Genomic DNA, 252,433 nt, shown 5'->3' on the forward strand with positions numbered 1-252,433 from the left:
GATGTGGCTCTACACTTTGAAAATTGAATTCAAATAAAGTGGTGAGATATACATTGATTTCATCCGATAAAAAAGTGAATGCTAAAGAAAGTGTTGAATAACAAGTGTTGCTAACATTCCTCTTTAACGTAAAATAAACTCTTGTAGTTGTTGCCTTTTACCTAGAGAAATCCTTATCAAATTTGTCCTTCAATTTATATGTTCATATATAATGAGCATCTTCCTCCTTCCTCGTACTATGATAAATAAGATTGAAAAAAAGCTTAATTCTTATCGGTGTGGACATAACATTGAAAAAAATAGAGGTATGCATTGATTCTTGGGAGCGATTTACTCTACACAAAGACTTTGGTGGTATTGGTTTTAAAAACCATAAAGCCTTCAATTTAGCAATGTTTGGTAAACAAGCCTCGAAATTAATCTCAAGTCTAAACTCTTTGATTACTAGACTGCTCAAAGTTAGATATTTCCCTACTAATGACTACTTTACATAAAGCATTGGTCACAACCTGATGACAGGAAATCTTATATGGTTTTTAGTCCCCTTTTAAAGTCATTTTAGAGTTCAAGTAGCAAGTTTATTTGTATTTTAGTAGAGTTTTGTAAAGGATTCAACAAAAATGTACAAAAGAGAAAGAAAAAAAAAAGGAAAAAGGAAAATGACATTGAAATCACCCAAATTAGATAATTTATGTCTGTGTTATGCTTTTGACAAGTTTTACTATTTTAATTATTATAGGACTCGAAGACACTTATGGATAGCATTTGCGAAAAGAAAAATATTGTCTTATATTTTGGTGTCATTATCAATGATTACTGACACGTATTAGCTACATATCTTGTGAACTCCAATGAGTCCATGTTAGTTTCATTATGAAACAAACCTATAAAATTGGTTATAGTCTTGTTATGGTGGCTTCATCATAAGCTAGTTTCCATTTTTTTTAATCAAAGTTACAACATGTATTCAATGGTTAGGACTAAATATGTTGTTTAACTAAACTTTAAAAAATAAGTAAAAACTGTAGGGTTCAAAATGTTCTCATAAACTTTAAGCAATTCGAGTGGCCTCTCCTCTCATATTATCGGTCCACATTAGTATCTTAAGCAACATGACTCAGACGCGAACCTTATTAACCGAGTCATGTTTCTCACACTCCCATGGTCTGTTATCTTCATTCTAGCTAAATTATCATGCGCAATAGGGCAAATGAATTATCTTTCAAGCTCTATCTATATTCTATAAATAAAACGCACGTGATCAGTCATGTCACCATCGTCATACAAGGTCCCTCATATAGCTCTAGCAAAGAACAAATATTTACGCTATTATGTATGTAATGATGTTGTACTAATTGGTGTGATGTCAACGAACGTAATGCACGGACAACTCACTTACACTTACACTCGGAACTGAACTAGTAAATCTAAGCACTACTAGTAGCGTGGTATAGTCCTACACTACGTACTAGAAAAAATTAAATAAAAACAAAAACTTAGTGAAACATAACTATCTCCCGCTTTCAAAGGCTCTGTCTTCTTTTCTCTCTCCCTTGGCGGCTCTCAATTTTTCCAAACCCTAGTTCCATCCATTTAAACTACTTCAAACACTTCACTTTTTAATACTACAACTACATCGATCATGATTCATCTATGAAATTAACTGTATTTTTTCAATAAACATAGAAAGAAAAATAAAATAAAAAACAATTAAGCTTGAAAGCAACACTAATTTGGTCGTGTGAGTTAGTGGTGAAATATGGAGGATTCATCGGAGCAAAATTGGAACAACAGAGAGTTCTCTCTTTTATCGATTTCCGACCTCTCTTCCGATGCCTCTTCTGTTTCACCCGGAATTGCTAGCTTCAAACCCGACCGTCTCCAAATTCAACCAGAATCTCAACAGATTCCTCTCAATTTCGATCTCCAAACTGCCCAGGTTTGTTTTTATAGTTTTCCAATCAAAATTCAATTTTTTTTTTTTTTGTCACCTATGATATAAAAATGTGGTTAATTTTACTTTTTAATGTTTCTGTTCACATTGAAAGAGAGGATTATTTGCATAGGTATATCTTATAGACTATTAATTTGTGGTTTAACTTCACAGATATTCAAATTGGGTGCTGTTAAATCGGTTTGCATTATGGAAGGCTCGGATGTTGCGAAAACGGTATGGACCAGAATCTTAATAACTTTTTTTAGTTATTTAAGGTTGGAAAATTAATAACGATCTAATGATGTGTTTATATTGGGAGAACCAGAATCTTTATGGTTTAAGGGGTTTGTTGTTTGATGTTTTTTCAGCTAATAAATGTTTTTTGTCGTATACTCCCGTGAGGTTTTCATATTACAATCGGGTATCGGTAGTATTGTCGTTGAGTAATTTTTCGCTCTGCCGTTTAACAGCGCTACTTTTGAACCAGGCATCGTATTCTACAGGAGTCACCATCGAGTTTAAAAACGAGGAGGAGTGTGAAGCTTTCCATTCTGCAGTCCAACAATGGATAAAGGAAAACAATGTTCAAGGTGCCGCTTTGTAAATGTGTAAACTTTATTGTTGAGTAGCTTCTGATGTGCAGCGTTTTTCCTTAGTATATTGTCATTGCTTAAAAAAACATTATTCTTTGACATGTTTGTAATGATTGTAACATGTTTGTTGTTTGGTTCATTGATTAAAAATTGGTTTGTCTGTTGTAAGTTGGGTAATTTTATTAAATACTAGCGAGAAACCTTAGTTCCTGATACGCTGTTAGATGTCTATGCTTGAAAAATGAACCTGTGAAATTTTACTGTTCTGGGATTTTTTCCTTCCTTAATTGCAGTATTTCTCATGTTACATTAGACCTCTTTGCTGGGTAGCGTTGATTTTGTGTCTTATATCCTTGACTTTTTCTTCATGTGGCTGGCACTTGAATTGTTGTATTGACAGCTCAGTCTCCTGCTAAATATTTTTGTTGGTTGTAAATTTTCATTTTTAAGATGGATCACGAGCATAAATACTCTTATGTGTTATTTATATTTGTAATTATACATTTCAGTGTTCATTTTGCTGTTTTAAGAAGTTCCTTTTTACTGCATGGACGATCCCTTTCACTATTTATCAGTGAAATACGATATAAGTTAGCTATATAATGAATTGAAATTTTTAATCCAGCAGGAAACTTACCAAATGGAACTTTAACAACTTCCAAAAGCAAGTTTGATGAAAAGATAGAGCCATCTTCTGCAAAAATGTATTTCCATTATTATGGACAACTTCTTCATCAGCAAAATATGTTGCAGGACTATGTGCGAACAGGTTATACCTTGTTGGATTCTAGCGGTCCTCATTTTTTTTTAAAAATTCTACATATTTTATTGTTACCTGATAAATTCATTCATGATATTGTTTAGGAACTTATTATGCTGCGGTTATTGAGAACCGTGCTGATTTTACTGGCCGTGTAGTAGTTGATGTGGGTGCTGGTAGCGGTATTTTGTCATTATTTGCTGCTCAGGTAGCTCAACACCTTAATTGGGCATAAATCTAGTTGTAGCATTTGATAGTGTCATTGACTCTAACTAAATGAATTTTTTTGTTGTTTCAGGCCGGCGCAAAACATGTGTATGCCGTGGAAGCATCTGAAATGGCAGAATATGCACGCAAACTTATAGCTGGGAACCCAAAACTGGCTCAGCGAATTACAGTGAGATCTGTTTCCTAGTTTTATTGCTATAATAATAATTTTGAGTAGCTATCTTATTATTCAAGGAACTATTTTAATATTAATTATTTTATTTAGGTGATTAAAGGTAGAGTTGAGGATGTTGAGTTGCCAGAGAAAGCAGATATTCTGATCTCGGAACCCATGGGTAAGCTCATATTCTGCCTCCTTTGGTAAATCTGGATAAAGGTGCTGATATTCAGTTTATAATACATAGATATAATTTTACATACATATCTATGATGTCTTGTCACATAGTTTATTTGCTGCTTTCAGTGTAGGACTTTTAAGAGAAACTATTGAAAAATATATTGAGATTAATGAGCTGGATAGGGATATGATATATGATGGAATATTATGGCGTCGTTTGAACCATGTAGCCGACCCCACTTAGTGGGATAAGACTTGGTTGTTGCTGTAGTCTAGAACTGCAGGTTAAGTTGCTGCATATAGTTTCAAAATGATAGTGTTTTTTAAGTTGGAAAATCCCTTTGTTGTCATGCAGGCACTTTGTTAGTTAACGAGAGAATGCTGGAGTCTTATGTCATTGCCAGAGATAGGTTTCTCACTCCTACTGGGAAAATGTTTCCTGGGGTGGGAAGGTAAATTTAACTCCTTTCTATGTGTCTTGGAGCTTCTTGCATGTGGGTGTGGCAATACTAACATGATTATGACAATTCTATCAAGGGATGGTTATTGTGAAATAGCCATCTACCTTTTCAAAATGACATACTTCCATTTAAATTTAATCTTTTTTTCTCCCAATAGTTTTGATAATTCAGTTATTTTTATGAATGTTACCATCTATTGCAATTTCAGTGGTCTTTCACAATAATATCCAAAACCTATTTTGTTTAATTACTTTAGCCAAGTATGATTTTTTTCAAGGACTAGATCCTTGTTCTAAATAATATGTTGTTTCACTATGGTATAGGATTTTGTTTGGATAAGCTTAAAAAAGACATTACTATGATGTAGCCTTTAATTTTTTTTTTTTTCCGTTCGAAATATATTTTTGTTGCTCCTCATAGTAATGTCTTTTTTAAGCCTGGTTGCTTAAAAAAGACATCACTAAAATTGCATTTTTCAATTTTTTGGTGGTTACATCTTTTTTTCTTCTGAAAAACATTTCATTGTCGTCATGTTTTTAAACCCTTTTTAATTTAGAAGTGTTTTTTTCTTTAAAAAAAGTAGAAACAACCAGGCCCCTGAAATTATACTGTTTTCCTCTGCAGTGTTTGTAATCATCTAATTATTAATTGTCTTCTCCTAACCTTGAATTTATTGCTGGTGTAGGATTCACATGGCACCTTTCACGGATGAATATTTGTTTATTGAAATTGCGAATAAGGTGTGTAATGTGTTTATATTTGTCTGTATGTGTGTGTTTATTCAGTGAAGAATATTTGTTTGTTGAAAATGCTAACGAGGTGCATAATTGTATGCCTATGCATGTAGAGACTCCACTTTCACATTTCTTTCATTATATAATACTACTGCTCGTACATCATTAAAAAGATTGTTTTGCCGCCTGGAGTTGGCGGCAGTTTAAAAAAAGAAGGGCTTATATTTATCAAAGATTTGTCAGGATTGCAAAGAAGCCAGCCTAAAGCCTCCGTCTCTTACTCAGATTTAATTCAACTGTCTATTCAAATGGATTTCAATAATATTATGAAACTAAACTGTAATTTCTTCCCCTGAATATTATTAACAAAGTACCAAAACATTTGCTTTCTTAAACGATGTCACAGTTCATGTTTTAGAATTGCACCATGGATAGCATTCCCATACTGATTTATTAATCTTGCTGCTTTTCTCATTATTTGTTTCTCTGTGATACTCATTTTTCTTTCTATTTTAAACCAATTGCTATTGTTCAGGCCCTGTTCTGGCAGCAGCAAAACTATTACGGTGTTGATTTGACACCCTTACACGGGACTGCATTTCAAGGATATTTTTCTCAGGTATTAGACTAGCTTGTTTTTCAGAAATTTATTAAAGGTTACTTGTGGTTTTCTATGGGAGTAGACATCGTTTGGAAATTGTTGGAGATTATTGTTTGTGTCCAGATTTCTCATTGAACTGAGATTATTTTTAATTTATTTTATTGTTCATGTATCAAATTTAAAATTATCACCCATTTTTATTTTCTTATAATGCCTGTGGCCATTGTATGTAAGTCACTAAGACTTTAGTTATTTGTTCAGATGATAAGTGTTCATATGTAATTACCAACAACTATTTATTAACAATTGTCATTCAAAAATAAACATAATGGTGTTGACTTAGAAATTCACTCTTGAGGTTCAACATGGTAATTAGAAATTGATAATGTTTTATGTTGCAGCCAAATTGATCTATAGTTACTAAAATTTTGTAACTAACATGTTTTTTTTCCATTTTTTTACTCATAAAGCCTGTGGTGGATGCTTTTGATCCAAGATTGCTAATAGCTCCCCCAATGTTCCATGTACTAGACTTCGGTAAAATGAAGGTAAGAACCAGCTTATCTTTTTTCCTAAGAGTGTTTTATCCGTGTATTTTACATAGGTCTTTTGGCAGTTGACAATAAAGTTTTCGCAAAATGACAATAATAAGTTCCATCATTAGATTTATTTTAATACAATCAACTTCTGTATTGTAACTTTTTTTATGGCTCTGACTTCTGATGATCATTGTATTGTTTTTTGGACTGGATGATGATCATTATTGAGTTGTTCTTTGGAAGAAGAAAAGCCATCTTTTATTTCTGGCTAGATATCGTTACTTTGTACAAATGGTCTATTGTTGGTTGTGGACTTGATTGCATTGATTCCTTATGCTATTCTTTCAATGCTTGAAGTGAAGTTGCCAATGAATTTTGACCAGATCACTCTTTGTTCTGTAGGAAGAAGAATTGTATGAAATTGACATTCCTCTGAAATTCATTGCCTCTGTGGGCACAAGAGTACATGGGTTAGCATGTTGGTTTGATGTACTATTCAATGGAAGGTAAACATTTCTCTTTATTAGTAATAAAAACAAGTTTTTATTCAACTAGGTCTTGTTATTGTTGCTTTCTGTTGATCTGTTTCAATTATTACAAAATTACAGTACTGTGCAAAGGTGGCTTACCACTGCTCCTGGTTCACCCACAACTCATTGGTACCAGTTACGCTGTGTTCTCTCTCAGCCAATTTATGTCATGGCAGGGCAGGAAATTACCGGCAGGCTTCATTTGATTGCCCACAATGCACAGAGTTATACAATATATTTAACATTGTCTGGTTGGTATTTGTATCATTTTTTTTCTTTTATTGCTATATTAGCATGAGTTGCATCATGTTGTTAATGAGAAAAAAATTAAATTTGCATTAGCTAAAATGTGGGGTCCTGGTGCTGAGCAAGGAGGGATTCTTCAAACATCTTCTTGTAAGCTTGATCTGAAAGAACCCTACTATAGAATGTCTCAACCACAAGCTTATCCATTAGCCCAAGATCAGCAACCTCAACCACTTGTACAAACACAGGTATTGAATTTATTGTTGTGTCTTTCTTTTTCATGCTCACTGTAAATTGAAATTCAAAGTAGAACTTGAAACCAAGGGAAAATCTGGAAGATGAAATTCAGGGGGGAAGAGGGAGGAAGTGATGTAGGTATTCTTAACAAACATATTTTTTGGTTTTTGACTTGTGTATCCCTTCTGGCTTTGCCATGAGATTTACTTCACCACACATTGTTGTGATTGGTTGGTTACAAGGTCCCTTCCGGTATTATTGATGATGGATTATAGTGGCGAGCCAAAAATCCACCATACACATGGTGGATGGATGGTGTAATAGCAAATGATCTCTGACTAAGTGATCAAAATTGGGAATAGTTGTTACTCCTTTTTAAAAAGTGTTAATGATTAACTATAATTCACATATATATTTAAGACAATAGTTTTTTTCATTATTGGACAATGGACATTTGATTGTTAGAATATATGAAAAACTAGACAAAGTCTTGGCCGCTTTCATCTCTAGTCTGTTGGATAAACTGAATCGAGTTTCATAGCAAATCAATCCACTTTACGAAGTACAGGGGTTTAATTGTTTTCAGGCTTTTAGTTTTTACTGCATCAATGTTGTCAGTGACCCTTACTTTTACAGGATATACATATACAATCTCAGGAATTGGATGAACCAGAAATAATGCAACAACTTTCGCCTAATTCATGTGCTCAGATTGATTCGCTGATGCAGAAGATTTAACCGAATAACTCCCAACACAATCTTCTGTTTGTAACTTGAATTTGCCATGCCAGAGCAAGTTGGGAGACCTTGTCTTTATTTGGACATCTCCTAGCCTGTAAATTCATCAACATTATGTACTAGTGATGGTTGGTTATGCTGCAGATCCTGTACTCATTTGCTTAATTTTATTTAACCAAAATGTATCGAATCCTTATGCCTGGCAAGAGTAGGAGTTTAATGTATTGCTTGATCTGGAATTTACCTTTGTATGATTAGGTGGTAAACTTATACCGCTCACCGCAGCAGAAATGCAAACAACCTGCAGGGTTACTAATGTATTATTAATTGATTGATTGATTTGGAGGTGGGTTTCAAATGAAAATTTGTTAAGGGAACTTCTGGTTGGAAAGTTTGTGTTCTTGGTAGGGGTGTGAAAAACACTGGTGCACACAAACCGTTTTGCGTAACCTATTTAATAAGGCCAAATTATTTTGCTAAAAAACTGACCCGATTTGTTTCATTATACAAAAAATCATTTTGGTTGCTCTGATAGTGTTGATTTGAAACCTTGAAGTGTCTTCATTTAGTACTACGCACATAAAAACCCAACCGCACCTGGCTCAGAACAAGAGATCGCAAGAGAAAAACAGAGTGAGCGAGCCAGAAAATGAGAGAACGAGATAAACACTGTTTTAAGTTCATTTAGTACTACGGTTTTAAGTTCATTTAGTACTACGTCAACTCAACGCATGTTGTCTTGTCTAATGTATTTTTATACTAAAATGCATGGGGTTGGTGGAAGCTACGGTATTTAAAAGATACAATGACCTCAACTTAATAAGGTCCTCAACATACCAAGGACTCCATTGCTAGAAGAATATTTTTTACTTAATTATGGGCAGACAATTATACAGGACATTTTATTTCTACTAATTAACGGATCCCACTTAAAATAGGAAAAATATAGATAAAAGTTGGTCTCATTGTCTCAAACTCATGCGATTCCTGCTCTTTTCAATTTTTTTTTTCTTTCTAATATACATATTAGTGGACATATTTAAGAACTTTTTTATTTATTTTACTAGCATTGGAGCTATTTCCTTAATACTTATAATAAAAAATTATAAATAAAAATGACATGCACGTGAAATCCATTTAGGTACAATTTTTAATTTACAACCATTGTGGATGTTCTAACATTGTTGATGGTTTTCTTAAAAAAAAACAAATACATTGTTGGTGGAGCAGAACGGCTCTTTTATAGACAACGGAGGAAAATTTAGCACTACTATTTTGTTTTTGAAATCAACAACAAAGCTACCTACATTTTATCAATTTTTTTTTTCTTTTTTTTCGCAGTGATGACAATCAGGCAGTGAATATCGAGGACTTCACCAGCAGTTTATTTTTTTGGATTAAATAAGTAGTTTAAAGCCATAGAGTAGTTTGAATTTGCAAAATGGATAATATTGATTCCACAGCTTTGTTCGTCACACTAACTAACTAGAGGTAAGATGAAAAAGAATGAAGCACAATGATACATCTCTATATTAGAGATATTGAACCATCAAGTAGAATCTTCCATGGATACATGCCATACCTAGTTATTCCGAGAGGATAGTTACCTTGGCCTAAATTGATAGCTAGAGTTTTCATCTTTGCTTCACTCCAAATCAAAGGTGCAGCCTTAGAGTCAATGCCTAGCATTCTCCTTTAACCAGTAGCTGAATCTTGAAATAAATAGGAACAGTGAAACTCCTCCTTCAGACTCTCCACAGGACTATTGTTCTTGATGTGCCAGAATTTTCCATATTCATTAAAAACCTTAGCCAAGTGAATATCCAAGTTAACTCCAATTGGCAGAGAATTTTAGATGATGAGCAGGAGACTGCAACAAACAAGAACATAGATGGCACATAGGCTCAGAATGGTCCTGCAACAAAAACTGCTTCCAGTGGTCAAAGAGAGTACAAGGTATTGAAACAGAAGACACTTGAGATAGGATCTTCAGAGAGAAACACAAAGCTAATAACTGGCTTCTCCACCTAAGTCCGTTGGGAAGCACACTGTCCCCAGATATATTTTTTCCACATAATGGATGGTTCTCAACAAGAGACACTGGACACATGAAACTTGGGCTCAATTGACATTGATCACCAACTGCTTTGATGATTGATTGTTGAACAGGATAGGATTTTTGAGCAACAAATACTTCATAGCTCAGAGGGGATCCTGATGGACCATCCAAAGGAGTAGAAGCAGCATGAGTGAGAGCAAGAATTGTGTGTTGCCATATTGATGGACCAAGAGAACTTGTGATAGACCTTAATATCGGTAAATCATTTAGATCTATGCTCTGGAAATCTACTCTATCCACATAGAGAATGACATCTGGAGGAAACTTTTTCATATACCTCTTTACCGATGATAGTATCTTTTTGTTGAAAGATTGCTCCTTCATAGGGGACCTGAGACCAGGTGTGTCGAGGATTCTGATATTGACTCCGTCTACAATTCCATAAACCTCTCTTACAGAGGTTGTGGCAGGTTCAAATGCATCTGTCATTACCATTGTATCGCCAAAAATAGAATTAATGGTTGCACTCTTTCCCACACCACTTTTCCCGAGAACTAGAATGTTCAAAGAAAAGTCTAAATCATCCTCCAAATCTTCTTCAAGCTTTTTTGCCAATATTTTTGCTGAACTAATGACAAATTCTTGATGTGAGCGCCTTTCAATATCTGCAACCAACCTGCATAAAACTTTTGAAACCAAGGAATCTTCAAGAGAGAAATTTATTCGCTGGACAAGCCTCAAGAATTCGACACTCATGGTCTGTATCTCGTGTATTTTTTCCTTTTCATTTTCACTTATGTTGTGTTGGAACCAAACTTGAGCATCACCACCTGGTAAGGAACTCAAACTAGCTGGACCTTTGAGGAAAAGAACATCAGATTGATCAGCATAAGTGACTGTAACTCTGTTGCAATCTGATTCACCTACACTATCAAAATATATTAATTGACTTCTCACATCATCCTTTGCTAAGTTCATTCTTCCATGTGGACTTGTTACTGTTTCTTCTTGATGACAGTTCTTTCCAGAACCTATTGAACCCAAAAGAGTCGAGAGAGCTGAAATTTGTTCCCTGAACTGCTCAAGGCGAACTGACATCAACTCTTCGACATCTTCATCCAAATCCGAACTATCTCTTTTTGACTCTTGACTTACTGTGTTTAGCTCCATAGTAGCCTCTTCGTTTACATTGTCTCCAAAGTTAAACGTTTCCGCATTCTCGTGTGAATGGTAATCACAAAACAACCCATCTTTTAGAATAAAATCTAAACCAGTTTCAGACAAACCATTTTTCAAATATTTACACTCTTCAAAGAGTGCAGGATCAGAAAGTTCAGAATACTCAACACCCTGAATTTCATTACCTTCAGAAACACCATCATTGGATTCAAAACCAACAGAAGAATCATGCAACATATCTTTTGAGTCGTCTACATAATCAGTTACGCTTACCAGTTTCTCACTCTCGCATTCTTGATGAGAAGCAACATCACTTTGACCTCCATTAGTTGCAATACTTTGAATCGTTGTAGTATTATCTTCAACATTTTCTTGGCAATGTTCCAAAAAATATTCAATATTTTCATCAAAGGCATCTGATAGAGATTCACCTGTTTCAGGATTCTGTTCTAAATAGCCAGCACTTGTATTATGCTCCAGCATTATGCTGTTGACATAACCCTCAACATCAAATTCCAATAAGTTGTTGGCATTAGAAGTTTCTTCCACCGTATCAGTGGTTTCCACTTGCAAGTTACTTTCCATTACATTATCAGTCTCAATTAACTCATCCCTAATTCCATCATCTCTATCTAAACCATATAATTTCATATCATCATTTTCAATTTCATTAAATGCAACACTTACCTTCCCAAATTGCTCATTCTCCAAACCATCTCTGGAATACTGCGACATAACATCAGAATCAGTTGCAGTAGCAGTAGAGTCTCCATCACAAGCTACTCTTATTCCAATACCTTCTCCATCAATGGAAACATCGGAACCTGAATCAGAATTTTCTTTTTCAACGTCCAGCACCTTAATTCTCGGTGCGAGGACAACATTCTCCGGTACTCTCACAACATTCATGATTTCACCACCATCTTCTTCGTCATCATCTTCGTTTTCCTCTTCGTCGTCGTAAGTAGACAAATGAGCGAAGGGAGTAACACGCAGAGGCACTTGTTCGAGAAGGGGAAGTTCTTCGTCAAGTTCAAAACACTCTTCTTCTTCATCTTCTTGAGATGCGTAATGTGGTTCTTCTTCTAGGTCAGAATGCGAAGCGGTTTCGGAAAGAGTGGCGTCACTTGACAAATCAAATTCAGAATCAGAATTATCAATTGTAAGAGGAGCTCTGATGGGAACGGAACCTGAGAGATTCATCTGTAGAGGGAACTCGCCGGAGGCAGAGACGAATGGCTTCGAATTCGACGCCATGCGAGCGTTGTGTTTGTTTGTTTGTTAGAGATAGCAAAGTGGCTAACCGTCGAAGCGAAGCGTTAATAGATTTGAATTTGAATTTGGACCCTTTCATCCCTACAAAGCGATTTTGGGAAAAATTTACTTCTCACCTCTTCAGTGAGTCCCCACACCCCAACAAATTTAACAAATTCCATTTTGTTAAAAGTTTTCAATGGTGTACATCCAACAATTTAACTTTTTTTTTGGTTACATCAGAGAAGAAAAAAGCAAGCAAAAAAATAAATAAAGAAAATGACAGCAATGATAAGCAACATACATTCTATATGTCCTAAGCAGCAAGCGAAACTCCGTAGGAGGAGGATCTAGCAAAATCAACATATCACTAGTGGACTCTGTTCCAAGCTTGACTAAATAGTCAACACATATATTTTCCTCCTTAAAAGTGTGACATAGCTTAAACTCCCAATACTTAGCCACATACTTTCTTATAATGACTATTTAATTTCCATATCGATAAGTGAAAACATTTGCATGCCCCATTAGATGAATAGTATGCATGAAATCAATCTAGCAAACAGTGCCTTTTAAACCTTCGTTCAAACAAATTTAAATCTCGTGCATCAAAGTCAAACTTTATGCATGAAGAATATTGGAGTAATTAATATTACTATGGAACTCGCGCATGAATGAGTTTTAAAGTTATAATATTTTATTATTAAAAGTGTCTAAGAAATATTAATGTTTTAAAGTTTTAATGTTTATAACAGTGAATATCGAATATATTTTATGATAAATTAAGAAATTACTATAATACTTTTAAACAATGAAATAAAATAAAAGGTATGCATCCTTTTGTGTTGAATTTTTTCTTCCTTTTAATCATTCTCATTTAAATTATTCTATTATTTTTATAATATTTATTAGTTTAAAATTAGTTGAGATGTTAAAGTTGCCATGTGATGCATTTGCACTTTACTCTTTGCTTTAAAAAAGAGAGAATAATATGTCTTGAAATACAAGTTAAACACTCTTCTTTTTTTAGAAAAAATAATCAAACATTTTTTAATATAATACGACTTGTTATATAAACTTATTTTTTTTTGTTTGTTTAACCAATATCTAAATACACTCATTAACATTTTCTCATTTTAATGTAATTTAATAAACGAAACTTTTAAAATAGAGTCTTCTTTCATGACCATCATCCTCTATAAGCATTCAATTTTTCACTCCACCATAAAGAACATATCTAACTAGAAACACTCAGCATTGCACATGTGTTGGGGAAACAAGTTAAGAAAGAAAATAAATGAAGTTTAATATTGAAATTAATAATGATTAAACTTGTAATAAATTCAATACGTCACCTTTCATTTCAAGGCCACCGTTTTTTTCACAAAAAAATTAGGTGGGCAAAATGGAAAATGTGGGGTGCAGTTATAAAAAATCCTAGGAAGCTCCGTAAGTAAATTGAACAGAATCTGCCTGCTTCTTCTCGTCTTTGCAGCATCAATGGCGATTGCGCATTGCTTCTTCTCCTTCCATGCGCCATTCACCACGAGACGAAACATTATCGTCTCTTCGAAAACTGGTCAAAGGAAAAACTATCTGCGACCTAAAATTCTCAAAACCCTAACAAAACCCTCTCTATCCATTTCTCCCACTCTTTTACAACCACCGACACCGCAACAATTTCTCTCCCCTCCTCAAGAACTTGAACTCGGTAGTGATGTACCCGCCGACGAAATGCACGGCGAAGATATCGCCGGAGCTGTTGGTGAGACTGGTGAATTTGAAGAATTACGAGTGTCTGTGTACACAGCAAAAGACAATGGTGTTTTTGGTAATGTTTCTGCTAAGGAGATTTTCAAATACGGTGGTATATATTTGATTGGTGCTTTTGTGTTTCAAACTGTTTGTTACCTTTGGAATTCGAGAAATGAACATTCCAATGGGGATTTGGAAGTGGGTGAAAGGGAAAAGAGGAACATTTTGTTTGATGGGAATGGGAAAACTGTGGAGGATCAAGTTTTGGAAAAGAGAATTGAGGAAATTAAGTTAATGGCGAGGGAAGCTCGAAGAATTGAGTTATTGGAGAAGCAAGGAAAAGGGGAAGAGGAAGAGAATGGGGATCCTGAAATCGATGGTATTGAGAAAGAGATTGGCGAGCGTTTGTTGAAGCTGAAGAATAGGATTAAGAGTAACAAGGATAGTTCAGCAGCATTGCGATTAAATGGTCGTGGAAATTCTGATGAGGATGGTGATATGAGTGTGAATCAGGGGATAGAGGAATTAGTGTTTAAGAAAAAGTCTAAATTTAAAAGCCCTTCGACTAAGGCTACAAGAACACCGAAGGGATTTCCAGGGACTCAAGATCGTAGGGTTTCAAGTGTAAAACCCCAAGATTATGGAAGTCAGGTTACTGATCGTGCAGGAATATTGGATGGCGATAAGCAAGTGAATCAACAAGATGTGACAGACAAAAATGCTTCTGGTGTTCCATTGGAAGAAAGAGGTAAAACAGTTGATGACAAGTCTGGGGAAATTCAAAATGAAGGGAAGAATTTGGAAGAAATGATTGAAGCACCTAATACGAAAACAAAGGATGGAGTTACACCCAAGAGCATAAACAATGGTAATGTGATCAATGCATAACTTCTATTTATTTGAACTCTTATTAGTTATTGTCAATTGGAGTTAATTAGTTAGATATTTTGAATTGCCTATTTGTTTTTTATGTATGCTGTTACTTTTGGCACCGTTGTTCGAAAATTATTATATATCGGAATTATGGTATAGTAAAAATTTATATTAATTTGTAGTTTCAACTGTCAACTTTTTTTTTTTTGATAGATTTCAACGTGTTTGCTACAAGTAATTAGTGAAGATAGGTTTGCTTGGGACAAATTTAGCACAATTTGAGTTATTTTTTATATGTTTAGGTGCTTTCCCGGAGACTAGTATTGGGATGTCTTCACCTGAAGTAAGAGAATTGAGGACACAAAACACCCAGGGTTTTGAAAAGGATAATGTGGACAGTATAAATGGCAGTTCAGGACATGGATTAGCTAAAAAAAATTCAGCAGCTAACAAAGCCAAAGTTAAACAAGAAAAATCTAAGACTGATATTTGGTGGTTGAACCTACGTTATGTTCTAGTATGTGCAAGACAATTCTTTTTGTTTACCTATTTTTCAGTAGCATATCCATAACGGGACTTATTAGTTATACCCAAAAGTACTACATTGTTTATCCTTTCTTAAAGAAATATGACCTTGTGAAATTTTTTAGTTGTATAAAGTATACAAGTATATAGTTCAATCCTTAAAAACTTCAACAAAGTCAAATATCCTAGGTTGTAGGATCTTTTCTTGAAATACACTTGAGATTTCTTTTGTTTGCATTGGGTTTATAGGAAATAGACATATGTTTGGTTGATTAATCATAACGTGTGGGCCCCTATGTGTATCCATTTGCACCTGACCATGAAATCATATCTCTTTGTGAAGGTTATTCTCATGCAAAGAGGCTCCAACGGGGAAGGTCACAAAGGTCTCTATAGTTTAAACTTCACCTCTAAGGAACGGGAACAAAATGATGATTCCTATACCGTTGCTTTTGAGGATCCGGCTGATGCCAACAACTTTTGTTTCCTATTGGAATCCTATTTTGAAGATTTGGGCGACAATTTTAGTGCCAATGCAGTTCCCATGTCAATACAAGTAAGAATATCAGCTTTCACAGCAAATAAAAACTTATATGCACTAACATACCAACTTAAATGTCTCATCGTTCTTGTTGAACCATGCACTTGTTTGTAATTGAAAATTTTGTATAGATTTTTTAGTTAGCCATTGTGTGTATAATTTTACTTGGTGTATGTCACGTCTAAAAGGAGTATACATATTGTTTCGTAGGAATTGAATGAAGAAATAATATTTCATGGCGAGAAAGTAGTAGTTGTTAAAAAGAGGCAGCTTCAACTCTATGCCGGGCAGCTACTTACTGATGTTGAGATGGCGTTGTGCTCGATAATAGAACAAGATCAGAATGTGCCATAATTGGTGACATGAAGATGAATGATATCATTCCAACCAAAATTGGTAGGCAGTGAAATTACAGTGTATAACTTCCATCAAAATCAAAAGTTGGAGTTGATGACGCTAAACTGCCCAGCAAAGGTGAAGACTGCTTATCACTACTACTACTGACTGAACTTAGGTGGTAGGTTTCTGTTTGTAAATTCTATGTAAGTTGCAACATATCCCATCAAGGGACATGTCCTTGCCGGTGTCATTAGGCACATGATCTTATAGAAGTTCTAGGGAATATTTGGAGTAGGTAATATATAAGGGAAGTTCATACTGTGTAAAATTTTAAATTTTGGAAGTTAGTCAAATTGCAAGAATGTTAAAACAATTTTTTTCGAGTTTAGCAATGATTTTTGTAACCAACACACATGCAATACGAAATGTTAGGAGTTCATTTTAAATTCATAAAAATTACGGCAACTGTATATATAAATGAAACATCATGCAAAAGAGAGTTAAACAAAGTAGCATTACTAGTTACTAGGGGAATGAATTCTGGTTTGAACGTATACTTTTTTTTGAAGTGCAACAGCAAGATCAAGCTCAATACACAGAGCTAGAGGGGTTGGAGCAATTGGATTTGTAGGAGAATCTTTTGATCACTAGACAATGGTGGTAAAGGGGTATGTGACCGACATTGATAACTTACAAAAGAGATGGTTCAAGGGTAAAAATCAATTGATGTAGAAAGTAGTGGAAGTGGTAATAGAGGTGAGATCGAGTCAGAAGTGGTTGGAGTGGGATGCAGAGAAGAGAATAAACTAAAAGAAGGTAACATCATCCAAGACTACACGGCGACAAGTAGGAGAGTAGTCCTTTTGAGATCGAGAATCACTTGGAAAACAGTTTAAATTTCATACGAGAGGTGTAAAATAGTCATTAGTGTTGGTGAGTTAGATTTTAAATGTTTATGGTCGTACAGGCTTGAGTAGGGTTTTTAATGATGTTATCATGCTTTTTCTCTAATTAAGAGGAATGCTTTCATCAGGGAGATAAACTCGCCCCTTGTAGTAATAGATAAAGAGGGGGTTTTATTGCAACAAAATTTATAAGGCTTAAACGTACTTTTTACCCCTTAAGTTTACAAAAGTTGCAATTTTTATCCCCTTTTAAAAAAATGGCAAAAGTAATCCCTCATGTTTAGCGCCTTTTGTAAAACTCCAATTTTGATTTGGTCAATGCCATGTGGCACCTCACTTGAGTGAGTTGGATGCCACGTGTGTATTTTTTAAATTAAAAAATATACAGCTGGCAACTTTTTATGCTGAGTGGCTTGACACATGGCGTTGACGAGGTCAAAATTGGAGTTTTGCAAAAGGGGCTAAACATGATGGGCCACTTTTGCCATTTTTTTAAAAAGGGCTAAAATTGCAACTTTTGCAAACATAGGGGGTAAAAAGTGTGTTTAAGCCAATTTATAAATGTTTGTGGAAGGTAGAGTTAGCTACATACATGTACCTAACTAATTTTTGTAAGTTGAAGTAGAGGAGAGCACAAGATATGAAAGATAAATTGTTGTCTAAAATCGTGTGCAATTATATATACAATCAAACAAAGTAGCAATCATTTTTATTCTTTCAATGTTCCACTTAGTATCTACTATAAAAAGGGAAAATAAAGTAGCAATTTTTTTTTTTTACTTTCAATTTAAAGATTGCAAATCTTGCTAATCCAATTTGAAGCCTCTACATTATAGAATGCTGCATATTCTTTAGTCATTGTTTCTGCTAAAGATTGCAAAACTTGCTATCCAATTTGAAGCCTCTACATAGTATAGAATGCTGCATATTCTTTAGTCATTGTTTCTGCAAAGTGTTTTGGGTCGTTCTTTCTTGTGCTTTCTCCAATCTCGGAGTAGAAAGCCAATGCGTTATTAACCAGTGTTTGATCAATAGGCTCTCCTGCGCGTTTCCGATCGATCTGGATATCGGAAATTAAAGATAAAAAGAGATATTACAGAGAAAATCAAATGAAAATCACAGATTCAACCAAATGACTATTATGGATTCAATAAGGCAGCATTTGAAGATAATTAAATCATTAGTTTTACTATCATTCAACTGCACAGTATGAGAGAAAATCAAGCATCATTAAAGAAATCAAGGCTTAGTGAAATCATTTTTTTCTAATTAAAGTGTCACCTGTATTAGATAGTTGACAAAGATAGTCAAGCATCTTTTGACTTGTCAATTTCCATCAATAATGAACTGAGAAATAAATTGTTTATAAATAACATAAAAATGGAAAACAGAAAATACCATTGCTAATATTGCATCCATTACTTGTCTATGCATCTCATCATATACCTGAGATAAATAAAGTGAAGTAATCCCAGAGTCAAAAATGGGGGAAAAGAGAAAACCAAAATCAAATTAGGAAAAAAAAAATCAGCAGTGCAATATTTCAAAGGAATCTCAGCACCAACCAAGTAATAGAAGGATAAGAAGCCAGTTTCTTCAAGAGAAGAAAGTCCCCTTTTACGGATATGGTATTTATGAAGATAACGAAAAATTCTTGAGAGGAGCTTGGTCATAATTTTGTGATTTGACCATCTTTCAAGTAGTTCTCTCAACAAAAGTTCATCTTTCTTTTCTCTCAAAGATGGCAGAACCTAATGATAAGAAAATCACATTAGTTTTGTTAATACTTCCTATAAAAACTCATGTTTATAGGAAAATCACATTATTTTTGATAAGAAAATCACATTAGATTTGACCATCTATCGGGTCTTGACCTTCCATATTTATTCCATTAATTATATCCTTTCCCTCTCCAATTTATTCCATCCATTTCCATTCAATCTCATCTTTGTTTATAAAACTTAACATAACCTCACTGTACGAGAAATTCCTGTTAAACAAATAACTTTTTAGCATTTTTAAAATCTCAAAATTAAGTATTATCATTTCTTTAAAGCTATTTTCTACATGAATCAGGTACACTAATCAAATTGCATTTATGTGCTATTTCAAAATCATTCATTAATGTTTAACAGTATGCAAGAATATGATAGTGTAAATTACACTCCCCTCTAAGATGCTTGAATTACACTTCTCTCCCCTCTTATATTAAAATATACAATCTTCTCCCCTCTTATTCAAAACATATTAGAAAACTTTACGCCCCCTCCCCTAAGAGAAGCTTGAATTACATTCCCCTCCCCTCTTTCGTTAAAATCTACACTTTACTCTCTCAATTTTTTTTATTGCTAATAATTTAGCAAAAATAATAATAATCTAACACACTTCGGAAAAAAATTGTATTACGGGTCTATTTTAATATAATAAAAAATTGAATACATATTTTTCGCTATTTTTTATTCACAATTTCATTAACATGTAGTTTTAAACCCTATCATAAAATATGAAACAACCCAAGATAAAATTAAAATATGTAAAAAATTACGAATGACAATAAAATAGGGTTATTTGAAAGTTAATTTTATACTCTAAATTATAAAATCAATAGCAAAATATTTAAATTTAATTATCATTGACATTTAAATTATAAAGAAATGAATTATTTCTTCTTAAAAGGTGGTTCAAAATTAAAATATATCATAAAAATATTTATTTATGTTAAATAGATTAAAATGTAGATCATATTTAATTATTAAGGGAGGGGGTTGTAATTCAAACATCTTATAAGGGAGAGAAGTATAAATTTTACTTTACAAGGGAGAAAAATGTATATTTTAACATAAGAAAAGAGGGAATTATAATTTTTAAAGGGAGAAGAGTGTAATTTATTCAATATGATATAAATGACGGTGTTGTTACTCACAGTTGATTTGATGTACCCGTCAAATGTTTCCTTGTACTTTTCATACAATTGTTCGGAATATTCATGAGGAGGCTTTTGAGTACACATAACGTAAATGGTCCTGCATTACAATTTAAGGAAGGAAAAACAGTGACAAAAAGAATACTGTACAGTGTTGTGAAATAATAATTCAAATCCAAACAGATTTAAATTAAAATCGTATAAAATCAAATATTGTTGGATATGTTTGAATGTCTTGTCTTTGTGAAAACCGTTTGAATAAGAGTTTTGAACCATATGCATATATTTTAATACATTTTTTATTAGTATAATATATTGCATTGATTTATTATTTGTTGGTTCCATTTTTTTAATAATACATTTTAGTTTATTTAAATATATTAATTCAATATATTTATATTTTGCATTAACCTATTACGTTACCATATTTTTATAACATTTATATTAACAGAATATTTTTATGATTGTAATTTAAACATTCAAAAAACAATCCAAATTAAACAACGTTAACTTGAAAATGAATAATTTATTTTTAAATTGAAAAATTTAAACCCGCAAAACTGATTCAAACCGCATAGAAAACACCTCTAACTAGCGTAGCAGAATTTAGACAAACTCCAATTCTCACAGCAGACAATTTATATAAAAGATTGTCAAAATTACGGTTGTGTAAGATGAATTTGAATAAACTGTTATTTTTGCAGTTGACAACATTGATGTATAATAATCAACTCAATGAAAACAAAAATGATCATAACGGAAAGAGAAAACAGACAAAAAGCATGTATTCCTTTAAGAATGGAAACATACGTAGATAGCGTCATGTAATCGTCAGCAGTGATGTTAAGCTCGGGCAAGCCTTCTAGAAGCTTTTGGATGCCCTGCTGCATGAAATCCCATCCTTCTTCAAAGCTGATAATCCTTCTCTCACTGTTTGACATGTTGGCGAGAATTGAGAAAAATACCAAAATCTGCAATCAAATGTTTACAAATAGAAATTGAGCAAAAGAGAAAGTTGCAAGAGCATAAGGAAAGAGAATGGAGAAATAAAATGTGAAAAACCAAAAAAAGAAATAGAAGAGTGAACCTTGGGTGAATGGAATAAGAGAGGGCACTCTATGAACGTTTGGTGAAGGTATTAGATACTAGTAGTTTATTTGACTTAGTCTTTAGTCAATATTTGACTTAGCCTTTGGTCTTCTATTGATTTTTTTTAATAGATTAGTCTTATGTTGGTGATGGTGATATCAATGTGAATCAAGAGGGAAATGAGGAATTAGTCTAATTTTTCAGTGGATTTTGATGTGTTTGCTACAATAATTATTCACTAAAGATGGGTTTGATTGGGAGAAGTTGAGCACAATTTTGAGTTATTTTTTATTTGTTTAGGTTGTATCCTAGAGACTAGGGATTATTTAGAAATTTGAAAGTCGGTTCAAATTGCAATGATCTGAAACAAATTTTTTTCAAGTTGAATTTATGCAACCAATACACGTATGTAAAATGAAGTGTTTCAAGCTCGTCTTAACTTCATAAAAAATTATGTCAACTATTTATATGAATGGAAATATACTATAACAATCTGGATGAACGGTATTTTTTTGCCTGAGAGGTTCAACTTCAGACCAAAAATTTCTAAGACAGTGCTATTTGAAAAGAAAAAAATGCAGATTGGAGCAAGACCAGATTTTGCATTGCATATTTGCATGACTTTTGAAAATGAAATCGTACTTGGGGGCTAGTATATTAAACTATATCGAGTAGTATACAATACATATTTGATTTCCCAAAGTTTACGTGTGAAGAAAGACAAACATAACGTAAAAGAGATAAACAATGTACCATTACTATCTGACCATATACGTTTTGGAAGTGCAATAGGAAGATCAAGCTCAATACACAAAGCTAGAGGGTTGAGTAATACTGTAATAGGATTTGGAGTAAAACCATTTGAGACCGATATTACTTTAGAAAGGCACACGTAAGATACAAAGAGTTTGATGGAGGATAATAGGGGTGGGCAAAAATAACCAAAAACCAATTCGAACCGGTTAACCGAACCGAACCGTATCAGAATTAACTGAACCATTTAACCAATTCTTGAACCGAACCATTATTTTGATAACAATTCATTAACCGAACTGAACCGTTAGTAACCACAATTATCCGAACCGAACCAAACCGAACCATTAGCCTTATCTATTTTAAAAACAACTTATTCAAAACAACTTATTTTAAAACAGCTTATTTTATGCAAAACAACTTATTTTAAAAAACATATTATTTTAAAAAAAGCTTATTCAAAACAACTTATTATAAAAACAGCTTATTTTAAGCAAAACAACTTATTATAAAAAACAGCTTATATTTAAAACAGCTTATTATATAATGTTTCAAAACTTAATGATTATTATGAAATGTGTCATTTTGTATGTCAATTTGATTAGCATTATAATGTGCAGTTGCAGTAATTGTAGAATTTAAAGATTATGTACCATAAGTGTTGCAAATAGGTCATTTAACCGTAAAAATATATCGTTGAACTAAAAAAATTATTCTTAGTAAAGTTACAAATACAAATTTTTTGTAATGATCATCGAATTATAAAATTCTTTCCGTGCATTAAAGCATTGCTCACGCCCGTTAAATTTATTTTGCTACTTCACAAGCTAAACTTTGAGTATAAGCTAATTAGCTTTGTCATGATCTGCATCTGTAGTTTCCACTTTTTAGATAAGAAGCCGCTGCAAACATCACTAGTTAAAACCTTCAAAATATTTGTTATGAGTTTAAATTGCACCATTGTGCTAGATTCAACTAAATATTGTTCCAAACTAAGTAGTTTTTAAAATAAGTTGTTTTTTAAAATAAGCTGTTTTCACAAAATAACTTGTTTTGCATAAAATAAGCTGTTTTGAATAAGCTGTTTTTTAAAAAGAGATCGTAATAAGCTGTTTTTCATAAAATAAACTTTTTTGAATAAGATGTTTTTTATAATAAGTTGTTTTGCAAAAATAAGCTGTTTTTAAAAATAAGTTTTTTTTTGCATAAAATAAGTTGTTTTAAAATAAGCTGTTTTTTTAGAGAAGTTTTGCATAAAATAAGCCGTTTTTTTTAAAAGAGATATTAATAAGTTGTTTTGCATAAGATAAGTTGTTTTGAAGAAATAAACTATTCTAGATTTTAATTTTAATTTGTTATTTTTTTTAATAAAAGTGGTTTTATTCATTGGATAAAAAATATTTATTTTGGTTCGGTTTGGTTCGGTTAATAGGTAAGCAAATGGTTAACCGAACCATAACTTAGGTTTAGTTTGGTTACTTCCAAACTTTAAACGGTTCGGTTCAGTTTTCCCGAACCATTTTATCAATTTGGTTCAGTTCGGTTCGGTTTTGATGGTTAACCGAACCATGCCCACCCCTAGAGGATAAAATGAAGGTATTTGATTATTAAGTGCCGATGAAGTCACCATGTTTACAAGGTACGCAGTAAGTCAAATATCACCACAAAACAGTGGAGCACATTTTCGCTTACTTCAAACATGTGAATTTTGATTCCTTAACAAGAAATTTAAGAAGTTACAAACTATAAGGTATGCTATAGTCTGTAGAAGTTACAATTTATAGAAGTTGCATTTTAATAACTTGATATTGAGATAATATACGTACAAGTTTTTTTTTTTTTTTTTTTTTTTGGGAAATAACGTACAAGTTTTATTAGATAATTCATATTTAGTGTAATGTGGTAAACTATGCACTTTATACTCATGACATATGATATCTACCAAATAACTGAAGATACAGCTTGGATTTTAGTTTCTACACTTTGCGGACGGATGGTGTGGTGTATATCTGTCTTCATAAAGCACCTGAGTATGAATGGTAAAGAGTCCTTATACACATACCTCAATAGGTGGCACTACACCCTTATACCATTTTGGATGACATATTTTATAATTAAAACATGAGTTCAGTCATGCCAATAAAATAAAAACTCAAAAACAAAACAAACAAAAAACTAATTTTATTTTCTATCTCTAAACAAAATCAGATCCGTCTCTCTCTCTCACACCACTGTTCTCGGCCCTCCTCGCCGCCGTCGCCGTTCCCCAGTGTCTCCGTTTCCTCGCCGTTGTTCGACCTCCTTCCACATGCTTGTCATCGCCGTCGTCTCCCTCTTATTGCTGCTCACTCTCTCTTCCTTCACCATCTCTTCTCTCATCGAACACCACCACCGGCCGTCCCAGATCCGACGCCATCACCACCTCCACCGGTTCTCTTCCTTCACCGGTTCCTTCACCAATTCTTTTATGCTCACCGACAGAACCCAACTGAGATCTGAGATCAACATCCCAAAATCACTACTTTATTACTATATCCATCAAAATTAAAATTATTGCAATATATCTCAAATTTTTGTTGTTCCAATCCATTTACAGTAGTTGAGCGCTCTCATAGATAGTGGTGGAATTCTTTTGGAATTGGGGTTTCATTTTGTTAACTATTGAGATTATTATGCAACATATGCAAATTTTGAGTTTGATATTGATATTGATTATTGATGGTAAAGCTTGTTAAATCAACCCAACACAATTTAAAACTCTGCAAAACGAGGAGAAGAAAGAACAAAGAAAAGTGAAAGAGTTGAACATGGTTTTTCCATGTTTTATGTTTTTAATTTAATCTTATATCATAGCCAATAGATTAATCTAAGGGCAGAGATTAGTGCAGCAGAAAAATAAGTGTGTGAAACTACTAAAATTCCTATGCCACATCAGCAGTGGTATGAAAGGGTGTATCCAAAAGATTGGTCTACCTATCTTTTCCCAATGGTAAAAGTCAATAAAAACATTTTTCATGTTGTTATAGTTTTGGTGGCATTTAGGGTGGGTGAGGGAAAGAATTCCCCATCATGGAAAAGTATTATTTTTACCCTTAGATCAAAATAAGAGCACCCTAATATCATGCACTCTCAACACTGAATTACACTTCCACCTCCCTTTCTCTCTCCTTCATCCTCCCCACACGCTTCACCTTCTTCTCTTCAACCACTGGCTGGAGCTTCGTGATGTTCATCTTGTTCGGTGGCACCAACGGGCGTAGGGGTTGCAGACGGTATCAGACTTCGCCGATCGATTACTTCGCTTGACCTTTCATTGTCCTATCACTGGCTGGAGGATCTTCCACTGATTTTGGCAGAGAATACTACCAATGTTGCCTTACTTCGTCGTTTGAATCTATTTACGACGTCGTTCACGGAGGGGTTCAAGTCTAACCAAATCAAATCCGTCCACTTCATGGTTCCCTAATTTGGAACACTTTCTCGTTGCTTGCACTTTCGATGAGATACATCGGTTTCCAAAAATCTTTTCTTTTTCAAAATCTGATTTTGTTTGTTTGATTAGTTTTGATTTCTGGGTTACAGGAAGAGTTTTTCAGATTGAAGGTTTTACAGATTGGTGGTGGGTCTCATGGATTGATATGATAATACCAAGGTTGAAGATGAAGTGACAAAAAGATATAGTGTGGATGGATCATAATAAAATCTATGTTCCTCTTTAATCTAATGGGCATAATCTACTTTTCCATGGTGGGAAATTCTTTCCCTCACCCACCCTAAATGCCACCTATAGTTTTTATCTACAACCTCCAATGCACACTCTATCAAGGGCATGGTTTTAATTAAATTGCATCTTTTCATGAGGCTTATAGGGATAATTGCATGCTTTTAATTAAATTTAACTTCTCAATTTCATTTTTTAACTAGTACAGTGACCCGTGCCAGCACGGAAAAATAAAAAACTTTTTTGATCATATATATAGATTTTATATTTTGTTATCTTAAAGTTATAATTGTGGTTATAATTTAAATTTGATATGAAAAAAATATAATTTTAATTTTGTATATATTTTAAAATATCTAAACATTGCATATAACGATAAAAATATTTGGATTATTATACCTGTACTAATTATTTGTAGTATAAGATGCACTCATTGTTAAACTTAGCATATGTAATTTTCTTGCAAAAATACGCCGACGTACTGTGTAATAATATTTGTTGACAAAACGTATTTTATTAATCATAAAAACTAAAAAATATGTATTTTTTTATATAATAGTCATTGTCACATGCATACATGTAGTCGGTAAATGCAAACGTTTAATTTTTTACGGGTGTGTATAAATATAGTTTGGGCTACAGAAACGCCGATTGTTGTTTGTTGTTAATTTTTACAAAACAAATGGTCTAATGTAAATATTATATTTTAGGGTAACAACGATGTAATAAAAAAGGTTCCGCGGATTGTTAAACCTGAAAAGTGCATGAATTAATAGTCAATGGCAGGAGGATCTGCTTATATAGAAATTGCATGTCTATAATGACCAGTACGCCTTACAAAGAAATTAAAAATAAAACGACTTCCAAACAATAGGCAACTTTGGTTTTATAAATTATAGCAACAACAATTCTAAAACATAACCAAGGATCATACTTTTTGAAAAACTTCACGATACACAACATTTGTGGTCTCCTTGCAAACATTATTATCTTCATCCAGGATGAGCAGCTTCAGACCTTTTCTTGAAGTTACTCGAGAGACAGCGACATAGAGTTGTCCATGCGTGAACACAGGCTTAGGAAGATAAACCCCCACTCGAGATAAAGATTGACCTTGACTTTTATTTATTGACATTGCAAAACAAAGCGTCAATGGAAATTGTCTGCACCTGAATTTGAAGGGTAGTCCTGGATCACTCGGAATAAGATTCATCCTGGGAATGAATACGCTGGTAACTGCCCTTTTTCATGTAATTACGGTAGCAGCTATCGTGCTCTTCCCTAGATGTGTAACTGTCAGCCTAGTACCATTACACAGTCCAATGGCCTGATCTATGTTTCTCATCAGCATAACTGGACATCCCACCTTTAGTTTCAACCTGTGATTTGGAATTCCAGAGCTCTTAATACCATTAAGAAATTCCGGTGTGAACCACTCGCTTTGGACATCAGAATTTTCACCCGATCTACAAACAGAATCAGAGCTTAAATACTCTTTCTCTTCACCTGGAATCAGCGACATCATAAATTCGTTAACATGCTCAACTGAATCAAGCGTTGGTGCGAGTATTCCCCTTTCTTGGAAAAATAGCTGGTCACCAAGGTTATCATTCAGATCGGGATACACAAAGTCTATAAGTGACATCAAGGATTTGTTGTGTCCGATATCAGCAAATCTTCAGGAATTTCTACCTTCATTTCACCATTTTCATCCGAAGCATCGTTGCCGTGTCCAATTGAGAGTATCCACTTGCCAAAATTAGCAATTTCTTTCTGTTCTGCAGGTACCGAAGATGCACCCAATCTCATATTAACAGTAAGCCTCAACACATTACAATAAGCTCATATCTTTAACGAATTGACGGAGGCATCAACAATATCTGGCCTCGTTCCTCCTCGAACAACAGGCAATATCTGCCTAAAATCACCACCTAAAACTATTGTCATTCCACCGAAAGGTTTAAGCGCGTTTAGGGGATCATTCTTGGACATGATATCACGCAATGATCGGTCAACTGCCTCAAAACACCATCGATGCATCATTGGAGCCTCATCCCAAATTATCAACTTTGCAGCACGCACAAGGTCTGCCCTAGGACTATCCTTTTGCATCTTAAGCGATGATGCCTCGTTAATCTCAATAGGGACTGTCAGCGTCGAGTGCGCGGTTCTTCCACCTGGTAATAGAAGAGCCGCTATACCGCTGGATGCAGCATTCAATACAATTAACCCCTTCGATCTAACAGCAGCCGACAATGTTTTCCATATAAAGGTTTTTCCCGTACCACCGCAACCATATAAGAAAAAAAACACTGTCGTCAGAACCAACTGACTCCATTATCTTGTCATGCACACATCTTTGTTCATCAGTCAGCATCAGTAACATATCAGCGTGTGTCTTTCCCAGTTCATCTTTGTTGTAACTCAGCTCATCAACGATAAGCTTGTTTGTGAAAGTTGGCATGTCTGCTGCATTTGGCCTGGGCATAGATTTGAAGTCAGTAAGCGACCGTCCGTTTTCCTGAAGCAACATTTCAATTTCAATCAAACACAGGTTCTTCAAGTCATCGTCACCGATACGCAGATCTGCATATTAAATGTAAAGTCACGAAATTATTATTAACACCTGAAGAAAAATGATAGTAAGAGAATATATGCAATGCAACGGAAGAAATGATATTAAAGTTACGGCTCAATTCTTAATCGAAAAAGCTTCTTTCAGCTTAACTCAAACTAAAAAAATAAGCTTGTCTGTTAAGGATTTCCCAAGCTATTATTTATTTAACGCAAAAATAAATAGATGGAGGAACTGCTACAAAATGATGTCATGAATTCTCACTAAAAAACTATAACGTGAAAAATTAGTCAATTAAAGAACAGAAAATGTGAACAAATTAATCAAGATACCTATAGTGGAAAGCTATAGTCACATAAAACTCTGAGTTGAATAACGTATTTCAGAAAAAATTTGTTCCAAAGGAAAAATGAGCAAATTAAGGAATAGTGCACAAACATTAGAAATATTTATCAAAATAATTTTCACATTTCCGCGAGTGCTTGGCGTTTCCTACGCCCTCTTGACGAAGAATAATATTGGTCGTCTAAAAAAAATAGTGAAAAGCTCTCTGGTGTGTCTACTTTGTTTGGTAGCCTTGATTGAATTGGACATTAACTTTGCTTTCTGTTATGACCATCATCGTGATTCTATGCCTATACTGTAGTTGCTGATACCATTATCTTTCTATAAAATATCAGTATTTTTTTTATTGCTTTCTTTCAAGCCATTGCCGAAGCTCTTGATCCGGCTGCCCCGTTAAGGCTGCAGTTTCCATCACTACCATAATTGCAGGTGGACGATTGGTATGTTGTATATTTTGTAGAACTTAAGTGTGAGCAGTACGATTTCTAATCATTAAAACGTACTATGTACCCGATATATACCTGAACAATAGTGTTGGATATATGATTTGAGAGCACCACCATCAACGACACCATCAACCAAACTAACATCCTCTTCATGGACATTCTTCTACAATAAAAGTTAGTAGAAATCAGCATTAATCCTATTACTTGAATTATACGTAAAACAAAAAATGGATTTTTTAAATCAACATTAAAAAGTTATAGATGCAGCCTATAATACCATCAAATCTTTATATTTGGTCTGAAACTTTTCTACCAACACAGGATCGGCCGTAACTCTCTTAACCCAATAGGACTTCTCGTACATAGTCGAAGAACCCAAGTTTGTCTCGACTTTGAACAGGTAAGATTTCTCAACCATAGCAAGGATATCTTTAGGAACTTCCGACACATCAATTCCTAACAAACATGGTTGCATCGAGAGGAAGTCAGATATGCAATTGACTTCATGAAAATGTATCAAAAAAATGTAAACAACATATATAAATAAATAATTAATCAACATAAACAAAAAATTTATACCATTCCACGGGATTCAATCATATCAGCACAAGTCTTCTTAAACAACTCAGCAGCATCGCGGTCAAATAAAACAAAAGTAGCGGAATCAGTGTGGTCAACAACCTTGATCATGTACCTAACCACAATAAAAAACGACCATGAATACTGCAATTGAACTAAGTAAGTTGAATCATCCCATCAATTAATTATCAAATGTTCCGGTTCTAAAAAACAAAAGAAACATGGGTGTCACATTCAACACATGCTTATTGCACTTCGAACAAAAGTACATCTTCTCATCAGGGTACACCTTTTTGTTACAGACGACGCAAGACGTATACCACCAATCCGAATCATCAACAATAACATTGACAGTCCCAAACACCGCAAAAAATTTCTCCTTTAAAAAATCAACAAATACACAATTAGAACAAATAAATGCAGGCAAGGCAGATGTTTTATGAAACGTATTTATTCATAAAAGAGAAGAAATTTATATAATAAATAATTAATTTTCTTGAAAATATTTAATTTATTAAATAGAGATTGCTATCACACACAATTAATGAAAAAGAGATCTATCTAATTAAGACTAAAATATTATTTAACATTTGTTTACCATCGTAACAAAAAAAAAATTAAAGATTGTGGGCACGACGTTTCAAAACAATAAGGCAACAAAGTTATATAAGTTATAAGTCTCTCGTTAACTGATGCCTGCACCTAAAATACAGTACATTTCTGTTTGTACTCATTTTGTCTATTTATAAATAATTGGTTCTTCTATACTGCAATCTTATCTCCCTACCATGTAAACATCCTTGTCAAAAATATATGATTCACGTTATATTTACTTCATTTTGTCAAAAATATATGATTCACGTTATATTTACCTCGGCACAATCCTTAAGGCCTTCAACGGTGGTCATCGGGGACAAATTGAGAAAGTCCTCCTCAACGCTAACCTTAGATGCCTCCGTAATTTTAGAAATGCCCGGTGATGGAGAATCATCGTTCTCAACCATCCTACAAAAATTCATAACAAACATAATTAGATACATACCAAGTATTAACCATAAAAACGTTCATGAGTTTAAACGTAGACGCCTTAACATCACAATCTCATTTAGTGAATGCAAAAAATCATAATCTCGTTTAATTACCTCTTCCTTAATAGAAGAGCAGCAGTGAAAGTTGGATTGAACAACACTTTTGTTGCATTAATAGTATTTTGTATCGTCGCCTGACCTGGATATATAAATTGAGAAACTATTTTGTTAAAATTTTTTTTTTTTGTCTAATACCATTAATATCATTATTACGAAAATAAAAAGTAAGAAATGTCTAATTGAGTAATTAAACTTCCTTTTATACATGAACTTTAAATACAATGATATTCGATTCTTAAAGTAATTATACCTTAAAAGATCTTGATCTTGGTTAAGAGGACAACAACAACAACATTTTTGGTTTCACCTGATGCAAGAAAAGCATTCAACTCATCGACATAAGGACCAAACAGGGTGACCTTGAAACGAAACCTAATACAACAATTTAAAAAAAAATATTGAGATCCATTGCGAGTATATGACTTCTCAATAGGAATCATCTTCGATTGAGATCCATTGCGAGTATATGACTTCTCAACACCAACAGCTTTCAACATACCCATAACATCTGAAAAGAATATCATCCAAGATTAAAAAAAAATGATTCCTTTTTATAAAAGATTAGATTTGGTTTAATTGATAATACTATTTTTGGTCCGCTTACCGATCAAGTAATCCGTATCATATTCAGATTGAAAGATTTCGCGAGGATCACCGATCACGTAGATGTCAGCAGGAACAAACTTATCATCACATTGTTTTATTTTGGTACCATACTGAAAGTTAATCTTATAAGGGTGTCTCGCCGTCCTATACGATCCCACATTAGAGGCAACACTAAAATTCCCAATGGAGAAAACACGGTCCTCCTTCAGCTCCTTCTCATATTTGTATATGAGAGTACGTCACAGAAGCATTGATTCGGTCACCCTATCAAATAAAAAAACAACTTTAATTTAGATAATAAAACATTTTATAATATAAATAAATGATATGATTAATTTAGAGAGAAAAAATTGATGCAAAAGATCTCGATTTGGTTTCCTAATAAAAAAAAGGTTATCTCATTTAGGAAATTAAAAATTGCTCCTTTCGTTTGCATCAAAAAAAAAAATTATTTGTTGTTAATTATGATTGCATTCAAAAAAAAAAAATATATATATATATATATATATATATCGACAATGTTTATTTGATTTTCAATGGCCTAATACAATTTTGGTATCATCATATAGTTACACACAACATAAACAAAAAAAATTTGGTAAAAAAAAGATAAAAACAAAAAATAAATGGAATCAAACAACCTTATTGTCCATTAAAACCATTTCCAAGGAATAAGGAAGTTGATCCTTTTTCATATCCCTCACAAACCAAAGGCGAACGACTCGAACCCTGATATTCCAGTTTTCTTTGGAAGGGGATATATCAGAAATCAAGTCAATCTTTGGTGCCATTTCAGCTTAACCGAGAGATACGAAAATTACGCAAAGAAAAAGAAAGGAATATGAAAGACAATTGCAAAACAGAATTGTGGTGTGAAGAAAGTGTTGGCCAATAGATCTACTTTATAATAGATTTTAGAGGACAATTAAGTAAAAATTTATTATCAATATGTTCGTAGCCTTTTTCAAAAAAAAGATGTTTGTAGCCGAAAATAGAAAATCAATAGGTCATAAGGTTGTTTTTTTTTTTTTTGTTCGGATTGCAAAGAAAGTTGCTCAATAGGTTGTTTAGTTTAGAAAATTTTAATCTGATTTTAATACCAATAAATTCCAATAACCCGTATTTATTTGGGTCAAATAAAAAAGCTACAAATCAAGAGCAAATAATATCTCTTGCAATGTTTATTCGAGAAAGTTTCAATTTGATTTATAACTAACAATAAATTCCAAAACCTATTTATTTTCGGTCAAACAAAAAGAGGAACACATCTATGATAAACTAAAAAATCAACCTATTTATTTGGGTCAAATAAAAAAGCTACACATCTATGAGAAAAATATACAATTTGATAGGGTATCAATCGGTCAATGTTACAATAAAATTTTGTATTAGATAAACTATTATTAAATTTATAGAATATAGATTTGACTACTTAATAAAAAAAATAAATTCACGGATTGGCAAAAAAAAATCAATTTGGTAGGGTATCAATAGGTCAATGTTGCAATAATATTTTGTATTAAAAAAACTATTATTAAATTTATAGATTTCATTGGTTCACAAAAAAAATCATCGATTGGCCAAAAAAATAACCCGTATTATTTTTGTTTTGTTTTGAATAAACACTATTATACGGTATTGTTTTGAATAATAAGTGTTTTTTTTTCTAACATTATTAATAAAAAACAAATATTAAATTTTATATTAAAAGTGTAACTTTTGCAACTTTTAAGAGATTAAATGCATAATTTTTTTTTAAATTAAATTTTATATTAAAAGTATAACTTTTCCATATTTGTTTTGCAATCATTAAAGTTAAAAATATTATAATAGCTCACATTATTATTGTGAATATAAAAATGAAACAATTTTACATTTCATTAAATTCTTTCAATATCAATACTTTTAATCAAATCGTATTTTTATTATTTGACATATATCAATGATTTGATCTCTTTGACATTAAAATGTTTTTTTTTTTTTTTAATTTTAATATCTGAAATTAAATATTTAAATTTAAATTATTTGATTTAAATCCGTATTATTTGAATTCAAAATGTTTGATTTTTAATTTGATATGAAATATTTGAATTAGAATTGAATTTGAAAAACTTCCTTTTATTCATAAGCATTAAATACAAATTTGTGAGGGTGAATGTGGTGAGAGTATTTGTGAGGATGAATGTGGCGAGAGTATTTGTAAAAACTCATGAAAATGAATAAGTTGAGAGTGCCACATGTCATATGAATAGGTTGAGAAAAACATTTCCATAAAAGTCTATGAAATGGATCCTAAATTTATATTATATAGATTTGGGAAATTTAGATTAGTAGATATTTAACTTATAGTATTTTCTTTAAAAATTTTGATGCAAGTTCATACAAATATAACTTTTTAGAATAATTAGTATGTTTTCTACAAAGAACTTCATAATTTTATATAATAACGACATTCAAACATCTAATTTTTTTACACATCACACCTAGTTAATTATTTTTAAAAATATGATTAATTTTTTTTTTGGTGTCCGGGGTTAGAACCTCAAACCTTGCATATATTATGCATTATTTTAAGTTCACGGAAAAAAAAAAGATTAATTTAGTTGATTAGATAATTAATAACTCAATTCTTGATAATTCAACCATATAATTAACAAAATCTCACAATTTTTAACTTCATCTAAATCAACCATATAAATTAAACATAATTTTAGATGTGATTAACGAAATATGGCAGTCAAAAAAATTGTGTGTTCATTACACATTTTTTTCTTCTTAGATTCATTAAACATTTTTGTAATTTTAAATCTATTATCTATTTTATTATTATTGGCTGCAGACAAAATTGGAATGAAACGCACCGTTTCTAACTTTACTGTGCACGCGGTGAATGAATGAATTCAATTATACATACAAGACTTGCCGTGGAAAGTGGTACGAATGCAATTATCTATCATTCAATTATACTATTCCGTTATGATTGAATGAATAATTCGATTGATGCAATTCGAAGAACACTATGGAGAACCCTCAATATCCAAACAACCCTCCTCCTTCACCCTATAACCAACGCAGCGCTTCCATTCCCAAGCAACCACCATCGCACCATTCCGATAACAATGATCCAACCACCGCTGAATTACGCGCTCTCGATTGTAACCTCGCTTCCCTCTGCGAGCATGTTCAAATTGAAGGTTTCAATTCCGGCTCTTTCTCCGATATCGTTGTTAATGCAATGGGTTCCACTTATCACCTTCATCGTCTCATCCTCTCCCGCAGTTCTTATTTCAGGTCATTTCATTTTCTCATTATCCTCCTGTCAAATTTATTCAATTTCGGTTTAATCTATCAACTTAACTTTGGTGAAGTGTTTAAGTGCATGTTTGCTTCTCCGATGACAATATATAAACTGATTTATGTTTAGATAGATTATGAGTTCAATATATCTAAGGCAAAATTAATTCTACTCGAGACCAATCAACATGTTAAGTCAACTGTACAAGTAACTTTCTAGCTCAAATGCTTTGATATTAGAGCTTTAGTGCTTTTATATTTTATATTTGTATAATTTAGATTGGAAAGCGAGGTTATGATCATCTATATGAAGCATGAATTTTCTAGATCATGAATTATTAAAAACTTATGTTTGTGATTCAGGAACATGCTTCATGGTCCCTGGAAAGAAGCCAGTGCTGCTATTGTGACCCTGCAAATCGATGATAACAATGTTAATGACGAGGCTATTGCAATTGCTTTGGCATATCTTTATGGGAACCACCCTAAACTTAATGATAACAATGCATTTCGTGTCCTTGCTGCCGCATCCTTTCTTGACCTTCAGGTATGTTGTTGTTTACATTAATGGCTTGAAACGAAAATCATTTCTGTAAACATGATCATTAATACCTTTTAATCTTTTTGCATGATATTCAGATTTATAATGTTTTTATTTGGTGTATCATTACATCTATGTAGGATTTATGTGCTATATGTACAGATTTCATTATATCCGAGCTGTGGACTTCAAACTTTTTGGCTTATCAGGTTCAAAAATCCAGATGCTTGTATAGCCTCATTTGTGAAATTTAACTAATACTGTATACATTTTTTGGTCAGTTATTGATTGTGTGTGACTGTGTACTAGGTGTTTGCGGAGAACCAAGATTATGGCATTCATGGGGAGCGTGTTAGAACTGCTTGTTGGGGCTACCTCTGTCAAAGTGGCGGCATGGAGTTGAGAGAGGTAACAAGGAAAACCAAGTGCTTGCTTCATTTGGTGGTTTTGGTTCTTGATTATGTGTTTCTTATGAATACAAAGATTATGTTTGATTTGGCAACATTTACTTGTTGCAGGTGCTTCCTAAACTTTCATCTCATACATTACATGCATTACTGACCTCTAATGATCTGTGGATACCCTGTGAAGAGAAGCGGTAAGTGTATCGTAGGCCTTTATTTGGGTTTTGTGGTTAGCAGATTGAATTTTGCAAACTGCATAACACTTTTCTAATGCTTCATGAAAAGGTTTGAATTGGCTTTCCACACATTCCTGGCAAAAAGTGCTCACTGCAAGGTTGAACATCCTGCACATGGAATTCCTGGTTCTGAGTCTGGAACTGGCATTCATTCTGATAACACGAAGGGAAAAGGTATTGCTGATGGCTGTACTAACAAGATGTTGGAAACTGACTTGGGGAAAATGAGTCTTAAAAGTGATCTAAAGGACACTAGCATGCCTAACCTTTTAGTTGAGCTTGGAGACTCAGAAGGAGACTTCAACAGTGATATTTGTGATTCTAATCAACGGGTTCAACTTGCTTCATATGACATTTCACCAAACTTGAATCCATCGTATCCTAGTGATATGGAAGGACCTTCATTGGGTAATTCATTGTCTGATCCAGACGGGGTAAGAACATCATGTTATGTTGAGGTGCCTCTTGGTGCTGGAACAACTACTGGAGTGGGTATTGAAGGGCCTTCTGAGGAAGGATCCTGCTACCATTCGGATAACAACAATAGGTTGGTCAGAGATCAATCCAGAGATTCTTTTTCATCGAGTTCTTGTAGTGGGCTCACATCCAGTGAATGGGGAAGATATGGAACCCCTTTGCTTTCATGGGGTGGCCATGTAGGCAGAAGACAGGTCAAAGCTCATCCCAGAGGAAACTATAGAGATGAAGACGATGTATTTATTAATATATTTGAAGGGGGCTCACTTTTATATTGCAATATGTCTTTTGATGCACTTTTAAATGTCAGAAAGCAGCTTGAAGAGATAGGATTTCCTTGCAAAGCTGTAAATGATGGTCTATGGCTGCAGGTTGTACTGACATTAATTTGACTTTTGAAGTTAGTTTTCCATTTAGCATCTTAAAGGAAAAGCTTATAAATGTAATATTTCATTCTTTCGTTTCCCCCCTTAAAAGGCTTAAAAACTAATTTTGACCAATGACATGTTACACTTTTCGTTATTCCCCTAAAACAGACCAAGTTTGTCTAAACCGTCAGTATCCTCCTCAAGAGGCATCTATTCTTGAAAATATTGGAGTGTCATAATTTCAAATTCTGCAAATCAATCATGTGGCATATTGGTCACAATACTTGGTATAGAAATTACTATTCATTGGACTAAAATTATTGATTGTGAATTCTTTTTGACATTATTGCTTTGGTGTTTTATTTTGTTTGCTTTTTCAGATGCTTCTTAGTCAGAGGGTACAAGAGATTGCTGCTGATACATGCAGAGTTTGTTCCCTTATGACTATGTCTTGTACTTGCCATAGGCAGTTTGCATTTTTACATGGATCTACCACCGGATCTTACATACAAGAACATAATCATAACAATATGCCTGGGGGTGGAGGAAATATATATGTTGCTGAATCTTCTACAGGTGAAAGAAATGGCTCTTTTAGACCTGTACGAGTACATGTTAGAGGTGCTATTGATGGGCTTGCAGGTATTGGCCGTGGAACTACATTTGTTCCTGCAGCGGCTTCACCTCCTACACGATTTGTCTTTTCTCGTGTGCCATTTGGCGTTGGCAACAGAAACTACCCTCAGTCTGCAGCCAATGATGATTCAGAAGCACGTGCTGATCACAATGGAGACCTGTCTGGAGATGGATTGACAGCTTTAGTCGGGCTTAGCCAGGGAGGGAATTATGGAACAAATATACATACAGAGCTAACACAAAGGGAACAAGAAATGGGATTGCAAAGTACTGCTGGGGGTGCAAGTACTGGTGGTATTCCCGTACAATTGTTAGAGACACCAGAACATACCATTGGTATAGAATGGGAGAATGACAACAGTTCTTCTATATCATTGGATTTGAAAACACCTTTAAGCCATTTCCCTCCTTTTCGCTTTGGGTAAGTCTGCCACTTTGCAACTGTTAATAATTGTTAAAGTAATATGGTATATAAATATTGCTAGTTATCCTGTGAGCTGGTTTTTATAACCCATCTCACTCAACCACAACACTAGAAGCTTGGTGGGTCCATTAGATTTGGTAATCCTCCTTAGTTACAAACTTACAATGTAAGCATTCACAATATTACTATCTTTATTACTCATTATCGTTGTCTTGTAGATGCTATTTAGCATGACTTAAACCTCGTATGAATAGAAAGTCATGTCCCCAATGTTTGTTGTGTTTTTCTCTACTTGTCTCTCCTCCCTCTTGTTCCCGCTTTAACTGTGTTTCTTTTTTATCTGTTTGAATCATCTCCCCTTTTCTGGAAGTTCAATTATCTGCTTGGATGAGAACTTACGCACTCGCTTGGAAGATGGCCATGACTCTTGACTATTTTACATAGATATTCCTTTTAAACTGCATTTTCTGTGTCTAATATTTTATGACCATTGCTATTTCCTGAATGCATGGAACCCCTGCCTTACAATTCAAGTGGGATTCGTCTTGCAATTTCTGCTATCATTTCTTGTATTTCTGTCTCAACTGTTTAACTTATATATTTTTTTTCTTGCTTTTACTATTTCTGTCTCATTTCTTGCTTTTACTAAAGGCAAATACTAACATGTGTCCTAAGGGCACATGCCAAGGAATAATAAAATAGACATATTTGTCTTGGAAGTGGTGTATTCAGTTCATTAAAAGTTAATAAATTGTTCTTTTCAAGACTATATCCCTTTATTTGGTTCTGTAACATGTTCCCTTAAGGAACTTGTTAGCAAGACCCTTCTTTATAAGGCTCCTAAATTTGTGAGTACTAAGCTTCATTAGTTTATTTAAATGTTCTGAAAATTTCTGTTGATTTTGCAGTGTAAGTTTTGAGGAAGTGCACAGGCTTGGTGATGGCCAGGTCAAGCATTCTCCAGAAGTTTTCTATGCTGGTTCTTTGTGGAAGGTAACATGTACATCAGTTACTTGTTATATTCATCTAAGACGATCTTGAGTGTCTTGGTTTGAAAATATTTTATTTGTTTGAATCTTTAGGTCAGTATTCAGGCTTTTAATGATGAAGACCCCCAGGGACGCCGCACCCTTGGTAATGTTTTTATTACATCAAAATTATCACCTTCGGGATGTGAACAAATATCAGCAATAGTAATAATAGTAAATAGTTTGAATGATAATGCAGGATTGTTTCTTCACCGTCGGAAGGCAGAGATAACTGATGTGCACAGGAAGGTTAGCGGGACTGCTTTTCATATATTTCAATTATTTGGGCTTAAGTTGGGTTTTATATTTATGCTTTGAAGTTTGAAAAGTTTATTTTAGTACTAGTAAAATAGTAACGGTCTTACTACCACGCAAGCAACCTTTTTTTTATCCCTTCTATAAATTTATTGCATGGCCTGACATATATACTTGCAAGCTGATTGCTAATAACTTTCATTGTAGATCTTAAATTAGATGTTAGACCTTACATCATGGTATATCTTTGAAATTTGTTATCAGGTACATATGTACGTTGACTCGCGTGAAAAGGTGACTGCACGGTATCAGGTAACAACTATAATGAATACAGCTTCAATAATTTGGATGTTGCATGATATTCTATCATTTTCATTACTGATTTTGGGTTTGTTCTGCCTTACACATTCAGTTGACTTGCCCATCCAAGAGGGAAATGTTGGTGTTCGGAAGCTTTAAACAAACGGGCACTCTTCTACCTAAAGCTCCTAAAGGATGGGGTTGGCGAACTGCTCTGCTGTTTGATGAGCTTGCTGATCTTCTACAAAATGGGGCCCTAAGGGTTATTGCTGTAGTGCAGCTTGTTTGAATTAAACAGGTAAAATATCAAGTTGACTGCATACCATAGCTGAAAATAAAAACGTTATCCACACACTCACTACTATACTGTTTATTATTGATTGTATTTTATGTACAGCCATCAAAACATGAGACCTACCCCTGACAATAACTGGATCAGACAAACAAAATAAAAAAGAATTCTGTTTGCATCATTCTCTCCCGTAACATAGCCTCTTAATTGGAAGTTTTTATCAACTTCCTATTGGATAGGAGCACCATCTTATTTAAGTGGAACTCGCATAAATTTCAGCAATAATAAATAATGTATTTTTTTTATATATAAATTACAACAAATAAATATGTTCTCGATTTGTGATAGGAAAGTTACTAGTATCATTTTGTTTCTAAAAGATACAATTTCTTTCTTTTGCCCACTCTTGTAGGAGATGAACGATGGTTAAGGCCTACATTGTACAGTATAAGAATTGTGAAGCTGCATACAGTATTTTATGAATTATGTGTGATCAGTTTACTTTTTTTCTTCTTTTGTAATTGTGATCAATATACTGATAGTTTGATCAGTAAATTGTACACACGACCAGTTTGCTTTGGCGCCCCTTCCATATACCTGTATTATCCGGATGTACACATTAGAACTTAAAATTTTCAAAATATTTTTGTTATTAGAGTAACTACGTCTACTATGACCTGCGTCGATGCATGGAATGATTTTTTTTTTTTTTTGTAGATTCTATGATTAATCTGTAGTGTTGATTTGGAACGGACTTGTTTTTATCAATGTGGCTAAACTAGTTATTTATTTTGATATCCTTCCAAAATCGGTTTCTAGACCCGAAGTGAACGAACGGTGGTCCATTTATTTTGAATGAGTGCAGTAGTTGTTTGTCATATAAATTGATATCTTTGAAAACCACCTTACTAAATTGTTGTCATTTAATCTCAACGTTACAGGTAACTACTCTCTTCCTTTTCTATCAAAGGTTGAAGAAGACAATCATATATGCTAAACTTATACTTGAAAAGGATAATACACCAAAATATTGTATACATCTAGGGCCTATTTGTTTTGGCTTTTCGGCATCAAGAATCACTTCTACAAACCTCAAAAGTGAAAAATTGAGTTTCCAATGGTGTTTGGTTTGGCTTTTAAGAATTGTTTCTATCCTCCAAAAGAATTCTCGTTAAAGCTACAATTCTTAGCTTTTGGTATTTCTAGAATCAATTCTATATTAAATTTTATATTTTGATTATTACAACCTATTATTTTCCTTTATTCCCTTTATATTCTCCTTCTTTTTGCTTTGTAATTAATTTGATAAACCAAATTTAATCAGAAAAATTAACGAACCAAATTAGTCCTTGAAAAATGTTTATGGTCATGAGTTACCAAATTTTGGATTTTCCTTTACGGTGTTTCTATTCAGATTTATTGTATTTTTTTTGTTACCTTTCTTTTACGCTATATTTTATCATTTTTGGAAACTAACTCTAATATTATTTAACTTAAATATATTTATCAAAAAATATAAAATATATGAACAAATATTTTGTAAAAAAAATAGTTTATGATCGTATTTATTATGTTTTAAATTAATATATAGAAAATTTATTTAAATTAAATAATATATCTACATTTAGTATTGATCTACATATACATTCAACTATGCACATTTACTTGAATTTAGCTATGTCCATTTTAGTAATTATATATTCAAAACAATTTTGCAACATTCAGTTTGTTTAATCAATTATGCATTATTGTATCCAAACATAAACCAATTCTCTCAAAATCAATTATGTCATAATCAATTCTATCATAATCAATTATGTCATAATCAATTATATTCAAAGCTGAATCAAACACACTTACTCGCGCCAATATATCGTAATCCTAATAGTAATAACAAAAACAAGGCGCACAACTCCTCAAGGCATTATAGGCCACTTCATAAAAGAACTATTTTGAAATTTTGATATTGAGGGATTTTTGAGACTACTCGTTACACATTCAAAGATCAAAGTAACTATTACCATTTATTAAATTTTATGAAATGTTGATTTGCGAAGAAAAAAAACTTGAGCACTAAACTAGCATAGTTTTTGTATGGTTTTCGATCGACTGAATTGTGATTTTTTTTATTGAAAGGTGGGTAAATTGTGAAATTGGTTATGTCACTTGTTTTTGTTTGTGAATAATTTTTTTAAAATAAATTGGATTTTGGAAGCTCATCAAAACTAGGTTAGGCCTCAAGGTTTAAAAAAAACTCTTTAAAGGTCTTCTTGCCTTCGACGATGATATCATTCCCTCACCCAAATTATTATTAACAAAAAAGGAAAAGAAAAATACTTAAATAGAACATTCAGATGTCCTAATTTAATTGATAAATATATCAAAATTATTAGACCAAATATGTTGATTATGATTAAGTAGTAATTATTCTTCTACCTCCAAACAATAAGAAGCTAACAAACAGTGCATGCATTTGTCATTGAGTCACATCATACAATCTGGAAATAGCTAGATATACATATGAAATGTTAAAAATTAATATTGCAAAATGACAATGAACAATTATATTTGAATGTGAACTATCAAAATAAATTAAAATAATAAGTGGTATTGAAAGTTAAAAATCAACAAATAATAGATAACACAATATATCGCACTAATAAAAAAATAATTTGTACAAAAAAACTAAAAAAGTATTACAATATATGTGTAACTTTTTGGTTTCTTTTCAAATAATCAATTTAAAATTTGATCCAATTCAAGTCATTTACACAAAAAGAACATATGATAATAATGAATTTTATATGATTTTCGATTTCTTTTAACCGATTACGATTTTAATTTGGTACCCAAACCCAAATTATCCTATTCAAAAATTGAGTTCGATAGGATTATTGCTCATCACCCGTGGGTTTGGACCAGAACCGATGCCCACCCCTTGTTCATCTCAAATCTTAGCCATTGCTATTCTTTAATATCATATCAATGGTATAAAGTCATAGACCCATGACACAACCCCCCTATATAGTATGAAGAAAGATGAATGAAGAAACCAAAATTCAAAAACACAAATTACTAGTAATTTTTTTTTAATTTTTTTTTTTGGTACAGAAATTACTAGTAATTTAAAACCCTATATATCTTCAGTAGTAGCAGCTGAAAATTCGTTTGAATCTGAAGGCGGCAACGCAATTTCATTCCTCTTTCTCTTCCAAGTTCCATTCCAAGTTCCAGGTTTCATTCTACCTCTCCTAAACTCCATAGTTTCAGTGTTTAGGGTTTTGTTCTGTCAAATTTCTCAATTCTTCTTTAATGGACTCTGCGTTTTCTGTAATACTTCATCAATGGCTATCATAACACATCTCACCGGAAAACGCCCTCATCACTGGCTCTCCGTTGATCACAACCGTCCCTCTCCCAATTCTCCAACATTCAAAAGACAGAAGTTATCAACAACTATGTCGAACAACACGCCACCACCGCTAACCACCAATGCCACTGTTTTCAGAATTTCTCGTTATCCCAAAACCAAACCACCTTTGCGTAGAGAAATTCATGCTCCGTGTAGTAGTAGACCACGCAAATTCGATTTATCAACTAATTTGAAATTAACAGAATCATCCAATTTGATGGCTAGTGATACCACCGATGAGTTAATGGAAAAATACGAGCATGCGAAACATGCTGCATTAGCTACTATCTCTTTTAGGGAAAAGGGAAAGGTAAAAGATAATATTAAGGAAGTTGTTGTTTTGAAAGATTCAAATGTCGAAGATGTAGAAGAATTTCTTTCTGTGGTGAAAGACCACAAGTTGAAGGAGAATGGTTTGGTTTGTTTGGATGATAAGGTTGAGGTTGTGAATGGTGGGATTCAGCAACAGTCAACTTCATCTATGGTTGATGCTGCAAAGATGTTGGATAATTTGTCTTTGAGTACGAAGAATGATCTTTCCGGTGTTTGTGCTTACAAGAAGTTGCTTGAGGCTGTTGATAAGCGAGGGGACACACTTGGTAGGTTGAAATTTGAAATTCAGCTTAATGAAAAGCGCAAGTCCGCGTTTGATTTGTTGCGTCCAAAGAAGGAATTAGTTGAGGTAAAAGTTTGTTTATTAAATTGCCGACACACGTAGATAATTTGTATTTGTATGTACATGTATTTGTCTATATAAATGCTACTCTGTTGTCAAGGCATATGAAGCATTCTTAATGTTTGGGGTATACTGACAAAGTCTTACTATGGTTTTCAGGAAGTGCCAAGGGAACCTTTTGTTCCTCTTACAAAAGAGGAAGAAGTTGAGGTTACGCGAGCCTTTTCTGCCAACCAGTATGCTTCGAAAATTTGGCTAAGTGCTATTTAGGAAATTTTGAAGTTGTACCATATCTGATCGAGGGTTTGTTTCTACAGGAATAAGGTCTTAGTTAATCATGAGAAATCCAATATTGAGATATCAGGCAAAATGTTTCGGTGCCTTAGGCCAGGTGAATGGTTAAACGATGAGGTGATGTACTGATCTTTTTTGCTTATTGTTGAATTTATGTAGAAGAAAAGAATTGATATTGAACTATAACATTATCTGGAATTGTTGCACCATGAAGTTGAGTTATCTTGTGTTTTACCTTTGCAGGTGATAAATTTGTACCTTGAGTTGTTGAAAGAGAGGGAGAGAAGAGAGCCGCAGAAGTTTCTGAAATGTCATTTTTTCAATACCTTTTTCTATAAGAAGGTAGTGTCTTTTTATTACCCTTATAAAATGGGCGGTGTTTGCACAAAAGCGTGCATGTCCACCGGGATTCCTTAAGCTTTTGAGGCATGTTTTATAGATTTTTTTTGTTTCATAGAAAGCAACATACTGTTGGTAAATATTTTCTTCAAAAACATGCCTTTAAATGTTTTGCATTGAAAGTTTAAAATATTTCCATAGAAAGTACTACTTCTTATCATATGATTATTTGCTCTAGATTTTAGTAAAAAAAATCAAATAAGTTCCGCATCCGGGTAGCCAATCCTTTAATAATTGGGAGCCGGTTACTCCTCGTCAAGCTTTTGTTTTGAACAAACAGGATATTCTTACTGATGCTCCCAAATTCCCTATATATATGTGAATACATATACTTGCATAGATATGGAATGATGAGCTTCATGCTCATGCTCTTTCCCTCCTTAGATCTTCTTTTTCTCTTGCAAGGCGTAGAAATGGAAGGAATATTTAGACCACTGCTTCATGTAGTTCACACTAGTCTGTAATTGTATTCAGTATAGTACTACAATAACAAGAAGCAAAGTCTTTTTTCACTAATAGAACAAACATGAAACACCCTGCATGTTATGTGTTTTATCTATGTTTTCTCTGTGATTCAGTCATGTTGTTCTATCATTGATGCTCGTAATTTTGAATGTTAATTGCCAATGAAACAGTTAATAAACAGCAAGAATGTTTATGATTACAAATCAGTGAGGAGATGGACTACTCAAAAGAAATTGGGATATGGCCTACATGAATGTGATAAAGTAATTATTCTGAACACATTTTTAATTTTTGTTTTTTATTATAACCAATTAATGTGCTGATTTTTTACCTGATTTGCTGCCGACTTGTCGTTCCCAGATATTTGTACCTATTCACCAGGGGACCCATTGGTGCTTAGCTGTTATCAATAAGAAGGAAAAGAAATTTCAGTATCTTGATTCACTGAAAGGAATTGACACAGAAGTGCTGGAAGTGCTGGTAATATTTTTGGTCTTGTAGCTTACTCTGTCAGTTCCATATTAAGTGTCACATATTTGCCTGTCTTATATTATTTGTCATTTTATAATACAAAATTACCTTTGGAGCATTAGTTACATTTTTCCACTAATACTTCTATTCATTGTATCTCCGTCACTCTAATAGCTCCACTAACTACTTTATTGATAAAGGTATTTTTGTCAATGACTAATTTTATCATAGAAATTATTATAATCAGTGATTTTCTTAAGAAGTGTTCATAATCTTAAACATCACTTAATATGAAATAGGTAACACTAAATTTCATATTTCAAGCTGCATATTGCTTTATAAAAGTGGTGGAAGTCATAAAAGTTCATTCGGTTTTAATCATCAATATTTTTAATGAAAAGACACTTCATTTTAAATCTTTATGGTTTCATTTTTTGCACAGTTGTATAATTTTTTAGTAAAGTGATTGAATTAAACCCTTTTGTTTTGTCACCTTTACTATATCCAATACAGTGTGATTTATTTCTCATTAGAATAGTGGGTCAATGGTTATTCTTTTGAATCTCAAAAGAAGCAAATCAAATCAAACCTGGGATCATGCAAGATGTTGTTGCAGAAAGCGTTGGTCTGACACAGACGACTCAGTTTGATCATTGATCGGTTTGAAATATTGTTCTGTTGTTTGTCCAGTTTCCAGGCCATCTGTTGACCATTTGACACTTAGATGATTCATTTTTTTCTTTTTTCTTTCAAACTTGTTGGAATTTACTTCTGGCAATTAATTGTATGATAATTATTTTCATTGGTTACCACCGTTTTAGATAGCATGACGTTGACTTACTTGTGGTGTGAAAATTGTGCCTTGTTTTTACTTTTACTTATGTTGTTAGTTGGTCTTGTTGGTTTTTAAATTTTTCACAAACCAAACAAATATGATTTGCTTTGGGTTGGTCCAGGCCTTTGTCTATCAATTGGAGCCTAAGTGTGCCTCTGAAGATGGTCACTTGCCATCTCATTCCAGACTTAATTTGATCGGAAACTCAAGAAAGATATATGTATTTATTTTTAGCTGTTGCAGTATGTAATATTTTTGATTAATGTCTCCCAGGCAAGGTATTTTGTAGATGAAGTGAAGGACAAGACTGGAGAAGATGTTGACATTAGTTCTTGGGAAACAGAATTTGTTGAAGACCTTCCTGAACAGATGAACGGGTTTGTAATTTAATCTTGTGTGAATCACTTTGTCACAATTGGGAAAATACTTGGGTGACATTGGTGACTTAAGTGTTTTTTTTATGAGAGAATGATACATGAATAGTTAAAATAAATTTTTTGATGAGAGAGAATGATTAGTGAGAACCTGTCACAATTGTCTTGATGAAACTAGAGGGCTCCACGTCATAATGAAATTTCCATGTCTGTGTAAAATTTGGGGGATCCCCTAATTGAAAAAGGAAAAAACTGAGAACCAAAATTGCTCAGAAAAAAAGTAGGGAACCAAAACTGCACAATCGTGATGCTTAGGGATCAAAAGTGGAATTAAGCCTAATTTTGCTTGCAACTTGAAAATGAAACATCATTGTCCAGGTATCAATTGATAAATACTAGGAAGAAAAGTTGCTCTTTGTTGTTTTAAGCAAAGTGTCACACGAATATATTTTAACACATATTTTGAACTTACACACAACTCTATTTGACTCGTGTATTAATTTCTTAATCATTTGTAATTGGGGTTTTGTTTGCACCAATAAGAATCACTCCTTGGGTCTTGCTACATGGCTATTTTGATTTTTCTGTTCTTTGAAGGTACCCATTTTGGTCATTAGTATTTAGTAATCGTTACTACTGGTGCATACAGTTTTTTTTATCCCCAGAACTTGATTGTATGTCAATTGGTCAAGATAATTTCTCTCTAAAAGCTATTGGTTATTATCAAAAACAAATGCTTGTAGCTCTAAAAAGTGATTACAAAAGTTTGTGGGTGGATTATTTTCTAAATTTAATTTTATGTTATACTTGAGCAGGGATGATTGTGGGTTGTTTATGGTCAAATATGCTGACTTTTATAGCAGAAACTTGAGGCTCTGTTTCAACCAGGTAAAACAGACATTTCCATTACCATGAAGAGAATCATGCATTTGTGTTATGTTTATTTCATAGATCAGAAATATTTTCCTTTTTGTCAAGTCACTCACATAAGGAACGCTTTCTAATTGTTAATCTAGTTTTTCTTGACAAGAATTTTTAGTGGAAAAAATGTTTTTGTGTGTACATGGTGTGACCAATAACTGATAATTTTAACACCAAATTACCCTGCTGGAACGTTTTAACAAGATCCAGTGGACTCATATTTTAAGCCTGGTCAAATTGCCGAAGAAGCCTCATTTTTATGACTAATTTTTAATATGGTTCAGAATTGAATTTTCCTTTCCACAATTCCATTTGTAGGAACATATGCCTTACTTCCGGCTTAGAACAGCCAAGGAAATCCTGAGATTGAAAGCTGACTAAGCAAGAAAAGAACACACATGAGAATTTGGGGAAAGAAAACGTTAATGTGAAGTTAGCAGGGAACTTTCTGATGGAGGATCCTTCACTTTTGTCACTAACTTGACAATAACCATTCAAGAGTTTGGGGTATTATTATGTTGACTGGACTGACTATACGTATCATCTTGATGTCTGGAATTCTCTATCGCGCTCTAAATGAAATTGTCTGATAAATGGAGAGGACCCTAGCTCATATTTAGATACATAGTTACAACAAATTGGTAGAGTAGAATGCAGTAGATTCATAGGTTGTACATGCTACACATAAGTGAATCCATAGATTATGCATTTCATTTTGAGGTTGAGCTGTTGATTATTACGTATCAATAAATAAATGTATCAATAAATAAATGTCCTTCTTCACTATTTTTTGTGTTTGCTTTTAATATTTGCTTCAATTTCTACTGAGGGTTGAACTTGTTTGCAGTCCAAGCTCATGTTAAGCGAATTGAGAGTGATGAATAACATTGTCGATTCCTTTGATCCTTTGGTTGATTATGTCATTCTCTGAATCTATATGATGCGATGTTTTGCAGCTTCTTATACTTTTATCTGTGTCTGAATTACTAAGTTAGGTAATTTGCTTATGTTGTGTATTAATTAGTTTTAGTTGTTCGAATTGATATTTAATTTATTACCTATATATGTTTTGACCAAAAATTTATGTTATATTTAAAAATAAAATAAAAAACCCAACACATACCTAACATGTGGATCGCAAAGGTACAGAGCCCAGTTATTGACAACTACATTGAGCTGAATTCTCAAATTTGGAGTATATCCAACCAGTTAGGCGTATGTTGTTCACAGTTGAAGGTTATGCCTTTGCTTGTACTTTAGCTCCCTACTTTGTACGTGAAATGGGTACTTTTTATTATCACCAAATAATGTAATTATTGTGCAAAATAAAATGACAGTTAATTTCCAGCGTACTAATTTACGTGTTGTATTTCTAGGCAAGGGGAACGCATTCACTTAAAATAGTACATAAAATGGACAAGATCATAATGGTCAACACGTAACCAAAGTTTGAAAGGTAATTCCCAAATAACAAACAGCTTACCCATGAAGAGAAAGCAGCTTACATGGTCCTAGAAGGAAAAATAACAGAAGGCCCCAACACAGATAGCAACACGACATTCAAAATGCATGTGAAGTTAATATGGCCTAATATATCAATGACTCAGCATAATTCAAAATAGGCCTAACATTAGATACTAATTATAACGACTTCTGACAAGAACCGCTGGTTAATTATAATTGTACTTGTTAGCCAAAATGAAAAATAACACAGGCGTTGTTAAAGAGTTTTGAATCATAGAGCAAGATGCTTTGTAGTTGTACCACCACTTCACGGTTGAGTTCTTCTTGCGTTCCCCCCATTGTATTGTGAACACACTTGTCCTCCATTGTTAATTGATATGCAATACTTCGTAATGAAAACAATGTAAAAGCAATTATATTATTTATTTATAATGCTATATGATTATGTTATATATTGTATCCGTTGATGAGATGAGACCATTTATTCAATGGTAATGCAGCATGATTAATTATGGGATCGCCAAAAATGATGCACCAGTTTGCTATTTTGCAGTAAGTTTTGGCTATGTGACTGTTTCCCTTCTTCTAGCTAGCTAGCTAGCGACGAAATGAAAGGATGTGTCGTTGTATAGTCTTTTGCGGCGTTGTTTAATAGGGTGACCTGACACAAGCAATGACCCTGAAAATCAGATTAGGTTCGGGGACGTGTATTTATTTGTTTCTTCTCACTTGGCTGGTTGCTTATTACTCAAGTCAAAATTAAGGTTATTCAAAGATGAACCATGTCTTTATTATAATAATTCATCTTTATTATAAGAAATCTTGATTTTTCTGGTATAAATAGGATGAGAAAAGTTTATTATAATAATATTAATGAGCATTGGAAGAATATTTTTTTTTTTCAAATGACAAATGTAGATATATTAATTAATACTGTATTAAATTTTTCTCATTGTCAGAACTTAAACTGTCAACTTTTAATTCTCCAACTCTTTAAATCTCTTAACTCAAACTAGTTGAACTACCTAACTTCCTAGAAGAAAAAATTATCTCTTGATCGATAGAATTTATTTTTACCATTTTCAGTCTCTATAGTAACTAAACAGAAAATTTTATCAATAAGGAAAAATTGTAAGTATATATATTTTTTTTTATATATATAATTTTTTTTGACATGTTGGCCAAAATTCTACGAAAATGTCAAATATACTCTAAACTAAAAAGTTAGCCAAAATAAGGAGTATTTACTTTCGTAAAATTTTGGCTAACTTTGCCATTGTGGACCATTGGATTATGATGTAGCCGTTTTTAATAAAAAAAATTCGACAATAGTTTTAATAATTATTTATTATTATTAATAAAAAAATTATTAATATATTTTTTTTTGCTCAAAAAAATAGTTTTAATAATATTTTGAAAACCATACACTAATATTTATTTGATTATTATTACCGCTTTTTTTTGGGGATTACTATCATTTTTTTAAAAGGTTTTGGATGATTATGATAATATTTTTTACCGGTTGATTATCTGAGACTGAGTATTTATCCAAAAAAATATTCCATTTCCAGTATCTTGTCATTCACAAAGCATATCAACGCCTACTTCCCTCTCTTCGCTGTTGTTGCTTCTCTAATCTTCTTTCTGCCATCATCATCGTTTTCTTCACTCAGACGCACACACAATTTAACAATTAACAATACAAAACGAAAGGGATATTCAAAGCAACGCTATTACTACTTTCCCCATCGTTTCTGGCTTTTGCTTTTCCTTTTTTCCTCCACTTTCAGATCTGAATTTCATCATTTCAAATTCTCCATTCTCCATTCTCTTCTTCATTCTTCCATTTCACTTCAGTTCCACTTTTCGCTCATCACTTTCATGTTCTTCTTCGGATTCCAATTTTCCCCTCATCGTAAGTATTTTCTTCTTTTTTTGCTTTTCATTATTTAATTTTCTTCATTATTAATGCGATTATGATTATGATTACGGTTTTTTACTTTACGAATTCTAATGTGTGCGTATGTGTTTTGAAATTCGTAGCGTGTGTAATCAGATCTTGAAAATTGGCGCCCCAACGTCGCTCACAGCGCCACATGGGTGGTCAGAGCAATGCTGCCGCCGCGGCTGCTTTGTATGACCACGCCGGCGGTGCTGTACCTTTGCACCCTGCACCGGCAGGGACTGCACCCGATGCTGGCGATGCTGTTATGGCACGCTGGTTGCAATCCGCCGGCTTACAGCATCTGGCTTCTCCGTTGGCGAACACTGCCATCGATCAACGCCTTCTCCCCAACCTTCTCATGCAGGTATTGTCACCGTCTCTTCATTTGATAACAACTCTTTTAAGTTCTAATTTGAAATTCTTCCCTTGTTTTGATTCGAAGAATCGTTATTTTTTATGCTGAACTAATTATAGCGTGAACAGTATTTGTCAGATAATAGACGGTAGTTTTGTGTTGTATTGTAATTGTAATCTATGAAACACTTGCACCAGACATGACACTGATACCGATACCGATACCAACGCGTCAACGCCGTTAATAAATTGAGAAAATAGCTTATTTGAATGTAATCATATGTGTTGGACACTAGCCGCACATTTGATCAGAGGTGTTGGTGTTACGGAGGTTGTTATGCCTTTCATGTTTCTGATGAGTTTGCGTAACTTCATACTTTGCAATAATGACCTAAATTGATCTTGAAGTTTAAGCACTCCTGTATTTTGAGGGATATAAATGTGTATTGTATTTGGTAAATAAGAAGATTTCATTGACTGTGGTATTAGTGTGGTTGAACATGTTAAATGTTATTTTTTTACTTGTAATTGTTTATGCAATGATAGGATGGTAGTTTGTGTGGTGACTTAGATGAACATGATATTATTGTAGGGTTACGGAGCACAGTCTGCGGAAGAAAAACAGAGGCTTTTTAAGTTAATGAGAAGTCTCAATTTTAATGGGGAGTCTGGTTCAGAACTATATACACCCACTTCCCAAACTTTAGGTGGGGCGGCTGTATCAGATGGGTTCTATTCTCCTGACTTTAGGGGTGATTTTGGAGCTGGTCTTTTGGATCTTCATGCTATGGATGATACAGAGCTTTTGCCCGAGGTACGGTGACTGTATGGTAACTGGTCTGTTCGCTAAAACAATGCAGTACTGTATTTCGATTCCTTTTTTTCATTTTATATAAATAATATGCTCTACATGAATAATTGCCTTCTGTGTATTACAGAAGATTTCTCATTTTTTCCTAGTATCACCCAAAGTTGTCACTAAATGTTTACCAAGTTTTTATAGCATTTTGCACAACTTTTTTTTTTTTGGGTGATTGGTGATAATGTGCAGCTATATAGACAATATTCTTAATTGTATAAGCTATGATTTAACCGATAACCTATAATAGTTCTGCTTCATACTTTCAACCTGTTGCTTTTTCCCTGTGCTTGATTAATCTCATTCGTCCCTTATTATGTTGCTTCATTTTCCCTAAGGGTGTGTTTGGATTGAGGGTTTAGGAGGGGAAGGGAGGGGAGGGTTCACTTTTCATTTTTAAATTACGGACAACATGAAATGTCTTTTAAAAAGTTAACCTATTAACATGATAAACGATAATATAATATTTCTATCACACTTGATTTATTTTAGAAAAACATGTTATATAGTCCGTAGTTTAAAAAAGAAAACTAAACCCTCCCCTCCCTTCCCCTCCTAAACCCTCCCCTCCCTTCCCCTCCTAAACCCTCAATCCAAACACACCCTAACTTTCTTGCATCAAGTTGTACAAGTATCTTTGTATGCATTTGTTACATTTGGCTCTGATCTATTTACTCTTTTCAGCATGTTATCTCAGAACCCTTTGAGCCATCACCCTTTATGCCTGGAAGTACCAAAGAATTTGAAGACGACTTCAACTCAGTCAGCATCAAGCAGGAAGGAGGAGATGCAGTTGCTGATGTGTCAATTTTTTTACCTGTGAATGAAAAGGAGAACAATACCAGAGAAAACAATGTTGCGAAGATAAAAGTTGTGGTATGTTAATGTTTTATGTATATCTACAAGTACACCAATACATTCATACTTTGATATCAAAGCATGTAGAAAGATATCATTTCATTTTCATTTGCTGTTTTAGTTATGCTTGGTTTTTCAATTATATATCACCAACCTTTTCTTTCCCAAACTAGAGCAAGAGTTGCACTAAAACAATCATCATTTGGAAAATAACAAGAATTGAGTGTGTTAATCATTCCTACATTTTAATGCACTAAAGCATTTTTAACCATGATGTTCTTTGATTAACACATTGTTGGTGGTTTTATATATAGTTGCTCCATGAATTAAATTCATTATTTTCTCTAAATGCATTTTTTAGGTACGCAAAAGACCTTTAAATAAAAAGGAGCTCGCAAAGAAGGAGGATGATATTGTAACTGTATTTGACAAGGCATATTTGGCCGTTCATGAACCCAAAGTGAAGGTTTGTTGATATTGGAGTCAAGCACTATGTGTACTATTTATTTATAACAATATTAATTCAAAGGTTGAATTACCTCTGACTCAATATTGGGTTCTTATTTGTTTTGCAAATCTTATATTTATTTGCTTTCAAAAAGCTAATTGCTTGTCCTATGTTGAAAAGGTTGATTTGACAGCTTACGTGGAGAAGCATGAATTTTGTTTTGATGCTGTTCTTGATGAGAATGTCACTAATGATGAAGTAAGGCTGCTCCTTGTCAAAAAATGATTTTTTTTAAACCTTCCTTTTTTGGATTGTCTGTTGTTGTTATTAGTTATTTATAGAAGTGGTTGCTTGCCTCTCTTTATCTTTGTTACTAATCTAAGGCATGGTGCTTTGAAATAATAGGTATATCGAGTTACAGTAGAACCTATTATTCCTACAATTTTTGAGAGGACAAAAGCAACCTGTTTTGCTTACGGTCAGACAGGTGAGAAGATCAAAGCTACCTATTTCTATTATTATATTATAATTGTACTAAATGATAAGCATCACCCAGTTATATACTTCAAACCTTTTATGCTTTATAAAATTCTCTATTTATTTTTATTTATATTTACTGGTTTGTTCGTATATTTAAGTGGTTGTAGAGGATTACTGATACTGTTAGTGACTGAGCATATTGTCAGGGCCCAACTGGAGAAGCAAAGGATAGATATTAAGCTTTTTTTTATTACCTGTGTAGTGTTGTTCCTGGGTATTTTGTGGAATATGGGCTCAGTATATTTTGTGGAATATGGGCTCAGTATATTTAACATCTCAAAATTATCATAACACATTCATTTTGTAGTGGTTGACCAAGGTTTGGAGCTTATTAATGGCCTTGGTCTATACATAGTTATTTCCCATGGTAGATTCCATCATACAAGTAACTGAAATTAAAAGTTGAATACAAATCAAACTGTTTTAGTCTTGACATACCCATTCGGTGAATCAAAATTTAATTGTTGGTGAAACATTGAGTTGTCCATTCATGTTCCATCGCTGCTGCTATTTACTTGTATAGCCAGCCATCACCTTTATTCGTTATTGTGATGTTAATTGTGTTTGACTTTCAGGAAGTGGCAAAACTTTCACAATGCAACCATTACCACTCAGAGCTGCAAATGACCTTGTTAGACAGTTGCATCGGCCAGTTTACCGAAATCAGAAATTTAAATTGTGGCTTAGCTACTTTGAGATATATGGTGGAAAACTGTTTGATCTTCTTGGTGATAGGAAGTAGGTACTTCGTTCCTATAAAATATAAGGTGTTTTGTGATTTCATATGTCCTTCAGACATTAAGTTTTCATTTGGCATGTATGTTTTGTATTTGTGATATGGGACTTAACTGGAAGATTGAGCTTTTAATGTTTGCACCAATCAGCATGAGAAATCCACTCAAAATAGTGTTGCACTCGGTCTATTGAAAATGACCCATGGACAACTCCAGTACATTCCTTTTGGATTTCCCAAGCAGTGCTACTGCTAACTTCATCCTTTATCTAGCATGATTTTTATGGGTTTTTTTGAGCTACACACTTCCATTTGTCCAACTTATCATGCATTTACAGTGCTTATTATGTACATTAACATGCATATATAGTTTGCTGAGTGGTTTTGTTATTCTCTGAATAGGAAACTCTGTATGAGAGAAGATGGACGACAGCAAGTTTGTATTGTAGGACTGCAAGAATTTGAAGTTTCTGATGTACAGATTGTCAAAGAATTCATTGAAAGGGGCAATGCAGCGAGGAGTACAGGATCCACCGGTGCAAATGAGGAGTCCTCCAGGTCACATGCTATCTTACAACTGGTTGTAAAGAGGCACAATGAGGTGAAAGAGAGCAGGCGAAATAATGATGGAAATGAGACAAAAAGTGGAAAGGTTGTGGGGAAGATTTCTTTCATTGATCTTGCTGGAAGTGAAAGAGGCGCCGACACTACTGACAATGACCGTCAGACAAGGTACTTTTTCATTTTTATCTGCTCTGCAGAAACTAACTTCTGCTTGCATGGGGGGCTTTTAGCATGTTCTATGCATGTTCAGATTTCTGTTGAGGACCATAGTCCCTTACAACAACAACCAAGCCTTATCCCACTAAATGGGGTCGGCTACATGGATCAAACACCGCCATAATGTTCTGTCATATATCCTAACCCTATCCAACTCATTAATTTCTAGATCCTTCTTAATAGTTTTTATTATAGTTTTTCTAGGTCTTTGCCTCTAGTGATTTGACTCATCTCTATCTGATTTTTATTATAGTTTTTCTAGGTCTTTGCCTCTAGTGATTTGACTCATCTCTATCTGATTTACTCTCCTTAGTACAAAATCTATGGGTCTTCTCTTTACACGCTCAAATCACCTAAGCCGAGTTTCTACCATCTTTTCTACAATAGGTGCTACCCCAGCTCTCTATTAGATATCATTTCTATTTTTATCATGGAGTGCTAGGAACACTCTTTTCAACTTTCTCTCTAACACTCACTCTTTTATTTGGTGAAATCCATGTGGGTCATACACTTTGGAAATTGGTCCCACATAATGTGGTGGGACCCATAGGGATTTTACCCAATAAATAAGCGAGTGTTAGAACGTGTTGAGAAGAGAGTGCCCCTAGCACTCCTCTTCTACCATGTCTAGTCTTACCACACATCTAACGCAACATCCCCATTTCCACTACGCTTATTTTACTCTCTTGTTGGTTCTTTATCGCCCAACACTCCATTCCGTCAAACACTTATTTTTGCTGATAACCTTATTGTACGAAATACTTTAGGATTACTTATAAACATACTAATATTATGTTTGGTCGTTATTGTAAATATATTTTAGAAGTGATGATTGCAGCTCTATTTTTTCTTTTCCATTTAGTATGTTTGCTCTCTATATCTTGACTGTGTTAAAAATGAGAGTAGTTGGAAATATAAAATCATTTTAGTTAACAAAGGTGATTGAAACAAACTATTTGTTTGTTGTAGTAACAATAGTTTTGGTTGAACTTTTTTACTATTTGTTTTTTTCTGTATATTTTTTTATATTATTTTGAGCATATCATAAAATTGAAATTTTAATTCTTTATATTTCATCTTAGCCTTTTGTCTTGGTTTATAGTTATGATTTTTGTTGTACTTCAAAGTTGAAACTATATTTAACGTAATAAACCTCGGGAAACTTCGTGAACACATTATTTGTTGTCTAAGTTTTAGATTAATATTTTCATATAACTGCTTGATTAATTAACGCTTCCTTAGGTTTATTCCATCCCTGTCCTGGGGGAATTTTCTTGTTCAGACCACAAAACTTATCACATAGTAAAAAATCTCGTCACTTTTTTGCTACTTTGTGTTTAATTATTATAGGATTGAAGGAGCAGAAATAAACAAGAGTCTTTTGGCTTTGAAGGAGTGCATTCGAGCTTTGGACAATGACCAGATCCATATTCCTTTTCGTGGAAGTAAACTTACAGAAGTGCTTCGCGACTCTTTTGTTGGCAATTCAAAGACTGTCATGATTTCTTGTATATCTCCAAATGCGGGATCTTGTGAACACACACTTAATACCTTGAGATATGCTGATCGGTATGTGTTCCCTTATTGTGAACTTGACGTTATGTTCATAACCGGGTGTCCCTTTCTCTATGCACATGAATGTTGTAGATATTAATTGTTTTCATCATAATGTGAACAGAGTTAAGAGTCTGTCCAAAAGTGGAAATCCTAGAAAGGACCAGGCCCCAAATCCAGTCCCACAGTCAAATAAAGAGGTTTTATCCACATCATCCCTTCCAGATAGTGCTTGTGCCGAGGATGTCTATTATCAACGCCAAGAGGTGAAAACAGGGGATATGGGCAGGAAAGTTATCGAGAACGAAAACTCTTTGTACAGCTCTGCTGCTGCTGCTGATGTTGACAAGCAGCCATCGAGTTTTTCTTCCACTTTTTTATTCAACGGACGAGAGGAGAAAGGTTTGCCTTCTGTCTCAGCTGACAGGAACAGGTTTGAAGTGAAGAATTCTACTAGTCAAAAGATGAACCCTTATTCCCAAAATGATACGGATGAGAAAGTGCAAAAGGTGTCTCCCCCACGCAGAAAAGGGACCAAGGAGGAGAGACCTGAAAGGTCTTTCAACTGGCAAAAACGGGATGCCAATGGTTCTGATCATTTCACCACAAGCTCCAAGCAGCAGAGCACGGAGAATCATAACACAGTTGCGACTGGATCCAGGCAGCCGGAAACAGAATCCTCACCTGATGTGAATATCAGCGCCGTACTTGAGGTTTGCCAAATATTTAGAACTTCCCTTTACACCTGTTTTCAGTTGAATGTAAAACTCATTTCAATATCAGTTTAACTTCTTTGTGATACATCTGCAGGAGGAAGAAGCACTGATTGCTGCTCATAGGAAAGAAATTGAGGACACAATGGAGATTGTCCGTGAAGTGAGTTACTACTACAAGTTTTTCTTATGCATCAAATTAACGTTGAGTTAACTTTTATTGTCTCTATACAAATTTCTGGAAACAACAATTAAATTAAAGTGAACTCAATAAATCTGGAACATATTTTCACAGACCAAATAGATCCAGTTTCCTCTGCATCTATTGACTATGTAGCTTTTGATATAAATTTTCTCAGATTATACTTTAGTGATGACGGTATGTGCATATAAAACTTTATGCTCGTAGAATAGTTGTTTCTTGGTGCTCATCTTGTATTGCTTTTGGTTATCAGGAAATGAAACTGTTGGCAGAAGTAGACCAACCAGGAAGTCTTATTGACAGCTATGTAACCCAGTTGAGTTTTGTGCTTTCTCGCAAAGCAGCTAGTCTTGTAAGTCTCCAGGCTCGCCTTGCAAGATTCCAACATCGACTAAAAGAACAGAAGATACTAAGCAGGAAAAGAGTACCTCGTTAAGTGGCATGGTTTCTCTTATTCAATGTTGATGATGTGTATGTAATTTTTTCTGTGTTTGTTAGCAATATAGTTTGAAGGCTTTTGGTCATTTTACATCAACAAATCTTGTGGGATATTCAAATTAAATTTACTCAAATGTATATTCGTCCCTTGTGTGAAATGTGACATTACCTTCATGCCTTTGCAAAATGGATTTAATTTTATAGCATTGTTAGCATCAAATATTTTTTATACTATATATTTTTTATTGCCATATTAAATAAAAAGATTTAACTTTCATAAATCCTATTCTAAAGTATATATTTTTTGAATTTGGCTCATCTAAAGTGTGCATGTACAAAGTGAGTTGGAAGGTCATCCCCTCGCCCAAGATTTATGTTGAGTTGGAAGATTGATCCTGCATAATCAGCTGAGATGCAAGATATAAACGGAATCCTACTTGATTCGTATAGCATAAGATTTTCGTATTTTTTCCTTTTTTTTAAGGAATTTTCGTTTTTTTGCTAAAACTAGCAAAAATTCTGAGCATATGATTTATTTGATGATGATATATCCTACTGATTGATTTTCGGATCCAACAAAAGAATATTTTCCGTATCTAGTCATTAATATTTTCCGTATCTAGCCATTAAAAATATATTCCTATAATTGACCATTAACTTCTTGTGCAATTGTGATTTGTGCATTGATATATATATAACACCCTTCTTTTTCACTAAAACACTCGCTCAAAATAGTTTTGGTCCGTAGAAAAGGTTAGAGCTATGTCTTCTACAGAACTTGATCATCGGAGTAATGGTGTCCACTTTTTCAAGATTATTCTTCAAAGGAACCTTAATGAAGGAAAACTGGTAATAGTCTCTGTTCTTTCTTTTCTTTTTTCAAGTAAATATTAATTGCAAAATTAGGGCTATAAATTAATCGGTGAAATCTAGTTTACGACCTTTGGAGTGTAGGTGAATGAGTAAGGATTGTTATTTTTTATATAAATTTTAAACAGAAATTGCAGATAACGTTATCATGTACTATTTACTTTTACTTGTTCTCACTTTCATAAAAAGAATTGTTGTTTACTCATACTAAACATTGTTTCTTGATAAAAAAATAAAACTGTTGTGTTAATATTGATTGTTTGTATGACAGAAAGTGCCCGTAAGTTTTGTGAGAAGGCATTGGCTAGGTATAACAAATCCAGTTACTCTAAGACTTCCAAATATGACCGAAAATAAAGTTTTTTGGGAGAAAACTAGTGATTATAATGTTTGGTTTTGCAATGGTTGGAAAGAATTTGCAAAATATTTGTCTTTGGGTGATTCACAGCTTACGTTGTTTCAATATCAAGAAAATTCTGTGTTCAATGTGATTGTATGCGGTAAATGCGGATTAGAAATAAAATATCCTTTAAAAGAAACTAACAAAGAACATGAAGAGGTTGAAGAGAGCGATACTTCTTTACAAATTATTGAAGATCCTTCATCATCGAAGGGTAAAAGACTAAAATCTTCACCACCTTATTTTAAAAAGATGAAAATCAATTCAAAAGAACAAAAAGAACCTAAGCATGAGAAGAGAAAAGTCCAAGAACAAGGAAGGTTTCTTAACTTCAAGGATACGGACAATGGTTGGTTTTATTCTATCTTGTTCTATTTCTTTTTTATTTATTTGTATTTTTTCATTTTAGTTTTTAGGTGCTATTACTTAATAATTAATATTTTTTTTTGGCGAATTCTCAAATTCTCAGGAAGTAGTTGTGATGATCTTAAGGAGAGAAGCAAAGTTTTGTACGACAAAGTGAAGAATTTTTTCCACGCTGATATGGATTTCTTCATGTGTATGATCCAAAAGACATACATTAAGAAAGATGTCTTGGTAACAAAACATTTTATTTGATCACTTTTTTTTTTTTTTTTTGGTCTAGATTTTATTTGATCACTTTATGTGTGTGTAAAGTATTTATGTGTGTCCCCGCGAGCATAGTTCAGTTGGCAGGGATATGCATTATTATATGCAGGGGCCGGGATTCGAACCCCGGACACCTCACTTATTTACCTTGAAAAAGGTGAATTTTAACCACTAAACTACTTGACAAAAAAAATATATTTATGTGTGTATGAATGGAATGTTAAAAAAATAAAGGTAGAGTTAACTCCAAATATTTTTTTTTTTTTTTTTATAGAAAATGAAATTAATTGTTATGTACTAACAGTGTACATATTTTGACATATAATCCAATAAAGTTATGCTATAATGTCATTTTGTTATACTATTTCTTGGAACATCCATACAAATATCTACATTACATATTTTGACATATTATCCACTAAAGTTATACTATAATGCCATTTTGTTATATTATTTCTTAGAACATCTATACAAATATCTACATGATGGATTATGATTAGTTGCATGTGTAAAAAAAAAATACACAGACAATGTACACAAATTAATTCATTTAATGATATTCTTCATGTGTATGTGTGTGCATTGAAAGTTAGAAATTGCATCCATTTAGCCTTTTAGTATTTATTCTGAGTTGTATTGCTGATATTTTAATGTATAAACAATGATCTAAAATAGGGCATACCAATTGAATTTGCTAAGAAACATCTGCACAGGATGGAAGGAAGAAATATTACTCTTTTTGTTGATCAAGACAGACCATGGAATGCTGATTTGAATCTCACTTTAAATAATCAATATACACTAAGTGGTGGTTGGAGTAAATTTCGTGCTCACAATAATTTGAAGTTTGGTGATATCTGTGTTTTTATGCTGAACAAATGCAAAGGAACAGTTTCATTCCAAGTTAAGATTTTCTCTCTAGAAAAAGACATGAGCACTCCTTATTTTGAAGGTGATTTATTTACTCGCCGTTATTTTTCTATTATCATCTTTTACTTTTTTTTTTTTCCCGACAGAAAATTTTCATTTGATCATAGTTTTTAACTCTTTCTCCTCAACACTGTTTTTAACTCTTGGTATATTTTTTAAAATATATTTTGAATGGATATATCGAAATTAAATTTCTCCTCTTGTATTTACCACTTAGTACTGCAACATTTTTTTAATGGAAAAATAAAGTATCAACAACATATGATATATTATTTTAAAAAATTCTACAAGAAAGCATATTTTGATTAGTGATTACATTTATGAATTAATTATGATTTATGTTGGTGCAGGGTAAACCAATAAACATCATAAGGAAACTCATTCAGAAAATGAGAAAAATGTGAGTTTGCGATTTGAGAGAAGTTGGCGATATACTTGTTTATTGAAGGTAGTCCACGAGAAAACACTGGTATTTGAAGTTGCAATCTCAAGAAGCAGTTGCAAAATTATAGTTACGTTTCTGTTAGTGTTAATCTTGTTGTTTCATGTTTTGAATAGGGCTTAATATGCAATTAGTGAAATAGTTTTCATTTTGTTCTCTACAAAATAAAAACTATTTCATTTTGTTCTCTTATTGTTCTAATTATAATCTCGTGGAGAGGATTCATTAATTTATAAGCTATGATATTGCATGGTATCTGTAGTTTTTTTTGTTTTCGTTTTTGAAGTTGCATGGTATCTATTAGGGGCGGAGCCAACCCCAGCTAGTCTGGGCACTAGTCCAGGCTCAGCTCCAACTTTCTTTATAACAAGTCTAGCCATTACTAGAAGTTTTACCTTTTCCTGTAGATTTTTGTGTAAATTCCGTAGGAAACACATTTTCTGCAGATTTTGCCAAGGATTTAGGTTCCTAGGTGAGGTAATACCTTAGGATTTTAGGATCCGCAGGAAATGTGAAATTATCCGCAGAAAAATGTAAAATTATTCGCAGGAAGGACGTAACATTTTACGATAAATTTTTTCCCCAGACTCTATATTTATTATTTGTTGTAGTGAATGGGTCTATAGTTACTATTATTTTTGCTTTAGGGAGGATGGCATAGAACTACACTACAAAGACGTAAAAAAATTGATTGGGGAGGAAAATGCCTCGGAAGAAAATGATTTTTTTACTTGTGTGTGTGAGGATCCAAACATACACAACGAGGATCCAAATCCCAAAAAATGAAAGTACTCCCTCCGTTTTAAAATATAATCAAATTTTATTTTTTATGTTCATTCAATTAATGATGTATGTGGTTTATAATATGGACCACATACATCATTAATTAAATGGACCTAAAAAATAAAATTTGCTTATATTTTGAAACGGATGGAGTATTTTTTACTCGAGTGTATTAATTATTTTCCCAATTGCACCATTTATGTACGCTATTTGTTACCAAAAATATCACTTTTTACTATTAGTTTTAAAATATCAAAAAGTAAAAGTTTAATTATCATATGAAACTCGATCCGTTTTAAATACATGTTACAATCAACTACTTTACACATGTTAATACATAAATTTGATCATTAATACATTTAAATATCTAAGATAAAAAATATAAAAATTTGAGACAAACTAAACAACGATTATTGTTTTACAATTGTTGTTTTACATTTAAAATAGGGCATACCAATTGTTGTTTTACATTTAATATTAAGTGAAAGTACTTATAACATTTCATTAACAATTGGGTATATGAAAATAAATAGTGGGACAAGCGAGATATGCAACTGCATTTGCTTGCCTCCTAACAAACTCCGTCCTAAAGTTGACAAACTTAGAAGAGAGCAAAACCCAAAAAGTTGTAATAATATTGCCAAACTCAGATATATCTTCCCAACTCGAATAAATTGCTTCCTGTGTGTTTTTTGAATCAACTTCAAAATCGATATTGTCAAGTTGCAGATCACTAACCCATTGCAAATCAAGATGGAGCCCCAAAGCTTCACCTATATCAATCGGGTGAACACCACCAAAACTGGTGGCTCTAGCCAACACAAACGTTCCTCCTTCGCCGCGAAGGCATATACTGATATCAGTGTGATTCCTTTGAGTAGAAAACACGACATCGATATTACATTTCATCCTTCTTGACGCAGGTGACTACTAATACACCTGGGGTAGAGTCGTGACAGCAGGAACTGCACTAGCCGTTGTTGTACTCACATTAACTGAAGTTGTAACTTGATCCTGCACACCGGGTGCATTTGAGAGTTGCCAGTCTTCAATCAAAGAGTGAGCTCTCTCGACTTTAGCACAAGTTTTTGTAACATCCTCCCATACTTTAAAAATACATCAATAATTAATAAGGATAATTTGATAAAAGAATTACTCTATTCTTTATAATAATTGTATTTTTTAATGTGTTAAAAATCATAGAAGATATTCATTTTGAAAAATGAAGAAGTACTAAGATTGATATATACTTCATTCATTCGTTGTTAATTATAAGACCATTTACAAAAAAATATTTGTCTCTTCCTTAAAAAAAAATGTGTCTTTAAATATAAGATTGTCTACAAATTTTTAATTGCATTCAGCACTCTTTTTTCAACTATATCCTTTATCATTGGTACTCCTTCCGTCTCACAATTATTGTCTTTTTAACATATTTTTTTTCAAAATAATTGTCACTTTACAATACCAATGCAACATTTATTATTATTTTTCCATTATTATACCCTTATTTATTGAATTTCATCCAACTTAACTACTCAACTAACTATAATTAATGAAGGTATTTTAGTAAATACTACTAATTTTATCATTGAAATCAACACAATTAATTATTTTTTAATAATCGTGCACAAGCCTTGAATGACTAATATTGTGAGACGAATGAAGTACTTTTTTTTTCCATCTATATCTCTTATTAATTCTATTAATTGTCTATGAATATGAAAAATTAATATTGAATACATTTATATAAGTAAAAAAAACATGGAGAGTTCCATTATGGATGATCTGATAGATGTACAATAGTGAACGTGGGAAACGAAATTTGGATCATTTCCTTTCCCTTATTCTCTCAACTTCACTCGCGTATCATTAAAGCAGAAATTTCACACGATATTGACTAATCCAATTATGTCGCATAAATTTATTCAACTATTTTCTCACTATCTCTCTCTCTTTCACATATTTTTATGTTCAAATTAAATTATATTGCCACATGTCATATTTAAATTGGTCATTGTTTAGCGTGATTTGGTGTTTCTCTGATGTACCAGGGTGAATGGCGCCCTTTTGATTTGGTTCTAAAGTCTGGTGAGCCGATCACTTTTGATTTGAGATCGAGAGTCAGTTCTTTTGATCAAGTTTGGTTTTGAGCTTTTTATGGGTTCTTTCTGTGGATCGAAGGTTGATAGGTTGGTGTAGGTTGAATGATCTTTCATATATGAGCTTTTCGGAGATGGCTTAGCTTTGGTGTCAAGGATTGGAAGTTTATTTTAGAGAGGTTGTTTCTTTAGGGGTGAGTAGTGACAATGGGCGGTGTTGGATTCGTTTTTACAATGGTCGTTTTCGTGAAAGAGTCTGTTTTAGGTGGTGACATGAATTTTGGTGGGTGTTGTCCTCAGAGGTGTTTTTTATGGTGTTTATTTTTGGATGTTCCGCATATATACGATGTCTTTTGTTTGTATGCTAAATTTCACCAGTCTCTATTCGTCTTGAGCGAGAATATGGTTGTTTAATAAAATTTGATGTTTAAAAAAATGGTCATTGTTATGTGCTATCACGTCACACTAGTGCAATATCATTCTTTCTCCTTTAACAATTTATATTGATCGCAGTTTTGTTCCTTTTTTTTTTTTTTTTTTGTCTAAAATGTATAATATTATACATGTTAAAACAATTAATAGCAGTAATTTTTTTTTTTAAAACAACAATTATTTATTTAAATAATTTATACTTAATATTAAATGTACAGGTTTCATCATAAAACTAGACCATCGACCCGTGCTAACGCACGGGTCATATGGAAGGTAATATTTGACGGTAATAGGTAGCAAAATAGTTTAGATGATTGTTGTAACGCCCTAGTTATTTATTTAATTAATTTTATACTATGTGGAGTATATATATATATTTATATATGTTGGTTGGTGATTTATGTGGAGTATATGCATATATTCGTGTATATGTGATTTTTTGAATGTTTTATGTGGTGTATTATTTTAGTATATGGTTTATTTAATAATAATTAAAATAAGTATGAAATATTAGTTATTTTGGAGTTAGGGGGTTATTTAATATTTATTAAAATTAATGGGGAGTTAATGGAAATATTAGGGAGTTAAGTTAGAGGGAAGTTGGGAAATAGATGTCAGAAGCAGTTTACGTGAAACCAAGCCAAGGGAGAGAAAACCAGGAACAAGAGAGGAGAACCAAGAGTTGATCATTGCTGTGCATTTCTTCTTCAATTTCTAAGGTAAGGGTGAGGTTTACTTCAATAGTATAGATTTTAAAGTCTGATTTGAGTTTAACAGGTTTTTGGAGTGAAATTGAGGAATTGGGTTTTAATTGAATTTATGGTTTTTGGAGTAGATATTGCTGTTCTGAAGTTAGAATTTGGTTTTGGTTGCATAGAAACATTCATTTCTCATCTGTAAACTAATTTGGGGAGTGAATTGAAGAAAAATGGGATTTTGGGGAAAAACATGTTTTCTGCCCGTACAGAAGTTCATCGCTCGCCTCGCGAGCAACTGTGCTCGCCATGGCGAGTGAGCAACTTCATAGCTCGCCTCGCGAGCAATCCAACTCGCCATGGCGAGTAGCCCAGATTAAAACTTAATTTTTGAAAAGTTGTTATAAGATGTTTTGGGGATGGTTTAAGGTACCTAGATGATTTTAATGATGAATGGTGGAAGTTTTAGGTTAGAAAGATGAATAGGGAGCTTAGAATTGGAGTTTGGGTGAGAAAATAGCATTTTTCCCGAGAGCACCTAATTTTCACTCGCCTCGAGTTCGCCTTGAACTCGCCATGGCGAGCTAGTGTTTTTGTGAACTCGCCATGGCGAGCAGATGTGCTCGCGAGGCGAGCTACTCAGTTCCTGAATGTTGAATTTCGTGCTTGAATGGTAGTACCTTAATGTTGTTGTATTGAGCATAGTTTCATGTAATTATGCATTATTGTGGTTGTTTTGATTTCTGGATTGATGATTGCTGATGATGAATGAAATGTATGCAAAGTAATGAATCATACATGTTGTTTAAGTTGAGTCACATGGAGTTGCATTGCATGGTCAGTTGTATGTAGATATACACAAGTAGGTCCATTGCATATGCATAAAACAGCGGTGAGGGCTTCGGTCCTGGAGTACTAGTTGCTCAACAGCGGTGAGGGCTTCGGTCCTGATGAATGCTTTAACCATTCAAAAGCGGTGAGGGCCTCGGTCCTGATTGGTACCACATGCATTACTGCATTTCATTTAAGAAGTCTAAGATGGTGTCTTAGCAGTGGTCATGTCATTTGCATGAGTCTTAGTGGTTATTCAGTTGTTATCTGATAAGATGAATTTGGTGTTGAATAGGTGATATATACATATATATGATACTCAAGGTGATTATGGTGTGTTGTTGATGTTGTTGATGCTTGTGACTTATACCTTTATATGTTTACAAGATAATGTGTTGTTGATTAGGGTGTTAGATTCAATGGTTGATTTTAATATCTATATTTATTGTTGTGAATCTCACCCCTTCTGCTTGAAAACGTTGCCCTTCCTATGGGTAACTTGCAGGTGACCCTGAGTAGTTGGTGGTGGCTCAAAGTCGTGTCTAGGGCTCTGATACGTGGGATGGGATTTATCTTTATTGTTATTGTTGCTTTTCCTTTCCATGTATCAAATTTTGGAACTTGTGGTGTGGAGCCTTTTATTATCTTTTGAACATTGTCGATGAATTATGCTAAGGCCTTTAATGCCGTAGGATGTTGTTGGATTGAAAATTATTCCGCTGCTATGTTTTAATATTTTATCAGGTGGTTTGATTAAATAGTTTTATTTTCTATTTAAGAATTTTGAAATTGCAATGTAGCATACCCGTTTGGTGAAATACTCTGATGATTATTGTTATTTATTTACTTTTGGGTAACGGGGTGTTACAATTTGGTATCAGAGCAGGTTGGTCCGTCCGGCCAAGTAGTAGAGTCGTGTTGAGCCACCTAGGATAGAGTGTCAACTTTAATGTTGTTTTTTTTTGTTGTTGTCCTGTTTGTTGTTTGTTGTGTCTTGGTATGAACTGGTTGGAGTATAACCATGTTCATATCAATTGTCTTAGTAAGACGGTGCATTTTTCTGCTGCTGAAGAAGAAGGTGAGGTTGAGCTTCTGTCTACGAAATAGATGAAACAGTTTGAACGTGATGGTATCCTGATGTATTCTCTAATGGCACAGTTGTCGTTAGAAAATCAAGCTGTGATTGATGGGTTACCGGTAGTGAATGAATTTCCAGAAGTATTCCCTGATGAGATTCCTGATGTGCCACCAGAGAGGGAGGTTGAATTTTCAATTGATCTTGTTCCAGGAACTAAGCCGGTGTCGATGGCACCGTACCGTATGTCAGCTTCTGAGTTAGCTGAGTTGAAGAAACAGTTGGAGGACTTGATGGATCAGTTGGTTGGTGCTAAGATATTTAGTAAGATTGATTTGAGGTCTGGTTATCATCAGATAAAAGTGAAGGATGAGGATATGCAGAAGACGGCCTTTAGGACACGTTATGGTCATTACGAGTACAAAGTGATGCCTTTCGGTGTTACTAATGCGCCTGGTGTTTTTATGGAGTACATGAACCGAATTTTCCATGCTTTTCTGGATAAGTTTGTTGTGGTGTTTATTGATGATATTTTAATCTATTCCAAGAATGAGGAGGAGCATGCAGAGCATCTGAGAATTGTATTGCAAGTGTTGAAGGAAAAGAGGTTGTATGCTAAGTTATCAAAATGTGAGTTCTGGTTAAATGAAGTAAGTTTTCTGGGTCACATTATTTCTGGTAGTGGTATTGCAGTGGATCCTTCGAAGGTTGATGCGGTATCACAATGGGAGACTCCGAAGTCGGTAACTGAGATCAGAAGTTTTCTGGGTTTGGCTGGTTATTACCGCAGGTTCATAGAAGGGTTTTCGAAGTTGGCTCTTCCGTTGACACAGTTGACCTGTAAGGGTAAATCTTTTGTGTGGGATGCTCAGTGTGAGAGTAGTTTCAATGAATTGAAGCGAAGATTGACAACTGCTCCTGTTTTGATTTTGCCTAAACCAGAAGAACCGTTTGTTGTGTACTGTGATGCATCTAAGCTGGGCTTAGGTGGTGTTTTGATGCAAGATGGTAAGGTGGTAGCGTATGCTTCTAGGCAGTTACGTATTCATGAGAAGAATTATCCTACACATGACCTGGAGTTAGCTGCGGTGGTTTTTGTTTTGAAAATTTGGAGGCATTATTTGTACGGTTCCAGATTTGAGGTGTTCAGTGATCATAAAAGTTTGAAGTATTTATTTGACCAGAAGGAACTGAACATGAGGCAGAGGAGGTGGTTAGAGTTACTGAAGGATTTTGATTTTGGCTTGAATTACCATCCTGGTAAGGCCAATGTGGTTGCTGATGCTTTGAGTAGGAAAACGTTGCACATGTCTGCTTTGATGGTGAAAGAGTTTGAGTTGTTAGAACAGTTCAGAGATATGAGTCTTGTCTGTGAATTGTCACCCCAGAGTATACAGTTGGGAATGTTGAAAATTGATAGTGATTTCTTGAACAGTATCCGAGAAGCTCAGAAAGAAGATTTGAAGTTTGTTGATTTGATGACTTCTGGTAATGACACTAAGGATAGTGATTTCAAAGTTGATGATCAGGGTGTGCTGAGGTTCAGAGGTAGAGTTTGTATTCCTGACAATGAAGAGTTGAAGAAGTTGATTCTTGAGGAGAGTCACAAGAGTAGGTTGAGTATTCACCCGGGGGCTACAAAAATGTACCATGATTTGAAGAAGCTGTTTTGGTGGTCCGGTTTGAAAAGAGATGTTGCTCAGTTTGTTTATGCCTGTTTAATTTGTCAGAAGTCCAAGGTTGAGCATCAGAAGCCTGCAGGGTTGTTGACACCGTTAGATGTACCGGAGTGGAAGTGGGACAGTATCTCTATGGATTTTGTGACAAGTTTACCGAACACTCCGAGAGGGCATGACGCTATTTGGGTAGTTGTCGATCGGTTGACGAAGTCGGCACACTTCATTCCTATTAATATCAGTTATCCGGTAGCACAGTTAGCAGAGATTTATATTCACAGTGTGGTGAAGCTTCATGGTGTTCCGTCTAGCATTGTGTCGGATAGAGATCCGAGGTTCACTTCTAGGTTCTGGAAAAGTTTACAGGACGCCTTGGGTTCGAAATTGAAGTTGAGTTCGGCTTATCATCCTCAGACAGATGGTCAGTCGGAGAGGACAATTCAATCATTGGAAGATTTGTTGAGAGTGTGTGTGCTTGAGCAAGGTGGAGCTTGGGACAGTCACTTGCCTTTGATTGAGTTTACTTATAACAACAGCTATCACTCGAGTATTGGTATGACACCGTTCGAAGCTTTGTATGGTCGGAGGTGTAGGACTCCTTTATGCTGGTTTGAGTCGGGTGAGAGTGTTGTGTTGGGACCGGATTTGGTACATGAGACTACTGAGAAAGTCAGATTGATAAGAGAAAAGATGAAAGCTTCGCAGAGTCGACAGAAGAGTTACCATGACAAGCGAAGGAAGGATCTTGAGTTTCAGGAGGGTGATCATGTTTTTCTGAGGGTCACTCCTTTGACAGGTGTTGGACGTGCTTTGAAATCGAGGAAGTTGACTCCTAAGTTTATTGGTCCGTATCAGATTTCAGAGAGAATTGGTACAGTGGCATACAGAGTTGGTTTGCCACCACATCTTTCGAACTTGCACGATGTGTTTCATGTTTCTCAGCTTCGGAAGTATGTTGCGGATCCTTCTCATGTGATTCCGAGGGATGATGATGTACAGGTTAGAGACAACCTGACAGTTGAGACTATGCCATTGAGGATTGATGACAGAAAGGTGAAGTCTTTGAGGGGTAAAGAGATTCCTCTTGTTAGAGTCGTTTGGGGTGGAGCGACTGGTGAAAGTTTGACTTGGGAGCTGGAGAGTAAGATGTGGGAGTCGTATCCGGAGTTGTTTGCTTGAGGTAAGATTTCGAGGACGAAATTCTGTAATTTGGGGAGAGTTGTAACGCCCTAGTTATTTATTTAATTAATTTTATACTATGTGGAGTATATATATATATTTATATATGTTGGTTGGTGATTTATGTGGAGTATATGCATATATTCGTGTATATGTGATTTTTTGAATGTTTTATGTGGTGTATTATTTTAGTATATGGTTTATTTAATAATAATTAAAATAAGTATGAAATATTAGTTATTTTGGAGTTAGGGGGTTATTTAATATTTATTAAAATTAATGGGGAGTTAATGGAAATATTAGGGAGTTAAGTTAGAGGGAAGTTGGGAAATAGATGTCAGAAGCAGTTTACGTGAAACCAAGCCAAGGGAGAGAAAACCAGGAACAAGAGAGGAGAACCAAGAGTTGATCATTGTTGTGCATTTCTTCTTCAATTTCTAAGGTAAGGGTGAGGTTTACTTCAATAGTATAGATTTTAAAGTCTGATTTGAGTTTAACAGGTTTTTGGAGTGAAATTGAGGAATTGGGTTTTAATTGAATTTATGGTTTTTGGAGTAGATATTGCTGTTCTGAAGTTAGAATTTGGTTTTGGTTGCATAGAAACATTCATTTCTCATCTGTAAACTAATTTGGGGAGTGAATTGAAGAAAAATGGGATTTTGGGGAAAAACATGTTTTCTGCCCGTACAGAAGTTCATCGCTCGCCTCGCGAGCAACTGTGCTCGCCATGGCGAGTGAGCAACTTCATAGCTCGCCTCGCGAGCAATCCAACTCGCCATGGCGAGTAGCCCAGATTAAAACTTAATTTTTGAAAAGTTGTTATAAGATGTTTTGGGGATGGTTTAAGGTACCTAGATGATTTTAATGATGAATGGTGGAAGTTTTAGGTTAGAAAGATGAATAGGGAGCTTAGAATTGGAGTTTGGGTGAGAAAATAGCATTTTTCCCGAGAGCACCTAATTTTCACTCGCCTCGAGTTCGCCTTGAACTCGCCATGGCGAGCTAGTGTTTTTGTGAACTCGCCATGGCGAGCAGATGTGCTCGCGAGGCGAGCTACTCAGTTCCTGAATGTTGAATTTCGTGCTTGAATGGTAGTACCTTAATGTTGTTGTATTGAGCATAGTTTCATGTAATTATGCATTATTGTGGTTGTTTTGATTTCTGGATTGATGATTGCTGATGATGAATGAAATGTATGCAAAGTAATGAATCATACATGTTGTTTAAGTTGAGTCACATGGAGTTGCATTGCATGGTCAGTTGTATGTAGATATACACAAGTAGGTCCATTGCATATGCATAAAACAGCGGTGAGGGCTTCGGTCCTGGAGTACTAGTTGCTCAACAGCGGTGAGGGCTTCGGTCCTGATGAATGCTTTAACCATTCAAAAGCGGTGAGGGCCTCGGTCCTGATTGGTACCACATGCATTACTGCATTTCATTTAAGAAGTCTAAGATGGTGTCTTAGCAGTGGTCATGTCATTTGCATGAGTCTTAGTGGTTATTCAGTTGTTATCTGATAAGATGAATTTGGTGTTGAATAGGTGATATATACATATATATGATACTCAAGGTGATTATGGTGTGTTGTTGATGTTGTTGATGCTTGTGACTTATACCTTTATATGTTTACAAGATAATGTGTTGTTGATTAGGGTGTTAGATTCAATGGTTGATTTTAATATCTATATTTATTGTTGTGAATCTCACCCCTTCTGCTTGAAAACGTTGCCCTTCCTATGGGTAACTTGCAGGTGACCCTGAGTAGTTGGTGGTGGCTCAAAGTCGTGTCTAGGGCTCTGATACGTGGGATGGGATTTATCTTTATTGTTATTGTTGCTTTTCCTTTCCATGTATCAAATTTTGGAACTTGTGGTGTGGAGCCTTTTATTATCTTTTGAACATTGTCGATGAATTATGCTAAGGCCTTTAATGCCGTAGGATGTTGTTGGATTGAAAATTATTCCGCTGCTATGTTTTAATATTTTATCAGGTGGTTTGATTAAATAGTTTTATTTTCTATTTAAGAATTTTGAAATTGCAATGTAGCATACCCGTTTGGTGAAATACTCTGATGATTATTGTTATTTATTTACTTTTGGGTAACGGGGTGTTACAATTGTCATTTAGTATTTCATAATATTAAGAAGAATAGACGTTGATATTGTACCATAACATAATTTTCCATGACATCGTCCTTGATACCGTAACGTAACATAATAGGTTAAGTATAGCAAGACGGGTTATCATTTATAAGTAAGAGATACAGTTAAGTATAGCGAGACGGGTTAACGGTTATTCCTTTCGAAAAAAACAACATATAATTAGGAACATAATTTTATTTTACTTTAGATAAACATTAAATGCAAAAGTGTGGAGGGAAAAATTAGATTAAAATTAGGTTAAGTATAGCGAGACGGGTTAACATTTATAACTAAATGATTTAAAAAAAACATATAATTAGGAATATAATTTTATTTTACTATAGATATACATTAAATGCAAAAGTGTGGGGGAAAATTTAAGTTAAAATTATGTTAAGTATAGTGAGACGGATTAACATTTATAAGTAACGTAACATAATAAGTTAAGTATAGCGAGACGAGTTAAGATTTATAAGTAAGAGATTAGGTTAAGTATAGCGAGACGGGTTAACGGTTATTCCTTTCTAAAAAAACGGCTTATAATTAGGAACATAATTTTATTTTACTTTAGATAAACATTAAATGCAAAAGTGTGGAGAGAAAAATTAGGTTAAAATTAGAGATGACATTTTGCATAAATTAAATCTATGGTTAATATAATAAAATCACGCAAAAAAATTTAGGTTAAATCTAGGGTTAATATTGCGTTTCGGGTTAACATTTAGAAATAAGAGATGACATTTTGCATAAATTAAATCTATGGTTAATATAGTAAAGTCACGCGAAAAAATTAGGTTAAATCTAAGGCAACATTTTACGTTCGAGTTAACTTTAATAAATAAGAGATATAGTAAAGTCACGCGAAAAAAATTAGGTTAAATCTAGGGTTAATATTGCGTCACAGATTAACATTTAGAAATAAAAGATGACATTTTGCATAGATTAAATATAGGGTTAATATAGTAAAGTCACGCGAAAAAATTAGGTTAATCTAGGGTTAATACTGCGTCACATGTTAACATTTAGAAAAAAGTGATGACATTTGCATAAATTAAATCTAGGGATAATATAGTAAAGTCACGCGAAAAAATTATTTCAAATCTAGGGTTAATACTGCGTCACAGGTTAACATTTAGAAAAAAGTGATGACATTTTGTATAAATTAAATCTAGGATTAATATAGTAAAGTCACGCGAAAAAATTATTTCAAATCTAGGGTTAATACTGCATCACAGGTTAACATTTAGAAATAAGGGATGACATTTTGCATAAATCTAGGGTTAATATAGGAAAGTCACGCGAAAAAATTTGGTCAAATCTAGGGTTAATACTGCGTCACAGGTTAACTTTTAGAAATAAGAGATGACATTTTGCTTAAATTAAATCTAGAGTTAATATAGTAAAGTCACGTGAAAAAACTAGGTTAATCTAGGGTTAATACTGCGTCACATGTTAACATTTAGAAAAAAGTGATGACATTTTGCATAAATTAAATCTAGGGATAATATAGTAAAGTCATGCGAAAAAATTATTTCAAATCTAGGGTTAATACTGCGTCACAGGTTAACATTTAGAAAAAAGTGATGACATTTTGTATAAATTAAATCTAGGGTTAATATAGTAAAGTCACGCGAAAAAATTATTTCAAATCTAGGGTTAATACTGCATCACAGGTTAACATTTAGAAATAAGAGATGACATTTTGCATAAATTAAATCTAGGGTTAATATAGGAAAGTCACGCGAAAAAATTTGGTCAAATCTAGGGTTAATACTGCGTCACAGGTTAACTTTTAGAAATAAGAGATGACATTTTGCATAAATTAAATCTAGAGTTAATATAGTAAAGTCACGTCACGTGAAAAAACTAGGCTAAATCTAGGACAACATTTTGCATTCGGGTTAACTTTAATAAATAAGAGATAAGAGATGAAATTTTACATAAATTAAATCTAGGGTTAATATAGTAAAGTCATGCGAAAAAATTAGGTTAAATCTAGGGCAACATTTTACATTCGGGTTAACTTTAATAAATAAGAGATAAAAGATGACATTTTGCATAAATAAAATTAGGTTAATATATAAAGTACAAAAAATAGGTTAATTTATAATTTTATTTTAATTAGATAAAAATAATTAGGTAAATATTAGGTTAAATTTAGGTAACATTTATATTCGGTTAACTTTAATAATTAAGAGATATAGTAAAGTCACGCGAAAAAATTAGGTCAAATTTAGCGTTAATACTGCGTCACAGGTTAAATTTTAGAAATAAGAGATGACATTTTACATAAATTAAATCTAAGATTAATGTAGTAAAGTCACACAAAAAAATTAAGTTAAATCTAGAGCAACATTTTACCTTCTAATTAACTTTAATAATTAAGAGATTTCTATTATAAACTTCTTAACATTTGCCCATAATATTTGTTTTATGTTTTTTCTTAAAGTGAAATAAATGTTACTTGGAGAAGGAGGGAGAGAGAGCGTGAGGGGGAAGAAGGGAAATGGGACAAAGGAATAGAATGACGAATGACCCTTAGACACGCGTTTGTGTACAGTTTCCAAGTAAGAACATAAACAAAGAAGGGTCAGCTCTGCCCAGGCCGCACAAAAGCAAGAGAAAGCCATGCCATTCTCACCCTTCACCGACAAACCAACTTATAAACTACTCCATCAAATTTGAATTTTCAAACTTTAGGAATTTTAACTCCCAGTAATTTCTGTGTATAACATTTTATTTCTCTTGATAATCGAATATAAACCAAAACGGACAAAAAGATCGTAGTAATGTAATGTACTAATAATGTAACACCAAATTCCATTTTCATACTTCAATAACTGATAACATATAGAATAGTGCGCTTTCAGAAATAAATAAAGCTTAAAGTCAGATCTAGAAACTAGAAAAAGAAAACAAGTAGAGTTGTTTTCAGTCATCTGAATCATCACCACCGAAGATCGAAAAACGGTTATACAAAAGCACAAGAATGAGAACAAGGAATAGAGCAACACCGAACGGTGATCCACTAACACGATGAATAGTATCAGGTTCACCGGTGGAGAAAATGGCGGAGACGAAAGATCCACGTTCAGAGGAGAGAAACTGAATCGTGAGAAGAAGGATGATTGGTAGAAGAAGAAGACCGAGTGGACTCAGTAGCTCCGATATAGCTTCTGTGATGGCTTCTCCTTGATCTCCGAGAAGAAAAGGAACTATGACCACTATAGCTACCACCACTGCTAGAAGAATACCGTGTGGTGCTCCTCCACCACCTTGTTGTCTATCTGGATACATTTTTTTTTTTTTTTTTTTTGTTTCTTTGAAGTTTAGTTTAGCTAGAAGTAGAAGCAACAGAAAGAGTTGAATTTGTGTTAGTGTGTGATGAAAGGTTGTGAGTGTTGTCTTTAAAATATAAGGGAACGCGTACAAGTAAGTCTAAATATAAATAAAATTACAATTTTCAATTTGTTTTTGGACACTGCATTGGCTTAAACTAGCATGTCATCATGTGCTTGGGGAAAAGGAAAGGAAGGTGGGGAAATAATAAAAGAAGGGATAGTACTTTGCTTGCGTCATGTGGGGACTTAAGTGATTTTGTTTTCTGGGGCATTTTAGAGGTTGGGCCTAAAGTGGGGTGGGTGTAGTTTCAAATGAACCAGGTTGAATATAGTAATAGAATTGACGCTAGGTTTTCATATTCAAACACGAAGAACACTTTTGTTAGATTGGTTCAGGTACAAACACTTGCTTGATAGCACCATTGATCGTACTCCATAGTATCTCAACTTCAGGTGGTAATTGCTCCTTAGATTGTTTTGTGAGAGCTAAATGATTCTAGACATATTAAAGCGTGTTTAAATCAAATGGTTGGGTCTTATACCTGATCTAACTCAGGTTCGAACTCCGAACAATCTGAAAAAATCCGTAAGTCAGTTAAAACCTCTAAAAACTAAACGGGCTAGTCCGACTCATTTGATCCATTTCGCCACCCTTAATTTTTAGGTATTTTTTTTTATGATATGATTTATTCATTTATGCTTAGCATCATTTATCATGCATATTTTTTCTGACACAAATATTTGACGTGACTTAACAGGCATTACTACATCATTTGATTGGGATCTTACAACATAAAAAAGTGAGGAAAATGGCTTCGGATCTTACATTGTGTGCCCCTTCTCCTCAAGGTTTTTGATTCGATTCTTCTTGGTATCAATTTAAGTGAGCTAGTTTAACTTCTTAAAAAAAAAAAAAGAGAAAAACAAGAAGAGGAACTAAATCCTGAAAAAAGTAAAATAGAGGGGGGAAAACTAGTTTTTAAAACAGGAGGATGAATGCTTCATTTTTTTAAAAACTTTTTTTTGCCAAAAATGCATTTAAGTCAAATATTTTTAATAGAGTATATTTTTTTACAATATAAAAAATTAATGTGTTAAAAAAGTAAACGAAAGTTCTTAGAATTTTTTATTTTTTTTGAGGGAGAAAGTTCTTAGAATTAATGTGTTAAAAAGCAAAATCTTGATGACAGAATGTATATTCATGAATGATGACAAGAACAACGGCTAGGATACCGAATTCATCCCTATTGGTCAACACATGCCAAACTGTTTCTATTGCAAGAAGCATATGCCATATAGTACTAAATTAGCTAGCTATATAGATTCATCCATCTCATTATGTTGCTATCAGCATAATGAGAGGAAATAAACATGACATGAGAATGTGGCGATAGCATGTATTACTCCTCCCTTGGCTCTCGTGTGATTCGTTAAATGAGAATTACTGATCACTTCACATTTATTTATTTATTTAATTAATTAGAAAAATATTGAACCTCAAACTTGGAAAAAAAGTAAAGGAGAGAAAATGCACCAAATGCGGGCACGTTGGAACGATTATAAAGCCAATATTCATGCATCACTATTCAGAGCAATTCCCTCTCCATCTTCAATTCTAAACAAACAAAAAGTGTAATACTGCAACTCTAATCAAAATACAAAAACAAAATGAGTTCTGAACTAATTCACAGAAACCAAACAAGAGATCAAACCACAGATTCATCATCCCATCGTGATAATCCTCTTCCAAGAACGAGAACAAACATCATCAACATGCTTCTAAATCGAGTCCCTTTCCTTCTCATTGGAATAGCAATTTCCACTTTCTTCTTCCACTATCTCCCTTCTCGATCCACTCTTCCACAACATCATGACTCTTCTTCGTTCGTTGGAACGGAGTTAACTCTTCCGACTAGGCGAGTTCTTTTAGAGGAACACGGTAGAGATGAAAGAAAACGAAGAGTTCCATTGGCCGTTGGATTGAAAAGCAAGAGACAGAAGAGAGTACTGGTTACCGGTGGAGCTGGTTTCGTTGGAAGTCATCTTGTGGATCGTTTGATTGAAAGAGGTGATAATGTGATCGTGATTGATAATTATTTTACTGGAAGGAAAGAGAATGTTGTTCATCATATTGGTAATCCCAATTTTGAACTTATTAGACATGATGTTGTTGAACCTATTCTTCTTGAAGTTGATCAGATCTATCACTTGGCTTGCCCTGCTTCCCCTGTTCATTACAAGTTTAATCCTGTCAAGACCATCATATCCTTTTTCCAAATTTATTTATTTATTATTTACATATTGCATGATCAAAATTTCTAATCCAAAGCATGTTTTGCACGCGACAAGTACACGCGTCTGACACAATTTGACACATGTGATTTTCTATTATATAATTTTTCCCAAATTACTACCATTCTTAACATGTAAATGTAAGTATTGTGTCACACGTCTGTGCCTATGATATTTGACATGACAATGTATCATCAGAATTATGGTGAACCATTTTGATAAGAAAAATATGTTATATGATTATTTGATTTAAAATTTTGGAATCCTTGATTCTAATTGTTTGGCACAAGACGAATGTGGTGGGGACACTAAACATGTTGGGATTGGCAAAGAGAGTGGGTGCACGATTTTTGCTGACTAGTACAAGTGAGGTGTACGGTGATCCACTTCAACACCCTCAAGCTGAGACTTACTGGGGCAATGTTAATCCTATTGGTAATAATAAAGTTTATTTCATTAAACTCTTTCAAATCTTAGCCTTGATTTTAGTTTTAATTAAGCTATGTTCTATTTTATTTTATTTGGATCCCTTTTGGCGATGTATAGGTGTAAGAAGTTGTTATGATGAGGGAAAACGTGTTGCTGAGACTTTGGCTATGGATTACCACAGAGGAGCTGGCATTGAGGTTTGTTGGTTTCACATTATGATGATTTCATATATGCATGCAGTAATGTTTGTGGATGGAGATGAATTTATTTATTAAAAGAGTTTGAACTTAATAATTGTTAGGTGAGGATTGCCAGAATCTTTAACACATACGGACCAAGAATGTGCATTGATGATGGGCGTGTGGTCAGTAACTTCGTTGCTCAGGTAAACAAACCTCTACCATATATTTTCATTCTTTACTTGTTGGTTTGTTTTTACTTTAACTAATTATTAATTTTAAACTCTATGCAGGCACTGAGGAAGGATCCATTGACTGTTTATGGCGATGGGAAACAGACAAGAAGCTTTCAATTTGTTTCAGATTTGGTATATTTTTTTTAATGGCACCTTTATACATGTTCAAATATTCATTGAGGGATGGAAACAGATTAGGTGTTTGACTGGTTTAATTTTAATTGATCTTATATAAACAGTGATTAGAAATAAGAACCAGTTGACTCTGATGGATTGTGAAGAACAGATATGAACCTTTAATTACTTTATATTTTGATTGAAGAATTAAAAAATGATTAGATTTGAACCAGTTGACTCTTTACTTGTTGATTTAATTTTTTTTTTTGTCAAGTAGCCTAGTGGCTAGAGCTCACACAATTTAATTGTGGAGAAGTGGAGTGTCCAGGGTTCGAACCCCGGCTCCTGCATATAATATGCAATATTCCTACCAACTGAGCTATGCTCACGGGGATGATTTAGTTTTTTAAATTAAATTATTTTTGAAGATTATACAATATTAAAATATATATATATATATATATATATATATATATAGCTAAGTAACTTATTTTTGTTTAATTGACACCTGAACTAATGTATAAATTTGTACCGTTGAATTATCCTTCTACTACACTATCTTTTAGTGTTGGAAAATACACATATTTAAAGTGCACCATATATAGAAAACAATTGGGAATGCTTAATATGGATGATGAAGATGTACATATGACAACAGGTAGAGGGCTTGATGCGGCTGATGGAAGGTGAACATGTTGGACCTTTCAATCTTGGCAATCCTGGTGAATTCACCATGCTTGAACTTGCTCAGGTACTATATTTTTTTGCATTTCTCTCCAACATTTAAATTTGCACTTATGAGACTATTTAATTACCAAATTAAAGCTCCATCGTAGTATATATATTATATATACAATGCATATGATATAATAAATCTTTTGAACATGGAAATGAATACTCTTGGTTAATTTATTCAGGTGGTACAAGAGACTATAGACCCCAACGCAAAGATAGAATTCAGAGCAAACACAGAGGATGATCCACATAAGAGAAAGCCAGACATCTCCAAAGCAAAAGAGCTTCTTGGCTGGCAACCATCTGTGTCCCTCCGTGAGGGACTTCCTCTAATGGTCGCTGATTTCAAGCAAAGATTATTTGGTGATGGGGACAAAGGTGCAGCTGCAGCATAGGTCAGTACAGCTGTGGAAAATAAATAAATTAAAAGGAAAAAGTTAGTGAGAATAAACATTTATGTAAAACAAAAATTAACTTGACTTGTTTTGGATCAAATTAGATATATATATCAGATGAGATTTATATACGTCTGGCAGCAAAATAAGCAGCACTCGCCGGTCAAGGGAAGAAGATGCAATTTTTTGTAATATTTGTAGTATAACGTCATATTTACCAACTTATTATTGTGAAATGCAGTTCTATTTTTATTGGGTAAACACTTTTTGAGATTGTCTAAACCTCAATTGTCTTGGCCATTAATTCAGAATAGATAATTTCGTTGATTCATTTACTTTACCCCTCCTAAGGCATGGTACACGCAAACTGAATTGAGTAGACAACCTTTTTCTGCTGGCGAAAATAGAGTATATGTTTCAGGAGCCTCAAAGAGAGCGGTATGATGGATCAATTAGAATTCTATCCCTTTTTCTTAGGCCTTCATCAATTAGTAAGTCAACCAATTTAACCTGGATACCGCGAGTTTTAAAAAAAATAATCAACCAATTCATCTTCATCTAGGACAATGGGACGACTCCATATTGAAGGCATAACTTGTGCCGGCATTCAAATGTCTTTTGATATTTTGAATAATGGCATTTACATGAATAGTTGTATTTCATCTTTTAATGTATTGTTAAAGTATATCTTTAGTGTATAATATAAATCATGTCAATAATACTTGAAATAATGACATGAACATGAATAATTATGTTTTCATCTTTTAGTGTACATGTTTGGCTATAATAGGAGAAATATTGAAGGAAATGAATAAAAATCAAATGTGTTTAAATAAAAATGTGTCCTTCATAATTTTTCTCTTCTTTTTAAAATAGTTGATTATTCTATAGATATCTACATTCGCCTCGAGACTTTTATTTACATATGAATGACAGTTTGGTGTTTCGTTTAACAATTTAGTTAAGTTTAATCTGACATCATGTGCGACTTTGATATAAAATAAAGTTATGAGTTCGAGACATTGATTAAAGCCAATGTTAAAACTTTTAGGGAGAACTTGCCGCTTATTTTGATCCCACAATGTTCGACGTGTGTGAAGGATATCTGATTTAAAAAAAATAAATTAATATTGTAATAATAAAATGTATCTATTACTAAATAATAACAACGTGTCATACTCATAGCGGACCTAGTATTAGGTGTTCCCACCCCAGCTTTCAAGAAACAGCCGTCCCATCAATCTATCTTCCTATGTGCATTATAAAAGCCGTCACAAACCCTAACATGAAGGGCAGAGAGGAATGAATAGCTGGCTGTGGAAGCATTCTGAAAATTCCACAACTATCATCGAAGAATACCTTCCTCAGCAGCACACTAATAACTACTTAAATAAAACCTAAAACTATGGCCTGCTCTCTCTCACAAGCTAACCGTCTTGTTGCTCAATCTCTTCCCCTGTTTCATCTTCATCGGTCGGTTTCTATTTTAATTCATAACATTGTTATCTCATTTAGTATTGTTATTTACTGTGATTACATGTGAATTAAATTAGGAATATGTATACAGATTCAATATTCCTTTTATAAAACGACTATGAATATGTTTCAGTTCTTATATGAACTTTGGTTTTGGGGAAGTGGGTGTCAATATATTTTCTTTCTTTCTTTTTTTGTTCCTCAAAATATTTTCTTTTTACATAAATAAAAATCTTATCTTACACAAATTTAATTTAGGCTTAAACGCATATTTATCTATTTTAAAAGTTCAATATGACCAGATAACCTTAAAATCGATTAAGTTTGTCTCTTAACTTATCTATGTTGGTCCCTTTCATCCTTTCTTTTAATTAAAATCAAATCAGTAGCTAGGTGTAGCAGTATATTACTTTATAGTTGATTTTAGGGACTAAACTGACCAAACTATGTAAGTATTATGTGCGGCATACTAACTACTCCCCTAAGACACTTGTTAGGTTAGGAGTAAAAAAATTGTATTGAAAATAACATATTTTACACGTTTATGAGGTTCAGTATATAAATTTTAACGTAGTTTTACTATATTTGGCTCTTAAACAAAATTTCCAGGAACTTGGTAGCATTTTTTCATATTATTTTATTTTGCAATTATTTTAGGTTTAATTGAATGGATCAAACTGATCAAACTAAATTTTATATACAAGTCAATGGACCAAATTAAAACTTTATGACCAAACTAAACTTTATACATAGATTGGACCAAATTAAACTTTCAACTAAGGGACTTAACTGAATTTCTGGAAGCCAGATTTAACACCATTTACCATAGAGAAAATGATCAACTGAATTTTTAAAACAATGTAAGGGACCAGAGAGTTATTTGAATATTTATTACTTATTTTCCCTGTAGGCGAGGTTTTGCAGCCGCCTCTGATGTTTCAGCTAGAGTTGGATTAGGTAGTATAGCCCATGGCCACGGAAAGCTGGGAAGCCTTGAAGAGAAGCACATGTCTAAAGATGGCCAAGAGGCCTGTTCGGCTTGGGCACCAGACCCAGAATCCGGATACTACCGTCCCATCAATTACACTCCTAAAATTGACCCGGTGGAGCTCCGACAAATGCTACTCAAACGCAATACCAGATCATCCCAATAGAGCTAGGGGAGTTGCATGCTACAATTACAATACCATAACGGGATTTTGGGTTTTCCTGCTAGTGCAAGCTTATGTTTATGTTAAGCTATGTGTGTGTCTCTAAAGCAAAACATTTTGTTCTGTTATGCTCTTTGAATGTGTCACTTAATAGCAGTTTCGATCTATCTACTACACTTGCTATCTATATCTATCTATGACTATCAATGATACAGCGAAGAACTAGATTATGTTGCACCAAAAATTAATTGAATCGATCAATTATTTTACTTTTCAACTAGTTCTAGACATAATGAGATTATAACTAAATTAATTTATATTTTGTTGTGGCCACGGGAAGGACGAGGGCAAGATGTTTGTGTGCCATGTATGTGAGTGTTGTAAATTATGAGATCACAGATATGTCAAGATCTTCGCACACAATTAGCTTCTTTGTAGACACAAGAGAAGAAAGGACATCTAGGGGTAATGCACTGTTTTGGCGCCTCCGTAACATACATACCAAATTGGGGAAAGCTCTAAATACTAGATATGACCCCAAAAGGGACAAGGTCGTCTAGTGACTAGTGAGACGTTGGGGGTATGATCTTCATTGTCAAGAGAGAAACAACCCAGATCACAGGCTAGGCCTCTAAATGATCACAACCATTACTCTAGAATTTTCATTTTCTCTATGGCCCTCACCATTTGAGACAATAAAGATCCGGTTCAGCTTGTGTTTGAGCATGAAGTGAGAAATTATGAATGTAGCAAGTAGCAAAGATGAATCAAATTGCAAACAAGGAATATGTATCAAATTTGAATAGGAATTCAAAGATTATTATCAGAATGTTTGCACCGAAAAAAGAAAGGTAAAACCGAAATAGGAAGATGTGAGTTCTGTTCAAAGCCAGTAACAAAACTTAACCTAAAAAATGGTATATTTTTTTTTTTTGGATTTTGGCTTATACGGTCCAATTTATTTTAGGGGTAGGTATGGTTAAGTTCGGAATGAAAACTGAACCGAACTGAACTAAACTGTTTACTTTTCGAACTGAACTGTTACAAACCGAACTGTTATTATTGATACATTTGAAGAAAAAAAATGAAAAAAGCAAATGAAATTGTTTCAGTTCAGTTTTAGAACTTTTAGTAATGATTAATTTTTTTTTGGTTCAGTTCAGTTTTTGGTTTTTTTGCTCACCCCAAATTTATTTTCTTAATATTTGTCAATTCAAGTGTGACGTGACAATACAATTTTAAAAATTTCACTTTAATTCTTTAAAAAAAAAAATTCACTTTAATGGTACATAAGTGAAATCCAAGAATTTGACCGTTTCATTTTTCATCCAACCAATTTCTCATGTGTCCCATAGATTTGAGATTATATACTCGCTAAAGCGTAAAATACCTCCAAAACATGTTAAAATACACCTTCCAAAACAAACCATTTTTTTTTAATTTCTTAATATGTGTAGGTGCGCGAAAAAGGTTGAAGCATGGGATAAGAAATTATCAACAAAATTGGTACGAGTTATTGAAAATTGTGTTGTCTGGTTATTGCGTCACTTAAGGGCATTGTCCCCGTTATTTTAACAACCTCGTCTACGGAAGAGATCCGCGATAATGTTAAGTCATATTTTCCTTTTGATGAAGCAAATTGCTTGATCGAACAAAATTATGGTGGTTAAATGGTTTTGTTGAAGATATGAAGCGTAGTTTTTGTAAAATTACAGTAGATCGTCATGAGGCCAGGATCAATTTCTATCCACACCTAACAGATGACGCTAGGATTGGAAGATTACTTATGTCGTGTTGTCTTGGACTGGACAACACTTGTACTCATTAAACTCCAACCATTACCTTAATTGATTCATTTTAATTTTTTTTTGAGTTGGTTACGTTGATCCAAATTCATCCATAACTATTACCTACAATTATGATATATTTTCAGAGTTTCCAAGCTTTTGTCACGTTCTTCAAAAAAAAAAAAAAATACTTTTGTCACGTTGTACAAAAACCTCCCCGAGTGAGAGAGAACTATTGTCTCTTAGACCCTACAACCTGAAGGATCTGAAAAGCCACGTTCCATTGCTGAGCCCAAATTTCAGAAAACATAACAAAAGTAGTAGACCCATGGGTCCTCAAATAATTATACATTTTTTAGTCGAAGTGATTGAAGCTTGGTCGCAATGCCCGTTGGTTCTATAAAATAAGCTTCGAAGTCAAGCCCGTAGGCCCATGACATTGGAGTGCCTAATAGTCTGGTCCTTGCGTTGTCAAGAGCTTATAGCCCGTAGTGACTAAGACTCATATTTTAAATGTTGATAGATATAACATAAAGATAATGGTTGATGCTCATATATTTAAAATATGGAGAAGTGAGGAGTTGGAGACTTAAACTTTTAATTCTGCATATAATTGTGTCTGGATAATTTAAGAAATGGTGCTTGTAACATTTCATTCCTAATCATTTATTCAATACACGTTGGTAATCATCATCAACAAAATTACTGGAGTGAGCTAAAAATGATGTTACTCTCATTAGCTTTTTTTGGTTTTTCTTCTTTAGGAAAGGATGCTGCTGTCATCAGCTTTATCTTGGATTAAACTCAACAAAAGAGTACACGATATATAAAAATAGTGAGCGGCTGTGGGTTAAGATAGAGTACAAAGAAGTGTGGTCCAGTACATCTTAATTATGCGCATCCACCAAGTGATATCAACTTTGTACCTTCAGCAGCTTTGATCTATCTCACTTCATTGCATTTCTGCACATTTCCTTAACAAGGGGTTGGGTCATCATCATGATTCTCTCTAATCTTACCTTATCTCCCTCACTTATTATTATTATTATCATTACAAATTGTTATTCTCTTTTTAATTTCCTGTTAGCTTCTATTAGTATTTTACAATGTTAACTTGGTAATAAAATGCATAATCTATACCAATATATGTTAACTTTTCTTTTTCAGTTTTATCTTTTTATTTAAACTATTTTATCATCTTTATTTTTATTTAGTTTAGTGGCTAGAGCTCACACATTTTAATTTTAAATGTAGAAAAGTATGGTGTCCGAAGTTTGAACTCCGACCCCTGCATATAATATGCAATATCCCTTGAGCTAAACTCACGACGATTTCTATCATATTTATTTAAATCATCAGTTAAAAATTAAGTAAATGTCATTAAAAAGGAATAATCTTTATCAATAAAAAGGAACAATCAAAAACAATTGCAACTACAAAGAAGTTTTGTCTCTCACTTCCCCCCTTCGTTCTCGCTGCCTCCACCAAACTCTCTACTTTGCATCTTCACCTCACGCTCTTTCTTTTGGAAGTGTACCACCGCAGGAAACCTCACCTTAACTCACACACTTCGCCCTCTTCAAAGACTCATATTTGGGAGGCTGTGTATCATTATGAAATCAAAGCTAGTCCCAACCTGACTCCTCCTATAGGAGTCGCCCACGTGTTCACCACGTGGCGAGATCCCCAAGAATCTTTAAGGTCCATGGTGGCTTGAGGTATCATACGAGGGCATGCCAGACGGTCTGCTCACGTGTGAATCCAAGGTCTAAGGGATCCAAGTCAGCCCTGACTCAGTCTTCCCCACCTATGCACAATGTGCCTATAGTCAGGGGGAGAGGGCGAGAAGAAAGGGTCGTCGTGGGAAGACGTGAATTGGAGTAGTTCCGCTTTCCTCTAGGGTAACCCCCCCATAAATACCAAACCTACGCTCCCAAAGAGGAGATGACCTATATTCACTACCTACTACTCTGACTCTCGAAAAGCACACTGCTACTAGGGTTAGAGCTATTGTACTCGGTTCAAGTACAAGAAGTTGGGAGGAGCATGGAGGATTTTCTCCCAATTACTCATACACTAGAGTGGTTATTTCCTGAATTGGTCTCTACTCTCTACATTGTTTTTATTCCTCCTTGTATTGCCGAATTTATTGAGTGTTATGATTTTATTTGGTCAAAAATTAAGTATTGATAACCCAACTCCTACTACATTGAATAGTGATAGTAAGTTTATAAAGAGGGAAACCCTTTATTTTACAAATTGATAACCCAATTCCTACATTGAATAGTGACAATTTTCTCTATTTAGATATCCCTCAGAGCTGATGCATACACCAACAATAAGGGATCCAAACACTTTTATTTTGATGAATTTTCTTAGGCTGATGATGATATCCCAGGACCCTTCTCTCTCCAGCTATGCACATGGAACGGAGGAGACTAGAGAGATTCCGGTAACAATTGCAAGTACTGCTGATTAGGTGCAAACGAGAGCCATTGAATAAATGCCACACTCTATATTGCTGCTAGTACATGATCTACTCATTGAATGCCAATCGAGGGGACCACTACCACCATGTTGCTAAATTTGACTAGTTAAACAACTCATTGCAAACTTTACCAGTTTGGATATATAGTTCCAAAACTAACCAACAACAAAACATAAATAATCATAAGTTATTTAATAAGAAAAGAAAAAAATAATATCATCAACAACTTATTAAATTGCATATAAACTCAATGATACAAGCCAAAAGTGATTCTATGTAGGTACTCCGTATTGTCTCTACACTACCCAAACATGTGTATGCATGTGAACACCACCATGACCATAGTGTGCATTACAATAAGGTAGCTACAAAAAAATACTACAACCAATGTCATAGTAGTAATTAAGACAAGCCACGTGATGACAGAGAATGCGTCGAGATTTTCTTCTTCTCCACTCCCCCCATCTCAAAAAAAGTACCATTATGCCATAGAGGACTTCTTAGTTCTGAACACTGAAGACTCTACTCTCTAGTCTCTAGCTCATACTCAGAACTTCACAATCATAACACAAAAAACCTGAATATTAACAAGAAGCAAGTATCCACAAAACTGAAAGATAGAGCTAGCTAGCTAGAACTTTGAAGAGTTACTAGAAAGTTATGATTTAATTAAGACAAACCCATAAGATAAACAAAGTAGTAGAGACCAGTAGTAATTAATTAACTTGACACTAATTAATGTGTATAATAAACCAAATGTTAAATCTCCTTTATTCTTTACCAACCTTGTTCTGTAATCAATCATCCTCTAGCAGAAAGCAAAGATGGCATAGCAGATAAATTTGGTGTAGCATTCTTATTATTATCATTAGCATCTCTAATAATATCTCTTCTATTATTCTGATGATTCTCTTTAGAAGATCCTTTGCTACTAAAAGCTCTCATAGGACTAGCGAAAGCCCAACCCCAACTCTTTCCACCACGGTTTTGAGAAACTGTAACAGAACCTTGTTTTCCTCCTCCATTTACAGCATCATCAGCAGAATTAGAAGAAACCCAATAAGATGAAGTAGATGAATTTGAAGATGAAGATGATGTCATCATGAAACCACTGAATATTCCTCCACACCTTCTAAGTACTCTCTCTTTCATGCAATGATGGTGATGGTGGTGGTGGTCTTGAGCACGGTTCACAGAAGCAATACCATTAGAACTAGCAACTACTCCCTTTGATTTACCTTCACGTTGAGATTCAACTCTTCTGAGAGTACAATCTCCAAACCCAGTTGAAATTCTTTCAAAGAAATCACCAGAGAAGCTTCTGCTACCACATCCAACAGATCTAGATCTTGAAACTTTACGTTCAAAAGAACCTGTGTTGTTGCTATTAGGACTGTTATCTTCTTCTTCTTCTTCAACAATAACAATGTCGTTCTTTCTTCCTAAAGAAGAACCTGAACAACACTTTTCCTTAAGCTTAGCTGAAGCAGTAGTATTACTAAAGCTCTTGGAAGAAGTTGAAGATTTTGAAGAATGATAGAGAAAAGACCAAAACCCATTTCTTTTTCTTGGACTAAAATATTCATCATCTGCATCAACCATAGAGTTACTACCTCTTCTTGGTGTTGCAGTTGATTTGCTACGTTTCAAAATGATATTAGACGACGTAGCAGATGCAGAAACAGAGGTTTTCTTCTTCTTTTTCTTAGCTAAGAGAAAAGGAATACGAGTTTTTCTAGAATAGTATTCATGGTGGTAATGTTTACCATGATTTTCATTTTTAGTAGGACAAACAGAGAGTGAGAGAGAAGAAGATGAAGTTACAGCAGTTGTTGCTGATACAGTGTTGATGGAAGAAGAAGAAGAAGGACAATGACGAGTAGTGGAAGTGGAAGATGAAGAAGGAGCAATATCGGATCTGAAAGAAGGTGAAGAAGAAGAAGATGAAACAGCATGAATAGGAAGAGGGAAAGAAGAAGAAACGAGTTTACCAAGTTTTTCTTGAAGACAAAAAGCACAGATCCCACCAGGGTTGTTTCTATATGGATGATCAATGCATTGCATGCCATCAATGGAATCATCTTCAACACCAATGTTAACTCTTCCACCACCACCACCTCCTCCTTTCATAGGTTCCATGTGGAGGATGTGAATCATCCAAATCTAAAATAATAGTATCTTGTATGTATGTATGTATGTTTGGTTTGGTTTGGTTGATGAGAAAGTAGTAGATAGGTAGATTTTGCTTTATGTAATAGATTGTGTTGTACTTTGTGTTAGGGACTGTCTTGAATGCCTTTTAGCTAGTTTAGCTCTGTATCTATCTTTGTGTAATTTGATTTGCTTTTTACACAACACCCACCCACAAACTCAAAAGGAAGTGAGAGAGACAAAGAGACGCAGATTAGATTTGATAAAGAAGCAAACAACTTAGGGAGGGAACATATGGTCAGAGGGTGTAATTGAGGAAAGATGGAAAGATAAGAAAATGAAAAGAAAAAAATAATAAATAAGAAAATTGTTAATAGGAAGGGAAATGTTAACTAGTGCTCTAAAGGTAATGGTTAAAAAGATAAATATAAAAATTCAGCATTGAAAATTGATGAAAAGTGAAATGTTTAACTTTATAAAAGTTTAAAAATTATTATTTTTAATGAAAATTTTCTATTTTTAAAATACCTAAGCAAAACCCGAATAGTAATACTAATTGAATATCTTATCCATAATGTTAATGTTAATCTTGTCTCAATTATTTTCCATAAATAAATGAGACATTACATCTTAACATAAAATCTTATTTAAAAAATATATATTATAGATTATATCTTTTATAAAATGAGTCAAATTTATTTCATTCTCATAATTTATGGATCGAACTTTTGATCACTTGTTCAAGAGGTCATGATATTTTATCACTCGGTTAAATTCATTATTGTTAATATTATATGCTTTTTAGGTATTGTTGACTTGTATCCTAAATACAAATGTTTTTTAAAAAAAGTTCCTTGACTCATAATAAAAAATTTACTTTGAAAAGAGAACTTTTCTACTTTGAAGAATTTACATACACAATTTTTCAAACATCTTTAACATATTTCCTTAATGCATATTTTTCTAAGAAGTTTCTTAACTCATATTTCCTTAGCGCATATGTTAGCATTTTTTATAATTTTAATGAGATTTATTAATTTTACACTCACTTATGTTTGAGGAGTGTTATTTGAACATTCTTTAAGTAACAACTTATGAGGACAACCATAATTTGTAAAGAAATAATAGGTATTTGCACGAAAATCAAAGCAATAGAGAGATAAAGTAAAAAATAATATGAGTATTAGAGAGAAAGTTGTAGCAAAAATTATCACAAAATAGATGTTCAAATATATTTCTCCTTAATGTTTTTAGTTTGGTAGTATGACAATGGTGTTGGGTGTGAGTGTGTGACTAATCTCCCTCCGTCCCTAAATAAATGACTTAGTTGACTATGACATACATATCAATGCATATGTTTTATCTTTGATATCTTCAATTCTCTACTAAAAAAAATTATAAAAATTTAATATTTTAAAAATACTCATCGAGACGAATCCAACAACATCTTACATGATATTATTTATCTTTGTGAATTAGTAAAAAAGTATGGTCAAAGTATATCAAGTCAATAATGCATATTGTCAACTAGGTCATTTATTAAGGGACGGATGAAGTATTATTTTTTTATCAAAAGCAACGCTAAATTTCTATTTGATGGTTTTAAAAAGAGCAATGATATATGAATAACCATTAGTGACAATTTTCATGAAAACTTCAATTTTCTATATTTCTATTGGTAAAAAATAATAGAGAGAGAAAAAGGAAGAGAAAGAATAAAAACATAATGTGAGTATGAGAGAGAAAGTTGTCAAAAAATTGTTGCAAAATGGATGTACAAATATCATTTCTCTTTTAAAAATAAGCAGCTTGTAAAATTTTTTTGAGAGGAACTTGTAATTATTTTGATATAAGCTACTTTTTTTTTACAAAATAAATGTACTTTTTTAAAATACTTTAAAAATGAATTATTTAACTAGAATTCTTAAGATATATTTAGGGAAATGTTAACCACCTCAGGTACTACTTAAGACCTTTAAATGGTAACTTATCATAAAAATATGTGTAATCAATTCGTCATAAATTAAAATTTTCAACTTTTTTATAAAATTATTTCTTCTTTTAAAATCTTAAAGAATTTCATGCGTTAAAAATACCCTTTTACTTGTAACAAGTAAGTAGTACAAATAGCATTAAAAATAAAGTGGAAAATGTGTAGGGTAGTGGAATAGGGAAGTGGGTGTGGGAGACTTTCCAGGAGCACGTGGAAGCCTGACTTGTTAGTAGTGTATTAAAAAACAGAGAAAGAGACAAGCTTAGCAAAAGCAAAACCCTTATGAATTTTTTCCCCTAAAAAACACCCTCATGATTTTTTTAATTTACTTGAAACTCGAAGCAAGCAGTGACTGAGTGGTGCAAGCAAGCGAGGGTGTGTGCTACTAACACGAGAATCTAATCTATCAAAGGCTCTGAGTCCTTTCTCCAGAATTTGCAGACCTATTTTCTTTAGTTTCCCTACCCTTTGTCCTAACTAATTCAAAGAACAAAACCTTCTCTCTGCCCAGATTCCTTCTCAGAGGAGAGAGTAGAAGACCTGCTTCATTTCCATTTTGCAATTCCAAAACCTTTTTTCTCAGAGGAGTATTTTTTAATTTTTACTGCTAACTTGCTTCATGTGGTTTTCTACTATCACCACCACTATTCATGCCTCCAATGAAAATTTAATTTAGTATTCTTATTCTTCGTTTATTTAATTCTAAAATTTATTAGTTTAAATCATTGTAGGTTTATACTTTGAAAATAAAACTCACATAAAATAGTGGGATATATTTTGATTTCATCCAATAAAAGAGTATGTGTTAAAAAGAATGTTCAAAAGTAACTGTTGCTAGCATTCCTCATGCTTCTTTTTACCATTGAAATTCAATGATTAGCTAGATTTGTGAAGAACAGCCTACTGGTGAATTTCTTAGAAAATGAAAATTACATTTACATATTTTCCTATAAATAAAAAATTCAAATTAAAAATAATTAACTGATATTAGGTTAGGTTGGTGTTAAACTCAATTTTTTATTTTTCACTATTTGATAGTTATATAGTTTATTTAGACAAATAATTCAATAATCAAAATACAGAATTTTGAATAAATTAACAAGTATAAAGTATTTACCTTTGTATCTATTCATTTCTTTTATAAATTACAATTAATTTTTTTATTATAGTTAATGTTGTAGAAAACTACTGTCAAATTGAAAATGATATAGCAAGTAGAAAATAAATACATTATAAGCTAGTAAAAATGAACTATAAGCTCATGTTGGAGTGTGTGTGCATTCCATTGCAAGTAGTAATTAGTTGGAGTGTCATCTTCACATTTCTAGCTTTTTGAATGGAATTCACACATATAATATGTTAAAATTGACGTGCATCTCACATTTCTATGAGAAAAGAAAAAATAAGGCTAAAATATGTTTTTTGGTCCTTACAAATATAACAAGTTTGAGTTTTAGTTTCTGGTCAAAAAAAATTGAAATCCATCTTTGCAAAATTTTTTATTTTTTAAAATAGTCTTTGATCCTACTTTACCGGTGATTTGACGCTTTTTTGCATGCATGGCATTAGCTGAGTGTCTCACTCTCACCACTTGATATTTTCAATTAACTTAAATATTTTTAAAAACTAAAATTATATTTCTGTATTTAAAATAAAACAATTATTTTAACAATACAATTGAAGAATATGTTGCCTAGAAATTCATCAGTTACTTAATGCTGATTTCCTACTCCATTCTTCTCTATTGTACTCATTCTTCTTCTCCCTCAACTCACAATCGTTCCTTTCTCCATCGAACCTCATTTTTCCTCTATCGAACTCACCCTCCTTCAAAAACTTACCATCATGTGTTCCCTTCATTGAACCCTAAAAGAAATTGATTAAACCCATTATTTAGAACTCTAAAAAATCGATTGAAACCCTAAAATTGATTGGACCCATAACTCCGAAATTGATCTAAACCCTAAAGAGAATGATTGTTTGCTACTATATGTCACACACCCAATATCTCGATTCAAAAAATTCAATTTGTAGAAAAATGATGATTCTATGCTTCATAAGAAAAGGAGTAACAACAGTAGTGGATTTGTTTTGAAGCAGAACAAGAAGCACACCAATTGTTTAACAAAATGGGTTAGTTACAGTGGACACGTTCACATTCATGCAATTTTACATGCTTTGAATACCATTCGTGATTTGGATAAGACTTTCAAATGAGATTAGAAAGGTATGGAAGAAGAATGGTGATGGAGGAAGCAGAGGGTGAATGAGTTCCTTTGAAGAAGAAGCAGAGAAGGAAAGGGGAAAATGGGGGAACCGAAAGATTTTCCCCATTTCTTCAGTTTTATTGTTTTTTTAATTAAATAAAATATAATTGTTTTATTTTAAAATCGAAAATATTTTTTCTATTTTTTAAAAAATGTTTATTAAATTAGTTAATTGAAATAAATGCCACATGGATGCCAAGTGGACAAAGTAGCACAGTTAGCTAATGCCATGTATGCAAAAATGCACCAAATCATCAGTAAAGTGGGGTCAGAGACTATATGCATGCAGTCAATGCAAAATGTTTGACATTGTTTTTTCTATAGTCAGAGTGAAATTCACCGGAGTATACTTATATGCATGCATTTTTATTACAGCATGAAATCCTCATGGCTCTTAGCACATGTTTCTCCTAAAACCCTTGGATATCATGCAAAGTGATATCCAAAATTAACTATCCATCTTTTGTGAATGCCATTGTATTAAGAAGCTACTCTGCTTCAAGTATGGTTACACTTATTTTTGTACTAATTTTTAAGCAAAGAATCACCTTGACCTTTTTACATAATGTTTGAATGAGAAAAAACATTGATTTGTGTTCTGAAATATATATTGTCTAGGGGTTTATCACTGATCAAGAAACAGCTCTGCAAGAACTTTACGGCAATACTGACAATATTCGTAGATTCAATAACTGCATGAATAATATGGCAATTCGAATGGCTACAGTTTTTGCTTCGTTAAAGGTATTACTTTACTACTTCTTCACCTCATGTTTTATATTTGTAATTTTAACTCGTATCAAGGTTTTAATGGACTGCTTTTCTTGCCCAATTTAAAGAGACAAATAGATGGTTAAAGTCGTACTACTCCAGTCTCAAATATAAGCAAAAAAAAGTCAAACAAAGCTTTGTACTAGATATATCAATTTTGTTTGACTTTTTTTGCGTATATTCGAAACCGGAGGGAGTATTGTTTACATTGTGTCATGTATTCCTTTTCTCCAATTTTCCTTTTGCATATTTTTTTGTGATATACTTTGTTCTATATTCGGAAAGATGTTATCGTAATATCTCTATCTCATTAGGAGTTACCGAATGTGTGGTATCGTTCGGCAAAGGAAAGCGACGAGTCGGAACCAACAGCAAGTCGTGAACTAGTTCCTACCAAGCTTGCTGATGCGGTTTACGAAATGGTTTCCAAATATAAATCTACCATTCCCAACTTTCCATAGAGTGAAACATGCGACCTGCTCGTTAAAAATATTTCTCTTCATTGTGAATCTTTCATGTTATATCTCGCTTTTGATAACCGATGAATCATTCTGCACTACATGTTGCTCCTGTAATTCATGAATGGACCTATGATGCTATGATCCACGATTTGTTGGATATGGATGGAAACAAATATATACATGAGGTATGAGGCTCTTCTTTCCTCTACTTATCTTGTAGACAAGTTTTTCACATTTTGCCACTCTTGATTGAATTAGCAATCGCTTTAGGTTGCCAGCAAAACAGGGGGTTCACCTGAGAAAAAGGAGGTCCTTCTAGAAGAACATGATGCAGTCTGGCTTGAGCTTCGCCATTCATATATAGCAGATGTACGTCTTATTCAGTCTTTATCTGCATACATTTCATTTGTCTCGAATCAAATCTCAATGCTCTTTTACCAACTTAAATTCCAGGCCAGTGAAAGATTGCACGACAAGTTTACCAACTTTGTACAAAAGAACAAAGCAGCACAAATCCATCAAAGCGGAAGGTACTCACTCGCACCCTTAGCTCAGCTTTACACAAAATTAGTGTCTGTTTTGTGAAATGTCGGTCTAACTTAAGGTCCTATATCTTTCACTGTATAGTCATTTTTTCTTTTAGATACAACACATTTGGGGAAGTCTTAAAATAACTTAAATTAAGACCGTTATTTTTTCTATAATTGGAGTTACCTCAACTTTTTCATTCCTAATCTCGTATAGAATAATTAACTTGTTTTTTTTTTCTCATACAATATTAAAACATTTTATAGATAATTTTGTTATTAAGTATATATTGTCATTTTATTATTTGTTCAAAAATATTTCATATTAAGTCTGAATATCAAACTTGTTACTTGGTTGATTTTGGGTCAAAATATAGATACATCAAGTAAAAACGATAGAAAATATATTCTTCTAACAAGAATACTCACGTTCGAATGTAAATAGATTGAACCCGAACCTAACTAATAACTCGTAGAATGAAAATTGGAAACTAAACCAAGATTAATTACATACGAATGGAAAGATTTATAGTCTCTCAAGCCTTCCCACACAGGTTACTGTTTTGTTGAGATTTTTCTAAACAAAAATGGTGATCATTGCACTTCTTTACAGTGAGATAAACACTTTTTTGTCCTATAAATTTTATACTTTGCAGAGATGGTAGTGAATTATCTACACGAATTGCAAAAATGTCAATGTTTCAGAGAGTGGATTTGGAGTTTTTTCCATCTTGATTCTATTGTCTTTTAATTTTTTTTCTTTATAGTTATCGAGGAAGAGTATTTGATTGCAGCTTAAGAAATAAGAATAATGACAACGGAATGTAAGAGGACAGAAATTGCATAATTTTTTATAAGTCTTGCTCACTAAGACTCGCAAACATCTGTAACATACAACTCTTGTAAGCTGATAAGGGTCCTAACAAAACAAATGAAACATATGTCTATTCTGACCACTCAGCATGATTAATTCAAAGCAGATAGCCGTAAAAATCAACACAATTATCAGAGAAAACGACCTTCGAGAGCTTGGACAGTTGGAGCAAGATCTTGTTTTTGGGGATGCTGCAGCCAAGGACGTTATTAACTTTTGAAGAACAAAGCAGGTCTTGTACTGAATCCATATGTCTGATTAGGCAATATAATATACATCTCAACACAATAAGTACAATTTCCGTATAAAATATTTTTCCATGTGCAGAATATGTCTCCGGAATATAAGTTGCGGTTGTTGATGATCTATGCAACTGTCTACCCTGAAAAGTTTGAGGGTGATAAAGGTGTAAAGCTAATGCAGGTCGATACCAACTCCTATAAATCTTAAACGTTTTATAAATTCTACTGGTTATGTTTCTTTATTAGGTTTATGATTTGAAAATATGTCTGATATTCTTGCTTTTCCTAACTCAAAAATCAGTAAAGATGTTCAAATTCTGATCAGATTTATATTCTTGCTATGGTTCAGGCAAGTTCCATGCTCACAGTGGTATTATTGGTGTCACTCAACCACGTCGAGTGGCTGTTCTTGCCACAGCAAAGCGTGTGGCATATGAGCTTGGTGTTCGGCTAGGAAAGGAAGTTGGCTTTCAAGTTAGATACGATAAGAAAATTGGAGAAAATTGTTCTATCAAGTTTATGACTGATGGAATTTTGCTGCGATAAGTTCAGGTTGTTATATTTTACCTTGCTATGTTTCCCTTTTGTTCTTTTTGGTGGTTCTTTTACGAGTTTGTAGCCTTATCACAAATGATAAATAAGGAGAGACCTTTCTTCAGTTTGTGGGGAAGATAGAAACGTTTGTTCATATTTAGGATCCTTATAAGTTGCATAAAGTCATTACAGGATAGAATCTTTGAATTTATCATTCCTTTTAAGAACATGTATTTTTCGGCATAATACTTGAGAACATTATCATTTGTATGTGAATGAATGTGCATTTTAGGATTCTGTATATTTCATATCACATTAGATTGCAAACTCACAATGAATTGATTATGACTTTCCTCTTTCATTTGTTTATGTGTATGTACATTTTAGGATTCTGTTTATTTTTTTTATCACATTAGATTGGAAACTGACAATGGATTGATTATGATTTTCCTCTTTCATTTGTTCATGGCTATTATCCATAGTAGTTGCTGTGTCGTTGCTATTTTCCTCTTTCATGGCTATTTTCCTCTTTCATTTTAGGATTATGTGTCATTGCTATTACTACTGTGGCAGTGTTGCTGCTGTTTATTACATTGTGATGATATTGTTTATTCCACTCTATACTCAGATATGTTGTTCTGATGTAATTGTTCTTACTTATATTAGTTACACTAAACAAGATGAGTAACAGAATCATATGTACTTTTGTTGTTTAATTGAATACCTCTGGATGCAGAATGATATTTTATTGAGGCGTTATTCTGTCCTAATTCTTGATGAGGCTCATGAAAGGAGCTTGAACACAGACATTCTGATAGGGATGCTGTCGCGTGTGATCAGAACTCGCCAAAAGGTAAATCAAAGTGTTCATTATACCCATTTTTTTCTAATCAAGTTTAAATTCGTACTATCTTATTTTATGATTTCCATTCATTTAATGTTCATGGCCACCTACATTCTAATATGCATGCTCATTATCTTGCTATTATGATAGATTTATGATGAACAACAGAAGATGGTCCTTTCAGGAGAAAGTATAAGTCTTGATAAAATGGTTTTTCCATTAAAACTTGTGCTGATGAGTGCCACATTGCGAGTGCAAGACTTCACATCTGGAAGGTTATTCCACAGTCCTCCACCTGTGATAGAAGTTCCAACGAGGAAATTTCCAGTTACAGTGTATTTTGCAAAGAAAACCGAGATAACAGATTATGTTGGTGCTGCATATAAGAAGATCTTGGCAATTCACAAGAAGTTGCCATCTGGGGGCATACTTGTCTTTGTCACTGGACAAAGGGAAGTAGAGGACTTGTGCAGGAAGCTACGCAAAGCTTCAAAGGAGTTTATCATGAAAAAAGTTAAAGGATCTGTGGAAAATGATAGCAATGTGGTGAATGAAACAAGTTCTGTTGAGGGAATAAATATTAATGAGATTAATGAAGCATTTGAGATGCCTGGAAGTTCATCCATGCAACAAACTGATAGGTTCAGTGGTTATGATGAAGATGACAATAATTTTGATGAGAATGAATCTGATTCTTATGATTCAGAAACAGAGAGTGAATTGGAATTCAATGATGATGATAAAAATAATCACGAAGGTTCAAAAAACAATAACAATATTGTGGATGTATTAGGAAATGAAGGAAGTCTTGCTTCATTGAAGGCTGCTTTTGAAAACTTGTCTGGGCAAGCAACATTAAGTTCCTCAAATGTGAATACAGAAGACAGTTTAGACCAATCAAAAGTTGGCAGGGAGAAAATAGCTAGAGAAAATCATGATTCCTCTCCAGGTGCACTCTTTGTTCTACCCCTTTATGCTATGCTGCCTGCTGCAGCTCAACTTCGTGTATTTGATGGAGTCAAGGAGGGAGAAAGACTTGTTGTTGTTGCTACAAATGTTGCAGAAACATCTTTAACAATTCCAGGGATTAAGTATGTGGTTGATACTGGAAGGGAAAAGGTGAAGAATTATGATTCCTCTAATGGCATGGAGACATATGAAGTGAAATGGATAAGTAAGGCATCTGCTGCTCAACGTGCAGGCAGAGCTGGAAGAACTGCTGCGGGACACTGTTATCGTCTCTATTCTTCTGCAGCTTTTAGTAATGAGTTTCCTGAGTTCTCTCCTGCTGAAGTTGAAAAAGTACCTGTTCATGGTGTTGTCCTTCTCTTGAAATCCATGCAAATTAAGAAGGTAAGTTTGATATTTTGATTGTACGAGTTTTCTTTCCATCTACTTGTTTATATTGGATGTTATCATTAACTATAAGGCAAGGAAGTAGGTTTTCCACTATATATCAATAGCAATTTGGTTTATGGTGTTATATACTACTTATATTCTTAGTTTTGCTTGTGAACTGTCAACTTTGTTCCACACATGATTTTATTAAGCCTTTGTCTGATAATTTGATTTTCTCAATTCTTGCTCAAACTGGATTTTTATATCAATGATTTTTTTTTTTATATAGGTTGCAAACTTCCCGTTTCCTACTTCTCTTAAGGCTGCTTCCCTGCTTGAAGCTGAGAATTGCTTGAGAGCTCTTGAAGCACTTGATAGCAAGGATGAGCTCACACTTTTGGGAAAAGCCATGGCACTTTATCCTTTGAGTCCTCGTCATTCTAGAATGATCCTTACTGTTATAAAAAATACAAGGTACAAGCATATTCGTAACTCAAGTCTGCTTTTGGCATATGCTGTTGCAGCTGCTGCTGCTTTGAGTTTGCCAAATCCTTTTGTAATGCAATATGAAGGAAATGATAGCAACAAAGATTCAGAAACGTCCGAGAAATCTAGAATGGGAGACAATGAGAACAATATTGATAAAACAGAAAAGACGAAGAGAAAGAAACTAAAACAGACCTCTAAAGTTGCTCGTGAAAAGTTTCGAATTGTCAGTAGTGATGCGCTAGCCATAGCATATGCCTTGCAATGTTTTGAACATTCACAGAATTCAGTACAATTTTGTGAAGACAATGCATTGCATTTCAAAACCATGGATGAAATGTCCAAACTTAGACAGCAACTACTAAGACTGGTCTTTTTTCAGAATGATAAAGGTGGTTTAGAACAAGAGTACTCATGGACTCATGTAACTCTAGAGGATGTGGAACATGTTTGGCGAGTTTCTTCTGCGCACTATCCTCTCCCTCTGGTTGAGGAAAGGCTCATTTGTCGAGCAATATGTGCTGGCTGGGCAGATAGGGTGGCCAAACGTATTCCAATTTCTAAGGCCGTTGATGGAGAGACAATTTCCCGTGCCGGTAGGTATCAGTCATGCATGGTTGATGAAAGTATTTTCATTCATCGTTGGTCATCAGTTTCTACTGTACACCCCGAGTTTCTGGTTTACAATGAACTATTAGAGACAAAAAGACCAAACAAGGAAGGGGAGACGAGTGCAAAGAGAGCATACATGCATGGAGTAACGAATGTGGACCCAACATGGCTAGTTGAGAATGCAAAGTCTTCATGCATCTTCTCTCCGCCCCTGACAGATCCCAGACCATTTTATGATGCACAGGCCGACCAAGTAAAATGTTGGGTCATCCCAACTTTTGGGCGCTTCTGTTGGGAGCTTCCTAAGCATTCAATACCCATTAGTAATGTCGAGCATCGAGTGCAGGTGTTTGCATATGCTTTACTTGAAGGTCAGGTGTGTACATGTTTGAAATCAGTTCGAAAATACATGTCAGCCCCTCCTGAAACTATTTTGAGGAGAGAAGCTCTTGGTCAAAAAAGGGTAGGAAATCTTATAAGCAAGTTAAATAGCAGGTTGATTGATAGCTCTGCCATGTTGAGAATAGTGTGGAAGCAGAATCCAAGAGAGTTATTTTCAGAAATTTTGGATTGGTTTCAACAGGGTTTTCGCAAGCACTTTGAAGAGCTATGGTTACAAATGCTTGGCGAGGTGCTACAGGAGACCCAAGAACAACCTCTGCATAAAAGTTTAAAAAGAAAGTCAAAAGTAAAATCTAAATTGCGGCGATGATTGCTCGACAGTTAAGGTAAAATTGCATGTGTAACTCCTACGTTTAGCTGTTTTCATAGTTGAAGGCCATCCCTAGATTAGTTTCGAGAGCTTATTATTCAGAACAATTTTATGCTTCTTCAAAGTCCTTTTAAAGTTTTAGAAGTTATATGAGAGAGCTTGTAAAAAGCTGAGATACAGAAGCTATTTTAACTTACACTAGAATTGTCTAAATTTTGTTTACTTATTGCAATCTTTTTCATTCTAGTCTTTCTAAGTGCTTCAAGTTTATCTAGACTCTGAAGTGACTCTAAGTTATGTATTACCCAGTATTAAGCAATTTTGTGTGAAATCTTTTCCTTCTAATTGTTGTTTGTTAAGCAGTGTTTAGAAGAGAAAACATTTTACAGATAAATTTACAATAAATTTGATTTATAATCTAAATTGTAGATAAATTTTATTTGATCTTTAAGCAGGGAACTTTAATTTGGCAGCATGATTATCTGACTGTATTTTAGGATTAAGACAGAACATGATCATGAAGTGAGTCTAGTCCTCATCAAGTGGCATTTATCCAATCCTAATTTTCTATACTTTCTTGGGGATCAGATACAGAAATAATACTCATTATCAGAAAACTAAGAAAGCAACTCTAATGTGGTTCTTAATTTTAAGAATCTGTTATTAATTTATTCAATATTTAAGAGAATCCTTCTATAAGAACAAGTTCATAACATTAATTTTTCATTTGAGGTTTTAAAGATAAAGGCTCAATCGTGGCATCCATTTTAACTTGAATTCATAAGAATTCTTCTATTGGAGTGAACTTTTTTTTGGTGTTATTAAATCGCTTTGTAAGTTTACTTAAAAGTTAAGAACATAGGTTTTACCATTGATATGACCTAAAGCTACAATACCATAAGTGCTTATTTGTATGAAAATTTGGGATTACGATTTCATGCAGTCTGAAAATTTTATGTCAAGTAATTTGGATCGTTCCATCAATCAAGATGAGACAATTCTCGAAGTATAGATTTAAAATTTGATTTCTTGGATTTAAAATTTGATCTTGAGCAATTGAAATCTATATAATATAAATTTAGAACCCATTTCATAGACTTTTATGGAAATGAATTACTATTGTTTTTGGTGTTGCCACATATCCCTTTCTTTTTTACAAATGCTCTCACCATATTGATCCTCACAAAATACTTTCACCACAATCATCCTCACATATTTGTATTTAATGTTCATGTAAAAAAGGAAGTTTTACAATATCAAATTCTATTACTTGAATTTATATTAGAAATCAAACATTTCGAATTCAAAAAGAACAAATTTGAATCAAATATTTTTTTTTAATAATCAAATAGTTTAAATTAAAATTATTTCAAAAAAGATAGTTTGAATTAAAATATTTGAATTCATAGATTAAAATAAAACAATTGATTGAATTATTCAAATTTGTTTTTTATTAATAATAACACATAATAGTGTTTATTCAAAAAAAAAACATCAAATAATGTAGACATTTCTTATGAATTTGACATTTAATGCTATTAATTTTATTTGTATTTGAGTTTTATAAAATTATTCTAATTTGATGTGTTGCTATTCATGGAATATTAAATATATAATATATCTTAACAATTATTTTAATTGAATTTTTTCTTTTCACACACATATACACACGAATCTATTTATATCCAAATTATTTTGTGTTTGAAATTAAAAGTAACAAAACCAAATGATACACTTCATTGTATTTTGTATTTTCGTTCCTAAAAAATAGCATATGTTGTATTTTCGTTAAAAAAATAAAGAAGTTCATATGTTGTAATATTATTAAAAAATTGGGTCAAACTTAAATATTACTATAATCTGAAAACAATAACGAAAACAAACTATTAATAAAAATTATTTTTTTTAATGAAACATTTAGTGAGAAAATATTCACTATTATCACTGACCAAAATTTTAATTGTTTATGCTTGGATCGTTACATATATTATAATAATAAAAAAACACATAATCAGAAGAAAAAAAATGACCTCTATTTTAAATGATTATGTTACATATATATGTCAAAATCACCTATAACTTAGCATAGGAGATTTCCTATAAAAAAAAACTTAGAATAGGAGACTTTTTTATGATACGCTTTTAATGGCTATTAAAACAATTTATGGACATTAAAATTGATTCATGACCAAATAATTTTGTAAATGAATACCCTGCATAGAACAATTGTTTTTTAGGAATGTTAAAAAAATAATGGTTATTATACCAAATTACGGTGTGAAACAAGTCTATAAATTAGAAATATGGATTGGCATAATTTCACATCACAATTCACAACTCTTATCCCCCGTTTTTTATTCTTTGTTCTTCTTCTTTTTTAACTTTGATATCAATGCTCCAAGATTTATATTTCCTTTATGTTGTGACTTTGATGAATCAAATGTTCAGACAAAGATTGTTTAGTTTTTTTATTCTTTTTTCTTCATATTTTTTTTTCTTTGATATCAATGTTCCAAGAGTAATATTTCCTTCATGCTGCGATTTTGATGAATCAAATGTTCACATAAAAAGTAGTTTCTTCGTCTCTCCTATAAAAAAAATTATTCATCTCTCCTTTATTTTTTTTCATGTGACTTATTTTTTTTTTCCTTATGCTTTTATGACATTGTTATGCTTTTTTGTTTTCGTTATTATTCTATTTAAATTTATGGATGGTTTATAAATGAATACTATAGTTTTTATTTTTACTTTTGTGGTTCCTATGCATACAGGGTATTGAATCAAGAAATCACGAACAAGCACAAAAAATAAGAATATGGAGATATTATTTTATAGATGAAACCGATTATATGATGGTTGAGTTCAAGACAACATATTCTTCACACGAGGGCCTAGGGGAAAAAAAGATGACATTATGACAAACTTTGAGATTCCAAAGAAATTAGTCGTTCTTAGAAAATAATCTAGATAAATTTTTTACTATGATGAGTCACTATTTTATGTCTCTTATACAAAGAAGGATTGTGTAGTTTTTTTGTATGATTTATATGTAATCGGACTGAAAAATGGAACAAAGGAGTATTATATTGATGAAATTAGTTAATAAATTACTTATCATTTTAATGCTTTTTACTATTAGTTCATAATTGAGTTTATCATTTTCTGCATATTTAAAGTCAGTTTAGTCGAAATCAAAAATAAACATCATGCACACACACTATCAAATAGCAACACCCAAGTTTCACCAGCAATCTCATGTCCTCTTTTCTTCGGTAAATTGTATATTCGTTTATAATTTGTTATGATTTTGTTTCAATAATTTCTTTAATCTTTAAAAAATTATTTTTCATTATTTAGTTGACAAAGAAAGCTATGACCAGTTGTTTATTGGACGGTAATCAATAGCAATATTTTTTTGTTCTTGAGGGAAGTAATAATCTTGATTAACATATTTAATTTATCCATCACAACACCATATATGTTGTAATGTAAATGGTAATTAATAAAAAAAATATATTAATTGAGTAATATAGTTACAGCTCATTTAGTCATTTTCACAAAAGAGTAGATAGAACTCTTTTTTTCGAGAAAAATTTAAGAATGCCATGAAATAAACCTTTGACCAAATAATTAAGGAGTTTATTTTTTCATGTTTATAAATCATGAAAATTCTAGACATTATTATTTTTTAATTAAGACAAATATCTCTAAGGATCAACAACATTTTGGATGTAATTAATTTGATACAAACTTTTTAAATAAGTGAACACATTGTAATATTTGAAATAAACATTGTAATATTTTGAATGAAATTAATTTGGTACAAACGTTCTAAATAGGCTATCTATTTTTTTCTTTGTTTCACGACATTTGATTCCAAAGACTTGGGTATGCTTATAGTAAAGGATCGTGACTTCCGCGTGAATACGATATAAAAAATTGTTAGTAATTAAGTACCTTTAAATAACCTTTAAATAAGCATAAAAAAAATCTATTTTGTTCTTTCAAAAATTAAACACATACTTTAATTGTCTTAATTATAAATGATGTGTTGAAACTTTAAAATGCTCCAATCAAGGCTATCTTAAAGAAGAAACTCATAGAGTTCTTTAAATCATTTGAGAATATAAAGCAAGTTTTCCGTTTTCCCTTAGCTCGCCTTAGTGTTGTTAATGGGTTCTACAACCAAATTTTGATCATTCACAATAATTAAAGATACAATTATGTCTTGATAATAATAAAAAATGTATAATTACTTCATTAAAAATAATAAGTAAAAAAGAGGACATTGAGATAGAGATTAAATTTTCAAATTAATTTTTTTGAACTTAAAGGTTTTTTTTTTCTTAGCAACTAATTGGGTCTCAGTTTTTATACGAATCTAAAATTTGTCTTGACTTAAAATTCAAATCTACCCTCAATCACTACATTAACCCATAAATATAAATTTTACAGTATAATATTTTTAATAAAAATTATATTACCAATTAACCATCCATTATTGTATTTATAGCAAAAACAATGACAATCAAATGATTTCAATACAGAGATATACATATGTCAACATGTATTGAAAAATAAATAAGGATGCAGACTTTCTTGCCTTTCTAATTTGAAACCTTAACTATTAGTTCCTTTATTTGCATTCTCACATATTTCATTTATTGCAGACCAAAGTTTGTGCTTTTTTTTTCTTCATACATATATGACTCACTTATCACGTATCAAAATATTCTCCTAAATCATCAATCATAAAAAAGTTTAATAGACATGCATTTTGTCAACTGAGCATAACACATTCATGTTTTTCTATGATTAGTTTTCACCAAAGATCAAAAGTGAAGGAATTTAAAATAATACAAAAAATTTAAATATTTTTTTATATTTAATATAAAAAAGTAAGAAAATAACACCTAAAAATAAAAAAATATTTCATCATAACGTTTGGAGAAAAAATTTGGAAATTAGTGTTTTTATAATTTAGAAATAAATTTAAGAAAAATAAAATTGAAAATTATATAATCTCAAAATTTATAACTTTTGAAAATATAATTTAATTTTCAGAATTAAAAAAAAAAGAATTTTCGAAAATTTAATTTTAATTTTCAGAATTTTGAAAAAAATATTTTTTTAATTAAAAATCAAAAATTCAATTTTCTGATTTTTTTTAATTTAAAACAAATGAATTTTCAGAATTTTGAAGAAAAAAAATTAATTAAAAATTGAAAAATTTTAATTTTCGGTTTTTTTTTTCCGATTTTTCAATTTAAAAAATAAATTTTTAGAATTTTGAAAAAAATTAATTATGTGGCATGCCACGTCAGCGCCACGTGCCATGTGGTGGTGTCCGTCCCTTCTCGCCTTTCATGGACAGGGGCAGATGTACGAAATATTATCCGAAGGATTATAAAGGAACTACGACGATTGACGAGGGTTATCCGAGGTACAAACCTCGCGATTTTGGGATACATGTTGACAAGCAGAGGGTCCTATTGGATAATCGATATGTCGTCCCATACAATCCACATCTTCTCATTAGATACGGAGGTCATGTAAATGTGGAATGTTGTAACAAATCCAACTCCATCAAGTACCTTTTCAAATACGTGAACAAAGTCCCTGATAAGGCATTGATGCAGTTGTCTGTTGACGGTGACAATCGTGATAAGTCCAAGCCGGTTGATGAAATAAAGCAGTATTACGATTGTCGTTATGTTTCACCTTGCGAGGCTGTTTGGAGGATATTTGCTTTTGATATACACCATAAATGGCCTCATGTTCTCAAACTAACATTTCACTTGCATAATGAACAATCAGTACTATATGATGGTGATCATGACATCGAGGACGTGGGGATGTATAACAAGGAATCATAGACCATGTTTCTCGCGTGGTTTGAAGCAAATCGTCAGTATGTAGGCGGTCGCAATCTAACATATGCTGAATTTCCAACAAGATTTACTTTTGAGAAGAATGACAAACAGTGGCAGCCACGTAAACTAGGATATCAAATTGGAAGGCTTCATTACACGCCGCCTGATATATGGGAGTTGTACTACATGAGGATACTATTGACCGTTGAGTTGTACTACATGAGGATACTATTGACCGTTAAGAAGGGCTGCATGAGATATAGATGCATAAAAACGATTAATGGACATACCTATGACACGTTCCAGGAAGCACGCTCTGCTTTAGGATTACTTGATGACGACAGAGAGTTTATAGATGATATCACGGAAAATGGTGAGTTAGGTTCGGGCCATCAATTGTGTTGGTTGTTTGTGCATCTCTTAACCACTAGGACAATGACGAGCCCTGATATAGTATGGGATGCGGCATGGCAGCTACTGTCCGATGATATCTTATTTGAACGTAGGAAGCGTCTGAATATTCTGGGTAATGTTTATTGTACTTATTACGAAATCTATGCACCATTTTTTGTTTTGTTTACGATCTAATTTTTGCATTTTTTTTCTCTGTCTAATAAGGCACATTTTAGAAAATTGGTTAACATAGTCCTGTTCAAAGTATTGTATGCCTATCTCAATAAATATATTTATCTATTTAAGTAGTGATAATAAACAAATACAATATTCTTTCAAAAAAATAAAATAAACAAATACACTATTAATTTGATTATACACTATTAAATAAATATATTTATCTACTGTCAACGCCACAAAACTGTCATATATAGCTTTCCACTATGTATATCTTGATTAATTTGTTCCCATTTTCTGTTTTTTTCACGTTCCCATTTTCATGACATCATTTTGTAGCAGTTCCTATATCTATTTATTTTCGCTTTAAATAAATAATGGCTTGGGAAATCCTTTACAAATAAGCTTATTTTTTTAGTTTGAGTTAAGCTGAAAGAAGCTTTTTTGATTAAGAATTGAGTCGTGACTTTAATATCATTTTTTCTGTTGCATTGCATATATTCTCTTACTATCGTTTTTCTTTAGGTGTTCATATTAATTTCGTGACTTTACATTTAATATGTAGATATGCGTATCGGTGGCGATGACTTGAAGAACATGTGTTTGATTGAAATTGAAATGCTGCTTCAGGAAAACGGACGTCGCTTACTGACTTCAAATCTATGCCCAGGCCAAACGCGGCAGACATGCCAACTTTCACAAACAAGCTTATCATTGATGAGCTAAATTACAACAAAGTTGAACTGGAAAAGACACACGTTGATATGTTACTGATGCTAACTGATGAACAAAGATGTGTGCATGACAAGATCATGGAGTCTGTTGGTTCTGACGACAATGGTTTCTTTTTCTTATATGGTTACGGTGGTACGGGAAAAACCTTTATATGGAAAAGATTGTCGGCTGTTGTTAGATCGAAGGGGTTAATTGTATTGAATGCTGCATCCAACGGTATAGCGGCTCTTCTATTATCAGGTGGAAGAACCGCGCACTCCACGCCGACAGTCCCTATTGAGATTAATGAGGCGTCATCGCTTACGATGGAAAAGGATAGTCCTTGGGCAGACCTGGTGTGTGCTGCAAAGTTGATAATTTGGGATGAGGCTCCAATGATGCACCGATGGTGTTTTGAGGCAGTTGACCGATCATTGCTTGATATCATGTCCAAGAATGATCCCCTAAACACACTTAAACTTTTTGGTGGAATGGCAATAGTTTTAGGCAGATATTGCATGTTGTCTGAGGAGGAACGATGCCAGATATTGTTGATGCCTCGGTCAATTCGTCAAAGATATGGACTTATTGTAATGTTTTGAGGCTTGCTATTGGATGCATCTTCGGTACCTACAGAGCAGGAAGAAATTGCTAATTTTTGCAAGTGGATACTCTCAATTGGAGACGGCAACGATGCTTCGGGTGACAATGGTGAAATGAAGGTAGAAATTCCTGAAGATTTGCTGATATCAGACACAACAAATCCGTTGATGTCACTTATAGACTCTGTGTATCCCGATCTGAATGATAACCTTGGTGACCAACTATTTTTCCAAGAAAGGGGAATACTCGCACCCACGCTTGATTCAATTGAGCATATTAACGAATTTATGATGTCGCTGATTCCAGGTGAAGAGAAAGAGTATTTAACCTCTGATTCTATTTTTAGATCAGGTGAAAATTCTGATGTCCAAAGCGAGTGGTTAACACCAGAATTTCTTAATGGTATTAAGAGCTCTGGAATTCCAAATCACAGATTGAAACTAAAGGTGGGATGTCCAGTTATGCTGTTGAGAAACATCGATCAGGCCAATGGATTGTGTAATGGTACTAGGCTGACAGTTATACATCTAGGGAAGAGCACGATAACTGCTACCGTAATTACAAGGAAAAAGGGCAGGTACTAGGGTATTCATTCCCAGGATGAATCTTATTCCGAATGATCCAGGACTACCCTTCAAATTCAGACGCAGACAATTTCCATTGACGCTTTGTTTTGCAATGACAATAAATAAAAGCCAGGTCAATCTTTATCTCGGGTGGGGGTTTATCTTCCTAAGCCTGTGTTCACGCATAGACAACTTTATGTCGTTGTCTCTCGAGTAACTTCATGAAAAGGTCCGAAGCTGCTCATCCTGGATGAAGATAATAATGTTTGTAAGGAGACCACAAATGTTGTGTATCGTGAAGTTTTTCAAAAAGTATGATCATTGGTTATGTTTTAGAATTGTTGTTGCTATAATATATAAAACTAAAGCTGCCTATTGTTTGGAAGTCGTTTTATTTTTAATTTCTTTGTAAGGCGTACCGGTCATTATAGACATGCAATTTCTATATAAGCAGATCCTCCTGTCATTGACTATTAATTCATGCACTTTTCAGGTTTAACAATCCGTGAAACCTTTTTTTTTTTTACATCGTTGTTACCCTAAAACACAATATTTACATTAGACCATTTGTTTTGTAAAAATTAAAAACAAATAACAATCGGCGTTTCTGTAGCCCAAACTATATTTATACACACCCGTAAAAAATTAAACGTTTGTATTTACCGACTACGTGTATGCATTTGATAATGACTATTATATAAAAAAAAATACATATTTTTTAGTTTTTATGATTAATAAAATACATTTTGTCAACAAATATTATTACACAGTATGTCGGCGTATTTTTGCAAGAAAATTACATATGCTAAGTTTAACAATGAGTGCATCTTATGCTACAAATAATTAGTACAAGTATAATAATCCAAATATTTTTTATCGTTATATGCAATGTTTAGATATTTTAAAATATATACAAAATGAAGATGATATTTTTTTCATATCGAATTTAAAATCTATACATTTAATCAAAAAAGTTTTTTATTTCCCCGTGCTGGCACGGGTCACTATACTAGTTTACTTCAATGTGTGGATCCTTGACATCAAGAGATCTATATTTGAACATTTTAGTAAAAATGGAATAAACAGGCTTGTATAATCGAAGGAAATTTATATTATGAGTTTAATTTATATATGTTGTCAATAAATGAATTAAAAGTACATGGTTTGTCATACACCACTAACATTGTATATAAATTAAACTCGTATATTATTATTTTCTCTAATGCAACGGAAGTTCATACCACTGATAGTGTAATTATTTTTTCGCAAATGATTTCTTTTACACATTTTGACACCATAAAAACATACGGTTTTCATTTTTTTTTTTTCTCTCAGATAAAATAAAGTACTATTCTAAAAAAAAAACTAACTTGCAGCATATTACATTGCATACAATACCCAACATTCTGCAACTACATGGCATTAAGATTTCCTTTTTTACTTATTAAGATTGTTCTTTAATCACATCCCCAAATGCAATATTGTCATTTTTCGTTCAACCTAATTCAAATTATTTTTTTTACTGAACCTAATTCAAATGATCCAATGGAGTTAGTACATTTAAACGTTTTACAACTCGAAATGGAGAAAATTATTATCCCTGCTTCAAGTAGTTATAAATGTAAACGTGATTTTTCAAATTGTTACAAATAACCCATTAAAGAGGTCTTCACACTCTCAACGGAAGTTGAACATACAACATTATGAGTTAGTCAATTTCTTATCAACGGAGTTAACCTTAAATTTAAATAGCCAATTGTCAAAAATACTTGCTAGTGACAAGCTCACTAATCATTATTATAAAAGAGTTGTTGAATTTGAATTGGGAAGTGAATCTTTCTCACACTCTTAGAGAAGGGAATGCATGTGCAGATTTTTTTTTGCAAAGTTTAATTCTAAAAACGGCATCAAGATTAAGATTTGGAATCACCCTCAATAAGATGCCTCAAGGATGATGCATCCTCGACCTTAGTTGTTTCCCGTTGTTTGTCGTTTGTTTTCTTACTTTTGCATTCGTACAAAAAAAATATATAATTCTTTTTTTACTTTTTTAATTTATAAGATTATTGCACTTTTAACTTCATCACCTAACATATTAATCAAGGTGCTTTTGCATAATAGGATCCCATTCAACAATCATTACAACAAGAGACAAAGTGTTCCCATTATTGTCATTTGTTCTGGCAAAAGCTAAATTTTATTTAGCAATATATCTCAAGATGCTTGTTCATGATATTATACTGAAATTATTGATAAATGCTATACAAATAAAATAATGAATGGTGTTATTTAATTGGTGAATAAAAAAATATATGTAAAAAATAAAATAAAATAATGAACGGTGTTATTTAATTGGTGAATAAAAAATATGTCAAAAAAAAAAACTATTAAATTGGTCCAGGTCTAAAAGGTCCAACATAATATGTTTGCACCGAAAAAGACAAAAGTAAAATTATTTTACAAAAATACACCCACTATGGGCTCGAATCCACGACCACAAGGTTTAAGAGCCTTGTCTTAATTAGTATGCTCTCTAGACATTGCATATTTAACACTTCCTAAAAGTAATTTAATTACCAGACATGTGTAATGTTTTTAACATTACTTCTGCTAACATACACAGGGTAGGATACATGAATGTTTAGAATGGGGATCACCATTAGGGACGAAACATTAGTAATAAAAATCTTTACATTCATGTTTGGTCTATATAGTTCCATTTTAACATGTTCATTTTGTGGACAAGGGTCGCACAAAACTTGTCTATGTCTACTATAAGAGAAAGAATGTGAGAAGGTTTTTTTTCCTTTATTATACAAAAAACAATTAATGCACCGGAAAGCCAGCAATATTGAGTCCTGTACGAAAGGGAAATGTATACTGTTGTTCTATAGTGATCGAGTACAAATAAACAAGTGCAGAAAAACAAATTAAGGGAACAAACCCATGCCTCATATCACATTAATTAATTCAACCACCAAAAATGTTTTGCGGCAATGGTTAGTGCACGTCCAAAACAATTATTAGCTCGTATTAATTTTTATTTTGTATTTTTATAAACATGGGCCAGTATTTGGGGAGTGTAAGAACCTCTATCCGGAGATGATGGTTGTTTAATAGGGCACTTCAAAATTGTTTATTTGGTTAAAAAATCCATCGAAAGTTACAATTAGGTCGAATTTTACACATAAACAGCCGATTGAAAGCAAAATTGAGGTTTCTATTGAGCAATTTTCTCCAATGATAAGACAAACTTGAAGATCCAATCCAAATCAATTGATAGTCGTTTTGGACCTACGATTGAAGGGCTATGGACATTTTTCTAATGATACAAATAGTAATTTCTTGTTTTGAAAATTGCTTTTCTGACATAGAATACTTCCTATTGACACAAGTAAATGACACTTTTACCCTCAGCAGCAGTTAACGGACTGCCGTTAGGCAATGCGCCGGCAGTTAACAACCGCTGAAAGCCAGCGGCAGTTAACTGCCGTTGTGTTCGTGATATGAACAAAACAGCATAGGAGTTTCCAAGAAGAAGAAGGAGGGTGACGACAAGAAGAAAGAAAAATCGTCGATGACATGGCATGGAATCACATGTGATGATCCGTCAAAAAGAAGGATTCGAAGGTGCTGATGTATAATCATTCGAGGTTGAGGAGGAGCGGGAGGACATGATATTTTGGTCCTCAGCCAAAAGCAGGTGCCCCAGGGACTGTCGAGAACAACCCAATTGACTTGTGTGATGAGGAAGATGATTAAATGTAATGGGTTGTAATATCTAATTGTTTTGCATTTTTTTATGGTACATTTTGCTTGACATATTGGCACTTTGAATAAATTTGCGTTTTAAATAATTTCAATTAAAATCGTGTTTTGAATAATTTCGATTAAAGTCGCGTTTTGAATAATTGCGTATTCGAATAAAAACTAATTAAATCTAACGTGAATTCAACTAATTAAAATTGCGTAATGAATAAATAAATTCGAAAAGTGAATAAATAAGATAATTATTGTTCCATTCAAAACAACATGTATTATGCATATTCAACTATATATGTTATCATATTATATTACATTCCGAAATGTACCTTCTAACTCCAACAATTATATTCCCACTGAATGGGGTAAATTCAAACTTGCTAAACAGCAGGACTCCAGCATCCGATGAGCATCTTGAATGATGGTATTCAAGTGTCAAAAGAATGAGGTGCATTCCTTGACACTTGAATACCATTGTTCAAGATGCACATCGCATGCTGGATTTCTGCCGTTTAACAAGTTTGAATTACCCCATTCAAAGGAAGACAATTGTTGCAGTTGGACGTTTGTACCTCCCAACTACAACAATTGGCTTACCTTTGAATGGGGTAAATTCAAACTTGCCAAGCAGCATGACTCCAATATTCGATCGGCATTCCCAATGTTCCATTCAAAAGATTAAATTCTTGTTAGGCTGTGATTAAATGATGGTATTCAAATGTCAAAAGAATGAGGTCCATTCGTTGACACTACAATACCTTCATTTAAACCAGCCTAACAAGAATTTAATCTTTTGACAGGAACAATGGGAATGCCGGTCGAATATTGGAGACCTGCCGTTTGACAAGTTTGAATTACCCCATTTAAAGGAAGACAATTGTTGTAGCTAAAAGGTGCATTCATTCCGTACCTAATGATGATCTTTTGGCGGAATCAAGTTGTTGATGATATCTTCAGTTGATCTCAGCAACGTTACCTGCATATCGATCCACTGGAACATGTTGTGCTCCCAAAACATGCTCGTCACGTTTTCGTCATTCGTTAATTCCACCCAAGTGAATAATACTCTCCCATCGTCGAGCGTTGGACGTTTATACCGAACGTGTTCCACCCTCCTTGTGTCTCTGGGGTTGACTCCTTGGTTGAATTCAATCAGTTCATCCTTGAGACCTCTTAACGTTACACCAAGGCACCGAACCTTCAACCTCTGAGGTTCTCCGCCGTTGAATTGTGCATGAACGTCGATCCACTCGGCCATTGTTTCAAATCTACACAATTAGAAATTAAAAATAATCAATGAAAAACTCATTCAAACACTTGTAGTGAAAATTTGACATAAACCCTAAAAATCCTAAACAAACCCTAAAAAATTTATAAAAATTTGAAAAAAAATATAAATTTAAGCAATATAACTTCATTATAACAGGTATTCATAATATATGTTAATAGCATTTCAGATCTACAACATAACTATATTAAAAACAAAAATTCAAACCCTAAAAAATTTATAGAATTCGAAAAAAATATATAAATTTAAGCAATATAACTTCATTATAACAGGTATTCATAATATATGTTAATAGCATTTCAGATATACAACATAACTATATTAAAAACAAAAATTCAAAATTTAATAATTAAACAACAACTAAAATTATAAACATATAAACACATATACTAACTAAAATGTATGACAATAGCATAAGTGATAACTTACTTGTGATTTAGTGGAATTTTTTTTGGATGATTTGGTAGTGTTTTTTTAGAGAGAGAGTGAAAATTTAAGAGAAAGATGGTGATGGTGATGATGGAGTAAGTGTCTGGATTTATGGCTACTAACTTGAATTTATCACGAACACAACGACAGTTAACAACCGCTGGAAGCCAACGGCAGTTAACTGTCGGCGCATAGCCTAACTGTTGTTAACTGCCGCTGGGGGTGAAAGCGTCATTTACTTGTGTCAATAGGAAGTATTCATCGTCAAAAAAACAATTTTCTCTTGTTTTTCCATGGTGCGAGGGGCCTTAGACCCACATTTTTTGTGCGTAGAAGCTAATCCCAAATACTACCTCCGTCCCTAATTATAAGACCCTTTTGAGAATTTTTTTTGTCCCTTTTTATAAAACCTTTTTGCTATTTCCAACTACATTAATTATTTCTTTACATACATTTCCTTATTTATTATTCATCTTTTTCTTGAATCAGCAATAAATAACATGTTGAAAACATAAACCAACTCTCTCTTGAAGGATAAATTTGTAAAAACAATTGTAATTAGAAACATATTTAATATAAATATTCACTATCTTAATTCTCGTTATTTTTTCAAAAAGGTCCTATAATTAGGGACGGAGATAATACATGTTAAACCGGTAAGTTTTTGTTCATGTTCAAATTCAAACCAAACAAAAACAATCAAATCTTATATTTATTGGTTTGAATATCGATTTTATGTCATTCAAATATGAGACCCAAACTAAATCATTATATTTTATTATTATTTCTTTTATTTCACATTATACAGTGTTTTTTTTTTTTTGAAGGAACACATTATACAGTGTTAACTAAACAAATATGTTCAATTCATGAATCATTATATATTAATTTTCTCATTAGAGTTAAAATACTTGTTTTAATGGTATAAAAAATTTATAGCATTTGAAGAGTTTTTTTTATAGACTTTTGAAAATTAGTTTCTTTAGTTTTTTTTTTCCTGAAGGAGTTTCTTTAGTTTTTAAAAGTATCAATCTTGTTGAACCAAACCAAATCAACTCTTTTTTAATAGTTCAGATTGTTTTTATCCAAAAAAAATAAAACCAAACCAAAAACTTACACCGCTAATATTGTTGGTTGATTTTACTTTCTATCTAAAATATTTGTATCAACTTTTTTTTTATTCATATTTTCTATCTAACTTGTATTCTAAAAGATCAAGTTGTATTCTCAGTTCCCTTAAATATGATGAAAGTAGTGACCACATTTTGTCTATTCTGTAAATTAGTGTGGCCATGCTAAAAGCGCAATAATAGGGACCAGTTGTACCTTTGGGGAACAACGATATTTAAAACTTTACCTGTAAATACAACAAAAGAACCATGCATTTCATTTGCATATGTTAGTTAGCATGGTCAAGTTAATCATATCATGATCACTGGTCGCGAGGTAGATTTGTAGATATCGATTGCTTCTTATCTCTTCTTCCTTTTTAGTACCTTTTCCATAATAATATTTTTAATAACATATACTGATTTTTCGTGTAGCATGGTAATTCTAATTTAGAAAATTATATACTTCTTATTTACCTATTAACGAGATCAATTTAGAGGATTAACGTTTCATACATTATTTCACACATACATATATGTAATCGACTCCTGATCGCATGCTAAAAGGAATCCATTATGATAGTTGTACTTGTTTAGAATAACAATAAACTCAAAGTCACAAATACAAGATGGAATACTGACTTTTGATTTAGAAAATAATGAAGCACTTGCTTTTATATTTTTTTGGTGAATGGTGCATCACTAAGTATGTCTTTAGAACCACGATAGGATGAAGCTGGTGTATCACCAAGTATGTGTTCGAAACCACCGTAGGATGAAGCCCAGATGCACGTTTCTCAAACTCTAGAAATTGTACCTTCATCTTTTCACATCTAAAGACCTTCTAAACGAACGACAACATCAAAAAGAATCAAAACCAAACAGACAATAAGATAATGATCTCCAAGACATTAATCGTGGAAGTGAAAGTTACTTCTCCAACGAGCATTTTTCATGGACAAGGCCGAGATCGGCCGAACTATGCCTCAATTATGTTAATCACCCCATGCACACCCATAGTTATTATATGTGATATTTCAATGGAATGAATGCTACTGTCAATGACATATTTGGTTTGAACATTTTTACGGCCATTAAAATGACGGCTTATTTAACAGACATAAAATGATAATATTAATTAAGATTCTTGCTATACAATTGAATTGATAATGATTAACTTTTGTATGAAATTTCGATTCCAGCAAAAGATGTTACCATTTGATTAACTATTTAATACTTCATTTTCGATTTAAATAATTTGGGTCTTGTTAACGAGTGCCCTGGGGGCACTCTTTAAGCATACTAAATAAAGTAATTATTTTTTTAAATTTAAAAATTTTCAATTTTCAATGCACCGATTACACAAACTTTTATAAAAAAATTACTATTTAAAGTCCTTAACCCGTGCCCGGGGCACCGGTTAACCTTTTCCAAATAATTTTGAGGAATTTTGTTGCTCTCTTTGCCGATCTAGATTAATTGCTCAGTAGCCATTAGCCAACATGAAGAGAAAACCAATCAAACCCTGACAACAGTTTTCAGTAGATTGTGGCGGATCAAGCTATGATGGTCCATATTATTCTTCAATAGGTTGTACCTTGTAAGGCACGGCTAGCATTCCTATTTGTATTTAAGGCTCTTAAAAAGGTCATTTAATTCACAGGTTTAATGGGTTAGGCAAAAAAATGGATTTCCTCTGCATTAAAAATCAGGATGTCAGCCTGAGTTACTGAGTAACATAACAAGGAAGGAGAATCACATGTTTTAAAGAGAAAATCACAAGAATTGTTGCTCATAGATAGAACCTGCCTAATTATTAACTCAACTCCTGCAACTCATTTTGCTACTTGTTGCATTATTAACATTGCCATTATTAGTGGTCTGCAGCAATGCACCAGTGAACTTATGAGGAAACATAAAAAGAACTGAAACAATATACTTCATTACATCTCCACGTACCACAATAACCATTTATTTAAACCAACAACTCAATACTTCCATTATTGGTGCTAGTAACAACAAACACAGCCAAGGGTGTAAGTGAAGAAACCCGTATAGCTGATCCTAAAGTACTTCTATTTCGACCAAGCATATCTGCTGCAGTCAATTATTTTGTCATCAAACATTATTTAGATCTTTCTCAAGTCTCAGCTATATTCTTATGATTTTGGAGAAAGAAAGGGGAAAAGAACACTCGATTAAGTAGTCATGTAATGCACCATTAGTATCCTACAGCCGTGACTTAACTTGCTCCATTGAGGCTCCCTGCAATAAACATAACAAATTCCATTAGAGAGCAATAGACTGTTTACTAGTATACAATTATCCATAGTGAAAGTGATATGATTTGTCTATAAAAAAAAGTTCTCTGAGTTAAAAAACCACACAGTAAGCCCTTATTTTCTTATGGTATCTTTGTTTTCAAAAGGTCTCACTTGAAATAATTATTATCTTAAACTTGTACGCAGATTTCATACATAAAGGAAAAAGGAAACAAATTAATCTTACTACTAGCATGCTATTTTAGGTCTTTTAAAATAAAGATATGAACGAAAAATAAACTATCTTTACTAGGTCAGAAGAATGAGTGTGCTGTTAAGATGAAAACAAGGAGTGGTTATTTACTTTATACCTCGAAGGGTCGAAGGCATGTAAAAATTTGTATACAAGGTCTCACATGTGGAGATGCCCCGCCCCACCCATTGTGAGATCCTAATTCAAATGAAAGGGAGTGACTAAAATTAATGCTCACAAAGTATCTTGTCCGTAATTCAGGTCGGAATGGGTAACAATGCTTCAGGCTTCTATGGCTCTTCTCAACATACATTCACATCTCTTAAGACAGGGCTCTATCACCTTTTCTAAAATAGGAGCTATCCCAACGTTTCCTTTGACGAATGTTTTCCTATCTTATCTCTTGTAGCTATCCATTTATCATTGTAACATTTAATACAAGGATAAAAAGCTGGAAACAGCCTCTTGTGTTAAAACATGGTAAGGCTGCGTACAATACACCAAATGGTGGGACCCCTTCCCGAACCCTGCGTATGCGGGAGCTTCAGAAATTAAACTAAGCCTTATTATTAGAGGGATTTGGTCGACATCAATTCTACTTGCCAAGGGTTTAAAGCAATCATTAAATAAAATAGAGGAAATGGATTTAGCCTTTATTCTAATCAATACTATAGAATAATGGTACCAAGCATAGCTGTATGTTTTATCAGACAAATTTCATCAATACAAGTGCAGTTTGTTAGTGAAGTGTCTTGTCGATCGGAAAATTACTTTGCTAAACAAGAGTACATTTCCTTGAGTTAAAAATTAGCCTATCACTCTAGCAAGTTGAAAATTACAATTAGTAGGTAGTCCGACCCAGCCGGTGACCAATTGATAATATAGTTGGCTAATAAATCCTAGAATAGCACGACAAGTATGTATGCATAAATTGAAATAAACAAGCATAGGTTACTAACCAGAGGAATTCCTTTGGCAGCTCTTGCAGCCAGGTAGGCACAAGGCTTGAAGAACGGTCCATACAACTCTGACCATTTCTCCAATCTTGAATATATGTATTTAGATCCAAGAGAGTCGGCCCAGAATATGATACCTCCCCTGGAGAATATCAATCCCAAAATTATGAACAATTATGAAGTTCGGGAAAACATGCCAAATAATTTCCAAGACAAACCTGTAAGGTGGAAAGCCCATTCCCATGATAGCAGCAATATCAAGATCTGCTGCTTTGACTACAATACCTTCATCGAGGACACGACAAGCCTCATTCACCACAGGAAAGAAGATCATCTCAATGATGTCCTTCTCTTGTAACTTGACAAGCTGTCCATATTCAGATCCACATTATCAGATCCGGTGGAATTTACCGTTAAAATTTACTTTAAATTTTGTTTCCTCGCTAGTCACTAGCCAAAAATATGGCACGGATTATGAAAAGAAGAATGAAAATACCATAGGATCAACGGAGACACCGGAAATGCTCCTAGCTTTCTCAATAAATTTCTTTAATTCAGGATCAGGACTGGCCTTGCGTCTATCATCGTACAAATAAAAGCCTTTTCGAGTTGTTTCTCCTGTTAGAAGCAAGTGTTATATAATGTGACTCTGAATTATTTAGTAGAAAAACACCAGGGAAATTATTTTAACAGGTTATATTCCACAGTTATATCTTCAAACTAATGCAGAGTTTATCTTCTTTACCAGCCCTCTTATCCTCTTGCAAAAGAGGGATAAGCATTGATTTATAAGTTCGCTCAGGAAAGTTCTGAACAAATTGGGAGCCGGTTGCAACCGCCACACCGAAACCAACAAGGTCACACAATCTGCATTAGTAAATATGTTACAAACTAGACCCTTCATGAAGTAGCTGTGGATATCAAGAACTTATCCAGACATTAATACCTTAAAGGCCCCATGGGCATTCCAAATTTGGTTACTGCTTTATCAATTTGGTAAACATCTGCGCCACGTTCAACAAGCAAGAGAGTTGCTTGTGTATATGGGAAGAACACCCTATTAACAGCAAATCCTGTACAGTTTCCAACCACCACCGGAGTTTTCTTTATCTTCTTTGAAATATCTAACAAGTCAACTATTACTTGAGGAGATGTCCGCTTGGTACGTACAATCTCCAGAAGTGGCATAACATGTGCAGGACTGCAGAAACACAAGTCAAATTCAGTTAGAAAGACACAACAGCGGGAAAAATATTTAACAAATACAGGATACCACCTGAAGAAATGGGCTCCAATAATTCGATCTTGAGACTTGGTCTTTTCTCCGATCAGGTCCAAGTCAATTGTGGAAGTGTTACTACCAAGTATACAATGAGGTGGACAGTACTTTTCAAGATCAGCAAAGATTTGTTGCTTCAAGGAAACATTCTCAATAACAGCCTGCCCAAACATGAAACACAAACAGATTATACTCTGCTGAAGCTTTAGATAACATACAACCATGACGCAAATGAATGTCAGACGCAATAGGCAAATTTATATACGAGTTCATTCTAGCACCTCTATCACCATGTCCACATCTCTGAAGCTATCATAGTCGAGGGAACCTTTGACAAGAGAGAATGCCTTTTCAAATCTTTCCTGGGTTAAATTACCTTTCTTAACACGGCTCTGTAGGTTTGCTGCACAAAAAGGAAAAAAGACTACATGAGAACAGCACAACTTATTTCTTAATCAAAGGTAAAGTGTGAGTAGTGACTAGGGTAAGCCAACTGATATAGTTTGTTCTCACCTTTAATCCTATTGATACCAGCATCCAAGAATTTTTCATTTACTTCTTTCAATATGACAGAATAATTACTCAGTATTAAAGCTGTTGCTATTCCAGAGCCCATTAGTCCTCCACCAAGGATGGCAACCTTCTTCACGGGTCTTGGAACCAGACCACGATCAGTAACCCCAGGTACCTGTTCAAGCCAAGAGGTATTTGGAAATTCATATCTACAAAAACTCGGTATACAAAATCAGGCTAGTGCTTATTTAAAAACACTGCTTTGAAATTTAGATATGCATTATAGGCACAGATTCAAGATGGGATTCACAAATTTCAATATTTGAAATTGTAAACAGAATTATAGAAATGGTGCAAACATTACCATTTTGAAACGAGATACAGCCTATGCACACCAGGCCTAAGCATTGCAATCATTAATTATAAACTAATAAGTTACAAAACTTTATGAAGTTCATGAACAATTCTAAATCTTATTACTCAAATGATCTCACTTTCAACAGAAAACAAAATTTAATTCCTTTATATCAACTAGCGTACAATTTAATATAGAAGGTCCTTTATGGGAAATAAAACGCCAAATTCAGTTCTTGACCATAACTCTTCTATATATCCACCTGGTTTTATATCCCCAAGTTAAGAGATCAGACTCAGTCCCAAGTATATTCCCTAGATATATAATCTGGTGTTAAAGTAACCACAGCTCAATAAGAAGCTAAACTGAAGACTTCAAAATATAGAAGAACAAAAATTCCCTGTGGCTTAATTTGCAAATTGTGCTCCACAGGGGCTGGGGGTGACCTTTACCTGCAGTGCAGGGATTTGAAATCCACCAGAAGCACTTTGAGGTCAGGCTAATCCAACACTTAGGCAGAGACTAGTTCCACACTCAACGAGGGTGGTGGGAATTCATCATATCTTTCTAGTTTCTTTAACATAAGTAAGTAAAAGTAAAAGGATTGAAAAAAAAGTTAAATATTATTTCCTTCCAAAACTCCTATGTATAAGTTTAAATTGTTTTTTAAGCTAGAACAATAAACATCATATTCTTCTTTATAGCAGAGATATTTTCCCACCTGAAGGGGAAGAAATGTGTAAAATTAGGACACAACTTCAACAAACCTTAGATGTTCCTCTTTGAGCAAAAAATATGTGAATTAAGCTTTTGCAAGTATCTGATTGTACCAGTGCATCAAATGCTTCAGCTTCCTTCAAAGATCAAAAACAATGTCATGCACGTTTCTGAAAAATAATATGAAATGAAAAATTATATACTAGAGACAGATATAACCTTCCAGAGACCAGCACGGGGACCAGACACTATTCCTGCTTCAATAACATCAATGCAAACCAGAGGATGCTTGAGATTGGGAGCTTGTTTTCGAGCTTGGGCACGTGCGAATTTCAAAATCTCTCTAGCTTCGCCAAGTGGTTCTATTTTTTCAGTCTTGTAAAGACTGGCAATCCATGGTCGTCGACGGTCCAAAATATCCAAGGCCCACTGGCGTGCAGTGTTCACCAACTGATCAGGTGACACCAAACCATCTACAAGCCCCGAACTAAAAGCATCCTTCCCTTTCACTGGCTTGGAAGTCTTAATTTAGAGAAAGAAAGAGGAAAAAATTAATTGAAAATTGTTGGACAGCCATGTCTTAGTCACAACTCTAAAATATTTTCTGTAAAATGAAAAATGCAACTCCATTCCAAATGGAGAACTGGACCAAAAACCTGTCCTGTTTAATGAAATTTGAACATAGACAGTCAATATATGGTTTGGTCTATCGCCAACCACGAAATTGGATAGATCCAGTTTTATTTCAGTTCTAAATATTCAACAGAATCACAAAATTATATTTGAAGAGAGTAAAAATTGTGGCATACCAACATCATTTCAAGTGCCTTTGTCAGACCAACAAGACGAGGAAGTCGCTGTGTTCCTAAGACAATTTACAACCCAAGGTTAACATTACTAGGAAAAAATAAATAAAAAAATAGTTATCCATAGGACATCCACTGCTACTCGTGGTCAAACTTCTCTGTTTTTATTGCTTTTTTCAAATTATTTGATGTCTATTAAACATAAGAATCATGGTATCAAGCCATCACCTCAGGTATGAACTTTGACTTCATATAATAATCAAAATTTAAAAGCATGCCTATAAAATTTGAACATCAAATGGGTTTCCTCGGTAACCCGGTCATTCAACACATCATCCAGTAGCAGTTTACATGTAAGTTCATAAAACAGGGAATAAACAAAAGGAAAAGGTAATATGTACAGAGGCTAATGCAAAATAAGTCATACATTCGTCGAAGTTAATCATGACATGCACGCCAAAAGTTGACCATGATTTTTCATAGTTACCTTAAATCTTTAAGGATTAAACTTAAAGAGATTTATGATGCACTGCTCCGGAAAAATATCCCTCCTTATAAAAACATTGCTAATAACATAAATGATGATTAAGTGATAAGATCTCACTTCAATTGTTTGCCCAATATCTTAATGCACTCAATTTAAATCCGCACTCAAAATATAAGTAGACTTGATGAAAATAGAGAGTAATGAGTTCAATCTATTACCTCCAAATCCAGGAATTATCCCAAGCTGAAGTTCAGGCAAACCTAGTTGAGCAGTTGCAGTTGATAATCGTGCGTTGCATGCCTATATTAGAGAGAACTGGTAATATTTTGTAGAAAATAATGAAAGAAGTTTTTTTTTTCTTAACAGTTATTAATTCTTACCATTGCAACTTCTAAGCCCCCACCCAAGGCAAGGCCATCAATGGCAGCAACTGATGGTTTCTTTGCCGCTAAAAAATGAAACAAATTGATTCAATGATTCAGCATAGCACAAAATGTGAATGAACTGTAAATAAAGAAATTAATGAAAATCAAATACCTTCTATTGTATCAGTGATGATTTCAATCGATATCCACCCAGGTTTTGGACGCTCTATATGAACGTAGGGGAAAGAGTTAGTATGAGCTTAACTACATTTGAAAGACACCACTCCACTCAAAAATAAATTGAAGTACCTTTTGCCTCTTGAAGACCACCAAATGCAGAAATATCAAAACCTCCAGAAAATTTTCCCTTGGCACCTAATAAAGGAACACAAGATTCAGCTATAAACAAGTTGACTGAGATTATCTCTGGGGAAGCACACAAGTAACTTGATGTTTCATTTTCTTTTCATTCTACTTAATATATCATCTCAGTTGTTATCTAATTACTAAGTCGATCTCATTAAATTGAATATCTTTAAATGCAATCCCTTCGCAATTTTTTGAACAGTATCCAACTTGAAAGCTGTTCAATTCAAAAGCACATTGACATTGCAATACCTGTAACAACAATTGCCTTGACATCATCTCTTTGTATAGCCTGATCAAAACTCTCCTTTAAACTTTGCAATACTGGTAAGAGACATGAACATAAATGAGCAACATAGTATAACCCTAAGTAATAAAAAGCAACATATGAAGAAAATAAAAAGTGACACTGAAAATTCTGGACAATGAAATATTGAGGTTTCACGGCATACTGCGGTATTTGGAATTTCACACTATCACATGCTCAAAATTTGGAAACATAAAGATTGAAAGCAACAATGTAATCACCAAAGTTAGCTTTGATGGACGTTATTAGAGAAAGAAAAAATTGAATACACTACAATTTACTGTAGCGGTGATTATATTTGGATATAAATGAAGTGTGAGACACACAATAATTCAACTCTGCGTCCTCTGTTATCAATTGCCATCCCCCTCATTCATCAAATAATAGAATTACACAAACGAGCAACAGAAAATGGACAGACAGAAATGTTTCTTAATTTTGATGCTATAAACAAGAAAAACAACATCAGTGTATTATTGGAAATTGGAACTAGCATCATTAATCTATTTATAACTAATTGACTTTTTATGCAAGGAAGCCAAAAACACATCAAGTTGTATAGTATCTTATAATACTCTTAGGCCCTGTTTGGATAAACAACTTATTTGCAGGATATAACACAGACGCTTATCATATGTATAAGTTATTTCTATAGCAAAAGATAAAATGAAGTTAAATTGTTTTCACATAAGTTGTATGTTTTGATAAGCTTTCTTGGAGAACTTAAGACAATAAGCTGAAAACAGCTAATGAACAATGTCATAAGTTGCTTTCATAAGTGATTCCGATAAAACTTATGTCAGCGAATAAGCTCAAATAACCAGATCCATTCAAGCTCATCTTTTCCTTTTAATTTTTTGAACCTTTTACATTCATAATAATAACATTTATTTCTTTTGAGATCAATTCAATAGTATATTATATCATATTATTGTTGTGTATAATATCCGTTCTTACTACGTTTTATATCACTGCATAATTCAAATTAAAAGAATGATGAATTTCACCTCAGCGACATAGATGGATGATAAACACCGCCTCAATTATTCATGATAATTTGCACGTGAAGAAGGAAAATGAGGAATGAAAAGTAGTATACCATCAAAGGAGAGAGAATTGACGGGAGGATTGATGATGGTGATGATGGCAACTCCATCAGCTCCAACATTCATAACCGTGTGCCCTTTTCTGCTACTCATTTTTTATCTAAGATGCTGCAAGTACGTAACTAATAAGAATTGAATGCGATGAAAATGCTTTTGTTTTGGTTTTTAGAGATTCAAGTTTGATTTGAAGGAAGAGAACAAGTGTCGTGAACGGACCATTCACAGTGACTATTATCAACTACAATTCAGGAACAACGTATACATATATTATTATTAATATATAATTCTATTTTTCGAAACTCGGTATTATCTTAATATCATCCGTTATTACAATTTGCCCATACTTTGTTCATCCGCAACTCTACACGTGCTTCTCACCCCGTGTTTTTCTTCTTTTATGGGTTTCTAAACTCAACATAGATACATTTTTTTTTACTGTCAATTAACGTGTTCTCTAAGATTGAGCTGTGAACGCATGGTGGAGGGCGGAGAGAAATCTTTTAAAAAGAGTGATGTATCTACTAGAAACACATGTATTTCACAACCTAACGGTAATTTATAAATAATAATATTGCATTGCTTCCAAATCAAAGATAATGGTAGTTTATAAAACAACATTCATACCTCTCAATCTAATTGTGCATCTTTTATAAAAAATAATGGTGAAGTCATTATAATTTATAATTGGCATGGGGCAATACTTAGAAGGCGGTTTTGTATTTTATTTTTTTAGGGGATCAAAATCGCAACTTCTTGAAATATAGGGGTCAAAATTGCTATTAAGCCTTAATATAATTTATAATTTGTCCTTAAACTGATTTAATATTACAAATTTTTATGTAATTATTTAAACAAAAATAATTACGATTTTGCATTTGATAGATAATAGATATATAATATATAAATGTAAAAGAGGTTGAAATTTACGATTACTTTGTATTTCTAACATATATAATAATATTCATTCTCACACAACTTGCATGAATCAAAAAGTCTTAATACATGAATAACGAGAAAAATATGTATTTTTTTTGTAAAATATAGTTGTGGTTTGTTTGTGCAGTGAAGAATGACGGAGATATGATTTATTTATTTTTTTGAAAGAAGAGATATGAACTTTTTGTAAGATATAGTTGTTGTTCGACGTGTAGTAATATTAGTTGTTGTTCTTGTCTGTAATTAAATGGATGACTCCAAGAGCCGTTTCATGTCTAATTCATGAGATTGTGTAATAAAAAATATCAGAATGAGAGAAAATACATTATGTGATTTATTTAATTTTTTTTTAATTTTACATAGATGATACGTTAATTGTCTTTTTATATTTTATTTAACTAATAAAATATGCATTTACTAAGGTCTGGTAGTTTTTTTTAGGCAAATGAGGTGCAAATATGAAGCCTTCTGCAACACCCTAAATAGATCAAAACAAAATAGAATACAAATATTGGGGGATATAAATCTGAACATTCAAACCATGTAAAAATATAGTAATCGATCTAAACATGTATACAAATAATCCAACTACATCAAAACTAGTCAAAAAAACCCTGAAGCCAACACACACACACACATCACAAGCACTGTCAGACTAACTTATATATTAGCACGAAACCAGATAGAAAAGAAAGCGACATGCGAGCATTAAGACATTTTGAGGACTAGAACGAATCTAATCGCCATCGTAAAAACACTTGAAACACCAACAAATCATTGCAAAATAGTAAGCATCAATGACCACAAATCTACATGAAACACGAAAGCATATGTATGTGAAATCCAATACTCTTTCAAGCACACAAATCAAAACTAGTCAAAAAAACCCTGAAGCCAACACACATACATCACAAGCACTGTCAGGCTAACTTATATATTGGCACGAAACCAGATAGAAAGGAAAGCGACATGTGAGCATTAAGACATTTTGAGGACTAGAACGAACCTAACCGCCATCGTGAAAACCCTTGAAACACCAACAAATCATTGCAAAATAGTAAGCATCAATGACCACAAATCTACCTGAAACACGAAAGCATATGTATGTGAAATCCAAGAGTCTTTCAAGTAAGGTGGCTGATGAGAGAGTACTTGAGGTTAGAGAGAGAAATGACAGTTGCTAATTGTTTATCTCTATTCGGTTTCGAAAATGATTCTCTTTGTAATTGATTCAAGCAAGTTCTTTATCAATTCAAACAACATTAAATGTTGTAATGAGCAATTTCTTAACAAGATTTAAGTTGATTACTTTTTAGGTTATTCTATATTATTTTAAAAAAAAATAAACTACCTCACCGAAATTGACATTAGAGAAAATCAAATTTTAAAATGAGCAAACTCCAAAATCCTAAACTAACATTATGAGACCAACTTAAGGGTTTATGTCATTTTATCTATCACACCAACTTAATTGTATTATTATTAATAAAAATAATAATATAATTAGTTGTGTATCCGACTGAGAGTCAGTCAGTTTTGAGAAAAAGAATGGTTGACAGTTTTTCCTTGTGTTGTGTGTTGTGATGTTTGTTAAAGTCACGTCTTTTATGAAGTTAAGTTTCTTTATTTATTTTGTCTATTGACCATGTAGCCCTAATGTTATTAAACATTCATAAATTTACTTTTATATTTTTTTTTTAGTTATTTGTAAATTTGCAACTTAAACTTTTTATCTTCGCCTTGACACAATTTATGTTTTTTGTTCAAGCTTTGCCATTGCGTACAAACTAAACAATTTTATACTCCATTCGTTTCTAAATATAAGTAAAATCGACTTTTTAGATTCATTTAATTAATGATGTATATAGTTCATAATAAGATTAAGAGGGCCCATCGTTATTGTAGTTGGACCAGAACACCAAAAATTTTCAAGATCGGTTGTGTTGTCATTATGTAATATCAGCGGAAAGATGAGCATATTGCGCTAACACGTCTAACTTATGAATGATATTATTATTTATTTTTATAAAATTTTAATTTTGATTAAAAAATATAGGATTAATTATTTAAATTGACCCTGTAAAATATGCGATGTTTGAAAAATATAGGATTTTTTAATTAAAAAAACAACCTTTTCATTAAAACAAAAAAGATGAAGAAAAATAAACTTAAGGCATGTTATCATTTGAAATATAAAACCAAAAAAATGGCATGTTCGCCTTTTAAAGTATAGAACATAAAAAAAATATTAAAAAAAGGTATGTTCTCCATTTAATTTGTAGAACACACAGGAGAGATGCAGAAAAAAGCCTGCATGTTTGCCATTTTACAATCAGAACATACAGAAAAAGTTGAAAAAAAAAAAGGCTACGTTCACCAAATCAAATGAAGAACAAGGGCTTTTGTATCAATGATTTTGAATTAGGGGCAGATATATCAATATTTTTGGTGATAGGTGTAGATAAAAAATTCTCTGGCTCAGTTGGTTGGGAGAATATATAAAGTTAGAGTTTGAACCCTAACTACCACAAAAAAAAAAACTATGAATATTTATGTAAAATCAATTGTAAAGACAAAATCAATTTTATTCGATAACAATCAAAATATGTGGGAACTAAAGATTTATAAAGGTGATCCTGTAAGTATAGTTCAGTTGGTAGCTACAGAGATAATTTGTGCATGGATTGAGGTTCGAATCTAAGATTTCTCACTTCTCCACACATAATGCATGTGAATCGTTGTTAACTACTTTAGGAAAAAAATTAATTACAAAATTGGTTTAAAAAAAAAAAAAAAAAATTTACAAAGGTGTGCGAGTGAGTGCCCACGTCCCATCCAATCTAATCTACCATACACTTTACTTTACCTACTATCAATTCAGTGACAGAAGAGAAGGGTAAAAAGTAAAACAACAATTTTATTCTATTCTCTCCGAGTTAAAATCCAAGAACCAACAGCAAGGAGAATCTAATTCTTCTTCTTTCTCCACACACACACACAGTCACCTGCAAGAGAGAGAATTAGGTAAAGAAAGATGAGCGAGGAGGCGAAGAAGCACAGCGCAGGTGGAGGAGCAGCTCTAATGGCGAAATCCCTCACTGAAGATCGAAAACCACTTGTTACATCTCCACTCTCTGCATCCGCTTCTCCTGCAACACCCGCAACGAAGAAGGTCATTATCAAGAGTGCCGATATGCTCCCTGACATGCAAAAGGAAGCCGTTGATATCGCTGTCGTTGTTAGTCTCTCTTACTCTTCAACATTCACTCCTTCTTCTTCCTTCTTCAATTTTTTCTAATTTTCATTTTTTGCTAATATTGTTGTTTTGAAATTGAATTAGGCATTTGAGAGGCACAACGTAGAGAAAGATGTTGCAGAGACTATAAAGAAGGAGTTTGACAAGAGGCATGGTCCTACCTGGCATTGTATTGTTGGCCGCAATTTCGGTATTTCTTATTCCCCTTAATTAGATCTATAATCTATTTCTCTATGCTTAACTTACTCATTTTTTACTTCAATTTATTGTTTTCGTGCTGGGAATGCTGTTGATTTTTTTACCAATTTTTAGTCATAAGTTATGACTTTGAAAACCTAGATTTTTTCTATTTACTACTGTTTTCTTATTGTCGTGTGTAGTTAACAAAATGGAAGGTCTAAGTGATCTCATTTTTTAATGAAAAAAAATTAAATTCTAAGGCTTGTCTGGTGTCTGACTTTTCAAATTATATGTACTCCATTTTTTAAAATTGTTATTAGTGTATGTGTTAGTGTCGTGCATGTGTATCAGTGTATGTGTTTTATAGATTGAATTTTGGAGTTGTAAACTTTTCAAGTTATTTCTACCTGGAGATGAGTAATTCTTGAGTGGGGTACTTAGGGATGACAATTGAACACAAACCAACTGAGTTTGATCGTAGTAGTATAGGACCACTTTGTATTCTGTGTTCTTTGCAGGGGGTTTTGGTGTCCTTTTCCTCTTCCACGGAATAGCTGCCTGTGTCAGTTTATCATTCCAATTTAACGACATACCTGTTTGGTTTCCCCTCAGTGAAAAAACAGTATTTAGTTTGTTAACTTTGGATCGGATTGAGTGTGTGTGCTTGGGATAGAATAGGCTTGATAGGGAAACCTGAAGAACTTTAATAGTGTTATGAAATTGAGTAGTTGCTATGACTAGTACACCAAAACATTTTTCTGTTCACAGTTTACTAGATTGTCCCTTTTCGACATCCAACATCTTGTTGTTCCCAATTCTATCTTTATGAGAATATCCATAGTCCAAACGCCATGCTAAATTGTGTAAATGTTAGTATGCTAAAGATTTAAAGTTGAGTTAATCTGTCGCACTTTGTTATTTACTGCATTTTTATGTTTTCTTCTCTCATATGGTCTAAATTTCTCTCATATGGTCTAAAGTTGAATATCAAATCATGCCTGCGATATTGCTGAGTAGAACAAACATGTGTGTCAATTTTCTATATGAAGTCTAATACATCTGAGAGGAGGGTTTGGATTTTTCATATATTTTATACTGAAGATTTTTTGCTGCTCTGCATTGACCAATATACTTCTTTTTTTTTTTTTTTTGTGTGATGTGGAAAAGGAAGTCAACTCTGAATCTCTTAACGTCTTTACTAGTGCAAATGTGTATATAAAATCACTGCTCGCAGTGCTTGAGTCTCAAATTTGTGTTATCTGCCTATGTGATTTCTATCCTGTCATTCTGCACATCTTAACCACGCAAAAGCGACTTAAGCTTAACTTCTATAAGTTTGATATTATGAATAGAGTTGTTTGCTGAACTTAGGAGCCCGATTGTATTATGAATAAGTCAATACAGTATTATTAGTTAGCATCTCACCTCAATACATTTTGTTTGTGTCAAGAGTCCTCTGGCTCCCTGGTATTTTGAAACTGGAACGGCTAATAACGGTAATCACATAGACTCATTACTCTAAGTATATTACTTCTAGAAAAGAAGGGTCAAGGGAGTGTGATCTCTGGTATGTCAATTAATATTCAGATCTTCCAAACATATGTTTTCTTTTGATGTCAGCCTTGGGGAATTTATGGCAATTGTATACCATGAAGTGTAGAATGAAAGATATAAATATTTGACGGGTTTTATAGGGATGGAGAGACTGTAAAGGTTAGCAGCCCAGCACAATCAAAGCTTGGACTAAGCTCGGGTTTCAGATACCATGATGATGTTCCAGAAGCCATAGAGTTTTAATGCAAATTTGATGTCATTTGTGTTGCACAGCCAAACCATCACAAATATCATGCCATTTATGTCTAAGACCACTTTTACTTATCTTCTTTTTTTGACAAAATTCAGACTGCTATATCAAATGAGGATATAATTGTCTGGTCCTGCTAAGCCTAATGATATAATTCTATATGGTGTTTTCATTCTTCGAACGACAAACCTAGTTAACGATTGAATTGTGTTCATGGAAATTTCTTTCTTTTTGCAGGTTCCTATGTGACTCATGAAACAAACCACTTTGTTTATTTCTATTTGGATCAGAAAGCAGTTTTGCTTTTCAAGTCTGGCTAGCCTTATTCGGATGGAGGCAAAAATGTTGACAGCTATGAGAATTGTCTTGTGATTATGCTGCTATATTAGCTCTTGTATGTATTAAATCCACTAGCACAAACTCTTTACAAGACATTCTTGTGCTTGTATATCTAATTTCATGCAAACTGGGTTCTCAAGTTTGGATATGAATCAAATTGTCGATGTTCTTTCTGTTTCCCTTTGTGTTCCATTCCATTCACATGTATTGGGAATTCTTTTCTGTTACTTCTATAGTTTTGTTTCCATTCAACATAAATTATTATCTTGCAACTATTTATGGTTTTCCAGATTCTAAAACCTGTGTTGACAGTCAAATTGACATGGACACACTCTAGTTTATGTGAAATGGTTTGACCTTGATCCTTACCTTCTTTGAATAATATGATCTGATGACAAAAATTGCAAGTGATTTTCACAAAAGCTACGCATTCGAAACAAAATCACCGTGTCACAGTGGTTTTGGCAAATCACAACAAATCTAAACATGAGTTTTACTATTTTATGTATGTTTGGGATCTAAATTTACATTTGCTCCAAATACAACAACACAATTATTCACGAGAATACACATATACTGTAAAAGACAGAGGCATTTCGATTCCCACACTGTAGAACCTTTGTATTTTTGTCTTAGGTACGAAGACTGTATGGTCTATGCAACGTGTGCAGTGATGCATGAGATCCAATTGGGAGAGTGCAGATTCTTCATCCAATAAGAAAAGAGAGGGCAGCAGAGAGAAAATAAATGTTAATTGCTAGTAGTATTTTGAATGAGAGTGGATTTAAGGACTCGTGCAGAGAATAATGATAAACAGCATCAGATTCCAAAATGCTTAATTAGATTTATCTCTGGTTGGTTCTCTCTCTTTCTGTGGTTCGCAGAATCCCAGCTTCAAATTTCAAGAACTGAATTGGCACGCACAAAAGTATTATTCTAAGTTTCATAATTTAATTGGCACATATGAAAGTATTATTCCAAGGTTTTTATTCCTGGTTATTTTAAAAATGAAGAATGAATTTTGAAACTGAATATTTGTGTGTGAATTTTATGGTACATTGAATTCACAGTTACTATAATATACATTTACATACAAGGTAAAAATGGATAACGAAACTCTCCCAATTCCAATTAAACGGCTTTCTTAGAACACTCATGCTACTTCAAAGTTATATCATACCTTTTCGATACCATGAGCAACTCCTTGGTGGTCCTAAAAAATGTCTCTCACATACACTATTTTTTTTTTTGTCAAGTAGCCTAGCGGCTAGAGAAATTCATCTTAAAGGTGAATAAGTGGGGTATTATGGGTTCGAACCCTGCCCCTACATATAATATGCATTATTCCTTACCAAGTGAGATAAGCTCACATACACTCCATTTATTTTGTCAAATGGAGAGGATCCTATCCCCCATATAAATATATATGATGCTGTTTTTTAACTCTGATTCTTAAAAATTACTCATGATTGAGAAAGTGGCTGAAGCGGGCGCGATGTGGGTTAAAGCGGACGCTTTTTACTCCCCTGTGTAAAATACAAGATTGCCCTTCACTTAAAACCGTTTTAAGGGTCATTTTTTGTAATTTTCAAAACGTTAACTATACTCTTCTCCATCAGAACCAAATACACAACTGCAAAAACAACTTCTTCATCGTACAAACAAAAAAAATCCATCTCCTCTTCTCATATCATTATCTCTTGATCGCAAAACTCATCTCTCCTCTTCTCATCTCATCATCTCTTAATCGCAAAATCCATCTTTGTTCTCCTCTCTTCATCTATGGATTTGTTAATTGTTAATGTTTTGCACTTTTGTTACTTTTAGCTTTAGAGGCTTAAAGTGTTGGTTTCCTTGAGTTTTATTAGTATTTTTTGCAAGTATGTTTTATGTTTTGCTCAAGACTTCTGACTTTTATTTCAAATTAGGAGTACTTCATGAATTTTGAGTAATGTTTAAGTTATTTTAGTATTTTTTTCCCAATAGTATAGTACTCCCTTCGTCCCATAATAATAGAGTTATTTGCAAAAAAAAATGTCCCAAAATAACTGAGTCATTTCACTTTTCAATACAATATTAATTATTTTTTTCCCTTTATAACTCTAATTAATACTATTTTCATCTTTCCCAATACAATATATTCCACTTTACATTTATGATAGTGGATAATGCACCAATACTTAACAAGTGCACTTAAAACTATTTTTTTCTCTCCTTCATTTATAAATTTTTCTTAATACATGTGAAATGAGTTTTTGACTCAGTTAATCCGGGACAGAGGGAGTAACATATTAGTGTCTGCGCTCGCGCCACGTCAATTTTTTGGATGGCCGCGTCGCACCGCATTTCCGCTTTGACAATAAAGATATGAGCTCAAAACGACTTATAATTTAGAACAAATAATATTGTGTCATTTTTTTCTCTCTTCCTGATGTTTAGAGTCACAATGCATGAAGTATCTCTCAAACAGAATCTTAAACACACTTATTAATTTAAACATGTCAGACAAACTTCACTAAAATTAAAATTCTATTTCCTTTCCCTAAACAAGAGTTTCAAGATTTTTGTCAGGCTCCCAAAATGGGATCCAAATGTCATGAATTTGTTCTATTGGCACAGTTGATAGTACTTTATCTAGCTAAAGGACAACCGACCGTAGTATTGACAACTCGCCGTTCAGGATTAATCACTAACTATATTGAAGCCAACTAATACTTATACTAATGTAAATTCTATTGCCAATTGAAACTATTTTATGATATCTAAATCAACGAATTAACATGTACATGCATGTTAGTAAACCACTATAATATCACATATTTAATATAACAAAACAGTTAATAATTTAAAAAAGTATATATAGTTCTATCAGGTACACCTGTGAGATATAAATACCAAATATATGTACTATATAGCCAAATTGCAAAAATCGTATGCATTTACCCCGGCAAAAACTTGTGATCTGTGTTGTGCATGTGGACTGTCATTTTGGTTCAAAACAAACACCTCTATCTACTATGAAGCATGATAACTTAAAAGAATCATCACCATCCACCAAAGGCACAAACTTCTCCTAAATTTTCCTATCTTGGTACGTAGAAATAAATAAACACAGACAAAATAAATCAAATTTCAACGAAGCAAATACCATAAATACCCTCAATTCCAAAGTAAAAATAAAATAAGCAGTTCTCTATTATTTGGGCAAATAAAGTGAAAGCATAATAATTAAAAAAGAAAGTAAAAACATAGCATGAACCAGTACCATACCATAGAGAAAGCCCCTCATCTTACAATAGATGGACCCAATAAAATTAAAAGCTGAAAGGACACTTTGGCTTCATACTAGGAAGCAAAATAAAGGACAAAGGGTGCTGAGGTCATTACAAAAATTAAACCATGGGTAAAACTGGAATATGATCCATAGCCAAAAAAAAAAAAAAAAAAATCCCCCACCCTAACATTTCTAGTGTTACTCTTCAAAAATGTTCTGTTTCTTCGTAGCTTCTTCCTCGTCCGCTAAAATATGCTTGCACCTACAATCCACGCTACAAAAGGCTCTGTCTCCTCTGCAATAAATAAATGTTCATATAAATCTGTGCCATTAAGACAAAAAATTACTCCATACTAATACAAAATTCAATTAACATAAAAAGATCTGGGTATTTTTTTCTGTAAGGAATATAAACCAAGAAGGAAAAAAAAATGCATTGTAAGATCTATATATACTATAGGAGATAAAATTAAAAGTGAAAATGTGATAAGATGAAAATGCATGCTACACTTATTTTGGTTCCGAGAACTCACTTGTACATGTAGATATCTTTCCCAGGTAAGAGCTTCTTGCTGCATAGAAAGCATTGGTCAAGAAAAGTTGAAACCTTAAAAGGAGAATGGTAGGAAAGTGGATAGGAAGCATTGTTGTTGATTGTGCTGCTAAGCATCATGGTAGTTTTGTTAATAACTTGATAAGTGTTATTGTTGTTGTTGATGTTGATATTACACTTTTTCTTATGTGGTTGTTGTTCTTCAAGCACAACACCAAGACCAACCATATTTCATTCTCTGATTTTTCTTTCTGTTGTGGTGTCACTATTAAATTGTTCACTATGTTTTAGGTTGGTAGTGGAATGAATAATGTAATAACATAAATAGGAAAAAAGAAAAGAAGGAGAAGATGAAATAGTACGTAGAGAGAGTATTGTGGGGCCCACTATAGCTATGGAGCAGTAATAAAGGACGATTAGCCAAAGATTTGACTGTTTTTGCTATTTAACTGCCACGTACACACTTTTCTTTAGTTTCACATTCATTTTGCAATTAAATTTTGGGTTGGAAATTTGAGCCATTTTGTCGTGTAGTGAAAATTGATGAGTTTGGTTTGGTGTGTAGCAGTTATTTTTTGCCATGGTGTGTAGCAGTTATCCATCTATCGATCTCTTTCATGGTTAAAAAGAATGAGTGAGTAGTGCCCAGTCGCATTTAAATTTTGTGTGAGGTTTTTAATTAGGTGAAAGGAAACACTGCATGGTTTGTGTGAGCTAGTGACTGAGTGTGACTGCATTGTTTTTGGATTATGTGGGCATATTAATATGATGACTAATTGTTGTACTATTGAATTTTTTATCGTTTGCGGAGATAATAATTCTAGTACCATTTTAGGGTTTTTGTCCTTTTCCCGCATACACTTTTCATACAACCAGGCATTTGGGCTCCATTTATTAAAATATTAAAATAAATGGATGATGTTATTTGAAAGAGAGATATATATTTAAAATGATAATGAGTCGTACCATTAAGTGAGAATTTAACGTCAAAAATAAGCGAGAACTATAATTATTAATTTTTTAATTTTTTTTTTGTGTCTTTCTCATTTTAAATAGAAGAAATGATTTTTTTTTTTTTTTTTTTTTTTTACAGATGAAGATGATTCTAACTCATTCGATTCCTACCATCCTTCTAGCGTAACTTACCGGTCATGGGTGAAAAATGATGACTAGGCAAATGTGCATCCATCATTTTCTTTCAAGGAAAAAAACCAATGGGAAAGTGAGATGGGATTTTATGTGACATTGAGAACAAATAAAACATAACAAATGTAAATGTGAAGAGGATGTAGAGATGGAAGTAGAATCAACATGTGAAATAGGAAGAGAATTATAGTTTGCAATTTGCAGATTGTCGGTGCCATGACGTCCTTAATAAAAAGGTAGAGCAAATCATTTGTGATATGGTCGATGGCGGATCTTGCTCAAAATATCAGGGGCGCGGTAAACATGAACTAAAATATTATAACTGATACTCATGATATAATTTTATTTAAAAAATATCACCGCATAACTCCAACATAAAACTAAAGCTCCAAATATATCATCTTCTAACTAGATAGCCCTATCATAGCTTTAGTGAATTAAAACTAGCCTACTAAAATGCTTGCATGTGTGAATGGAGGGGTACCAAAAAGAGACTATGTTGTAAAATAAAATTGTATCATGAGTATCATGCTACCTATGGGTCTCTAAAGAGATCCGCCACTGGATATGGTGTGATGCATCTGAATCAAAGAGTTACAAGAAAATTTCTTTTCTAACATTGAGAACTTCACAATGACGCAAGAAAATTACGTAAAAGCCCTCAACGGTAGTTAACTACCGTTGGGCTAACCGGCAGCAGTTAACTGCCGCTGGCACCAACGTTAGTTAATTGCCGCTGCTTTCTGTTATATGAACATAACAACATAGGAGTTTCCAAAACTCCATTGTTGCGGATTGAAGTTCAAGAGGTGCCATTTTTCCCAATTGTTGCGGATTCAAAGTCAATTACGCTCACAAAATCAAGTAAGTTGTTACCATCCTATTACATTGCTATTTTGTGATTGATTTGTGAGTTTTTTTTTTGTTAAATTGCGATCATAGAGGTTTATTGATTTTATGATAGTTTAGGTTGTTAGAATTGTTAGGTTTAGGTTAGGAAATTATGGTAGAATTTTTAGGAAATTTTTGTTGATGAATTGTTATGATTAGTTTAAGTCTCTTATGAAATTTTGTTGGTATAAATTTGTGATAGAATTGTTACGATATGATGTAGATTTTGATCGCCAATTTGTTTATGTAGATATGTCTCAGAATCAGGGAAACATTGAGTTGAAAAACAGAAAGGAGGGTGATGACAAGAAGAAAGAAAAATCGCCGATGACATGGCACAGAATCACATGTGATGGTTCTGTCAAAAAGAAGGATTCGAAGGTGTTGTGTATAATCAGTCGAGGTTGAGGAGGAGCTGGAGGACATGCTATTTTGGTCCTCAGCCAAAAGCAGGTGCCCTAGGGACTGTCGAGGACAACCCGATTGACTTGTGTGACGATTGAATGTAATTGTTTTTTATGTTTTGGATCTTTTTTTGCTTAATTGTTTTGGATCTTTTTTTATGTTTTTTTTATGGTGCATTTTGCTTGACATATTGGTACTTTGAATAAATTCGCGTTTTGAATAATTTCGATTAAAATCGCGTTCTGAATAATTTCGATTAAAGTCACGTCGCGTTTTGAATAATTGCGTATTCGAATAAAAACTAATTAAATCTAACGTGAATTCAAATAATTAAAATGTGTAATGAATAAATAAATTTGAAAAGTGAATAAATAAGATAATTATTGTTCCATTTAAAACATGTATTATGCATAATCAACTACATATGTTATCACATCAAATTCCTTCATATATGACGAGTCATTAGGACTACAATAATTATCTTACCTCTAAAATGGTAAATTTAAACTGGCTAAACACCAGGACTCCAGCATTCGCCCGAAAGTTCTATTGTTTCATTCAAAAGATTAAAATCTTGTTAGGTTTGGTTTGAATGATGGTATTCAAGTGTCAAAAGAATGAGGTGCATTCCTTGACACTTCAATACCTTCATTTAAACCAGCCTAACATGAATTTTATCTTTTGAATGGAACAATAGAACTTCCGGGCCGAATGCTAGAGACCTAGCGTTTAACAAGTTTGAATTTCCATTTCAGGGTAAGACAATTATTGTAGTTGGAAGGTGCATTCCCTACCTAATCACGATCTTTTGGCAGAATCAGACTGTTGATAATATCTTCATTTGATCTCATCAACGTTACACGCATATCGATCCACTGGACGTTTATACCGAACTTTTGTACCTTCCAACTACAACAATTGTCTTACCCCTGAATGGGGTAAATTCAAACTTGCCAAACAGCATGACTACAATGTTCGACCAGTGTTTCTATTGTTCCATTCGAAAGTTTAAATTCTTGTTAGGCTGAGATTAAATGATGGTATTCAAGTGTCAAAAGAATGAGGTGCATTCCTTGACACTTGAATACCATCTTTTAAATCGGCCTACAAGAATTTAATCTTTTGAAAGGAACAATATAAAAATGTCGATCGAATACTGGAGTCCTGCTGTTTGGCAAGTTTGAATTACCCCATTCAAATGAAGACAATTGTTGTAGTTGAAAGGTACATTCATTCCGTACCTAATGACGATCTTCTGGCGGAATCAGACTGTTGATAATATCTTCAGTTGATCTCAGCAACGTTACCCGCATATCGATCCACTAGAACATGATGTGCTCCCAAAACATGCTCGTAACGTTTTCGTCGTTCGTTAATTCCACCCAACTGAATGTTACTCTCCCCTCGTAGAGCGTTGGACGTTTATACTGAACGTGTTCCACCCTCCTTGTGTCTCTAGGGTTGACACGCTGGTAGATTTCATTCAGTTCATCCTTGAGACATCTTAATGTTACACCAAGGCACCAAACCTTCAACCTCTAAGGTTCTCTGCCGTTGAATCGTGCATGAACGTCGATCCACCCGACCATTGTTTCAAATCTACATAATAAGAAATTAAAAGTAATCAAGGAATAACTCATTCAAACACTTGTAGTGTGAAAATTTGACATAAACCCTAAAAATCCTAAACAAACCCTAAAAAATTTATAAAATTGGAAAAAAAAATTATAAATTTAAGCAATATAACTCCATTATAACAAGTATTCATAATATTTGTTAATAGCATTTCAGATCTACAACATAACTATATTAAAAATAAATAAATCAAACCCTAAAAATTTTATAAAATTTGAAAAAAGTTATAAATTTAACCAATATAACTCCATTATAACAAGTATTCATAATATTTGTTAATAACATTTCAGATCTACAACATAACTCTATTAAAAAAAATAAATCAAAAACTAAAAAATAAACTACAACTATAATTATAAACATATATACTAACTAAAAATTATGACAATAGCCTAATTAAGTGATTACTTACTTGTGATTTAGTGGAAAAAATTTGGATGCTTTGGTAGAGTTTTTTTAGAGAGTGAAAGAAAATTGATTTTTTTTGAAAGAGAGTGAACGATGAGAGAGTGGCTGGATTCTGCCTATTGAGTTGAATATGTTACGAACATAACGACAGTTAACTACCATTGGCTACAGCGGCAGTTAATTGCTACCGGTTGTCCCAACGGTAGTTAACTACCTCTGGAGGCATGTTAGTAAATTACTTGTATCATTGTAATGTTTTTTAAGTCATAAAAGCAATTTTCGAGTTATAATGGTGAATGGGGGGCAAGAAGGACTTGCAACTTGAGCAATGGATTTTCGTGGCTTATTTGGGAATGAGAAATGATAATTTGTTCAATAAATTTGGGACAACTTTCTCCTTCATACTTACGCTATGTTTTTACATTCTTTCTCTATTGATTTGGTTTTCATGTCAATATTTACTTTTCTTTATAAATCTATGACTGTCCTATAAATTATCATCCAAATGATTGTTCAAACACATCTCTTTTGGGAATTCATGAATTTTGTAGGAGGTGTGGGCCGTGTGGCCTAAATGACCAGATTAATCACAATATTCCTATATCATGACTCGAGAGGCTTCTTCTTATTGGTGGCGCGTTGGCACTTGGCATGTAGGGAGTACATTATTTACGTTGTAAAAATAAGTCAAAGTCAATCAACTTATCTTACAACTCATAGAAGAGTATGAGAGAATTGTCTGTATGGTTCAAGGCCGTGAATTCTCAAAAGAATTATTCTAGACCATTAGAGCATAAATGACCAATTTAAGGTCGAGGGTGCCCAATCAATGAGAGTTAATTCATCATCAACGGACTTGATGGATTAAAGGTAGGATGAAACAAATGAGGTGCCATTACATTACTAATGGAGCTAAGTCGCTCCTTCAAAGACATAATTCAAGAACGAGACTTGTTGCTAAAGGCTCAATGAAATGAAAATAGTGCATCACGAACTTCGGGATCACACGAGCCAAGAAAGACCATGAAGAGAAATTTGTACTGTAACAATTAGAAGTTTCTTTATCCTTTCATGACATGGTCAACAAGATGTCGAGCAACAAGAAGATAGTGGATCTGTTTTGACGTACCAAACAAAATAGTTGATAGAGTTAAGATTGATAGGTAGTTGAGTGGTGACTTTTTACTCTATGAGATGTTTTTGTGCTGAAGAGGTTGGATCGTTGTAAGATGTGGTTTGATCAACCATGGTGGATTGGTGTAGGCTTTAGAGAAAAAAAAGGTTGATACCATAAAGATGATTCGAAGCACACCATTTCCATTGATCAAGTAGTGTATAAATACAACAATGACTGTAAGTAACAAAATACTGACTAATAATAATAAAAAACAATAGTAAAGAGTATTTTACAAATGAAATATTGAATGTGAATGGTCTGCAACTGAGTATGATCAGACAGACATTTGCTAAAATGGATCAGCTGAGTTTATGGAGTAGTAATTGCTCCTTTAGACGGGAGGAAGATTAAACATAGATAACTCATGTCACGAAGCACGCCTCCACAAGATGCTATATGCCTGATTGTTGCACCACAACACCATCATAGTTTAGTTAACTTGTAGTGGTCCAGGGGGTGGTGGACTCCTAGATGACATGACTAGTATGCATATGAAGTTGAAAAATAATCTTCACCTGCAAATAAGTTCTCTTGATGTTAGCACAAACCTCATACGCGCACAATAAAACAACCTATCTAGTCCAGTCCATCCATCTATTATTATCAAAATCCATCCAATTCATTCATTCATTTTGTCATCACTAATCCTCCTACCCATTATATGTGGCATCAAAATTTAACAATTTATTAGGTCTTTAATATCCTCGATTAAGGTGTTCTCATTTATCATATACTTTATGCCATTTCGCACTACTAGGACTGGAAATGAATCGAGTCGAATCGAACCTGCCTGAGCTCGGCTCGACTCGATAAGAATTGGTTCGGCTCGAAACTCGACTCGAGTTCGACACGAACTATTTTTTCAGCTCGAGTTCGGCTCGTTTAAAGTTCACGAACAGTTCAGTTCGGCTCGTTAGGTTCAGTTCGGTTGCTCAACTCGTCCAAAAAAAATTATAAAAAAAAGGTTAATTTATAGATCTTTGATATTTTATATATATATATATATATATGTATGTATATATATTTTAAAATTAAATATTAAATTAAAATAAAAGTTCCCACAAGCATGCATATAATAGACATAAATTATATAAAGTTAAAGGTTGCATAATACGAAGAAAAATATCTCATACAAGTAACAGAGATAAAAAATTCAACAAAATTCAATTAGTTGTGAACAAAATTCATAATATTCTTTTACTTTTAAACTTCAACTGCTCTTCCCTTCAAGACAAAATTGTATTCAGCCACATTTGTCACATTTGAATTAAATTTTTTTAAAAACTAACTCAAATTGATTTATATATAATCGATAATCGAGCCATCTCATGAACCTAACGAGTCGAACTATATGTAGCTCAAGTTCAGCTCATTTAATTAACGAACTTAATTTTCAGCTTAAGTCCAGCTCGTTAGGTTCATGAACCAAGTTCAACGGATTAAATATCGAGTTGGTTCGGTTCATTGTCAGCCCTACGCACTACTCATCCCACCAGCATCACAATGACACTACTACTATATGGTGGTCGGAGCTCTTACGCTAATAAAAGTAAGGAGAACCTTTGGTGGTTCATGATATATAGATTCAACAACTTACCTGCAAATATTTTGTTTTAGATGAGAGCTCGTTGATTGAGGATTTTGGCTGGAAGAAAGTGGCATTTATATGGTGTTGATTAACATGTATTATTGACTAGAGATGTATTTGTGGTTTGATAAATATTCAAACTTGTTTATTTGGGTTCACGTAGCATCAATGGGTGTATGTGGCGTGTACTTTTTCAACAACTCCGGTTTGAAGAACTTCATTGCTCTTTTTTTTTTTGCTTTCTTTAAGAATACCTATTGTGAACGAAGTGCTCGCATTCTTGCATATTGCATGATGTTTGGAAATTGGAGATATACTTATGGAGGATATTTGGTGTTTAGTATCTTATTGAGTTCGAAAGGTGTGTTTTTTAGTCTTTCGTTTGTCTTTTTGACTTGTGAATAGTTTTAAGGTTGATGTTTATTGGAGGTGTTGGCTTGATCCACATGGAGACTCAGTTGAAGGAATGCATAGTATGAGGCATGATCGATGAAGAAGATGCTGAGATATAGTATTAGATGTTTATGGGTCAACCATTCAAGAAAGAAGAAGAATGTTGATTTGAAAAGAAGAATGAAGTATTGTGTAATTAAGAATATAATAAATGAGAGATTTTTTTTTGTTGAAATTTAATGAGTTAACTCAACTTACTAATTTTAAAAGTGAAAGACCTAAAAATGCAATTAAACCTTAATTATATGGTTGTAAAAAAAACCTTAATTAAACGGGACAAAAACTTAATTATAACACTTTCACTCAATTTAGAGTGATAAAAAATATACTCCATCAACTTTAAAATAAATGACATTTGAAGTTTTCACGTACCAATTAAAAAATACAATGAAACTATTAAAATATACGACACTTTTACTAGTTTAACCTATTATTATTTTTTTTCTTCTTTTTCTAGAGAATTATTAATGTGTTTTACATAATCGTAAATACAAATAACAAAATAGTTTCCATAAACTTATATCAATTGATAGAGGTCGAGATCCAAAAAAACATATACACAATAGTATAATTAAGAGTGATGGTAGGCAAACAACCTTAGGTGGCAAATCCCCTTTTACACCCCTCTATGTGGCATTTTTAATTAATTTTATTAAGGATAGTTTTGTCCATTCCTGTTTTTTCCTTCACCCTCTCCAAACATGTTCTCTTTCTTTCTCCATCCACTTCCCTCTCTCTTCTTCCCCCTTCAACACCACCTACCTCCTCCTTTCACTCACCGACCAACGTTTAACACCACCGTCTGCCACCTACATCGCAATATCTCTCACGTTCTCGTCTTGCCTCACCACCACCACCACCTTTCTCTGCCATATAAGCCTCGGATCTCACCACCGAAACATAGAACACTCACCGTCGACGGTAATGAACACGCAGCCCACCTCCGCCGCTTATGCCGGCTTTGATGTCGAATCTTGCATCTCATCTCTCTCTCCTTCACATATAATATATATCTCTCTCTCTCTCTCACTAAAACAGGACGGTGTAATAGTAGCATAAAGAAGATAATGGATGGGGAGGAGAGGGTCGTCGAGGCCGCCGGCCGGTGGAGGAGACAGTGAGGAAGGAGCGGTGGTGGTGGGAGCGTGCCAAACGGAGAAGAAATATCCAAACTGAGAAGAAAGATGGGCTGGTGTTGTGAGGTTTGATAGAAAGAAAGAGATTGTACTATTTTTTTATTTTATTATTATTTTGGTTAAATGAGACAAAAAATAATTGCCACATAGGCAGTGGTAGAAGGGTGTTGATGGATCATTAGCCTATAATTAATATGCACTAAAAAATGAAAATGACATCCGTCTTGAAATAAATTAATTTATTAAGAAATAATTAAGTAAAATATTGATTAATTCATGATTTGCATGCATGTATAAGTTGTTTATCTTATCTTTTTAGATTGGAATTGTTTAATCCAATCTGTGCAACTCATGTTTTCATCATAACAGGATAAGTGACGTGCTTGTATATTTTAATCAGTCCTTATCTATCCATGCCAATTCAATGATGACCCATTTCAAGTTTGAACAAACACGACATTATTACCAGTCAGCATCTTGTCAGCATTCAATGCACTGATAAATCTCAAAAACACAACACATTTCTTCATTTCTTGTTTCACTTCCAAACGTCTCTTCTTCTTTTCAAACTCCCCTGTTTTCATCTTCACAATTAAACAGACACAGAACATAAAATAAAATAAAACAAAACGAAAGATCCATTTTTGTCTTCCTTGATCGTTGCAAATATGCTGAGCCGTTGGATTTGCCAGAGAAGAGCTTTGATCTACGGCCAGAGATTGTTCCGTCTCTCTGTTTCTGATACTTTCACTTCCGGGTGCTCCTCCTCTTTCCGTTCCTCATTTTCACACTCTTTTCTGTACGATAAAGCTTATTCTCGCATAGATGTGAGTTTTTTTCCTTCCCCCCCGTTTTTTTTTTATCAGCAACAAGCTGCATAAAAATTATTAACAGGTTTGATGAATTTCAATATGGCCCTTTGAGTTTAACTGTTTTACATGCATTGGATTTGCGTTTTGTAGTTCAATTTGAAGCATGTTAAGGGATATTGTTTTTCTGCTCAACCTGTTTTGGACATTCCTGTCGGGAACTTAGTTGAAGTCCCTTTGGCACAGACTGGTGAAGGTATTGCAGAATGTGAACTTCTCAAATGGTATGTTCAAGAGGTGAGTGGAGTAGCAGTATCACTGAGATTTTCATTTGATTATGCATTTTTCAATAAAATTTATTATTTATGATTACAAATGATTTATTATGTTATATTGGTAGGGGGATTATGTTGATGATTTTCAACCACTCTGTGAAGTTCAAAGTGATAAAGCTACTATAGAAATTACAAGTCGCTACAAAGGAAAAGTTTCTAATATTCTGCATGGTCCCGGTGACATTGTAAAGGTGAGATTAGGAATCTCATTCTGTTGGTCTAGTTCAGTAAGACAATGCTTCAAGTTATAAATTTAGAAATTGGTAGGGTACATTGGTGTGAGAGGGGTTGGGAGGATTTGACTAAAACATAGCTCATATCAGATTAGACTTAATTCAATGCTGTATTTTTAAACATGTTTGAGGGAATGGGAACTTAATAGCAGTGTTGTCAAATGGCCACAATGGTGCCGCCATGGCGGAATGGCGTGACAGCTTTTTTGACAACCACCACAAGCAATTTGCAAAGGCATGCCGGCCATGGTGGTGCCATAGGCCACAATGGTGTGTTTATATGGCATTTATTTGGGCCTCCACCATCAGCAACACTACTTAAGAGGGTTAGTTAGTTTGGTTGAGATGCGTAGAAGAATTAAATAAGACAAGTTGCGTATGTTAAGAGTTCCACATTTGCTGAGATAAGACCTGGAAATGTTTATAAGTGGAATACATCCTTCACTCTACAAACCGGTTTTGTAGGGTTGAGTTAGGCCAAACCCAAATTCTGAGTATAAATAGGAATAAGTGTTGAGAAGGAGAGGGATTCATTTGGTAAAGTCATGGATCACTCAAATATCCAGGGGATTTGTGCATTCTTTTTGTTCATTAATACCAATGCATTATTTCCATCAAATATATTTGAGCTTCTTTTGGGTAAAATTTCAGGTCGGAGCAACCCTATTAAAGATATTGATTGATGAGCCTTCATGTCCTTCAACGACTTTTGGTGACTCAGAAAATGCGAAGTCACCTGATTCTGATCAGATATTTGTTAATGAGTCTGCATTCACTACAGTAAATTTTGACGATTCAGAAAATGTAAAGAACCTAGATTCTGATATTGGAAAGGGGAAACAAGCAGGAGTTCTATCAACACCTGCTGTAAGGAGTCTAGCAAAGGAGCATGGTATAGATATAAATGAAGTCTGTGGAACTGGAAAAGATGGAAGGGTTTTAAAAGAAGACGTGCTCAATTTTGCTGTCAAGAAAGGGATCAGTAAAACTCCATCTGCTTTTTTGCATGCTGATTTTGGAGAACAGCTTCAGGGAACAGAAGGATACAGCTGTGATGCGAAAAATAAATATGATAGGCCTTCTGTGGACATAATACTTCCCCTAAGGTAAAAATGAATACAAACATGAATTTGAAGTTACGCAGTAGCCGGGATAAGAGAGACAAGATAGATAAGTTATCATATTTTGTCTCAATCAAGTATTTGATGAGTCAGTAGAATGTGATAAGCTAATCCTGTCCCCTTATCATATTCTGCCTCTCTAGTTAAAATCTTGTCATGGAGGTGAGGCTGGTTTAAAAATCAGCAGAACAGGATAAGAAAATAATTTTCTTGTTAGGTGCACATCAAACACAAGATATGAATCAGACCTTATCATATTCATATTATATGTTATCCTTATCCAACTCTTTTATATTACATGTCTCTATAATTTTCTGACCATCAAATGAACCCTTTACTTTGTCTTATGAGAAGGGGATGGATGTATGTTAGTCGTTTATGTTAACTTTTATAAAATTGTGATGAACTTGAGTGTTGCAATAGTTTGAAGGTGTTTTCCTTTACTCTCAGTTGTAGGACTTGAATTATAAAGAACTTGGTTGTGAGAAGGTTAACTATATTTTGCTTTCTTTTCTTTTTGCAGGGGATTCCAAAGAGCGATGGTAAAATCAATGTCTTTGGCTGCAAAAGTCCCACATTTTCATTATGTAGACGAGCTAAATTGTGATGCCCTAGTGGAGCTTAAAACGTCTTTTCAAAAGAATAATCCTTATACAGATGTCAAGCACACTTTCCTTCCAATATTAATCAAATCACTATCAATGGCACTCATCAAGTACCCCTCTGTGAACAGTTGCTTCAAAGAAGATGCATTTGAAGTCATCCTCAAAGGTTTGCTTCATCTACATAATTGGATGAATGCTGATAAATTTACTTTGCCCTTCCTTGAAGTTTGATAGTTCTGAATTTTTGTAGAGCGAATATAAGATTTCTTTCTTAGTCAAAATACGTATTCAAGAAAAAAGAAACTATTATTTAAAAATCACGGCAAGGTTAAACATGTTGTACACATTAGCCTATCGGCTCTTTGGTCCTTGTTGTGTATGAAAACTAACTTTCAAATTGAATTACTATGTTAGTATGTATATTGATTTCTAGTATACAAACTTATGTGTTTGACAACTATTTTTTTTCTGTGTTTTGATCATAGGATTCACAAGGGTAATAGTTACACTTTTCCTAGCACAATATAAATTTGACACAGTTTGCTAATTTGATATAGGTTCACACAACATTGGAATTGCCATGGCAACACCACATGGTCTAGTTGTGCCGAATATAAAAAATGTTCAGTCTCTTTCCATATTGGAGGTTAGTTTACAATCTTATTATTGTTAAAATATATGCACATCCCTTGTATGAATATTTATGGTTTTGTTTTGTTTATAAAGATAACCAAAGAGCTAGCAAGGTTGCAACAATTAGCTTCAGATAACAAGTTAAGTTCTGAGGATATATGTAGTGGGACAATCACTTTGAGTAACATTGGAGCAATTGGTGGAAAGTTTGGTTCCCCACTTCTTAATCTGCCCGAAGTCGCTATTATTGCCATGGGACGAATTCAGAAAGTTCCGCGGTTTACTGATGATGGAAATGTGTATCCTGCATCACTCATGACTGTAAGTCATTCATAAACTAGATGTATGAACAATTCAAAATCCACATTAAAAAAAACTACAACAATCTTCAATGATTATAGTTAATGATTTAGCATTTCCGCCTTATAGATGATTGCTGAATCTGTATTAGTTACTGTATATTTATTAATCTAATGTTATTCTTTATTATGACGATTTGAGTGGGTTAGAAGATGAAATGAACTGCATTATCTGATTCTTTTTTCTGCTTTCAGGTTAATATTGGTGCAGATCACAGAGTCTTGGACGGAGCAACAGTTGCAAGATTTTGCAACGAGTGGAAGAAATTAATTGAAAATCCAGAGTTACTCGTGTTGCATTTGAAATGAGATTTGATTATAAAGGACACTTGTTGTAATTGTAATTTGGATGGTTAATCTTTATATTGACCATGATGATAAAAAAATAAATTAATTGTTAACCTATCGAAACTTGTCAGATTTTTCTGTGAGAAATTGGTCATTGCCATTCTCAGTTTCTCACTGCAAGTGCTTGTTACAACATAAATTAAAAAAAAAAAAAGTAAAAAGACATGACATTTAAGATATGCATTCTCTTTGTAAATCAGTTCACAATTGATGAATATACCATAAATGTGCTGGCATTTATGCAGCCCGAAAACCAACTTGAATTCAAACCAAAAATACTAAACAGAAATTAAGTAAAAAAGGATTAGAGAAGAAAGAAAACAATATTCAGTTCAGAGATATACTCCTATATCTAGGATACTGAATCCGACCTATGAAGTTTTCACTATAATCTTTATTAAAAAGTACAAGATTTTCACAAGTACTTGATCTTTGAAACTGGTCAACTAAACTTTTCTCTGAAATTTCTCTTGAATTTTCTCTCAAGATATGAAACTACATATAGTAGATTCATTTACAACCAATTTTCAACTACATACAACAGAAACGGTTAGGAAGATGTAAATAACTTTCCCAGCACAAGTACAACGTTCCTAAGCTTGATGACACAAAACAAAAGAAAACGAAATGCACAACCGTTTAGCACCACAGCCCAACAATTCTCCACCTTGGCACCAAGGATGGTTGCTCAATAGGTCTATCAAATTGTTAAATGGATCGGTTGTAACTACTAATCAGTTTTTTTATGTGTAAACCTTAGTTGAGTTGCAACATCCGATCGACTTTTTTTAGAAATATGAGGAATTTTGAAGGGTCTATTAAACAACCATCGACACTAAGAGTTTGGCGAACAAGGAACATTTTCACAAGTGCAGATTTTGAACAATCCAATTATCAATATCCATCACCTTGTGTGCTTCTTTTTAGGTCTTAAATTGAAGAGACTCTCGATAATAAACAATGAAATTTTGGTCCCAAATTAGCCGATCCCCAAGTTTAAACAAAATATTCATGATCTATATTTTCCTGGTATATGAATTTTCACACTTTTTTTAATGAGAATTTTGTGTTTTGCAGTGTTTCTTTTTTCTTCTTTTCAAAATATGATTGAATAGCAATATCATGAGTTATCATTCCATATCATCTGACGTCTAACATGAAAATTTTGAATAATAATATTCTAAAAAATATTATTTGTGCATTGTCAAAAAAGTCGTATTAACATGTAATTTTCAAAGTTTTTTAAAAATAAATTGACTCAATTTAACTCTGTAATTTATTTTCCTCTCAAAAAATAAATATCTTTATTATATTTTATTTCAACTCCTTATTAGTGAATTAATTTAACGATTAACGACCGGCGCGCGTGACTTGAGTTGAGACAGAGGAAGAGTACAGAGAAATGTCGACGGCGTCTTCCTGTCAGAAACTCTTTGATTTAGGCACAAAGATCATCGGCGTCGGTAGAAACTACGCCGCTCACGCTAAAGAACTAGGCAACGCCGTTCCCAAGGTCACACACACTCTTCTTCCAAATCCAAATCAATTCAATTCACTTCTTCCTAAAATTTCATAATCTGATCCGTGTAGTGTAATTGATTCACTAATTTTCAGGCACCAGTGTTGTTTCTCAAACCAACATCTTCTTACTTGAAAAATGGCGGAACAATCGAAATTCCACACAATGAGAGTTCTCTCCATCACGAAGTCGAACTCGCCGTCGTCATCGCCAAGAAAGCTCGTGATGTCTCTGAATCCTCTGCCATGGATTACGTTGCTGGTATAACTCGTTCCTTTCAAATTTCAAGTTTGATTGATTTTCTTATCCTTTAATTTATCATCTTGGTATATCTATCAGGTTATGCTTTGGCACTGGATATGACTGCTAGGGACCTTCAATCTGCCGCTAAGGTAATTTTACTTCACCTATGCTCAAGGAAAAAAATATCTGTATAACAATTACATATGTGTGAAATGATTTGTGTATTAATTATCTTTTGCTTTCGCAATGTGTTATACATGATATTTTCGTGATCTAATACTTAATGTGGTTTCTTGTTCCTTTTTGTTGTTAGTCTGCAGGTCTTCCATGGAGTTTGGCAAAAGGCCAGGATACGTTCACACCAATTAGTCCTATTGTAAGAAAGTGTATGCTGTGATGTTTATCATATGCTTTTAACTATTTTCTAAATGAAATATTAGAGAAAGGATTCCACTTTGTCTTGGATGATTGTTTTAAGGATGAAGAACTACAGATAATGATAATATATATTTAAGATGTTGATAGCCATTACAAGGATTTTGTCTACTTACACTCGTATTACCCATGTGCATGTCTCGCTCCTAAATTTGCGATACGTGTTTGACAAGTATCAAGCATTACAGAACCCTCTCTTTAAAGCTAGCTATCAAGGGGGACGAACCAAGTCACGTGGATACGCTACCCAGCATTCCATACTACTTGGTGTCGGAAATGGACACCGCGTAATACCCAAGTTCCTATTAGTGTCTTTTTCAACAAAAAATAATAATTGTACTAGCTAACCCACGGCATATAGTATTGTAGTTCTGTAGTTCAATTAGACTCATTCTTCTTACCGCAAGCAATGAGTCATGGTCCCCCATAGATGTTATTGATATGAGAGCACAATTATTTTTTACGTCTACTTATTCGATGAGCTATGTTCTTCAAGTGTAATTGTTTTTAATTATATGCAGTTACCCAAGACTGCAGTACCAAACCCTGATGATCTAGAGTTATGGCTAAAGGTTTGAGTTTTTTTTGTACTTCTTATTGGATACTTTGGTCTATTGTTATTAATTATGCATTGCTTCTGTAATGCATTATCTACCTAAACTAATTGCATAGAGATGGGTTTGCTTTGTTGTAGGTAGATGAGGAAATTCGGCAGAAGGGCTCGACCAAGGACTTGATATTCAAACTTCCATTTTTAATTAGCTTCATAAGCTCTTACATGACATTGTTTGAAGGAGATGTCATTCTAACTGGTATTATCTTTATACTTCATCTGCCTATTTATATTTGTGCTATATTTTAGATGGTGAATGTTTGGGCCATCAAGTGTTGGTTCAGTTGATTGGATCGAGTACCCTCGATAATAAGGTCTTGGGGTTCTCGACCTCTGTTGATAGACATATATTGCTACGTTTATATGCAAGTATATGAGCCTTCGCAAAGGATTATGGCTTGTCGCACTCTTGGAAAGGGGCAAAACCCCCCTTCTCCCCAAAACCATTCTTGGAAAAAAATGAAGTTTGGAACTGTTTGTGTTTTTTTATTTTAATTCGATAACAATGAAGAGATTGCAGTCTAATGGTTTGCTCTCGTGCCCACTTGGCAGCTCATATCTTTATCAGTTCAACGAATTGAAAATCTTGTCTTCATAAATATAGGCTAACCTTGCGTTTTCAAATGTTTGAGTCACTGTTCAACTAAGTGTTTAAAAAAAGGATTTTACTATTAATTTACAGATTCTAGCTTAACAAATGGAGCCTAAAATTTTCAATTAATATGAGGCTTGTTATTGATTCATTAAGCTGAAATAGCTCGTGACTTAGGTAAGTTGAACTAAGCAAATAAGTTTGATATCTTACTTATGATAGCCGAGTTTGATCTAGGCTTAGGTTGAATTACTACGAGCATTACTCGTGGAACTGTTTTGCACTTAATCAGTTTCCTTAGGTTAAATATAATGCATGCATTACATGATGTCCAGTTAACATTGATTATGATGATGTGCAGGGACTCCCCCAGGTGTTGGCCCTGTGAAAGAAGGTCAAAAGATAACTGCTGGTATTACAGGTCTCGTGGACGTGGAGTTTAATGTTGGAAAAAGGAAAATATCCGGAACTTAATGATATTGGTATCGCTTGCCAAGGTGAAACAAAATAGAGTACACCATAAAAACTCCATTATTTTAAGTCCGAATATGTAGTATGTACTCTACTTGTCATCATGTTTTCTATTCCTAGAACTAGAATAGTACTCTGGATCTCAGTGGAAGTGTTATTTTAAGCATCATCAAGAAAATGGTGATAACTATTTGTTACAGTAGAAAATAATGATTATGATGCGCTCAATAAGACACCACCTGATTTATGATGATGAATGATAGATATATAGTTGTAATAATAGTTCTACGTAACTTCCCATTTTTACCAAGAAAAATTAATCCGATTATACTGGTTGCTAACGTAGCATTACAGAAAAAAGAAACAAGATATGGAAGACATCAATACTTTTGGCTTTGTTTTTAGTTACACCCCATAAACCTCCATCTACGCCTTAAATAGACAAAAATGTCGTTTTAATTACATTTCAAATTTTCAACCATTGCTATTTAAAAAAAATAAAAAAATTATCTTGCTATTTCTCTCATGACATCCCCTGGTATCTTCCTTTGAATTTCCTCTTCATATGTCTCTAAAGATAAAAATAAAGAATGATTCAATATGAAACTCGGTAAATACGAAACAGTGTTACATTTAAAACGGGTAACTAAACTAACTCGAATGAGAAGAGAGAGTTTGGAAGAGCACTCTGATTATAAACGCAGAAGCAAAATAAAAATTAGCAAAAAATGTTAAGATGTCACTTGTATGTACAATGGTGTGTTAATGGAAGGCAATCTCCTTCAATCTTTAACATCATCAAAATATTTCATATTTGATTTTTCACCCTTAATATATTAAAGCTAAAAAGTAAACATTGTATTGCATGTTTGGAAATGAGTGTTAAACGTAAGGTTTTTTTTCTCAACGTTAAACGTGATGAAAATTCAACGTGTTTGGTTGTTTGAATTAAAGGATTGTATAAGATGGGCAAATGATCAAATCAGTTTTAGCCCATGATTTACATATCTATATTAATAACCATGGTGTATCATAAAAGTATGCAACCTTAAAATCATGTTTGAGAAACCTTATGAAATTATTCATATCACTCTTAATAGTACAGGACCGTGTGTACATTGACAGTGTATTATTCATATCACCCTTAATAAACCTAGAGCATTAAGAGTTCATACACATTTACATTGACATTATTTTTATCACTCTTATTGAAACCTGAGCAGGAAGAGTTCATAAACATGCACATACATTCCATTTTGATAATAATCACTCAGCAAGAATGCAGAACAAAGATGCCATCTGAGCAGGAACAGATTAAGAGGAAGATGCAAACCCAGAGCAAATTAGAATTTTTTGAAGAAATCGTAAATGTATGTGTTGATCTTATCAGCCCTTTCTTGATGGATGAAGTGCCCTGCCCCTTCAATTACTACCACATCCTCCAAAAGTGGCACATCTCTTTTCATCCCACCTTTGTGAATGTAATCTTTTGCGCCAGGTGCATTATAGGTAAGGTCAAGATCACCCACAATAAACTTCACTGGAACTTTGACTTGAGCACCAGTCCATGGAGCATTGAGCTCCCAATTTCTACAAATGCAAGAGAAGCATTAAGGTAAATAAACTTAACTTTAGCTTAGAAAACCTATGAAACATTGATAGAGACACAAATACCGTGCAGAACAACAAGGAATCAAATTTTATCTCATTGGTCGACGCTATAATGTTGTATTATATACCATATTTCTTACTAACTCATTAATCTCTAGACTTTTTTAATAGTTTCTCTAATATTGTTTCCAAGTATTTATCTGCTTCTAGTGATTAGACTACCCTCCATTGAAAATAAACTTACAGATCTATATTTCTGTAGTAATTCAAAGCCCCTGTGAATCCAGTCTTGTCAAATTTGGAGGCATAGTAATTACATTCTTGTTCAGATAGCCATGGGGGCAACAGTATAGGAGAATCAATTGGATGTCCAAAACCTTTACCCTTAGGTAGATAAAGTGGACCAGGGTTGCGGTAAGTCAGAAATTCCTTGAGCACTCTTTGAGTTCCAATCTCAGCAAACTCTGCTTCTATATCACCAGGCTCCTGTAATATTGCAGTTGACAGAAATAACCACTTAGAAAGTGCAGTATATGTTTGAAAAGTAATTATTGAATTACTAATAAAATTGGAACAAACCTGAAATCTTGAGATATAGTAGTCATTACCATAAACTGCTCTAAGGGTATCAAGAGGCTTTCTTTTGGGGTTTCTAGGAGTAAAAGCAACACTCAAGTTAACAAGAGCCTTGATTCTTTCAGGGCGATAAAGGGAAAGATACCAAGCAGTAAGGGCACCCCAATCATGTCCCACAACAAACACCTTCTCTTGATCACCAGCAATGGCATCAAGAAGTCCGATGATATCACCGACGACATGGAGGCTCGTGTAGGATGTCGGTGAGGATGGTATATCGGTGTCTCCGTATCCGCGGAGATCAGGGGCCACACAACGGTAACCATGGCAAGCTAGATATGTGATCTGGTGGCGCCATGAATACCATAGATCAGGGAAGCCATGGATGAAGAGGATGAGGGGACCTTGACCCTTTTCAGCTATGTGCATATTGATGCCATTGACGGTTACAGTTCGGTGTTCTATGCCCTCCAATTCCATTTCTCTATGTGAATCTTTTGAGTCGTGGAAAACGTTTATGACAGTGTCTGTCGCTTTGTTGCTTAATAATAGGGTGCGCAACTTAGAAAAGAATGTACCCATATCATATCATGGGACGGTTACCCACCCAAATAGAATTCATTTTTTGATTTAAAATAGTTCAATAAAGGTAAGGAGTAGTTACTTGAGGGTATATTGGATTAGGATTTTAAAAGACTATTTTAATAAAAAAAAGTCTTTAAGATTTTAAAAGATTATGTGAGATTGTATTGATTTTGTGAGATTTTAAAAGACTTTATACACTCGAGATTTTAAAGGATTTATCACACTGACTTTTAAGGATTTTAAGTGATTTTAAATTTTCAAAGGATTCAATGAATTTTAGGGGAAAAATAACAAACTTACAAGCGTGAATTATAAAAATAATGAACAAATAAATTCTAGCGTTTGAATAAAGAAAAATAAAACCAATAAAAAAAAAATTTACTATTGATTTTCAAATTTTATGGATTTTATAAGATTTTAAGGGACTAAAAAACACTCTAACACATTATTCTCAATACACATTTTTTATTTGTTAAAAATGTTATTCCCACAAAATTCAATTGTACATATTTAAAATTATGTCAGCACTTACAAATCTTTAAAAAAAAAAATATTGTGTCAGCCATTACAAATCGGTCGAGTTTACACGAGTTTACCGAGTATTAACTCAGTCAAACTCGTTAAACCTTCCGATTTTACCAGAAACCGAGTTTACCTCAGAGTTAACACGATTTTTGTAGCTAAAAACGTAAACTCGGTAATCTTAGAGAGTTAACACTCAATTTACGGAACATTGATTACGACATACTCTCTATCATAATATTCTCAATACAATTTTTTATTTTTTTATGAGATAGAGAGGGAGAGAGGGGGGGATGAGAGATGAGAGAGAGAGAGAGAGAGAGATAGAGAAACGAAGAGAGAAATGAGAGAATAGGGAGGGGGAGGGAGAGAGAGAGAGAGAGAAAGGAGAAGAAATAGATAGTAACTTTTAATAGAAAAACAATCTCAAGAAATCTCATCTTTTAATGAAAGACTTCTTCTTGTTAAAATTACACTACAAAATCCAATTTATTAAACAATCCTTCGAAATTTGAATGATTTTGAATACCACAAGACTTTTTTTAAGTGATGAAAAGTCTTGATTCGATACCTCAAGACTTTAAAATGACAAAGAGTCTTGATTGAATACCACAAGACTTTTTTTAAGTTGCAAAAAGTTTTGATTGAATACCACAAGACTTTTTCATAATTAAAAAATCTTTTAAAATCTCATAGAATCATAATCCAATACATATCTGATAATAAAATTGAGCGCAACTATATATTTTTTATCCTTTTTCTTTTCAGTTGAATTTTTACCACTTTTTAGTCTAAGAATCGTCCCATTACGGGAACCTCTAGTAACAAATTGTTGTTATATATATATATATATATATATATATATATATATATATATATATATATATATATATATATCACTCAACTCATAATGTTATGAAAAATCAAAGAGTAGTATTAGTTGTTCTTAAATTTTAGAAAATTATTGAAGTTGCTCTGATCTTTTCGGTACCTTGTTGTTATACCCTGTTTTTGGACCTAAAAATACTGGGCCCAATTTCATTTCAAACTTTGTCAATTATCAAATTTCAACTGCACAGTTCAATTTGTCTCTGCCTCGCAGTATTTTCAATCACAATTTTACCTATGTTTTTCTTGCATAAAACCTTTCAAAATGTCTTTACTTGTCTTGTAAGTCATTCAAAAGTGTCTCTGAATCATTACATTGCTTTTTCCACAGTTTATTTCAAATTTGCAAAAAGTCATATAGAAGGGTATTTTGGTCATTTCCTGCAGTGGGACCCATTTTCATCCTTGTGACTGTCTCTGAGTCTTTTCAGATTATTTTTAAACACTTCATCAGTAAACCTTGTTAAAATTCATTTCAAACTTGCGTCTGAGTCAGTGTTAAGTCCATTTCAATCTGTTTAGGTCAATTTTAGCCCTAGGGGCATTTTGGTCATTTCACACAAAATTTTGGCATAGAGAGGTTACTTTGAAGTACCTCATTTAGGTCATTGGTTCGTTTTAGTCCGTTTTGTCAATTTTATTTTTGTTTCGCTTTACGTTTGGTCAAATTACGTTTTGGTCCCTCAATTGAGGTCCCAAAATTGCATTTTGTCCAAACAGTTTTTTTTAATTTCATTTCAAGCCTTTTAATTAATTTTGCAGTTTAGTCCTCAAATTCTTTGTTTTTGCAGAAAGGTCCAGAAGCCAAATTACAAGGCCGTGCCATTTTTCTCCATGTCCAGATGTCACAATTCCATTGGCTCAAGTGTACACATGTCAACTATATAAACAGTGAGTCAGATTCAAAGCCATTAACAACACGCCAACTCAAAAACACAATTCCAATTTCCTCTTTCTCAGCAAGTGAATCAAAACAGAAAAGTTTCTCAGAATCTCTCAAGAACACCAAGAACACAAAACCCTAACCGTTTTCCAGAAATCAAAATTCATCAGAATCAACAGTTTTTTGGATCAATTCTCAGAGATTCTGTTGAATCTTCATCATCGAATTGATCATTCTCTGCAATTCCAAACGCGAGCTCGCATTGAAGCAAGCTCAAGCGTTGATCACAGAGCGTGAAAAGAAGAAGGAAAGAAGCAAAGTTCTAAACCGGCGAAGAAGATGAAGAAACGGAATCAGTGAGAAAAGGAGAATCACCGATTTATTTTCGGTCCAAAAGCAAGCAGAAGAATCAAAATCATCAAGAGCATTCAAGTTTTTCCAAAGATTTCCTCCATTAAAGGTTTCAACCAAAACCTTAGGTAAAACTCAGAATCTTTTCTCAAAAGTAATATCACTGTTAAACCTAAAAAATATCACGCAAGCAATAGATCCAAAATTTCCAGAACTCAAGGACGAAACCGTAACCGTAAACACAAAACCTAGATCCATAAGGATCTAAGCTTTGAAAGCAAGAACAAACATCAAAGAAGAGCGGCGAACAACGAAACGATGTAGATCTTTAACGATCTAAACATTTCCTTTCAAAAAATCAAAAATCAGTTTCAAAACCGTACAGAGCTTTTTAGATCTACGTCGTTTCAAACCGTATTTGAAAAAACAACTGCTGGATTCGTGTTTAGGGTTAAAGGACGAACCAGAAAATACAAAAATCTTTAAGTTCTGGAAATTTTAGGTCACCGGAGTTCATAGTCTCGCCGGAGAAGATGAAGTTTCCGGCGGACCTTCAAGGTCTCCGCCGTAGCTTCATCCTCACCAGCGGTGAGGTTTCTAGAGAGAGGTGAGAGAAGAGAGAAGGACTTAGAGAGAGAAAGCCAAGTAAAAAATGAAAAAACCGGTGCTAGCATGTTTATATAGGCAACTGAACCGGACCGGTTCAAGACCGGTCCAATCCCTTCAATCCTGAGCGTTGGATCTAGGGTTTCCTTCCCTGGATCAATCCAACGCTCCCTGTGCATCCGGATCCTTGTAGTTTTGGGCTTTGGTTTGGGCTTAGTTTTTTTTTACGTTTTTTGTTATTTCCTTGCTATTCACACCCCTATTTTTTGCTACCTGCACCTATGTCTTGATTAAAATTGTGGTAAAATTCCTAGAAAAATTCATACATGTTTCTTGATATTTTCTTAGTGTTTTTATGACATTTTTGCACATTAAGGATCTATGAAATTTTTGTATAATTAATTCATAGCATTTTAATTCTCTTTGAATTATTTGTTATGGATTCTTCTTCACACATTTGTCCTTGATGTGAGAATATGTAATAAAAGCTACTTGACGTGTTAATATGAGAGATTTGTGCCTATAATTTCATGTTGATTTGCTGTTTTGATTTGGTTCATAAGTTCTTGATTTTATGAACAATATATGCATATTTTGAAAGATATAAAATGCCAAGTTTATTCTAGAAAATATGGCATGAAACCATGCTTGCATGTTTCCAATAATTCCATGCTATAACTTGAGATAAAGAAAACTCTTTCAAAATTTGTTAAAGCATGAGAATTAGAGGCCAAGAATGCTTTAGGTTTCGTACCTAAGTTTTTAGGGTTTAATGTCATTTTGTTAACTTTTTGTGCCATCTTGCATGCTTTTATTTCTTAGTACTTGTTATGTTTTTTTCTTTTCACTAACAAGTTTATTTCCATGTTTCATACATTTCATAGCATTCCACCACTCTCTCCACTTTCTTTAGCTTAGCATTTATTTTTATTTTTTTGCAAGTTTTAATTCATTTGGTAATGTAATTTGTTATCATTGGTTTGTAGCTTGGCAAAGGGGCCATAGAATGTATTTAGGCAATGTTGTAATGTGGACTATGGACACTATGACGCACCGACACGCACACACTCACCTTAGATGTATGCATAGGATTGTATGGTTAAATAAGCGTTTAGGTTTTAAACACTTAGAGAAAATCCATCTTTTTTTCAAAAAAAAACAATTGAACTTCACTTCAAAAATTTTCATAATAAATATGAAGTCAACACTTCACTTTTTTCCTTTCTTTTTTTAAGAAAAATTCAATTCATCTTAATCATTTAGACTTTCTTTTCAATCACTAATCAAACCTCACTTTTTTTGCTAAATCTCACGCTCATGAAGCCTCCCAATCTCCTTCTTCAAAACCATTTTCAAAACTAAAAATCAAACAATTAAAACGAAAAAACAAGTCTTTTTAGCAAGAACTACGCCGGTTTTGATCCCGTAAAACGGTACGTAGGCAAGGGACTTTAACCCCTCCAAGCCGAAATAAAATTAAATTCTACTTCTTCTCACCCCCATTCTTCACTCAAATAAAACTTCTTTTCTTTCAATAAATAGGCAATAAAACTAAAGCGTAGAAATAAATTAGGAGAGCGGTTCTTATGGAATACCATAATCGCTCCGGGTGCCTAACACCTTCCCGTAGCGAAAACGACCCCCGAACTTAGAATCTAAGGGTTTTTCTCAATTTTGCCCTTCCCAAGAAAAAATAGAGAATATCAACGGTCAAAAGGTTCAAGTCCAATTAATGGCTTGGCACCCAAAAACCATGATAACAGAAATGGCGACTTCACTGGGGACCTTTTTAGCGGGTCGCGCCTAGTTTTCCTTAGTTTATTTACGCTTTGTTTTATTGCTTACATATGTGAATACTTGTTTACTTTCATTTGACGTGTGGGGTGAGAATATCAAAAGTCCTATACCCGGGCTGAGTGAACTTATGTTTAGGTAGAGATATAATCGACAATTCGATCCGGGGGTTGCCTCGTGTATTGGATTATGCGATCAATCTCACATAGCTGAGGCATTTTGAAGGTGATATTGTCGGCGTGTGTTGTCATGCTTAGGCACTTCACTTTCAATTGTTCGACGAAGCTATGAACCGTAGTTACCAAACCCATCCTAGCCTTTTTAGGACGTAGTGCGGTGGCTAAATTGAGTGTTGTCTCAAACTTTAGTCGTCACGCGATACTACACTCAAACTAGACCTTCTCACAAATAATCATGGAACGGGTGTCGTCCTGTACTACCATGATATATGTGAGAGAGGTTGCAGTTTGGGAACTGTGTTAGAACCTTGGTTACTACTATCCAAAGCCTTAGTTCACCGGACGCCGTGTCCATCCGTGGTCTTGTTACTTTGAATCTCAACCCACATTGTAACTAAACAACACAATCATGCATACATGCATTCATGCATAAACATTTTTCATGCATTCATCGAAGGGTTTAAACAAATGGAAATTTTTGTAAATAATCACAGGTATGAAGAAGACTAAGTGCTACAAGTTCAAGGAAGTGGATTTGGTCAGTTTAAGAGAGTTGGCACTCAAGGTCAAGAGTCAAACAGGGTTCCGACTCCGGTATGGGGGATTGCTTACTTTGCTCCGAACCGATGTGGAAGAGAAGCTAGTGCACACTCTAGTGCAGTTTTATGATCCGAGCTTCCGTTGCTTCACTTTCCCGGACTTCCAGTTGGTTCCTACTCTCGAGGCTTACTCCAATCTAGTGGGTTTACCTATAGCCGAGAAGACGCCTTTCACCGGTCCCGGGACTTCTCTTACTCCTCTGGTTATTGCTAAGGATCTCTACCTCAAGACTTCCGACGTCTCCAACCATCTTATTACCAAATCTCACATCCGGGGGTTCACTTCGAAGTATCTTCTTGATCAGGCTAATCTCGGTACTACTCGTCAGGATACACTCGAGGCTATTCTTGCTTTGCTTATCTACGGGCTCATTCTCTTTCCAAACCTCGACAACTTCGTGGACATGAATGCTATCGAGATCTTTCATTCCAAGAACCCGGTTCCTACTTTGCTAGCGGATACCTACCACGCCATTCATGACAGGACTCTCAAGGGCCGTGGGTATATTCTTTGCTGCACATCTCTTTTGTATAGGTGGTTTATTTCGCACCTTCCGAGTTCCTTCCATGATAACTCGGAGAACTGGTCCTACTCGCAGCGGATTATGGCCCTCACTCCTAATGAGGTCGTCTGGCTCACTCCCGCCGCTCAAGTGAAGGAAATCATTATGGGTTGTGGAGACTTTCTCAATGTACCTCTTCTTGGTACCCGTGGAGGAATCAACTACATCTCCAGAGTTCTTCTTCTACACGAATGCTCCTACCGGACAAAGGAAAGCTTTCTTGGATGCTTGGTCCAAGGTTCGAAGGAAGAGTGTGAAGCATCTAGGTGTGAGATCTGGTGTTGCTCATGAGGCCTATACTCAGTGGGTGATAGATCGAGCTGAGGAGATTGGTATGCCTTATCCAGCTATGAGATACGTGTCTTCGTCTACTCCATCTATGCCTCTACCTCTACTCCCCGCGACTCAGGATATGTATCAGGAGCATCTAGCTATGGAGAGTCGTGAAAAGCAAGTGTGGAAAGCTCGGTACAATCAAGCCGAGAATCTAATCATGACTTTGGATGGTAGAGATGAGCAGAAGACTCATGAGAATCTAATGTTGAAGAAAGAGCTAGCTAAGGCCCGGAAGGAATTGGAAGAGAAAGATGAGCTGCTTATGAGGGACTCCAAGAGAGCCAGAGGACGACGAGACTTCTTTGCCAGATACTGTGATTCAGATTCCGAGTCCGATGATCTTCCGACTACTTCCTATGCTTGAGGGCTTCATCTGTTTATCTTGTTGAAATTTCAAAGTCTTCCTTTCGAAAATGCTATGTAGTTTTGATTATTTGCAAGATTTCTAATTTGTTTAAAAATCCTTCGATGAGAAAATAAGTCTTTTGCATTTGCATTTGCACATCATGCATCATATGCATCATGCATTGGTCACAAAGGCTTCCAAGTGCTTACCACCTCCTGGTTTCTCTGCCGCAGTGTGAAAAGTGGCTCGTGCTCAGAGAATTTACGAACCTGATAGAACCGATCGAACCAGAGAATACAGAAGAAAGAAAAGGGCTATGGAAGAAGAGAACACACAGCTTCGTACCGAATTGGCATCTCTAAGGGAGGAATTGGCCAAAGCTCATGATGCTATGACTGCTCTGTTGGCTGCTCAGGAACAATCAGTTCCTGTAGTTTCTACAGCTGCAAATGTGACTCCTACCGTAACAACTGATCCCCGCTCTATCATGCCATCCGGGTATCCTTACGGGCTTCCGCTGTACTATACTGCTAATACAGGGGCAGGGACCTCTGGTACTACCAACAGTGGCCCAATCCCAGGGGCAAACTTAACTCCTGTTAGTACCGCCTTGACTCAAGCTGCAACGACTGTTACCGAGCCCATTGTGAATGCGGTGCCTCTATTTGTCCATGCTAATGCGCACCACGGGAGTATTGCCACAACCGGAACTATGGAAGAGAGAATGGAAGAACTTGCCAAAGAGCTCCGACGGGAAATTAAGGCCAACAGGGGAAATGGAGACTCCATTAAAACCCAGGATCTCTGCTTAGTATCGAAGGTAGATGTTCCAAAAAAGTTCAAAGTCCCGGAGTTCGACAAATATAACGGGCTGACTTGTCCTCAAAATCATATTGTCAAATACGTCCGGAAGATGGGCAACTACAAGGACAATGATTCCCTTATGATCCATTACTTCCAAGACAGTCTGATGGAAGATGCTGCAGAGTGGTATACTAGTCTGAGCAAAGACGATGTCCATACTTTTGATGAGCTGGCCACTGCTTTCAAGAGCCACTACGGGTTTAACACTCGTTTGAAGCCGAATAGGGAGTTCCTCAGGTCCCTATCTCAGAAAAAGGAGGAAAGTTTCCGTGAATATGCGCAAAGGTGGAGAGGGGCAGCTGCCCGTATCACTCCTGCTTTAGATGAAGAAGAAATGACCCAGACATTCTTAAAGACCTTGAAGAAAGATTATGTTGAGAGGATGATCATCGCTGCCCCGAACAACTTTTCGGAGATGGTCACTATGGGAACCCGTCTTGAGGAAGCCGTCAGGGATGGAATCATTGTGTTTGAGAAAGCCGAATCCTCTGTGAGTGCATCGAAGAGATATGGTAATGGACACCACAAGAAGAAAGAAACGGAAGTGGGGATGGTGTCAGCTGGAGCCGGTCAATCAATGGCTACCGTTGCTCCTATCAATGCAGCTCAAATGCCTCCGTCATACCCATATTTGCCGTATTCTCAGCATCCGTTCTTCCCACCGTTTTATCATCAGTACCCTTTGCCACCGGGCCAGCCTCAAGTGCCCGTCAATGCAATTGCCCAACAGATGAAACAACAGTTGCCGGTTCAACAACAACAACAACAACAACAACAGCAGCAGCAGTATACTAGACCAACTTTTCCTCCTATACCAATGTTGTATGCAGAACTTCTTCCAACTTTACTCCAGAGAGGACACTGCACGACTAGACAGGGTAAGCCCCCACCTGATCTGTTGCCTCCAAGGTTCAGGTCTGATCTCAAGTGTGATTTTCATCAAGGTGCCTTAGGACATGATGTCGAGGGATGTTATGCTTTGAAGTATATCGTGAAGAAGCTCATTGATCAGGGAAAGCTGACTTTTGAGAATAATGTTCCACATGTCCTTGACAATCCTCTTCCAAATCATGCCGCTGTGAATATGATCGAAGTGTGTGAGGAAGCTCCTAGACTTGATGTCCGCAATGTTGCCACTCCTCTGGTGCCTCTGCATATCAAGCTGTGCAAAGCCTCTCTGTTCAGCCATGATCATGCCAAGTGTCTAGGATGCCTCCGTGATCCTTTGGGTTGCCATGTTGTTCAATATGACATTCAAAGCTTGATGAATGATAATCTTCTGACTGTCAGTGATGTTTGCGTGATTGTGCCAGTTTTTCACGATCCGCCTGTCAAGAGTGTACCTTTGAAGAAGAATGCTGAGCCTTTGGTGATAAGGTTGCCAGGACCAATTCCTTATGTTTCGGACAAGGCAGTGCCATACAAATACAATGCTACTATGATAGAAAATGGAGTAGAGGTGCCTCTAGCCTCCTTTGCCACAGTAAGCAATATTGCCGAAGGGACCTCTGCAGCGCTAAGAAGCGGGAAGGTTCGTCCGCCGTTATTTCAGAAGAAGGTAGCCACGCCAATCACTCCACCAGTTGAAGAAGCAACTCCAACCGTTGTTTCACCCATTGCTACAGATGTGAATCAGCCAGGCAAATCTATAGAGGATTCAAATTTAGATGAGATTCTGAGGATAATAAAGAGGAGCGACTACAAGATCGTTGATCAGTTACTGCAGACTCCTTCAAAGATATCTGTCTTGTCGTTACTCTTGAGCTCTGAGGCTCACAGGAATACCTTGTTGAAAGTACTGGAGCAAGCTTATGTTGACCACGAAGTTACGGTAGACCGTTTCAGCGGCATAGTGGGAAATATTACTGCTTGTAACAACCTCTGGTTCAGTGAAGAAGAGTTGCCAGAAGTGGGAAAGGGTCACAATCTGGCTTTGCACATCTCGGTGAATTGTAAATCAGACATGATATCAAATGTGTTGGTAGATACCGGTTCCTCTCTCAATGTAATGCCCAAGACAACTCTAGATCAGTTGAGCTACCGTGGGACCCCTTTGAGAAGAAGTACTTTCTTGGTCAAAGCTTTTGACGGATCTCGAAAGAATGTGCTGGGGGAGATAGACTTGCCGATAACCATTGGCCCTGAGAATTTCTTGGTTACCTTCCAAGTGATGGACATTAATGCATCCTACAGTTGCCTGCTGGGAAGACCGTGGATACACGATGCAGGGTCTGCTGAAGGGACTGCTTTCCAAGGTTTGACCATTGAAGGTGCAGAGTCTAAGGAAGCTGGGGCTGCTATGGCTTCATTGAAGGATGCTCAGAGAGCCATCCAAGAAGGTCAGACTGCCGGCTGGGGCAAGGTGATACAGCTCTGTGAGAACAAGCGTAAAGAAGGTCTCGGGTTCTCCCCGTCATCAAGGGTTTCCTCGGGAGTCTTCCACAGTGCAGGGTTTGTTAATGCTATCTCTGAAGAAGCCACTGGATCTGGTCTCAGGCCTGTATTTGTTACACCAGGAGGCATTGCGACAAATTGGGATGCCATTGACATTCCTTCAATCATGCATGTTTCTGAGTAATGTGTCTTGTTGCTTTAGTGCTTTGTTTTCAAAATAACAATCCTCTCGCTCTGCCCAAAGCGAGAGTGATATTTTCTGTAAGGGCATGTTTGTTTCGGCATTGCCGTTAATTAATAAAATTTTGTCGTTTCTTCCACGACTACTTTTTTTTTTTAGTGCTTTTTCCCTTGGAAACAATGGTAATGCCAGAAAAAACCAAAACGTCTGTATTTTCTTATTAATTTCAAAAATCTGCATGAAAAAAAAAAAAACTCTTTCTAAAATCATCCAATCATTATATGCAGGTTGAACCATAATAAACCCGTTGAACACAGTAATCCTACGGTTCCTCCAAGTTTTGATTTCCCTGTGTATGAAGCCGAAGATGAGAAAGGTGATGACATACCGTATGAGATCACTCGGCTACTTGAGCAGGAGAAGAAAGCCATTCAGCCTCACCAGGAAGAGATTGAGCTTATCAACATAGGTACCGAGGAAAACAAGCGAGAAATCAAGATTGGTGCTACTCTAGAGGAAGGGGTTAAACAGAAGATCATCCAACTCCTCCGGGAATATCCGGATATTTTTGCATGGTCCTATGAAGATATGCCAGGTCTAGACCCTATGATCGTGGAGCATCGGATCCCTACTAAGCCTGAATGTCCTCCCGTCAGGCAGAAATTGAGAAGGACTCATCCTGATATGGCTCTCAAGATTAAGAGTGAAGTTCAAAAGCAGATTGATGCGGGTTTCCTCATGACAGTTGAGTATCCTGAATGGGTTGCCAATATTGTGCCTGTGCCAAAGAAGGATGGTAAAGTCCGGATGTGTGTTGACTTCAGAGACCTGAACAAGGCCAGTCCAAAAGACAACTTTCCATTACCTCATATTGATGTGCTTGTTGATAATACTGCTCAATCTAAGGTGTTCTCCTTCATGGACGGTTTTTCCGGTTATAATCAGATCAAAATGTCTCCTGAAGATAGAGAAAAGACATCTTTTATCACTCCATGGGGTACTTTCTGCTACAAAGTGATGCCGTTCGGCCTAATCAATGCTGGTGCTACCTACCAAAGGGGAATGACCACTCTGTTTCATGACATGATTCACAAAGAAGTTGAGGTATATGTGGATGACATGATTGTGAAGTCAGCAGATGAGGAGCAGCATGTTGAATATTTAACAAAGATGTTTGAAAGGTTGAGAAAATACAAGCTGCGATTGAATCCCAACAAATGTACATTCGGTGTCAGGTCCGGAAAGTTATTAGGCTTCATTGTCAGCCAAAAGGGCATTGAAGTCGATCCTGATAAAGTCCGGGCCATCCGAGAAATGCCAGCTCCACAGACAGAGAAGCAAGTCAGAGGTTTCTTGGGACGTTTGAATTACATCTCCCGATTCATATCTCATATGACCGCAACCTGCGGGCCAATCTTCAAGCTACTCAGAAAGAACCAGCCTGTTGTATGGAATGATGAATGCCAAGAAGCTTTTGATAGCATCAAGAATTACCTGCTGGAACCACCTATCCTTGTCCCACCCGTGGAAGGAAGGCCTTTGATTATGTATTTGGCAGTATTTGATGAATCCATGGGATGTGTACTTGGTCAACAAGATGAAACCGGAAAGAAAGAGCATGCTATCTACTATCTAAGCAAGAAGTTCACCGATTGTGAAACTCGGTATACAATGCTTGAAAAGACTTGTTGTGCTCTAGCTTGGGCTGCCAAACGCCTGCGTCATTATTTGGTGAATCATACGACTTGGCTGATATCCAGAATGGATCCGATAAAGTATATCTTTGAGAAAGCGGCCGTTACTGGGAAGATCGCACGCTGGCAGATGCTTTTGTCTGAATATGATATTGTGTTCAAAACTCAAAAGGCAATCAAAGGCAGCATTCTTGCCGATCACCTTGCTTATCAACCTCTTGATGATTACCAACCAATTGAATTCGATTTCCCTGATGAAGAGATCATGTATTTGAAATCCAAAGACTGCGACGAACCGTTGATTAATGAAGGTCCAGATCCCAATAGCAAGTGGGGTTTAGTCTTTGATGGTGCTGTCAATGCTTATGGTAAAGGAATTGGGGCAGTCATTGTATCCCCGCAGGGGCATCACATCCCTTTTACCGCCCGAATTCTGTTCGAATGTACCAACAACATGGCTGAGTATGAAGCATGTATCTTCGGGATCGAGGAAGCAATTGACATGAGAATCAAACACCTCGACATCTATGGAGATTCTGCGCTCGTCATCAATCAGATAAAGGGTGAATGGGAGACCCACCATGCTAAGTTGATTCCTTATCGTGATTATGCGAGACGTCTTCTGACATATTTTACAAAGGTTGAGCTGCACCATATTCCTCGTGATGAGAACCAAATGGCTGATGCTCTTGCTACTCTATCTTCCATGTTTCGAGTAAACCATTGGAATGATGTGCCATTAATCAAAGTGCAACGCCTTGAAAGACCTTCACATGTGTTTGCTATTGGGGATGTGATCGATCAGGCTGGTGCAAATGTGGTTGACCATAGACCCTGGTACTATGACATCAAACAGTTCTTGCTGAGCCGTGAGTATCCGCCGGGTGCTTCCAAACAAGACAAGAAGACCTTGAGAAGATTGGCCGGTAGATTCCTGTTAGATGGAGATATTTTGTACAAGAGGAACTATGACATGGTACTGTTGAGGTGTGTTGATGAACATGAAGCAGAGCAGTTAATGCATGATGTACATGACGGTACCTTCGGGACCCATGCTACAGGGCATACTATGTCAAGAAAGTTGCTACGGGCAGGTTACTACTGGATGACTATGGAGCATGATTGCTACCAGTACGCCAGAAAATGTCACAAATGTCAAATCTATGCTGATAAGATTCATGTGCCTCCGCACGCCCTCAATGTTATGTCATCCCCATGGCCGTTCTCAATGTGGGGCATCGACATGATTGGAAGAATTGAACCGAAAGCTTCAAATGGTCATCGTTTCATCTTAGTGGCAATTGACTACTTTACCAAATGGGTTGAAGCAGCATCTTATACCAATGTGACCAAGCAAGTGGTAGCTAAGTTCCTCAAGAACAATATCATCTGTCGATATGGTGTTCCCAGCAAGATCATTACCGACAATGGTACCAACCTGAACAACAATGTGGTGCAAGCTCTTTGTGAAGAATTCAAAATTGAGCATCATAACTCTTCTCCTTATAGACCTCAGATGAATGGTGCAGTTGAGGCCGCCAACAAGAATATCAAGAGAATTGTCCAGAAGATGGTAACCACTTACAAGGACTGGCATGAGATGTTACCCTATGCTCTGCATGGCTACCGTACTACTGTGCGCAGTTCAACCGGGGCAACCCCTTTCTCTCTTGTATATGGTATGGAAGCAGTTCTTCCTTTGGAAGTGGAGATCCCATCTCTCCGTGTGGTCATGGAAGCAAAGTTATCCAAGGCTGAATGGTGCCAAAGCCGGTATGATCAGTTGAATTTGATTGAGGAAAAACGTATGGATGCCATGGCTCGTGGACAGTCATATCAAGCAAGAATGAAGACTGCCTTTGACAAGAAAGTCCATCCTCGAGAATTCAAGGTAGGGGAACTTGTATTGAAAAGGAGGATAAGCCAGCAACCCGACCCAAGGGGCAAGTGGACGCCTAACTATGAAGGTCCTTATGTTGTCAAGAAGGCCTTCTCCGGTGGTGCTTTAATCCTTACACACATGGATGGTGTGGAACTTCCAAATCCAGTGAATGCCGATATAGTCAAGAAATACTTTGCCTAGAAATATGAAAAGAACAGCGTGGTAGGTCGAAAACCCGAAAGGGCGGCCTAGGCAAAAATGCGCTTCCCGGTGGATCGAAAACCCGAAAGGGCGGTCCAGGCAAAAATAAGGGACAAAAAAAAACAAATATGAAAAGCTCGCTGAGATTGTACGCAACTCAGGCAAGAATGGGCGTCTCGATGAGCCGAAAACCCGGAAGGGCGGTTCATGCAAAAATGAGATTGAAACCAAAGGCAAGTAACTATATCTGGCCAACCACCGTCCCCCTTGGGGCATCTGCAGCTGTTAATGACCATCTTCATCTAAAGCTCCTACGCTTGCGAATTCAAAGTTTTCAGGAAATGTAATGATTGCTGTGTTCAATGTACCACCAACCAATAAAAATTACCATTTTCCAAGCTTTGTGAATCCGTGGAGTCACGCCTCCGGCTGACCACCACTCTTATACATCTATTTGAGCTTGTGCTTTTGTTTGAAACTCTGCTTTCTTTCTACTTTCAAAGCTGTATACAAAACATTTTCTTTCTATTTTGATAATGACAATGCTTGAAACAAACATTTTGAAAATTGAAAACTTTTTGTCTGTTTTGAAAAGCAAACCTGAGCAACAGGGTACATTCAAATGAAACATGCATGAGCGAGAGTATGTTAATGTCTATTTCAATATATGTTACAAGCGGGTTCTCCTCCAGGGTAGTCTGTGGTCAATGGCAAGAATGAAAAAACGGAACAAAAAATGCATGAAATTGGATAGGCTCGCTAAGTTGAAAACCCGAAAGGGCGGCTTAGGCAAAAATGAGCACCCCGCTGGATTGACAACCCGAAAGGGCAGTTCAGGCAAAAATGGGGCATTGAAAAGAATTTATTTCCCCGGTGGATCGAAAACCCGAAAGGGCGATCCAGGCAAAAATGGGATGCAAAAAAAATGATGATGATTGAAAATTGAAAAAAATAACATGCAAAAAGCATTGACCACAGATGCGATGTCCACAACATGCCCAGCACAACGGCGTTTTCCCCAGTAAAGTCTCTCAAGATTCTATCCCCAGCAAGTTGCATACCTACCTGCCCTCAGCCTTGGCTCCGATGCGTCTCCCAACGACGTCGTCTCCAAAGAGGATTTCCAAGAATGTGTAATATAGCACGAGCCACTACGTGCCCAATACTCTGATGTCTTGTCTTCCCCGTGAAGTCGCGCCTACAAAATGCCAACAGTCATGCATTACAAGCATTCATACATGCATAATCATGCATATTACGTGCCCATGCATTTAATGAAACTGTTATATCATCCGTGCATACTGCATTTCCAATGTCAACATCAGTCTCAATTCGATACTCATATCGGGTTCTCTGTCAAAACCTTGTGAGCCAATAATATCGGTCAATTTCTGCCTTTCAATTCGAATCGACGTTAAGTCAATCTCAATCTATATTTTGTCAAAACAAACCAATCCCCCGTGAATATGTTTCTGTTTGGTCAAGTGGCTAGTTTGAATCCAAGAACAGCTTGTACCTATCAATTTGCTTATGTTATCGGTCGAGTGCCCAGCTCAATCCAAGAGCAGCTTGTACCTGTCAATATGTTTCCGTTTGGTCAAGTGACTAGCTCAATCCAAGAGCAGCTTGTACCCGTCTATCTGTTTCTGTTCGCTCAAGTGGCTAGCTCAATCCAAGAGCAGCTTGTACCCGTCTATCTGTTTCTGTTCGCTCAAGTGGCTAGCTCGATCCAAGAGCAGCTTACGCCTGTCTATTTTGTATTTGTCTCCGGTGGAGTAACCAGTTCGCATCCAAGAACAAGCTCGCACCTGTCTATTTGCTTTGCTTTCAGTCGAGTAACCAGTTCGAATCCTTAAGAACAACTCGTACCTGCCAATTTTACATGTTTTCAGTCGAGTCACCAGTTCGAATCCATAAGAACAACTCGCACTTTCCAATATCCCCAAGTGAGTTACCAGTTCAAATCCATAAGAACAACTCATGTTTGTCCAGTAACCTCTATCCCCTGTGAAGTGACCAGTTCGAATCCATAAGAACAACTCGCAGTTGTCTGTTTGTTTCATCCCCGGTCAAGTGGCTAGTTTGAATCCAAGAACAGCTTGTACCTGTCCAGCTTGTTTCTAGTTTCCCGTTACTCTGCTATTCACTATCTTTGTCAATGTCCACCAATCCCGCAATGGATACGACATATTTTGTTAATTCCAATCCCCATGAGATCTTGCATTCATAATCCAAATGATGCATGGCATGCATATTATTTGAAAATGGGTAGGCGTATTTTTACGTCCAAACACAGTGCAAATGCTAATATTTAAGTATCTTCGTCCTGTCAAGCCAAAGACTCCGTCTCTTGACTCTCCAGACAAAGAAACTTAAATAGGGGCAGCTGTTATACCCTGTTTTTGGACCTAAAAATACTGGGCCCAATTTCATTTCAAACTTTGTCAATTATCAAATTTCAACTGCACAGTTCAATTTGTCTCTGCCTCGCAGTATTTTCAATCACAATTTTACCTATGTTTTTCTTGCATAAAACCTTTCAAAATGTCTTTACTTGTCTTGTAAGTCATTCAAAAGTGTCTCTGAATCATTACATTGCTTTTTCCACAGTTTATTTCAAATTTGCAAAAAGTCATATAGAAGGGTATTTTGGTCATTTCCTGCAGTGGGACCCATTTTCATCCTTGTGACTGTCTCTGAGTCTTTTCAGATTATTTTTAAACACTTCATCAGTAAACCTTGTTAAAATTCATTTCAAACTTGCGTCTGAGTCAGTGTTAAGTCCATTTCAATCTGTTTAGGTCAATTTTAGCCCTAGGGGCATTTTGGTCATTTCACACAAAATTTTGGCATAGAGAGGTTACTTTGAAGTACCTCATTTAGGTCATTGGTTCGTTTTAGTCCGTTTTGTCAATTTTATTTTTGTTTCGCTTTACGTTTGGTCAAATTACGTTTTTTACTCAATTTTATTTTTAATTGCGTTTTGGTCCCTCAATTGAGGTCCCAAAATTGCATTTTGTCCAAACAGTTTTTTTTAATTTCATTTCAAGCCTTTTAATTAATTTTGCAGTTTAGTCCTCAAATTCTTTGTTTTTGCAGAAAGGTCCAGAAGCCAAATTACAAGGCCGTGCCATTTTTCTCCATGTCCAGATGTCACAATTCCATTGGCTCAAGTGTACACATGTCAACTATATAAACAGTGAGTCAGATTCAAAGCCATTAACAACACGCCAACTCAAAAACACAATTCCAATTTCCTCTTTCTCAGCAAGTGAATCAAAACAGAAAAGTTTCTCAGAATCTCTCAAGAACACCAAGAACACAAAACCCTAACCGTTTTCCAGAAATCAAAATTCATCAGAATCAACAGTTTTTTGGATCAATTCTCAGAGATTCTGTTGAATCTTCATCATCGAATTGATCATTCTCTGCAATTCCAAACGCGAGCTCGCATTGAAGCAAGCTCAAGCGTTGATCACAGAGCGTGAAAAGAAGAAGGAAAGAAGCAAAGTTCTAAACCGGCGAAGAAGATGAAGAAACGGAATCAGTGAGAAAAGGAGAATCACCGATTTATTTTCGGTCCAAAAGCAAGCAGAAGAATCAAAATCATCAAGAGCATTCAAGTTTTTCCAAAGATTTCCTCCATTAAAGGTTTCAACCAAAACCTTAGGTAAAACTCAGAATCTTTTCTCAAAAGTAATATCACTGTTAAACCTAAAAAATATCACGCAAGCAATAGATCCAAAATTTCCAGAACTCAAGGACGAAACCGTAACCGTAAACACAAAACCTAGATCCATAAGGATCTAAGCTTTGAAAGCAAGAACAAACATCAAAGAAGAGCGGCGAACAACGAAACGATGTAGATCTTTAACGATCTAAACATTTCCTTTCAAAAAATCAAAAATCAGTTTCAAAACCGTACAGAGCTTTTTAGATCTACGTCGTTTCAAACCGTATTTGAAAAAACAACTGCTGGATTCGTGTTTAGGGTTAAAGGACGAACCAGAAAATACAAAAATCTTTAAGTTCTGGAAATTTTAGGTCACCGGAGTTCATAGTCTCGCCGGAGAAGATGAAGTTTCCGGCGGACCTTCAAGGTCTCCGCCGTAGCTTCATCCTCACCGGCGGTGAGGTTTCTAGAGAGAGGTGAGAGAAGAGAGAAGGACTTAGAGAGAGAAAGCCAAGTAAAAAATGAAAAAACCGGTGCTAGCATGTTTATATAGGCAACTGAACCGGACCGGTTCAAGACCGGTCCAATCCCTTCAATCCTGAGCGTTGGATCTAGGGTTTCCTTCCCTGGATCAATCCAACGCTCCCTGTGCATCCGGATCCTTGTAGTTTTGGGCTTTGGTTTGGGCTTAGTTTTTTTTTACGTTTTTTGTTATTTCCTTGCTATTCACACCCCTATTTTTTGCTACCTGCACCTATGTCTTGATTAAAATTGTGGTAAAATTCCTAGAAAAATTCATACATGTTTCTTGATATTTTCTTAGTGTTTTTATGACATTTTTGCACATTAAGGATCTATGAAATTTTTGTATAATTAATTCATAGCATTTTAATTCTCTTTGAATTATTTGTTATGGATTCTTCTTCACACATTTGTCCTTGATGTGAGAATATGTAATAAAAGCTACTTGACGTGTTAATATGAGAGATTTGTGCCTATAATTTCATGTTGATTTGCTGTTTTGATTTGGTTCATAAGTTCTTGATTTTATGAACAATATATGCATATTTTGAAAGATATAAAATGCCAAGTTTATTCTAGAAAATATGGCATGAAACCATGCTTGCATGTTTCCAATAATTCCATGCTATAACTTGAGATAAAGAAAACTCTTTCAAAATTTGTTAAAGCATGAGAATTAGAGGCCAAGAATGCTTTAGGTTTCGTACCTAAGTTTTTAGGGTTTAATGTCATTTTGTTAACTTTTTGTGCCATCTTGCATGCTTTTATTTCTTAGTACTTGTTATGTTTTTTTCTTTTCACTAACAAGTTTATTTCCATGTTTCATACATTTCATAGCATTCCACCACTCTCTCCACTTTCTTTAGCTTAGCATTTATTTTTATTTTTTTGCAAGTTTTAATTCATTTGGTAATGTAATTTGTTATCATTGGTTTGTAGCTTGGCAAAGGGGCCATAGAATGTATTTAGGCAATGTTGTAATGTGGACTATGGACACTATGACGCACCGACACGCACACACTCACCTTAGATGTATGCATAGGATTGTATGGTTAAATAAGCGTTTAGGTTTTAAACACTTAGAGAAAATCCATCTTTTTTTCAAAAAAAAACAATTGAACTTCACTTCAAAAATTTTCATAATAAATATGAAGTCAACACTTCACTTTTTTCCTTTCTTTTTTTAAGAAAAATTCAATTCATCTTAATCATTTAGACTTTCTTTTCAATCACTAATCAAACCTCACTTTTTTTGCTAAATCTCACGCTCATGAAGCCTCCCAATCTCCTTCTTCAAAACCATTTTCAAAACTAAAAATCAAACAATTAAAACGAAAAAACAAGTCTTTTTAGCAAGAACTACGCCGGTTTTGATCCCGTAAAACGGTACGTAGGCAAGGGACTTTAACCCCTCCAAGCCGAAATAAAATTAAATTCTACTTCTTCTCACCCCCATTCTTCACTCAAATAAAACTTCTTTTCTTTCAATAAATAGGCAATAAAACTAAAGCGTAGAAATAAATTAGGAGAGCGGTTCTTATGGAATACCATAATCGCTCCGGGTGCCTAACACCTTCCCGTAGCGAAAACGACCCCCGAACTTAGAATCTAAGGGTTTTTCTCAATTTTGCCCTTCCCAAGAAAAAATAGAGAATATCAACGGTCAAAAGGTTCAAGTCCAATTAATGGCTTGGCACCCAAAAACCATGATAACACTTGTGTATACAATGTCTTTTCCTTGTGGTTGCATGTTACTCCAACTAACACGCCTCCGTACCTTTTTGCTTGGCTATGTGGTTTTTAACCATCAAAGATATGGCGGAATAAAGGGAGTTTAAACTCCTTTGCTTTTTCTTTTTGCTTTTTGCTTTTTGCTTTAATTATTTAGAATATAAAGTTATTGATAATTGATTAATATATCTCATTTAAAAAATTTATATGAGATGTTGAGTTGGAAAGATTGAGTGTTTTTTATTAGGCACAATTGCTATTAAAAAAATTATAAATAAGTGATTTTTACAAGTGAAAAGCATCATTAATATGCCTAGCGTGTTGCTTTTGCATTTGTGGCATTTGGACATTCTTATGTCTGGCTTGCTTTGTCGGTCATATTCACCCAATCCCCATTGTCAAGTGAGTTGTGAAAAGAGCCCTACCACCTAATTTTTGTCATTGACTTGATTTAAGTTAGGTTTTAAACTTACGGGATTATGTTAGGGCAATTAATAAGGATTAAAAAGAAAAATTGTAAATTGTGTAGAAAAAATTGCGTTTTTAATATTTTAATTTGAAGATAAAGTTTTTACTTTGAACTTCTTAACAAATGCTTTAGGACATTTATATTACTAATATTTTTTAATAAGCATTAAATAAGATATGAAAAGTAAAAATATAATAACTTAGCGATGAAAATTTTCTAGTTGCGGGTTCGACTCTTTTTTTAGCGTCAAAGGAAATTCCTGTTTGGTGGGAGAAGTAGTCATAACAAGTCCAAATGTTAAAAGAAGTTACTTCTAATTGTATGGAAGTAATGAAGTTGTCTACAATTAATTATTGTGAGTAGACTTCTTTTGATATTGAGGATGTGGAAAGATGTCACGGTAATAGATTTTCTCTAAAATCTCAAGCCTTGTTTCTTTGTTTTCTAGCTTTCATCTCGGTGCTTTTAAAATTGTTGGATATGATTATTTGTGTTTGGCTAATCGAGGTGACAATTGATATTAGCATAACAAAGACCAAATAACCATTTGTTTATATGAATTATGGGCATTGATGTTTGAGCTTGGCCAATTAAGATGACAATTGATATAGACATTACATGATTAAACAATCATTTAGTTATAATCAAACATTTTTAAGGGAATTGAACAACCATAACATTATAATTCATAATTTGAGGTATCAATCTTTGTTGAAAGACAAAGGTAGATGGTAGATCTATTAAGATAAAAGAAATATTTCATAACAATAATTTGCATGGCAACATAGGAGCTTGGGATAGAAAATTCTATTTTGTGATGGAAATCCAACTCAATCTAAAAATTCAATTTTTTAGCTAATTAACTTAGTAAAGGAGATTGGTTATTAACTCTAGTCTCCTGTGGGATCAATATCTTTTACTACACAATAAAACTGTGCAATTATAGGCTTATCAGCAACCAATGAGAATTGATCAATGAGTTTTCCTATGGTAAGAATTGCTCCCTTATGCTTAAGAATGACTATGTTCATCAGGAACCGGAAGGAAGTATGCGTAGTTTGGATGTTTGAACGGGAGAGCTCTAGGAGGCTATGGTTCTCCAAAAGCGTGTGAAAATGGTTTATGAATAATATTCAAATTTGTAATAAAACTCTTCAATACTTTTCTAAATTGAATGTAATAGCACATTCAAGCCACTGTGTCACAGGATGACGCGACATAATTGCATCGAATTTCATATTAGACTTTGCGCCGTACGAGAATGTGACACATAAAGGTTGGGTTTCTCGAATCACTTCCCTCGCAATATATGCATTTTATGCCATAACTAAACCCAATCTAAGAGGTTTAATCACTTGGACATAGTTACACATATGATTAGACTTTTCTTAGCGTAATACTGCCTTCACTCAAGAATAATTGTCACACTTTTATTACCAAATTAACTTTAACATCATTACAATAAATGTTAAACGAAAAAAATATTGACTTCAAAGAGGTGTAAAAGAGGGTTCAATTAAGAGTGTTCAATCCTTTGCTCTTTTTATCAAAAAGGGGTTGTTGGATCATACAAATCTAATGTATTTTATGGTGAAAAACCAATAACTAAATCTTGTAAAAAAAACCAATAACTAAATTGTTTTTTCCTTTTCTTATTTTTCTTCCTCTTCTTTTTTATCGTAACCATCTTCGCATATACCCAAAAAACAACAACAAACAAACTCATCATTCATTTTACAATTTTTTTAAAACCAATCTTCTCCTTCTACCATTTAAAATCGAAATTCATATTTCTTACAATAAACCGCAAATAAAAAAAAATAAAAAAACAAAATTCCTTCTCCTTCAACCATGCATTTCTCATCTCATTCCTTACAATCATTCAATCAATATGTGAAGCCAACATTTCTTGTATCATTCAACACAAACAACATGTAAAGCCAACAAATGTTGTTTATATATTGTCCCTTAAAAATGATAAGGGTCACCCTTAAATATATTTTAGAGATCCATATTAAACACAACTAGATAAATTGGTTGACGATTGCGATGACCGAATTAGAGAATACAAACACCGAATAAAGAGATTACGAGTCAGAAACAATTACCCACAATCATAATAATTTCGATTGACGATTTATGATGTCAGGCAATCGATTTATCTTCATTGTAATGGTTTCCTCTTGATTAAAGCATGTATATTCTTGTCTTAATATTAATATTAATGAAAGAGGTGACTATTTACAAATACTTGTTCAAAGGATGAACAAGGATAGATAAAATACAACAAAGAGTTTATCATCCGCCCGCCTATGTTACAAATCATGCAATAAAACTATCTTCCTCTTCTGTTGCTATATTACATTATTTCCGATATATTTAAATGTTTATTATAAATGTAATTAAAAGAGATTATCATGTAAAGTTATATCTAAAAATCACGTTAAATTATTATGAAAAAAATCACGTTAAATCTAAAAATATAATTTAATCCCATTGACCTTTTTTTGAAGAGAATTTAATCCCATTGACTTATTAGCTCATTAATCTATTTAAGTATGAATCATATTACTTATTTGAAGATATTAATAAGAAATAAGCTTTTAAGTATGCTCACATGCAATAACAAACTTTTGAGTTTTAAGATAACCAAATTCAAACCAAAAACAAACTTATGACATAAACATACCAGACTAAGGCTTTAATTTTTGTTGAATAGATTGAACATAAGCCTTGCAATTTACAAAACCTAACTCAGATAAGTCTATTTCCACATCTAGCCCTAGCCCTCCTCTTCAAAGTGTACGCATAAAATAATATATAGAAAAATATTTACATTTTTTTTTATGTTATATAAAAAATTATGAATATAATTGGTTTGTTTATTACATACATAATTTCATTACTTTTTAATTTTATTTTATTTTAACGGATTTTACTATTTGATTTTATAAATAAATACTCATTTGTGTTAGCTAAATTATGAATATAATTGGTTTGTTTATTCCATACATAATTTTATTACTTTTTAATTTTAATTTTTTTAACGGATTTTACTATTTGATTTTATAAATAAATATTCATTTGTGTTAGCTAAAAAGAGATGATAATAGAACGATCATCCTTTATCAATTTCAATTTAATTTTTTAGATTTTCTGTTTTTAACGAGATAATTTTTTTACAGGGGATAAAACAAAAAACACTAATATTACATGGGAAAAACATATATTAACCCTTTTTCATAATATGATGATTATGATTAATTGACGATGTGAAAATTATTTACTTTGATGGTAAAATTACTCATATTATCCTTTAACTTAATTTCATATACTAGCAATTTAATTATTTAACCTTTTTCATGTCATTTTAGTTCTTTTGTGCTATTTGCACAGTAATTTTTAAACTCAAATATATGGTTTCATTTCTTTGTGAGTTTTCAATCTTTAAATTATGATCATTCACTCATGTTTGCATATGAATTTTAGATTTAAAGTTTAAAATTTATATACAAATGGATAAAAAGACCAAAATAACATAAAAATTAAAATAAAAAGCATCATTAGAAGAATTTAAGTTCAAGAACCAGAGATGTAATATTACCTAAATTTAAAATCTATAATTTTAATTATTTATTTAATAAACAAATATAAAAATATTTGCCCATTAAAAGAGTCAACAAACGTATAGACGGGGATATCATCTGTATATAGACTGATAGTAACTGGTCGCATTAAGAATAAATGCATTGACCATATCACAGCAAAATTCCACAGTTTCATAAATTCATTCACCCCAAATGGAAATTGGAAATAAAAATGTGGGTGCACTATTCAGCAGACTTAACTGCAACACAATTTCCACAACATTTCTTACACGAAAACCATACAAACCAAAACTTAACGTGGTTGTAAATTCGAACTCCACTTGGAAAGAAAGGGTAAAAATGAAATTTTATTAAAACCGCGTCAACAGTAAAATGATCCTCTGTTCCCAAAACCTTGTAAAAAGGATTAAGAAACTGATGAAAGTACAGTAACAGTAGCTTCAGCTTCACAAATAAATAAATAAACCGAAACCTACTCACTCCAACCAACCAAACCAATAATCGAAGTAACCTTCCCATTCTCAATTCCAACAACATTTTACTGTGCCATTCATTTATTCTACTCAGATGAATTCGAACATGGATAATGAAAGAGAAATCGAAAACAATTATGCCCTCAGCGGCAAGATAATGCTAACCGCCATTATCATTCTCTTCGCCGTTATCATAATAATGCTCTGTCTCCATTTTCTAATTCGATACTACCTTCTACGTGATCGCACACGTCAACACCTCCGTCGTCAACCTTTCATCTTTTACGTGGACCCGTCCGCCCCTGCTTCACTGACACTCGCCGTCTCTCGGGGCCTTGATGCCTCCGTGATCTCGTCGCTCCCAGTTTTCAATTTTTCCTCCAACACGGATCAAGCGGTGGAATGCGCTGTTTGTTTATCGGAGTTTGAAGATGGAGAAACAGGTCGGGTTTTACCCAAATGTAATCATAGTTTTCATATTGATTGTATTGATATGTGGTTTCAGTCTCATTCTACATGTCCGCTTTGTAGAGCGCCCGTGGAGGCTGCGCCGGTTCAAGCGACCAGACAAGAAGTGACAATTGATATGTGTGAACCGGAATTGGTTTTGGGTTCGAGTTCTGGTGAAGAAATGAACCGGTCTGTATCGGAATTTTCTTCTTCTTGTTCTTCCTCATGTTCTGATGAGAAGCAATCTTCATCGGTTGACATTACCGTTGAGATTCCGAGAAGGAGTGAATCCGATTGCAAGAGTTTTGCTGTGGGAGAGTCGAGTTGTGATTCACCATCATCGTTTCGGTCACCAATGAGTCGTGTTTTGTCGTTCACGAGAATCCTTAGCAGAGAGAGGAAACCAAGCATTTCTCCGTCGTTGGATTGTGCAGAACGAGGTGAAAGGGAGGAGACTCGGTGAGTTGATTGATGACTTAAGTGCATGAATGTTGCAACACAAATTACAATGTCAACGGGGAGGGATGACGATCATCATTTGCCATGCTCAAACATCGCTACTGTCTCGTCATAATTGAACCGAGGAAGGTAGCAATATTCGAGTGACATGGCATGCAGTTAAGCCAAAGACGATGGTCATTTCTTGATGTATAAATGAATAGTTAAATCGTTTTTGCAAATTTGGAGTTCTGTTCTTTACCTACATTAGATAAGTCATAGAAGATGAACTCAAGATATAAGATTGTTTATGTGAATCTCTTAAAATACATTACTTTGAGGCAATTCATTCAATTTTTATTCAAATGATCAATTATTAAATAAACTCTACAAATATTTTATAAAAATTAAACGATATTGTATTTCACATTTCTGATAATGAGTTCCACAGTTTATTTCACATAACTTGTTTTTCACTACGACAAACTCCAACAGCGAGCAATTTGTCATGCTCATAGTGTACTGGGGACATATGTGACATCCATCTGCGACAAAGTTTAAAGGCGTACATCTCGTGTATGTTTAAGACATGGAGGACAAAAATAAAAGAATTTAAATTTACAAAGGTAGAATATATATTTATATTTTTAAATAGGCATAAAACAGAGTCATTGAAAAGGAAAGAGAGAAAATTCATGGGAAAATATAGATAGACACTCTTTTTTCATACCATTCTTGTACACACCCTATATGAGAGGGTATTTTGGTAATGTGTAACAAAAAATATGTAATTATTTTAGACCCACATTACCACATGTTGCATTTATGTGTGGGGGTTTAAGGAGTGTATGCCACCTATGTATGTCTATGTATAAGCACTCAAAATTCATAGAGTAATCTACACGAAGAAACAAGAAAATTTGTAGAGTACTGCCAAAAATCAAAGACAAATGAGTGTTTTGGGAGAATACATTTGAGACAACAACTATTATGTAGAAAAATGTAGCACAAGGGCATAAACGGAAGGAATCCTTGTCCACCATAAGGGATTTACAATTGCATCTCATCAAACACCAAGCCTCATTCAAAACTCCAAATTATTCACCCGGAAATGCTTATTACCGCAAGAATCTTTACAGCAAACAGTTCACGAATGAACGGTAGTCAACCCATAACCCCCAATGTATTCCATAAAAACTGGAAATGTATAAGGCTCTCTTTTATTAAACATTAAATACGTATGCATCGTGAAATTCAAGAAGGTAGCGCTCGCTATATATAGCAGTCCACGTCATTTAAAATTTAAAAAATATTTTTAAAATTCTTTTTTAAAATTTAAAAAACTGAAAATAAATTAAAAAATCATGAAAAATTTCCAATTTTTGAAATAAATTTTTTCAAAAATTTTTAAAATTATTTTTTAAATCTGGAAATTAGTTTATCAAGAAAAAAAATGTAATATATAATTTTCACTTTTTTTTCAAATTTTTTAATTTATAACAGTTTTTCCGAATTTTTTATGATTTTTAAATTTATTTTCATATATTTTTAATTTAAAAAAAATCAGAATTTTGAAGAAAAAAAAAATTAATTATGTGGCATGCCACGTGGCAAAAGTTGCACAGTCAGCAACTGCCACCTGACCAAAACCATGCTAAATCATAACTGAAGTGGGGCCAGGAACCTTTTTAAAACAAAAAAAAAATTACAAGATGTTTTTAATTTTTTTTTTTTTTACAAGGATGAAAATCAAAACGCTTCCAAATTACAGGGACGAATTGCATATTTAAGCCAAAAATATATAGAAAACCGATTACATAATGCTTTTAGACAATTAAATCATTTTTTAACCAATTATTTTTCTTAAATTAGTAGAAGAGTTTACAAATTAAATAACTCTTTTGTTTCGCAGATTTAATCAAAAAGTAATTAATTAGCAAAGAAAGCAAAGCAACACTTTATCGAATAGATAGAAAGAAGCAGTATACATCGCACCCAGAAGCAATATTCATATGGAGCTAACAATAAAAATCAAATTTCATTGATTAGAGACATTATTATTACATATAAAATGTCAAAATTGTTTGCATTCAGCATGCACGCATGCATGCAGGGATGGCTACCTAAGTATATAAAAAGAGGTAGCTTTGATGTTGGTTTAAATTAATTAAGCAGTGTTCTCATGAGCTTAACTCAATTGGTAAGGACAATGCCTACCCCGACCACCACAAAAAAAAAAAAATCAATTAAGCAGCTCAGCTCTGGGAAGGGGTCCAGCTGGCTGTGCTCCAATTGAATAAGGAATTCCAGATTCGGTAATCCAATCATCACGAGCAGTTCCGTTAGCAATTTCGTAAAACTTTCCTGGATAGTATTTAGCAGCTTCACCGGCAGAGATGGTTTTAACACCTGGCCATTTCACTCTAAGATTAGTGGCAGCACCAGCACCCTTGTTGTTGTATTCCAAATAAGTGCATGTCTCCTTGAAAAGATTTCCCATCCATGGCATATAACCCTCTGGTACAAAGAGGCCATCAATGAGAGAATCCACGATAACAACCTTGGAGAAATTTCTCCATGGTCTTCCCAAATAAGCTATCTTGGGTTGCATGGTAAGAACTTCGGGTTCCCCGGTGAAATGACAGTTTTGGAAAACAAGGGCGGATACACTGTCAACTTTGGTTCTTCCTCCTGCTGTCACCATGCATTGTTGATTTGCCATTGGTTTTCTAACGACGAGCTTGCAGTTTTGGAAAACTCCAACAGCATCACCAAAGACAAAGTCAATTGTTCCGCTAATAGTGCAGTCGCGGTAGAATTGTCTTTTGGATTGTGTGTAGAGTGTATCTTGGTAACCGTCCATTTGACAGTTGTAGAACAATGCTTTGTCTGCTGTTACACGGAGGGCCACTGCTTGGTGCTTTGCGGCACCGGCTGAGTTCTCAAATCCGACGTTCAAGGCGGTGAAATGGGCAGAGTTCACACCTGCCAATTAATAACAACCCGATATACACAACTTACAATTTTTTAGAGATCCATATTAAACATTGCATTAAAATTGAGTAGTAACTTACCGAATGTTGCGGTATTGTAAGTCTGCACACCATCAGCATAGCTTTTGCTGCCAGTAAATATGGTCTTTGTGGGACCATCGCCAATAATAGTAACATGGTCCCTATCTTTATCCACAGAAACATACTCCTTATAGATACCAGCCTTAACATGAATAACAAAAGGAACTTGGTTTTTCTTGGGAACTAGTGCAAGTGCCTCAGTCAATGTCTTAAATTGACCACTACCATCTTGTGCAACAACAGCATTAGGCTTAACGTTCTCAGGAGCCGCGAGAAGTTTCCTTTGGCTTTGAGAAACCCATGATGGCAAACCATCTTCAGACAAATGCTTCCTATTATTATTCAAAACACTTGTTAAAGAGCTCAAGTTAAGATCTTTTACAAATCCTGAAAGTCCATTGATTATATCCAAAGCATTGTTAGTTAGCTCCAAAGAAGCCTTAAGAACCTTAGCCATGGTTTGTTCTGCATGGGTAGTTGTGTTCTCAAATCCATATAAACATGTTTGTTGATTGGCAAGTGTACCTGAGAGCCAAACTTTAAGATCATAAGCAATCTCATCAATTTTTCTAATATCAAATTTATCCAATGAGTGAATAGATTGATGAACATCATCAACTGCATAACCAAGGACTTCTTTGCAAATATCCATAGCTTGCTTTGTCATGTCATTGGTAGCTAATTCCTTGTAGAGTTTTGAGTTATGGATTTGTTTCGAGAGTTCTTCAGCTGTTGCTTTGAATACTGCTTTGATCAATTCCTTCATGTCTGTTTTTCCTGTTTTTGCAAGACTCTTTTCGCATGTTTGTTTGTACCCTGTTGTTCCACAAAGTACTTGAACGATTTTTTGTGATTTTACAATTTGGTTACCGCCTTCCGATTCAACTTGGCCGCCATCTTTTACACCAACAGCCACCGCGGCCACCATGGCAATAAGTAAGATTGAAGATACACCAAGAATGGCGAACTTCTTCTTACTGGCATGGTTTTGGGTTTCAATGGCTCCTCCTGCCATCCCTGCAATTCTTTTTTTGTATTTTTTTTTTTCAGACAATTGATCAAAATGAATGTTAACCCACTAGGCACTGTTTATTGCAATGCCCAGGGTCACTACGATTTTGATTTGTGAGTTCTGTTGAGATATGCAATGCTATTTATACAGACACGAATTCTAAAAAAAGGGGTTCTATTGTTAAATGAAAGGTGGATAATTTCTACCCAATTACTAAAAGTGAGTGGTGATAAATGCACACCATAGGCACACCATAGGTGGTATACACGCTTAAACCTTCACACAAATATGTGACATGTGACTTAGACCACATAAACACTTTGTCTCTCTTCTCTTTCATCGATCTCTCTCCTCTCATAGTATGGATGGTATGAAAATATGAGTGGTCTACCAATCATTTTCCTTACTAAAATTGGCTTGCAATATTAACAGAAATAGTTAATTAACTGAAGACCCGTTTGTTCGAGATTTTTTTTACTAAAAAAACCCCTTTTTTTTGTAGTGTTTGTTTAACATTTTTAAAAAATCCATTTTGTAAAAAAAAATTAATTTTAAGGGTCCGTTTGTCACGGATTAGAATAAAAGTGATTTTGACATAAAATAATTTAGATATTACATTTTAGAGATTTTATAAAAAGTCAGAATTTATTTTGCGTTTGTTTACCGTTATAAAAATATTTTTTTAAAAAAATTATTTAGTTTGTTTGGATAAAACTATATAAAAATAAAAAATTGTACAAAATTAGTTCAATCTTTAGATCCATATTTTCTCACTCCTCTAAAAACAATCTATTTTTTGAGAAGCTGCTCTCAACAGCTTCTCATTTGAAGCTATTTTTACATTATTATTTTTAGATTTTGATTTTTCTTAAAAAATTTGTAATAAACGGATGCAATATTTTTAAAAGTGATCATTTTCTTTAAAAAAATGATTTTTTTTTTCTAAAAAAAAGCTATAACAAACGGGCTCTTAGCCTAAAAATGAAAAACTATTCCAAGTATCTTTTTCAAAATCTATTTTTTTTTTCTAAATATAAGGAACTTAAGTGTAAGTACTTCAAATCTTTAAAAAATATTATTTTTATGTTAGTAAACAAACAGAAATAGCTTTAGATTTTTTTTAAAATTTCTAAAATAAAATCTCTAGATTCATTTAACTCAAAATCTTTTTTTTTTAAGCTGAAACAAACGCACCCTAATTTTGATCTGTTTAATGATGAGCAATCTGTGCTGTATTGGCTTGAAATTTAAAGGAGCTCCTTGTATCATGGACTTGTAAAGGGTCAATATCAAAATGGAGAAAAACAGCGGCGAAGCTAGTAACTTTTTTACGAGAGGGTCAAATGTAAAAAAAATAAAAAATTATTTCTTTTATTGTAAGCAACTAAGTAATTTGGAAGAAATTTATTCTCTATTTTATATTTGAATCTTGTAGTGACAATTTTCATTGTTAACAAAACTCTGTTTATAGTTGCTAAAAGGATCTAAACTATATAAAAAAAATAGATGAAATAAATCTATCAAGCTAACTATGACACTTAAACTTATTTGAGGTAGCTAAATATATATTAATGGGGTAGCTAAATATATATTAATGGGGTAGCTAAATGTAAATTATACTTATTTTTTTAAATAAAACAAAAAAAATTGGGGTAGCAAATGCTACCCCATAGTTGTTACTTAGCTTCGCCCCTAGAGAAAAGGGAGGTTGGAAAATTCGGATCATGTGATATTTGCTTGCTAGCATTTACAAAATTATTTTTGGGTTAATAAAATCATACGTGCATGAAATTCAGGTTATATATGACTAGGGATGACAATACGGGCTTCAGCCGCTATTAGCCCGCCAAAAACGGGGTGGGGCGGGGTGGGCACAAACCCACACCCTGTTCCACCTAAAGGCGGGCTGACAGGTTGGCCCGTCTATTTTTTAAAATATTTTTTGTCGATTGTTATTAACAAATACGCTGTGCTATTATAAAAACAATAAATTTAATATAATGACTCTTACATTAAACAAATTTCAAAATAAATCCACCATACATCCAACATAAAACAAATTACAAAATAAATCCAACAACATGAAATAAGTCTCAAAATAAATCAACCATAAGAAGTCTACATAATTTCTTCAACGTCCCTAAGTTAATCATCATGTAGGTAATAGACATGTGATGCTCCAGGTGTTGTTGCAACAGCTGATTCCATGTATCCAACATCTTTCTCTAGATCATCACCTACTACACCTACACATCAAGTAACCTCAATTTTAACTTCACCAAATCAAATTTAAAACACATCTCAAAACATGACTATTTCCTTCATTTTAAATGTATACGCCATGACTGAATTAAGTTATTAAAATTTGTTTAATGGTTTTGCAAAAGTGTTTATCTATTATTCACTTCAGACACAAGTTCACAAAAAATTGTTTATCTCTTTGGTCACTAATAGTAAAAAAAAGAAAGTTTAATAAGTCCACGGGTCAATCCACCCCACCCCACTATATGAACCTCTTTTTCAGCGGGCTTAACAGGGGCGGGCCAACTAAAGAGATGTGATCTAAATCTCACCCCAGCCCGTCTAAAATGGCGGGTTAAACGGATTGGGTTGATCCGGCGGACTGAGCCCGTTTGCCACCCCTATATAATCCATTCTCGAAGGCAGTCAAAATTATCTTTAACCAAAAAAGGTGTAGTTCAAATATTCAAATCCTAGTGTAATTAACGATTAGAAAATAATATGTAACCCTTCGGATTTTATTATAAGTTGTTTTAATATTAATTATCAAAAGTTTAGTTTATTATTACTAATAGTAGTGCTTAATAAAAAAAGGCTTAATTGCACTTTTGGCTCCCTATCTTTTCAAAAGTTGCGATTTTGGCCTCTAACTAATTAAAATACAAAATAGCCCCTTATGTATTGGATCTTTGGCAGTTTTCCCCCCAAGAATAATTTTAACTCAGTCAACGCACACATGTATCTTTTTTTATTTTTGTAATTACAAAAATAATTTTTAATTTTTTTGTATTTTTTAATTAAAAAATATTTTATTATTTTTTAATTATTTAAAAAAGTATATTTTTTAATTTAAAAAGTTTTTTTATTTAAAAAATATTTATTTATTTTATTTTTTAATTAAAAAAATTAAGTGATGTGGGTGCCACATCAGCGAAGACCAAGTCAAAATTGGTCTTAAGGGCCAAAACTGACAAAAATCCAATACATAGGGGGTTGTTTTGTATTTTAATTAGTTAAGGGGCCAAAATCGCAACTTTTGAAAAGATAGGAGGTCAAAAGTGCAATTAAGCCTAAAAAAATGATTAATAACATTTAATGTTAAAGAAGAGTGGTGATACATAAACTACATTAGCTGGCGTACACCCTTTAAACCTCCACACACAACTATGACATGTGTCTACGTGGTCCCCACACGTAATAAAAGGAAGAATGGTGGTAAAGTAAAATTCTTAAAATATCCCTACCATATAGGGTGTACATATGAGTGGTATAGAAAAAAGGTTGTCCACCAACAATTATTCCTTAAAGAAATATAGAAAACCGACGACATAATACTTTTAGACAATTAAATCATTTTTTTTAACCGCTTTTAGACAATTAAATCATTTTTTTTTAACCAAATAAGTAGAAGAGTTTACAATCCACAAGTTCTAGTTCAACTGACAAAATGCTGAAATTGTTATACCGGATGCCATGATGATATCTCCGGTTTTGTCATTTCATCAATTTACCAAAAAAAGAAAAAGAGTATACAAATTAAATAACTCTTTTGTTTCGCAGATTAATCAAAAAATAATTTATTAGCAAAGAAAGCAAATCAATACTTTATCGAATAGATAGAAAGAAGCCGTCGCATACATTGCACCTGGACGCAATATTCATATGAAAATCAAAAGTGTGAAAATCAAAGAAGAACTTTAATAATTAACAAGCACCAATACTGTACGATCACTTTCATTGATTAGAAACATTATTATTACATATAAAATGTCAAAATGGTTTGCATTCAGCATGCATGCATGCAGGGATGGCTCCATAAATATATAAAAAGAGGTAACATTGATTTTGATTTAAATTAATTAAGCAGCTCTTGGAAGGGGTCCAGCTGGCTGTGCTCCCATTGCATAGGGAATTCCAGATTCAGTAATCCAATCATCACGAGCAGTTGCGTTAGCAATTTCGTAAAACTTTCCTGGATAGTATTTAGCAGCTTCACCGGCAGAGATGGTTTTAACACCTGGCCATTTCACTCTAAGATTAGTGGCAGCACCAGCACCCTTGTTGTTGTATTCCAAATAAGTGCATGTCTCCTTGAAAAGATTTCCCATCCATGGCATGTAACCCTCTGGTACAAAGAGACCATCAATGAGAGAATCCACGATAACAACCTTGGAGAAGTTTCTCCATGGTCTTCCCAAATAAGCTATCTTGGGTTGCATGGTAAGAACTTCGGGTTCCCCGGTGAAATGGCAGTTTTGGAAAACAAGGGCGGATACACTGTCAACTTTGGTTCTTCCTCCTGCTGTCACCATGCATTGTTGAGTTGCCATTGGTTTTCTAACGATGAGTTTGCAGTTTTGGAAAACTCCAACTGCATCACCAAAGACAAAGTCGATTGTTCCGGTAATGGTGCAGTCGCGGTAGAATTGTCTTTTGGATTGTGTGTAGAGTGTATCTTGGTAACCGTTCATTTCACAGTTGTAGAACAATGCTTTGTCTGCTGTTACACGGAGGGCCACTGCTTGATGCTTTGCGGCACCGGCTGAGTTCTCGAATCCGACGTTAAAGGCCGTGAAATGGGCAGAGTTCACACCTGTCAATTAATAACAAATCGATCATTACAACTTACAACTTAGGAACAGATGCTAAATATTAATCATTGCATTAGTAACTTACTGAATGTTGCGGTATTGTAAGTCTGCACACCATCACCATAGCTTTTGCTACCAGTAAATATGGTCTTTTTGGGACCATCACCAATAATAGTAACATGGTCCCTATGGTTATCCAGAGCAACATACTCCTTATAGATACCAGCCTTAACATGAATAACAAAAGGAACTTTGTTCTTCTTGGGAACAGTTGCAAGTGCCTCAGTCAAAGTCTTAAATTGACCACTACCATCTTGTGCAACAACAACGTTAGGCTTAACGTTCTGAGGAGCCGCAAGAAGTTTCCTTTGACTTTGAGAAACCCATGATGGTAAACCATCTTCAGACAAAAGCTTCCTATTATTATTCAAAGCACTTGCAAAAGAGCTCAAGTTAAGATCTTTCACAAATCCTGAAAGACCATTGATTATATCCAAAGCATTGTTACTTAGCTCCAAAGAAGCGTTAAGAACCTTAGCCATGGTTTGTCCTGCATGGGTAGTTGTGTTCTCAAATCCATCTAAACATGTTTGTTGATTGGCAAGTGTACCTGAGAGCCAAACTTTAAGATCATAAGCAATCTCATCAATTTTGTTAAGATCAAATTTATCCAATGAGTGAATAGATTGATGAACATCATCAACTGCATAACCAAGGACTTCTTTGCAAATATCCATAGCTTGCTTTGTCATGTCATTGGTAGCCAATTCCTTGTAGAGTGTTGAGTTGTGTATTTGTTTCACGAGTTCTTCAGCTGTTGCATTGAATGCTTGTTTGATCAATTCCTTCATGTCTTTGTTTCCTGTTTTTGCAAGACTCTTTTCACATGTTTGTTTGTACTCTGTTGTTCCACAAAGCACTTTAACGTTTTTTTGTGATTTTGTAATTTGGTTATCACCTTCCGATTCAACTTGGCCGGCGTCATTTACACCAACAGCCACTGCAGCTACCATGGCAATAAGTAAGATTGAAGATACACCAAGAATGGCGAACTTCTTCTTGCTAGCATGGCTTTGGGTTTCAATGGCTCCTCCTGCCATCCCTGCAATTTATTATTTTATTTTTGTATTTGTTTTTTTTCAGACAATTGATCAAAATGAATGTTAACCCACTAGGCACTGTTTATTGCAATGCCCGGGGTCAAGATGATTTTGATTTGTGAGTTCTGTTGAGATATGTAAAGGTATTTATACATACACGAATTCTAAAAATATGGTTTCTGTTGTTAAATGAAAGGTGGCTCGCAATGTTAACCAAAAATAGTAATTGACTAAATTTTGATCCGTTTAATGTTGACCAAACTATTCTTTATTGGTTTGCAATTTAGAGGAGCTCCTTGAATCTTGGACTTGTAAAGAGTCAATATCAAAATGGAGAAAAGGGAGGTCGGGAAATTCGGATCATGTGATATTTGCTTTGCTGGCATTTGCAATATTATTTTTGGGTTAATAAAATCATACGTGCATGAAATTCAGGTTATATTTGATCCATTCTTGAAGACAGCCAAAATTATCATCCAGATTTTATTATAAGTTGTTTTAATATTTTCGTATATATTAAAAAATGTAATTAACTTTGTATTAAAATGGAAATTGTGGGTGATTTTACAAAAGTATCCCTTATTAATGATATAAAAAAAGATTAAAAAAATAGAAAAAATATAGAGTAATAAATGGTAAAGAGTGTGATAGAAAAAATATATTAATGATGTATTGGTATTGTAAACAAATATTTTTTTTCAAAGTGACTAATAATAAAATAAAGAGAGTATTTAATAAAACTATTTTTTTTACGACTAGATGAAGTATATGATTTTATATTTGATTCTCAATCTAGTAAATAAAAATAATTGAGGATATTCCTTAAAAAAGTTCATTGATAATATAATCCTATATATAAAATATCACTGATAAATATCGTTCGGTACAAGATGATCGACCAAGAAGCAGCCTTAAATCTTAGAGTGTAAAAACGGTTGTGTTAAGGACTAATTTATCACGACATTGGACCAACTAGTGAAAATGTTACCCATTGTCACATGGTCCAAAGACACTAAACTCATTAAAATACCATCACTTAACAAACAAAAAAATCAATTTTTATATAATTTTAATGTCGATGATGACTATATTTAAATATTTTATTATTAATTCTATAATGTAGAATGTAGAATTCATTTTTAACTAGTCATATTTTATTGACTTTAATAATGGTCACATATCTTAATTTTATTTTGATGAGGCTTACGTTACCCTCTCTTTTTTAGATGGTAATTACTCTCTCATGATATCAACCAATCAAAATGTAATATACATAGGTAACATTAAATGTCAAATAAATGAGTAGATTTTTTCTAAAAATAAAAGAGTTAATCTTAATCTTTTTTTTTAAGGAGAGTTAATCTTAATCATAAAGTAACTTTTAATACTTTTAATTTTTATTTAATTTTTTTTTTAAACTGAAAATGATTTAATTTATTTTTTTTATGTTAAGGTGTTCAATCTTAATTAATTTACACTACAAGACTTATAACAAATAAAATTTTACATCAAATTTCTTTCATCTGGATGTCCTTAAATTCATCATTTACATTCATAAAATTTCTTTCATTCCAGAAACCCGAATGTGAGAACAAAAATATCTCCTTCATTCAAATTTCTTCTTCTTTATTCTTCCATATTGATCAATTCTTGTTTCTTTTTTCATTATTCTTTCCATTTTGATTGTTCAATTTTGTCGTTCCAAACTGCCGCAATTTCCAATTATAGTGAGAATTGTCGTTGTTTCTAGAACCACGTCAGGTATCGTGACTTATTTTTTTTTATTTAAGCAGACAACCTAATAAAATCTGTTAACACGCATAGACCTGCCTCACTATCAGCAAAAGTCTTTAAGTCCAAACAAAAGAACAAAAGCCTCATCACATAACCATTTCAGCAGCAACCAAAAAAATGCTAGCAAACTCCCACAACATCACAGCGGCAGCATCTGCTAGCAGTCCTCAAAATACAACTGATGACTTACTCAATTGATATAATTAACTACTCACAACCAAGAAAAATCAAATCAAAAAGAAAAATAAAGTCACCATACCTGACGTGGTACTGGAAATAACGACAATTCTCATGATATTTGAAATCAAACGAACGACGACGATTCTCACGAAAATTAAAAAATGCGGCAGTTGGGAACAACAAAATTGAACAATCAAAATGGGAAGAAGAAATTTTATGAATATAACTGATAATTTTAAGGACATTCAGATGAAAGAAATTTGATGTAAAATTTTAATTAATCTAAGCCAGTCCTGTAGTGTAAATTAATTAAGATTGAACACCTAAATATAATTAAGGCAATATTACATTATGGGTCCTTTATATTATTTATTTGTAACACTCTGGTCCTTTATCTTTATTTTTTCCCGTTTAGGTCCTTTATCTCTCTTAAAAGCACATATACATCTTTTTTCGCATTTTTTTATTAAAAAATACATAATTTTATTTTTAAAAATATATTTTTATTAAAACTAAAAAAAAACCAAAAATATGATGAAGATGTTCATCATCTTCATCTTCTTCCTTTGAATCTTCATCATATTCTTTAAATAAAAAAACATTCTACTAATATATATCTCCAAATATCGTGAATTAATCTTATATTAACCTCAAATCTTCTTTTAAACACAAAAATCAAAACCTTAATTTCACAAATGTTGTAAGGCGGATGGTGGAGGCTTAGTCACTGGCGGAAGGGTTAGACTTTACAAAAGTTAAGATTGTTCTGAAAACAACAAAATTGATGTGCAAAGCTGCTCTCAATTTTGGGGTTATTTTTATGCTGGACTTGATTATTGAGTTAGAAAATAATAATAATAATATACAGCGTTGCAATTTATATAACTAAATCTTTTTTTTTTTTTTGTGATGAAACTAAATCTCTTTCTTTATAGGGTTTTGATTTTTGTGTTTAAAAGAAGATTTGAGTGAATATAACATTAATTCGTGATATTTTGAGATATATTTGTTTAGAAATTTTTTTGAATCAATGAAGATGATGAAGATTTAAAGGAAGAAGATGAAGATGATGAACATCTTCATCATATTTCTACATTTGTTTCATTTTTAATAAAAATATATTTTAAAAAATAAAATTATGTATTTTTTTTAATAAAAAAAATGAGAAAAAGGATGTATATGTTCTTTTATAAGAGATAAAAGACCTAAGCGGAAAAAAATAAAGATAAAGGATCCAAGTGTAACAAATATATAAGATAAAAGACCTCTAATGTAATCATGTCTATAATTAAATAAAAATTAAAAGTATTAAAAGTTACCTTATGATTATAATTGATTCTTTTTTTAGAAAAAAAAATTGACTCATTTGTGACATTTAATGTTGCCAATATATATTACATTTTGATTGGTTGATATCATGAGAAGGTAAAATACCCTCTAAACAAGAGAGGGTAATCTAAAAAAAAAAGCTTTTATTTTGTATTGTTTCATATTTTATAATATGATTTAAAATTATATGTTAATTTTTTTTTAACGGCCAAATAAATTATTTATATAAACGAAAGAGGGAATTATTACAAATGTTTTAACCCACCTAAACGGAAAAAAGTACAAAGGATACTCATCCCCAACTAGATACAAACTTAGAAACTAAGAAAATGAGACAAAGGAGATCAGGGTTCAAAAACAACTCAAAATACATGCAAGGCCCCCCTTTTCTCCTAGAAATCAATGTTGATCTGACTCTAACACTTTACCTACTCAACAAATATCATTCAACCATAATGATTCAAACTTGACCGGCCTTATCGGATTAAAATTAACTACATTAGACTTCTCTTCCCCCATATTTAGCTTTTTAACACGTCCTTCCATGTAGTTACTTCTCCATTCAAACATCTCCACCACCATTTTGCTATAAGAGCAAAAAAAAACTATATGTAATGATATTGTGAATTAAAAATAAAGAAAAATATGCATCTAAATTTTGATTATATTAAAATGAACATGCAATACTATTTTTCTTTACACTTTGTATGTTAGATTTATGTCGCTAATTTTTTTAAAAAAATATTAAAGAAAAAGAAATTGTAAATTTTAACATAATATATAAGGGGGTGTAATTCAAACTTTTCTTATACATGATGAGAGTGTTGCAAAAACAACCCTCAAAGAAAAATTTAATCAATATGTATAGTTTGTGAGGTAAAAGTTAATTGACAACCTTACCCGTATGTGGGAATGAATTCGAGGGGAAAGAAAGTATAAATGAATTTATGATTCAGAAATATCATGCTTCCTTCCGCCACATCTTAGCTTTGAGCCTCTAACTCATCTTCAAACTCTCCTTATCTTCGTAATTTCTCCATGACTTCTTCCAAGAAATCTACCTCAGATGCATGTTGCTGGATCTTCTTCATCAATGACCTGCTTTTTTATGAAATTACACATTTTAGTCCCTGTAACATTTTTCTTAAGCATTTTAGGGACTAAAAAAGTTAATGAAAATTTTTGATAGGGACTAAAATGCTGATGGAAAATATTTATAGGGACTAAAAAATAAAAATGTTGATGAAAATTTTTATAGGGACTAAAAAGTATAATTTTATTTTGTAGAAACTAAAAACAAAATTCTGAATATTTATAGAGACCATTTACTTAATTAACCCTATATTTTTTTGGATTCGGTAATTCAACTAATTTGAAATAAAAGATAAAAAGTTTGACTCATAGAATAAATATTGATATAAATAATTAATTACTAACATTTACCGTTTGATAAAACTAAAAAACTACATATATATTCCTTTTGGCTTGTAACAAACAAGTTAACAATCTACGTCACAATGTTTACGTAGGCAAGAGAACGTAATATTTAGACATGCAATGAGAGATAGCGTGTTTGACACTGAGATATATCCCTTAAAAATTTAAAAGAAACCGATTGCTATGTAAAATATATAGTTCCTTCCAAAAAAAAAAATGTAAAATATATAGTTATGGAATAATTTTGAAGAATCAGATTTCTAGTAACTTTGATGAAATATCTACTACAGTACCAGCCTTCCTTCATTGAATATTTTCCCTTTTAATCCAACCATGTGTATTTGACAAAAATAGTATCATGTTTTTTTTATAACAAAGATATAACCATTTCTTTGCTGAGATTTGTGTTGCTTTGCTAGCTAGCTATTGAGAGCTCTACCAAAAAAAACTACCATAGTATTTAGTAGGAGTGTGAGTGTGACTCTTTTTTGTTTATGTCTATATATATATTACACGTGTTCAAAATTATAAGTCGTTTTAAGAAGAAAAAATTTATCTGGAATTATAAGTCGTTTTACAATATCAATGAAGTATTAATGTTAATTTTTCTATTATACACATAACTATTTATTATTGTCTATTCTTCGAATTTTTTAATTTATCTTTCTCATACAATTTACTATAGACAGTTTTATAAAACAACTCATAATATTTCTTTAAATACAAAATTAATCATGTTTATTCGTACCTGTGGACAATCTTGTTTATTTGGAACAAAGGGAGTAGTTCGTTGCATTTATTTTACTTGATAATTTATAGGGTACACTTGAAAAATTCCATACACATTGGTACAATTAATTGATGTTTAAATTAATAGTTAGATATTTTTTTTTTAAATTATTATAAACAATGATATGATGTTTTTTTTAAAGAAATGATATTTTCTATAACATTAAATTCAACAAATAACATTTTATTTTATTTAGTAAAAAAACATGTTATTTTATAAAAATTGCCGTTAATATATTGATTTAGAAAACAAATATACCGGTATACTTGGGGATTTGATCTACTTTATTAGGCTAGACTTGTCTGTCCCCATAAATTTAGCTCAGTTGATAAAGACAATGTAAAATATATGTAAGTTCCAGGATTCGAATCCTGGTCATGCACCACCAAAAAAGGTTAGACTTGTCCCATAATAGGTTTGTGTTTCCTAATTATCAATTTCTTTAATTTTCTCTGTTGATACGGTTTATGTCCAACTCTCTTTTCTTGTACTCTTCTTCTTTTCCTTTCCTTATGATTCTTTTCTTTTTATTTTCAATATAGGAATCATATTCACATTCACCGTATCTCCATGATTTTTTTCTTTTTCCTGAACTACCAAATAATTTGAGTTGAAGAGAATCTCTCCGGCCCAGATTGTATCGCCAACCTTCGGTATTATACCCCAAATCAAGCTCATTAAATGGAGAAAGAATCCTTCATATATTTTCTGCAATAAAAGGAACACCGAAAGTATGAAACATAATTAAATTAAGGAAAATTCTATGGTGAAGTATGATAATGACTTTTTTGGTGAAGTTAAATTGATTTTCACAATATTTGAATCCTTCAATTGACAAAACCCCCTTTTCTTAGAAATCCTAAAAATTAAATATTTATATACTAATGTTCTTCAATTTTTTCGAAAAACAAACAGAATAATAAAAATTATAAAAAATCATCACATCCTCCTCCATACTACTTTTCGCCTTGAACACATAAATTTTCATTTGTGCATTAAGATTGAAATTTCCCTTAATATTTTGTATGATGACTGATTTATAATAAGGTAAAGTTTAGTCTTAGAATGGTCCACCAGCAGACACTAGTTGACATGACATCAACAATTATATCATTGACTAAACTTTAACATATCCAAAAAAATCAGTTTCCTAACTGCACCGTAGAAGCCCCCTTAAGTTAATTCAATAGAGTTTTCCCACCGTTTAGGTCAAAAATATGGATATATTCCAAGGTAAATTCCTATGTATCATAAGTTTGATTGAATACCATTCCATTACCAATACGTTATGTTAAAACTCATTCAAAAAAAATTTAAAAAATAAGCTTAAATATGTATTTGATCCTTGCAATTAGGGGTCGTTTAAAAATTGGTCCCTGTAATTGCTAATCCTTGCAAACTAGCCTTGCAATCATTAATCATTTAAAATTTCGTCCTTTGACCAATTTAATCACTGCCATGTCACTAATTTGATGACGTGGCAATCACTGCCACACATGAAATTCCAATTTTGCCCTTAAGAAGAGGACAAAATATTGAAGAAAGAATTGGAAACCCAGGGGTAAAATTGGAATTTCATGTGGCGTGGCAGTGATTAAGTGGGGAGAGGGACGAAATTTTAAATGATTAAACAATGCAAGGGTAAATTGTCAGGATTAGCGATTACAGAGATCAGTTTTTAAACGACCCCTAATTGCAAGGATCAAATACATAGCCTAAAAAATATATTATAATTCATAAGCCTTAGTTCGATTGAAAATGATTGATATTTTGAGATGTGTGAATGTAGGCCCATATTCTTTCTTGGTTCCGCTTAGTTGGACATAGGTGCTGCATTGCAGTTGCAGGGCAAGTTCAAAGAACCATTTTTCTTTTCTATATAAGGGGGAGACAGGATTCTATTGAAGCAACCAGAAAACACACACAAAGCATAATAACTATTCCCTCAACTTCAACTTCAACATCAATTAATGGCACCTGAAACAAACCTGAGAGAGATAGGTTTGGAAGGGTTTGATCTGATAGAGAAGTTGTATGGAGCACCAAGAAGGGCCAAGAACAACAGGGTATTTCCTGCAAGACAAGGACGTTGGGTGGTTCAAGTTCCCAATGATGAAATGGAAGAGCCTCTTGCCATGAATAGTAATGAGGTAGCTGCTCGTTTTAGCGGGATACTTGTTGTTGATTACTTCATGGGAAAACCACAAGTTCGTTGTAGTAGACCAATTCGAACTTAATATCACTTTTCTAATTCACACTTCTCATATCTGTTGGTTTGCAAGTGTGAGTTATATGTCCCACATTGAATAAAATAGTAAAGGTTGAACACCTTATAAGTAAGAGGACCCATAAACCCACTGCCTTAAGGTTTTGGGTAAGAGCGTGGTGTCTCTCTTGTTTATGTGTTGTTCTAGGAAGCAGCTCAATGACCTGCAAATTTTATATATTATGGAGGTCTTTTGCAGCTGTAGCTATATCATATGGGACTTTATATATTTTCAGTCCTTGTATATGTGTTTGATGTACTGAAATTTGAGTGCAAGTCGTAAAGAAACTGAGCGTGTGCTTTTTCTTTTCTTTTCTTTTCTTCCACAACTTTTATTTTATCGGCACCACCTATATGACCCTTTTCCCATTTTTGCCACTCTCTCCAATGGTGCCAATTGCCAAATATTTAATTGTCTCTTCTCTCAAGTCATGATTGAGTTCAACCAAGTTATACTTACATTACATTATAAATCTTGAATGAGATTATTTGCTCTCTCTGATCTTACATGGGATAAATCAATAACTTATTATTTTAGATATCTTGTTGAATTCTAACACAGTTCAAATTTAGGATAAGAATGTTTACTATAGAGGTGTGATATGATAAATTTTTGAATTAAGAAAATGCATTACCTTCTAACTATACCATTACAATGACTTCGATGCAAGAATATAACATTGTCCGGATGACTTTTGATACAAAAATTTAATGTATCAATCCTGACTCTCGCTCATCTACCAAGCTTAATAAATGATTATGATACCACTTGCAAGAAAGTCTAGTAGAATGTCAGAGCAACATGTTAATAATCTATGACCGTTAAGAGATCATGACACCACATCTCTGTCTAAAACTTTAAGGCATTGAAAATATTAGTCTTATCTCTTATATCCACTTTAAATTTATGGTGACAACTAGAGTACCCATGGAAGAATGGTGGGTAATTTATCCCGCCCAACCAATACACATTAGCCACATAAACACATTTTTAAGTGGTATCCATGAACTATCTTGACTCCACCAACAAATTGCTCATTTTCATTGGTTGGTGGGTAAATTACCCACCATTCTTCAAAGGTAATCTAGAAAAAACCTAAACTTAATTATTCATAGTCAATATATGACTATTATTCACACTTGAATACCAACAAACTAGTCTAAGTGTGAATGTCTCACATCAATTATGAATGTGTTCAATGTTAAATATGTATTACTATTCATTCTTATAGTAAGGATGTCTTGATTTTGAAACTATTCTACTAGATAAATATAGTTGTTCATTCTTTACCTTGATGGATTTGTCAACATGAAAATCGTTGACACGGAGAGATATTAGAATCTGATACTCAAAAAGAAACACACTCTTAGCCTTAGGCCTCAAGTCTTCACCATCATGGTCAACCCTTTAGGGTTCCTATTGGTTTTTATTTTTCTAATCAAATGACTTGGTTTTTCTTGTGTAAGAAATAATAAAAATTTATTATTCTCGCTTGCTCGTGTGGGACTCAACGGATCCTCTCTCCCCAAAAGAATAACTTAACTGTGAAGATCAAATAATCAAGATCATGCTTATTTGTTGTTAAAAAAATATATATATGATGCTTATTTTACAAGCTCAGTGCAATACTTGAAACTTGGGATACTTCCGTATAAATATATATCAATATGCCAAGGATAAAATCTTATTCTTGTTGATGAGGGACTATGTAATACCACAATCAACACACCGAAAATATAATATATAGTTCACTATTCATTAATCATTATGCAAGATTGTGATATATGGTGATTTAGAGATTATAAGAATTTAAATCTCTTTTGTCAAAAAATATAAAAGAGAATTTAAATCTCAATTTGTTATGGAAGACGTTGAGGATAACTGGATATAAAACGTCCATCACAGTTCACAACCTACCTATCATTAGAAGTTTTGATAATAATATAGACTCTTTAAAAAAACGAATGTTCTGTTGCCGACTCGGTGATTAAGTCATGGAAATACTCTCACTTAATGTGGTATTAAGAAATGAAACATCAAGTCAGCGGCGGATCTTCTCGGGAGCGGAAGGGAGCTGCGGCACCCCCCACTTTTTTTTTTTTTTTTATATATATATACTCCAACTGCAGTGCTCACCCTGTGATTGTGAGCATCTTCTCTCTCACGGCACCCCACAACTTTACTTCCTAAACCATCCACACCAATTCCTTCCGCCGCCGATCTCAAATTTCCGATCGCCGCAGATTCCAATTTCAATTCCTTTCCGTCCTTAAGCTCTTGTGGCTTCTCTCTTTCGTTATCGTATCAGTTACCGATGTCGGGATTGCGATTTAGTTTGCAGCAGTCACAATTGCGACTTGAGTAAGAGAATCAAATTGAACCTTTTGCATATTCAAAGAATCAAATTGAGTGTTTGGAGAAAAGGAGGTGAAGAAGACGATGCTTCTATCTACCTGCAAAAAGCACAAATGTAGTGTTGTGTTGTGGTTGTGGGTTCTCTGTGTGTGTTTTTTTTTTCATTACTTCAAAACAAAATCTGATAGTTTTTTTTTTTTTTGGTAGATAGACGAAATGGCAAAGCCATTATAAACTCACACACACAAGTGGAGGTACCGGGGTTCGAACCTCGGTCATGGCATCCGGCCTAACAATTTCGGCATTTTGCCAGTTGAGCTAGGACTTCTGGATCAAAATCTGATAGTTATCATTCAATAATATTACTCATCCATGTTTTTTTTTTAATAAAAAATACATTACATAGTGGCTTGCTGGCTGCTACGACGGTGGGAACTTGTTAGTACTCATCCCTTGTATACATATTTTTATTTTGTTTTGTGTTAATATTATTTTGATTTTTTATAAAATTATATATGCCTCTAATAAATTTCAATTATAATATTTTAGGTAGTATTTACGGCTCCCCCTAACATTTTGAGCAAGATCCGCCACTGCATCAAGTAGATTTTTAAAAGATTGGCCAGCAGAAAATAGACAAGTTCAATGTGTGGCAAAAGAAGAGCTTTAATTTGGGAGCACAAATTAAATCCAATCTATACTTGACTGCAGCAGGGAAGATCCAGATGAAGGATTTTTATCCAACACAAATTATGATCCTCTTCAAGTACATGTAATGTAATGTAATGTTTGATCAGTTATAGAAGATCCACAAATAGGATTTTTGCAGCTTAAATTAAGTATTAGGCTTTGACCCATTGGTACTTCCATTTTTTTTCATTGTTCTGTTTCTAGTGAAATTTGTAGTTTTTGAACTTGGTACAATTCATTTGTTCATTCTTCTTTTTTTTATTGTAACCTAGTACAATTTTTTACTTTTTGAACTTTTCTATTTGCGATAGACATTTTAAATTTTTATTGTGATGTTTTACAATGAATTGAACGATTTAGTTATCTCATATTATACTATAAAAGGGCTCTGATAAACACATACATACCTTTTTTTTTTTTTTTTTTTATGTATCTTGTACTTGTAGTTGTACTAGTGAAAATTGACTAGGAAAGTTTGATTAACTACACACACATTTTTTAAGATATAAGACTAATTTGACATGGAAAACAAATAAAGAATTTGTTTCAAATTTTAAATAAAGTTTTTCTTTCTTTCAATCTCACCATCTACTTACTTGCAACGGACCAAATTTTAAATGAAATTAAAAAACTACTGGCATAACTTTGTCCTATCTTTGAGTAAAGATGTAATCGTTGACCCTTTGATGGTGTAATTTTTGTTTGATACTTTTGATCCTCATTGTTCATCAAAGAAATATAAAAGCACCAATTCAACATCACACACAATTTGTATAATAATATTCCATTTTTATCAGAATAGCTACAAATTTAGAGAAAGACAAATGAAGTATATCAAATTATGCTTTATATATATGTGTTTTTATCTATTGTCCGCAGCCAAAAAATTTAAGCGATATATTTTTTGGACAACGGTTAATATTTTTCAACCAACGAAGAGAAGGAAATTGTGCTTTTGCTGCTATTAGAATGTGGGAGTTAGGGGATGGGAGGAATTGAACCCGAAAGAAGGGGGCACAATTAATGCACACAATGCATCACTAAATTTAGCTAAACTAAATAAGTCATAAAAGCTATTAGTTTCCGTTGATTTAGATGAACCATTTATTTTTTCCGTTAAGAAACATGTTTATATAGTAGATAAGCCATGAATGAGGTATCATTTCCCCATTTCCTATAAGCCTCCTCGGAGGCCCCTAAGCTCTCCAAATTGTTAAAAAGATAATTACTTCATAACAAGCATCGAAGCACAATGGCCGTTGCAAAGAGTGTTGTTATTCTTATTTTGCTCTTTGCATTGGCCAGTTATGCAGATGCTGCTCCTAAACCAAGGCCTCCCGTTGGTCATGATGTTTTCGGGGTTAGAAAAAGCTCTAAGGATGTCCTCCTTCCCGGGGAGAAACTAGTTAATGTCTTGAGTTTTGGCGCCAAAGGTGATGGTGTGACTGATTGCACTCAGGTAAAATCATCTCAAGTTTCTACATCGTGGTTGCAAAATCAGATTATAAGATGCGAAGAAATATTATTTATGTTAATTTTCAAGATTTAAACAATAAAATTGAGGATTATAACTCCTTCAATATTACTAGGCTCGAGTTATCTACTTGAGACATGATGCCATTTTTATAAACAATTTTTCAAATTTTATCTCTTATTAACACATGATTTGTGTTTTGTCCATGCAGGCTTTCATGCAGACATGGCAAGCAGTCTGCAAAAAACCAGGACAAAACAGGTTTTATGTTCCTGCTGGTAGATTTTTGGTTTCGGAAATAATTTTTGCAGGACCATGTCTTGCTCCAAAGCCAGTAACAATTCAAGTGGTAGGAACTATTTTGGCTACCACTGATATTTCTGAGTATGCAAACGGAAGATGGTTCGAGTTTCAAGACTTGAATGGCCTAAAAATGCTCGGTGGAGGTACTTTTGATGGACAAGGTCAAGAATCATGGAAATTCGCTGAGGATTGTAAATCTGGCAACGGAGATACTGCTTGTGTGCCAAATCCACCCGTAAGTTTAACACTAATTAATTAATTAACATATGATCTCATTAATATATGGTCTTCTTCACTAATATAATGTTATTAATAATTTGGGAATGCAGAGTTTGTATTTCACAAAAGTGCAAAATGCAATTATAATGGGCATTAAATCAGTGAATCCCAAAGGATTTCACGTATTCGTTACTCAATGTTCAAACATTAGGTTGCAAAGACTTAGGCTCACTGCACCTGATACCAGCCCAAACACTGATGGCATTCATATTAGCACCTCCTACGGTGTGAAAATAAATAGATGCACCATTGGAACCGGGGATGATTGTGTCGGTATGATAGACGGTTCTGAACAAATTGCGATCAACAAACTCAAATGTGGACCTGGACATGGTATCAGGTAATTAACTAACTAATGTAACAAAGTTTAACATCCAATACACATGAATCATCTTTTCCATGATTTTGATATATACATTTAAAATGTATATATCAAAATGAAAGCCATCTGTTTAAGCTATATATATCGTAAATTTGATTTATGACAAATTTCCTTTGTTTTGATTTATTTATGCATGACAGTATCGGTAGTCTTGGAAGGAGAGCAGACGAGCGAGAGGTGAAAGGTGTAAGGGTACAGAACAGTGAATTGATTGGCACAGACAACGGTTTGAGAATAAAATCATTTCCAGAGAGATTTGCTGGTGGAGCATCTGAGATATTTTTCACTAACATTAACATGACAAATGTTAAAAATCCAATCATTATTGACCAGGAATATGAATGTGATGATATTTGTAAAAAGAAGGTACTTATTTGCACTACAACAAAAACTATTTTAACAGCAAGATGTTAATAATTGTGATACTTATATATTTATTTACGTGCAGCCTTCATTGGTGAAGATTGCAAATATTCATTTTTCAAATATAAGGGGAACTTCAGCTACACCAATGGTAGTGGATATGAGATGCAGCAAGATGCATACATGCCCCGGTGTTACATTTAATAACGTCGACCTAAAGTTTGGATCAGCCCTTACCACAGCTAGATGTGTCAATGTTAAGCCTGTCTATACTGGCTTGGCAAAGCCACCAATTTGCCCATAAAATTTCTTATTTTATCAATGTTGCCAATTAACTAAGGAGGAGGAGGGGAATGAGAGATTTTACAATTATGCATTTTGTAAAATGTGTAAATTGTATAATGAAAAAAAGGGGAAATGATCCTTGTTTTTTGAAGAATGTTTATGGATCCCAATTTAACTAATTACAGATTGATGATATAGCCAATTAATCAACTATCCCTTAGCTGTTATACCAATTATTAATATGCAAGTCTAATTTCTCTATAATATTAATTTCTAAAGATTCAACTTACTTCATACAATGTGAAGGTTGGTTGAATTTGCAAGAATTCAACTCATACTAGTATTCGTAAGAGTCCGAATCTCATTGTTGATTTGATAAACCTGTAAGTAAATTGTATATTGTGATTTTTCTTGATCATGCGGAATAGACTCAACTAATGACTTCAACATTTATTTATAAGGTTGCGGAAAATTAGACAAAGCTTGCAATGTAAATAAGTGTAACATCATATCTTACCACCCTTGAACATTATCATAGAACACTAAATATCGTGGGAAAGAACCATGTGACCAATCACTAATGGAAGGAACTTCTTTTAGGGTTTAAGAATTCTTTGTTTTCGGATCAATAGCCTGAAAGTTGACATAAAAATGACGAGTAATTCAACTACATGAAATCCAATCTTGGAAATATAGTATTCCACTCTTCTTTCTACTCAAGGTTTCAATACATTTCAAAATAGAGAAATTTATAGCGGAGCAGGTGCTATACGAGAACAATTAATTGATGGATTTAAGAATTATTATAGATTCTTCATTGGTAGAATGGAAAGAATTAGGAGAAGAGGGATCCATTGACAATGAAAATGAATGGGAAGATCGAGAAAAGTAGGAAGAAGAAAGAATTTTTTGGTTCAACGCATGGAATTAGCTAAGCAATTTATTCGAACAAGTATAGAACCAGAATGGAGGTTTTATGTCACTTGCCGGTTCTTCCTCCTGAATTGAGATTGATTATTCAAATAGATGGAGGAAAATTAATGAGTTCGGATATTAATGAATTTCATAGAAGTGCAAAAGTTGAAATCTTATTTAATGTGTCATTTTCACCGAAACAAAACTCAACGAACAAATTTCCACTCTAAACATTCCTTAAAAAAAATCGCTCCAAACATATTTTTGATACAAAATAATTTTATAAAAAAAAAAAAACAAGAAGACCAAAATGCATTATATATGCACGGGTCGAATACTCCACTTATTTACCTTTAACATAAGTGGCTATTTTGTATAACACATTGCATAATCAAGGACTACTTTAAAATTATGATACATTGAGGGACTATTGTGGTTACTTTTAGAGACCAAATGACTGTCACCCCCTTTAAAAATGTAAGGATTGCAAAACTATTTCAGACACCGTCGTCTACTAATGATGCACAAACACCGGTCACAACATTGACAATGACAGCCGACATCGATAAAATTTTGAAGAAATGACATAATTCAATGTAATTAAAAATATTGGTATCGAAACAACGTATGCTAAATACTGGAACATGTCTTCAATCAAAAATGATGGTACTAACAAAACTTGCAACAAGAGTTTGCCTTTCCAACCAGGTAATTAGAGGGAAACTTGTTGAGGAATATATGAAACTAGGAATGAATTGACTCCGAAAATTTAGAAATGAATAAAAAAAAAACGACTCTTTTGTTGTTTTATATTTTAAAGGGAAATTGAAACAAATTTAATCATCCCAATTTATTGATTTAGCACTAAATATTGATATGTTCTTTCTTACTAAATCAATGAATATACGAGGCAAAATTATAAAAGAAGTCTTTAAGTTTTGGTTTAATCGTAGTTTCGGTCCTCCTATTTTTATCATTTTGCAGGATTGGTCCTCCTATTTTATAAAATTCTACAATTGTGGTCCCTCTATCATATTTTTGAACTATAAAAATGTGATGTGATAAATTTTAAATATCGTGTAATATGATTTGAAGATGGAAAACGATCAACGTCCATTAAATTTTGTAACAAAATTCTCTTGAAAACTTCATTTAAAACATATCATATCACAATTAGACAAAGTATTTGATAGAGGAACAAAAATTATCAAATTTTAAAATAGGGGAACCAATTTTGCAAAATGATAAAAATAGGAGGTCAAAATTGCAATTAAGCGTTAAGTTTTTGGTTTATAATAGATAAGTCTTTTAAATTATTTTTTCTTACTAAATGCACGTTTGATCTCCTATTTTAACTTAATTGGAATTTCAGTTCCCCTGTTTCTAAAAGCACTATTTTGGTCCCCCTGTTTTACAATTTTTGGATTTTTTTAGTCCCCGTCGCTTTTGATGACTTGTCACTCTCATTAATGATGTGGCAGTGACTTGGCATGTGTGTGTTGGATTATTCATTTTCCATGTCATTTATAAAATTAGTTTGAATTACATATTAAAAAACCAATTTAATTTAAAATATTTATATATAAAAGAATTAAAAGATTAAAATTAATTGAAATATATAACAAACCCTATAATTAACATGAATTGTTTTCCTCTTCTTCAAAAAAATATGAATTGTTTTCCTATTGTGAATTTTGTGAATGACTATGCTATTGAACAGTATTAATTTTGTTCCATTGCTTGCTTAAAATTTCTTGGTTTTTAAATTTGATTGATTTGGGACAAAATGAAATTGAGGGTTTATTATATATTTCAATTAATTTTAATCTTTTAATTCTTTTATTTTCTTTTAAATTAATTAGTTTTTTATGATGTAATTCAAATTAATTTTATAAATGACAAGAAAATGATATTAATGACATGGAAAATGAATAATCCAACACACACATGTTAAGTCATTCTCACATTATTCTTTAAAAAAAACAAAATCATTGTCAAGATGAGAGTGACAAATCATCAAAAGTGATGATAGTGGTTTTAGAGAAGATTTGTTATATTGTTTGGTATAAGAGAAAGAAGATAGAAATAGAAGAGAAATAAATGCTATTATTTTTAAAAAGACAAAAATATCTTTGATAAGACAACATTATAATTTATGATTAATTAAAAAATTAATGACATATTAGATATTTTTGTCTTCTTCCCTCTTTCTTCTCACTTTTGAAGAGAAAACAAAAAGGTATGGGACCCACCATTTATTCTTCTCTCTTCTCAATTTCTCTTCTTACCAAACAAGAGAAATCTCCAACTTCTCCTCTCTCTCTCTCTCTCTCTCTCTCTCTCTCTCTCTCTCTCTCTCTCTCTCTCTCTCTCTCTCTCTCTCTCTCTCTCTCTCTCTCTCTCTCTCTCTCCTCTATTTCTCTCAAACCAAACAAAGGATTAGTCTTCAATACGGAAACCGGAATGAGAATTGTCGTTCCCACATTGCATAAGGTTGTGGCATACGAGTAATTGATATTTTTGTCTCCTCGGCAGTTAACTGTCGAAGTTTTAGAAATCTGGTTGCAGTTAACTGCCGAGGAAAACTCGGGAGTTAACTGCCAAAGAAAAAAAAAAAAAAAAAAAAACTCCTTCGGCACTTTACTGCCGAGGAACTATTTCATACCTTTTTTATTATACTGTTTTGTTAAAGCTTTAAAAAAGAGATAATCAAAATATAGTTGAATGGTGTTGATGATTTCAGAAGCTGGTGGGTGCTTCCTAGAATATGAAACGTGTTTGATGATTTGTTGATTTTACATACAGGTTGTCATACCCCAATTTTTTACCCAAGATACCACTGACACGAGTTTTTTAACTCCGATCGGTTTCAGCCTTTTCAATGAAAAATTCGGTAGGAAGGTATTTTAAAATACCTCATAATTGGTTCCGAGTCGGGCCCTCTTCTCTCTTTATTTATTTTTTTATTTTTTTATTTTTTTCTTTAAACTCCATCTTTTCTTTTTTTTGTTTATTGCTGTTTTTTTATTATTAGCATTATTTTTATTTTTATCCTTTTTCATTATTATTATCATTATTTCTTATCCCTTTTTTTATTATTATTTTTGTCCAATAATTGGTGCAAGTGGTCACAAATTACTCTCAAGCCAAATTTTTGCTCAAACACCCACTGCTATATAACCACAGCAGCACCACACGCCAAAAGGGGGGAATTTTTCAACACAGAATTTCAAATTGCAAAACCTGCAATCACAATATCCAAAACCAATCGCAGAAAGAAACCCAACTCATTTCAAACCTTCACTGATCCATAAACAAACAAAAAACCACATTAACAACTAACAGTCCCACACCATAAATAAAAATCAAGATCGATCCACAACAAACCCCAATCGTCCAGCAAGCTACGAAAGACCGGCCGAAACCCTTTCAAGCACATAACAACCAACTTCTTTTTCCAAAAACTAAAGGTAGTATTTTCTAATCTTAGATCTAGGGTCCGTTAAACCTCATTTCAAAAAACCGTTTTCAAAAAAGAAAGGAGAAGGGAAAGGGTAATCTTTTGGTAAAAATAAAATAAAAAAAAGGAGGAGTTTTTAACTCCGGCGCGGTGGCGCCGCCGCGAAAACTCGCCAGCCACCGCGCCGGAACCATCTCCGGTATTCTCTTCTCGTCGGAGAAGATGAAGAAATTCTAGAGAGAAGGCAGAGCATCTCTCTCTAGAAATAAGAGAAGAGAGAGAAAGAGAAATAAAAATGAATATAAAAAAACCGGAGCTGGCTATTTATAAAGGGATTGAACCGGTTCAACCTTTAAACCGGTCTGAACCGGTCTAATCCAGGCCCATACGTTTTTTTCTAAGGCCCAAGCTCAAATCTCTTTTATTTTATTCCTGCACCCCCCTGTTTACTTCCTGCACTCCGCAGCATCTAATTTTATTTCCTTTTTCATGCATTTTAATTTTCTCTTGCATTTTCTATTTTATCTTACATTAAAAGTACACATATCAATCCAGAGTGCTCTGGTCCTCAATTAATTGTTAATATTATATTCTTGTTTAATTTAATTATTCTCCAGAACAATCTGGTCCTTGTTAACTAAATTAATCCATAGTGCTCTGGTCCTAAATTAATTGTTAATATTATATATTTTTTAATTTTCCTCCAGGTCTTATGCTTTTATTTTCATTGCTCTGTTAGTTTAATTTTCACCTATTATCCAAAAACAACAAAAACATCAAAATATCAAAAATCACAAAAAATATTTTCATAACAAACCTTGACTTTCAATCAAGTGATCGTTATTTTTATTTTCTTTCTTAATCACATTTCAAATCAATTCTAATTCATTTTTAAGTCAGTTTTCTTCAATCTAAAAAACACAAATCAATTCTCATTTGCCACTTGGCTTTTTATTTCAAAACCTTTTTTCAAAATCTAATAAAAAACACTCAACCAATCAAACGTCAATTTATACCCCGAACTACGAGGTTTTGATCCCTCACGGGTACGTAGGCAGAGGATGTTTGTCCTTTCAAATCAACTAAAAAACAATTTTCTTTTTTTTCTCTTCAATCAAAATCAATTTTCTTTTTCTTTTCAACTCATCATTCAATTTTATTTTCATCTTTTTAAAAGAAAGCAAGTTATAGCACAAAAAGTTAAATAAAATCAAGAGGTTCTCGTAGAGTACTACGAATATTTAGGGTGCTAACACCTTCCCAAAATATAACCAACCCCCGAACCCTAAATCTCTTCAAAATGGATGGTTTAGAACTTTTTCCCCTTAAAAAAAAATTTGTTCAGTCGTGAAATAAAAAATGAGTCAAAAGTCAATCAAATGACCTTAACCTCCGAAAAATGACGCGACAGAGGTACACATTGATTTTACATACAGGTACACTACATGTTTCTAAATTAATTGTGTTTATATAAACAAAATACCATTATATCTTGGCTTATTTATAAGCAAGAAAGAACTAAATTTGATGATTTCTAAATTAAACTCAATTTAATAATTATCTCTTAGTCTCAATGCAAAATTGATGTTGTGATTATTGTAATCGAGTATATTCTCTTATCTCTTAGCTGTGCTGCAAGAGTTGGAAAATTATTTATTTTCTAAGATTTTAAAATTATACAGTCATGTACCGCAAGAGCAAGAGGAGTGCTTCAATATAATAAAAAAGGTATGAAATAGTTCCTCGGCACTCGGCAATAAAATGCCGAAGGAGTTTTTTTTATTTTTTTTTCTTCGACAGTTAACCCGGATTTCTAAAACTTCAACATTTAACTGTCGAGGGGCAAAAACGTCAATTACTCGTGTGGCAGATCATCCTTCTGCAAGTGGTAGCAATTCTCAACCGGAATAGGTTACTTCTCACTCATTCAGTAGCAAGAGTTCGAAAAAATGGCGTACACGAATGCCAGGCGCACACTAGCATCCATTCTAACACGAGCACTTTCTTCTTCATCATCATCTGGAATCGCTTCTCTCAATCGCACACGTTTCGCTTTCGCGTTATCCTCCGCTTCCAGACAAACCCTACCCATCCCTCACTCGTTCCCGGTTCGTTTCAAATCATCGGGTTCGGGTTATTCTCCATTGAACGATCCATCTCCAAATTGGAGCAATCGTCCTCCAAAGGAAACCATTCTTCTCGATGGATGTGATTACGAACACTGGCTAATTATTATGGAGTTTCCTGATAACCCTAAACCCTCTGAAGATGAAATGGTTAATAGCTATGTTAAAACCCTAGCTCAAGTTCTCGGAAGGTTCCTAATTCTAATGCTTTCGCTTTTCATTTTTCATAATTTATTAGGATTCTTCTTTTCTATTTTCTATTTTTTTTTTTTAAATTTTCGTGTTTTGATTTTTGTTGTAGCGAGGAAGAGGCTAAGAAGAAGATATACTCTGTTTCTACTTCTACATATATAGGTTTTGGTGCTCTTGTTTCGGAAGAGCTTTCTTATAAAATCAAAGGTGATTCATTTTGTTCTTTACGAATCCCAGTTTAGCTTATTTGAGGTTTTTGTTTTTGTTAGTCGTTAGGGTTGAATAAACAACAATTAAGCGTGATAGCATAATTTCTTATCATATAAGTATAAGCGCATTTCTTTAACAAAAGATAAACTAAAGTCGAACCTTGTTTGTATAAGTTATAAGCTGTTTTCGTAAGCTATCCTTGAGAGCTTATGGTAATAATATGAAAAATAGCTTACAGAGATGTCATAAGCTGTTTCCATAAGCTCCCTCAAACAGTTTTAGAAGTGTTTATGTTAGAAGTTTGGCTCAACACGCCATTACGGCCTATGGTGTTACCATGGCGGGCATTCATTCACAAATTTCTTATGGTGGTTGTCCAAAAGTCCGCCACTCCATTCTGCCATGGCGTTACCATGACCGCAATTTAACAACACTCACTGTACATAAGCACTTATCAAATTGGGCCTTATAAGTTATAAGTATTTGGTTCTGGATAATTGGCAATTACCATATATGTTTGACATTCCGTGGCATGTTTTTCTGCCTTTGTAGAGTTGCCGGGAGTTCTTTGGGTGCTGCCGGATTCATATCTTGATGTTCCTAACAAGGATTATGGAGGTGAGTGGAGTTGTTTAAACTAAGAGCTTGGTTAATTGTTACATCATTGTTTGTTGTCTTGACCACTCTCGGGGAATTTCAGGTGATTTGTTTGTTGATGGGAAAGTAATTCCTAGGCCACAATATAGATATGCTGAAAGGGCACCAAGTAGAAATAGACCTCGTCCACGACATGATAGGCGACGCGAAACTATGCAAGTTGAAAGGAGAGATCCTAATCAAAGACAGAATTGGAACCAAGTTCAGGGAGAACATATGCAGCCATCAAATCCAATGAATAGCCAAAACTCGGCTTCAGGTGGAGAAAGCCATGAAATGTTTAATAGGAGGAACTCTGGTTGAGAAATTGTCTCTCGTATAGATGATAGTACCAAGTTTTTCAGATAGAGAATTTTGATTTAAGGTTTTGAGGTGATATTTTTTACTCTTTTTTGTTTGTTTAGAAAATGCTTGTGGCAGAGCTTGACATTTGATCATCGTTTTTAGCACCATTATGAATTATTATAAAGTTGAGACTTGTGTATGCTGTGGGCTTTACTCATTGCTTCCAGTGTCGTTTTAGTCTTTTTCATCTATGTTTTGATCTGTAATACATATCACTGATTGTGAAAATTGATTAGTTGAAACAGTTATGTTGTTTTCTATAAGGCAGATATCTGTCTTGCATCATCTGAAGTTCATTTATTTTTTTAGGGATCTGAAGTTCTTCTTTACAAGTCCTCAATGTCTTGTCAATATACCTAACATGTCACGAAACCTTGAAAATTGAAGTTACTTATTAAGTTTTTTTGTTTGGAATTGCCACTCTATGGAGGATTTTGATCATTCTCCATAGAATTTTTTGCTTGATTGCATTTATCAATATTATTCCAATCATCTCATGTTTGAGTCTCATTCTTGACAATGTAGTATAAATTTTGGACTTGATGCATTAGTCATATCAGTACTTTTAATTTTCTCCAGAGACCAACTTATAGTGAGTTTTATTTTTTAATTTGAGTATGACTTAAACACAACACAAGAGACTTAGTTTATTGAGTTGAATATTGAACAAATCGACATTAAGGCTCCCACTTAAGAGTTTAGATATTCTTGCACTTTGGGTCAGATTTAATTTTGAAATTACTGGTTTTGACTATTTCATTCTAGTGTTATTTGGTCTTCATCCAGTATTTGTAATCATAGGTGAATTAAATATGAGAAATTCTTAAAGAATACGTTTTCACCCTAAGTAATGTTCAATAACAATGTAATTTTTTTTCACAAATGTTTAATTTTAGGCTAAATTAATCAAATGGTCCCTCAACTAATTACCAGTTTTCATTTTGGTCCCATAAGTTCTATAATTATCATTTTGGTCCCCTCAACTTTTGCTCCGTCATTCAATTTGGTCTCTACCGTTAGTTTCTTAATGCCTAATTTTTTTGATTTGATTCTAACCATTTGATTGCAGGTCCGTTGTATCTAATAGTGAACCATCAACACCTAATTTTTTTCCTTTTCTTCATCTTCTCTCTTCTTGCTTAGATCTTCATCAAACTTTTTCAGAATATTTTTTCTTCTTTAACACAGCAACCACCATCGGTTAATTTTTTTTTTTTACTAACATCTAATTTTTCATACTTTTCTTCATATGCTTCTTTCCTCTTTATCTTTGTTAACTTCAAAATATTCATCAATCAAATCCTTTCAAAATTATCATTATCATTATTAACTAATATTCATCAATTCTTTCAAAATAAAGAATAAAAACTAATGTTCATTTGTCTTTATCAAAGATCTTCATCACCTTCATATGAAACTCATAAGAAAAGAAAAAAAAAAACTCTTTATTAAACTATAAAAGGAATGTTCAACCAAAAGTGAAAACAAAGGTCAGCATTCAACAAAAATGTGAGTTACAGAGAGAGATGACTGAAATAAAAACACCAAAATTTCAATTTCTTCACCCATATTTATCAGCATTCAACAAGATAAAATGAATGTTGGATTTCGAATTGGAAAAATCTAGATTTGCAACAACCATAAGCCCTTCATATCGAACAATGGAAAAATTTGGATTTGCAATCACAATCATATGTCGTTCATCAGGATTTGCAATCGCTCCTTTTTCAAGCTCCTCCATAGCCTTAATCTCTGCCTGAAACCTCGGGTCCATTTACTTCACAAACTCATCAGTAAACCCGACCCGGCTCACATCCAGATACAGACCAAATTCCTTGTGCTGATATAGCCAGTCCACGTAACGCCGCCATAGAGCACGTAGATCCGACGGTGGTGGTTTGTGGATTGAACGGCGGAGAGATCCATTCCGGTTGGAATTTCAAGTGCAACAGAGCGAGTTGGAGGGAGTTTGGGTCGGGTTTGGTATATAGGAAGATTTTGTGAACGACATCGTATTGGAATAGAGGATGCGTTTTGGTTTTTTTTTTTTTTTTTATTGTTGAGTGTTTCTGAAGATGAATAAATGCTTGAGATTGAAGCCATGATGGGATTGGAAAATTGAAATGAAATGAAATGAAAATGAAATTGAAAGGGAAATGAGTCGGGATAATGCTATGAAATTGAAAGGGAAAATTGATGAATTTCTGAAAAAAAATTATGAAGCATAACCAAGGTGATGAATAAGAGGAAGGAAGAAGATGAAGAATGGTATATTAAGTTAGTTGTTTTGGTCCACTGTAAGATACAATAGACATGCATGATCTAATGGTTCTCTTTTAATAAAAAATATCAAACGGTTTAAATTAAAATAATTAACAGGATCTACAGTGGACCACTCTTTAGGTTGGTCCACCATAGCCATTTGAACAACCATTTGGTGGACAACTCATGAGACAACCATAATTTACAAAGAAAAAGTTGGTATTGACACGAAAATCAAAGCAATAGAGAGATAAAGTAAAAAATAATGTGACTATGAGAGAAAAAATTATCATAAAAGTTGTCAAAAAATATATGTTTAACTATCATTTCTCATTTTATCATGCACAAGTTACCATAATTCTCTTTTGCACCTTTCCCCCTCTCCTACTATCGCTCAACTCGTGGCTTGGAAATTCGTCGGCAGTGGATTCACCACCATTTATACGTCTTTCTTAGCTTTGCCGCATATAGAGGCAATGAAAGTTTAAATTGTTGTTACTAGAACTCTAGAAGTGTCATTTCGACCGCATTGAGAGGAGTCAAGTTTGAGGTTACACAGATAAAGTTGTTACTAAGTTCATTTGTATCAACAAGGATCAAGGACACAAAGGAAAGGAAGTTGAATTGGAAATCATTCCTTGAAATTGCGGACTACTTAGGATGTTTTTGAAATTGGGATTAGTTTTTATCCAAAACCGCAAGTCTGGCCTTGTTTCACCATAGAAAACAAGAAGCTACTATTTATTGCTTTTGAAAAACGCCCATCCAAACCCTCCCACAGCTCCGAACATAGATTTAGAGCTCGTTTTTTTTTTTTTTAAGGAAATAATCAGTTTTAAGAGTTTTGCATTTGTTTGTTTCAGCTTTTTAAAAAAATTAGTATCTAAAAACAACTTCAAAATAAGAAGTTGTTAAGAGCAACTTCTCAAAAAATAAATTTTTTTTAGAGGAGGGAGAAAATATTGTTTAAAAGATTGAACTAATTTTGTAACAAATAATCCCTTTTATATAGTTGTATCCAAACAAACTAGATTATTTATTTTTAAAAAGTGATTTTTATTACGGTAAACAAATACAAAATAAATTCTGATTTTTCATAAAATCTCGAAAATATAATCTCTAAATTTTTATGGCAAAATAACTTCTATTTTAATCCGTAACAAACGGACCCTTAATGTATATTTAACCCCTTTTTGTAGGAGGTAAATTTGATTCTTGAGGACTGCACTTGATTTTAACATGTATTGAATTATGAATATTTTTGATTAAAATTGATTATGTTTTCAAAATGGATTTTAACTTAGATAAAATTTAAAGTTTTTGTCAATACAATTGGTTTCAAACCATTTATATATGAATGTATTTAAATATGTATTTCCATTTAAATCACTTTTAACTAAAATTAAATTTTTCCTTAAAAAAGAAACTAAAACTAAATTTTAAAATCAATTTTTAATACCACAAAACCAAACGCACAATGCTTAAAAAAAAAAAAAAAAAAAAACAAACGCACATTCAGCGATTTTGTTAAAAATCTCTGAAAAACTAATCTGTAAATTATTTAATATCTAAATCAATTTTTTATTCCATCATCAAAATCTTTACCCAACAACAATTTGATTTGATAGTTACCTTTGGTTGAAAAATCACCGCCACACAATTGGCTTTTGGTACGTGCAATGCAATGATCTCATTTTGTATAATTAATGAGTCATTTAGCTGTTAATTGGTTTATTAATATCCTGGTCCAGCTTAAAAAAATAAAAAAAAACCGAAGTTTTTCATTTAACGGGTACTATTACAAGATCACAGAGATTACCAAAAATAACGATCAATCATCAAAGAACAGAAAATACAACTTTTCCATACAAATTTCTTCATCTTCATTTTCCAGATCTTTCAAAGATGAATTCCAATTATGGCAAACCAAACCCTCCAAAACAATCCTCTGCTTCCCTCAACAACTTCAATTTCGATCTTGATCTTGGAATCGGATCCAATCGATCCAAATCCCTAAAAGATCAGAAAACCCCAAATCCTCCTTCAAATTCCTATTCAACTCCTTCATATTCATCAGCACAACCCAAAAAATGGACCCACCAACCCGTTCAAACTCCGGCGGGGTTACCCGGTGCACCACCGTCGATGGTCGGTGATATCTTCGGGAAAAGTTGGGGATCAACTCAACCTTCGGGTCCTAGCATTGGTATCGTTAATAAAAACCCTAATTTGTTTGGGGATTTGGTTACCTCTGCATTGGGTCAAGGTTCTTCAAATAATAGCAACGTTCCTCTGAAAAATGCAATTCCCACACCTAAAAATTCATCTTTTTCAATGTCAAACATGTCCAATTCTTTGCCTAAACCTGTTAACACGCTGCAAAGTGGTTCTTCTTTGGGATCATCTTCTGGAAGTGGTTTTAATTTGAATGCCAATAGAAGTCCCAATATTGGAGGTCCTTCAATTCGAAGCGGTGTTGGTGTTGCTGCATCTGGTAGTGGAATTGGAATTAGTTCTAGTAATAAAGATCCTTTTAGTTCATTGGCTGGTTTTGGATCTAAGCCATCTTCTAGTCTTAATTCAGCTGCTAAACCTTCAAAGATTGATTCACAAGATGATGGTTTTGGTGATTTTCAGAATGCTACAAAACCAAGCACCAATGCATTTCCATCAAGTGGTGGTAGTGTTGGAATTGATGTTGATTTTACTGGATCTTCGGCTTTTTCGAATCCAACACCAGTTCAAGCTTCTGGGGGTGATCCAATGGATATGTTTTTCACATCTACCACTCCATCATCTGGAGGTGGTGGTGGTGGAGGTGCGGCGGCATCTTCTGAAATTGATGATTGGGGTAATGAGTTTGGAGGAGGAAACCATGACGTGGGTGGAACAACCACTGAGCTTGATGGGCTTCCACCTCCTCCTGCTGGGATATCAGGTTCTTCTGCTAAAGGCAAAGGGATGGATAATTACAAACAGGGACAATTTGCTGATGCTATTAAATGGCTTTCATGGGCTCTTATTCTTCTAGAGAAAGCTGGGGATGGTGCTGGTACGGTGGAGGTTTTGTCGTGCAGAGCTTCTTGTTATAAAGAAGTTGGAGAGTATAAAAAAGCGGTGGCAGATTGTACCAAGGTATACTTTAGTATCTTATTAATGATTGGCAATTGTCCTTTTATATGTTATAGAAATTCTAGTGGACATGGAACTTATATGGTAAGGTTGAGTTGTTTAATCACTAAATACTAGCTGTGTTATTTAATCGAACTGTTGGATAAATTAAATGATGTCTTTGCATTTGCTATAAGCTTGAGACTGAAAAGGGAGGAGATAAAAAGCTAATCAAAAGGAGATAGTATTGTTTTAGATTATTGCTGGAAAGCAAGGTTTGGTAGAAAATATTAGGAGCAACTAGCAAGGAGATGAAAAGAAACTTCAAATTATCATTTATTCAACGGTTGTGCCATACTTGAACCAAAAATATATAGGGTGCAATTGGGTAAATAATTTAATTAAGCGTTTATGCATAAGTTATTTTACAACTAAGCCGTATGTTGTTTCGATAAGCTATCATGTACTTATTGCAACAAGCTGGAAAAAGTTTATGAATATTAGAGTATGACATAAGTTGTTTACATAAGCTCTGCCAAACACTCACACAAGTGTTTGTACATTAAGACTAGCCAAAGTAAGGTCTTCTAAATGAATCTAGAATACCTTAAGAAAGTCATTTCTAATTAATGTAGTGCCTTATTTCTAGGAATTAATCTTTCAGTTTATGGAACGAAAACATGCATCATGATGGATGATTCTTGAAATCTCAATAGTTTCTAACAACTACATGCTATCTCTTTGTCAAAAAAATAATTTATAATAGCTATAGTGTGTGTATCAGACTATTAGATACATAATGGTATCCAATTTTGTGAAACGAATAACTATTGTTGAAAAATATATAAAATACAATATATCTAAGATGTGTATGTGGATATGCATAAACAATTTCATATAACATAATTCAAATTCATATATAATTGTAATTCCGATAAATCCAATAAGTACAGTTTGTGTTTGGACTTTGATGTTTCAAAGGTATGTTAAGTGTCTAAGCATATTGGTTTTGGATGTGCATAACTGTATGTAATGGAATGTAAAAATCAGTGCTGCATAGCTCCATGTATCAGTAAATATTGTTGGATTTAGATTTCCCCATAATATCATTGCCTTGTCTTACATTTAACTTGATTGACACCCTTGGTAACATGTGTAGTCAACTTAGAAAATTTAGTTTGAAAGATTACAATGGGTGGCTAGTCCATGAGTTCTGTAATCACCCAATAAGTTGTGTTCCATATTTTGATTTCCTATCTCATAAATGCAGCCATACTGTTTTCTTGATCAGTAATTCACCATGTAACTTTGAGGAAGAAGTTAAACAAGCTGCATTATGTTGTGCAGGTTATTGGAAACGATGAAAAAAATGTATCTGTCCTTGTCCAGCGTGCTCTCTTGTATGAGAGTATGGAAAAGTACAAACTTGGTGCTGAAGACCTGAGAACTGTGCTGAAGTTTGATCCTACCAATCGGGTTGCTAGAAGTACTGTTCACCGGTTGGCTAAGATGGCTGAATAGGAAAAAAATTCTATCCTTTTTCTTTTCATTATTACGATATATACCGGGTGATATAATATGTACGGACTGCCTGTGATTGCTGTCACCCTTCATATGATTTTCGATGTATGGCTTTTTCTTATTCTGCCTTATGTCTTGAAATTAATATTCTTGCTTCCTTGCCCAGATTTGAACTCAATATTGATTGCCTTATTCTTTTCCTGACCATATACTGTGATTAATTTACGTTGTTTACATATGAAGAAACATATTTGTTATTGCTGACGGATAGCTCTGATTATCGCTATGCCTGGTCCACAACAGACAACATTTTTTAATCGTTTGATCAAGTGAGTTCTTAATGCTGCCATGCATCATCCTTACCATATTCGTATCCATTTCTTTCTCCCCACCTAACCATTTGGGCTGGCTAGAATGATTTTGTTAGAAAGGGGTTGAAGCTATCCCCGTGAGCTTAGCTCAGTTGGTAGGGATATTGCATATTATATGCAGGGGCCGGGGTTCGAACCCCGGACACCCCGCTTCTCCACAATTAAATTGTGTGAGCTCTAGCCACTAGGCTACTTGACCAAAAAAAAAAAAAAAGGGGTTGAAGCTGGGCAAGTTTGGAGGCAAATGTAAGAGCAAGTGTTTTTTTTTTTTTTTTTTTTTTTTTTTTTTTTAAGAAGAGTAAGTGTTGCTTAAATTGCTGATAATGGGAAACTTCTTAACACTCAATCTAGGCTTTATCAAGTTTTCCGAGTAGACATCTGTCATACTGATTTGTTCTATGGGAATCACTGTTCTTTCTAATCTCACTACAGTAGATATATTGACGCTCACCATTAATCATATACCTTAGAATTTTGTTTAGAAGGTTTGTTGTATACTGCCTCTGTCGCAAAATATAAGCAAAAAAATCTCATATTCTTTGTCTCAAAATATAAGCAAAAAAAAACAAACTTTTATGTTATTATTATGTTTTTTCAAACAAATCATCTTTTCCAATATAAAATTAAATGCAAATTGCATTCAATTTGTTCTCCTTTTTATTTTCTCCATAATTTTTAACCAATGAGAATTATTTTTACATCTTTTCATGAAACTTATTCCAACTAGAACATAAAAAATTATACTTCAAATCACTAAGTGTTAGTTTTCTTAATAAGTGTGAATTAGTGTTTTTTGCTTATAAATTAGAACGAATGGAGTGTGTGTTTGTTCTCGCGATGGCATTGAGTTTAGACATGCGGTCTAACTTTGTAATATCACAGTTCAAGTGATATTGGGACACGAGTCGAACCAAACAAGTGCATAAACAAAATCACTTGTTTAACTTTTTTTTTAGAGAAAAATTTACTTGTTTTACTTAGGTTCTCAATATATCCCCCAAAAGGAAAGTGAGAGAAAAAGTTAATAAGAGAGAAAATGCAGTGTAAACAAAATTTTAGGGTTCTAAAGTTAGTATCATCTACTTGTTTTACTTCTTTTTTAGAGGAAAATTTACTTGTTTTACTTAGGTTCTCAATATATCCCCCAAAAGGAAAGTGAGAGAAAAAGTGAATAAGATAGAAAATGCAAATGAAGAAAAATAAAATCTATTTACCTTGTCACCAATACATAGTTTTCTCTTATTGCTCATTTTATTTAGTAAAGACACGAGGAAAAAATCAGAGAAAGTCACTCCTTCCTAACTTAAAAATGTTTGCATTATATTTACCTCTTCTTTGTCTCCTCCCAAAAAAAAAAAAAAACCTCTCCTTTGTGTTAAAATATACATTCTTCTTCCTCAACTATGTATTATACTTTAGACCATTTTTATATAATTAATAATGTTTTATACATATTGTTTCATCTATTTTTTTATTAATGGGTGGATTTAATGTTTGAAAAAGACAACAATGGAGAGCAAAGGATGCATAAGAAAAAGAGAGGAAAAAGAAGGTGAAAGAAGACGTTAATATGGTGGAAGCTTTAAAAAGAAACACCTCTTTCAATGTAATCCCCACATTTTGCCTAGGTAGATTAAAAATTCCATTTTAGCTTCTTGATTTTTATCCACATTTTACTAGAAAAGTAAAGAGGTTTGATTTGTTGATATCATAAAAATAAATGAAAATGCAGTACATAAATAATACTTAGGGGAGAGAATTGTAATCCAAACATCACTTAAAGAAGGAGTAAAATTTGTTTTAGATTTTAACTTTTAAAAGAATGAGTGTATATTATAACATAAGAAGAGAAGAAAGTGTGTAATTTAAAACTTTTTAAATCACAAAAATATTAACCGACTATGAAGTCAACCATGCCCAACAAAAACACCAAATAAATGGATATTCGGGTTACCTTGAATTTCCGTCCTATTGCAAGAACTATCATGTTTTTGTTTTATCTAGTGAGTTCGGGGATATCATCGGGCAAGAAAAATTGAAATAATATAGCACAAGAAAAATAGTTTTGTTACAAGGACCAATCTATTTGATTATTGAAGGGGCATTTGCAAGAATCTAAGATTTTTTTGAAGGAAACAGGAATTTAAGATTTTGTATTTTAATTTGGAGAAGTGTTATTTGAAACACCCACAATTAATCTAAACACATTTTTTTCTTTTTTTGTTGGTCTAGTAGCTTAATAGCTGGAGCTCACACAATTAAATATGAAGAAGTAGGATGTTCAGAATTCAAACCCCAATCTGTATAAAAATTATGTAATTTTCTTATCAATTGAGATAAGGTCAGAGACACTCTAAACATCCTTTGATTAGAAGCAAAATGCTGCTTACATGGACGAAAAAAACCAAAACAATAAAAAAAAAAAATATAACACAATATGAATTAATTTTTTCTTCTTCTTCCTATAATCATTTTGGAAACGGAATTGACATTTCCTCTCAATGTTTCACTATCATTGTTGTCTGAGAACTCTTCTCTACCTCAACAATCTTTCCAAAACCCCAAAATGTTGTTACCTTCTTCTTCTCCAACCCCACCACTCTCTCAACACCACTTCTGATTCAGATCAACACTCTTTCCCAGTTTCCTACCTCACCAACAATTGCGCTTTATCTCCACAAGATGCTCTCAAAGCATCCAAACGACTTCGTTTCAACACTCCCGACAAACCCGATTCCGTTATCGCCTTTTTCAAAACCCACGGTTTCTCCGATCACCAGATACAAACCATCATTCGCAAGATTCCATTGCTCATCGTTTACAACCCCATTAAAACCATTTTGCCAAAGTTTCAATTTTTAGCCTCCAAAGGTGCTTCTCCCAAAGACATTGTTGCCACCGTTACCAGAAGCCCCAATTTCCTTTGTTCAAGCCTTGACAAGAACATAATCCCTTCTTTTGAATTGGTAAGAAGTTTCTGTCCTTCTGATCATAAAGCTATTACTTCAGTAATCATTTGCCCCTCTTCAATTTGTGATTCTCGCTTTAAACCAAATCTTCAATTTTTGCTTGATTTTGGTGTCACTCGTTCAAGTATTTACCGTTTGCTTACTAGCAGACCTTCCACAATATGTTGTACTGATTTGAAAAAGGCTTTGGAGGAGATTAAGGAATTAGGGTTTCAACCTTCCAAATACAATTTTTGTGTAGCATTATTGGCCAAAAGGGCTGTCACCAAATCCCAATGGGATGCCAAAGTTGATGTCTTGAAGAGTTGGGGTTGTTCTGAAGATGCAGTTTTTAATGCATTTAGGAAGCAACCCAACTTTATGCTAAGGTCTCCAGATAAACTCAATGCAGTGATGAGTTTTTGGGTCGAGGAGCTTGGTTGGGATCCTTCGCTGCTCTTAGCTGAGCCGACGCTTTTTGGATACAGTATACAGAAAAGGCTTAGTCCAAGGGCATCAATTGTCAAGTATCTTCTATCCAAAGGTTTGATGAAAGAGGGTGCTAGCTTATGTACACCATTTTATCTGACTGATGAGAATTTTCAGCGAAGGTACGTGAGGAGAATCATCTAAGCTAGTAAACCTAAATCAGGGAGAATGCTAATATCACCGTTACAACCAGCCATATTATCTTCATGCCATTCTAGTTGCATTCTTCTGACATGTAGGTCGTAGTTCTAATTTTGCTAACAGCCTATCTGGTTTGGTTGGGGGGATTCTAGGTTGGTTGTATTTTTTTTTTCATTTCCTCATTTGGGAACCTGGAACCTTTTTCGGTTTAATTCTGGCCTATATCACTAGTTTATATTTTATAAATAATTGTTACAAGAGAACCATTGGTTTTTCAGTTGGAAAATGTTAAATATGATTTTTTATTCAACGTGGATTCTCTTCGAATTTGAAAGAGATGTATGGATTCATGCCACATATCCTTAGGAATTATGGGATTAGTAAAATGTTGAATTTATAACATATATACCAGTGGCTTTATGCTACGGTCTAGGGACAAATTCAATGCGGTGATGCATTTTTGGATCAAACAGCATGGTTGGGATCCTTTCGTGCTCTTGAAAGCTCCAGATATTTCCGGATTTAGTCTAGAGAAAAGGCTTATTCCAAGGGCTACTGTTATCCGGTATCTTCTCTCTAAAGGTTTGATGAAGAAGAGTGCTCACCATTTTCTTTGACTGATGAGTTGTTCCTGAAAAGGTATGTGAATTATTCTGAGGAAGAAGCATCTACGCTATTAAGGCTATATCATGGAGGATGCTAGCGTATTTTTGAGAAGTTATTTATTTATTTTTTTGCTTAAATGTTATTTTGATCCCTTAAGTATTTATGTATTTATTTGGTATCGCTTTGGTCTCATAAGTAATAAAAGGTCCGTTTAGGTCCCTTAACTTTATTTAAAGTATCGGTTTGATCATTTCTGTTAATTTAATTAAAAAAAACGTTAAGTTTAGGGACCAAACTAATACTAATTAAATAAGATAAGAGATCAAAATTTAATGTTTTTTTTGAATTAAATTAACAGAAAGGATCAAACCGATAGTTTTAATAAAGTTAAGGGGTCAAAACGGACATTTTATTACTTATGGGACGAAAGCGATACTAAATAAATACTTAAGGGACCAAAAGAGCATTTAAGCTATTTTTTTTTAAGGATATTTTTGAGAAGTTATGAATGCATTTATTTGACATAACTGTATAAACCAATCATATTATGTTGAGAAATGATATTTGTACAACCATTTGTGACAATTTTCTCTCACATACTCACATTATACTCTTAATCTCTTTCTTCCTTATTCTAGTTTAATGTATTGGTTCATTCAATCAGTAGGTTGGAACTTGTTTTGCTTTTGGTCACAGTTTTGACTCATATCCCTAATTTTTTTTTTTTTTTTTATAATCAGTGTTCTAGATGGTGCGAGAATATTCGCGTGACTTGCACGAAGGGGGTTATTAAATGCCCAATATACTAAGCTATATAGTCTTTTTTGTATGTTCTTTTTTATTCTTTTGGTAAAATACTTTATTTTTTTTTGAAAAGGGGCAAACTATTATCTTCTTTAATTTCATTTCAAATTTTAAAAATGTTTACATTGTTGCTGGGTGTATACATGATCACTATTTTTAAGATTGTGAATATAGTTCAATTAATAGGTAATCTAGTGTTTTAATAATGTATATCAATCAAGTAAGTATTCAAAATTCATAGATTACATAGTTTACTACCACATCAACAAATTAGATGATCAAAATCATATATTAATAAAAAAAAATGGAAGACCATAATTGCACAATTAAAAATAAGGTAAATACTAAAAAGTGACCTGAAGACATTTGTTAAGAAAATGAAAATAGAAATATTACATTGAAAAATGGAGAAAAGCGATGAATTTAATTTTGTAAGACATTGATTGCCTTAACAAATGTTTTTAGGGTTGTTAATATAGCACTAAAAATAAAGACTAAAATTACAATTTTAACAACAGCAAAAAAGATCAAAAGTACAATTAAACCTATATTTTGAAAAAATATATATAAGAATTTTATTATTATTATTTTAATCAAAATGAACAGTAAACTAAATATGTATAAAATGCCTCAATCTTTCACACAAAAAAAATGTATAAAAAGCCTATATTGATGCACCATGGCATTTAGTAGGAGAGCACATGGCTGCCGCACTTCATTTTCTATAGAAGTTGAATTTTTTATTTTTTATTTTTATTTTCGAAAGATGTTGAATTGTAAAAGTTAAAAAAGGTAATTCGTGGGTTTTGCACGATAGATGATTCGCACCACAGAGCATTTTTCTTTTACAATTGATGGAAGAGAATATTTATTTTTGCGGTTGGAGAATATGATTGTTTTATTACATATAAATATTTTTAAGAGGCGGATTGTTATATATCTACTTCAGTTTCTTAAATATACCCTGTAACAGAATTCATCTTTCTGGTTCACTAATTCAGAATCATTGCAGTTCAGTTTTCCTTTACATATTTTGGGTCCTATCCATCAGTTTCCTTAAACTTAATTCATGATAGGACATTATGATCTGGTTTGACTCATGTAGCCGACTCGACTTAGTTGAAAAAGGCTTTATCTGTTGTATCTAAGTAAGGTTTTTTATATAGATATGTATGAATTATTACAAATTTATAGCATTGAGATGAACAAATGAGTTGAAATACCTTCAGGTAACACGTTTTAAATGAAGTTGTACTACTCTTCATAAAGAAGTTAAGACTGTTGATTGTTTCTTGGAACTTGAGGATCTGTCCAGGTCCTTGTTGTCGCTGATACTATAATTTGTGTTAAGTTGTGTTATGACAATTTCTTATCCCACCCTTCTGAATTCTCGTGTGCCTGCAACATTTCGGACTATTGAATCCAAACAGTTTAAAACACCATCCAACACCCTAAAACATTTCGGATTTCAGAATCCGAACCAGGTGAGAAAGGTGGGAAAAGAAACTCTCGTGTTATTTGCATATATGTGCATGCCATTTTTTCACCTTGAACTGTTAGAAGTCATTTTTGCTTTAAGATTTTCTTCACTGTCTGAAATGAAAAACATATCTGAGGCCTTGATATGATTACAATTCTTATTCTTATATTTTTCTACTTCAAGAAGAATAGATAGTGGATTGGTTTTGATCAGTGGCGGAACCAGGAATTACATAGAGCCTGGGCGAAAAATTTATCGCAAATTCACATGTGACATAATATATATATAAATTCCTTCCTTCAAAAAAAAAAAAATAAAAAAAAAAAAAAAAATATATATATATATATATATATATATATATATATAAATAGTCATATATAAAAATAAAAAAGGATCGTCATATTAAGTTGTTTGAAGGATCTATCGGCAGTGGCGGATCTTGAGTTATTTTCTCGGGGGTACCAAAATTCTATGAAATATATATTAAGTTGTTTGAAAGATTAATAAAAAATGTTAACTGCTGTAGTGGTTTAATTTGCATGAGTATGGCCCAGAGGTGTGTGTTTGATTCCCACCATGGAACTTTTTTGACAAAAAAGTAAATATATACAGAAATATAAAAAAGGGACAAGAAGGAAGAATCGAACATGCGACGTCTGAGAGAAATAACAACTGCTTCTCCACTGCGCTAACTGGAAAACATGTGAGTAAAATGCCCGATATAATATATATAAAACATTGCGGTACCATGGGTTCTAAGGAAGATCCGCCATTAATTATCGATCGAGCCCGGGCGACCGCCCGGGGTCGCCGGGCGGTGAAACCGCCCCTGGTTTTGATGCAAGTGGGTATTTTATGATAACATTTCAAAGTTGTTTCTCTTAGGTACCGTTTGGCCCGACTTCTTTTCAGCTTCTCTATATTTTTAAGGAGAAGCTAAGCCAAACACAATATCAATAAAGTACCTTCGAAAAGAAGTACTTTTTTTAGAATGCATAAAATTAAATGGAGTGAGCTTTAACAAAAAGTTGTTGAATGTTACTTCAAAAAACTATTTCTCCGTAATTTATTTCACAAGCACCTCTCTTCAACTCACGTTGACAACCTTTTCTTTTATTTTTTAATATTATATTTCAATTTTTTTTTTTTTCCATATAATTTTTTTTGAACCGTTTGGCACACTGGTGTGGGTTGAATTTGTCACAATATCAAGAGTTAAGTAAGTTTAGTCCCTGTCTATATATCATTTTTTGTTTTTAGTCCTAATTTTTTTTTCAAGCAATGGTTCTCCAAATGTTTTCTGTCAGTAAATTTGGTCCTCAGTTGTTAAATGTTACACATATTTACAGGGATATTAGAGATGTATATTCTTGTACTTGTGATGTAACTGTCTTTGATTTGAATGGATATGCTAATAAGTGGTATGCAATATGCTTTATAGTTTATATAGTTAGACTATTATTTATCTTTTAAGTGAATTTCTTTATCTTTATAGGTCATGTCCCCAGTTTTTTAACTATTGATATGCACTATGCAACATGCTGGAACAGTTGTACAATTCATAAAGATTATTTGAATGGATAAAAATTTAAAAGTGGATATAAGTTCTGTTCTTGTTTTTGGTAAAAAATAAAATTTCACATAACCACCGAAGTTAAGATCATGTAACTCCTCTTACGTAAGAAAGGATTTGTGTTATAGGCTTTGGCAGTTTATTTTTTTAACAGAGTTGCTTTGATTTTAATGTAAGGACTTGACATTGGGGGATTTATGTTATGTATAATTACTAATTACTACTATGATACTATATCATTGGAGGGGGTCATATTTCATTGTAATATTTGATGAAATATTTTTCTTTTAGGAGGTATTTGATGGAGAAGTGAGAGGTAGTCGTGGGTTTAATTTGTCACTGATGTCTGATATAAAATCCTATTTGAAATGATCTATTACATAAAACATCTATACGGGAATTGTGTAACCCGTTTCCGTTAGTCATAAAAGACTAATATACGTTTGAGTAGAAGTGGTATGTAGCTGCCCTATGTCAAAGTACCTCTAGTACCAGGAACACAAATCATGTGTGCATGAGAATGCTGCCCAAACCATTTGAGTTTTGTGGTTTGTTATTTAGACACGCTTATGTTCTCAAAAGTCAAAACACTTGGAGGCAAGGGCCCGTTTGGTGGCCAAGATTAGGAGATTATCATATCCTACTCAAGTCTATTGTTTGATGCACCTATAGGATATGATAAACTAACCATATCATTAATTCTATCTTATTTGTCTTGCGTTGCTCTTCCTCTCTAGTCGTCTCGCGTTTGCAACCATTGTGTCTCTCCATCTAATACAATGCATTTTTCTTTTCTTTTTTCTCTTCATTTTCCCTCTTTATAATGGTTCTTGTTTAAGAGAAATCGATACTAGGTTTTACTCGTAAATGATTCTCCTCTTTGCCCGGATTCCTAGTAATGCGTAGAATTGATTTCAGAGCAATTGGTTCAAGATGAAATTGATTATATTTTTATCTCGTGTTCACAGATGGGAGATGGGTCTTGTCTTCCTCAACTATGCATATTTCCCTGTTTACTACCGGTTCTCATTCACAGTTGTATATCTTTGACTATGAGTAGTCTTCATTTACTACCGGTTCTCGTTCACAATTGTTGATTTTTTATACAAAAATTATGGCGTGTTGAAGTTACTTGTTCTGCACAGTGTATTGTACATCTTTGACTATGAGTGGTTTTCATTTGTTCTGCAACTTGATTTACATTTTGAATTTATGTGTGAATTTGATTATTCAAATTGAAGTGAATTCTCCTTAATAGTGTATGAAATTGGTATAGTATTAATAATAAATAGATAGATAGATATCCTTCAGATAGATAGCAGCAGAGTTATTGCATCGAGTATAGGATTGGTAATAATATGGTTTGTTTTACTTGGGCAATTTGGAAATTGAGAAACCAGATCATTTACACCAAAACTAGTTTGACCAGTTGATTAAGAATGTGAAGATTATGGTTTGGTGTTGGCTAAAAGCGAAAATTGAAGGTTTTAATTATGTGTTGAATGAACCAATGGGGTTTTAATCTTTTGGTGAGTTTGGGAGCTAAAAGATGGAAAAGCTAGCACTCACCTTCTCTCTCACCTCCTTTTTTGACGCAAGCCAAAACAAGGAGTTTCATGAGAGAAAAAACATGCTCCAAATACACTGAGGAGAGTTAATTCATGGAGACCATAGCAGAAGGTTTTAGACTTCCTCAACTTAGTTAATACATGGTTGAATGAGATTACTTCCAGGAGATTAATCAAAGGAAAACAAAAGAAGTTAAAAACGTCGGAAATAACATAAATGGTAAATCTCTTTCTTTGCGAGAGTATGGACACTGTCTGTCACTTTACCCCTTTGTATAATAAAAACAACTTGAAAGTTACCTTTCAATGATAACAGGGCCCTATAAATGGAAAAAATATAACCATATTCTGAATTATCAGATTTCGTCGTGCACATCATCAAACAAAGCTTATATCTTCCACCCTGAGGCTGAGATTATTCTTCAGACTTAAGTTGCACCTTCCGAAAGCGTATATCTTTTCTCCCATAATCTCCAAAGCGTCATACAATACCAAGTCAACTTTACGCACCCAAAAATTAGATACGCAAAATCCTCAGCTTGACCAAGAAGACTAGTAAATGTAATCCCTCGTGGATATTCATGTTGTTTGATATTGATACCTTGTTTATTTTAATGTAAAAATCGTTAATTGAATTTCGAAGCCACGCTAGATTATGTTCGAATCGGTTAAAATTTATAGTTGAATGATTTTGACTTGGTTCTAAATATCTAACAACACCACCAAATAAGATAGACCTGTTGGTAGAGTTCATTCCCAAATCATCATTAGATAAGTTGCAATCAAGCAAAGAGTAGAGACCTAAATTGAAGATTTTGCTCCATTTATCAGACTGAATACGATTATCCCGGAAGGCTTGAGCAACTTCACAATCTCTTATTTATTTTATTTATTGGTACTACACATTTACTTTTCTACTTGATACTAACTTGTTCTCGTTCCTATGTCCTGTTAATGTTTTTAAGACACGCTAGCTTATCATAAGAGCTTGCTTTCAAACCATTCTTTGTTCATGCTTGATTGTATGCTATCAACAAGTAAATCGCCTGAGACGACTTGAAACTAAGCAAAATATGAGCTAAAAAACATAAGTCAAGCTAACAGTAACCATCACCGTAAATACCAGGCAAACAAATTTGTCAACTACACTGATAGAACAAAATATTTATCCAGTGATACAACACTCATAAACACTGTGTTTGGTAAAAGTGATTTAGCAAAGAAAATAGATAGAAACGCAACAGAAAGAGGGAGAGTCATCACCTCATTTGGTTCAAGAAGGGAAGGGGGATAACATACATTACATAGCGAATAACTTCCACAACTGCTGTAAAACAATTACACAATTTTGACCATGTAAAATCATTAATCAAATCTAGAATCTTTGAATTTGTTACCACGGTGAAACTTATCATTTCTCCAAAACCATTAATCATATCTAGAATCATTGCATTTGTTACTAGGGTGATACTTATCACTTTTACTGCTATGGAATGTTTTAAGACTTGAAAGACCAGCCTAGAGAGCTAAGCAAAAGCAAAAATAGAATCCAGTTCCCCCTTTTCGACACAAGTCAACAAGAAGCATTTGCGAGCAAGCATAAAAAACAAATAAACCTTCAATTTGATCCATAAACTATCATTATGTCTCCTATTTGGTCTCTAAATGAAAGAAATGTGATGAGTAATCCTTAAACTACCCTTAATCAAACTACCACTTTTCTATAGTTCAAGCTCAAGGACCAAATAGGAGGGAGAATAATAATTCAGAGATCAAATTGAAGGTTTATTTCATAATAATATAGGGAGAATAATGACTAATACCATTGGAATGACAGAGTGAAAGAATTATAACGAACAAAACAGAAACACCCCAAAGAGCAGAACAAAAAGCACAATGAGTTGCAATAATGTGGCTTCAAACATACAAAAAAAAATAAAAAATCCCATACATAAGGTTGACAAGCAAAGCATACTATAGCAACCAACAAAAACACCAGAGGATGTCGAAGAGTCATGTGATCATTACTCACAAGATTGAGAACCTACTTCGAAGGAAATTCCCAAAATCTCTTACCTATTTGCTTTTGGTATTATCCTCTAAAACATAGGACAGAAAATACTCATAGAAGGGAATGCCTTGCACACAATACTACTACATAAACTAACAAACCCAAATGATATCGTAATGATTAATAATTGAACATAGAAGCAAATTGCTTCCTATAAACTAGCATTAATTTACCCGTCTAAAAACGCTATAACTTCAAATCAAAGAATTTGTAACGAGTATTCTCCGCCAGCAACTGCTCAATCCTGTAGTATATATATACCCAAACAAACAAACAAAGTAATGCAACCATAAAAGATATTTATTTATTGGATGATTAATTATGTACAATATTTTTACAGTAATTTCCCAATTCATATAAAATAAATACAATCCTACAATGAGCATTCACAGATCATGACAAAGCATTGATGAATGGAACAGAAAGTACCAACGAAATCAGCAAATTGGAGCCAATCTAGCTGGAACCTTTTCCCTATCAGAATCAACAATAGATCCATCTGCAATAATTCTCACAATCTTTTTAACTGCAAAATGCAAACAATTCGATAACATAATCCACGACAACACCCGATAAACGAAATCAAAAGCTGGATCCTGCAACGACGACGAATGTTCATCCCAATTCTCTCCCTCTCCAAATCTATTAAAATTCCAATCACCACCTCCTCCTCCTCCTCCTCCAAAACCACCACCACCACCGAAAATACCGTCACCGCCATCACCAAAGAATAACCCCTCACCTCCGTTATCATCGCCCGACAACTTCCGTCTTGTTCGTCGTTTCCTCCGGGTAAGCGTCCGACGTGGTATCCTACGTGTGCTAGGTTTGACCGGCGGCGGAGCCACTGCATCGCAAGGATGAATCATTGCTGAGATCTGATCGGAAGATGGATCGGCGATGGAAAATTGATAGGCGCGAAGGATGCAGAGACTTTTGGCGGCGGTGACGGTGTCGGCGATCATCATCATCATCATCGTCGTGAATCTCACGCAAAGTTTGTATTGGTTTTTGTTATGTTTTTTTCAGCTGAAGATGAGAAGCGAAAGACAAATACATTTGGTTATAGAAGAATGTTGAGGCTACAAGTTTCACAAAAACGATGACGTGTCGGGTTGACCATGACATCATTTGGGCTTATGGGCCTCACTGCGGTCCTTTGGAGTTACTCACAAGTTTTGGAAACAAAAATTGCTTTTTAACACCTCAAAAATAGTACATAAATGCCTCATAACAATTAACTAACTACCATTAACTAAATGTTCCAATGACAGTAAATCACTTTTCCATAAAACACAGTCATTTCTCCCACAAACCTATTTTTTTCAGCTTCAAACTTCAAACAAATAACAAAATCTAGTTATTCAAAAATATAGTAAATACTAAATAATAAGTGGTGTGTGACTCACTATCAATTTTTTTTTGTATCCATGTCTCACTAAAGGACATTTGTTATCTACTTGAGATATTCCTTACTACTCTCTCTCTCACGAAATCCTCTACATTTTTCTCATGTGCAGAATGCTAATCCTCTCCATTGTCACATGTTTTTTAACTCTCTCTCTCTCTCTCTCTCTCATAATGGTTTAGAAAATTCAAACCCTTATTTTGACAATAGAATGACAATAATAATTAAAAACTAACACACATAAATGGAGAAGTCTAAATTCAAATTCCAATCATATTGTTCGGTCTGACATTTTCATATTTTTTTTCCAAATGAGTTAAAGATTTGTGAACTTTATTTAAACAATGTTAGAATTTAATGTAAAATTGGATAATTATCATTTTTTTTTATAGATAGACAAAGTGATAAATAATTATTAAAACTTACACATACAAGTGAAATGATCAAGGTTCAGATTGGTTACAATATCCGACCTAACAATTTCAACATTTTTATCAATTGAGTTACTTTTAGACATGTTTTATTATTCTAGGGAAATGCAAACCGGCGCCCCTGGTGCACTGATTAAGGATATGAAAAAGAAATTTATATAGTAATTAATGTATTGAAATTGTGTAATTAATTTATAATAAAGTAAAAAACAGTTTCCTTTTATAATAATAATTTCCTTTTATAACGTGACCTTTATTCTATTATACCCCTATCATTTCTCGCCATTTCCTTTTACTTTAGAACATTATGAACATTATTATCTTGAAGTAATGCCCCCATCCAAAGCAACTTTATATTCATAAATATTTGCTTTGTAATTAACTAATCTCGTAAATGTCCACTTTATTTTTTACATCCTACACATTTCCACGTGTTTGACCCTATACACCCTATAGGGTCCTACAAAGAAACAGCTGGGCGAGCTTTAGCCCAGTGTTTGGTATATTCTACTCTTGGCCGTGTTATTAAAATTATCTCCATAGATTAGGTCTTGTTATTAAAATGTTCATTATGTTTGAATAGTACGTGTTTAATCATTAATCAAATATTGGAGATATTTACCAGAAGAAAGATAAATTAAAAAAGCTTGATGATCACTTTATTTAAAGATAACCACAAAACTACAATTGAATTCCATCCACAGAAACAAGTTAGATAATTAATTATGTCCTTGTCAATTTTGATATTGCAGCAGTTGTTAATCACTGACCTTGTACGAAGAGTAATTGTCATTTTTTTATCATAACTTTTTTAATTCATTAATTTGGTCAGTTGTTGTTGTTTTAACGAAGTTATGAAATACTCTTGCTTTATTTTTTTGGTCATTTCTTGGTATACAAACTGTTACTATGCAAATTCTAATTTGTTTATTTGCAGCCTAATTACTAACTAGACCCCATAATTGTGAGTCAAATGGTTATTATGACGTTTAATCACCTTTCATTGTCAAACAAGCCCACCTCACCTGTTACATTTATCTTATGGTGATTGGTGGCCAAAGCAAAGATGAGAATGACACCACATTAGAAATATACTTTTACAATAAAGAATTGTGCTTAAACTTTGTATGTAGAGAGTATATAGTAGGATTAGTAGCATACTTACTATTTACCATTCATTTCACGTTTCCTGTGGCTATAGGATTTGCAGGTGGTGTGATTCCATAACTCAAGGAATATAAATAACTTGAGTTATTTTTCTTCATCGAATATCAAGGTCTTGTATATCATTATTTCCTTTACTAAGCTAAAATTTTCATTGCATATATGAACTTAGAACTATATATATGTTGAGTGTGTTAATTTCTAAAACAATAATTGGCATGCAGTTATCATGGTTCATTTCCCATCTTTTGTCAACGGATTGGCAAGAACTATGTCGATCAAGAAAGAGAAGAATTTTCGAAAGGATGATGCAAGGAAAGCTGTGGAAGAATTGGCAAAGGAAGCAAGAAAGAATGAATTGTTATTGAGTTCCTCTGGAGTTGTTAAGGCCAACAAGGATAATAGTTTTGTTTCTGTTTTTACACATAGAGGCCAAAAAGGAGTCAACCAAGATCGTCTTATTGTTTGGGAGGTATGCAATCTGGAAAAAATTTATATACTGTGTTGTGTTATAGATTAGATTAATGTAGGAATTATTATAATGTTGTAATTAATTTGTTGCTGATGCTAGGAATTTGGATGCCAACAAGACATGATGTTTTGTGGAGTTTTTGATGGGCATGGTCCTTGGGGACATTTTGTAGCCAAAAGGGTTAGGAAATTAATACCAGCTATTTTGCTATGCAATTGGCAAAAAAATCTGGCTGCAGCATCAATTGACCTAGATTTAAAGATGGAAGGTGACAAAAATATTCATGGTTTAGACCTATGGAAGCAATCCTACATAAAAACTTTTGCTGCTGTTGACCAAGATTTGAAGCTGCACACTGGGATTGATTCATTTCAAAGTGGCACTACAGCTTTGACAATCATCAAACAGGTAATTTGAATCTTGAAAATGTTGGTCCTACAACTTGGTCAATGTTCAATTATTACTGCAGCATTGCCAACTTCAGTGTCCCGAGAGTAGAGTAGTAGTTCGATACTAGTAAGAATGTAAAACTATACCGGTAATTTTATCTCTAACTTGGTGCTTAGGGTGGGGACTTACGTGGTTGTGTGATAAGGAGATTGATGATTTGATCCTCACCTTTAACATAAGATAAAACTAACAATATTAATATTTGTCATGTTAAAAAAAAACATGTTTCAATGAATTGGAGTCTAGAGCTTCTAAATATAAGTTCAATATACGTCCAAAAGACAACACAATGCATGAATATGCCAAAGCTACAAAAGATCGTTTCATGAGTTTCGCTATAATTTGCTAGATGCTATAAGTATCTTAATTTTTACTTGGTAACTATTTCAAAACTCAAGTTGAATTGAATGATTCAACCAATGGAACTATGAATCGACACCATCTAGTGTTTGATTACTCGAGTACATACATAGATCATGGTTCAGTCTCTACCTAAACAAAAGTATACTAACTATACAACGAACTCTAAAGAAAATTTGAATTCAATTAACTCTGAAATATTTGTCATGAATATTTCAGGGTGAAAACCTTATTATAGCAAATGTGGGTGATTCAAGACTTGTGTTAGCAACCACTTCAGAGGATGGTACATTATTTCCACTGCAGCTTACCACTGACTTCAAACCAAATTTACCAAGTGAGATTTATCTTTGTCTTACATTACACACACACACACTTGTGTAAAAAGTAACTGTATTTGTTCAAGAAATTTGAGTGTTGTAATATTTGTTGATTTCAGATGAGGCAGAACGCATAAAAGAATCAAAAGGACGTGTATTTTGTATGAAAGATGAACCAGGAGTGTATAGGGTGTGGATGCCAAATGGTAAAACACCAGGATTAGCAATATCTAGAGCCTTTGGTGACTATTGTATGAAGGACTATGGTCTAATCTCAGTGCCAGATGTGACACATAGAAAACTTACCACTGGGGATCAATTTATCATCTTAGCAACAGATGGGGTATGTTTCTTTTTTTATAGAGTGAGCGTAACACATGTTAAAAAAAAAAAAAACTATTTATCTTTTTAAATTTTTGAAGTATTTAATTAATATTTTGGTTATGTCTTAGGTGTGGGATGTTGTATCCAACGAAGAGGCAGTGAAGATTGTTTGTGCAGCAGCACATAAAGAAAAAGCAGGTGAAAGGCTTGTGAAATATGCCATACGTGAATGGAAAAGAAAGAGAAGTGGTATTGCAATGGATGATATGTCAGCAATTTGTCTCTTCTTTCATCAACTCCCACACACTAAAGCTTTTGATTAAGATTAAGAAGAATTGTTAATTGCTTCCTTATATATGACACAGATTTGTTGTATCTATATTCTCTTAGACACTACTATTTAAAATGTAAATGAATTATGAGACTCACTCCTATATGCTGTGACAGTTCCAGCCGTTACAGGCTATATACCTTCTTAAAATGAAATTCAGAGAAAATCATATGGACCATTACATGTGGGGAAGGTAATGAATAATTTGTGTGACAGTTGAACATTTTATTTTTTACAAAAATAATCGAAGACCCCATACTGATATACACATATTCATTGAATGTGCACATATACCCCTAAGGGTATCAAATCAATCATTTCAAAGAAAGGGTAACGCCCATACTTTAGGCCAATAAAAAAAGGACGTGGATTGTGAGGTTGGCAATGTGCAGTCTCATGTATAAAAAGGAATGAAACTGTGATTTTTGTTTGCGCCAATCAACTGAACCAATCATAGCCAACAAAACATAGTAGCTAGCTAAGTCTAAGCTGCTTTGTTTGTTGAGTTGTGATGGGCGTTTCCTCTGATCTCTTGGCTTTGGCCTCCCTACACGGTGACGGTGACGTTGATGGTTACATCTCCATATGCGGCTACGGTTCTCTCCTCTCCGGTAACTAACTAACTAATTAACTAACTTTCCTATAAAGAATTATTCAATCATCACTCTCTTAAACTAACTCTAACCCTTTGACAGAGAAAAGTGCTAGAAGCACGTTTCCTCACCTAATTAACTTCCGAACCGCCAGGTTAACTGGTTTTCGCCGTCTCTTCTCGGTTGTAGGAGCCTTCTTTTTTAATCATGGCATAGCCAACCTCAAAACTCAGGTGATGTGATGTCTCTTTTCCTTCTCCTTTCTACTTATTATTTTTAGTTATTGAGCAAGGGAATTTAGTTAATAATTGGGTTTATTTTCTTTGCAGGAAGTTGCTGGCCTCTCTGTTGAACCTTGTCAAGGTGAAACCATTATAATTACTGTTTTTGATATTAAGAAATCAGAGGTATCGTTTTTTGTAACTTATGCTGTAAAAACTTTTGCTAATGCATCCAATTCAATCATATCTCATCAATCATCATTATATCAATTTGTTCTACTTGTTCTTAAAATATCTTCACAATTATCTACATGGTAAATCAATACTTTTTATCAATTTATTTATAAAAAAAGAAATAATAACTCTTTTTTTTTTTTTTATGTATCCAATTAATTATGAAGACAGATTCCAGCATTTATCAAAAGAGAGCGCGAATATCGCTTTTTATCTGTGAGTTGTCTTTCTTTTTATGAGCAAAAATATGAAATTTAATCCAAACATATCTGCTGCAAGAGTTCCAAATATAATCTGATAATTATTATTTATATTGTCAGGTTTTCCCTGAATCACTAGATGGGGTGCCATTTACCAGTCCAGCAGTATGTTATGTTAATTCAAATGTTACATTTGTAGCTATTTTCCTATTCATAAATTAAGTAAATTGATTTTCCTGCTGGTTAGAATTAATTGTAAGATATGATGGTTTTTTTAGTTTGATGATATTGTGGTTTCTTCGCTGCAGGTCCTATGTGCATCTTACACTGATGAGGAATTCTTTAAATTTAAATGTTGTGGTAATGTTCCAACTAATTATTATTACATTAGTTTGTGTGAAACTTGATTACATAATAAAAACTTGCATCTTCACTTTCGCAACCAATTCCTTACATTTTTTTATACAAATTACCATGAAGGGGATTGTTGGTTCTTTTCTGAGTACTGACACAAGTGAATATATAAGCACAAAAATTTGCAAGCATACTTATGATAACATGCATTATATTTCCCATGCTGCTCCTAATCAGTTGTCAGAACGGTTTATAAACTATAATAATACATTATAGCTGTGCCTTCTGTGTTTTTTTCTTTCTTGCAGAGGGAAGGGAAATATATTTTAAACAATATGGGGAATACAATATCCATAAGATTTGGCGTGATGACGCGTTACCATGTCGTGTTTATCTTCGACACTGGTCAGTAGTCTTCTAAATTTCAGTAATAATACAAAATTAATTGCTTCTGAGGTTTATATTCATTTTTCGAAAAGTGTGTTAATAAGCTATGCTTGAAAAGCAGATTTTGAGGTATAAATTACTATTATTTATAAAAAGTAAGTAAAAATAGATTGACATGGAAATGTGACAAGGGAATTGAGCATCTGATGATCAAACTAATTCCTGATACATCTTCTATGGGTTTGCACACAAACATTTCTCTGAAGATTGGGGGAGATCAGATCATTTAATTGTAACCAACTTTGAATATGATTATTATTCCTAATTAGTATTAGTATCTACTCATTGTCTTTTCATGATTTGGCTTTGTGATCGTAATATCGAAGTCGTGTTGAAGGATTTGAATGTTGTTTAGTCCTTAATTCAGGAAAGAGGGTTGAATATCTCAGTTATCTAGCGCACACAACTTTATGAGTCATTTAGGTCTTCCATCTTTTACATCAGTAGAAAGATTTCAATGAAACTAGCTTATGACTGCAATAATCTGAACAATTATTTTGTAAAATTAACTAATGGTAATGAGTTATTGCAGTGTCCTGGCAGCAAAAAGCTTAGGTGATGAAGCTTACAGTAACTTCTTGGACCATACCTTCATTGCTGATCGCGAAACAACAATTCGCAAGTACTTTGAGAAAATGGGCACAAGCATCATGGATGAAGAGCCTCCTGAATCTTTAAAAACACGTTACGGAGGTTGATCAGATCCAATAGTCGATACACTTGTCATCAAGGCTCTAACCTACGGGGTTTTCCATTTCTGAATTTGATTATCCTCATGTACTTTCAATGTGTGAAGTATTGATAATTGCATTCTTTGCACAGATTGTATCAGATACGTGTCCGATATTGATGTATGTATGCATCATCTATGGTGGTCGCACGGTGCAAAGACCTAGCATGAAAAGAAACTATGTATAGATTCAAAAATTGTGAACTTTCCTTATTGGTTGTAATATGTAAACCAAAATCTATTCAAACAAAATCTCCTCTTATTTGGAGTAAACTTTCCTTATTGTTTTCACTAGATAAATTGTGAGATCACTAACCAAACAAAAGCCCCTCTTACTTGGGACATAGGCTGTTGATGATCAAGTGAAAAGTAATTTGTGGATTAAACTTAAGATTGCAAGGGGCGGAGGCGTCCTCATTATTTTCCATTAAGGCTTGATTAGGCTTACAAAAATCAAATGATACAGGCTTGATTTTTTGCATTAAGACTAATTTTTCTATACAAGGCTTTGAATACTAATAATATGCATCACCAATAAGTAAAGCAGCAAGCTACATAGAGAATGTGCTCTGTTGATGCAGACCTTCCTGCACACTGCACCGAGTCCAGTTTCATCCTGTCAAATATCCAAGCTCAATTACTTTGTCATCAAGACAACATATAAACCATTATCAGCATCATTTTTTAAGTATGACTCCAGTCCTCATCTAGACAAAGAATTCTATGGATCTTACCATAATGACATAACAGAACATGCAAATCCTTTAGTGGAGTTTACCACTCTCTTTTCATTAAACTCATTGATCATGTAGCAGGAGCTCAAAGGTACATAAAAAGGGCATGAATTTTGGCAACATAACCAAGCTATTATTGATGCACATATAGTGATTTATTCTCCTAAGTATAAAGTATAAGTCCCACATCGGTTGGGTTTTAGAATAAGAGGAGGGAACAAGCTTATAAATAAATCGAACCTACTACGGAAGCGATTAACCTGTCCTGTCAGGGGGTGAAAGGCAACTGGTCAATGATCGTTAAGTGATGACTAGTTGTGCCAACGCCTATAATTACGAACACACATGTAATTCGTACGACTGGTCCTGCCCTACTTTGGTCTGGGACTAGCTCGTCAATTTTTGGAAGCTTCTCCTTTTTGGAGAGGCTCTCGATCAATACTTTCCAATTATTTATTATTAATTTTTATTTCCTACTAACCTTTTTCTTTTGTGGCATTTTATTTATAAGGCTTAATACATCAGTTGGTTTTTAATTTATTTTTAGTTTTTAATTTGGTCTTTTAATTATTAAACATTTCAAATTGGTCTTTTATCTTCTTTCTGTCATTCAATTTGACCCTATTTTATTCATTTTAACCCTCAAGAAAATGAGACCGTTGGATAGATGAGGTCTATCAGATCTAACTGTGTAGCACCAACACATGATTTATTTTACTTTTCGTCATCTTCTTTCCTCAACTTCATCTTCATACAACCTTCATCAATCTTCATCATCTTCAACTTTTTTTTGTTCTTTCAAAAATTCATCATTTTAATTTCAACAAAAACTACAAAATCAAACATTTAAATTTATAATTAAGACCATTGTCTTCCTCCTTTTCAGATAAAATCCAACGGCTACAAAATCCTCATCAAACGATTCGGAGAATTCCATCTTGAACACTCACTGTTACCTAAGTTCTTGTCACTCTATGCAACATAGCATAGCATTCTCAACCTGATGTTAAATCAAATCAAAGTCACACTATCTTATACTCACTGAAAACTGCATAGTTTCACACATGGATCTGGATTTTCTCATTCCCGTTCTAAGTCCATCATGGAACTCTGTTAGTCCAAACTACTCACAACCCATTTCTTTAATTCAATGATTTATTACAATTCAATCATCAATTTCATTTCTTTTTGCATTTTACGAATCTGGGTCAGGTTGTTTTACTCGTGGGATTTTTTTACTTACTTGGCCATTGTTGGATCCATTCTCCCTGGAAAACTTGTTCCTGGTGTTGTTCTCTCTGATTCTACTCGTCTTCATTATCGATGCAATGGTTGGTTACTGTCTTTGTTAATTTGTATTTGTTTTTTTTCTTGTTCCTTATGATGGAGATTTGACTTTATTAGCAAAAAAAAATTAGGTTTGTTTTCTCTTGTTCTGTTCGTTGGATTTCTTTGGATCAGTGCCAAGATGGAATTTGTATTTCCTGCTGTAAGTGTTTGCCTAATTTGTATTAATAATTCAGTTTGCTTATCGAATTGGTGTTAATTTTAAATTTAAATGTTTGATTTTGTGGTTTTTGTTGAAGTAGAAATGATGAATTTTTTAAAGAACAAAAAAAGTTGAAGATGATGAAGATTGATGAATGATGTATGAAGATGAAGATGAGGGAAGAAGATGAAGAAAAGTAAAATAAATCACGTGTTGGTGATACACAGTTAGATCTGATAGACCTCATCTATCCAACGGTCTCCTTTTCTTGAGGGTTAAAATAAATAAAATAGGGCCAAATTGAATGATGAAAAGAAGATAAAGGACCAATTTGAAACGTTTAATAGTTAAGGGACCAAATTAAAAACTGAAAATAAGTTAAGGGACCAAATTGAAAACTGAAAATAAGTTAAGGGACCAAATGATATATTAAGCCTATTTATAATAACTTGTTTCATGCTCTATTGTCTTGTTTTTTTTTTTTTTGTGTAATAGCTTAGTGGTTAGAGTTCGAATCCCTGGTCAGGCCAATCTTATCAGAACTTTATTGAAAACATTTCGCAAAAAATTAGAATTTTTTAACTTTTGAAAAATTCAAGATTAAAAAACTCAAGATAAAATTAATAGGAATTTTTTTTGTCAAGTACAGAGGAATTTTTTATAAATCATTCGAAATTTTCTGAAGTTTAAAGAAAGTTAAACAAATTTAAATTTAACGGAGACTAAAATTCTATACTAAAATTCTATCCTCATCACGGATGCACATTTTGATTTTTTTCCAACGGCCATTGTCCAGATCACCACTCGCGGTTGCAGCGCTAATGGTAACAGGGACGTGAATGAATAGTATTGGCTATATTCCTCCAATCAACGAGTAAGTGAAAAGCTATCTCCAAAAAAATAAAAATGTTGTTCTCCGTCACATTCTGTCATAATTTCATATTCATGTGCTTCCAAATGTTCCATATAATCTTCTTGTGGTTGTTGCAATAACAAGAAAATAGTTATTGATGCGCTTTCGGCCTTATTTACCTTACCTCTTCACAACATAACCCCACTAGCTTGCCACACATGAGTTGAATAGCTAAGGGGCATTCAAAAATTATTCGGACTATATCTTCATAATTAGCATCACAGCTCACACAATTAGATGAACAATTTATACCTTTATCTAGAAGTCGTGCACGCGTTGGGAAGTATCTGCGACACAAACACTAAATGAGATTCTTGACCTTTGGGCCAAATACTCCATATATAAAATTTTAAGCGTAAAAAAAAAAAAAAGTCATATTTAATTAATGATTCGTTAAAATTATCTAAATTTTTTTGGGAGATAATCTAATAATATTCTAAACATTCTTAGAATTTTTCATTCAAAAGTATGAATTCTACACATGAACAGTGACCAAAAATGATGATGGAAAATTTTTGAAAAATTAAAAGTAGGAAAAAAAAATTAGAGATTAAAACAAAAAATTGATATATTTCAAAACACAAAAAACATATTTAACCCAAAAAAAATATTACTATCAACAAAAAAAATACACATCATACATTTGATGTGTAAGTTCTAATATCATACTTATTAGATAAGTGGATAATCCACTGTTTAAACCCCGACCATACATATACAATGTAAATGTCCCTACTAAAAAAAAACTACCGAACTCATTCTTATTGCTTTTTATAAACTCTTCAAATTTAATATTTATTCGATTGTGGAGTTGGGGTGTTTCTCAATAATAACGCTTAATAAATAAATTGCTTCAATAGTTGAATTTTACAAATCTCTGTCTTGTATGGAATCTATATATAGTTAACTCCAACTAAAAATTGATGAGGAGAAAACCGTTTATCCCAACTTGGGAAATTGGAAAAGGTTTTAAGCTGTTTGAGAATTTGGGGCTAAAATCAACTTCAACCGGGACAAACAAACTTTCTTCTTAAAATCATTTCAATGATAGTTGTTGTTACATTTTCACCTAAAGACTCAACAAACGCATTATAATGATGGAACCTTTTATTTGCAAGATATTCACATCTATAGCTGAGAATTTACTACTGCAACCTTATGGATAATGGAAAACTATGTGCTCACTTAGTGTGTAGAAAAAACATCATCTACTAATGAATGAAATAAATAAATTGTTTCAATAGTTCATAGTTGAATTGTAAAAAAATAAAAAATAATAGGTACATCTTATAAATATTACTAAATTAAATGTTAACATTTTATATTCTAAGACCAATGAATACTATTAACTAAAATATGTTTTGAAAATAATAATAGCTACATCTAATAATTTGAAAGATGTCTTTTATTTAAGGACAAATATATTACGGCGAGGTGTGTGGGAGGTTGGAGGTTGGGGGCCGGAGTTGTTCTTCTTGGTGGCGGGAGGTGGGGAAGATTAGGGATGGGGATGGTGGTGTTGGGGGGATTGGTTTAAGGATTGTGGTAGCAAGAAGGTGGGGAATGGAAATGATACTCTTTTTTGGTTTGATACTTGGTTGGGGTCGTTACCTTTGTGTGTTCGTTTCCGTAGGTTGTTTGAGCTTTTTGAAAATAAATATGTTACAGTGTCAGATATGTTTTCTCTTGGTGTTGAGGAGGGAGGTGAGGCGTGGCAGTGGAGGCGGAGATTGTGGGCGTGGGAGGAGGAGTTGTTAGTGGAGTGTAGGGCTTTTCTGCTTGATGTTTCGTTGCTTGTTAATGTTTCAGATCAATGGTTGTGGCTCCCGGAACCCTCGCAGGGTTACTTTGTTCGGGGGGCTTATGCCGTGTTGACTTCTAAAGATTTACCGATGGTGGACTCGGCTGCGGAGATGATTTGGCACAGACAGGTTCCTTTGAAGGTATCAGTCTTTGCTTGGCGGCTTCTTCGAGATCGGTTGCCTACCAAATCGAATCTGATCTATAGAGGTGTAATTCCATCAGAAGCTGGTTTGTGTGTCTCTGGATGCGGTGCCTTGGAATCGGCGCAACATTTATTTCTCTCTTGTTCATACTTTACTTTATACTTTGTTGTTGTACAGAATTCTGAAGTAATCTTTGTGGCACGTCTTGTGCTAATGAGACTCTTGTTGTTAATATAATTCTATTTTTTATTGTTAAAAAAAAAAAAAAAGGACAAATATATGTTTTTTAAAAAAGAATGCTTTTATAAACAGAGATAGAGAGCATTGCATTAGTAGGTGAAAACTATCATTTATGTGGTATTTTACATGATAGGATAAATAAATCAAACAGCCCTCAAGTGCATTGTGATAGAGTCCTATAATGAATTACTTCCTCCGGTCACAAACTTTTCACCTTTTAGGTTCATCATCTAATAAATGATATATGTAATCTATAATATGAACCACATACTTTATTTATTAAATGAACTTATAAAGTGAAAAATTTCTTACATTTAAGATGAGAGGAAGTATCTTATAACAAAGAATGATAATCATGTGATCGTTTGAATAAAGGGATACAAAATAAGGTAGGGACATTCATTGGATCATTTTTCTAAACTACTCAAAGTAACTTTTTTAAATCTTCAATCGGGCATTATATGAGTGGGTCATACCCTGCTCGAACGCTCCCATCATCACATATTCACGGGTAATTTCCCTTTGAATTTAAAGATATAGTACCAAATATAATATTGCAATCTACCTAACACAATGGCACAAACTCCCAAAACTCAATCAATATATTTTCAATTTCATCCATTAATCGTCACGTTTCATCTGCATTAGTACTCTATGGTTTATGGCCTCAAATTAAAAGGGGTTTTCATCATCATTCAAGTACCTTCAAACTGAGGGTGTTTATTTCCTTTTCATAAATGTGATATGGGCTACTAATTTTTTTTTATTTTCCACAATGCCCTCATAAAACAAAAACACTAGAAATAGATCTTGAAAGAGAAATGTTGACAAAGTAGCCTCAAGAACAGGTAAATGGTTTAATAAATGTGTTACAAAACCGGTTCAACAAACATAAAAATCATAAAGGTTGATAATTCTTTTAAAAATTCTTTAGAAAACAACAGTTGAATGAACTAATGTGATTGTCACAATTACTTGGGATGGTTCTATATTTGCAGCCTAATCATATGACTTTAGGTGTTAGTTGCAACAAATATAAGGGGCAGTATAGAGTGGCCAAAACAACATTTAGTTCAAATATCACCTAATATCTAAATATATAAAAGAAGGTTTTTAGTTGAATTAAATCCAGTTAAAAAAAAAAAATCTTAAAAAAAAATTCAATAGCACGTGGATGAGATGGTTTGAACTTCTTTCAACTTAACTAGAGGTCTTATGTTCGGATTCAGTTATTAGAATGCAACAGTATTATGAGAGAGAGTTTTATCGTTTATTACGGCTCGATGAAATAATTTATCTAGCTAGTTGTAAACAAAATATCTAATTTACACAAAAAAAAAAAAAAAATTAATAAAAGGCCAAATGCACCCTATCTCTAAATTGCTATCCTTAACAAATAATGCCATTTGGAGAGATTAACGTTAACCTCTCCAAATATCTCTCTAATAAAAAAACTTTTCTGTTCCTACCAACAACTGATCAAGTATCAAAAATCTCCTCCGCAAAGGTTGTTGGTTTTTTCCTAACCGCTAAACCCCCTTTGTTTCTGAAAACCAACAAAACAAAACCACATTCACTATTTGTATTGTAATAACCCGTGTTCATATTTTGTCTTTCACTTTCACATTCTCATAATCATATCAGAACTCTAAAATGGGACAAGAATCAGATTCCAAAGCCAAGTTGGTGTTAGAAATTTGCTCCATTTCTACACGTTCTGCATCTTGTGTTCATAGGATTCCAACCAAGACAATTTTCATTGACTGGTATTGCATTCTTGGAGTAAGTTCTTTTCAACCTTTCTTGTTTTGGTACAATGCAAACTAGGTAGCTTTTTTCTTTTGGTTCTTTCTCATTCATACATATATCTTCATATAGGTAGAAGAAAATGCAGGAGTAAATACCATACGCAAAAGATACCATAAACTTGGTAGGTTTAACTGGTTTTACTATTATGTTAAATTAAATCTGCATTATCTCTATATCATGAATTATGATGAGTTTTTTATATTAATTTTGTTGGTTTTTTTTTTTTCTCTAGCCTTACAACTTCATCCAGATAAGAACAAACATCCAAAAGCTGAAATTGCCTTCAAACTTGTTTCTGAGGTTAGTTTTGTCATATTTTATTTTCCTATTATTTAACTATTATATTATTCAAGTATTGTAACAATGGTACAAAATCTCATTTCCCTCTGCTGCACATTTTTCCTCAGGCAAATGCATGTCTAACAAATGCAGCAAAGAGAGAAGCTTTCGACTTCGAGAGGTACAAGAATTTCTGCATTGAGTGCAAAAGAATTCCATATACATCATCAGGCAATGTTTCTGTCAATTCAAGTGGTTCAGGTTTCAAGGCATGGAATATTATCACAAAATCAAGATCTTTTAAGTTTTGGAGAAATATTAAGGATATTAGAGAGAGATTTAATGAGGAGGCTAAGGTGGTTGAGAATTGTATGAGAGTAAATTCAATGTCAAGGAATGAATCTCCACTCTACAATCCAGATAGTTATCTACATAGAAGCAAGTCACATAGATTTGAGAAAGAAACGCCTGTTTTCAATCCATCTGACTACTTGTACCAAGGCTATCCTCATATGAGAGGTCTTATTAACAAGAATCCTTCCGCATTTTGGTATTTGCAGACATCTAGTATGCTGCACAATGAGAAGAGAGGAGCGCAGCATAGCTCGCCTGTGTTTGAGGTCAAATCAAGGAGTATGTTTACAAACCAATTTGCTTTTGTACCATCAAGATATTAGCTTTTGAACATTTTTACGTTCAATTAAAGCAATATGATTGTCTCATTCTTGTTTCTTTAAAAGATTATTTACCTTTCATTTTGAATTTGTCACAATACATGTGATTCTGTTCGAACCTCAAAGCGTAGGAGCGAAGATGATTAATTTAAACATGGGCTAACGATGTAGCTTGAAAACATAAATTAAAAGCCTAAGGTACAATAGGTATGTAGCATTCCTTATGTTACAGTAATTGTGAAATTGCTGCAATTTAAAATGAGTAAAATTTGATCACTACTTCAGGTGATGTCAATTAAATGGAGAAGTTCTTTTAGGTTGTTAAAACAACAATGAAAGCAGCTTTCTTGATAACAGTAGTTTTACGCCTTTAAACTCATTTTCTACAAATCCAGAAAACAAACCCATTACAGACTCCAGAGAATAGTTTAGGTGCGCACTTGCTACTGATATTGTGCACCAATTCTCTCCTTTTGAGATATAGTTTCTTTCTCCGTGTAGCATAAATGAAAACTATTGGGTTGCTTGTTCTCTGGACGTCGGATTCTTAAGGCTGCAGCTCTTTTTCTGCAAGATTCTGTACCTTTGAATCTGATGATTCCAAAAATGCCGAGAAAAATAAAACATAAGAAATTGGTTCTCTGCATCCTGATTCCGAAGAAAGATAAAAATATACGAGCTAATTACCTACCTGTGGTCATGCGCCCATAACTCACTTTTCCCTTTTAACGCCTCCTCCCCCATAGGATGGAAGCAAAGTTGGGGCAATCCAAATTATAGTTTTCTTCTAATAGTCAGACTTGAAAAGAAATTTTCAAGGACGTGCTCCTCTTGTGAATCTTCTGACTTAAGCACTGCTGCAAGAGATGCTATTGCTTTGTGGAGAGAATTAATCTTATCATCCAAAAATGGATGCAGTATGCCACCAGATCGTCCTGTTGAAACCTATGTGTGCCATTATATCGGCTGCTGTTTTAGATTTCTTGTAGATATCATATGTGAAGTATGAAAGAAGAAACCTTATCCAAAACAAGCTCCTTCGGGATTTTATTGAATCTCACGAACAATAACCTGCAATTAAAGTTAAGTTATGAGGAATTAGAAGTTATGGGGAATATGATTGATTCCCTTTAACTGATAATGGGAGTTCCTTGATTCTTTTAAAATCTGAAACGCATTGATTTTAAACAAGTAGATAAAGAATAGAGTAGCAAGTGGCAACTACTTATGGGAAGCAAGCAACTATTGATAGACTTGCCATCAATGACTCCAGGAACAGTGGAGGCATATAAATATGTTAAGCAAGCATGTGAGACTTACTTTAACCCCAAATGTTTTGCAAACACAGCTATTTTCAAATTTATGAATTATTTCATTTTGACTTAGTTCCAGAAGGCCAAATCTTTTTTTGTGCCCACTCCATTATGCAAGATTTAGACTTTGATACCAAAAATGAAAAGGATAACCAAACATAAATATCTGAGCAACAAAACATAGCTATAGTCAAATCACTAACTATACACCCATATTGATGATAAGGTATTTTTCCTATGTGCCCTTTCAATCCTTTGTAATCTTCTTTGTTTCCTAAAAAGGGAATATAAAGTAGAAGAATGAGTTATATGTCAAATTCAATCATCAGAAGTACTTCAAATATTTCCACTTTAAAACTCCGAGAGAGGTATTCAACTAATGCAGTTCACAGATAGATAAGAGAAGTTGGAACAGAAGTTTCATCTTTCCTTCCTATATAAGTTTGTAGAGATAACAGATTGGACATGTCCTTTTATATTACACAGACACAAACATCATTCTTCCTTGATAGTATTTCTCACATCCTAAACAAGCCATGTTCAATTTAAACTTCAAGTCAATTTGCAGGTCTCAGAAAGGTGAAAAGCTTTCATCTGGTATGCCATTGAAAAATAACTTCAGTAAACCATTGACAGGTGTCAACTATAGCCCAAACCTATGTTACATACCAACTGATCTAACCATGTGACGAATAAGAGGAGCAACATGAACATGAATACTAGAGACAAAGCCTGCCAGTTGTTTCTTTCAAGCAGAACATTAGCATTGTCAACCGTCTTCTTTACTAAGTGAACAGCATATGCATTGTATGCTAGATTTAGAAAATGAGGACGAAGCTCTTCGAATACTTCATCTCTTTCAGCTTGTGAACAATGTTTAGCACAAATCTTTCAAATGCAAATACAACAAATGCCAAAGATTAAAACTGCGATATATACACTTAAAGGGTGTGAAACTGAAACCGCGATCTAGGCTGCAACACGATATAACAGGTTTTAATGATGTTGAAATCACAACACGACCGTAATTGAGGTCACATCAGCTGCATTTGATTCTGATTCTCGACGGTATCAAGGACTGTGACGCCGCCCAAACCGTTGTCACGTCCGCTATTTAAAATCGGTTATAATTTGGATCATTGAGTGTATATGGCCATCTAACTAGCTATAGTCTCGGACACCCACCGAACACATCTTTAATCCAAAGTGTCAGTGCTAGTTAGATGGCCAGTTAGTTACTACCAGACATGAGTGTGACCAGAAAAAAGTAAACAGAACATCACATGTTTACATACTTAGTCCCACATCGGAAAGAGTAGAAAGTAAAATGAGGGAAGATAGTTATAAATAAAGGAAAGATGATAGAGGAATGCTCAACCTGTCCTGTCAGGGGGTGAAAGGCAACTCGCCAATGACCGTTAAGAGACGGTGGGTTGCGCCAACACCTATTATTTCGAACACACCTGCCGCGCGAGTAACAGTTCATTCCTTACTTTGGTTTCGGACGGCATCTCGTCAATTTTTGGAAGCCGAAAGGCTCTCGTTATTCAATCAATTCTTGAAAAGATTTATCTTATTGATTTTCACATGAATTTTAGGTGTCTTTGGTTTGTTTGTCGTTTTATGCGACGTTGTTAGATTTTTTTTTTGTCTAAAGAAAAATTTGCAAACTCTTTAATTCTTTTGTCCCAAAAAATTCTTAAAATATGAATTAAAAATAAAATTTTAAGCGTAAAAAATATAAAGATTTATATTTAATTTATCTCTCAATAAAATATTTTAAACTTTATACACTAAACATGGGTGGAATCTAGGATGAGGGTTCAGTTAAATCCCTCACTTATGTACCGCTCCCATTACATTAAATTAGTCTATATGATATCGTTAATCATTTCCACACTCAATTCAATCTCAAGTTTCGTCTCTGCATCCACATTCTCTCTCTCCTAGCATGTTACTCTGTTGCTGCTACACAACGACATGGACAATGGCTTCCTCTAATTCATCGACACAGTTTATTGCCAAAATCCCCACATTTCAATTCCAACATTTTTTCATTTAAAATTTCTTTCATTTCTTATAATCCCGCACAAACTTTTGTTAATTATTCATTATGTTAGGTTAATTTCTGTTCTTCCTATGTGAAACTTGAAAATTAAAAATTACAAAGTATGGAATCAAATTCATTTGGTTGAAAGATGATAATGAAAGGAGCACGAGCTTCTCCAAAATTTAGAAGAAACAAGATCCCATAAAAAACATAATAGTGCAAGGAGCATGAAAAGGTGTTGGCCGTAAAGTTTTTCTTTAAGATTTTAACAAACTATTTCCCATAAGGTTGTGGCCATGTAATTGGAATTCAATTCGATTTTAATAAGAAAACTTTTAGTTCTGTATTGGTGATTTTTGGATGTTCCAGAGTCCAGAT

At 33.7% G+C, this 252,433-nt stretch overlaps 31 protein-coding genes and 3 long non-coding RNA genes across 41 annotated transcripts; 22 read left to right on the top strand and 12 right to left on the bottom strand.

Annotated features, from left to right (window-relative positions):
- The first annotated feature begins 1,485 nt into the window (after positions 1 to 1,485).
- Positions 1,486 to 8,317, top strand: LOC11420237 (probable histone-arginine methyltransferase 1.3). 2 transcript variants are annotated; one of them, XM_013602803.3, is made up of 15 exons: positions 1,486 to 1,939; positions 2,108 to 2,170; positions 2,424 to 2,526; positions 3,158 to 3,298; positions 3,394 to 3,497; positions 3,588 to 3,686; positions 3,783 to 3,852; positions 4,210 to 4,306; positions 5,001 to 5,055; positions 5,585 to 5,668; positions 6,121 to 6,198; positions 6,592 to 6,695; positions 6,798 to 6,970; positions 7,062 to 7,213; positions 7,860 to 8,317. In XM_013602803.3, exons 1-15 carry the CDS (start codon positions 1,760 to 1,762, stop codon positions 7,938 to 7,940), a joined length of 1,584 nt encoding a protein of 527 aa, XP_013458257.1. In that variant the 5' UTR covers positions 1,486 to 1,759; the 3' UTR covers positions 7,941 to 8,317. The 2 variants fall into 2 exon arrangements, with proteins under 2 accessions (XP_013458257.1, XP_003609673.1); XM_003609625.4 differs by having other exon boundaries at positions 1,487 to 1,939; positions 7,839 to 8,317.
- Positions 8,318 to 9,768: 1,451 nt separating this feature from the next.
- On the bottom strand, positions 9,769 to 12,435 carry LOC11409013 (translocase of chloroplast 159, chloroplastic). Its single transcript, XM_024780811.1, has 2 exons — positions 11,610 to 12,435; positions 9,769 to 11,549 (listed from the first exon to the last, which is right to left on the bottom strand). Exons 1-2 carry the CDS (start codon positions 12,433 to 12,435, stop codon positions 9,769 to 9,771), a joined length of 2,607 nt encoding a protein of 868 aa, XP_024636579.1.
- Positions 12,436 to 13,835: 1,400 nt separating this feature from the next.
- Positions 13,836 to 16,911, top strand: LOC11411672 (uncharacterized). The gene is made up of 4 exons (XM_003609627.4): positions 13,836 to 15,055; positions 15,363 to 15,577; positions 15,929 to 16,141; positions 16,337 to 16,911. The coding sequence occupies exons 1-4, from the start codon at positions 13,933 to 13,935 to the stop codon at positions 16,478 to 16,480; spliced, it is 1,695 nt and encodes a 564-aa protein (XP_003609675.1). The 5' UTR covers positions 13,836 to 13,932; the 3' UTR covers positions 16,481 to 16,911.
- Positions 16,912 to 18,011: 1,100 nt separating this feature from the next.
- LOC11422872 (cullin-1) lies at positions 18,012 to 21,505 on the bottom strand. Of its 2 annotated transcripts, XM_024782839.2 has the most exons (6): positions 21,381 to 21,505; positions 21,104 to 21,264; positions 20,294 to 20,393; positions 18,936 to 19,121; positions 18,769 to 18,816; positions 18,012 to 18,430 (listed from the first exon to the last, which is right to left on the bottom strand). In XM_024782839.2, the coding sequence occupies exons 2-6, from the start codon at positions 21,232 to 21,234 to the stop codon at positions 18,275 to 18,277; spliced, it is 621 nt and encodes a 206-aa protein (XP_024638607.1). In that variant the 5' UTR covers positions 21,235 to 21,264; positions 21,381 to 21,505; the 3' UTR covers positions 18,012 to 18,274. The 2 variants fall into 2 exon arrangements, with proteins under 2 accessions (XP_024638607.1, XP_003609676.1); XM_003609628.4 differs by lacking the exon at positions 21,381 to 21,505 and having other exon boundaries at positions 21,104 to 21,365.
- A 12,972-nt stretch (positions 21,506 to 34,477) lies between these two features.
- On the top strand, positions 34,478 to 41,015 carry LOC11416198 (uncharacterized). Of its 3 annotated transcripts, none has more exons than XM_024781644.2 (13): positions 34,478 to 34,846; positions 35,213 to 35,396; positions 35,531 to 35,599; positions 35,700 to 35,798; positions 35,909 to 35,988; positions 36,080 to 36,878; positions 37,256 to 37,932; positions 38,844 to 38,928; positions 39,018 to 39,069; positions 39,163 to 39,212; positions 39,483 to 39,530; positions 39,631 to 39,816; positions 40,752 to 41,015. In XM_024781644.2, exons 1-12 carry the CDS (start codon positions 34,575 to 34,577, stop codon positions 39,805 to 39,807), a joined length of 2,592 nt encoding a protein of 863 aa, XP_024637412.1. In that variant the 5' UTR covers positions 34,478 to 34,574; the 3' UTR covers positions 39,808 to 39,816; positions 40,752 to 41,015. The 3 variants fall into 3 exon arrangements, with proteins under 3 accessions (XP_024637412.1, XP_003609679.1, XP_024637413.1); XM_003609631.4 differs by lacking the exon at positions 40,752 to 41,015 and adding an exon at positions 40,223 to 40,578; XM_024781645.2 differs by lacking the exon at positions 40,752 to 41,015 and adding an exon at positions 39,916 to 40,156.
- A 1,658-nt stretch (positions 41,016 to 42,673) lies between these two features.
- On the top strand, positions 42,674 to 48,497 carry LOC11418290 (ubiquitin-like-specific protease ESD4). The gene is made up of 9 exons (XM_003609632.4): positions 42,674 to 43,904; positions 44,058 to 44,134; positions 44,216 to 44,309; positions 44,436 to 44,534; positions 45,227 to 45,319; positions 45,417 to 45,536; positions 46,636 to 46,739; positions 47,552 to 47,624; positions 47,976 to 48,497. The coding sequence occupies exons 1-9, from the start codon at positions 43,155 to 43,157 to the stop codon at positions 48,036 to 48,038; spliced, it is 1,473 nt and encodes a 490-aa protein (XP_003609680.1). The 5' UTR covers positions 42,674 to 43,154; the 3' UTR covers positions 48,039 to 48,497.
- Positions 48,498 to 50,681: 2,184 nt separating this feature from the next.
- Positions 50,682 to 58,751, top strand: LOC11417327 (kinesin-like protein KIN-13A). Its single transcript, XM_003609633.4, has 13 exons — positions 50,682 to 51,036; positions 51,165 to 51,430; positions 52,013 to 52,234; positions 52,964 to 53,155; positions 53,499 to 53,603; positions 53,766 to 53,843; positions 53,991 to 54,072; positions 54,701 to 54,863; positions 55,261 to 55,590; positions 56,989 to 57,207; positions 57,317 to 57,905; positions 58,003 to 58,068; positions 58,361 to 58,751. Exons 2-13 carry the CDS (start codon positions 51,218 to 51,220, stop codon positions 58,541 to 58,543), a joined length of 2,442 nt encoding a protein of 813 aa, XP_003609681.1. The 5' UTR covers positions 50,682 to 51,036; positions 51,165 to 51,217; the 3' UTR covers positions 58,544 to 58,751.
- A 440-nt stretch (positions 58,752 to 59,191) lies between these two features.
- LOC11418291 (B3 domain-containing protein REM8) lies at positions 59,192 to 61,930 on the top strand. The gene is made up of 5 exons (XM_024781100.2): positions 59,192 to 59,394; positions 59,687 to 60,164; positions 60,285 to 60,412; positions 61,121 to 61,397; positions 61,726 to 61,930. The coding sequence occupies exons 1-5, from the start codon at positions 59,308 to 59,310 to the stop codon at positions 61,728 to 61,730; spliced, it is 975 nt and encodes a 324-aa protein (XP_024636868.1). The 5' UTR covers positions 59,192 to 59,307; the 3' UTR covers positions 61,731 to 61,930.
- A 13,526-nt stretch (positions 61,931 to 75,456) lies between these two features.
- LOC11422873 (uncharacterized) lies at positions 75,457 to 76,167 on the bottom strand. Its single transcript, XM_003609637.4, has one exon. The coding sequence runs from the start codon at positions 76,029 to 76,031 to the stop codon at positions 75,666 to 75,668; it is 366 nt and encodes a 121-aa protein (XP_003609685.2). The 5' UTR covers positions 76,032 to 76,167; the 3' UTR covers positions 75,457 to 75,665.
- A 1,353-nt stretch (positions 76,168 to 77,520) lies between these two features.
- LOC11413173 (UDP-glucuronic acid decarboxylase 2) lies at positions 77,521 to 80,789 on the top strand. The gene is made up of 7 exons (XM_024782522.2): positions 77,521 to 78,337; positions 78,655 to 78,802; positions 78,914 to 78,993; positions 79,098 to 79,181; positions 79,269 to 79,343; positions 79,987 to 80,079; positions 80,246 to 80,789. Exons 1-7 carry the CDS (start codon positions 77,744 to 77,746, stop codon positions 80,456 to 80,458), a joined length of 1,287 nt encoding a protein of 428 aa, XP_024638290.1. The 5' UTR covers positions 77,521 to 77,743; the 3' UTR covers positions 80,459 to 80,789.
- Positions 80,790 to 81,738: 949 nt separating this feature from the next.
- LOC11412694 (late embryogenesis abundant protein Lea5) lies at positions 81,739 to 83,272 on the top strand. Its single transcript, XM_003609639.4, has 2 exons — positions 81,739 to 81,931; positions 82,845 to 83,272. Exons 1-2 carry the CDS (start codon positions 81,864 to 81,866, stop codon positions 83,086 to 83,088), a joined length of 312 nt encoding a protein of 103 aa, XP_003609687.1. The 5' UTR covers positions 81,739 to 81,863; the 3' UTR covers positions 83,089 to 83,272.
- A 3,805-nt stretch (positions 83,273 to 87,077) lies between these two features.
- LOC11416199 (uncharacterized protein DDB_G0271670) lies at positions 87,078 to 89,818 on the bottom strand. 2 transcript variants are annotated; one of them, XM_024782521.2, is made up of 2 exons: positions 88,146 to 89,818; positions 87,078 to 87,515 (listed from the first exon to the last, which is right to left on the bottom strand). In XM_024782521.2, exon 1 carries the CDS (start codon positions 89,515 to 89,517, stop codon positions 88,162 to 88,164), a length of 1,356 nt encoding a protein of 451 aa, XP_024638289.1. In that variant the 5' UTR covers positions 89,518 to 89,818; the 3' UTR covers positions 87,078 to 87,515; positions 88,146 to 88,161. The 2 variants fall into 2 exon arrangements, with proteins under 2 accessions (XP_024638289.1, XP_013458262.1); XM_013602808.3 differs by lacking the exon at positions 87,078 to 87,515 and adding an exon at positions 87,567 to 87,913.
- Positions 89,819 to 96,994: 7,176 nt separating this feature from the next.
- Positions 96,995 to 101,404, top strand: LOC11411690 (ATP-dependent RNA helicase DEAH13). Its single transcript, XM_024781674.2, has 4 exons — positions 96,995 to 97,198; positions 97,917 to 98,033; positions 98,175 to 99,377; positions 99,652 to 101,404. The coding sequence occupies exons 2-4, from the start codon at positions 98,001 to 98,003 to the stop codon at positions 101,170 to 101,172; spliced, it is 2,757 nt and encodes a 918-aa protein (XP_024637442.1). The 5' UTR covers positions 96,995 to 97,198; positions 97,917 to 98,000; the 3' UTR covers positions 101,173 to 101,404.
- Positions 101,405 to 107,051: 5,647 nt separating this feature from the next.
- Positions 107,052 to 109,516, top strand: LOC25494076 (uncharacterized). Its single transcript, XM_024780812.1, has 3 exons — positions 107,052 to 107,571; positions 108,246 to 108,919; positions 108,971 to 109,516. Exons 1-3 carry the CDS (start codon positions 107,052 to 107,054, stop codon positions 109,514 to 109,516), a joined length of 1,740 nt encoding a protein of 579 aa, XP_024636580.1.
- An 8,460-nt stretch (positions 109,517 to 117,976) lies between these two features.
- LOC11419352 (glyoxysomal fatty acid beta-oxidation multifunctional protein MFP-a) lies at positions 117,977 to 126,097 on the bottom strand. Its single transcript, XM_003609647.4, has 18 exons — positions 125,851 to 126,097; positions 124,697 to 124,768; positions 124,388 to 124,453; positions 124,251 to 124,304; positions 124,094 to 124,161; positions 123,932 to 124,013; positions 123,230 to 123,285; positions 122,640 to 122,942; positions 122,471 to 122,557; positions 121,349 to 121,523; positions 121,117 to 121,238; positions 120,833 to 120,996; positions 120,503 to 120,757; positions 120,302 to 120,423; positions 120,053 to 120,174; positions 119,775 to 119,923; positions 119,560 to 119,698; positions 117,977 to 118,351 (listed from the first exon to the last, which is right to left on the bottom strand). Exons 1-18 carry the CDS (start codon positions 125,948 to 125,950, stop codon positions 118,316 to 118,318), a joined length of 2,172 nt encoding a protein of 723 aa, XP_003609695.2. The 5' UTR covers positions 125,951 to 126,097; the 3' UTR covers positions 117,977 to 118,315.
- Positions 121,802 to 122,464, bottom strand: LOC120580103 (uncharacterized). The gene is made up of 2 exons (XR_005645719.1): positions 122,156 to 122,464; positions 121,802 to 122,017 (listed from the first exon to the last, which is right to left on the bottom strand). It is a non-coding gene; the product is annotated as an uncharacterized lncRNA (long non-coding RNA).
- A 3,598-nt stretch (positions 126,098 to 129,695) lies between the features above and the next one.
- On the top strand, positions 129,696 to 132,633 carry LOC11418312 (dynein light chain 2, cytoplasmic). Its single transcript, XM_003609649.4, has 3 exons — positions 129,696 to 130,031; positions 130,134 to 130,239; positions 132,271 to 132,633. The coding sequence occupies exons 1-3, from the start codon at positions 129,828 to 129,830 to the stop codon at positions 132,351 to 132,353; spliced, it is 393 nt and encodes a 130-aa protein (XP_003609697.1). The 5' UTR covers positions 129,696 to 129,827; the 3' UTR covers positions 132,354 to 132,633.
- A 2,902-nt stretch (positions 132,634 to 135,535) lies between these two features.
- On the bottom strand, positions 135,536 to 136,521 carry LOC11417725 (FCS-Like Zinc finger 15). The gene is made up of 2 exons (XM_003609650.3): positions 136,180 to 136,521; positions 135,536 to 135,941 (listed from the first exon to the last, which is right to left on the bottom strand). Exons 1-2 carry the CDS (start codon positions 136,425 to 136,427, stop codon positions 135,845 to 135,847), a joined length of 345 nt encoding a protein of 114 aa, XP_003609698.1. The 5' UTR covers positions 136,428 to 136,521; the 3' UTR covers positions 135,536 to 135,844.
- Positions 136,522 to 145,418: 8,897 nt separating this feature from the next.
- LOC25494077 (lipoamide acyltransferase component of branched-chain alpha-keto acid dehydrogenase complex, mitochondrial) lies at positions 145,419 to 149,544 on the top strand. Its single transcript, XM_013602810.3, has 8 exons — positions 145,419 to 145,865; positions 146,001 to 146,144; positions 146,248 to 146,373; positions 147,067 to 147,521; positions 148,060 to 148,307; positions 148,699 to 148,787; positions 148,868 to 149,095; positions 149,329 to 149,544. The coding sequence occupies exons 1-8, from the start codon at positions 145,707 to 145,709 to the stop codon at positions 149,440 to 149,442; spliced, it is 1,563 nt and encodes a 520-aa protein (XP_013458264.1). The 5' UTR covers positions 145,419 to 145,706; the 3' UTR covers positions 149,443 to 149,544.
- Positions 149,545 to 150,812: 1,268 nt separating this feature from the next.
- On the top strand, positions 150,813 to 153,611 carry LOC25494078 (probable acylpyruvase FAHD1, mitochondrial). Of its 2 annotated transcripts, XM_039833720.1 has the most exons (8): positions 150,813 to 150,994; positions 151,096 to 151,261; positions 151,340 to 151,392; positions 151,557 to 151,619; positions 151,852 to 151,965; positions 152,200 to 152,250; positions 152,373 to 152,490; positions 153,245 to 153,611. In XM_039833720.1, the coding sequence occupies exons 1-8, from the start codon at positions 150,884 to 150,886 to the stop codon at positions 153,355 to 153,357; spliced, it is 789 nt and encodes a 262-aa protein (XP_039689654.1). In that variant the 5' UTR covers positions 150,813 to 150,883; the 3' UTR covers positions 153,358 to 153,611. The 2 variants fall into 2 exon arrangements, with proteins under 2 accessions (XP_039689654.1, XP_013458265.1); XM_013602811.3 differs by lacking the exon at positions 151,852 to 151,965 and having other exon boundaries at positions 150,815 to 150,994.
- Positions 153,612 to 154,408: 797 nt separating this feature from the next.
- Positions 154,409 to 156,123, bottom strand: LOC25494079 (epoxide hydrolase A). Its single transcript, XM_013602813.3, has 3 exons — positions 155,545 to 156,123; positions 155,210 to 155,451; positions 154,409 to 154,944 (listed from the first exon to the last, which is right to left on the bottom strand). The coding sequence occupies exons 1-3, from the start codon at positions 156,121 to 156,123 to the stop codon at positions 154,698 to 154,700; spliced, it is 1,068 nt and encodes a 355-aa protein (XP_013458267.3). The 3' UTR covers positions 154,409 to 154,697.
- Positions 156,124 to 180,686: 24,563 nt separating this feature from the next.
- Positions 180,687 to 182,127, top strand: LOC25494080 (RING-H2 finger protein ATL2). The gene has a single exon (XM_013602814.3). The coding sequence runs from the start codon at positions 180,980 to 180,982 to the stop codon at positions 181,796 to 181,798; it is 819 nt and encodes a 272-aa protein (XP_013458268.1). The 5' UTR covers positions 180,687 to 180,979; the 3' UTR covers positions 181,799 to 182,127.
- A 1,888-nt stretch (positions 182,128 to 184,015) lies between these two features.
- LOC25494081 (pectinesterase/pectinesterase inhibitor) lies at positions 184,016 to 185,887 on the bottom strand. Its single transcript, XM_013602815.3, has 2 exons — positions 184,848 to 185,887; positions 184,016 to 184,758 (listed from the first exon to the last, which is right to left on the bottom strand). The coding sequence occupies exons 1-2, from the start codon at positions 185,860 to 185,862 to the stop codon at positions 184,016 to 184,018; spliced, it is 1,758 nt and encodes a 585-aa protein (XP_013458269.1). The 5' UTR covers positions 185,863 to 185,887.
- Positions 185,888 to 189,818: 3,931 nt separating this feature from the next.
- On the bottom strand, positions 189,819 to 191,939 carry LOC25494082 (pectinesterase/pectinesterase inhibitor). The gene is made up of 2 exons (XM_013602816.3): positions 190,777 to 191,939; positions 189,819 to 190,693 (listed from the first exon to the last, which is right to left on the bottom strand). The coding sequence occupies exons 1-2, from the start codon at positions 191,789 to 191,791 to the stop codon at positions 189,960 to 189,962; spliced, it is 1,749 nt and encodes a 582-aa protein (XP_013458270.3). The 5' UTR covers positions 191,792 to 191,939; the 3' UTR covers positions 189,819 to 189,959.
- An 11,869-nt stretch (positions 191,940 to 203,808) lies between these two features.
- LOC25494084 (exopolygalacturonase) lies at positions 203,809 to 205,738 on the top strand. The gene is made up of 5 exons (XM_013602818.1): positions 203,809 to 204,092; positions 204,319 to 204,645; positions 204,740 to 205,029; positions 205,212 to 205,437; positions 205,520 to 205,738. The coding sequence occupies exons 1-5, from the start codon at positions 203,886 to 203,888 to the stop codon at positions 205,736 to 205,738; spliced, it is 1,269 nt and encodes a 422-aa protein (XP_013458272.1). The 5' UTR covers positions 203,809 to 203,885.
- A 6,179-nt stretch (positions 205,739 to 211,917) lies between these two features.
- Positions 211,918 to 213,932, top strand: LOC25494085 (multiple organellar RNA editing factor 3, mitochondrial). Its single transcript, XM_013602819.3, has 4 exons — positions 211,918 to 212,411; positions 212,522 to 212,619; positions 213,175 to 213,240; positions 213,323 to 213,932. Exons 1-4 carry the CDS (start codon positions 212,044 to 212,046, stop codon positions 213,580 to 213,582), a joined length of 792 nt encoding a protein of 263 aa, XP_013458273.1. The 5' UTR covers positions 211,918 to 212,043; the 3' UTR covers positions 213,583 to 213,932.
- Positions 213,933 to 217,642: 3,710 nt separating this feature from the next.
- On the top strand, positions 217,643 to 220,725 carry LOC25494087 (pro-resilin). The gene is made up of 2 exons (XM_013602821.3): positions 217,643 to 219,021; positions 220,345 to 220,725. The coding sequence occupies exons 1-2, from the start codon at positions 217,792 to 217,794 to the stop codon at positions 220,516 to 220,518; spliced, it is 1,404 nt and encodes a 467-aa protein (XP_013458275.1). The 5' UTR covers positions 217,643 to 217,791; the 3' UTR covers positions 220,519 to 220,725.
- A 2,642-nt stretch (positions 220,726 to 223,367) lies between these two features.
- On the top strand, positions 223,368 to 225,304 carry LOC25494089 (uncharacterized). Its single transcript, XM_013602823.3, has 2 exons — positions 223,368 to 224,448; positions 225,107 to 225,304. Exons 1-2 carry the CDS (start codon positions 223,391 to 223,393, stop codon positions 225,168 to 225,170), a joined length of 1,122 nt encoding a protein of 373 aa, XP_013458277.1. The 5' UTR covers positions 223,368 to 223,390; the 3' UTR covers positions 225,171 to 225,304.
- Positions 225,305 to 232,848: 7,544 nt separating this feature from the next.
- On the bottom strand, positions 232,849 to 233,630 carry LOC25494090 (uncharacterized). Its single transcript, XM_013602824.3, has one exon. It carries the CDS (start codon positions 233,544 to 233,546, stop codon positions 233,007 to 233,009), a length of 540 nt encoding a protein of 179 aa, XP_013458278.1. The 5' UTR covers positions 233,547 to 233,630; the 3' UTR covers positions 232,849 to 233,006.
- Positions 233,631 to 235,457: 1,827 nt separating this feature from the next.
- Positions 235,458 to 238,010, top strand: LOC25494091 (probable protein phosphatase 2C 73). The gene is made up of 6 exons (XM_013602825.3): positions 235,458 to 235,684; positions 235,797 to 236,044; positions 236,144 to 236,452; positions 237,074 to 237,191; positions 237,294 to 237,517; positions 237,627 to 238,010. The coding sequence occupies exons 2-6, from the start codon at positions 235,802 to 235,804 to the stop codon at positions 237,819 to 237,821; spliced, it is 1,089 nt and encodes a 362-aa protein (XP_013458279.1). The 5' UTR covers positions 235,458 to 235,684; positions 235,797 to 235,801; the 3' UTR covers positions 237,822 to 238,010.
- Positions 238,011 to 238,191: 181 nt separating this feature from the next.
- LOC25494092 (uncharacterized) lies at positions 238,192 to 240,884 on the top strand. The gene is made up of 8 exons (XM_013602826.3): positions 238,192 to 238,440; positions 238,525 to 238,655; positions 238,752 to 238,829; positions 239,049 to 239,093; positions 239,198 to 239,242; positions 239,386 to 239,437; positions 239,740 to 239,836; positions 240,411 to 240,884. Exons 1-8 carry the CDS (start codon positions 238,341 to 238,343, stop codon positions 240,574 to 240,576), a joined length of 714 nt encoding a protein of 237 aa, XP_013458280.1. The 5' UTR covers positions 238,192 to 238,340; the 3' UTR covers positions 240,577 to 240,884.
- A 696-nt stretch (positions 240,885 to 241,580) lies between these two features.
- On the top strand, positions 241,581 to 243,295 carry LOC120580148 (uncharacterized). 2 transcript variants are annotated; one of them, XR_005645824.1, is made up of 3 exons: positions 241,581 to 242,673; positions 242,761 to 242,831; positions 242,932 to 243,295. It is a non-coding gene; the product is annotated as an uncharacterized lncRNA (long non-coding RNA). The 2 variants fall into 2 exon arrangements; XR_005645823.1 differs by having other exon boundaries at positions 242,761 to 243,295.
- Positions 243,296 to 247,316: 4,021 nt separating this feature from the next.
- Positions 247,317 to 248,773, top strand: LOC25494094 (J protein JJJ2). The gene is made up of 4 exons (XM_013602828.3): positions 247,317 to 247,712; positions 247,809 to 247,860; positions 247,972 to 248,039; positions 248,147 to 248,773. Exons 1-4 carry the CDS (start codon positions 247,584 to 247,586, stop codon positions 248,693 to 248,695), a joined length of 798 nt encoding a protein of 265 aa, XP_013458282.1. The 5' UTR covers positions 247,317 to 247,583; the 3' UTR covers positions 248,696 to 248,773.
- Positions 248,774 to 248,864: 91 nt separating this feature from the next.
- LOC120580008 (uncharacterized) lies at positions 248,865 to 251,568 on the bottom strand. Its single transcript, XR_005645620.1, has 3 exons — positions 251,384 to 251,568; positions 249,384 to 249,763; positions 248,865 to 249,283 (listed from the first exon to the last, which is right to left on the bottom strand). It is a non-coding gene; the product is annotated as an uncharacterized lncRNA (long non-coding RNA).
- Positions 251,569 to 252,433: the final 865 nt, after the last annotated feature.

This window comes from Medicago truncatula, chromosome 4 (genome assembly GCF_003473485.1).
Source record: "Medicago truncatula cultivar Jemalong A17 chromosome 4, MtrunA17r5.0-ANR, whole genome shotgun sequence".
Classification (NCBI taxonomy): domain Eukaryota; kingdom Viridiplantae; phylum Streptophyta; class Magnoliopsida; order Fabales; family Fabaceae; genus Medicago; species Medicago truncatula.

Coding starts and splice junctions, on each gene's coding strand:
- LOC11420237 (XM_003609625.4), top strand. CDS start 1,760: ATGGAGGATTCATCGGAGCAAAATTGGAACAACAGAGAGTTCTCTCTT. Junction 2,527..3,157: donor AAAGGAAAACAATGTTCAAG/GTGCCGCTTTGT, acceptor TTAATCCAGCAG/GAAACTTACCAAATGGAACT. Junction 3,299..3,393: donor GCAGGACTATGTGCGAACAG/GTTATACCTTGT, acceptor GATATTGTTTAG/GAACTTATTATGCTGCGGTT.
- LOC11409013 (XM_024780811.1), bottom strand. CDS start 12,435: ATGGCGTCGAATTCGAAGCCATTCGTCTCTGCCTCCGGCGAGTTCCCT. Junction 11,550..11,609: donor AGAACAGAATCCTGAAACAG/GTGAATCTCTAT, acceptor AACATTGCCAAG/AAAATGTTGAAGATAATACT.
- LOC11411672 (XM_003609627.4), top strand. CDS start 13,933: ATGGCGATTGCGCATTGCTTCTTCTCCTTCCATGCGCCATTCACCACG. Junction 15,056..15,362: donor ACCCAAGAGCATAAACAATG/GTAATGTGATCA, acceptor TTATATGTTTAG/GTGCTTTCCCGGAGACTAGT. Junction 15,578..15,928: donor TGAACCTACGTTATGTTCTA/GTATGTGCAAGA, acceptor CTCTTTGTGAAG/GTTATTCTCATGCAAAGAGG.
- LOC11422872 (XM_024782839.2), bottom strand. CDS start 21,234: ATGTCAAACAGTGAGAGAAGGATTATCAGCTTTGAAGAAGGATGGGAT. Junction 19,122..20,293: donor ACGGGTACATCAAATCAACT/GTGAGTAACAAC, acceptor TCTTATCATTAG/GTTCTGCCATCTTTGAGAGA. Junction 18,431..18,768: donor TGGATGCAATATTAGCAATG/GTATTTTCTGTT, acceptor TCCGATATCCAG/ATCGATCGGAAACGCGCAGG.
- LOC11416198 (XM_024781644.2), top strand. CDS start 34,575: ATGGAGAACCCTCAATATCCAAACAACCCTCCTCCTTCACCCTATAAC. Junction 35,600..35,699: donor CAAACTTTTTGGCTTATCAG/GTTCAAAAATCC, acceptor ACTGTGTACTAG/GTGTTTGCGGAGAACCAAGA. Junction 39,213..39,482: donor TAACTGATGTGCACAGGAAG/GTTAGCGGGACT, acceptor ATTTGTTATCAG/GTACATATGTACGTTGACTC.
- LOC11418290 (XM_003609632.4), top strand. CDS start 43,155: ATGGCTATCATAACACATCTCACCGGAAAACGCCCTCATCACTGGCTC. Junction 43,905..44,057: donor CAAAGAAGGAATTAGTTGAG/GTAAAAGTTTGT, acceptor TATGGTTTTCAG/GAAGTGCCAAGGGAACCTTT. Junction 44,135..44,215: donor CGAGCCTTTTCTGCCAACCA/GTATGCTTCGAA, acceptor TTGTTTCTACAG/GAATAAGGTCTTAGTTAATC.
- LOC11417327 (XM_003609633.4), top strand. CDS start 51,218: ATGGGTGGTCAGAGCAATGCTGCCGCCGCGGCTGCTTTGTATGACCAC. Junction 52,235..52,963: donor ATACAGAGCTTTTGCCCGAG/GTACGGTGACTG, acceptor TACTCTTTTCAG/CATGTTATCTCAGAACCCTT. Junction 58,069..58,360: donor CAATGGAGATTGTCCGTGAA/GTGAGTTACTAC, acceptor TTTGGTTATCAG/GAAATGAAACTGTTGGCAGA.
- LOC11418291 (XM_024781100.2), top strand. CDS start 59,308: ATGTCTTCTACAGAACTTGATCATCGGAGTAATGGTGTCCACTTTTTC. Junction 60,165..60,284: donor CTTCAAGGATACGGACAATG/GTTGGTTTTATT, acceptor TCAAATTCTCAG/GAAGTAGTTGTGATGATCTT. Junction 60,413..61,120: donor ACATTAAGAAAGATGTCTTG/GTAACAAAACAT, acceptor GATCTAAAATAG/GGCATACCAATTGAATTTGC.
- LOC11422873 (XM_003609637.4), bottom strand. CDS start 76,031: ATGTATCCAGATAGACAACAAGGTGGTGGAGGAGCACCACACGGTATT.
- LOC11413173 (XM_024782522.2), top strand. CDS start 77,744: ATGAGTTCTGAACTAATTCACAGAAACCAAACAAGAGATCAAACCACA. Junction 78,338..78,654: donor TTAATCCTGTCAAGACCATC/ATATCCTTTTTC, acceptor ATTGTTTGGCAC/AAGACGAATGTGGTGGGGAC. Junction 78,803..78,913: donor GGGCAATGTTAATCCTATTG/GTAATAATAAAG, acceptor GGCGATGTATAG/GTGTAAGAAGTTGTTATGAT.
- LOC11412694 (XM_003609639.4), top strand. CDS start 81,864: ATGGCCTGCTCTCTCTCACAAGCTAACCGTCTTGTTGCTCAATCTCTT. Junction 81,932..82,844: donor CCCCTGTTTCATCTTCATCG/GTCGGTTTCTAT, acceptor TTTTCCCTGTAG/GCGAGGTTTTGCAGCCGCCT.
- LOC11416199 (XM_024782521.2), bottom strand. CDS start 89,517: ATGATTCACATCCTCCACATGGAACCTATGAAAGGAGGAGGTGGTGGT.
- LOC11411690 (XM_024781674.2), top strand. CDS start 98,001: ATGCTGTCGCGTGTGATCAGAACTCGCCAAAAG. Junction 98,034..98,174: donor TGATCAGAACTCGCCAAAAG/GTAAATCAAAGT, acceptor CTATTATGATAG/ATTTATGATGAACAACAGAA. Junction 99,378..99,651: donor AATCCATGCAAATTAAGAAG/GTAAGTTTGATA, acceptor TTTTTTATATAG/GTTGCAAACTTCCCGTTTCC.
- LOC25494076 (XM_024780812.1), top strand. CDS start 107,052: ATGTTTCTCGCGTGGTTTGAAGCAAATCGTCAGTATGTAGGCGGTCGC. Junction 107,572..108,245: donor GAAGCGTCTGAATATTCTGG/GTAATGTTTATT, acceptor ATGCTGCTTCAG/GAAAACGGACGTCGCTTACT. Junction 108,920..108,970: donor GTCAAAGATATGGACTTATT/GTAATGTTTTGA, acceptor CCTACAGAGCAG/GAAGAAATTGCTAATTTTTG.
- LOC11419352 (XM_003609647.4), bottom strand. CDS start 125,950: ATGAGTAGCAGAAAAGGGCACACGGTTATGAATGTTGGAGCTGATGGA. Junction 124,454..124,696: donor CAAGGCAATTGTTGTTACAG/GTATTGCAATGT, acceptor TTCCTTTATTAG/GTGCCAAGGGAAAATTTTCT. Junction 124,162..124,250: donor CATCACTGATACAATAGAAG/GTATTTGATTTT, acceptor TTCATTTTTTAG/CGGCAAAGAAACCATCAGTT.
- LOC11418312 (XM_003609649.4), top strand. CDS start 129,828: ATGAGCGAGGAGGCGAAGAAGCACAGCGCAGGTGGAGGAGCAGCTCTA. Junction 130,032..130,133: donor CCGTTGATATCGCTGTCGTT/GTTAGTCTCTCT, acceptor AAATTGAATTAG/GCATTTGAGAGGCACAACGT. Junction 130,240..132,270: donor TATTGTTGGCCGCAATTTCG/GTATTTCTTATT, acceptor TTCTTTTTGCAG/GTTCCTATGTGACTCATGAA.
- LOC11417725 (XM_003609650.3), bottom strand. CDS start 136,427: ATGGTTGGTCTTGGTGTTGTGCTTGAAGAACAACAACCACATAAGAAA. Junction 135,942..136,179: donor AAAGATATCTACATGTACAA/GTGAGTTCTCGG, acceptor TATTTATTGCAG/AGGAGACAGAGCCTTTTGTA.
- LOC25494077 (XM_013602810.3), top strand. CDS start 145,707: ATGCTGAGCCGTTGGATTTGCCAGAGAAGAGCTTTGATCTACGGCCAG. Junction 146,374..147,066: donor GTCCCGGTGACATTGTAAAG/GTGAGATTAGGA, acceptor GTAAAATTTCAG/GTCGGAGCAACCCTATTAAA. Junction 148,788..148,867: donor AGTCTCTTTCCATATTGGAG/GTTAGTTTACAA, acceptor TTGTTTATAAAG/ATAACCAAAGAGCTAGCAAG.
- LOC25494078 (XM_039833720.1), top strand. CDS start 150,884: ATGTCGACGGCGTCTTCCTGTCAGAAACTCTTTGATTTAGGCACAAAG. Junction 151,262..151,339: donor TGCCATGGATTACGTTGCTG/GTATAACTCGTT, acceptor TATATCTATCAG/GTTATGCTTTGGCACTGGAT. Junction 151,620..151,851: donor TCACACCAATTAGTCCTATT/GTAAGAAAGTGT, acceptor GTGTTTGACAAG/TATCAAGCATTACAGAACCC.
- LOC25494079 (XM_013602813.3), bottom strand. CDS start 156,123: ATGGGTACATTCTTTTCTAAGTTGCGCACCCTATTATTAAGCAACAAA. Junction 155,452..155,544: donor ACTATATCTCAAGATTTCAG/GTTTGTTCCAAT, acceptor GCAATATTACAG/GAGCCTGGTGATATAGAAGC. Junction 154,945..155,209: donor TACTACAGAAATATAGATCT/GTAAGTTTATTT, acceptor TTGCATTTGTAG/AAATTGGGAGCTCAATGCTC.
- LOC25494080 (XM_013602814.3), top strand. CDS start 180,980: ATGAATTCGAACATGGATAATGAAAGAGAAATCGAAAACAATTATGCC.
- LOC25494081 (XM_013602815.3), bottom strand. CDS start 185,862: ATGGCAGGAGGAGCCATTGAAACCCAAAACCATGCCAGTAAGAAGAAG. Junction 184,759..184,847: donor TTACAATACCGCAACATTCG/GTAAGTTACTAC, acceptor ATTAATTGGCAG/GTGTGAACTCTGCCCATTTC.
- LOC25494082 (XM_013602816.3), bottom strand. CDS start 191,791: ATGGCAGGAGGAGCCATTGAAACCCAAAGCCATGCTAGCAAGAAGAAG. Junction 190,694..190,776: donor TTACAATACCGCAACATTCA/GTAAGTTACTAA, acceptor ATTAATTGACAG/GTGTGAACTCTGCCCATTTC.
- LOC25494084 (XM_013602818.1), top strand. CDS start 203,886: ATGGCCGTTGCAAAGAGTGTTGTTATTCTTATTTTGCTCTTTGCATTG. Junction 204,093..204,318: donor GTGTGACTGATTGCACTCAG/GTAAAATCATCT, acceptor TTGTCCATGCAG/GCTTTCATGCAGACATGGCA. Junction 205,438..205,519: donor ATGATATTTGTAAAAAGAAG/GTACTTATTTGC, acceptor ATTTACGTGCAG/CCTTCATTGGTGAAGATTGC.
- LOC25494085 (XM_013602819.3), top strand. CDS start 212,044: ATGGCGTACACGAATGCCAGGCGCACACTAGCATCCATTCTAACACGA. Junction 212,620..213,174: donor GCTTTCTTATAAAATCAAAG/GTGATTCATTTT, acceptor CTGCCTTTGTAG/AGTTGCCGGGAGTTCTTTGG. Junction 213,241..213,322: donor TCCTAACAAGGATTATGGAG/GTGAGTGGAGTT, acceptor GGGGAATTTCAG/GTGATTTGTTTGTTGATGGG.
- LOC25494087 (XM_013602821.3), top strand. CDS start 217,792: ATGAATTCCAATTATGGCAAACCAAACCCTCCAAAACAATCCTCTGCT. Junction 219,022..220,344: donor CGGTGGCAGATTGTACCAAG/GTATACTTTAGT, acceptor TATGTTGTGCAG/GTTATTGGAAACGATGAAAA.
- LOC25494089 (XM_013602823.3), top strand. CDS start 223,391: ATGTTTCACTATCATTGTTGTCTGAGAACTCTTCTCTACCTCAACAAT. Junction 224,449..225,106: donor GATGAGAATTTTCAGCGAAG/GTACGTGAGGAG, acceptor GTTCCTGAAAAG/GTATGTGAATTATTCTGAGG.
- LOC25494090 (XM_013602824.3), bottom strand. CDS start 233,546: ATGATGATGATGATGATCGCCGACACCGTCACCGCCGCCAAAAGTCTC.
- LOC25494091 (XM_013602825.3), top strand. CDS start 235,802: ATGGTTCATTTCCCATCTTTTGTCAACGGATTGGCAAGAACTATGTCG. Junction 236,045..236,143: donor ATCGTCTTATTGTTTGGGAG/GTATGCAATCTG, acceptor TGCTGATGCTAG/GAATTTGGATGCCAACAAGA. Junction 236,453..237,073: donor CTTTGACAATCATCAAACAG/GTAATTTGAATC, acceptor TGAATATTTCAG/GGTGAAAACCTTATTATAGC.
- LOC25494092 (XM_013602826.3), top strand. CDS start 238,341: ATGGGCGTTTCCTCTGATCTCTTGGCTTTGGCCTCCCTACACGGTGAC. Junction 238,656..238,751: donor TAGCCAACCTCAAAACTCAG/GTGATGTGATGT, acceptor TTTTCTTTGCAG/GAAGTTGCTGGCCTCTCTGT. Junction 239,438..239,739: donor CTTTAAATTTAAATGTTGTG/GTAATGTTCCAA, acceptor TCTTTCTTGCAG/AGGGAAGGGAAATATATTTT.
- LOC25494094 (XM_013602828.3), top strand. CDS start 247,584: ATGGGACAAGAATCAGATTCCAAAGCCAAGTTGGTGTTAGAAATTTGC. Junction 247,713..247,808: donor ACTGGTATTGCATTCTTGGA/GTAAGTTCTTTT, acceptor ATCTTCATATAG/GTAGAAGAAAATGCAGGAGT. Junction 247,861..247,971: donor CAAAAGATACCATAAACTTG/GTAGGTTTAACT, acceptor TTTTTTCTCTAG/CCTTACAACTTCATCCAGAT.